Genomic DNA, 288,358 nt, shown 5'->3' with positions numbered 1-288,358 from the left:
GCTTATCAGATATTCAGCTTCCATGGACTCTTCTTTCTGATCTTTCATAGCATTTAGAGTTTGTGCTACATAATTTGTCACCAAATCATCTCTTTCATAGATTTGCTATGGTTTCATGTGGGTTAGTTCAACATTCACTACTAGATGAGAAACTTCTTTAAGCCAAAGACCACACTGTATTCCAACTGTATTTCCTTAATGGCCACTCATACAACTGCAGAGGACCCCTTGACACCTCTATCCAGTACTTTTTTGAGTGAATTTTTTAATCCAAACTCTTTGGGATAAAGGACATATTGATGCCTAATAAAATTTCTGCAAAGAAGAAAGAGGGAGAAACTTATAAATTCTCTCTCCTTTTTGTTGTATACAATTCAGCTCTGCATCTAGGTGTGTCCCATCAACTATAACCCATATGATTGAATAGGAGGGGCAGGAATGACAAGCTTAGAAAACACCCAGCTGATAAGTCAATGCCAAGAAGCCTCCCTGAGTTCCAACCACCTTAAGACTTACCACATTTAGCAGATCAGATTCTGCTTCTGCATGTATGTGCATGCTGACTTTCCAAGACCCAAAGGTCAGAGTGAGTGTGCATGCATGACATGCAGGCACTGATGAGCAATGGAGCAGGCTAGGCTGGCAGGAGCAGAAATGGGACAGGACAGAGGCCCACATAGTGTGGTCAGAGAGAGGCCCTGGGGATGGAAAGAGAAAGAAGGTCTCTCTGACCCAGAGAGGCAACAAGGTGAAAGGGAAGATAGCTGAGCCAAGCCAGTGACCCAGAAGGCCCAGCCAGAAGTAAAAACAGATGTGAAACAGAAGCTGTCAATGCCTTGGGGGCAGTGAGGTCTGCCCCTAAGGAGGTGACCCCAAGTAAAATATACTGTCATTGACAGGGCTTCACTGGGCGGGGCACTCAGGAATTAGGGCTGGGCTGCCACAGGCTTGGATTGCTGACCAGAACACACAAAACACTTTGTTTTTTGTAAGTGAGCAGGAAAGGGAACACACCCTGTCTGAGCCTGGAGGAGAGCCTCCTTCCCAATAACTCATCCATTGACAAATTGATGCTGTGCTTGCTCATTATCAACTCAGGATCCCAGAGATTCTGATTGATGTAAGTAAGACACAGTCTTTATTCTCAAGTTGGTTATTAATCAGACACCCTACCACCCATAGAAGAACTTCAAATCGGTGTCTTTTCCCTGAAAATGATAAAGAAAACTGGATCTAGGGGGTTGTGGCCTCTGCAAGGAGAAATCAGAGAATGCTGACCTCAAATCTAAAGGATCCTGTAATTTGTGCTGCATAATTGCAGGCCACAGTCTCAGCTTCACTGCTGCACTTAATTCTAAGAAAAAAAGGGTACTTGTGACAAGCCAGCAGTCTTTCCATTCCTGAATTCCCCCCTCATGCCAACATGCATAAGCATTCCTCAGCCAGCTCCCCAGACCCAGTGTCCCTTCTGTAGGAAGGCCAGCTGTGACTGTGTTTACTCTCAGGATGTGCATTAACACAGCCCGGAGGAGACATCCTGCTCCCATGCCTAAGTCAGCACAGAGCTCCCCAGATGGTACTTGTAGAGATCCTGACTTCACTGCTAATAATAATTAAGATTTAGTTCATGTTTTAAGGTTTAAAATATGTTTCCAACCCTGTATCTCACAAGATTATCATGTTATTTTATAATAAAGAAGAGGAAGCGGAGGTTAAGAGAAAGTAATTTACTCAAAAGTCACTCAACAATTAAGTGACACAGTTAATTCTCAAATGGAGAGTACAGCCTTTCTCATCCCTCCATTTTCTGCACAGTTCATTCCCTCCAGTAATGCTTTCTCCTTCTCCAGCACACACGCATGCATTTCAGTTAAATGTCATCTCTGCAAAGCCCCTGTAAACCTATCCTCCAGTAAGCTGCTCTTTCATTTAAGTTACCCACCCTTACTTGTTGAGAGTATATTAGCTCACAGTGACTTTTAACACAATGCCATGTCCCTATTTTTGCATTTCCCCACTATTTTCCATTTCCCCACTGTAAGTTTCCTGAGGATTTTGGCTATGTTTTATCTATCCTAGCATCTAGCTCAGTAGTTGACATATAGTAAGGCTGAATGTTTGTAGAATCCAAGTGTCTTTTGCTCCAAATCTCAGGTACTTTTCACAATGACAGATTTCCTTCCTATTCCTCCCAAGAAAGTAGAGCAAGAAAGGTTCACCCACAAATACTATAGAGTAGACTTCCTTTTTCTTATCCATGGGAAATCCATTCTAAAGCCCCAAGTGGATGCCAAAACCATAATGGTACCAAATTATCTATCATATTAGACCCTGGGCTTACTAACTCAATTCGTTCTTGAATTGTAACTCTTTTTGGTCAGTTGAAGGCTCAGGCTCTTCTACACAGTCTTCAAATTCTCTCTCCTGTATAATTTTAGGCCATACTTTCTTCCAGGCAGATCTCAGTATCCTTAGAGAGACGTTGCCCCAGGATTTCTCAGTTAACCCCACACAGGAAAGGAAAATTGCAATCCTCCTTCCAGAGCTCTTTAAGGGTTAAACCTATATCTGAGACCACCTGGAAGTGCAAGTGGTCAGCATTCTGATTGTAACTCAAGACTTTGGTCATATGTTAAAACTAAAATTCTGATTGTAACCCAACTTGTTCATATGTCAGGCCAATCATAACTCAAGGATCCACTGTATATGTTTTCCTATGCATATTCATGAAGATGTTTAATTTGGTAAGCACAGTAAGAGATTAACAATGATAACTAAAAGCAAAATAGGACTTTTTAAAATTCTTTTATTGGTACATTTTAGGTATACAACACAATTACACTTCTCATTGGGAACTTGTACCTTTACATGATGCATCTTGGTTCTTATTTTTTTCCCCATTCCTAGCCCTCCCTTCACCCCCACCACCCTTCCCTATTTACAAAGACTTTATTTCCATTTTTTCCATTTCTCAGCATTTTTCCTTTCCCTTCTTTCCTTTCCCCTGCCCCTCCCACTACCCCTACCCCTTTGGACCTTTTCTTCCTATTTTGCATTATCGATTATTCATTCTAATCATTGGTACATTTTAGGTATACAATATAATGACATTCATTGTTGGAAATTTGCACCTTTACATAATCTCTCTTGGTTCTTATTTTTCACCCTTGCCCACCCCTCCCTTCAACCCCTCCATTCCTGCCTACTTACAAAGATTTTGTTCCTATTTTTCCATTTTCTCATATTAATTCTATTCCCTTCTTTCCTTTCCCCTACCCCTCCCACTTCCTTCCCCTTTGCCCCTTTTCTTCCTACAAAACAGGACATTTATAACAATAGCCAGTAAGAGAAGTTGTTTAAAATTTATAAATTATCTCTGGAATTTTCTATGTAATAATTTTTGCATTTTGGTTGATTATAGGTAACTGAAACCTCTAAAAGCAAAACAAGGCACACAAGGGGATGACTCAGCTCATTCCTACTGACTTATACCTCACCAGAGCAAAGTGCCTAAGTAAACATACCCTTCCCCAGCCAGGGTCTGTTTTAACATGGTGGGCAGGGGCAAAAATACAAATGGAGAACAATGCAGTAAAAGTCTAAATATTCAAGCACTCTCTATGAAGTTCACTGACATCAAGTAAATCATGTTTTATCCTTCTATTCTTTGACATTTGCCATCATGAAAAACTCTAAGGCCTAGCTCAAACTCATGAGTCTCAGACTCCCATGAATTGTGCACCAGAACATAGAATCACGGAGATAGCCCACCCTGTACCTTCCTGCCCTGCTCCTATTGTCCATCATGGGATTCAGCCTCCATCTGCATGCTCATAAAGAATCCTACCTTGATCATCCATGAGGCTGAAGAGGTTCATATGTCTGCCTTCCAGAGAACATACCCTAGAAAGAGAGGCCCAGGAAAACCCTGGAAGCAGGCTAAAGATCATCTGGACAAGGAATTACTGGATTACAAGTATCCCACCTGTGACCTCGAGAGAGTGGCAAGTGTTCCAGGTAGGTACTCAGGCAGAGTTCTCAAAAGTAGCACCCTGCTACCTTTTTGTTTATACTGCAGCAGTGCTGGTTTTACCTTGTCTTTAATTGTACCAACCCCACCCCACCCCACCCCCAAAAAAGAAGAAAGAAAATAAAATCTATTTTATTTGTAAAAGAACAACAGTTTATGGGTCAAATTCATGCTCTATTAATGATAGGATTGATTCCTTAAAATGCCCTCCTGTCTCCAAGGAGGTGAGAGAGCCCAGCCTGCTCCCTCAGGGCTGGCTGAACTAAAAACAGGTTAGCTTTGTGTTATCTGCTCTGTTCTCCTTACTGAGATAATAAATCTGATGTGGGAAGGAATGTCAGGCACTCAAAGCCTGGGTATGGAATCTGTTTTCCCAGTGTTTTCCTGATAAAGGGAGAGGAGAAAAGATGGGGAAAAAAACTATGCTTATATCCTTGCCAATGACTTTCCATTTGATGGAGTGGCGTGGCAAAAGGCAAAGAAAATGGTATGAATTCAATAAGCCACATGGTAAAAGCCAACTGTTTGATGCTCTGGAAGCCTTTTAGAGCTGCATCCAAATTTTAAAAAAGAAAAAAGAATTTATCCCTTCCTGAAAAATTACATAAGGAACAAGAGAGCATTTTTGAATAAAGGAAAAAAAGTCCTGATATAAACAGAGTCTCAGGGAAAGCCAGTTAAGCAAGTGCCTGTGGAGCTGAGAATGGGCTGCTCTCATCATTTTCCTGCTAGAAGGTCACCGGCAGGGCCTCCCATCCATGGCCCATGGGGATAAACAGAGCAAATATACTGCACATGGAAGGGATGTGGGAGTGGTATCCATAGAACTCTCAACTCCATCAGGAACTGGGCAAGAAGAAGAACCACACCAAGGGGAAGGGAAGGCAAAAAACCTTTGTTTCCTGCTTATTATCTCTAGCTCCCAAAGACCCAATGGCTTCCTACTAAATTTAAATTGTCCTGTTGGATTGATCAATTTTTAAGATTATTTTGAAAAATTCATCAGCTAAAATACTAAGGCCTTGCCAGGCTGAGTCACTTCTGGTTAGATGATCACTATTCAACCTTGGAGTTCATTCCCACCATTGAGAGAAATAACTGAAATACAGGACATCTGTGGAGTTTTGCTTATGGTAAGTATGGTCCATAGTTTCTCCAAAGTACCAAAACACTTTAAATTGATATGTGCATGTTAGAAGGTAAAAATGGCAAGATTATTAATTTTGCAACATGATCAAATTGTGGTTTTGTATTTGTTTTCCTGTTTTGAAACCTTTGGTTTAGAATCTTATTCATAAAAAATGAGCATTTCTTCTTTTGACCACACCTTCTTGAAACAGACACAGGCCATTAGTGCAAATATTTTAACACTAATGTTAATTTGTGTGTTTTTCCAGCACATATGCCATTGGTCTGTGTGGTATCAGTATGTTGGTTGAGCGGGGCCAGTGTTCTGTAAAATGGATAGAATTCTGTCTTTTCTTCTCACTGTTGAGTTGATTTGAAGGGAAGCTAGCAGCAGAGGGGGATTTCAATTTCTATAGAAGCTTGTATTCTCCGGCCCCAATAAGAAACAAAGTGACAGAAGGAGGAAATCCAAAGAACTGAGAAACTAGTCATGGGAATTTTTTAACAGTTCCAAGCTGGTCTGGGGATCAATGGAATATTTTTCAGAGAAATTAACTTTCATGAGCACATATAGACTAATTTCATTCACTCCTAAAATATGCACCTGTGTCTACATTAGGTAATGATATAACAAAAGAAGAAAAGGTTTAGTAGAGAAGCTGAACTTTGGGGATGGAAGAATGAGTCACAAATCTACAGTTGGAGAATGGAATTACAGCCAAAAAAATTAGCTAGCCCAGAACCATAGAGGCAGCAAAGTTCTTGGCACTTAAAAGAATATTGAGTGGCATTAAGAGAGAAATTAAATTGGTATTTATGAAATACAAAGACTTCTTTGTCCAAACTATGGCCCCTAAGAAAAAGCAGTTACATGGGTGATATTTTTACTCATTTTACAGGCCTTCCCACTTCATCTAAAATAATTACAAGATATCCTTCATTCTTTAAGGCCTTGATGATTTCTCCCCTCCCAAAACTATATCATGTGCATGATCACACACGCACACACCACATTGCTTTGTGCAAGTTACCAGCCCTATATATAAAGTTCTATCATTGTAGTAAAAGATGAGTTTCTAGAAGATAGAGGTCACTATCTCTTATCCAACTATAAACTTCACCATCTCATGTAGTTTCAAGCACAAGCGTACACTTTACAAACATTTGCTGAGTTGAAGGGGATGAGATCAGCTAGCGGGATAAGACATTGTACATGCAAAGCTTTCCCTTTGATGTCTTAGGTGTGTGTTCATGACTTTGTCCCCAAATATACTGAAGACTTATGGGAAGATGGGGTAAACCTTTGTCTTAGTTCAAGAGCAAAAGAAGAAAAATAACAAATATTGAATGACTGTTAAATACTTTACTTGTACTCATTTATCTAAAATAAGCCCATGTTATAGTAAAAAAAAAAAAAAAAAAAAAAAGGCCCAGAAAGGTATATAGACTTCAAGAGATACACAGCTGGTCCATATTAGAAATAGGATTTGCATTCATTTCTGCAGGATTCCAAGAACCCCATTGCTTCAGTCGGTGTACTTCCCTCTAATGCTTCCTGGGTATCTGAGCAGTCTTTCATTTTACTAAAATGAAATTCCTAAAGTTCTCCTTTAAAATGAAAGTTTTTATCTCCATTCACAAAAAGGAAAAAAAGAAAGAAAACTTCCTCTGACCAATGGAAAAAACAATCCATTGCTTTGCTTGCTGGCAAAAGGCCCAATCATGTGGGCCAGGCTGTGAAAGAGAGGGAGAAAGATTCTCATGGAAAGCATACACTCCACCCACTCATGTTTGTGTTTCTCTGAGGTTAACTCCAGGCCCCACCACCAACAACCAGCACATCACTTTGGTGACTGTTCCCACCATCCACATCCAGATAGCAAAGAAGGCTGAGGCTTTAGAATCTTATCACCCTCTATTAAAAGATAAAACCTAAAATTCAACCCTTACCAATTTAAGCTTCATGCACTCCATTCAGCACTTACAAGGAAAGTAGACAAAATGTTTCTGATCATAGCTCAAGTTAGACCCAGGCAGCATTTGCCCAGCAGGCTCAGCCTTGAAAAGCATAATTAAAACCAGAGTCGTCTGCTTTGTTTTGACACTAGCCAGACCTTCTTTTTAGGAAATATATGGTAATAAAATGGAAGAAATGGGGAGTAAAAAGAATGAAAGCAACATCTTTTCTCAAAGTCAACCAAATGTTTTGTGAAAATACTTGTTTCATCTGTAAGGATAGTTTACAACTAACTTGGGATCCCAACACTAATGGTCATGCACCCATTTATTCTTTCAGTGGGTATTTTTGCAATGCCCACCATAAATTATATTGTAGTAGCCACTGAAATATAAACCTAGATAAACAAGATCCTTTCTCTGAAGGAGAGGAGAGAACATAGTGTATCAGAGAATAATTATTTTGGAAAAGAGTGTAGCCTACCTCCCCAGCTTTAACTTATAGCACAGTTACCTTCTGCTCTCCCACAATACGTTCCCACTATGTTCTCCAACAACCTTGACGCCTTTCAGCCTCACAAACTTCCTGTCCTTTCTCTCCTCACCAGGTAGTGTCCTTGTTTTCTTTTGCTATCAACCTGTTATCCTGTCTCTTGTTACTGGTTAATGCTTGCTCCTCCTTAAAAACTCAGGCCAGATGTCAGTTTACTCAAAATCCATCAATAAGCCATGTCTCCCTATAGGTCCTTCACACCTCCTCTCAAAGCATCCTTCCAATTTCAAAGCTTTTACTTTACATTATAATTTCCTATATATTTTTCTTTCCCTTCTGCTCTGTCAAGAAATCTAAGAGAAATTGTCATGTTACAATTGTTTTAGACCTAGCACAATGTACAACATATAATAAATGCTCAATAAATTTGGGAAAAAATACAAAATTTATAAGGTATAACTATATAAAACAGAGGAAGGGGCTAGCTCTCCTATCTGTAGGGGAGCAGATATAGTCAGAGAAGCCTTCACAGAAAAGACTATTGAGCCAAGTCTTGAAGAACTGAAATGAATTCACAAGATAGACACTTTCATGGAAAATTCTTCCAGGCAATGAAAATAGCACTTGCAAAACCATAAGGCAAGAAATGAATGTACAAAGAAATGTAAGTATCTTAATATGGCCGGGGTATAGAATGGGGTAGTTAACTTCATGTGTCACCAGGTAGTAGGTGAAACATTTCAGGAGTTTGTCTATGAAGATGTTACTGGAAAAAATTAGCATTTGAGTCAGAAAACAAGTAGAGAAGCTACACCTTCGCCAATGCGGACAGGCATTGTCCAATCCACTTTGGGCCAACACAGAGCAAAAAGGTAGAGGAAAAGCCAATCTTCTCTCCCCTTTGGAACTGAAACATCCAACTCATTCAGTCTTTGGACATCAGAGCTCCAGGTTCTTGGATCTTTGACCTTCAGTTCTGACATGCGGATCCCTCATTATCACTCTGGCCCCATGTTTTAGGCCTTTGGACTCAGACTGTAGTTATACCACCAACTTTCCTGATTCTCTACCTTGCAGGTGGCGTGTACTGTGAATTCTTAGCCTCCATAATTGTACATGCCAGTTCTTCCTAATAAACCTCCTCTTATATCTGTATATATTCTATTGGTTTTCTTTCTTTTGAGAACTAAGTACATACATCATAAAGTAGTAAAGAAGTAAGAGATGAGGCTGAAGAAATAAACATGCAGTGGATCAGGAAATCTCTGCATACAAGTACATATAAGAAGTTTTCAAAAAAATCACAATCATCAAGACATTAAATAATAACAAATTATGGCAAGTCTGCGGGGAAAAAATCCTTGTACATTGTTGGTGGGAATGTAAACTAGTACAAGTACTATAGAAATCAGAATAGAGATTCCTCAAAACACTAAAAACAAAAATTCCATTTGTCCCAGCTATTCTGCTTCTAGGCACCTTCCCAATAGGATTAAGTTCACCATATTACAGGGATGCATGCATGTCCATGTTTATAGCAGCACAATTTACAGTAGCTAAATCTTGGAAACAGCCTATATGCCTATCAACAGATAAATGGATAAAGAAAATACAAAATAGAGTACTAGTCTGCCACAAAGAAGGATAAACTTGAGGAATTGATAGGTAAATGAATACATCTTGAGATCATAATATTAAGTGAAATAAAACAGACATATGAGTTTATATATCTTGTGGTTGCTCTTATATGAGAAAAACAAAATGGAAATAAAAGATAGATAATAGGAAGTAGGGAGGTCTTTTTTAAATAGGAAGGGGAACCGGACATGGAAGGAGGGAGAAAGAAAGAAGGGAAAAGGAATGAAAAAAAGAGAGAATTGAAGAAAAAAAGTGGAAATAGAAGTTTTGCAAATGGGAAAGGGTCCAAGGGTTGGAGGGAGAAGGGAAGGGTTAGAGAGGAAGGGGATAAAAAAAAGAATTAAGTTGTGTTATGTACATGTACCAGTTCGCCATGACAGATATAATCATTATGTGCTGCAAATATGTACTAATAAAAATAAATACAATAGTAAATAAAACTTAAAAATGAAAAGAAATGTAAATATTGGCCATAACCCTCCCCATGCAGAGATACTGACACCTCTGAGTAATTTACCTTCCAATACAAGGTATAAAAAAGTTTTTATTGTATCCCTTAGGCATGCAATAGAGTATATATTCTTTACTGTCTCTCCCTGCCAGCATTTTCACATAAGATCATTCTAACAGTGTGTTAACACCAACAACACAACATAAAAGCACATATAGTGTAAAGAAAAATAATCCATATTCTGTTATGAAACCAAATATATACAATTTTGGATTGCTTACATTTCTTCTTCTCAATGTTAGCAACACAGATAATGATGAAACTTAAGAGAAAAAAAACAGTTGTTAAGGTCCCACCTTGAATTGCATCACCAGACCATGGGGACTAAGCATGCATAACAACTTCACTAATAATTCCAGTGCCCATAAAAAATAACAACTGCTTAAGCTAGCTTGGCCTGGGCCCATAAGAACACAAGCTCTCTGGATCTATTCTCATTTGTCTTTACTGATGTGTTATCACTTTGAAATGATGGGTTTCAAACCTAGCAAAATGATGCATTCCTCTCTTGCTTGCTTTTTGTTCCCATACTAAATTTTAACACAATCCGTTTGATAAAGCAAGAAGCTGCAGGAGACACTCATCAAGATCAGAGCAAGCAAATGTCATTCTGGAAGCTGAAAGATGGATACATGTTCAAGGGAGATGTAATTCTCCTTCTGTTGTTGAAGAGCCCCTAGAGAAACAAAACATCGGGGCAGGCACAACAGCTAATGTTCTGATTATTGATGGATATCAGCTGGCCGTCAGTCTCCATCTGAAGGGAAAGCCTTCCATGCCACTCCTTTCTCACTGCTGGGACTGCCAGCTTCTTGTATAGTTAGGTATTCAGCTGATTCAATTTTCTTCCATGGATTAAAGCTGAACTTTAAACATACTTTCATCCTCAAATTCTCACCCAGTCCTGTATTTAGGAATATTCCAGCATTAGGAACACCAATCACGATAAATGTTTGTAAGAGCACTTAGAGAAACTGTCAGAAAAATGCAAATCAAAGTTCTAACTATATACTACTTTGCACACAATAGGATAGCTAGAATAAAAAATACAAATAATAACAAGTATTGATAAGGACGTGGATAAAACGGAACTATTAAACATCACTAGTGAGAATGTAAAATAGTACAGCTGCTTTGGAAAACTCTGACAGTTCCTCAGAAGCTTAAACACAGTTACCAAATGATCCACCAGTTGCACTCCTAAGTAGATACCTAAATCTGTGCAAAAGCATTCATAGTAACACTACTCATAAAAGCTGACAAGTACCAGCAACTCCAATGTCTATCAACTGGTAAAGGTGGTTTATGACCATGTATACTAATATATATTAAATATATTATATATATAATATATATGCAAAAACAGACAAAGAAATACTAAAACCTAAAAACCTTGAGTAATTCATTTCAAGTCACAGTCTATTTATGGCAAGCTTGGGTCCAAACACATAACACTTTCTGGACCCCTGTTTTTCCCACTGTATTGTCAAACAGCTTTCTGATTCACACAATTACACATAAGAAGTTAAATTTACAGCAGTATTACAAAACCACCAAATTAACTTTCACAGAAGACCTAAAAGAGAAAACTAACGATGCTAATAGTTTAAGAAGTCTGTTCAAAAGCTCTAAATCAGTTTCTTCAAAAATTATTAAAGGTAAAATAAACAGCCTTCCTCCCTCAAAGAGAGAACTGCTATGTTCTGGACATTTTCTAAATATTTTGTATGATTCTCTGTACTACCTTGGAGAAACCTTGGCCCTAGGTATGTAGACCACAATGAAAGAACCATTTATGTAGTGAACTGTAATTATGTGCAACCCTTTTGTTAGTGCCTGGGACCCACTAAATGCAACTCACCCCAGGACATGATCAGTTCAGTCAGGAAGATGCCATTTCCATAATTCCAAACCAAGAATCTCCAAGAAAACCTGAGCTGCAAGTTCCAAGGTCAAGTTGTAGACTCATGGACTGTTGGCTCATGGGTAGACCCAGGTCCCCAGAACAGTCTCCCTTAGAGAGGGTGATATATGTCTTGGATTTTTCACCACAGTCCTGTTTATATATATTCCTGCAGAATATTGTAGTGGCCCTTTTCACACTTAGAAGTGTTCTGCTTGAGTGAGTTATAAAACAGTTACCCCAGTCATAGGGCTTATGCTTGCTTATTGAACATTCAGCATTCAGTGAGCCACCTTCACAGATGGCCTTGTACCTCAGGCTTCCTAGAAGTTATTAGGCAGACCCAGCTTCAGTCCAACACTGGAATCTATTTTTAGATAATTCAAAGTCCTTCTGGGTTCCAGCCTAACCTCATAGCAGATGGTAATTTCAGGAAATTCCTTAGCCCCTCTGGTTATCAACTTGAAATGAGAATATTTGTCCAAGTGTCACCACACTAGGTAATAAATAATGATCTAGGAAGTAATTAGGCTTAGGGATTAGATACAAATTGAGTCAAATGCTTCAGTACTAATTAAGATGAAAACTTAGCAGATTGTGCTTGATGAATGTCCAAATGAAGATAAGTCACCTCTGATTTGTACCTTGTTGCTCATCTTCACTTAATTGTATATATCTTCTAAGTGTATTCTCTAGAAAGTCTCAATCTTGAATCAACTTGGCTGGACTTTGCATTTTTCCCATGTGTGCTGTGCAGCTGCTGATTCTAACAGCAAAGCCATGTTAGCGTGGCCCAAAGTAAAATGATTCCCTATCACTTCAAAAAATTATTCAATCAATGTGAAATGCCAAAAAACAAAAACACCCGCTACACAGGTATTAGGACCAGTGGTGTGAGTGAAGAATGAGTACTGCATTGTATTCTTGGTCTTGCATAATGTTAGGCTTCATGTTCCTGGGCTATTTTTCAACTACAACCAAATCTAGAATCAATTAACCTTTGTCAAATGACTGCTATATTTCAGAGTCTGTACTGGACAGATGACTATGTTATTAAATCATCATTAAAATCCTATGTAGTAGATATTGATTCTCACTTTACAGGTGAATTAACCAAGCTTAGAAAACAGAAAGCAGTTCACCCAAAATCACAGAAATAATAAAGGAAGGAAGTAAATTTTAAACTCAGCTTTTCTAACTTCAAAATGAGTTCCCTGTTCACTATAACAGAATGCTCAGACATCTCAACACAAACCCTCAAGTTAAGGAGAGCCTGGAGTGAAGTATTTCAAGCCCTACAAGAAAATAACTTCCAACCTAGATTGTTGTATACTGCAAAATTATCTTTCAAAATTGATGGGAAAATTAGATACATCCATGAAAAACAACATCTGAGAAATTACATGAACACCAAAGTAGCACTCGAAACAATTCTAAACAATACCCTAGAAAAAGACAATAAAGATCACAACTCCATGAGGCCCAACAGAGGGAAGCCACCAGGAAAGGCAAGAAACTAAAGGGAAAAGGGGAAAAATAAAAAATAAAAGAACCAAAAACAGTAAAACATCATGACAAGGATGAGTCAATATTCATCAATTATAACCAGCAATGTTAATGACCTCAATTCACAAAATCAAAAGAAATAGACTGGCAGAATGGATTAAGAAGCAAAATCCAACAATATGCTGCATATAAGAAACACACCTAATTCAAAAAACATTCATACACTGAAAGTAAAAGGATGGAAAACAGTTCTCCATATGACAGGAACCTGGAAAAAAGCAGGGGTAGCAATCTTATTTGCAGACAAAATAGATTTCAAACCAAAACTAATTAAGAGAGACAAAGATGGTCACTACATCCTTGTGAAGGGAACAATCCAAGAGGAAGAGATGACAATCCTAAATATATATGCACCAAATATGAATGCCCCCGACTATACAAAACAAATATTAATGGACATGAAAAACCAAATAAGCACTAATATAATTGTAGTGGGGGACCTCAATACCCCACTATCACAAATAGACAGATCATCTAGACAAAAAGTTAACAAGGAAATTCTAGAACTGAACCAAGTTATTGAACAAATGGACTTAATAGATATTTACAGAGTGTTCCACCCCACAAAATCAGAATACTCATTCTTTTTGGCTGCACATGGGTCATTCTCCAGAATAGATCACATGCTAGCTCATAGGACATGTTTAAGTAAATGCAAAAGAATTGAAGTTACCCCCGTATACTATCAGACCATAAAACTGCAATAAAATTGGAGATCAATAGCATAAGAAACCACAAAACTTCCACAAACACATGGAAATTGCATAACCCTCTCCTGAACAACCAATGGGTCAAAGAGGAAATTAAAGAAGAAATTAGACAGTTTCTAAAAGCAAATGATAATGCCAGTACAACATACAGGAATCTGTGGGACACAATGAAAGCAGTTCTATGCAGGAAATTCATAGCAGTGAATGCCCACTTTAGGAAAACAGAGAGAACTCACATAAACAACCTAATGTGGAACCTCAAGTTCCTAGAAAAAGAAGAGCAGGATAAATCCAAAGCTCATACAAGAGAGGAAATTATAACAATCAGAGTACAAATCAATGCAATGGAGACTAAGAGAACGATACAAAAAAATCAATGAATTGAAGAGTTGGTTTTTTGAAAGAATAAATAAAATCGATAAACCCTTAGCCAACCTTATCAAAAAAAAGGAAAGAAAAGGCTCAAATCCATGCAATTAAGAATGAAAAAGGTGATTACAACAGATCCAGAAGATCATCAATACCTACTTTAAGAAACTGTACTCTAATAAAATGGAAAACACAGAAGAAATGGATAGATTCCTAGATACATACGAATTGCCAAAGTTAAATGAAGAAGATATAAAAATACTAAACACGGGCCAGGTATTTAGCTCAGTGGTTTTGCCACCTGCTGCGAAAGCACAAGAACTTGAGTTTTATCCCTGGTATAAAAAAAACTAAACACTCCAATTACAATCAGTGAAACTGAAAACATAATAAAAAATTTACCAACAAAGAAAAGCCCAGGTCTTGACGGCTTCACTGCTGAATTCTACAAGACATTTAAAGAAGAACTATCACCATTGCTCTTTAAACTTCCCAGTGAAATTGAAAGGAAAGCAATACTTCCAAATTCATTCCTGGAAACAAGTGTTACTCTGATTCCAAAACCAGGGAAAGACCCAACCCAAAAAGAGAACTAGAGGCCAATCTCCCTAATGAACATAGATGCAAAAAACCCTAACAAGATACTGGAAAACAGAATACAAAGGGTCATTAAGAAGATCATAAACCCTGACAAAGTTGAATTTATCCCAGGGATGCAAGGATGGTTCAACATAGGTAAATCAATAAATGTAATACACTTTATTAACAAGGTCAAGGACAAAAACCATATGATCATCTCAATAGATTCAGAAAAAGCATTCAACAAAATCCAACACCCACTCATGATAAAAACCCTACAGAAAATTGGAATGGAAGGTCTTTATCTCAACCTGATTAAGGCTATCTATGAAAAACCAACAGTTAACATCATACTAAATGGTCAAAAACTGAAAACATTCACAAGAAAATCAGGAACAAGACAAGATTGTCCACTATCACCACTCCTATTCCATATAGTTCTGGAAACATTAGCCACAGCAATTAGAAAAGAGAAAGAAATAAAAGGAGTACAGTTAGGAAAGGAAGAAATTTAAACTGTCATTATTTGCTGATGATATGACACTCTAGATAGAAGACCCAAAAGACTCTGCCAAAAGGCTTCTAGATTTAATTGACAGATTCAGTAGAGTAGTTGGATACAAGGTCAAAACTCAACAAACAATAGCCTTCTTGTACACAAATAACAGACTCACTGAGAGTGAAATTAGGGAAACAATTCCTTTCATAATAGCATCCAAAATAATGAAATGTCTAGAAATCAGTCTAACAAAGGAAGCAAAAGAGCTCTACACTGAAAACTACAACACTCTGAAAAAAGAGATCGAAGAGGATATAAGAAAATGGAAAGACATCCCTTGCTCCTGGGTAGGAACAACCAATATAGTGAAAATGGCCATACTTCTAAAACTGCTATATAGATTTAATGCAATGCCAATTGAAATTCCAGCAATATACTTCTCAGAACTAGAGAAAACAATCCAAAAATTCATTTGGAACCATAAGAGACCTAGAATAGCAAAAGAAATTCAAGGTAACAGAGACATGGCAGGGGGTATCACAATCCTCAACTTGAAACTATACTACAAAACTACTGTGATCAAAACAGCATGGTACTGGCAAAGAAACAGACCTGAGGATCAGTGGAATAGATTGGAAGATCCAGAAACAACTCCAGACATACTCAGTCACCTCATTTTTGACCAAGGAGCCAACCATCCTCACTGGAGGAAAGATAGGCTCTTTAATGAATGGTGTTGGAAAAACTGGATTTTAACCTGCCAAAGATTAAAACTAGACCCATATCTATCACCATGCACTAAACTAAGATCGAAGTGGATTAAAGATCTAAATATTAAAACAGAAACACTAAACTTGCTGGAAGATAAGTTAGGTAGAACTCTTGAAGATATTGGTATAGGAAAAGACACTATGAACAAAACCTCAGCAGCATGGGAACTAGCACAAAGAATCAACAACTGGATCTCATCTTATTAAAAAGCTTCTGCACTGCAAAAGAAACTACCAACAGAGCTAAGAGACAACCTACAATGTGGGAAAAATATTTTAGCAGCTTTACCTCAGACGAAGGACTACTATCTAGAATATATAAAGAAATGAAAAAAATCAGATCTCCCAAATTTAAAGACCCAATTCAGCATCAGGCATCTGAAATGCACAAACACTTTTCAGACAAAGAAGTAAAAGCAGCAAATAAACATATGAAAAAATGTTCAACATCACTGGTCATTCGAGAGATGCAGATGAAAACAACACTGAGATTCCACCTCATCCCAGAAAGAATGGCTGCTATCAAGAAATCAACCAATAAAAAAATGTTGGCAGGGTTGTGGGGAGAAAGGAATCCTTCTGCATTGTTGGTAGGGATGCAGACTGGTGAAACCACTGTGGAAATCAGTATGGAGATACCTCAAAGAACTAGGACTAGAGGTCCCATTTGACCCGGCTATTCCCCTGCTGGGTATCTTCCCAAAAGAATTAAAAGAATCATACCAGAGCAATATATGTGCACCCATGTTTATAGCACCATAGTTTGTAATAGCAAAAGCTTGGAAACAGCCCAAGTGCCTATCTACTGGATACTGGATAAAGAAGATGTGGAGGTTTTTTTGTATAAAATGGAGTACTACTCACCTATAAAGAATGAGAAACTAGAGACATTTATAGCTAAATGGATGCATATTGAGGCCATACTCTTACGTGAAATAAATGGAACACACATGTGTAAATGCCGAATAGTTTCTCTGGTGTGAGAAACTGAAAGTGGAAATAATGATTAAAATGAATAATTGATAATGTGAAATAGGAAGAAAAGGTCCAAAGGGGTAGGGGAAGTGGGAAGGGTAGGGGAAAGGAAAGAAGGGAAAGGAAAAATTATGAGAAAAGGGAAAAATGGAAACAAAGTCTTTGTAAATAGCGAAGGGTGGAAGCGGTAAAGAGAGAACAGGAAATGGGGAAAAAATAAGATCCAAGACATATCATGCAAAGGTACAAGTACCCAATGATAAATGTAAATGTATACCTAAAATGTACCAATAAAAAAATTTAACAAAAAAAAACCCAGAATGCTGAGAGCAGCAATTGTATAGCAGCTACCACATGAACAATGTATATTTTTCATATTGAAATAGTTAAATCTCTTGTTATGAGAATGATCTATAAATACAAAGAGGCTTTTCTCCACATATTACTCTATGGCAGATCCTTAGAAGTCCTGATTCTATTTTTGATTTTTTTATGTTTTCCTTGTGACTGAATTCCTGTATAATTAAAATAAGAAAAGCAAAGGAAAATATTCCTTGGAATTTCTTTCATGCTCTTTTCCCAGCCTGTGTGTATTTCTTAGTGTGTTTTTTAAAAGTTGCATTGACTCAGCAACAAGATAGCCAACTAGATGACAGATCATCTCTGGTTTCCATTACCCATGATTAATGCCAGGGATCATGTTTATGCTGTGAGTCTACACACCAGTTAGGGACTGAGGGAATTTGGTTCCTGCTCTGATGAGAGAGAGAGAGAGAGAGAGAGAGAGAGAGAGAGAGAGAGAGAGAAAGTAAGTCCGGTGTGGAGTGTGTGGACAGAAGGAGGCCAAGAAGAATAATCAGGAGGCCCAGATATTATACTGGCTGGGCCCAGGGTTAGGGCTGGAGAAAAAAGGGATCCTCAGGACTGAATTCCAAGGGAAAAGTACATCCTTCCCTGTTTGTGATGACTGCCAGACCTTGTTCAGGGACACTCTCAGGAGAAGATGATAGAAGTCAGAGCTGAAAGTAGTGTCCTTGCCAGATCAGAGGAAGGTCACAACAATCATTCAATTAATGAATGAGCACCTCTGCTAACCACGGGTTCATTACAACCAAAACCCAGAGTGGGCAGATAGGGTGTTGGGGGATAAATGAATTGCTGAAAGGCTGTTTTGGAAGGGCACCAAACTTATGATTGCTTCCTGGGCACCAGCCCTTTTCATAATTTATACAGTCATTATACCTCAAGGTTGGTATGGACCTTGAAGGTCATCTAGCCCAGCCCCCATTCCATGTTTCAATGTCTTCTATCACATCTCACTGAATATCTTTCCTGGGTAATTCCAGGAAAGAATTCATTACTTCCTAAGGCATGCGAGTCCATTCTGGCAGCTCTAACTACTGTATTTGAAAAAACATTATTCATTCCTTTGACAAATGTTTATTAAGTCTTAACTAATTGCCAAAGTTCTGATTTGGACACTAAAGAAAAGCAGTTAAAAAAAATGCCCCCTTCTCCCCAAAAAAAGAATTCCTATTCTCTTTTCTTTTTGTAATACTGAAGATTGAACCCAGGACCTTCACTGTTATCTACATCCCTAGCACTCCACCTCTTTTGTGAGACAGGATCTCTTTGAGTTGCTAAGTTGCCCAGCCTGTTCTGGTCTCAAACTTTCAATCCTCCTGCGTCAGCCCCCCAGAGTTCTAGGGTTACAGGCATATAACATCATGCCTGGATAAAATCCTTATTCTTACAGTTTACTTTCCTAACTTTAAGCCAAAATTTGGTCTTACCTAAATTTCTTCCCTAATGGACTACTTATAATACTGTGAGTACTCTTGACAGGTTTGTTTATTATCCCTCATAAATATTTGAAATACACAATAGCACCCCATTTGGTCATGTCTCTTTCATTCTTCAAATTATCCTTAGTTACATGTTTTCAAGCCTCTTCACTCCACTGGTTCAAAATTTCTGAACTTGTAATTCGTCAACATTCATTTAAAATGCAATCCTCAGAAGTTAGTAAAGTAGTCCACTGAATTCTGAGCAGCACAAAATATAGTAGGAGTATCAGCACCTTGTTCTAATTCTCAGGAGTCCATTAGTACAATCTCAGTTTACACTGTTACTTTTGATGTCACAGGTCACCCTGACTCACTGGAAACTCTCTGCCATTTTTTGATCCAATTATTATGCTATGGTATTCTGATTCCAATTCTAATTCCAATCTGAATTGGAAAGAGGCCCTCACTACCCAGCAAGTAACCAAACAACTGAAGAGAAAACCTACTGAAAATCAAGTTTGGGATCCCTCAAATACATACAAATTTAGCCAGCCTGAAGACCACAAGTGTGCCTAGAAAGAACTATTATTCTCATGTATTGAGCAAGAAATTGTAGATCCTAGTAAAAATATCAAGTCTAACCCTCAGCTGAAGTGTCTGGACACAAGGAGGCCCAGGCTATTCACCTATGATAATTTGACCTAATGCATTTTCAGCATTGCTTACAATCAGCTCCCTGAATGCATGGACTCCACGTGGGTAGATCCAACAAAAAATATTTTAAAAAACATTGCATCTGTGTCAAACATATACAGACATTTTTCTTGTCATTATCCCCTAAACAACAGTATAACTACTATTTACACAGCATGAACATTTTATTAGGTATTATAAGTAATCTAGAAATAATGGAAAATGTATAGCAGAAAGTGTAAGTCACATGTCAGTTTTGTGCCAGTTTATATACAGGATTTGAGCATCTGTGGGTTTTAGTACCCCAGAAGTTCTTAAAACCCACTGCCTATGGATACCAAGGGACAAATGTACATTATTTCATTTAATTTTTACAACATCCCTATGAAGTAAGTACTAATTTTACTAGTACCTTGATTTTTGGTTGAAATAAAACAAGACTTATTAAGATTAATAATTTGCTCAAGCTCAGACAGATTTTAAGGCTGAAATTGGGCTCAAATACAGGCTTGAGCAAATTATACATGTTCTCGGCACTTAAAACTGTCCAAATAGTTCAAATATTTGTAGTGGATAAGAGTAAGAAGATGACAGAATAAAAAAATCACTCTACATACCATTTAAAATTTTGTTTAAATTTTTATTTAATATATAAGTGTGATTTTTTATGGTCTTCCGGTACAGGGGAGTAAAAAGTTAAACATGTATGTCCTATACCTCTCCTTCAGTCCTTGGAATAAAGAAGACTGCACTTTATATTTTTTAGATCTTCCTAAGTATCTAAAACAGAGTCTGGTCTGAAAAAAAATCAGTACAGTTCAGCTAGCACAGGTATCAGCAATATGAAGATAATTAAAATATGATTCTAGTCTTCAAGGAGTAGAACAGGCAGAGTTAGAAACAGATGAGTTCAGGGTCATTAGGAAAATGATAGAACTATTCAGAGGATGCTTGGAAGCACAGAGGGGCACTAAATATTTATGCTCAATGAAATAGTTGTGGCCTGAGTGTGTGGGAGTGTTTGGAGATCTAAAACTGGCATGAGACATACAAACACAGAGTGCGATATTGAAGAGACCACCTAGAATTGCTTCCTTTATGAGTGGCCCTGGCTCTGCCCCTGTTTTGCTATGTGAACTTGAATAAGTAAACCTTTTCAGAATCTATTTCTTCTGTTCACAAACTTGGGAGTTAAGTGACCATATTTTCTCTTGAAAACTCTAATTTTAAGAGGAAAAGTTTTATTATTTCCTTGGTTCACCTGTTGTGTTTTACACTGTGTTTTCTTGAGCTATATAGCATGAACCCAAGAACCCATTCAGGCTGAAGAGCAGAATGGGAAAGGAGACAAAAGGGTGGGCCCAGATGGGACCCTGGAGAACAATGTATAAGCAATCAGTATGCAGCACCTCTACAACCTCCATGTACGGAGATGGAACCATCTTGGAACCCTGGGACTTTCCTCAGCAGCCCCCGACAGCTGAGTCCCGTCTCCCATTCCAATTGGTTTATAAGAGAAAGAGACTTCTGTGCCATGTTTAATATTATCTGGGCCATTTTAAAAATGAAACCAGAATAGCACAGCTCCTCCCTCCAAGGGAAATCCTCATGGTGCTATTTTAATAATGTGATGAATTAAGCCCTGCCGAGCTGCTTTCATAAATCAGTTGGATAATGCTTGGCAGGAAGGAATATGGTGTTACAGGTAAGGACTCCAAAAATCATCTCAAAAGACAAAGAGAAGAGAGAGAAGGACCAGAATGAAACCTCAAAAAAGAGTTTAGACTTTAACTGGCAAGAAATGTTAGAGCAACATTGAAATGGCTCCTTCTCAGAGCCTGGTTATTGTTGGCAAGTGCCAGAGGTTCTGCAGCAAAGACCTCCCATGATGTCCAGCAGGAAAAACAAAAAAGATGAGAGTGTGTGGGTGTTTTCATTTAATTAGAGCTATTTATAGGATAGAGATTGCTGTGTTTATGTGTGTACATTCTCTTCCTCTATGGTCATCGTCAGCGTTTTTGGTCTTCTCATTACAGAAACAGAAAGACAACCTACTTGCTTCTGGTTAGCACTCATCTGAGAATCCAAAAACCTCTGCTAAGTCAGATAGAGATTGAGCTGAGTCTTGTCTTAAGAAGCCAGCCTTCTGAGACCCTGCCCCTCTGACCCATGGAGATGGAAACTGCTGACCTGCCCAGATGCTCTGGGAAGGAAGTCTCTGGAGTCTGGACTATGACCCAGGTGTGTTTCAAGAGTCAGGAAGAAGAAATAAGTCTCCCAGTGCAGCAGCAGATGAGTCTGAGAACTTAAGGAAACATCTGGGTTATCAAGCCATGCACATCTGTCTTCTCTCAGAAACTCCAGCCTGGTCTGCAGAGAGGAAAGGAGAGGCCACAGGTGTGCTTTGTCAGACTAAAAGGTAGTCTAGACAACAAAGAGGGGATCTGAATGCTAGTCCTAACTACTATCACAAGTAGGGATTCTAACCAAGTCATTTTTGTTCTTTAGAACTCAGTTTCCCTTTCTGTAAGATGAAGTATCTTAGGATCAATGATCTCTGGGAGTCTTGGCTGTCTTTATTCTTTATGGATCAGAGCGTTCTCGGAGAAGAGTTATGAACGGCCTACATGCCATTTCTTCAAAATGTCTTTGACTAACTATTTGGATTTTTCAGCAGGCCTTTGCTCAGTGGCCTATGGAGTGGTACCTGATTCTAGGAAAAGGGAAGAGAAAGCAATGTTAGCTGATCAAACCTGCCCAGATGTCAGAAACACCGAGTATGAATATGGAAACATACATCATGAAATAGACACCTGTATTAGTCACTTTCTCATCACTGGAAAAACATACCCAACATCTGCAACTTAAAGAAGAAGTTTATTTTCGCTCACAGTTTCAGTGCATTCAGCCTATTACTGGCCAGCTCCAGTGCAGAAAAACATAGTGGAAGGGTCCAGCAGAGGAAAACTGCTCACATCATGGTAGCCAGGAAGGAAAGAAAGAAGGGAGGAGCTAGGGATGATAATATACCTTTCCAAGTCACACCCTCAGTGGCTCATATCTTCAGATGAAGCCTCACCTCTGAACATGAAATTTAGGGGGAACATTCCAAATCTAAAATGTAACATCCATTCCTGGCCCCTGAAAGGCTCATGTCCATCTCATTATTCAAAATGCATTTAGTCCATCTCTAAGAATCACCATATCCTTAACACCATAACAATTCCAGCGTTGCTGACAAGTTCAATTCCAAAATCTCCTCTGAAATTCAAGGTAAACTCTTAGGTGTGCATCCCTTTAAAATTCACAAAGAAAGTCAAACAATTCTAACATATGATAACAAAGGGCAAACATTCTCATTTCAAAAAGGAGGAATAGGGGAATTATCAGAAATTGTACCAAAGAAAGACCAAAACTCAGCAAGGCAAATATTAAATCCTATAGCAGCATAGCCAGCACTCAGGGCAGGTTGTGGTGAAATATGAGCTCCAAAGGACATCAGCAGCCCTGTTCCTACAGCATTGCCTATATCAGCTCACATGTCTCTCTCTTGGGTCAGCTTTATGCACTATCTGCAGCTTTTTTCAGCAGATATTCCATGTTTCTGGCATCTCCAACCTCCTGGGATCCTCATTGCACCTTTGGCTTCATTCTAACAGCTTCATTCCCTGCCCTTTCACTGGCTCCTTGCAAAGACTTTGATCTTGTTGTCAAGCTGTTTGGCCTGACCTCCTAGGCCTTCTTCTGAAATCTATGTGGAAGCCTCCATGACCCCAAAATTCTTGCATTCTGCATACCTGAAAAACATCATATGGATGAAGCCAAAGTCAGATGCTAGCTTGAGCAGTAGCCAGCTCCTCTTGGACCATAGCTGTAGTGATCTCTGAATGCCTGGGTGGATAAACTCAAGAATACACTTCCTTAAGCAGCCCTGAATAAGCAGGCATCCCAGGAAATATCTTTTCAAATGAAAGATTTATAGTTTGCACACTAGAGCTTACAATGGGTGGAGTCTTGCTTATTTCTGCGATGCCCTCCAGGCATCTTTCTTCTTGTGCTTGTACAAAATATTTGACTTCTTTTTAATGGTAATCTTTAGAGCAACCATGCTCTCCTTTGTCTCAACTTTACAGGTGCTTCCTTTCTAGTAAAACTGCAAACTTTTCAAATCATTAAGCTCTACCATTTGCTCCTGATTCTCACTGTATATATGACTAAAAAGAGATAGCATTACTCAAACCATAGCCTGAACATTGGGCTGACTTAAAGTTTCTTCCATCAGATTAATTTGTCCATTATCCTTAATATCAGTATTCCACAAAATCTTAGCATATGGAAAAAATGTAGACAAATTTTCTGCCTGAGTGTAACACACATGGCTTCTACTCTAACTGCCAACAGAGTCCCTGCTCCCAACAGAAACTTCCTGAGCCTGGCCTATACTGCCCACATTCCTATCAACAGTCTGGTCTTCTGAGTTCCAACAAGTATAACCACTGCTCACAACATTCTAGAGCTTCTCTAGCCCACATCTTCAAATATTTCCAAACTCCTCATGCAAATAAGTTCCAAAATTCAAGTACAATATGGTCAGATATAGTCACAGCAATGACCCCACCCCCTATACCAATTTTGTGCATTAGCCACTTTCTCATCACTGAAACAAAATCTCCCACACTTGAAATTTAAAGGAGAGGAGGTTTATTTTGCCTGTTCTTTTTACCACACACAAGGCACTGGTGGTTCCAATATCATCACCAGTTCCTTGACCTCTCCATTCCCCAGCCCTGATTGTCTTGTTCACTAAACATCTTTCAAATGCCCCTTGTCTTTGTCTTGGACAATATTGTCAAAAAGAAAAATGTAAGGTAAAGAATCAGAGAAGGATCTTGAGAGATTAATGAATAGATAAATAAGAGGTGAGAGAAGAAAGGGAGAGAGGGAGGGAAGGAGAGAGGAAAGTTAGGAGGAAGACAAGGAAGGAGAGAAGAGAGAGAAAGGGAAAGAAGAGAGATGGAAGAAGAAAAAAGAAAGAGGGAAAGGAAGAGAGGAAGGAAGGAAGGAAAGAAGGAAAATGGAGGTGGAAGGAGAGGAGGGAGAAAGGAAAAAAAGAAAGGGAGGTGGAAGGGAGGAAAGGAGGATGGAACAGAGAAGGACGGAGGGAGAGAAAGGAATGAGGGAAAGAAAGCAAAGAAAAAAAAAGAAGAAGAAAGAAAGAAAGAAAGAAAGAAAGAAAGAAAGAAAGAAAGAAAGAAAGAAAGAAAGAAAGAAAAAAAGAAAGAAAGGGAGAGAAAAGTTTTTCACATGAATGTTTCCCCACCCTTCCAGGACAGGAAGGACAAGCTTGAGCTGTGTGCAGAACTTCAAAGCAGGCTGAACCCTCCTTTCCTAAATCCTGCCTGACCCTCTTGCAGGGCTCTCCCATCACCTCTCACCATATCTCCCCATTCTGCTTTTGAGCAACCATTTTTGTAAATGAATAATGTCTTCACTCTGCATTTACACAGATGTAAACATTTCTCACCGTCATGCTAACTGCAAAGAGTCTTCATTCTGTCTCCTTTAATCTCTTTAAATTTATTAATATTAGGAAAATATTTTTTTTTAAACATGGTAGCAAACTTTTTCCAGAGATCCAGCAACCAACAACTGAACCTTCTGACCTGGAGCAGAGTTGAGAAGAGGTAAAAGGAATATTAGCTGTTCTGTAGATTAGTGTAGATGAGCTGTGGTATATACTCCTACTCATGGTAAGGAGAGCCCCCAGCAATTCACTGTATTATTGTTAGGAATTTGGCTCATGCCAGCCAGTTTGCTTCAAGACTTTGCTAACTCCTTTGTGGTTCCCATATGCTGAGAAAGCCATTCTTTAAGAGGGAAGCTGTTATCCATTCCTCAAGTTGTGCAATCATCAATTTGCAAAACCATAGACCATCTCTGTCCTGCCAGATTGCATCTGACCCCAAACAATTAAGGGACCAATGCTGGTCATTTGCATGACATTTTGGATTCCCAAAAGAAATATTAAAAAACAAATCACTCATCCTTGAAAGATTGGCTCAAACAATCTCATAGCAATTTTTCAACTCTGTTAGTCCACAGAATGCTTACAAATCTCTTCTGACATTAGACACAGGCCATTAATGATATATCTGATAGAAACTGCCCAAAGGAATTCAGTATGAAAGCTCTGGAATTTGACCCAAACTTTAAAACACCACAGCCTGATTTCCTTTCGGTCCAGCCTAATTTTTTTTCCTAGTTTTTCTTTGTGTAGCTGATTTGGAAACAGCTGGCCTGACTTTAGAATAGTTCCTTTAGTTGGGGGTGGATAAATTTTACTCCAAGAAGAAAAGAGACTCTGTATAAATTCAGATTTTTTTTAATCCCCAAACTAAGGCCTTTCTGCACACAACACTAAATCTGGCCCATTTACCCTTCATGGCTTCCTAGTCAAAAACATTCTGAACTGGAGATCTTAACAAACATAAGCACAAGACCAAAAGTCTTTACTAATACAGAAACAGCTTTCAAATGTGCCTTTTACACTTGTAACCCGGTGAACTGTATGCTTTATACACATTTGATTCTCAGGAAGCTAGGTGCTCCTTTCAATTTCCCCTATTCCTAATAAAGACTTGTGTCTATTAATATACATTCTTCCTTTTTTTTTTGTCCAAGACTTCCTATAGTTCTGAATCAGCAATTGCCCACATCTGGCATAAACATGACTATTTTTCAACTTGTTACTTCCTAGTTTTCTGAAAGATGACAGATTCTTCCAGCAATCCTCCTAGTTTTTCTGCCATTGCTTTAGAAAAGGAAGGCTTAGGACAACACTGTCAAATTGCTTTTGCTAATCTTACTGTAGCAATGGGACCCACTATGTGATTTAGTATAGTCCCAGCCTGTCCCTCTAACACTTCCTTCCCATCCTTTTATTAACCTGAGAAAAGAGCCCTTGATTTGAGACACAAGTATTTTCAGCTATTAGCTTTCTCACTACAGTGTTGGCAGCAAAAGTTCTTGATTTATTCCCTTATGTCCAAAGTAGTTTTTGATCTCTTAATGATCTGCAGAGTGGTGAGATGAAGGGTTGCCAGCAATTTGAACAGTCCTCCAGCTGATTTCTCTATTGGCTTTCTATTTTGTAAGATTTTTCTGTTTTCTGAGATAGCTTGATCCCTAAGGAGAATGGAGCCAAATACTCACCCTATGATTCAGCCCCTGCACCTCATGTTTTATGAAATTATGGCTATGCTGAAACATTGCACATTCATTCTTCTTAACAACAATACTGAACTATTGCTTAGAACTGGGCCCAGTTCCAACTATTGAGAGATAAAAAAGTTACTCGAAGGATATGTGAGTCAAAGTCCAAATTAGAATGATGATAATATCGTTTCTTGGTATGTAAGTCATATTCTCTTCCTAGGAACTACCTCTATATTAAACATGTCTGGCAAGCAAGAAGATATTTAATGCTCAGCTAAAGGATCCTTTAGTTCAAGAAAAAAAAAGTTAGATCTATATTTAAGGGTACTTTTTAAATAGGCAGACCCTTGATACTGTAAAGTAACCTGAGGAATATTATAATTAGCCAAGTGAATTCCCTTAAATTTTCATTTTCTTTTAGTCCCTTTCTATCATCCCTTGGTCTTTATGGCTTACATTAAAATAGCCTACTGTGACCTACATGACCAGATATGATCTGGTACCTGTCTATATCCCCAACCTCTTCTGCTGTCCCTCTCCATCTCTTGATCATTTTTTGATCAAGGTGGCCTGAGACATAAAGTATCTTTCCTACTAGAGTCCCTGGCAATCTTCATATATGCTCTTCCTTCATCCTAGAATGTTCTATAACCTTCCTAAAATTTTATGTAACTCTTAGCCATTCTTCAACTGGATGAGAGACAATATTTCCTCAGAAAAGCTTTTCTGTGGCCTCCAAACTGATTTACACCTGGTGAGTATCTGAAGTTTTATTTTCCTGAATCCATTCAACCCTCTGTTAATAGGTTTGTTCCAACCTTTCTGGGAACTGCCCTTCTTCATGCTTTTAGATCACATATCTCCTTTGGGTAGAGCTCCACTATCACACGTATCTAGGTCAGACAATGACCGGGGTGGAGCTGGGTTCATGACCCTATTGGACCTTCAGACCTTCCCACCCAAGCTCTGTTTTACAGCAGTGTCATTGCCAATAAAAGCAGTAGTCTAATCTTTCTATTGATGCAATTTACTATCTCTCAGTTGGTTCTAAACTGGGGCATGGAATAAAGGGAGATACTATTCCTTTATCCCATGAACCCCAAGTTTGGAAACCATTAGGGTTTCCAGACAAGCATTGGAGCTTGGAAAACTCCAACAGAACCTGTAGAGGAAGATTCCCAGTGGAGCCTTGATTGTAGGCTTTAGATTATACACTTTAGCAAGTATGAATATTGTAGTGTTTTGACCTTATACTATGAGCGCTGGTTGCTATAGATGTGTGGTTGGTTTTTAACTATTGTGAAGGCAGATATAGGTTTTAGGCTTTGGAAGTAAACCATATGGGATTTTGACCTTTTAAGTCAATGTAGTTTATGGCAGCTTTGCTTGCAGATGAGTAGCTTTTCATAACACCCACAGATCTTAGCAAAATGCCAAATAAGTTGTCATGGGACTAGCTTAGTAAACATTTGCAAGTTGTGTTAGTTCTGGCAATGATTTGAGCAAAAGAAAAAGAGAATCTTGTGCCTGTGGGCCTTGTGGCAGAATAGGGAAGAGCTGGGGCAGTGTTGAAGAACGGATGTTAGGTATAAACGTTTGCTGTTTCAACTGTGTTTCTCAGTGGAGAAAGCAGACCTAGACTTTAAAGTTCAAAGTTACCTACTTTACACTAGTGCTACAGAGCACTATTATGTGAGATTCTAGACTTAAACTTTTAAACCAGGAATGGTTAGTCCTAGATCCAGTATCCAAAATAAGTGCATTATGTATTTTGAACATTTTTTACAATCAGAGAGGGAAATTTAAAAAGAATAACTTTGAACTCATGCAGCTTAACCCCAGATTAAAAGACATAACAGTTATAAATTACATAAATTTAGAAAAAGGCTTTCAACTTTGGAGTCCTAAGCTACAATTTCTTTCTTGGGAGAAGAGTAGATTGTTCCAACAAACAAAGATAAAGGAATGAGACTCTTATCTTGGAATGACAAAAACAAAATCAATGAAATTATTGTTAACCTGAAGGCTAAGAAAGAAATGCAAGCACCTATATCTAAATTGTTTGCTCTCTAGGAATCAAGTCTGCTTAGAAAATCTAAGAGAAAGTGGAATTCTTTGGGAAACGAGAGAGAAAAAAATGTACGTTTGAGTCATACAAATGAAACAGAGCAATGAAATATTACAAGAAAAAATGTTTCAAAAGTGGAAAAAAATTAAAGGAGTGTAGGTGATATTTCCTTTCAGTATTATAGAGGACAATTCCTTAATAAGTTCACCCAAAGATTCTTCAGTTTTCTTGGGGGATTTGACTTTCCTTTTACAATTTCATTAGCATGCAGATGTTGTAGTTTCGAATTAATTTAGTATTTTAATGTGGTAGAGAAATAATCCCAACAGTTAGTTTTATTGTTCTGTAAATCATTGGCCAATTGCTAACCATTCTAGTCGGAGTTTTCTTGTTTGTTTTTTAATGACTATCAAATACACAGTTCATCAAAGCTGCCTCCTAAAAATATATAAATAAATAAATAATTTTAAAAATTAAAAAAAAAAAAAAAGCTGCCTCCTTTGAGCCAGTTTTACCATCTGACTAGTTCCTTAAATGATGAGTTTATATGTGGGACAAGACATCCTTCTCTATCTGAATAAGAATCATAGTCTTACCTTTTTGAAAATTATTCTTCAGCAGATTTGGAGGTGGAACTGAGATAGCCACATAGACTAACATTCCAGAGGCAATTAACCCTTATCACTTCAAACTGCATCTCATGAATCCTTTAAGTCAGGAAAGTCTTTTCTGGGTTCCTAGAGTGATTCCCAAGCAGCACCTACAATTTTAACACTCTCTCTCTCTCTCTCTCTCTCTCTCTCTCTCTCTCTCTCTCTTCCATTGATGTCTTCATTTTTGTTTCTTTGCTTGGCCAAGATTTGCTCTGGGAATGAGTTTTGTGTGCCTTTAGTGTTACTCCTCAAAGCTGGCAATGATGATTGGAAATCCAGTGTTATCACCTGATCACTGGTTGATCTCTCAAATTATGGGTTAGTAGAGAACCTGATTTATTAATTTTTTCTTTTTGCCTACTCATGAGCTCAAATAAATATTACGTGTCTTCTACAAAGCAGAAAAATTCTTGGAAATCTAATCTGAAGGATATTGTGAACATACTTTGATTCATGGCTGAAGTTGGGAAACTGAAGCTCTGGGCTCTTCTGTGTAACTGTGAGGAAAGCCTGCAGCTCCCAGTGTATGAATGTGAAATCATCTCCTATCTCTGGAGTGTATCAAGAAATTGGACAAAGAAAAGGCAGTAGATATACACAATGAAATATTATTCAGACATAAACAGAATGAAATTCTGTCACTTGCAACAAATAGAACTGTAGATCATTATGTTGAGTGAATAAGTCAGGAACAGAAAGACAAATACTGTGTGTTCTTCTATGTAGAAGCTAAAAGTTGATCTCAAAAAAGAAGAAAATAGAATAGTGGTTACCAAAGCCTGGGGAAGGGAGAGTTGGAGAGAGGATAGATGATGAGACAGGGGTATGGGTAAAAAGGGAAACTAACATCTGAAGTCCTACAGCACAGTAGGGTAGCCATGGTTGACAATTATTAATTGAATATTTCAAAATAGCAAATGGGATTTTGAATGCTCCCCAACACAAAGAGATGATAAATGACTGTGGTAATAAATATGCCAGTAACCCTGATCTGATCATTACATGTGGTATACATGCTCTGACCCCATAAATATGTATATAATGTATCAATTAAAAATAAATATATATCACATGAATTAGGTCAAAAATATTTTAAATTAAAGGAGCAATGTTTTCATTAGTTTAGAGGGAATAAGTACTTATATAAATATAATATTTTACTAGAACTCAGAATATTTTCCTATAAAATAAAAAAGCTGAACATCTAATACTTTAAATATATTTTAATGGAATAAAAAGTAATTTTTAAAAAATTACTAGCCCAGAAGAATCTTTATGTGAAAATCCAAGTTTACATAATTAAAGTGAATCTTTGAGTTTACCAAACCAGTTTAGTCATTTTGCTTCAAAATAGCTATATGTAATTTCCCTGATATTAACAATGTTAAGCAAAAGCACATATTCTATTTTTGAAAGATTTAAATTGTAACTAGGCATGCTGGCACACACCTTTAATCCAGCACTCTGAAAGGCTGAATCAGAAGGATTGCAAATTCAAGCCCAGCCTGGGCAACTTAATGATTTAGGGACAACCTGTCTTAAAATAAATAAATAAATAAATAAAAATAGATTGAGATGTACCTCAGTGCTAAAGCCTTGCGTTCAATCCCCAGTGCTGAAAAAATAAAAGATTTGAGCAGTTTTCTTATTGAAAGATTAGTTATTTTGAACATCCTAAATCTCTTGTATTGGCTTACTGATCAAATTAGCTAATGTTACTCCCTTGCAATCACTATTATTGTGAAAATTATAAAATTATGTCCTTAAATTAAAATATAATTTTTAACAGTGCTTTAACATGCTTCATAATGTTTCGCCTTAAAATTAACTTCCAAGATTCTTAGTTAACATAACTTGGGCTAATATTAAATCTAATTACAGTATTTAATGGTTACTCTTTGGATGTCTGTATACTTTCTAAAATAAAATTCTGAGACATTAATCACAATGTATACCATAATACATATACTTTTGTTTCTTACTTTTATATGCCATGGAGTAGGTAGACCTCTGGGTCATGTTGAGTATGTTCATTCTTGGAACTTTAGAAGGGTGTAAAAGAAATATATTTGTCTCTAAAAGATTGTGTTAGTCTAGATCTTATCATTGCAACTTTTCTAAAATGCTTGTGTAGGGACAATAATCAAATACCTAGCTCCCAGGGTTTTTCTATGAAAGTAGAAGTTACTTAATTTAGTTATAATCTGTAATTAGTATGAGTGATTAATGCTATACTAGCAAAGCTAGTGGTTGGAAAATACAACTGCTTGCAAAATAAGTTGTGTTTATTCAAATGATTGACCATCAACTTGCATAATAGGCAGCATAAGTATGTCCTTGTGTTAGGATCCCCCAGAGGAACAGAACTGATAGAACATGTGGACACAGAGAGAACTTTATTTTATGGATGTATTTATGGAATATGTTTTTGTTTATCAAGGAAAACATGAGAGTGGTTTTGTCCTAACCTAAAATTAGTTGGACTTTTCCAGAATATTACAAAAGATATGAAATCAAAACCTGAATGTATAAAGAAATGAATGCATACATAAAATTGTAAAAAATTTCCAGAAAGTAAATTTTGAGTCTTGTTTAATTGCAAAATTCAGTCTGATACTATAAAAGCAATAAAATGTGTTAAATTTTTGACAGTTTATTGCTTTGGTGGATATATTTATAAGATAATTTCAAAGGCAGCTCTTTTGAATTCTTGTTGCCAAATATTTTAGTAATGAAAAACTAGAATTTGACTGTCACTCTGTTAAAATTATAATTAATATTTAAGTAGTTAGCTGCCTTTAAACAACAGACTGGAAACATTCTTTATTAGCTATGTAATCTGCCCAACAGCAGAAACTTCCTATCTCAACACAGTATTTTTGTCCTTTAATCTGCTTACTTTTTCCTTTGTTCACTGATTATTAAAAATAAACAAAAAAAAACCATATTTCTGAATAAAATGAAGTTCCCTATAATTGTATTACCTTGCCCTATATTTACTAACAATTTTACCCTCAGATTGAATAATGGGAAGCCAACTTCCTTGTATGTGCTAAGGTCTCCAGAGAAGCAGAACCACTAGCATGTGCATACATAAATTTTATTTTCAAGAACTGGCCAAGTCCAAAACCTCCAAGGTGAATTAGCAGACTGAGAACACAGGGAAGAGCTGATATTGCAGTTCAAATCCCAAGGCTCTCTGCTGGTTGAATTCCTTCCTGCTCAAGGGAAGTCAATCATTTATTCAACTGATTAGCTGAGTCTCACCCTACATTATTGTGAGCAGTCTGCTTTACTCAAAGTTTACTGATTTAAAAGTTAATCTGATGCAGAAACATCAGAATAATGCTCAACCAAATATCTGGACACCTTGACCCAAGCAAGTTTAGACAAATTTAGCCAGCATTTTTCAGACACCCGTGGATTTACCTTAGTCAAGCCACTAAAAAAAAATTGATACTTTGAAAACTCTTTTGAATTCATTTTCCTAATATTATATTCCAAATTTTAAAAGATAGAATTAATTTTACATCTAAATTATTTGGAGGATTTCCCAGAAAGCTCTGGGAAATTACAAATATTTTTCTTTCATCATATAAAAAGACAAATACTGGAAGTGAATAGATATATTTGTAATGTTCTGTGTATCTGAATTAGTTCAGTGGTATTTCCAGAGCTGCTTCGGAAGAGCATTAGATCAAAGGATATTTGTAGATGAGTAAAATGTCATTGAAGTAATTTTCAGAAATTATACCTTTTATTACCTGGAAGTGCCTGAAGACATACTAATGTCTCCACTCTCCCCAAAATGTTCTTATCTTGGCAAAACTGTTAATCAAGCCCTTCTTAAACTGTTATGTATTGTCCCCCAAGAGAGAACTTTATAGTCCTCTGTTTGGAAGCTGTTGATGACTACAATAAATTAGTGGCACAGTCTCTGGTTAATTTCCTCTCAACTGCAAATATTTTCTGATTTCTTCTGATGCTGGGAAAGTTGGGAGCCTTTCTTGTCATCAGAAAAAGACAATCTTAATCTCATGTGAGGACTGTACCAAGTACTTTTAACTGTTGATGTTTCATGTAATAGAAACCCATAAACATGGGCTTCAGCACTTAAAGCTCACAATGCTTAGTCAAATGTCAAACTGTACCATGGGATTGGGCGGGGATTTCCAGGAATTTGTTTAGTTCAAAAGCAGATGATTTCATGAGCACAGACTGCTTGTTACCTTATACCAGCAGCACAAAATCTATTGACATGAACAGAATGAATTGATAAGGGAAACTCAACTGCGGTTATTTATTTGTCATACGTTTATGTTTTAATGTGCAATATTATGCTGGAAATATGAGGAGCATCTTCTGCTTCCCTTCATAATTTTCCTCAAACTTTTAATTTGTAAACTCTGCCTTGCAAACTAAAATTAAACATTTGTAAATAGCAACAGATTCTTACTGACCATTCAGAATGGAGAAATGACTCTGAGGCTTTGTAGGCCATTTGTCACAAATCAATTGGGATGAATATACAACCTGTACGTCTCCTAATTTAAAAATTCAAAACTGTTTCAAACACGGACACAATACCTCAAGTGGGAAATTCCACACCATGAAATTTTGTTTAATGCACAAAATTATCCTAAATATTGTGTAAAATTGCCTTCCTGTAATGAAAGGTATATAGGAGGTGCACCTGGATTTCATATTTAGAGTTGGGTCCCTTCCTCAAGATATCTCATTATCCATATCCTAATATTTACAGTCTGAAAAAAAAATCCAAACTCTTAAATGTTTTTTTGTTCCCAAGTATTTCAGATAAAGAGTATTCAACCTAGATCTAAATAAAATATACTGATAATATTATCAAACATAGAAGCAGCCATGTAGTATATGCAAATGTTGGCATGTTTATGTTCCAATAAAACTTTATTTACAAAAGGAGGTAATGGGCTTAATTTCATCTGGTGGGCCATAGTTTATTAACACCTGATATAAAGCATCCTGAAATTTCTCTATTTGCTGCCCTGGTACCTTGATTATTGTAGCACCAATCTTATTTCCAAATCTAAGATACATCAAGCATAAGCTTTGTTTGGTGAACTTTTAAGGGATCTTTGGATTATTGAGGCTTTTTCTCCTCTCTGTCTAATTGGATATTTTATCTCCAGTGTGGTAGAGGCCAACAAGCACCAGCATCTTCCAACCAGCTGGAATTAATTAAGAGAGAAACACAGAAGCAAAGCAGGTGAAGATCAAAATGCCAATTTTATTACAGATAAAATCTGTTTTGGAGAACATAGCTGAGGTTTGTAGCCAAGTGGGCATGCTAATACTTCATTCTGAACTAGGCAGACCAACTTATCTAATCACAAGCACATCTGGACACAGCCTTCCCCATGTGGGCCTACATCTGTAAAAGATAGCAAGCAGCAAGGATATATACATTCTGAAGGAGGAGGGGAGGAGGTGAGGGATGATCCTGCATACCCAGGCTTATTTCACAAATTATCAATTGAAAAGAAATCATTCCTCTTTCCTTGGGGAGATCTGAGTCAGGGAACTAAGAGGGGAGTAGTGTTTCTGAATTAGAGGTTTATCTGTTATGAAATAGAAAATAGGTAAAAGAAGAAAAGTTTTTCCCCAATACCTAAGTAAACCTAGAGGCTTATAATCTACTGATAAAAATGTTCAATGATTCCTCATTCCTTAAAGGACTGATTCTTATATCTCAACCTGGCATGAAAGATGCTTTACTCTTTAGAGCTAAAGTGCTGCGGCCTCATCTAGGTCCCCCTCCCTGGTCAAATGAGTCTATTCATGGTCTCTATAAGATCTATTCATATCCCTATTTGTTTGTCTTTGTCTATGCCACTGCTTCCACTGGATTCGTGTCTGTGCTTTCGGGCCAGCTCCAGCCTTTGTGAAGGAGCCTTTCTTGATCAATCTGACTCTCAAGATCTCTTCACCCTTGAATTCCTAAAGCCCTTGATGTCTGTGCCTCTCATTAGGCATGTGAGAATTATGCTGTCAGTCAAATCTCCACAATTATATTTTATCACTAAATTTAGATTTTTTTTTTTTAGTTGCTTGAAGCTCGGAAATATTTACTAAGATCCTAAAGCAACTACAGTAGCACAATAATTTTACATAATGTAGGGGCTCAGATATTTTCTCACTAATTATATATGCTTTAAAATAATTTATTGTGGGGGATATGAACATGATCAGAGCATAATATGTGTATGTGTGGAATTGTCCCAGTGAAACTCATTGACTTGTACAATTACTATGCATTAGTACTTGTAGTAATAAAATAATAATTTGTTAAGTAATTAAAATTATAAAACAGAATTTTTCATTCATCCAAAATACTCCCATAAGCAAAAAATTAATGATAACTTGCTCTAGTCAGAAGTCGCATAAATTTCATGGGGTTTTATGCTACTATTGACCCAGAACCATGAAATAGGTTTTGTAGATTGGCTAATCCCAGTACTGAGGAAATGCAGGCACCAGGCACGCTGAGCTTCCTGAGTAAGTCCTCCTTCTGAGCAACTGAGATTTTAAGGTTACTTGTTCCAGAAATAGAAATGGAGATTGTAATTCTTTCCTTCCCCTTTAGGAAAGTCTGTGAAATCATCTTTTGGTGATAATACCAAAGCAGTTTGAAAGTGGTAGAACAATTGTATAGGCAGCATAAATCCTTTCAAATAATTCTAGTCTGTAAAACATTAATGTCAATTACTCAGAACTATCTTTTTTACTGTATGGACAGTTCAGTACACATATCACAGCTCCCTGGTAAAGAATTCAAGAAGAATTTTAAGTTTTCACAATAGTAGAAAGGAATGCTATCATCATCTGTTGTGCAATGATCAGGGATACTAGACGGGTAGGGCATTCCTGTGAAAGAAAAGATTACCCCATAGTCCAAGTGTTTTTAAATGTTTGTCCATACATTTCTACGGGTGAAAACTATAGTTATTTGAGCCTGATACTTAATTAATAACATTTACATATAAACACCTAGAACCTAATTTTTGCACAGTTTTAATGCACAGTTTTGCATGGCTAAGATTTTCTGTAAATGAAGCTACTATGTTAATCAAAGGAAAATTGCATTTTGTCTTATATGGAAATGTTAAAAGCTACATTCATCATTTGGAGATATTATACTGCCACTTTTCGTATTTTGAATACCCATTGAAACACACCCATCAGATGTGGAACCATCATCTTAAGTATTTTCCCTGCTAAGCATTTTCCAAAATCATCTTTTCAGAGGGAATGTTCAACCTACTACTCTAACCTACTCTTAAACATTGACTACAAACCCACTTACACTTATTGACATGATCATAATTTTTGTTTACATACTCATGTCAAGCCTTTTAAATTATGAACAATTTAAAAGCAGAAAATACCTTATTTATTCTTATATCTTCAGCATTTTGCATAGTATCCAATGTATGGAATTTTAGTAAGAACATTACTTCATTCTTGAATTTGTTTTATCACAAATATTTAGAACTATGTGCAAAAAATGGTAGAAATATTTCAGGGAGCAAATCAGATATGGCTTCTGAACTTATGGAACTTAAAATTTTTATTTTTTAACAGTGACTTTTTCATTAGTAAATGTTATACATTACATAATAAATACATTCATCATGAGGAGCTGGTACATATACATATCATATCTTAATCCTTTTTACTTTCCTTTGGGGAAGAGAAAAAAAGCATTAAATTCAATCATGAAACTTTTGTATTGACTATGTATTAATTAGGATTCTCCAGGGCAGTGGTGGTGAACCTGTGGCATGAGTGCCACAGCCGGCTGTTTATTTTCATTGAAACTCTAAAAGTTTCACCATCGCTGCTCTAGGGAACAGATTCAGTATAAAATATATGTACAGTTACACAAGGGATTTGTTAGGTAGGCTTGCAGAATCAAAATCAGAAGAGTCCCAATGGCCATCCACTGGATCAAAGATGGAAGAATGGAAAATGGCCATCCTCCCCAGGAGACTTAGAGGACCCAGTCACAGACAAAGATCAAGAGCCCAGAAGTTCACTGCAAAGTCACCAATGGAAGTCCATGTCAGGAAAGCCAAAGAGCCTATGTTGAGAGTCTGATGAGTCTACAACAGAAGCCTGAAGAAAATGGAAAACAACATCCAAAGGCAATGGCAAAGTCCACTGCTCCTCCAGGAAAAATTAAAATTTAAAAAAAAGGAAACACTTCCTTATTCTTTCCCTTTTTCTTCAGTCAAGCTACAAGCCTATTGGTTAGTGTTACTCACTTTGGGGGGTGGATGTTCCCCTTTTAGTTTGTAGCCTGCATGTCAATTATCTACAGACACACCCAGAAGTTACTAATCTGCTTGGTGTCCTTACTCAAGTTAAATTGACATATCACAGCTAACATCAAAAATTGAATTGCTATAAATGCTACAGTCCATGAGTACAAACTGTTATGACAGTGTATAAATGGGGATTCCAACCCTAGGCTGCAAAAGAAACAAGAAATGCTCTCTAAACATATCAGCTATCTACTGCTGCATAAAAAACCAACCCAAACTGCAGTAGCTTAAAACAATATCCATTTATTATTCCCAAACCTAAGCATCAGTTGAGAAGTTCTGTTGATCTGGCCCTGGCTCTGATCTAGACTGGACTTCCTCATGAGTTTGTGATCACCTGGGAGTCAGCTGGTCTAAAAGGGCCATGGAGAGGATTTTTCACCAAGCTAGACTGAGCTTGTTCACAGGGTAATGGTGAGGGTCCAAGAGAGTGAGCAGAAGCTGCAATGGCCTCTTGAAGCTCAGACTCAGAACTGGTATAACAATACCTTTGTTTCTTTCTTCCTTCCTCCCTCCCTTTCTTTCTTTCATTCTGGTCTTTTCTTTCTTTCTCCTCCTCCTCCTTTTTCTTCTTGTGCAAAAGGGGATTGAATCCAGGGCCTCGGAACTGAGGTACATTCCCAGTACTTTTTTAAAAAATTTGAGACAGGGTCTCACTAAGTCACTAAGTTCCCCAGGCTCAGCTCAAATTTATAATCCTCTTGCTTCTGCCTCCCAGAGTCCTGGGATTATAGGTTTGTGTCACCACTCCCAGCAGCAGAATTCTTTGGGCCAAGGCAAGTCACAAGGCCAGCCCAGATTCACAGGGTAGAAAAGGAGACTCCTAGCCCTCAGTGGGAAAAGCTGCAAACCCACATGGTAAACAATGGCTATACAAGGGACGGTAGCCCTTCTTGTAATCAGCTGTGCAAGTAAAGACCTAAAGAATTTATAGGAATCAACAGGCAAAGAGGACAAAAGAACCGAAGTCAGAATGTAAGGACCTAAAGTAGGAAAAAACTATCAGCATTCCAGGAAGCCAAGAATGCCAGAATGGCACCATACAGAGTGAGGACAGGAGTTGGGCAGAATGAGGCAGGTGAGGGGAGAGGGGTCAAAGCCACAGAGCCCTGTGCTATAGGCCATGTTAGGAATTGGAGTCTCTGTCTGAGAAATATGCTTCATGGAAGAGAGGGCATGGTCAGAATGACTGGCATTTACTCAGCTGGTATCAATGTGCAGCCAAGGTCAAAACTCATGTTAGACAAAGGCAAGACATAGGAGGTTATCGGTGAGAGATGACAGAAGATTGAACTAGTGTGCTCAGTGAATGAATGGAATGACCGATTGAGTGAATAAATGAATGAAGTAATGCACATCTCAGATAAAGGTCTAGGATTTATAGTAACATTGCCTTGTTTCAAATCACAGCTCCACCACTCACTGCCTGGGTGACTCTGAATATATTACTTCAACTCTTTGCAAGCCTTAGTATTTCATTTCCCAAATGAAGATAACAATAATACCTTCTTTGGCTGTGTATTACAAGAACTAATGAAGTAATCCAACCAGGGCATTTAACACCATGCCAAACAAATGACAGACACATAATAAACATTAAGAACTGTTACTATGATTGCAGGAGTGATGTTTCAGAAAGTAAAAGATCTCATGGAGGAAGAAGCTTATCACCATTATTCTCCCAGAAGGAAACTCCATTCTAATCCCAACTCCGCTCTGCAGCCCTGAGTGTGCTCATGTGGTAGCGATTAAGCCAAAGCCCAAGCTGGGACCAGATATTGCTCATTTCTTCCTGGCTTACCATTGATCCTCCTCAGGTCTGGCTGATGCTGTCATCTGGCTTCAACTCATTTCAGGGAGGACAGGGAGAAGCCAGACAGTCATGAATCTTGCTGTCTGCTCACACATGTTCGCAGTCTGGAGGACCAGGAGGAGTGTCTGTCAGGGGAAATGTATAGTTCGGTAGCAGAGGCTGACACCCTTGGACTGTCCCAGAGCCCAGGGTCAGCTAAGTCCTTCTGGAGACTGCAAAGCCCAGGCATGGCCTGACCTCCCCTGTCAACTCCTGTGTAATGGCAAGGTGAAAACCCACTGGAAAAGGAGGACACTGGCCCTGCAGCCAGAGCTATTCCTGTGCATACGTGTGTCCTCATGGGAACCGTGGAAAGACTCCAGTCTCAAGAGGGAGCTGATCATACATCATGATTTGAAAGAACTGTTGTAATTAAATTATATAGTTCCAAGAAGCCTTAGAATGAAGACAGAATGTCAGTGCATCAAAGTGGTAATGGGTATTGAGTGGTAAAGTTTGAAATGTTTTATTTCCTTCATCCTTTTATATAGGCCCTCATTTTTGCCAATAAGCATTTAGCAGTTTTAAGAGTCATAAAAGAGTAGAAATTTAAATATCAAATGTTAAGTCTGTCATGAGGTACACCCATATTCTTAGTGAATCAATGAATTGTTTGTTTTATAAGCCAATAGTTCAATTCTGGAGGGGACAAAAGGTTTCACTTAGAACTGATCCCAGCTTACTCCACTTAGATATATTAGTTAAATATGTGACCCTAACAAAGCAAACAGAAAAATGCCACTGACTTTCAGGCTTTTGCTCCTGTCCAACATCTATCACTACTTAAAATTTTCCTCATCTGTTCCTTAGGACAATCTGTCAGGATCCTCATCTGTTCCTTAGGACAATCTGTCAGGATCTCTGCCCATGGTGGAAGAATCTTAGCTGGGACACTTCTTAATATTGTAGCCATAGCTAGGTTATTTAACTCAATCTCATCATCTGCAAGATGAAGGTGAATGCAGTTTATTCACCATTTATTCAGAGAAAATACAGTTGGTACTGAAATACATCTACAAGCACTCCCATATTTCAACAGTCCTTCTGATACCTAAGATGGTTACTGAGTTCCTAATGGGCAGGTAGCATATATAGCTTGGATACAACGGGCAAAGGGAGAATTCATGGTCCTGAGCAGGACAGAGCAGGCAGGCATAAATTCATGACACTAAACAGAATGGTGAATAATTAAAAATTTATTATTTCTGGAATTCTCCACTTAATATTTTCAGATTATAGATATTGGAACCTGCAGGAAGTGAAATCTTGGATAAGGACAGACTACTGTATCTGTATCATAGCAGTTCTGTAACAAGTAAGATGCTATATATAAAGTGCCTAGCATAGTTCTGGCATTAAGGGAAGAAATATTATCATGATTCCAGACTGTCTAGCCACTTGAGGTTAACTGGAATCCCTGAACTCTGGTCCTTTGTCTGATAAGAAATATAAACAAAATAAAAAGGAAGTAAAATAAGAGCAGACACTACCAGTATGTGCCCTGTTGAAATTACATAGGTGGTACAAGAAGCCACAAAGGGTTTTTTTTTTTTTGAGGGATGCTGATATAATGGACATTTTCCCAAATGTTTCCCCACCTGATTATGTGTCTCAGTCTAAAGCTGGTGGTAGTTAACAGTAGAACTTTGAGGACAGATGTTGGAGTGTCCCTCTCTCCCCTGCTTAGAGCTACATACCCCTGGGCAGCTTGTTCTCTAAGGGCTGATATAACACAGGAGTAGCAACACTTACCAACCATACACAGCTGGTATGCAGATACCAGTCCTCAGTGTCATTCACCACATGTCTAGGAACAATCACAGGGCTGCTCCTTCAGTCTTCCAAGCTCTGATCAAATGCCAGACTACTAAAGGCTGCTTCTAATCACCCTGTATGAAACCGAGGTTCTCCTGCCCCCAACTCATGCACACCTGCTCTTCCCAGCCTTCAGCTCTTTTCTCCATGTCCCCAAATCACCTGAAATTTCATATGTGCTCCAGTACTTTTGTCTCCCCTCATCCAAGTGCCTCCACATTAGTGGGCAGCAGGCCTGGCATGTAGTAGGCGCTCCTAAGATATTTGAAATTAACATACAAATAAATGACTGGATTACATAACTACTATTACTTAACTATTGGAAAGTAGAGTCTTTAGGAAAAAATAGATTGATGTTGTAGATTGATATAGGAGGAAGACATGACAGTCATCAATTTACTCACTGGTATAACATTGACTAGTAAATCCCTCTCTGAAACTCAATTTCTCCATCTCTAAAATGGAGAGAAAACCCCTTACCATACTCAGCTCAAACAGCTAGTAGAAGAATAAATACCAAACAGGGAAATAAATCTGCTTTGAACACTAAATCACTGCATAAAAATGAAATGTTGATATTATTTTTAAAGTAACAGAACAGTTCACTACCTGGGTGACACCCTAATAAAAAAATGTTCCTGTTGGTACAGAAGAGAGGAGAATGCTTCATTTAGAATCAACATCTGATGTCTGAATCTTGCTGCCTCCACCTGCCCCACCCAGCACAACTTCACTACCTTGGCCCCAGACTTCGGCTCCACTGGCCCTGCTGAGAATGCAGCTCGAATTCTCCCACCCACGCTCTCAAGCAGGCTGCCCTGGGCACAGCCTTTCTGGAGCCAGCCCAGGCTAAGTAATGGGATCCAGAGCTTGTCACTGGGTGAAGCAGGGTTTGCGTCAGGAGTTGTCGCTTTCCGCCCGTTGCCTGGGGACCCTCATGGAAAATGAGCTGTGGCAGACCATACCACAGAAACCACTCCCTCAGCTGGCAGGTTCATAGGAAAGCCCAAGTGCCATGGGGTGGGGAAGGGCTCCCCTGGAAGCGCCATCACCCAGGCGCTTCTGTGTGTGTGGGTGGTGGCCGGATGGATAGAGAAGCACAGAGCCCAAAGAGGCTTGGCCACTGGTGTGGCTCTCTCCAGCAGAAGATGGTGTTCATAAAGGAAGGGTGGGCCCACGCTATAACTAATGCTTCTCTCCAGGCTCAGTTTTAGGTAAAAAGTCCACGGAAATATTCCATCAGTGATTAATACTACACAGGGGCAAAAAGTACACAAGGATGTGTCCTCACAATGTTCTATCTTGCTCACCCAGACTTTCATTGATACAGTAACCGGAGAGAGAAAAGGCTGGGCACACTTGGGGGATGCACTGGCCCAAGTGAGACCCACATCTGGGAGCGTGAGGGCTTTCTGGCTGAATGGCCTGTAGAAAAGACCACTAAGAGGAGTAAGCCTCAGGCTGATCATGAAAATTGGCTGTGAGCTCCATCAGTGGGAAAATACTAAATTACACAGCACATTTAAGAGACTGAGCAGCAGACACAAGCTGAGCTGCTAGCTAATTAAGTGTGCAGAGGCACTCTGTGCTGGACACTATGAGGTCTTTCCCATCCTTATCTCCTTTAAACCCAAGATTTTTATAATAATATGTGTAGGTGTTAAAGGTCTCACTTGAGAGCTGAAGAAATTGAGGCTCAGGAAGTTTGAACAATTTGTCTAGGCTCACAGCTGTGCAGTGCCAGAGCCAGGGCTACATAAATACAGCTCTTCTGATTTCAAGTCTAGTATTTTTTCTCCTAATACCCTAGGAAAAGGTTATTCTCCGCCACTGTACCTACACTTTTTCTCTTTTCTACTCTTCCCCTGCATTCCCCACTCCAATGCAGGCTTGTTACAATATTGATGAATCAAGAGCCTATTTCATTAATTTACTCATTGGTTTATTAATTCATCGATCTAACATTGTTTATTGAGTGCCTACTAAATTCCAGGCATCAAGCTAGGAAGCTAAGAATAGGAGCTAGGAATGCTGCAGTGAGCATGGTCCCAGCCCTCAAGGAGAATGGATGTTTTTAGTCCTTGAAAAGATTGCTTATAGTTTTATGGAGTAGCTCACCAAGTCCCCACCTTCTCAAGGGGGCTCCCCATTACTACTCTGCTATATTTAGCAGATCTTCGTTTTATTCCACTCTGCCTACACAGCATGTCAGTAGTCTTTCCAATCCTGCTAGTGATTAGTATCTGTCCAATGAAAAAGTCAGGAGGTTATGAAAAACAGCAGCTAAATACCATGTTGATTCATATATATATATATATGTTTGAAAAACGGATGTGCTGAAAGTATTTTGGTGGATTTGTTAGCAGCTCTTACATAATGACCTGAGTGCAGTGAAGAGTGGCCCAGACCACAGCTGAGATTGGTTGCATTCATGACAGAGGAGCTGGGAAGCCTCAGCCAGGAGTGGAAGCCTCCTTGTCGACCTCCAGGCCTCCACATTTGGAACGACGCTCAGATTTCTGGGTGCTTTGCACTTGGCTGAAGACAGTTTCCTGTTTCTAAGAAAAGCTTTCTTGGATGTCTCACAAGGTCCTTTGGACAGCAAATCCTGTTGGCCTCCCGTGGCCAGGGGCAGCACAGAGGAGCTGCCCAGGAGGGTTTGTCCTCATTAACCCTCTCCACCCAAAAGGTATCCTGGGGCTCACAGAGCCAGATGATTACAAGTGTTTTCATCTTGAAGACAAGATGAAAAACGAACAGAAGTTCATGTCTGGATCAAATATTGCCTGAGCTGTTAGAAGAACATCTAGATTTGCTAAGCCTAAATGAAAAGGTTTGACCACCGAAAGAGACCCAGGTGTGTGCCTCCTTGGATGTGTACCCCCTCGGTGCACCCAATAGAGCCCCCTCACTGAATCTTCATTAGCTCTCTCCAGCTCTGCCTGGCTCCCTACAGCTCCAGAGTTTTACAAATCACTTTTCCAGTGGTATTACCAGCTGTTGCCATGGCAGCAGCTGTTGTGCCAAAACAGAATGTCCGGCCTTCACCCTATGGCTTGCAACCTGCAACAGATCATAGAGGGAAGCCATTGCGTGATCACAGGCCTCAAAGGAGGGCTCTGGGGACACACAGGTGTGGAACCACTGGGACCTGCTGTGTAGGAATGGAGACCCTGTGATTTAGCGGCCCTGAAGGTCACACAGACATGTTGCCAACAGCAGCTGCCCTGGCTCTCCATTCACAGGATGGGGACCATGACTGACAGCAGCACTTGCCCTGACTCAGGAAGGCTTTTGATGGGAGTAACAAGGTGCACAAGTTCCATAAATGCACACTCTAGATTCCCTGCCACTTGAGCTCAAAACCTCAACTTTACACTGTCCTTGAAAAGGCCACTTTGGGATCCCAGAACCTCAGTTTCCCCATGAAGGTAAGAATGTGTCGTTCCTCATCCAGCTGTTAGGATCATCAGTTGCATTGATGTAGAATTTCCTTCTTCCCACTCACAACCCATTCTTTTTTTTTTTTGGTACTGGGGATCGAATTCAGGACCTGGCACTTGGCAGGTAAGTGCAGTGCCTGTGAGCTACATTCCCAGCCCTACCACAGCCCATTCTTATTCTTGTCCATTGATGGCCAAAGTGCTCTTTTAAAAATATGAATCAGTCTTTTTTGCTTTTCCACTGAAACCTTCCAAAGGCTTCCCACTGGAGGCAAGCTCTTAACCACACCTTCTGGAAACCCTGTGAAACTTACCGTGTGCCCGGCTCCCACTCATGCAACTGCTCTGGCCACCCCACCAGGCCCTCTTCCTGGTCTTCAAGTTTGCTACCTCCTCAGGACCCTCAGGATCGCTCTTCTGTCCACAAGGAGCCCCAACCCCACATCGCTGACTTCTAGGTTTCCATCCAACAGTCACCTCCTAAGAAAGGAACTCTCAGTCTAAAGCCACTGTGCTTCCCATTCTGAGTGACTCTTCGTCCCATTTTTCTACATTATTTTCTTTACAGTCATCATAATGTCTGAAATCATCTTCATTACTTTTATGTAATTGTTTCTGTCTCCCACAAAAGAAAGCAGCCCCCAGGACAGCACTGGTCTTGTTAATTTCCAGCTCTTAGCATATTAGACACTATGTGCATAATTTGTAATTATATATTTTATACATGTTTTATTAAAATATTTAATGCAGTGTCTGGTAAGTAAATACTAGCTGTCTATGTTATTAAGTGATAATTACCACCTTGTTTTGCCAACAATGATAACTACCTCCTATGAGGACAGCTGACTGGACATTTGACCTTGTGGGTCTTGATGAAGTCTTGCACAAGCCTACAGAATGGCAAACATTCTTATATTTGATAGGTAGATAGGATTTGAGGGGATCTGGCAACTTGCTGGACTGCAATCCAGGGCCTTGAACATAAGACCAAGACTGTCATCCCTCTGTGTGACCTGTCTTCAGGTCACATCAAGTTTCAAAATGGGAGAAAAAACTGTGCCAGCCCTTTCTATGAGTTTCCTGGAGAATCAGACAATTGGGAATTGGAGCTCTGTAGACAACAGGGGTGCCAGGGCCTTTGGGACTACTTCAAAGCCTGGGTTCCCTCTAGCTCTGAGCAAGGCCATTGCTGACTAGTGTCATCTCAACTGAAGCACCCTCCCACACTCTGTGGGAGGCACAGATTCCCTCAACCCATGCTTCCTTTCATGAAGAGTCCTCCTCCCCTGGCTCACATTGTGTTGAGGGTGGTGGAGATCTGCAAATCTTCCCAAGGGCCCCCTGTGTTCTCTGGCAACCTCCCACCCAACACAAAGCTTGCCTAAAGATCACAGCTATGGAGAACAGTTTAGAACCCACTCACATACTCGTTTCCTTCTCTTCCCTCCAAAATGTCAACATAGGCTCCCCATCCAAGTGTGGGGTATGGGGGAAAGGAACAGACGAGATCACCCCCAGGTCCAAAGCCAGGATGGGCTGAAGAAAGGGGTACTGCCCTCTCCAGAACAGGGGATTTGTTACCATGATGATCCAAGCAAAATGGAGAATCACAGGTGCCTGCACAGGTCGGGGCCACCCATGGCTCCAGGCATAAGGGCAGAATCCAGGTCCCCTCTGAAGGAGCTATTTGAGCTGAGAGATCAGGTGCTTTCAGGGAGTGCCTGCAGACAACTGGTCCTGAGACGTTCTCAGCTGGCCTGGAGACATCACTGTTCCATCATGCTCAGTCTTCTCATTCTTTCCATCACATACATCTAAGTGGGATGGAAAAGTGGGAGTGTTGGAATCCCCTATTCTCTACTCACCCTGTGTGTGGATTGTTTAAAGAAAGTCATATTTTAATTCCCAGGAATATTAATACTCCTTTACATACCCATGTCCAGCCACTGACCTGGGATCAACATGGGTATCAGAAGTGCAGATTTGTCAAGGGTTATTCCTGGGATGATGGAAGGAAAAAAGTGCTAATCATCCAACTCCTGGAGACCTGCCCACTTTGTAAATCAGTCCTGTTTACTAGTCACAGTAGCAGGATATATCAAGTGTTACTCCCTGGAGGCTGTGGGCTAAGTGTTGACTTACATCTCAAAGCTGTTTCCACAGAAGCAGTAAACACAGTGGGATAAGTATAGATTCTGCAGCCAACCAGTCTGGGTATGAATAAACTCACAGTGTATGACTTGTGTAAATTTGGTCAAGTTGTTTAACTGCTCTTTGCTTGCCTCAATTTTCTCTTATGTAAAATGGGGGTAATAAGAATATGTTCTTCTTAGCACTGTGGGGACAATTGAAAAACGTAAATTTATGCAGAGTGATCACCACAACGCCTGGCATGTAACAAGGACTCCTCATGTGGTAGATGGTAATGTTGCTATTATGTTTACTATTACTGCTCAGTCTACTGGATAACACAGTTGTATTCAACAGGTTTCCTCATGTCTGTCAAATTTATAGTTAGGGTCATCCAAAAAAAAAACTTATCTTCTTTAGCTCTGTGGGATCTCTGGCATGGATTCATTGTAAGGAAAGTTAAAGCTGGATACAGTGAATTGTACCAATAACAAAGTTTTCTCATCAAAGATATGGAGAAATTCCCAAATGCTCTTATAACTAAAATCAGGGCCTTTTTTATGAGAACCTGCACCTCTGGTCATAGTGCGGGAGGTCTCTGTTCCATTCAATTCAGATATTCAAGTTCTCTCTCTCCACATTGCACTCAGGCTTTATTAGTCATTTATCCTGCCATGTGAGTCCCACCAGTCCATTACCCCTGCATGCACACAGGAGCCACCCTGACACATCAATTCTCAGGGTTAAATGGAAGTTTTGGGCAGACTTTGAGGAAAGCAGGAAGGTCTTCCTGGGAATCCTAAAACACAAATAGAGCCAAGGCTTTTGTAATGGGAATCTTGAGACCTAGGTTGTCAGGCCGGATCTCAATTTCAAATAATCTCATCTGCTATTTTCATAAACTCTCAACATTTTCTGAAAACAACATTTCTCGGGTTGCTCCTCACACTTGGACATGGCACAGAAATTCTTTTTCATATTACATGAATCTCAAATTTAGTCAACTAAATTAGGCAAATTCACTAATGGAAAGATCCCTAGACTGAGAATCAGTTCTACCCTCTCTCTGGGATTTTGATGGACTGAAAAATGGAGGAGAGCACAGATAATACCCAAAGCCAAGAACAATACCCCAAAGGCCCATCCTAGCTAGTCACCTCAAGTCTTCCAAAAGAACCATCAATACCTGAAGTTCCAGGAAAGACTCCCTTGAAAATCACAAAATTCATAACAGAAAATCATTATTATTGCTAACCCTCAAGAATCTCATAACAAAATCGACTTATTCCCAATATAGCATCCCTTGAGTTACAAAGGCTGATGAAACTCTGTACAGTTGCTGTATCTGTCAGAGCTAAGGCCCTCCACAGTCCTAACACATTCACCCATTATTTTCTGAGCCAATGGAACAAGCCTGTCCTTACCCAGCTCTCATCAAATGCCTAATGTAAAAGCAGCTCCATTAGGGACAGAAACTTAAACTTAAAAGGCAATGTTGTTACTGAGAAATTCACCTTTACCACCAGCCCTCCAGAAGCCATGTAAAATATGACATCTCCTAATACTTAACTTTTATGGCCTCAAGGCCTCTTCTGCCTAGCTCAGCTCCAGTTTGGCGGTAACTGCTAAGTCATCTGGGTGTATCTCCCCACCCTGTTTACTTTCCTGTGAAGTCTGTGGGCGGCAAGCACAGAGCCTTGGCTGACCTGGCCTCTGCAGAGACTTTCTCATGGAAGGATAGCAGTGCTGTCCTTTGTGGGAAAAGGCAGGAGAGTGTGGCAAGCTTCCTACCTCCCTAGCTCCTTCCAAGAACCACAGAGAAGGACCTGAGTCTATAAGTGGACATACACACACACACACACACTCCCATCTATTCACTCTCCACCCATCATACAAAGAACCCAGGCTAGCATCTTTACTAGTCCTCACCACCCTCTGCTGGACTTGGCTCTTTCCAGTGAAAAATGATCCCTAAAGCCCTGGAGCCTTCTCGGTGATTTACCGAGAACTTGACTTCCATGTGGGCCTTCCGGCTACAGCCTACCCAGAGAGTCAGAGGGAGGAAGAGGAAGAAAATCATAAATGGATGGTCAGATGAGAAACAGATGTCTGGAGCCCTCTCTGGAAGTGAATTCTCCTTTGGTGAGATTAGAAGGCTAAGAGCCCGAAAAGCAATCTCTTACTCTACCTGCATTTCAGCTCCCGCTCCCTACCCCTACTAACTCCTACTCCACCTCCCAAGTGTCATCCTGGCACCCTGACATGTGGGTATCTACCAAAAAGAATTTAAAAAAAAAGAAAAATGAAGGCTAGCTGCTATGACCTGAATTAGACACTAACTGTTGCCATGAAGGAGCTTACAATCTAGGAGGGAAATAAATAGGCAATTGTAAGAAGGTAGGTCTGTCTGCCCCAGGACAGAGGTAAGGACTAGACATGGAATATGAAAGAGGGGCCGTGCTTCCAGCCTTGGGCTCCAGGGAAATGCTGGAATGTCAGAGCGCATCAGAGCTGAGTTTTGAGATGTTTGTCAATTGAAAGTGGGTGGAAGTCACTTAGAGGTATAAATTAAGCACATTCTAAAGATTTGTCCATTTGTGCAGTGTAATACACTAATTAAGAGCAACTCCTCTGAAGTCAGACTGCCTCAGCTCCTAAATGTGAAATCCAACTGGGCCACCTGTTATCATATCAGTCAAATTACTTAATCTCTCTGTGCCTCAGTTTCCTAATTTATTCAGGGAGGACATTAAGACTTATCTCATAGGATGGTTACAAAGAATATGTGAAATAGTATTTGTGAAGTACCTAGAATAATGCTTTAGCTTTCTGTCGCTGTAACAAAACACCTGAGATAATTAACTTATAAAGAGAAAAGGATTGTTTTGGCTCATAATTTTGCAGGTTCCAGTGCATGATTGGTGACTTCATTCCTTTGGGTCTGGGGCAGCACAGCATGGTGAAAGTAAGTGGCAGCACAAAACCCTTCTCTTTGTGGTTAGGAACACAGGAAAGAGGAAGAAACTGGGGTCCCACTATCCCTCTGAGGGCATGCCCTCGGTGACTAACTTGACCTCATCTCCTGAAGGTTTCAACACCTCCCAACAGCACAGCCCTAGGGACCGAGATGTTAGCACATGGGTCTTTGGAGAATATTCCCAATCCAATCTATAGAATGTGTTTTTCAAACAAACATGAAAAATTAAAGAAGTATTAGCCCACTTTGTATCAGACAATGTGCAAGGCCCTCATGATATATCTTCCACAAGGTCATGACCCCTGTTTTTGAATTGTCACTGAGTTATAATGCAGTGTGTCAGATGGTGTGTTATGGTTTATGGTTTTATCTTGAATAGCCCCCAAGTTCTCAGATGCAGGGCTTCTGGAAGGTGATTGTATTATGGAGCATCACAGCTGACTTACTTTTCAGAAGTGGGGTCTGGTCAGAAGAGATGGATACCTGGGGGTGTGACCTGGAAAGGAGCGTCTCCCTCCCGCGTCCTCCCTGTGTTCTCTGCTTCCTGGCCACCATGATGTGAGCAGCCTTTCTTTGGCCATGACCCTCTGCCATGCTGTCCTACCTTGGAGCCAGAGGACTACAGACTGAAAACATAAGCTAAAACAAACCTCTCCTCTTCTAAGTTGTGGTTGTTGGGTTTTGTGTCCTAGTCCTGAGAAGTGCCTAAGACATGGTGAGATAACTGTATTACAGAGGCACCTCATCTTTTCCATCTTTCCAGATGCCCAAACCCAAACTCCAGGAGCCAGTATGGACATTGCCACCTCCCCTATCTCCATATCCAATCATTGTATTATGTCAAGTGTATTTCTGTAAGATTTCTTGAGTACATTCATTTTCCTCCTCTCCTTTGTCGCCTGTCACATGAACTCTTGCACAACTCATCTCCAGACACCTTCGCTCACCTGCATAGTCAATTTCTCACTGCTGTTCACATATTTTGGCACCCACAGTTCCTTGGAGCATTTCTCATCTTAAAATTCTTTAACAAGTCCAGCATTGGCTATAGAAAAATAATTAAACCCTTCAATATGGCAGAGCCTTTTGTTACTTGATTTCTCTTTTCTTATCCCGTCTCCACTCTGGACACTCTTAGCTCCTGAACTCAGGGGATGCCTTCTTCCACAAAACACCACTCTTCTCCCCTGTATGTGCAGCCCTCTGTGTCAGGGACACAGCTCCTTTGAGCAGTCCACCAGCCCACTCCTGCCTCTCAACTGAGCTCCACAATGCCTCTTCTGTTACTTCTTTGACCTCTCTGGGTCCCCTTTTCTCAAAGTTCCTTGTCTTGTGCCCCTATCAACATGAGTAATGGAGAGGATTTGAAGGGGCCCGAGCAAAGCACCCCTTTTTCATGTTTGAACTCTGGTGGAAAAAGTCCAAAAAATATGTGATAATATGAGATATCACATATTATCTTTCTTACTAATAAAAGTGATGTAATAATGAGCTTATACCTACAGGGAAGAGGACAAAGGGACGTCTGAATAATGATCCCAGAGTTAGGTTACCTTACCCTCCCAGGCACAGGCTCAGACAGACAGGGTCAGCCTATATACCACTACAACATAAGCTAACAGGAAGGAATTTGAATCCCTTTGGGTAGGAGTAAATTCTCCTTTTAAAACTCACCAATCAAATATATTATTCCTTGAAGCAGAGCAAGGAAGGAATAAGTTACAAGAGTGGACCTCCATCCATAGTACAGGAATAGGAGGAGAGAAGAAAATTGCCTATATCTTCTTTTAAACACACATCCATATTAAAACTTTGAATTGTGTTGTGTGGTATTTTCCTTTTTGTGTCTTTCTGAGACAAAAAGCTACTTGTAAGCAAGAATCGTGCCTTTTCATTCCTATACTTTTGTCCCATACAAGTATGGCAAATACTTATACATGACACAAACCAAGTGTTCAGTTGATCTATTAAATATTGAAGAATAAAGAGTCAAAACATGGCAGTTCCAGAGAAGTGGAAGAGAAAGAAAAATCAGGGAAGGGGAACACATAGAAAAAGAAAGAATATTTGAGCTAGATGATGGGAAAGGAGTAGATTCCTACTACATAGACAAGAGCTGACTCTTGCTTCATCACTCTTTCTGCATAGGAGTAGACTCTTGCTACACAGAAAAGCCAGACACAACAAGAGTTGCCTAGGACTAGAGGTATGAAGTTGTGTAACAAGTCCCTGAATTAAAGAGATTCTGCATGAAAAGAGTGTAGAATGTGGGAGATGAGGCGGGAAGGGTCTGATGCATTTCTGTAATCCAGAATATTTAATAGAAATGACTGAAAATCTAACAAGCAAAAGAAGGGCTCTCTCTTTGAGGTTACTTTTTCTTTAATTTTAATTTTAATTGCTAAAGTGGTAGGGTAAATATTTCAAGCTATAGAGAAGCCTCCTTTAGACCTGTCTGCTTACTCTTCCTCATCCTGAAACAGCTCATCTGAAGAGCCTCTGGGCTCACACCTGGGAAAACCCAGAGCACTGATGTCACCCAGTAGGGTGAAGCAACAAGGAGCTGGCGGCCACAGATCTTGGCATCAGGAATCCCACACTGCTGGTCTAGATGATGAAGATGAGGGTTGAGAAACTGCTGATTGCAGGTAGTGTGCTTTTCTATTTAGTTTTTTAATTAATTACATTTATTGGTACATTTCAGGTACACGTAGTAGTCTTATTCATCATAGGGAATTTGTACATGATCGATCTTGATTCTTCTTTTTTTCCCATTCCCCTCCCCTCCCATCAACGTTTCCTCACCTCCTTATTTACAAAAGCTTTGTTTCTATTTTTTCCTTCTTTTCTTGTTTTTTTTCTTTTCCTTTCTTTCTTTACCCTCTCCCCCTTCCCTTGTTCCCCTTCTCATTTGAACATTTTCTTCCTATATCACAATATCTATTATATACATTTTGGTCCTTATTTATACTTTCAGTTTCTCACACCAGAGAAACAATGCAATATTTATACATGTGTGTCCAATTTTTTCCACTTAACTTGAATCCATTTAGTGCATCCATTTAGTTAGAAATCTCTCAAGCTTATTCTTCTCTATGGCAGAGTAGTAGTCCATGTATATATAAAAAGAAAAACACATCTTCTTTATCCATTCACCAGTTGATAGGCATTTGGGCTGTTTCCAAGATTTAGCTATTAAAACCTGCTGCAATAAACATGGATATGCTTATATCACTGTGATATGATGCTTTTGATTCTTTTGGGAAGATACCAAAAAGGGGAACAGCAGGTCAAATGGAACTTCTAGTTTTAGGGGTTTTTTGGTTTTTGTTTTTTGTTTTTGTTCTGGTACCAGGGATCAAACTCAGGACCTTGTGTTTGCCAGTCAGAAGCTGCTTCTGAGTTATATCCCCAGCCCCCCAGTTTTAATTTTTGAGGAATCTCCACACTGATTTCCACAGTGGTTGCACTAGTCAACACTCCCACCAACAGTGAAGAAAGAGTCATTTTTCCCCAGCAGCCCCACCAGCATTTGTTATTGGTAGATTTCTTGATAACAGCCATTCTTTCTGGAGTGAGATGGAATCTCACCATTGTTTTAATTTACATCTCTTGAATGACCAATGATGTTGAACATTTTTTCATATATTTATTTAGCATTTGTACTTCTTCATCTGAGAAATGTTTATTCATTTCAGATGCCCATTTTTGGATTGAGTCTTTAAATTTGGGGGTAAAATCTTTTTGAGCTCTTTGTGTATTCTAGATATTATTCCTTTGTCTGAGGAACAGCTGATAAAAATGTGTCCCACTCTGTGGGTTGTCTCTAACAAAGGAAATAAAAGATCTTTACATTGAGAACTACAGTACTCTAAAAAAGGAGATTGAAGAGGATATCAGAAAATGGAAAGATATCCCTTGCTCTTGGATAAGAAGAACCAACATAGTGAAAATGACCATACTCCCAAATTGTTATACAGATTTAACACAATCCCAATAAAAATACCAATAGCATACCTCGCAGAATTATAGAAAACAATCTTAAAATTCATTTGGAACCAGAATACACCTAAAATAGCAAAAACAATTCTGGGCAACAAAGGCAAGGCAGGAGGCATCACAATCCCTGACTTGAAATTATACTACAAAGCTACTGAGATAAAAACAGCATGGTACTAGCAAAAAACAGACCTGAGGATTAGTGGAACAGATTAGAAGATGCAGAAACAACTCCAAACTCCAACTCTAAGTCACCTTTCTTCAACAAAAAGATCAAACACCTTCACTGGAAGAAAGATACCCTGTTTAATAAATGGTGTTTGAAAATTGGCTGTCCACATGCCTAAGGCTAAAACTAGACCCATGTCTCTCACCATGCACTAAACTAAAATCAAAATGGATCAAAGGTCTAAATATTAAAACAGAAACACTAAGTTTGCTGGAAGAGAGAATGGGTAGAATCTTGAAGACATAGGTGTAGGCAAAGTCTTTATGAACACAACTCCAATCACATGGGAAATATTACAAAGAATCAACAACTGGGGTCTCATCTTATTAAAAAGGTCTTGCTTTTCTACTTTAATGAAAGCCAAAAGATGGAATGCTATTTCCTCTTCCATCTATTTTATTTTCATTTTCATTTGTTTCAAAAAATAATTCTATGAAAATTTCTAGCATAAAATTCAGTTTTATTTATCTAGAAAATCTCTATTTAAATCTAAAGTTCATTGAAGAGTAACCAAGTACTGTGATATTTCATTTGTCTAATGGCTCCAAGCTCAAATTTTCCACTACTTGAACAGCAAAGTTTGAAAAACAAAATCTGCTTGGTGTTCATAGCTTTGCTCAATAGTCAAACTGAAAATTTGACTTGAGAAAACCTATATGGGCCAGAGTGAGTCATGCATCACAACTCACCTCAGACCCAAAGGGATGACTTTTTAGTCTTAGCACTCTCACCCAGATAATATAAAGTGCTTGTGTTAGTGCATTAAAACATTCGTCATTGTGCTTTTTTGCACTTTATTTGCATAAAATATTATAATTGTGGCTTTAAACATAGTTAGTGGTACCAGCAGTAAAAGCTAAGAGGAAAAACTGTGAGAACCATGAGAAAGTTAAAGAAAGAAGTAATTGTGAAATTTGTTAAAGTCCTGGAAAAATTAATTTATATGTGTAATTGTTGGGCCTCAGAACCAATTCTTTGGTTTTCCATTATTTCTTATGGGAAAATTTTGTTCAGTTCTCAAACTTTTCAGTGTTTGAACACAAATTTGGAATGAACTGGGTTTGACAATCATTGGTATCATTGTATATTCCAAATTCTGATTACTGTACTGGTAACACTCACACTTCTTCCTGTGAAGCTGCAGTGTCTCACGTCATGACCACCTAGGGAGTTTTTCTCCCAGGACCTATTTTTTGTGAACAACACATGCCAGCCATAGAGTCTGTTAGCCATTCCTGTTTCTGCTGCATGACTATGACCTTTGGCCATACCTAACTGATCAAGCAATAGGAACCTGGTCCATTAAGAGAATTTGACACTGGAGATGAGTTAGTCAGTCTTTATATATGGCTTAAATATCTCTGAATTTAGGAGCTGAGGATCTGCCATTTGTTTTCATCGTACAGAATGATTAACAGAAATAGGTGCTGGGGAGACAGGAACAAAGATGCCTACTTGAAAAAAAATTTGGTGAGAGGTTAGATACAGCCAAGAAAGGGAAAGGAGCCATCACATTGATATCTCCATTTCTGGCTATAAAGAAAAGAATTATGCTACTAAAATACAACAAATACCAATTAGAAAGGAGATACAGATTTTGAAGATAATAACAAAAATGTTAAATGAACTTATGAGAGAGTTCTGGGACTGAGTGATGAGTTCAGCTCCTTTAAGACTGCTCAGTTCACTATCAGTGGCAAAAGGAAGTAGACTCTAATAAAGCAGTAAAATAAGGAGCTAAAGATACAGTTGAGGTGTTCTGCTTCAGGAAAGAAGAGATAACAAAATTTTCTTCTCTGTTTTATTACCTAAAACACCCATGATGAAAAGCCTTGGACCTCATGGAAAGCTTAGGAAGACGATAGTTTGATTCAGAAACAACTGCTCAAGGCCGGGGATTTAGCTCACTGGTTCTGCGGCTGGTTCCGAGTGATTCCTGGTACCCCACCCCCCCAAGAAAAGAAACAACTGCTCACATATACCACTGTTGGAAACAGAGAACATTCTGCAGTGAAATATGGTAATATTCACTAAAATTGCTACATGTATGAACTTTGACCTAGTAGAGTAGAAATTCAGTGGGTTGCCTCTACTCTGGATACTGCCTGCCCATCCAAAAGAGGAACCCCCAGCCCCAGGGAAAGGGTAACTTTCCCCACAGCCAAAGCTACATGGTTAGGGATAAGAATTGAACCCTATCATTAGGAGTTTTAAAGTGTCACAGACGCAAAAGAGAGATTAGCCTCTTGGTGTGCGACTGGACTCTTGATACATAAATGCTGGAACTGCCTCCAAGCCATGCTTCGCATCGTATGGAATAAGAAAAACAGTGGGAACTTGCCTGACCAAAGAAGGAAGAATGCCACAGAGGCACAGAGAGGTGAAATGAGAAGTGAAAAGGAAGTCTTGGTGATTTTTAGTCTCTAGTTCTGGAACCTTCACAGTTCCAGCTATCTTTCCAATAGTCACAGAGGCCCATCACTCACCCAGAATTCAAAAATGACTTCTTTCTGTAGACAGGTCAAGGTCTTTCTTATTACTTGCTATAAAGAGAAGCTGAACAGTAATTTCACTTTTAAGAGTTTAGTCTTAGGAAATAGTTGTAGACATGCAAAGTTATATATGTAAAGATAAAAATCTTAGCATGCAATTGTGTTAAAATGCTTAATAATTCAAATGCCTGTCAATGTGATTATGGTAAAGTAAACCATAGTAGTAGTAATAGGGTAATATGATTAGTTATTTTTTACTTAATATTACAACTGAAACATTACCAGCTTTTAGGTTCCAAAGAAATTCTTTCTAGGTCCTGGTGTCCCAAACAAAGAATTAGATGTGACACACAGAAAAGGTATCGGGACTTGTACTTATCAAGATGGAAAAGAAGCATGTTCTGACGAATGTGAGGGGACAGATTTAAAAGGCTCACGGCAGCCATAAGCATAAAGGAGGTGAGTCTTTTGTATCTGGTATTCCTACATTTCCTTCTCCCTCATGAAAGTAAGGAATTTGGGATGGTTGTCCTATCAAAAACTCACTTGGCCTAGCACCAGAGTTAGACTGCCCTATTGAAGACTCACTTGGTTTCATGCTGGATGTAAATGAAGTATTGAAAATAGCATCTTCCTGATTGGTTCCATATATGGTGCTCAGGAACTGCAGTCATCTTGGATTCAAATGTATCATAGAACTAAAATGGAAAACCTAACACCATAAAAATTTTTATAAATAAACATAATCTAACATATTTAGTTTAAGCAAAATATACTTGATATAAAACCAAAACTCTGAACCATAGAAGTCAAAATTAATAAATTTAACTTAATCAAAAATTTTAGCAATCTCCAAAGGATGCCATTAAGAAAATGAAGTCGTCAGAGACTATGAGAACATATTAATGCACATATAGCTTACCAAATAAACAAAAACAAAGAGAAAAACTTGTTTCTAAAGTACATTAGAATACTTGTTGGGCACACAACTCAATAAGACAACACATTAAGAAAATGGCAAAGCTTTATACATAGTCTTATTATAATGAATATTGAGGCAATTAACTTATAACGAGAAAAGGGCTTTTACTAACAGTTCTGAAAGATCCTGTCTAAACCGGACAACCCCTTCTACATTGAACATCTTATGGGGACTGCACGTCATGGCAGAAGCATGTGACAGAGAAAACCACCTACATCATGATCCAGGAAGCAGAGACAGACTGAGAAACTAGGTTCGCACAATCCCTTCTAAGGATCCCTCCAATAACTTCAGGATCCCCCACTACACCGCTTCCGTAAAGTTACATTACCTCCTAAAAGTACCACCTTGAGATCAAAGACTTTAACAAATGGATCTTTGGAGGACACTCATCCAAACCATAGAAGACACTACACAAGATACGTGATCTATGAGCCTCCCACCAGGGTTTGAAGAAATGCAATCAGTAGTCTTTAGAGAAATGCAACTTTAAATCACAATGATAATTTATTGTGCCCATTAGACCATCTCATGGTAAAATGGCTGATCATATCAAGTATTGGCAAAGGTGAGAAGCAACTGGAGCCCTCAAACACTGCTGGTAAGAACACTGTATGGTATAACTACCATGAAAAGTGATACAGAAGTTTCTGAAAAGGTGAGCACATCCTCCCAAAAGCACATAACCCAATCTAATCATGGATAAAACATCAGTAAAATCTCAGCCAGGAATCATCATACAAGATAATTAATCAGTAACCCTCCAGATAGGCAAGGTCATTACAAGTCAGGAAATCGTAAGAAATCATCACTGCTAAGAGGATCTAAGGAAGTCTGCAGTGGGGAATCTGGAAAGGATACTGAAACAAAAAAGACATTGAGTAAAAGCTAAGAAATCTGAATTAAATATAGACTTCTGTTAGTAATAATGTCTCAATGTTGCTCCACTAGTTATAAAAATGTACCATATTAATATAAGTTATTAAAATTAGGGAAAATTGGGTGTGGGCTAACAGTGCAATCTTTCAACTTTCCTGTTAACTTAACTAAGTAAGAAAAGTTGTTGCCCAAAAAAAAAATCCACAAAGTTGAGCAGATATCTCCCACAATAGCCATTTCACCCCTAGGAGTTACGCAAAAGAAACAAACATGTATGTCTGGAAAAAGACTTTTTCGTATATGTTCATAGTAGCCTCACTTGTAGTGGTGAAAAATTGGAAACAACCCAAATGTACATCAACACACATGTGGGTAAGCCAATTGTGGTATATCTATACCATGGAATACTCAGAAATAAAAAAAGAACTATTTGCTGACAAATCCAAAAATGTGAACTGATCTCAAAAATCATTATGTTGAAGGAATAGTGTCAAACAAAAGAAAAGAATACATAGTATCAAAGAACTAGGACTAGAGGTCCCATTTGACCCAGCTATTCCCCTGCTGGGTATCTTCCCAAAAGAATTAAAAGAATCATATCACAGCGATATATGTGCACCCATGTTCATAGCAGCACAGTTTGTAATAGCTAAAGCTTGGAAGCAGCCCAAGTGCCCATCAACTGGAAACTGGATAAAGAAAATGTGGGTTTTTTATAAAATGGAATACTACTCAGCCTTAAAGAACAAAAAACTAGAGTCATTTATAGCTAAATGGATGCGTATCGAGGCCATATTCTTAAGTGAAATAAATAGGACGCACATGTGTAAATACCAAATAGTTTCATTAGTGTGAGAAACTGATAGTGTAAACAAGGGTTAAAATGATTAAAATGAATAATTGATAATTTGAAATAGGAAAAAAGGTCCAAAGACGAAGGAATGAAGGGAGGGGAAGGGGAAAGGAAAAGAGGGAAAGGAAAACCTATGAGAAAAGGAAAAAAAATAGAAATGAAATCTATGTAAATAGGGAAGGGTGGAGGGGATGAAGGGTGCACAGGTAATGTGGAAAACAATAAAAACCAAGATATATCATGTACAGGTACAAACACTCAATGATAAATGTAAATGAATTGTATACCTAAAAGGTACCTATAAAAGAACTAAAAAAAAATAAAACAATAAAAAATAAAAAAAGAATGCATAGTATAAAATTCTACTTATACAAAATTCTGGAAAATTCAAACTTTTCTATAGTGACAGAAAGCTGAGGACAGGAGAGTGGTGGTGGGGAGTTTGTGCGTGAAGGGGATTGATTACTAAGGACTGCAATAAATTTTGGGGTTATGGATATATTTACTATCTTTAGTGCACTGAAATTCAGAATCAAATAGGATCAGTTAGAAACCATTTTTTAAAGAAGAAAAACAGTACTCTCCATTGTAAACCAAGAATCTGCTAAGATCCATTGTCTGTAAACAATTTACTTTGAGAAATTATTTTTGTCTTGTAGTGGTTATGGGTTTCCTCGAGCTGAACACATTCTAAGTTGATGACCTTAAAACTGAGGAAAATAGAGGTGCATTTTTGTAGCTACTGGAAACAGAGAAGCTATGAATAATTCAAGATTGTGGTCCTTGGCTTGTTAACACAGTCAACCGAGTTAATCAGTCACTGGCAACATCACGGAGAAACTATATTGAGTGGAGTTAACATACACAAAATTCCACGTATGTTAAATGTACAATTTGATTAGCTTTTAGGTGTGTATACTCATGAAACCATCAACACAATCAAAATAACAAACATCAACTCCAAATGTCTCCTTGTGCCCTTGGGTCATCCATTCCTTGTATTGATTTAATTTGCTTGTTTCTAGAATTTTATATAAATGGAATCATATAATACATATTATCCTCTTATATTTTAGTATCTTCAGAAATGAGTGATGATACAACTCTCATTCTCAATATTGGTACCTTGTACCTTCTCTTTTCCCCCAGCTGGAAGAGTATTTTAATGATCTCAAAGAAAAGGCTCTTGATTTCATTAATTTCCTGGGTCGTTGTCATTGTCATTGTTGTTGTTTTAGTTTACTGATTTTGTTCTAGTCTTTTTATATACTTTATTTTTCTTTCTTTGGGTTTTATTTTCTTCTAATTTCTTAAGGTGGAAACTGAGTTTTGTGATTTGAGGCCTTTTTTTTCCTTTGTTATCTTTGTGCTCTCTTTTGGATTAATTATATATTTGTAATATTTTTCTTACATCCTTTGTTGGATTGTTTTAATGGTTGACTTAGGGCTCATCAAATGTATCCTTAACTTATCACAAATAGGTTTAAGTAATATGTATAATTCCTATTCCTCTTCCTATGTATAATGATTCATTACAATATACTTCTATTTCCTGTCACCTGAATTTTATACTACTGTTGTTATACATTTTACTTCTATCTATATAGAGAGCCCTACATTTAATTTTTGATCCTCTGTATGTAATGTGTCTTCTTCTCTGGTTAATTTACTTGTTTTTATCACTAACTTTAAGCACTTTGATTATGATATGCCTTAGCATTCTTCTTTTCATGTTTCTTGTGCTTAAGGTTTTTTTTTTTTAATTCTTTATTGGTACATTGTAGGTATACAACACAATTACATTTCTCACTGGGAACTTGTACCTTTACATGATGCATCTTGGTTCTTATTTTTTCCCCATTCCTAGCCCTCCCTTCACGCCCTCCACCCTTCCCTATTTACAAAGACTTTATTTCCATTTTTTCCATTTCTCTTCATTTTTCCTTTCCCTTCTTTCCTTTCCCCTGCCACTCCCACTACCTCTACCCCTTTGGATCTTTTCTTCCTATTTTACATTATCAATTATTCATTCTAATCATTGGTGCATTTTAGGTATATAATATAGTGACATTCATCGTTGGAAATTTGCACCTTTACATAATCCCTCTTGGTTCTTATTTATCACCCTTGCCCAGCCCTCCCTTCAACCCCTCCATTCCTCCCTATTTACAAAGATTTTGTTCCTATTTTTCCATTTTCTCATATTAATTCCATTCCCTTCTTTCCTTTCCCCTACCCCTCCAACTTCCTTCCCCTTTGCCCCTTTTCTTCCTATTTCACATTACCTATTATACATTTAGTCCTTATTTACACTTTCAGCTTCTCACACCAGAGAAACTATTCAGTATGTATACAGGTGTGTCCTATTTATTTCACTTAAGAGTATTGCCTCAATGTGCATCAACTTAGCTATAAATGTCTCTAATTTCTCATTTTTTATGGCTGAGTAGTGCTCCGTTTTATTAAAAAAAAAACACATTTTCTTTATCCAGTCTCCAGTTGATGGGCATTTGGGCTGTTTCCAAGTTTTAGCTATCACAAACTGTGCTGCTATGAACATGGGTGCACATATGTCACTGTAGTATGATTCCTTTAATTCTTTGGGGAAGATCCCCAGCAGTGGAATAGTGGGGTCAAATGGAACTTCCAGTCCTAGTTCTTTGAGGTATCTCCATACTGATTTCCACAGTGGTTGCACCAGTCTACACTCCCACCAGCAGTGGAGCAGTGTTCCTCTTTCCCCCACAGCCCTGCTGGCATTTGTTATTGGTTGATTTCATGATAGCAGCCCTTCTTTCTGGAGTGAGGTGGAATCTCAGCATTGTTTTCATTTGCATCTCTCGAATGACCAGTGATGTTGAACATTTTTTCATGTATTTATTTGCTATTTCTACTTCCTTGTCTGAGAAATGACTGTTCAATTCAGATGCCCATTTTCGGATTGGGTCTTTAAATTTGGGAGGTCTGATCTTTTTAAGTTCTTTATAGATTCCAGATAGTAGACCTTTGTCTGAGGAAAAGCAGGTGAAGATTTTTTCCCACGTTGTGGGTTGTCTCTTCACACTGCTGGTGGTTTCTCTTGCTGTGCAGAAGCTTTTTAATAAGAAGAGATCCCACTTGTTGAATTTTTGTGCTAGTTCATGGGCAACTGAGGTTTTGTTCATAAAATCTTTTCCTACACGGATGTCTTCAAGAGTTCTACCTAGCATCTGTTCCAACTGGTTCAGAGTTTCTATTTTAATATTTAGATCTTTAATCCATTTCTATTTTAGTTTAGTGCATGGCAAAAGATGTAGGTCTAGTTATAATCTTTGGCAAGTTGAAATCCAATTTTTCCAGCACCATTAATTAAAGAGGCTACCTTTCCTCCAGTGAGGGTGTTTGGCTCCTTTTTCAAAGATGAGAGGGCTGAGTATGTCTGGCATTGTTTCTGCATCTTCTGATCTGTTCCACTGGTCCTCAGGTCTGTTTCTTTGCCAGTACCATGCTGTTTTTATCACAATAGCTTTGTAGTAGAGTTGCAGGTTGGGGATTGTGATACCCCCTACCATGTCTCTGTTACCTAGAATTTCTTTTGCTATTCTGGGTCTCTTCTTGTTCCAGATGAATTTTTGGATTGTTTTCTCAAGGTCCATGAAGTATGCTGCTGGGATCTCAATTGGAATTGCATTAAATCTATATAGCAGTTTTGGAAGTATGGCCATTTTCACTATATTAATCCTTCCTATCCAGGAGCAGGGGATGTCTGTCCATTTTCTGATATCATTTTCAATCTTTCTTTTCAAAGTGCTATAGTTTTCAGAGAAGAGGTCTTTGATTTCTTTCATTAGGTTGATTCCTAGGTATTTCAGTTTTTGGATGATACTGTGAAAGGAATTGTTTGCCTTATTTCTCTCTCAGTGATTCTGTTGTTCGTGTAGAGGAAAGCTATTGATTTTTGTGTGTTGATCTTGTATCCAGGTACACTACTGAATTTGGTTATTAAGTCTAGAAGACTTTTGGTGGAGTTTTGGGGGGCTTCTATGAAGAGTATCATGTCATCTGCAAATAATGACAATTTGACTTCTACATTTCCTATCTTTATTCCTTTTATGTCTTTCTCTTGTCTAATTGCTGTGGCTAATGTTTCCAAAACTATACTGAATAGGAGTGGTGATAGTGGAAATCCTTGTCTTGTTCCTGATTTTAGTGTGAAGGATTTCAGGTTTTGACCATTTAGTATGATATTGGTTGTTGGTTTTTCATAGATGGCTTTTATCTACTTTGAGGTAGAGACCATCTATTCCAATTTTTTGTAGGGTTTTTATCATAAATGCATGTTGGATTTTGTCAAGTGCTTTTTCTGCATCTATGGAGATAATCATATGGTTTTTGTCCTTGGCTCTACTGATATAGTGTATTACATTGATTGATTTGCGTGTGATGAACCATCCCTGCATCCCTGGGATGAATCCCACTTGATCAGGGTGTATGATCTTCTTGAAGATCTTCTGCATTCTATTTGCCAGTTTCTTATTAAGGATTTTGCATCTATGTTCATTAGTGAGATTGGCCTATAGTTCTCCTTTTTGGTTGGGTCTTCCTCTGCTTTGGGGATCAAGGTGATGCTTGCTTCCAGGAATGAATTTGGGAGTATTGCTTCCCTTTCAATTTCATTGAAGAGTTTAAACAGTAGTGGCAGTAGTTCCTCTCTAAATGTCTTGTAGAATTCAGCAGTGAAGCCACCAAGGCCCAGGCTTTTCTTAGTTGATAAGTTTTTAATTACATTTTCAATTTCATTGGTTGATATTGGGTTGTTTAGAATTTTTAGGTCTTCTTCATTCAACTTTGGTAATTCATATGTATCTAGGAATCTGTCGATTTCTTCTGTGCTGTCCATCTTATTGGCATATAGGTTCTGGAAGTAGGCATTGATGATCCTCTGGATTTCTGCTGGGTCTGTTGTAATTTCACCCTTTTCATTCCTAATTGCATGGATTTGGACCTTTTCTTTCCTTTTTCTGATAAGGTTGGCTAAGGGTTTGTCAATTTGTTGATTCTTTCAAAGAACCAACTCTTGGCTTCATTGATTTTTTGTATCATTCTCTTAGTCTCCATTGCATTGATTTCTCCTCTGATCTTTATAATTTCCTCCCTTGTATGAGCATTGGGGTTGTCCTGCTCTTCTTTTTCTAGAAGCTTGAGGCTCAGCATCAGGTTGTTTAATTGGGCTCATTCTGTTTTCCTAATATGCTTATTCACTGCTATGAATTTCCCTCGTAAGACTGCTTTCATTGTGTCCCATAGATTCCGATATGTGGTATTGTCATTGTCATTTAATTGAAGGAACTGTCTGATTTCTTCTTTAATTTCCTCTGTGACCCATTGGTTATTCAGAAGTGTGTTGTTCAATTTCCACGTGTTTATGAAATTTTTTGAGTTTCTTTTGCTATGGATCTCCAATTTCATCACACTATGGTCTGATAATATACAAGGGATAACTTTAATTCCTTTGCACTTACTTAAACATGTTCTATGTGTGAGTATGTGGTCTATTTTGGAGAATGACCCATGTGCAGCTGAGAAGAATGTGTATTCTGATTTTGTGGGGTGGGAGACTCTGTAAACATCTGTTAAATTCATTTGTTCAAGAGTTCGATTGAGTTCTAGTATTTCATTACTTATTTTTAGTCTAGTTGATCTATCTATTTGTGACAGTGGGGTGTTGAGGTCCCCCACTACAATTGTATTAGTGCATATATGACTTTTCCTGTTCATTAGTATTTGTTTTATATAGTTGGGTGCACTAGTGTTTGGTGCATAGATATTTATGATTGTCATCTCTTCCTCTTGGATTGTTCCCTTTACAAGGATGTAGTGTCCTTCTTCATCTCTCTTAATCAGTGTTGGTTTGAAATCTATTTGATCTGCCAAGAGGATAGCTACTCCTGCTTTTTTTCGGGTTCCTGTTGCATGGAGTATTGTTTTCCACCCTTTAACTTTCAGTCTATGAGTTTCCTTTTGAATTAAGTGTGTTTCTTGCATGCAGCATATTGTTGGATTTTTCTTCTTGACCCATTCTGCCAATCTGTTTCTTTTGATTGGTGAATTGAGACCATTAACATTGATGGTTATAACTCAAATGTACTGACTTATCATTGCCTTGATTTTTTCTTTTTGTTGGGTTCTCCCCCTTTACCTTTAATTTCGTGTCATGCCAGATGGGTTCATTCTGCTTTGCTTCCTGGGGTTGTGATCCTCAATGTCTGTTCCTAGGGTATTGTGTAAAATTCTTTGCAGTGCTGGTTTGGTATTCACAAAGCTCCTAAGGTGGTCTTTGTCATGACAGTATCTTATTTCTCCATCCATTTTGAAAGATAGTTTTGCAGGGTACATCAATCTGGGTTGGAGGTTTTTTTCCTTTAGGGCTTGGAATATATAACTCCAAGCTCTTCTTGCCTTGATGGTTTGTGTTGAGAAGTCTGCTGTGATTCTGATGGGCTTTCCTTTGTATGTGATTTGTTTCTTTTCTCTAACTGCTTGTAGAACTTTGTTCTTCTGTTGAGTTTCTGGAATCTTAACAATTATATGACTATGTGTAGATTTTTTTTGATCAAGGCTATTTGGAGTCCTATATGCCTCACTCATCTGTATGTCAAGTTCTTTTCCTCTGGTTGGGAAGTTTTCTACCATTACTTCTGTGAAGAGATTTTTTATGTTATCTGCACTCTCTCCTGTTTCTTCATTGAGCCCAATCAGTCTTATGTTATTCTTCTTTGCATCATCTAGCAGCTGCTGGATTGATTTCTCATGTTCCCTTATAATTTTGAAGCAATTTTTCTTTTCCTGGTCATTAATTGCAATCTTATCTTCTATGTCTGAAATTCTGTCCTCACATTGCCTCATTCTGCTGTGTAGACTTTCAGTGGAGATTTTCATGTCCTGGAAATCTATTTGCATCTGTTTTATGGATTCCACTTGTTTCTTATGTTGGGATTCCATCATATTCCTGAGCTCCTCTCTAGATTTATTAATCATGTCTTGCACTAGGAGCACAATTTCTCCTGTTATCTGAGAAATGATTTCTGATTTCATTTGTTCCAGATCCCCTTTTGTTGCCAGTTCAGTGGGTCCAGGTGGTTGAGTATCAGAGTGTTCCATCTCATTTCCCTTTGGGGTTGCTGTAGGTGATCTGGAAGTCTGGTTTTGAGACTTATTTACATGTTTTCTCATTTCAACTTGGGGGTGGGGGGGTGCAGGGTCCTGTTGGCTCCCGCATGGCTTCCCTCCTCTGAGCTGGGAGAGGTGGGCAAGGGGCCAGGAGCAGTACTAGGGATAGTGGCCCAAAAGCCCCTTCCTCTGGGCCAGGAGCAGCGGGATGGTTGGTGGCCCAGAGGCCCCTTCCTCTGGACCAGGAGCAGTGGGACTGCAGATCAGAAGCACCTACCTCTGGGCAGGAATTCTTTAAATGCTGAGAACTTGATTAGCTCCAGTACAGTGGTCTGGTGGTATGTCCTCTGCTTCTTTGTAGTGTGGAACCAGGTGACTGTACAGAGAAGAGGCCAAAGGAGCGGGGGGAGGGGGGGGTCCAGTGGATTGCTGCTGGGGTGGCTGATTCGGTGTTTTCCACACGACTGGCAATCTCGGGACCACATCCACAGACCTGCCTGCCTGCAGCGGGATGATTCGGTGTTCTCAGCGTGACTCTACTTGAGGTTTATTTAGCTTCTGCTTCTTGGGTTTGTGGGTTTACAGTATGAATCAAATTTGGAATAGTTTCATCACTAATCATCCTTCAAGTAGTATTTTCTGTTTTTACTCTTTGGAGCCTTCAATTATGTTTATATTCAGACACCCAAAATTGTCCCACAATTAATATGCTATTCATTTTTTCAGTCTTTCTTTTATATATATTTCATTTTTGATGACTTATATTGCTACAATTCCAAGTTCATTAATTTTTTCTACAGTTTTGAATCTGCCACAAATCCCATCCAGTCTGTCTTTCGGTTCATATTGTAACTCTCATTGCTAGACTTTTTATTTAGGTCTTTATTATATGTTCACATCTCTACCATTTGGTCTGTCCAATCTTTTTCAAGTTTCTTGAACATGTGAAATTACTAGTTACTTTTAATATCCTTGTGTGCTTATTCTATCATCTGTGTCTTTCTTGGAAATTTTCAACTGGATATTTTCTTCATTATGGGTCATAGTTTCCTGCTCTTTTTATGTGCCTGGTAATACTTTATTGGTGTCAGACAACATGGACTTGGTGGATATTTTTGCATCCTAAAAATATTCTTGAACTATGTTACTTGGAAATAGTTTGACTCTTTGAGTCTTGTTTTTAAGCTTTATTAGGAAGGAATAAAACAGCATTTAGTCTAAGACTAATTTTGCTCCACTACTGATGCAAGGCCTTTCAGTACTTTATCTAATGGCCCATGAATTATGTAGTCCAAGAACAAGCAAAACTAACCTTTGATAAAAGGAATTAAAATAGTGAATGAATGTAGGCTATGAATACGAGAACTTTCTGCAGATTCTTTACAAAGATATAGTCATAAAATCTCATTATGTGAGCAAAACATGCTACAGTGTATAAATTTTAACATGGGTTTTTTAAAAAATCATGATTAAGCAGGACATGGTGGCATACACCTGTAATCCCAGCACTCAGGAGGCTGAAGCAGGAGGATTTCTGTGAATTTGAGGACAATCTGGGCTACATAATTATTTTAAGTCCAACCTGAGACTTGTCTCAGAAAAAATCATGATTAATATATATCATATATATTAATATATATCATAATATATATTAATATATCATATATCATATATATATGATTTATACCAAAAACTCTAGAGCAAAGATTATCAGTTGATTTTTAAATTATCTTCTGACTATCTTTCAGTGTTATATTAGTCAGCTTTCTAGCACTACAACAAACAACTCAGTTAATCAACTTATAAAGAGAAAAGGTTTATTTTAACTCACAGTGTTAGAGGTTGTATCTCATGATTGGTGGATCTATTGCTTGTAGTCCTCTGCTTTCAGAGGGAGGGGCTAATAATCACATCATGGTGGAGAATGTGTTAGAACAAAGCCAATTACTCACAGCCAGGAAACAAAGGAGAGAAGAGGAAACCATGGTCCCACAGACCATTTAGAGAGCAACCTCAATGAATTAAAAGCCTCCCCCTAGGCCTTGCCTCTTTTTGGGGGGAGAGGGGTGGAGATACCAGGGATTGAACCTTACTCTTTCAAGGCAGGTGGAACCACTGAGCTAAATCCCCTGCACAAGCCTTGCCTCTTAAAAGTTTCCACTGCTTCCCCATAGCAACACACTGGGGACCAAGCCTTTACCAGAGAAGCTTTTAGGGGACACTTAAGATCCATACTGCGTCAAGTTTTAACTGAGTTTTCAATGTACATATTCACATTTTAAAAATGCATAAAGCTAATATTTAATGAAACTATTTTGGAGGGGTAACTCTCTGCCTTGGAATTGTATGAAGGGAAGGAAACTGATACTTACCTATTGACATATGGCATGCATCAGGTCTCTTGGAAAGTCACTTGATTACCTTATTCTCTTTGAATAACATAACAGCTCTATGAAGTAAGTGTCCCATTGGCAAAGGGAAAGTGGTGGTTCAGACAGGTTGTTATCTACTGAGGTTTCCCAGCTTGATCTTAGGTCTTCCTGTTTCTGAAGTCCTCATTTGATCCTTAAAAAAGAGAATTAAGTCCTCAGGGATTGGCTTGTGTCTGGATGTCCCCTTCTTTTTTGAAGGTATCTAGATCTGGAATGTGTGATGCTAAGGTTAAGGATTACACATGAGTGATTGGTTTGGCACTGCCTTAATCCAGGTAGTCTGAATAAAGTAAAAGGAGAAGAAAGATACTGTTAAGCTCTATTGTTGCCTTTGCTACCTTGTGTGCCCCATGTTGTTTCTCCTCTGTGATGTCTGTTTACCATCCCTACCTTGGAGCCATATGATTGTGGACTGAACCTCTATAAACTGTGAGCTAAATAAACCCTTTCCCCTTTAACTTTGGGTGTCGGGTATTTTATATCAGCAATGAGAGAACAGTAACTAACACAGGGATGGAATTTTGAAATTCAGAGTAGTAAAGAATGCTTGGCAGGATGGAAGAATCCCAGAAATAATCAACTGCTTACAGGCAGGCATAAGAATTGCCACACTGGTCTCTGGGAGTTTACTCTTAAAACAGCAAAATGAGTGGTTCCAATGTCAGTGTTGAAAATCAGGTAGTTAATCTGAAACTCACAAGAGTCTGATCAGAGACAAGGAAAGAAGTGGGTGGTTCAGATAAAACCCCAAAGATCTAGAGCCTGCATGGCACCTAATGGGAGAGGGAAGGAATGTGTTTCTTCCTTATAACCCAAAGGGTGGCTATAAAACAAGGGCTACTTTGTCCCCAGATGGAGTAACAACCTAGAAGCCAAGCACCAAGGCTGTCAATTGCAGGAACAGGCATTCTCCCTGTATCAGCTTCTCCAGCACAGGCGAGCACGACTCACAATTGGTCACCTGTCTGGAATGGATGTAGAGTGCACACCAGTGAGGTCACCATAGTGCAACGGGCCAGAACAGCTGCCCGGTCTGCTCAGGTCAGATCTCAAGATACACCTGCTCACTCCAGAGTCTCTGTTGGAGATGGCTTTTTTGTGAAGTTTCCTTCCGTGTCAACAGCCTGCTCTGAGCACTGGGGTTTAGCAGGTTCTTTTACTTTCCCTTGCATCTTCCATCACAGACCTCTGAATGAAACATTCATTGATATACCAGTCTGGAATGGAGTCTCTGACTCCCACAAAGCTCCCCCAGGGCCATCTGCAAGCAAGGGGGTGGTGGGTCTAGGGATAAGACTTAGCCTTAAGCTCTGTTTGGAATTAGAGGGTTTGATAGGCAAGGGCCCCCCATATATCCTTATATACCAGCTGGTCTATATTCTCTCAAAGCTAGTATATGATTTTTATCAGACAACATAAATCCTAGTTTGAATAATATGAATGAGAGGTGGCAGAGAGGAAGATGATGGCCCTTACATTGAGACAGCTTCACTATCCTTCATCTTGGATTTTTGTGTACAAAATGAGAACCAAGGAAAGGAACCAGAAGAAATAGACTCTCCTTCCCCCAACTCCTCCCTACACACTGCCTTTTTCCTCTTTTACAGCACAGCTTGTCTGTGCCAAATTCTCTGCCAAAGGCCAGGCCCAGACTCAGCAGGGGCCTCTTAGTTTCCTTAGCTCATTCACTTCTGAGACCTTTGGCTGAGTTGCATAATGGGGGGCTAATTACTGCTGTGTGATACCTTCTAAAGAAAAAACTGTCTGCTGGGAACTGGACTGAAACCAACATAGAACCATTTACTGCACACTGGTTAGGAAGCCACCAGGAAGGCCTGCCCAGGGTGGTTTTTAAACACACACGCACTCCAGTTTTCTCTCTTCCTGGAGCCAAGAGCTGCCCACCAGTGACGGGCTGCAAAGCACAGGCTCACCTCCTCTATAAGGGTATGCTGTCTGAGGGCTGGCAGGAGGATTTTGTAGAGTATGGACTCCAACCCCAGACTGCTGAGCTCTAGCTTCCCAGCAGAATCAAAGTGAAAACAGAAGAAGCAAAACACTTCTTGAGCACTTACTGTATGTCAAGAGTGGTTTTAGCACTTAATGTGAAATATACAATTGATCCTCAAAACAGACCTGGGAGGTCCACGGTGTCCTTACTGTAATTTTGAGGAAACCAAGGCTCAAGTTATATGTCTTCCCAAAGGCACACACTAAACTGAATATTTAAACTTGATTTAAGTGTTAGAGGCAAAATTTAAGCTCTGATTTTTACTGATTGTCAGGGTAGGGCTTTTCCTACCACAAGAAGAAATCTTGCTGGCCCTCAGCAAGAATTCTCAATATGTTTCTGACACTTTAACTTTCTTCAGTAAATATCTTAAAAAACCATCTCAGCACACGCATAATTATTTATTTATAGATTACATGAACCAACTAGTAACTGGTAGCACTGATAGTGTACTACCCAAAGCATTGATCATCACTACTGACAATGAATATAAATCTATATTTCATAGAGTTCTGAAAACTTAGAAAATGTTTCAACCAAATCCCATCTGATCTAATTAAATCATTGTTGATTTAATTTCCATATACAGTTGGTGAATAATTTATTTCGGGAATAGAAGTAATACAGTATTTTGCTTGTTTTCAAGTTCTTGAATTGTTCCTATTTTCTACAATCTGCAGTTTCCTTGAAGGAAATATTTTAAACTACTTACCTATTTTGTGAGGGTTATAAGGTTATAATTACATAATCTGTAAATCTATTCATTGTGTATATGTAAATATTAAAACACCATAAATGCTGAAAGAGAAATTGGAAGCATGTACAGAACCCCCTTACAGCCATGTGTAATTCCTACTTTCCCTCACAGGGCTTTGCATTTAAGGAAACTGACCCCAGCAAGCCTGGCTATGGGCACCATGGTTGATAAGTGTATTCAGTATAAGTAAATAAAAATCTCTTTGCCCTTACATTAAAAATTAGTATAAATACAGGTTCTAATGGTTTCCTCCCTTATCCCTCCCTGCCCTACAGGAAGGTCACCATGACATTTTAGAGTGGACCTATTCTGACACAGGGTTTGGGGGCTGAGAGACAAAAGCAGGCCAGTGGAGATTTGGGGTGTCAGTGGGTTGTTGGGAGCGGACAGGAAGACACACACTCTGGAACACCACAGAGCCCTGGGCAAGAGGAGAGCCTGAGGGCTGAGGGATGACACACCATGATCTGGGACATGGCCACAGATCCCCAGCCCAGAACAGGGCACACAGCCTGGTGATCTAGATTTCAGAAGCCTCCCTCCTCAATTCTTAAATGCGAGAATAAGTGAAAACATGTTCTGCAGCACAAGAATCCCTTATGGTTTGTTTTCCAAGATGGAAAATAAACACATTTCAGCCCTTCCATGGATAAAAATAACTTGCCATTGATTTTGAAATCCCTTTCATTTGTCTCTCACATACCACTCCTGTACAATGGCACTTTGTGTGCAAGCTTTCCTCTCGACGGGGCCAGCCAGGCCCTTCCTTCTGCCTGCCAACCAGAGGAGGCAGGGGAGGGTTCAGGATTCGTGGTGGGAGCAGACTCTGGGCAGGCCCAACATTGCTGTTGGACATCATTCAGAAGTCCCAGCTTGGCGGGGGGAGCCCAGAGAGGAAAACAAACAGAGCAAGGAGTAGTGGAAAATGCTGAGTCCCAGAGCTGGTGGAACCACTTTGCTTTTCTGCAGGGAGCAGCCGTTCTGCCCACCTGTGGCTGCAGGAGCAGGCAGGGAGGCCTTGGCACCAGCTTCGGTGCAAGGGCTGGGAGGGTGGGAACACACACTCCTCTCTCTTCAGGCAGGCCCTCCAGAGCCCTTGCCCTGGATACTGAGGCCCTTCTTTGTCTGACAAGTCCAGGAAAACATGATTCTCAAAGGCGGGAGAAAAAGACTTTCTCAAGCTACAGTTCATATATACCAGTGATGGCAAAAATATGGCATATGTGTCATTTGGGGTTTTTTTAAGACAAAAGATGTTAATGTGTGAGGTTTTTTTCTAAACTAAAACCTCAGTATTCAGGTTGAATTGCAGTGTTGGCTCTTTGCAATAAATAAGTGGGTTTTGGATTGCAGGTGGGGCACTCAGTCTTTAAAAGGTTCGCCATCACTGACAGCTCCCACTTACTCCTACTTAGCATTCACCGTATGTCCAGCATCAACATGGATTACTTGGCAATCATCATATCAATCCTGTGAGATTGGTATTATCATCCCTACTTCAAAGATGGAGAAACTGAGGCACAAAGAGGGTAAGTAACTTCACCAAGGTTACAGTTCACAAAAGGTAGGGCTAGAATTTAAAACCATACAGTTGCACTTCAGTTCATGTTCATTTCACTTCAAATTCACATTCTTTAATATAACTGCCTTTTTTCTTTAAATTATCCAATTTCCTCTCTAGGAATACAAGATGTGAGACACAAAGGGAGGACACTCAAGATGGTGAATAAATGGGGGGGCGGTGAGACCGCAATACAAAGATGGCAAGAAATCCTAAGCTAGCATTGAAAGATAAAAAGAGTATTGGTCAAGGAGACACTTGCTCTTCCCTATGCCCCTGATAGAATTCTGAGAATAAAGCTAGGGGTTCACCTGGAAAATGGGACCCGGCATGTCTCGGGGAAGTTCTAAGGAGCAGCAGTTGGGACAGAAAAATGGGCACCTTCTCTTTTTCTTCTGATTACAGCTTGGAATGGAGACAAATGTCTAGAGCTTATGGGAGCATCTTGATGAGAAGAGACAGATCATGCCAGTCATGCAGGGAGGCTGTCACCTCCTTTTGTAAGCTATATAGCTCTTGTTGTCAGAGGAAAGAGGGGAAGGAAAGAAGGAAGACAGAAAGGATGCAAGTGGGAGGCAGGGAGAGAAGGAAGAAAGAAATTATTTCTTGGTTGAATTTAGAGGGACAAGTTTGCAACCCTCATTAGATGCACAAAATTGGCCTTGGGGTCAGTAAACTGAAGGCCTACTCTTGCCTGTCACCAGTTAGTAATGTGATCTTAGGTCTCCCAAACTCTCCCACCCTTAGACCCTTTCTTTGTTTAATGAGCATATTGCACTTTATCTCCAGAGTTCTTTCCAGATCTAAAATCCATACTCTGGTGACACTGTGATCAAGGAGAACTGTTATCACCATTTTTGCATGTCACCTATGGTCAGGGTCCTAGCACAATTCCCTCTACATTCACACCAACCTTCCACCCATTGCTGGAGATTCCACACCCTAAACACCTTCCTGAGGTGCTCAGGACACTTTCCTTGCAGGCATCTCTTCAGAGAAAATGAAAGTTTTCCAGCTGGTCTTCCTGCCTCCAATTCTACAATCCTTCTCTACACTCAGAATGATTTTTCAAAGGACAGGCCAAGTCACTTATCTTGGCCTGCAGAAAGATCTCCAGGACTCCGCATTGCTCTTCAGCAGTCCTCAAAATGCTGGACCACCTCCTGGCCACTCTCTCCCTGACCTGCCACCCCTGCTCCTTTGCAGCCTTGTGAAATTTGCAGCACAGGAAATTTCTCTCAATCCAACCACTTTCTCATTTCTAAGCCTTAGCACCTGCCTTTTCTCTACCTGTACCTCTTCCATCTTCAGACCATAAGTTCTTTAAGGATAGTTTTCTTCTAGTATCAAATCATAGTGTTATCTCAACAGATGAGAATTCTCCCTGTATTTGTCCATAACCCTTAATTTACCAAAAGCAAACTAAAGGAAGAAAACTTGTGTACATTCTTCCTATGGAATCCCTAAGGAAGTACTGAACTCGATGCCAACCATGTAGCACATGCTCAATGAATATTGGTTATCTATCCAAATAAATTTGTTTAGTGGCACCATTACATAGGGGACCATCTGGCTATTACACCATACAGTCCTGTACACTAGAATCTCAAAAACACTGGCTTTTCAGTTTCTGCAAACTACGAGATATAACACCTCCCACCACTCAGTCTCCTATTCCCAAGCCAAATCTCAGCACCTAGAAGACTCTTGGGTCCATGAGTGCTGATGGAAATGATTATCGTGATCAACATTAAATCATCCAAGGGTCACCTTTGAGCCAGGACATAGCACCTAGAACAGTAGAGCAATTGCTTCTTGGCCTTTTGGCTAAGATCAAGAGTAGAACAGTAGAGCTTCCAATGATACAAACAGCCTGCCGCAGCACATGTGCCATAGGTTTGCCACCACTGATCTGCAGTTTGGTTAAGAGGTAGTACACAATGTGAAACAGGAATAGTGCTGAGTTCTGTTCCTAATTGGGTGATGTTAGGCAATTCCCTTGGCCTCTCTGGAGCTCAAGTTCACAAATGCCTAATTGAAGGGCTCAAACTAATCTTCATTAAGGTCCTTTTGGCTTCACAGTATGGAATTTTGGAATTCTGCCATGTCGTCTTCTACTGATCTTCTGGGCCATTACTGGGCTCACCAAAGAATCCATGTAAAGTATCGTGGAAATGAAAGAAACTACTTTGGGCAGTCATGCCAGGACAATGGATGACACTGGACTACCCCAGAAACACCAGGATAGGAGAGTCCCCTGGGTTTTAATCCAGTCTCTGTTGACCAGGCTTCAGATTTGGGGTTGCTACTTATGGTAGCAGAGAGAGGGCTATTTGTGATGTGTGGTCAGGGATTTCAAGAAGGTTGCACACATGAGTTCTAGAGCAGGTCACATGTGCCACCACCATGCAGTTGACAGACTTGGACCCCTACTTGCACCCAGTGTTGACAGAGCCTCCCAACCCTACCCTCCTGCATCCATATCCTTCAGTAGTCCATGATCAATCAGTCACTGAAGAGAATATTTTATATCCCTTGGGCTCAAGTGCACAGATAATGTAATCACAGAGAAACAGATACCTGAATTAAATATCCATTACCCCCAAACACAGGTCACATTGGTTATTGTCTCTACAATCACTCTTACCTTTCCCATAATGGGTACAAGTATCCAAAATTAAAGGTGTGTTGGCTACACTGTACTTGTACTTTCTTACTGAACAAAACTGATCAACCTGAGTAGATGTGCAGAGAGAAGGTTCCCAAGTTCAATCATTGTTAGTGTTGAATTTGCCTTACCTTGAGATTTGTAAGAACAACTATTTCTCATGCACACTTAGTTTCCAAAGCTGCTTGAAAACTCCAAGTCCCATCTCTCCTAAAGTTTAGAATATTCGTGCCTCAAAAAGGCAATCTAGGGCTGGGGATATAGCTCAGTGGTTCCGCCGCCTGCCTCGAAAGCATAAGGACCCGAGTTCGATCCCTGGTACCAAAAAAAAAAAAAAAAGGCATCTAATGCCAAAGCAAATAATCATCATTCCAAGATCATGAAGGCGACTGCCACTAACTCGACTATCTTTGGACTCTTACCATTTCTAGGCACACCTTAGGATCAGATCTTAAAAGTGTATAAGAGTCAGAGCTTAGGTTTTAGGTGTGCCTATACAAAGATTAAATATTGCCTGTGACTGCTCAGAACTAGTGGCTTAGGCAGATAGTGTGAAGGACAGAGAGAAGAGAGTGGCTACCTCTTGACCCTTAGTAATTCCCAAAGTGGCTGCTGAAAACTTCCTTACTCCTCCACTTTGTATCACATAGAATGATCGGAGCTGACATCAAAGCTCTGGGGAAATACTGTGGCTGACAGAGCAGTAGAGCCTGAATGGTGGGGAGAAGAGACTAGAGATAGGACTATAACTGTAACAGGAGTGGGGGACTGTGGAGTATGTCACAAGGCCTGGTCACTGTTGATTTCCTAGTGCGCCATGTGCACACAGTCGTCACTGTTACTACTTTGAACATGAGCACATTGAGATTTTTCCAGGGAATTGAATGGAACTGGCTTTCCAAGGACAGACATATTTTCCAGGAAAATGGAAAAGGGGAAAGGGAAAGAGACACTAACTAAAACAGGAAATGGCACCGAACAAAGGGCACAGAGGCTAGATTCACCTTATCCTCTAATTTGGAGTTCTAAATTCTCAATTTCAAACATTTTAAATTTTTCACCAATTGATCAACACCTTCTTTAGTCAGACACCTTGCATCTCTGCCTTGTTACAAAAGGTGCCAGGAAAGTGCTTTTCACTTCTGTTATTTATTGTTCTCAGATGAGAATTCTCACGGTATGAACGGATCCCAGAATAGTGAACCAGCACCATCCAAGCTAATATGGTGCACCCATCAAATGGTTGTGGCCAAGTCCTCATGCCAGCTCCCAAGTAGACCAAGGTTCTCTCTGTCTGAGGTGGGGAAGGGTCTCTGTACAACCAGAACCATATCACAACCCATCTTTAGAATAGTCACTGGGGGGAAGAAGAGGTCAGAAAGATTTTAGAAGTGAAAGAGCATCTCAGAATGAAGACTTTGTCCTTGTCCCATTCTCTTTGTAACCATGCCTGTGGCTCTGACAGATGATGAGCAGTCTGCCTGCAACAACAAAGCAGATTTTTTGAGTTTTATGATAGTAATGTGGTGTCATGGAAAGAATAAGGGCTTAGAAGTCCGATGGTTCTCTGATGACCCCAGTAGCCTCTTGTACTCTTTCCCAGTGTAGGTTCTACAATTTAATTGAGCTTCATGCCAAGAAAACATGGACTATGGAGAGATATCAACATGGGAGTCAAACTTAAATTTCTCAAAGACAAGGCAGGATTGTAAATGTGTGGGGCTGGCCTACTAGAGACAATACAGGAGCCTCATGTTCATCCAAAGGAAGGGGGGGCGCAATGTCTGTGGAAGAATTCAAAGACCTTCCTATTACCCTGCTGCTTGCACTGCTCATTGGGCTGAATGAATCCTGGGTATATCATGGAGTCATCTGTGAGTCACCTTATTTACATCAGCACCCTTATTTTACCTAAAGCACATGTCACAGTCTTCCTCCTTTTAAGTTAAAATAATTATAGTTCACTGTACTGGAAACCCCTTGGTATGGTTTGGATATAGTTGCATGTGCTCCCCAAAGGCTCACATGCTGGAAGGATGGTCCCCCGTGTGGTGGTGTTGAGTGGTGGAACCTTTAAGAGGTAGGGTCCAGTGGAAGGAGACTGAGTCAAGAGTACATCACTCTCTGAAGAGATTAACACTGGTCTCAAAACACGAGTTACATCTCAGGAGACTGAGCTGTTATAAAAAGAACAGACCTGGCTCCTGATCCCTCTGGGTTCTAGTCTCACCACATGTGCTTTTCCTTTCACATGTCCTCTTGCTATGATGCCACTGCTAAGGAGCCCTCACTGGAAGCTGAACAGATTGTCTCACCAATATTGGACTCTGGTCTCCAAAACTATGAACTTCGTTGGTTTTTGTTCTTTATTTTTTTTTTTTGGTACCAGGGATCGAACTCAAACCTTGCACTTGTGAGGCAGGTGGTGGCACCACTGAGCTAAATCCTTGGCCATTAAAAAAATTTTTTTTGCTACCTAGTCTCAAGTGTTTTATAATAGCAACAGAAAATGGACTAATATGGCTCTGTTGCTCAATTTGGGGTGGGGGGGTGTTAATTCTACAGCTTATTTCAAGACATAAGTCAGACTGTTCTCAGCCAACTTTCTTATACCACCACCTCCAGAAAGCATATCATATCTATAATTCTATGCAGCACCTCTTTTGTATAACTTCTCTTTCCCTTGCATCTCCTTCCATTCTCACCCTACCCTATCCTCCCAAATCCTATAATTGCCATTGATTCTAATGCTCTCCCCTAGCTCCTCCACCAGTTTCCATATGGGGGTCTCAGCTATATCACTGAGAGGCCACCAAAGCCCAGTTTCCTGAAAGCCTCCATTTGAGGTCTAGCTCCTAGTCAGAGAAAAAGGCCCAAATTGATTTCATTCATGTACATTCTTTTCCTTCCTGGTCAACACAAAGTCAGTCATTGTAAGGGTTGATACCAAGTGGCCACTGAAGGAAGCTCTCTGACCAAAACCTTGACCGAGGCAGAAACCTATTCTCTGTGAACTGTTTATTCAGCAGGTAAAGAGCTCACAACTTGTAGCTTTTCCCAGGTTTGCAACTGAAAACTAAAATATGTAAGGACCTCAAATTGTTTCCCCAAAGTCTCCCAGTGAGTGGCGGTGGCTTCACTGAGGTTCAAGGCCCAGTGCCTTCCTCAAGTCGGGCTCCTTCACCACTAGACCACACAGTCGATGCTCAGCCAGTACTCAGCAACCTCAAGCTCCAGGCCTGAAGAAATAGATTTTCCAACAACAGACCTGTTTTTGTGAACAATTCAGCAAAATTTCTCTTTCCAGCTGTGAGTTGGGCTTCATGTTGCAAATGTTGGTGTTAATTAAAAACATCCACCTTCTACAGTTTCAACAACAAGGAAAAAAGTACCATGCAGAATGCATTCCTAAGCACTCCTCCTCAAAGCACTTATAAATATGTGTTTTATTTATGATACGGTTGCTGGGGGGCCTCCTCACAGATATTATCATTCCCAATTTTTGGTCCCAATGAGAGCTGACCCCACACCCCCAGGATGAGTGGAATGCCATAGAATAAAGTTATTGTCAGAAGAAACAAAAATACTGTTCCTGGTGTACAGCACCTACAATTTTCAACTTTCTGCATTAGTATCAGGAACTGCACACCTAGCTAAAATTAAATATATATCTGTTGAACCACTAAAAATTTTCTTCACCTGACTTAGTCTTTCTGACATGAACAAATGATGTATGTCAAGGCCAGAGACATTCCAAAAGGGATGATCCAATACATTCATTGTATTGGGATGTTAAGAATATTTCTATTATAGTTCACCCCTTTATTAGAAAATCTTCATGTAAAATGGTCCAGAGCTTGGGGGATCACACAAAATGAACTGCATTTCTTCCCGTGCCTGTCTCTGGTTGGTGAATTTGTCCTGCTTCACTACATGATCCAGACAGAAAGAATCAAGCCGAAGCCACATCATTATGAATGAATTTCTTCATCTTTAATTTCACACAGTTTAAAATACAATATGAAATCAGGCTACAGTATATAAAAAACTCTCCAGCAAAATGATGTGCCAGCATCAGCTACTAAAATAAACAAACAAAAACTCCCTGGTAAGAAATATTTTTTTGCATTTAAAAAAAAAACACATAGACACTTACATCGCTACATCTCTAAGCTACCTCAGTTCTGATTTTTAAAAAGCACCTGCTTTTCCTTTTTTATCTCACTTTAAAATTTTCAGCTTTTAAAAAATATAAATTATATGAAAATACAAGTTGGAAAATAGTCAAACACAATATAACATCTTTTTCACTCCAATACTTCTCAGCTTTAAAAAAAAGTATTCTTAAAAAAAAGTTCAATAACTGAGGCAGTGTTCCTGATAGAGATAATTTCATTTTAATATATATATGTCATATATGTATATGTATACATATACTTATGGTTCCTTGACACTTCTTTGGAATGTAGGTAAAAATTCAACAAATTTATATAGACCCCAACAGAGAAAGCAGCATGCACAGCATGACTAGAAGAGAGAAAACATATTTTTCCCCATGAAGGTTAGGCAGGTTAATGCTCTAAAACCCAGAGTGCTCGTCTCCAAAGTGAGGAAGGGCACATCTGATCTTGGAATCCTACTGCCAATCCCCATGGCCACAATCAGGCTCTGTGTAGGGAAGTCTCTCCCATGAATGCAGAAAGGAACCCAAGTGACTCTGGGCCCAAAAGCCAAAACCCACATAGATTAAGGCATCTCCAGGAAAATATAAGGGTTTCACCCAACTAGACCTGATTTGCCCGTCCTTCCTCTGAAGTTAACATGTGTTTTTAAAAAGCATAAATGCAACAATGCTGCTACATTTCCAGTGTATAAACCACCCACCACTCTTCTTGGGATGGTCTCTGGCCTTTGGACAAAAGGGGAAAAAGCATATGGCCAGATGGACAAAGCTGTCTGTATTAATACACTAGCTACAAATCCTGAAAATGGTGGACGTAGGGAGAAAGGGCATCTTAGCAAAAGTGTGGGCTGAGGAGCACGAGGAGGCACTTTCTTACACCTTATCTGCTACGGGGATTGCAGGGATTGGACAGACTCACAGAAGGGGAGGTTTTCAGTGTACATTTCATAGGAAAGGCTGATGACTTGAGACGGCGATTTCATGCCTAGTTGTAAACAGTAAGCATTGACCGATACCCGGCCTTGGTTCTGCTCTCATCCATCACTGAAATGTGAAAAGACTTAACTAGAAAGTTCAGGAATTATTTCAGCTGCAATTTTGCATGTTCACAAACCACACACACACACACACACACACACACACACACACACACACACCCTTTGCCAGGGCCCAACAAAGATCACATAACCTAAGAGAAAACAATATCATCCAAACAGTTCCAACCTAACACTCCCTGAGCAGCTCCTAAAATATTTGGAGAAGTTCATTAAGGCACCTGCATCTGTAGGATCAAATACACAGCTGGGATCACTCTGCCTTTGCTTTATACATGTATACGCCAATTGGTTCATATGGGGACCCTTGTGGATCACAGAGCTAGTTCCTGATAATTCAGGGCCTGCAAGGGAATCTGGGAGTCAGCAGCACACCAGTGCTAACTAAGGTAGTTAGCACTTCCAGTTTCTTAGCTAAATCCGCAAAAGGGCCAGCCCTGAGAAGATCATCTGCAATTTCTTCCCCTCACTCATGTTCACAGCAGTCCCTTCTCAGCTTTATAACTGGCCATGTCTTCAGTGGGAGGAATTCTAATTACATTAGCACACTTCCTTACTACTTAGATGTTGGGATTTGCCCCAAACATCATTTTTCGATTCATCTTACAAATAGCAGAAAGATAACTCCCTTTCTTAACTGTATTTAAATTGGGGGGAGGCTAAAAATGTACCCAAATCTCATGGACCACCTTCTTTTAATCACCCAAGCTCCTTTCCTTATTTTCTCTGCCTTCAAGTCATTCCTCCCTTCTCCCATTAACGTTCGCTCACCCTCTGGCAGGGCAACAGATCCAAGCACAAGGCCCAGCGTCATCTGCACCACCTCTTCTGCATGCAAATTTCATCTGACATCCTACCCTCCTAGCTGCAATTCTGCAAAGGAAAGCCTTGCACATCTCTTCCCCAAATCAGCCAAGTTATTCTGTACTCAAATGCTTCCTTAGTATCTGTGGTACAAGTACACTCTTCAGTTCCGCGGTGTTTGAAGTCACTTTTTCAGTCATCTATCAGAAAGCTTATGTTTCTCTCTGCTGAATACTGGAGAGGGGGCAATAAATGTGGGATGCTGGAAGAATAAGATATAAAGGAGAAATTTTAGAGTATTAGTTTGGAACAACATGCATTCAGGATATGCTTCTTAAGACCTGAGAGGGTAATGCCCATGCACACAGCTTTAATTCCAAGTCATCTATGTTATAAGTAGAGAATTATCAAGAACCAAGTTAATCTTCCTCCTTCAATTTCCTTTCCATGACTTCAGCAGTGCTGCTACCTTGACCACTGTCCAAACCCAGGGCTGCCAAAATACATTCAGTTCACAGACTTAATGCTTCATAGATTAACATTAAGTCTAAACCCCGAGAATCCATAAATGACAAATAAGTAAAGGGCTGTGACAATATTTTAAAAATTATAGAAGAAATGCACACACACAGTTCCCCTGCACCCAAATCAGCATTACTATTTCCTTCATATATAAGTCACATGAATTTGGGATCCCTGATCTCAGTGGCTGAGCTTTGCTTTTCCAATGGGGTCTATATAAACAGTTTTCTTTCAATGTGACAAAATCCTCAGCCAGCAAATAAGAACAAACTTGCATGATACTGCAATACTGAGACCACCTTAGAGCTTAAGACAATTTCTTGAGAAAAAAAAATACTGGCACAAAATTTCATAAAATAAATTTTAACACAAAAACAGTTTGGACCCCTCCCCCTGAAAGTCCATCTTTTTTTTCAAAAAGCAGAGTGAAAGGTACATAATCCTTGGTTTTTACTCCATCCCCCAAAGAAAATGTTCTCATCCCACCCTCCTCATCTTTCCCTCCCAGATTCAAAAACAACTGTAAATTAATTGCCTTTCACCAGTCTTGTATTCTCGATGTAACAATTTCTCTTGCAAATGGGTCCATAACTCAAGATGTGCTTTTGTCATGGATGATTTTAAAACACGATTAGACACATTAGTCACTTCTTTCCTTAAGCCAGATCCTTCAAGCTTCTAAGACCCTTTTCTCTCTCCTGAAAACCTGCTGAAGACCTTCTGGCCCCTCCACCCCGCAAGTCCTGGCTTTCCCGCTCAACCACGCAAAATGGATTACAGCTGCAGCTCCCTTAGCTCCCACCCCTGAATGTAAAAAATGAGTTCTGGAAAATAAAAAATAGAATAACAATTAAAAATTAAGAGTCCGACCAACACAGTTGTTCTCTGAAAGGTCTCAGAAAGGTAGCCCCGGCCCTTCCACGTCCATCACTCGTCAGCGTCGGGCTTGACATCCAACATGGCATGGAGCTCCTCGGGGGTGTACCCCAACAGGCTCTGCAGGTCACAGACAAAGCGGTACACATAGCGTTTACCCGCCGTCTTGTGGATGATGTTTTTGTCATAATAGTAGCGTAGACCACGGCTCAGTTTCTCGTAATTCATCTTAGGCTTGTTTTTCCTCTTTCCCCATCTCCTCGCCACCTGAAATTTAAAAAATTTTAAAGGAGCACGTAAAAATCTATAGGATATTCTCCAAATATGTATTTATGTGTCAGTATTGATTTATGATGGCCTATCACATTCAGATAAGTGAATCAGACATCTATGCACCTATAGAAAGTACTTTCTGAACTGTCCTCTGAATTGTTTTTCTTATAATATTTTAATTTTTAATTATCACACAACAGTTACATATATATTTATGAGGTACAATGTGACATTTCAAGAGGTATGCACAACATGTAATGATCAGATCAGGAAGCTGGCATGGGTATCACCTCGGCTATGTATCATTACTTTCTGTAGAACCATGCGAAATCCTCTGCCCTAGCTACTTTGAAATATTCAATTAGTTGTCAACCACGGTCATCCTGCTATGCTGCAGAACACTAGACGCTATCCCTTGGGCTCATTCCCAGGCTCTTGGAACCTCTGCTCTGTCACCTACTTCTATGGGACCTACTTTTTAGTTTCCACATTTAAGTGATAACATGCAGTATCTTTCTTTCTGTGCCTGATTTATTTCACTTAATGAAATGTTCTGCAGTTATACACATGTTGTTGCAAATGACAGAATTTGTGAATTCTGGCTTTTGAAGGTTGGGCAGGGATGGCAGTCAAGTTAGTTATTTAAACTGATGAAAATACAGTGACCTTAAACTCCTACGGAATGAGGTTAAAGAATGTGGTTCCTAGAAAAAAAGGAAGAGCCCCACTATAAACTCTCTTCTTTCCTCATATCATTAGTAGAATTTTCTTGCTTTGAAAGCCTGAAATGTACAGGGAGGGTGTGGAGAGGAAGAGCTGAGCTACAATTGTACCTGTTCGTCACATCAACAGGAAGCATTCTCTCTATACAGGGCACAAATATTTTCTCATGTCTGCCAGAACAGAGATCTTGTCTGCCTTGTTCATTGTTTTTTATCATCAGAATCAGGCATGGCACTGATCAACCACTCAATAAGCATTTGTGTAAGGAAAGAATGAATGGATGAACAAATTGCATGAAACTTCCAAGGCCTCTTGAACTGGTCCCTTGCACAGTCACAAAGACACAGCCTTAGAAAAGTGCTAAGTCTGAGAAAGCAACTTCACTGATGAAGGGCCTACTATTTGCCAGGCACTTCATGTGCTTATCAGTTAACCCTAGAAAACAAACAGGAAGTGTGTGTATTTTGTTTTCCAAAAGATGAAACTAAGGCTTTGGCAGGCTGTACAACTTGTTCAAGGTCACACAAGCAGCAAATGGTAGAGCTGGGACTGTACTCCTACCAAATGTCACCAGCCCTGGTCCAGGATAAGTTTTCTCTCACCCTCCCTCAACTCTTAGGTTGCTGCTTTCTTACCTCATCTGGGTCAGAAAGTTTGAATTCCCAGCCATCTCCTGTCCAGCTGATAAAAGACTGACAGGATTTATCAGTGAGTAATTCCAGAAGAAACTGCCACAGCTGGATTGGTCCACTGCCTGGAAACACAAGGCATTGTGAATCATTATACCACATATTCAGAGCTCTCAGCAACTAATCTCACTATATAGCGTCTTTCCCCTGCCGCCGCCGCCGCCCCCCCCCCCCCAGTCTTAGTCTGTATAGTCAGGAGAAAATGAGGGCAACCTGTAACACAGATACTGGAAAAGGTACTTTGAGCTCAGATAGACTAAAAAGAGGGACTTTCTACCACACATGCACAAGAACCATGTAAGATAATTATATCTATTCCTCTATTTTTATTGACTGAAGAGTCAGTCCATTTTCATTGCTAAGCAAACTCTAGAAAGAAAATACAGGGTCTAATCTTCTGAAATATTCTAAGGAAGCATAAACTTATATGACTTCAAAAACTAAGCCATTGTGTTTGCCTTAAGAAGAAAAGCATGAATTAAGGAATGCTTTGCTGATTCCAAGCAGAAATCAGAGCTCATGAGCACTCCTCTCTAGTAGAGCACCTCTGGCCTCTTATTTGTGAATGGGAAGGGAAACAGATGCTCTGCAGTCACAGTATTCCTCACCACCATAGCTGCAAGTGCCAGGCCATGTATAGGCAAGCACCCAAACTAAGCAAGGAAGGCTTCCTGACTACACAGAATCAACTTGCCACCCAAGGAAGCCTGGAGGCTGGGTGACAACTGCCCCAGACTGTCCTCATAGGTTCAATGTGTACACGCACACACTATTCTCTTGCCTCAGCATCAACAGTCTCAAGATCTCAGCTCTAAATGAGGCCGGGTGTACTCCACCAGTCATGTTATCCTATGCTAAAGGGTTTACACTACATCATCTCCTCTTATAGACCTTTCTATTCTTTCTATGATGGAGCCACCAGCAGCTCCTATGTAATTTGTGGGTTTAGCTGGAGACGCTGACATGTGTTTGACAGTGTGTGTGGGGCTCCTTACCTGGCTACACTGTATCCTATGACACCATCTCACATACCATCCGAGGACAGGACTGTGAATGACCCAACCAGCAGATGAAGCCTGGGATGCTTCACTCATAAGACCTGATGTTCTAAGGCTTTAATCCTTAGCCTCAGCAATTTCAAGTACGTTTGATCCAAAGTCAACTGAGATTCTACAGGAAACAAGCTTTAAGACCCTCTCCATCTAAAAGAAAAGCTTCCTTATGCTCTATATGGCTAATCTCTTATAATATCTTACAGTTCTTTAAGGTGTACTTGCCTACATCATTGTACTTGGTCCTAAAATCCTTTCTCCACTCATGTACTATAAGCTGGGCATAGGTAGTCCTACAGTTTCCACCCTACAGATGCAGCAAAAGGAGCTCAAGAAAGTAATGCAACTTTGATCCAAGGTCAGACTCTAAGCACCAAAGCAGCTTCCACTGATCCTATGAAGAGAAAACAGTTACTGACCTGTTCGGTCAGTCAAGAGGCCACGGATGCTTTCCTCCAGCAATGACTTTCTAATGGTGGTTTCTAGTGCACTCTCTCAGCACACCTGTGCCAAATATGGAATAAGAGATATCCCTGCCTCATCTTTCTGAGAATGCACCATTAGCTCTTTAAAGCCATCTTGCAAGAAACACCTTACACGTACTTAAGAATAAAAGGATTTGGCAAATACCTCCAAACTAAAGCGACATTTGAGCAACCAGTCCAGAGGGCTGCACTGGTAAATCTTCACTTCCTGTCTGTCTCCCCATTGTTAAAAAGCCATTTAGTTTACAACCCAGGTTTCTTGAGAATTAAGTTGGCGGCTACTGCTCCTTACCTGGACTCACAACACTAAACATGGCATTATATGAAGAATCCATAGAGAGGCCATTCTAATGGGCCCAGAAGGAAAGAAAGCAAATTGCTCTTAAGAAATGCACTTGCAAGAGTCCCTGCGACATTACAGGCTTCCTGATGAAGTTCACAGAGACTGCAAACAATAGGATCCCTAAAGATAAACAGACACAGAAAGAAACAGCCACCCTGAAGTTCTGCAAAGTCAACACTACAAACCTTGGATGTGTCTGGGGAGAAGGCTGCTTTAGGACCTCTGACAGAGAAGGACACTGACAGGAGTCATGCCTTATTGCGCACCTGCCACACACCAGACTGAGTGACGCTTAAGGCCACCTCATGGCCCTCACGTTAAGTCTAGGGGTTTATACTATTGGTATTCTATTTGTTTGCACCACTTTACAACAGAGGAAGCTGATACACTACATGGTTGTCTAACTTGTGCAAGATCAGAAGTAGGACAGCTGGGACTGGGACCCAGCCAGTCTGGCCTCCAAACTTTTTATTTCAACACTATCTTTGCCCTAAGATGAGATCAGACTAAAAGCCTGGCATCTAAACTGCTTGCCTAGTTCCAATGACTAAAGGGCTAAAAGGACTTGGCTACTTCTCACATTAGCCTCAAGGCACTAGATAGCTCCTCTTGGCTTCAGCAGCCACCCTCACAGGTAGTATTTCCAGCCCTAGTGGTGACGTCCTCTTGTGATGGCTAGGTTATGCTGTATCATTACTTCCCCCTCCCATTAATTATCCCAGAACCTCTCTCACTGTCTTAAAGTCTCTGGGGCCTAATATACCAGGCTAAAGAAAGGGATGGAAAGATGGAGAAACCAAGGAAGTCCTAGGCACTGGTAGATGTGGCAGGCACATGCAAGTTCTGGGGAGGAAGCCCAAGGGACAGCACAGCCTCTGCCTTCAGACTTACAGCCATGGCTCAGAGAAGGGGACTTCATTCATGACACAGGCACCAGCTCAGACCAGAGAACCTCAGAGGGAATTATTATTGCCCTTTCTCCCCCAGCACCATTTCCTGAATTGAAATGTCAAGCAGTCCTTAGCCCTTGTGTGATTCAAACAACCAATGTCTATGAACAGCCCAGGGACAGGGTGAGTCCTCACTTGCTGAGGTTTTATTCCTTACTGTGAGCTTTCCTATGTTCAGAGGAACATTAAAACATTAAATTTGGGCACTGAAAACCCCAGTCCTAGGCTCTGTGCTCTCAAACTCTTTTTGCTATTAATAAGAAAGGTAAGGAGGGACAAATAGGTAAAGCAGGTGCGTTGGGAAAGCAGATGAAGTTGAATGGGAAGAAACAACTCTGGTTAGCTTCACAGCCAGAAAGGCCAACACAGTGGCGCTGTCAGCTCAAGTCTCCTTCCTGGATGCTACAGAGGACTCCTATGAGTGCAGTTGGCTGACAGGCACATGGCAGTGTCCTCACCCATGAGGGAGCCCACTTGTACCTCAGATGACAGGACCCCATGATCCTCCCGAATCATCCCCTCTGGTGCCTTTTCACTGATTCCTAAAACTGCCCTTCAGTTGTGGGGAGCAACAGAAATGGGAAAGGGATGGAGTTGTTCTCTGGGCTATAAATGTTGAGCCCTGAAAGAGTTCTGGCTTCAGGGGGCACTGGTTCCCTGGAGTGTCTTACACAGGAGCTGCTTCTGCAGCCCACATCACCCTCGATTTGGGTCTGAGAGGGTGAATCAGGGCCTCTTGAAGTCAGCTCTGGGGTCACAGTGCACCCTGATTCCACTCATCTACCAGCCTCATCGACAACTATGGCCCAGACTGGTAGAAACAATGAATGGGTCTCACACTGCCACCTACAACCCACCCTAAGAGCACTTCTGTTCTGCCAGGAGCAGATCTGCTCAAACCATATGGCTGCAGGGCCCCATCCCTTGCCCTTGCTCCACTGCACTCTGCAATAGAAGCCTCTTCCTCCATTCTCCTTGCACACTCCCTGCCCCTGACCCAGCCTATCCACCTACCTAGATGGACTGTGGTCCCAGTGACCTTCATGCCCCTGGGAGCGAGACCAATACTAAGAATAGCACCAGCCATGGGAAAGGGGAGCTCACATGAGTGTGACTCACAATGGTGTCCCTGTCTGGGGCCCCAGGCAGTCAACAGCACCCTTCACCACGCTGCCCTGCAGTGTCACACATCAGGAATCCAGTGGCATCACTGGGAAACTATGCTTCTCAAGTGGTGCTCTGAGCCACAACAACAGAGGGGTCCCTGTTAGGAGGAGGTCTCTTTCCAAGGCAATCAGGGGGGAGGGAGGGCACCCCACACACAGGCCCCATCTCCCATCCTGCTGAGCCTCCACACCCCTTGCACTGTCCCAACTACCCATTTGCCTGCCTGCCTCCCTGGCTGCAGCTGGGGAATTTCCTCTGGATGCTTTGTCCAAGAGATAGGAGGGAAATTCTAACTACAGTACTCATGGTCTTGGTTTAAAGAATATGATACTGCCTTGGAAGAAGAAATATCAGGTGGGTACATGGAGCATTCAGGCAGCAGAGCAGGTCACCCTGCAAATGTTTCCCTCCAGAGGGGACCCTCTAGACACTACAAACCAAAGACAAAAATCTCTTTCTTTTTGGGGGGGGGGGGGGCGAAGGTACAGCTTCAGATAAATTCTTGCTCATTGTGCTCATATTTTAAGTCTCTTCCCCTTTGGAAACTGCACAGCCTATTTATCTCAGTAAGGGCTGGCTATTAAAAATCCTCCACTGTTTTGGTCCCTTACCCTGAGACTAAGAACTGAGCAACTTAATATAATATTCATACTGGGCTAGGACAAAATTGTAGTAAGTTCTTTTTTCTTTTCTTCCCATATTGAAGATTGAACTCTAACACACGCTAGAAGCTCTAGCAGTGAGCTACATTCTCAGCCCTTTTATTTTGAGTCAGGGTCTCTCTTAAGTTGTCCAGGCTGGTTTTGAGTTAATGATCATTCTGCCTCACCCTCCTGAGTTGCTGGGATTACAGGTGTGTGCCACTACCTGAGCTTTCTTAAAATGTTCTTGATAATAATCCTTCCTTTTGCCAGTTTGTATCTTTTTTTTTGCTTTCCAGTCTTGGAGGCTGGTGAACAGGATTTGGGTTGGACTTCAGTTTTTCCTCCTACTCCTTCCTCATTTCCATTTCGACCACAAGTGCACACTCTGCCATCTGTCCCCTGGCAACAGGCTGACACAGGACAGCTGGCTTCCTTACAGACAGAGGTCAGCACTGGGCAGCTACTCTCCTGGGCAGAATCCTCGTATTTCCATGGTAGTTTTCTAATACCAAGAACAACCCTGATGGTCCCTCCTTGCTCATCTCTCTCACCCCCAGCAAGTGAGTACCAAGGGCAGCACTCCGCCTTCTTGCCACTGCGCCAAGAGCCTAGGACACTGCCTCATCAGCAAGCAGCTTGCTAAGGAGCACCAAGCAACAAGACTCCTGCTTGTTGTTGGACAACTCCAGTTTCACCTCCTCAGGTCTTACTGATTCTTGCATTCTCAGTGCCAGGTACCCATAAACATTTACCAATGATTTCACTAAAAGAATCCTCTGGGGAAAAATGCATAAGGATCTAAAAATCCACCTGAATTCCTTCTCTTTAGAAGTTATATTTGGGGCCAAACAACATGGGTGACTCCCAGGGTACATTGCATCAGCATGAACCCCAAAATAAAAATGACCACACCTACTGTCCTTTGGGGGTTTATTTGCTACTTTAAGAAGCTAAAATCCTTTAGCTCTACTCTAAAATTCAAATGAAATATCTCAGTGTGGGCAAGATACCACATTTATTTTAACCTATGAAACTCTCATGGTTGGTCACCCTTGCAACAGGACTAACTCTGCCCTGATAGCACACATCTGGCAGGTGGCTCTCAAACAGAGAACAGGCCGGACTGGCCCAGCCCTTCCAGCCAGGTGTCTCTACCCACAGCCAAACGATGACGGCAAAAACAGCACACTCAAATGCAGAAATGACCCATCTGTTCCAAGTGTATCTGCCTTCCTTCCACACTGTGATCGGAGCACTACATATGAGGGTGGGGAGGTGATGCTAGAGCTTAAGCATCACCCCTATCTTCAACCCCCTTCTAAATAATCACATGAAAGATTCCAAAACCAACTTCCTTGAAGTCCTTAGGAAATGTTTAATGACAAATTCAACAGAAATGTCCCAACAGTTCTTGCTCTCTAGACCACCTCAACCTAAAGCTGTATCAAATTTTCTGCCTGAAATTGATACTGCTGGCAATTAAGGTACTAGGAAGAGCTTTTAAAAAGTAGTAGAGATGGGCCGGGGATTTAGCTCAGTGGTTTCATCGCCTGCTGCGCAAGAGCAAGGACCCGAGTTTGATCCCAGGTACAAAAAAAAAAGTAGTAGAGACTGCTGAGCATTTTGACTTGGTTTTCGGCCTGCAGGTGGCTTCTCCCATTTCTGTGGAGTTATACTTTTCCTTTGCTACTCCCACCCCATCCACCCTCATCTCATCTGGGACATTGCCCACATATGGCACATTCTACAACTAGCCAAGAATGCTTCCGTTTAACCTATCACTGCACATCCACTCTATTCTAGGAATATGTTCCTGTATCAATGGCTGTAAACTCAAGGGTGGTGATTAGAAGTATAAGATCTAATAATTCATAAGAACAAAGAATATCCTAACAAAATACATTTGATGAATACAATAATGAACAGTAACTAAGTGAATTTGCATTTATTTATTGTTCAGATAGCCAGTATCCCATAATGGAAACAAGTTACAAAATAGCCCTGAAATCAATTAAAACCAGCTTTTTTGAGGTTTGTTTTGTTTTGGTTTGGTTTTGTGAAACAGGCTCTCAGTTCTTATTATAAACAGTTCAGGCTGGCCTTAAGCTCATTATGCATCCCAGGTTGGCCTCGAACTCATGACAAGACTCCTGAGTGTGCTGGGATTATAGACATGCACTACCACACCTGTTTAAAACCAGCTTTTGACTGTCAAGTTCATCTCTGACATGTCAGACCAAAAAACAAGGAGGAAGCATTTTAAAAAATAAATTTGAAAGTTACATGTCAGTCAGTGAAGGGCTAAGAGGTGAGAGCATCCTATAAAATAAAAATAAATATGGAGATATATACATATCCCTGGGGAAGTCCCACATGGGGTGTGACGGCACAGGGGTTTGATTTCAATTATTCCCTGATTCACTGTGCAATCTTTACAACTCCTTTAACCTCTCTGGGATTTATTTTCCCATTTCTAAAATAGAAATAGTAATTTTTGGTCCTTCTTATTTTATAGAAATATAAATTTAGTCCTTAGCATATAAACATACAGAGAGAGAGAGAGACAGAGAGAGAGAGAGATAACACCTAAAGAAGCAACCACAGTACAAAACAGTTTGGGAACAAAAGAAAATACAACAACTGAATTAAACAGAAGAATTGAAATAACAGAAAAGCATTTTTAAAAATAGAATTTCCAAAGGAGAAATGAATAAAAAAGGATAATTTTTTAAATTGTAAAAGCACTAGATAAAATTTAATTAGGCTTCCAAGAAGTAAACTGGCCTTTTCTATGACAACTTTGAGAAAGCAGAAAGTTGGAAGTTAAAACAAAGTTGAAGTTTATAAATATAAATTTTTTTACATATTTTAAACCACTGAAGATTTTTTTAAAGTTAGGGATGACTCTGAAATCCTTGCTTTAATTAAAAATAGGTAAACACCCAAAGAGCTAGCAGATGTGAACTGCTTTGCAAGTGAAAGTATTGAGGCATTTCTGGTTTGGGGAAATCCTGGCGCCCCCTCTGCCCCGGTGAACTTCTCTCCCTCACAATCCATGCTCCTCACCCAGCTGCACCACTGCACTGCCACATGGGCTGACCCACAGTGAGCTCACCAGCACTGCCCATGGGTATGGGCCTTAAAGAGACAGATCCACCAGTCCTAAGTGAGCAGGAGTGGGACACCTTGTCCAGCCACCCATGACCACGACAAGCCCAGCGGCCGGCTATTGCTCCCCCTGAAACAGGCTTCAGTAAGGCTCCTTTGGCCAGTAGGGCTTGAGTTTGAGGACAAGACAGTTACACATTTTTAGCATAGGGAGGAAAGGCCTTTGTTTGTGCTCCTGCTCCGCACACCTGCAAGTGTTCAACGGGAGAAAAGGGACTGTTTCTCTCTCTTAAAGGGGCAGCCTCTATTCAAATAAAACCAGCTCTTTCCTCCAAACCCACCACAAATGCTATCTAACCATTTCAGCTTAACTCTCAGATGTAAACTTGGACAGCTAGCCCGTGATGCTCAAGTCAGGAAGTGGGTTTCTCTACAGCTTTTTCCTCCTGATGTCTTCTAGGTAACTGATTCTTTTAAGGAATCACCAGAGATGGTTTGACCTTGTATTCAGGGGTGGGAGGTGAGAACCTTTTAATAAATCAAAGAGATATTTTTCTAGTTAATGTAAATATCTAAAAAGAAAATATATTCTTAATATCTAGGCAGCAAGAAGAAAGATGAGTTCACTGTTGGGATTAGAGAGCTGGACTTCATAAGTCTGAAAACTGTAACCTTCTCAGTAAGATTCTCAAGTTTGCTTTTGTAAGGGATTTTAATCTAGTGGGGAGTTTCCTCTGCATATCAAATGGGAGAGAAATCACCAGTCAGGCATATTAGAATTCTTGGGGAGGTGAATTCGATCCTAAGTGCTCATTATAGTTCTGAAAATCCCTCAAGTATAAGGCATTGTGGCCAGATTGTGTTGAAAGACAAAAAAGAATATTAATGTCATGGAGCTATACAACCAAAGCTTTCAGATCAGTACAACACAAGAAGCAGAGTGCTCTGCCTATGCCTGTAGGGAATAAAAGCCAGAGAAAGAGCCTGAAGAGATCTTCAAGAAACTGCACCACCTCAGCTCTGAAAGTCAAACACCTCCCCAGAGCCATGCTCTTTGACCATCTTTCCAGCTCAGCCAGTCCCAGTCTCTGTGCAGAGTTTAAACTTTCACATTCAATCACCCTAGGAGAACTTTCACTCTCGTTATCTCTCAGAGAGAGGTGAGTCACACAGAACCCAAAGCCATCGGGTTAGTGGTAGTCAACAGCATGCGGTGAGCCTTCTGTGTTGCACCGTGGGTCACCAGAACACTGAGACATGTGGTCCCATGTCTGCCTTAGGAAGAGCCAGACAGGGAAGCTGCACTCGACCATGACAAGCCACCTTTGCTCGTATAGTCTGCTGTGGCTGCCACACTCTGCACTGATAAGAGCTCCTGCTATAGGGAGCCTACTGGGCTGGCTCTACTGCATCCACCACAATTCCAGGTTTCCTAGGCATTGCTACAGTGGGGGCCTGAGCATAGCGGGGCACGCAGGCCTAGCCCATGAGACACAGAGCTCCTCCCCTAGGTGGCTCTGACCCAAGCATTCTCCCGAAGCTTGCTCAAACTTCCTTTGAACTGGGCTGTAGGTGGAGGCTTCTCTTACCCAAATTTCCTCCCAGACCTGCAGCATGGCTCAAATTTTTGATATTTGCCTTCTACTTGTCGGACACCATGAAAAACTTTGAAAAACATCTTCTTTGTTCTGTGTTACGTGACTTCAGGCTACACAAATTACCCCCAAAACCAAACTTGATTCCCTCATTTGTACAAGGAAGATAACAGAATCTGCTTTATATGGTTTTTGGTGAAAGGTTAAAAAATGTTAATGCACTGTATGACAGAGTCTAGCGGACAGTAGAAATTTAATAAATTTAGATTGAGTTACATAATGAAGGGATCCGTCTGATATTAAAAATCTGTTCTGTTCTATTATTCTGTCAGCAATTATGGTATTTTATAAGTAAAATACATTGACCTCTAACTTTCTCCTTAGAATTATCCTGGAAAAACAAAAGGTTTGGAGAATAAAATAGGAGTTAACAGCTAACACTTAGTACTTCCTTTGAGGTGAGCCCTATTCTAGGTGCTTTCCATAAACCAATACACTAATTCTGACAAGTCTACAAGATAGGAACCATGATTGCTATCATTTTGCAGATGAGCAAAGTGAGGCACAAAGATGTGCACGGTCACACAGCTAATCAGTAGCAAGGACCTAGTCCCTGATCTTAATCCCTGCACGAAATGGCCCCTACACACAGGCTCTGGTAAAGCAGCACAGGCTGTCCACCTGGCCTATGACTGACCAGACCTCAACCTGAAGGCATTCCCCTGTGACAGGTGGGGTGCTGATGCTACATCCAACCTCCAGGCATCACATGGAAGTCACTTTAGGGAAAATGGGGAGGGATGCACTATTCTAGATTTGAGCCTCTTCCCCAGAGGGTGCCTGCTCACTCTCCACAGCAGAGAAAGCCATCCCAGGAAGACAGATGCCCAGCGGCAGAGCAGGACCACCCGGGGCATCTGGCAAAGCCTTTCTCAACAGAGGTGACCAGGAGTTCCCAAGGACTTGGGCAGATGTCTCAGCATCTCTATGTATTTTGCTCCATGGAAACACTTTGCTTCACGGGCAAAAAGGTGGTGCTTCAAACTGTAGACAGAGTAGAATTCCCTACTAGTCACAACCCAGTTCCATCACTCATCATGAGATTTTATTAAAGAAACAGCAACTCTAAAAATGTGAGGCTCAGAGGCTCCTTTGAAACAGGCCAGGGGTGCAGGGAGCTGTTCCCCAGATGGATGGGCCAATCTGGGAGCTTCTGCTGCTCTGAGATCAGCCAGGCACCCAAGAGGCCTCAGAGGTGGAAACAGCACCACGGTGGAAACACTGGAAAGTGCGGACCGGCCCCTCCTGCTCCACAGGCCCCTTCAAGGTGTCACCATAGCCAAAGCAAGACTTGGAGGGGCTCAGCCAATTGCAGGCTTCAGAAGCCACCTGCAGAAATATGGAGCCTCCAGCTGTCACATTTTTTAAGACATTCAGGGGAAAAAAAAGTTAACAATGAGGTCAAATCTTACAGCCATTTGATCCTTTCTACTCATAGCAGAGGATTAAGAAAAACTGTCTTAAAGTTAATCAGTGAAGAGGCAGAAGCAGTAAAGCTGCTCTTTAGGCAATAGAAAAGGGCTTTCTCTCCCTTCTAGTTCAAATATTTCTGGGAATGTTCCTCTCCAGTACTCCCAAGTATTTGCCCATCTGCCTCACCACTAAGCAGCATGTTAACCCATTATTTGGCTGAGATCCCCACATCTATCCCACAGGTCCCTTAAGCATCCACCCCCAACCACAGTGACTCGAATCCCTCCCAGTTTCTGAGCTGCGATGCAGGAGGACTCCATTTAAGCTGTCTCCCTGCCACCTGCTCAGCACAAGGGCCTCTTAACAGGGGCCTTTCTCACTTCTGAGATCTCTTCTTATCCATCCAAGTTCTCCACACTGAGACTACAATGGCTACACAAGCCTGCAAGCCAGCTTCAGCTTTTCCTGACCTCAGGAAAGTCAACTGCTTTCCCTGGGCCTCTGAATGTGGCTACTGTACAAACCTATCAACAAGTTGGTCCTTCTCAGTTTTACTCAAAACACTGTCGTATACCAACATCAGCCACATGGAGGGACTTCATATTCCAGAGCCTGGCTCAAGGGATACCTTCCCCCCATTTGAAAAGTTCTCCACTGTTCCTAATAACATACCCACCTGAGTTTAGATCATTTAACAAATGCATAAATCCACACTGCACTCGTAACTTGTTTCTGTGACCCATCCCCCTTCCTAATCACTAGCTAGCCTCATACTAAAAGTCTTCTCAGTTGTCATTTGTACCCAAGCACATGGGGATTATTTTGCAACCCAGCTTTCCCTCAGAAACTGTGATTGCAGGTAATGCTACCAAATCTCAGGTTGCATTCTGATTTGAAGGGCTTTGAAAACTTCCTTTTTCAGTCAAGTTGTTTATTTCAAAAACATGTTTTAGCAGTAGTTCTGGATTACTGAACCCTAAACTCCAAGGTTCTGGGTGTGGCCTGAGGACCTTCTTCTTGTGTTACTCTAGACTGGCTCCAGTACCATCCACAAAATGGCAAGAAAAGGATTTACTTCACAACAGAAGCAACTTGAAAGAACCTACAAAGGAATGTATAGGGTTGCTTTTTCTACGAGATGGGGACCTTTTTATGTGGTGTCTAATATATTACCTCCCTAGAAAAAAAAGCACGACTTGGAAGTTAAATTCTAGATAGGCTCAAATTTAACCTTGGGAAAAGTGAGAGGCTATTTACAAATCTATACAACACTATAAAATATAATTTCATGACAGGTAATGAATCGCTTTGAGTTCAACCTTTTGTGGGTTCCAGGTAAAAAGGACACTCACTTTATTCATAATTGTGACTCAAGGGGTGGGGAGTCACATGGCCACTAATGACAGCGTTACCCCAGATCCACTCAGTAACAACTGCAGTGGTTGTGGGAAGGGATCATCCCTGCTGCTGCATGTGGCGATCTAGAATGAAGTTTGAGAAAAGTGATTCACAGGCCACCTCTGGACTGAAGTCAAAGGCTATCTCTATCCCCTCTCCACACCCTAACCCCTACACACACAGTTCAATTAGTGACAAGAGGGTGATATGGCCCTAATCCCCCAGTGGAGACAATGGAGGTATGCAAAGAGTGTCCTCACTCCCGTCTGGAGAAGAGTCTTTGTAGTCAACTAAGATTCAATTCAGGAGCTACTTTCTTGCAGACTCCAATTATGTGGCTTTGAATAAATCCATTGGCATGTATGTGTTTCTGTGTGTGTGTGTGTGTGTGTGTGTGTGTGTGTGTGTTGAGCACCTCAGCTGCACTACTTATAAAATGGGGTTGGTGGGATGGAAAGGAGAAAACTATTGGATAATGCAGTATATTTTTCTATACCTACTGAAATTGAAAACCAAGACAAAAAAGAATCAGAGATACTATATTTTTGAGGACCAGGAGAGCATTTTGCTGAGATCCATAAAATATATAGAAAACATTGGGCTACTTTTCTCAGGTTGTGTTGTAATTAGAAGGAGTTCAGAACGTATCTTCGAACAAGAGAAAATGGAGCTAGTTCTGATTGTATCAGCCTGATAACCGTAAGCAGTTCACAGTAAGGTAAGGAGGTACATTTTGGCGGAAGCCAGCATTGCATTTGATGTATTCTTAACTCAGCTAACAGGCTGGCTTTCAAGCCTTGTTATCTGCCCCCACATCTCGACCTAATTTAACAAGTTGCTATAGGAGCCCAGTGAAGGTTGATGCAATTTTCTTATCTTTGGAGGAAGAATATAACTGTGCTAGAGAATGTGAAAATTCAGTTTCTAACTGATTTCCACACTTACAGTGCAAAAACTAAGACAACACATGAAGAAATAAAATACATTCTTTTGAAGATGAAATAGACAAAAATCTTGATTTCTAAGGTAACAGTAGAAAGATGAATTCTTTTCCCAGCTCAGAGAATCTAAACATCCACCCTTTAGTTCAGGCGAAATTGCCATGATGTAAGGGTGCAATTCCTCACACTGTGTCGCCATACACACTCTGGAACAGAACAAGGGCAGAACCTGAGACAGAAAATAGGTGTGACTCAGGAGCAAGAAAAAAAGTGTTGCCAGTAGTTGTGAATGATTTCCACGTTCCAAAGGACTTTTCCCAGACACCCATGCCAGAAACCCACTCATGGGCACTCTTGTCATTGCCTCTATTGAAGGGCAAGGCCAGTTGGGTACATTCCATCTCCTCTGTTCCCTACGATGGATGGGTGTGAAATAAGGAGGAGCAACAATGAAAGCGCAAGATCAGGGAACCAGCACAGTATCAGAACAGAACAGACAGGGTATGCTCATTATACACCAACCACAGGAAAAGTCACCAAAATTAGGGCTGCTCCCCTACATCTCACCAGTTTCAACCTGCATTCAGGCCACAACAATAAGAGAATCCAGTTCAAGTCTATGGCCACTTAAAGTACCTTGAATTCCATCCAGTGAGCTCTTAAGAGTTACTATCTTATCTTCATTCAATCAGTGCCCATCTGCTGAAATAATTGATTTGTTATAGTTAGGGGGGGCTTTCCGTCTATGTCTAGTCCAGTGTCTAGCACTCCCTTGTCTAGTTTATTGATTTGGTTCTATTACATCTTCACACGTCTTCTACCGTGAAGACAAGGATGAACACTTCTACTTCACTAAAAGTAGAACAGGGTACAAGGTAAATTTGCCTAAAATCACACAGTGTGTTACAGTGGGAAGGAGCACCAAGAGGACTTCTGTTTTCTGGGCCATTGTTCTCACAACCATTTGACAGTCTGAAAGGTTAAATCCCCAGTTATAAAGAACAACTGAATGGTGAGATATTGAAAAATGTTTGTAATTCAACTGATTATTCAATCTTTGAGACTGAAATTGTAATGCTCCTCTCTTTTCCTCTATTCACTGACTGTTCTAGTCCCTGATCCCAGGTGGTAGGAAAACACAGAACTTTGGAAGGGAAAGAAGGAAGGGGAGGGAGGGAGAAAGATAGGAAAAGGAAAGAAGGAAGGAAAGAAGGAAAGAAGGAAAGGAAGGAAGGAAAAAAGAAAGAAAGGAAAAAGAAGGGTGGGTAGGTCGGTGGGAAAGAACCTATTAAACGATATCCAATCAAGAGTGATGTCAATCACTGCAAAGCTGCCTAGACCTTTTCTTCCTCTTCCCAACTACACAATACTTTGCCTGTCCCTCTTTCATCAATGCATCCAACTGGAACCTAGTGCCAACTACAGGAGCTGGCACTCTTGTCCATGATGAGAGACATCTATATGCTTTTCCTCATCTCAGATGTCTTTAAAGAAAGTGGGTAAACTCTCTAACAATCTGTCACCCAAAGATGGGAAGACTCCCTTAAAGTGTAGCAAGTTCCCACCTACTAGCCATGTTCAAGCAAAGACCATAGAGATATTTTTTAAATAATAAAATAGGAGACTGTCAAGTTCCTTTCCTGACCCATGACTCTAAGTATAATAGCCTTTGGTGCTACCTCAAAACATAGAAATATTTCCTAAGCACCGTTCATGCAATGAACTCACTAGGGTCTTTGGGGAACACAACATAAAGACACACTCTCAATCTCTGAAGGAGGAGTAGTTTTTCTCAGTATCTGAGAAATCTTTCTTCTCAAAGGTCAATTGGTTTTCCTCAGAAAAATCCTAAGCCTTCTCTGAACACAATAAGTATCTAGCACACCCTTTAGGTCAGACAGATAGGTCCAAAGAAAAACAGATTTTGCTGTTTGTCTTCAATCACACAGAGAGTGCCTATAAGGTAATCTGCCAGGGTGGAGACACTGTAAAAGAATAGAGGCTCAGACCACGTGCAAATAGTCAAAGCCTAAAATAAGCTCCACTCACAACATACTTTCTAAGTTTTAGAAAACACTGCAATCACAGAAAGGATCAGATGATTAACACCAGTTAAGGCTCCTTGGACATTTCTCAGACACAGCCTTCAGCTGTTCCCCAGGTTTGTGCTACAACCCACTTACGACAGTACGATGTTTTACTCTACGGCCAGATTCTCAACCAAAGCCCAAGCTCTCAATGTACATATTCTGTTCTCTACAGTCTTTCTTCACACACTACTGTTTTAATTAGAGATTCTACTCCTGGAAGAAAATCAATCATAAAACCAAGTGAGAAAAATTATTTCCTATAGAAGGCCAGGGTGGATCTGGACAGAGTTTAGGGCCACACAGGACATGTTTCTCACATTTGAACTGCTAACCTAATGTGAATTGCATGACAAAGCAGTCTACCATGTAGTCCATTCGTTCAATTATGCCTTTGAGAGAAGCAGCCGCTGGTTTTATGATTGGAAAGACCTCCCAAGAGCAGGCCAGGAAAAGTCCCTTGATGCCACGCCACTACACAGAGTTTCCAGGAACATCAAATCATTACAGCTGCCTTCCCCCAGATATGGAAAAAGCCTCAAAATATAAGTTTCCTACCACTCTTGGAAATGACCTCTTGGATGGAATGATACTATCCACTTCCAAAAATCAACATCTATTCACAAGCAGATTGGCCTGAGAGGCTGAAGACCTCTTAGAGATGTCTCCCCATTTCCCCTATAAAAGAAAGAGGGTGGACTTGGGCCTCTGGGTAAGTGGCACAGTGCCTTCCACGAACCCCACCCACAGAAGGGTGCAGATGGGCTGCCTAGACAGGGAGTGTGCCTACCTGTGTAGCCAGCCAGGGCAGCAGCAGGAATGACAGGCTTGTCCTTGTTGAGGTCAGCACGGTCACGCACATAGTCCTTGAAGGTGCCCTTGGGCTTGTGGTTGGGCAGGGAAGCCGGATAGTCCTCGGAGTCGAAGCTGTCATAGGAGGGAACACGCTGCAGGCTGTTGAAAGACGACTGGCTGCTCCAGGACTGAGTGAGACGATCACAACTATCGTAGCTCTCTATGCTCTCAAAAGAGTCCTGTCCCCCGAGTTTACCTGGAGGTAAAGGAGGAAGTAGGAAGAGGGAAGGGGGAGGGATTGGGAAAAGACAACTGTAAAAACCCTCTTATGGAGAGACTGCTAATCAGACCTGCAGGAGGGACAGAAGGGAGAGGCCCTTGGGAACAGAAGCCCCACAGATTAGGGGTCTACTCCAGAGAAAGGGGACTAGGCTGAGCACCACCTGAAAGGCTACTTGTACTCTGCTGCTGCCTACTTTATAGCTCCTAAGACAGAGATTCAGAGTCACACATTGCTCTTATTTGTCTAAGAGACACAGCAGTGTCTGGGACCTCAAGAATTCCAGAGCCCAAAATCCCAAAGCCGAGAATCACATATGTTATCATAAGATTCCTGGCTGATGCATTAGACCCAGTGAATTAATGAAGAAATCAGACCAGCATCAGACTGAATCCTTTTTGTAAGTCAATGTGAGGGAATGCGTTTGAAAGGCCCAATTTGGCAAAATATTTTGATCGTAAGAAAAAAAATTCCATTAGACTAAGAGCAGATTGACCTTCCTTGACCTTGGAACTGAAGTGTTATTTTTAAACATTTTTTCCCAAATACTATTTTAAAATGAAATACATGTCCTGTCTTTATGCCATCTCAAATAGAGAAAAAAGTTATGGGATGTTGTTTCCTGGAGATTAAAAAAACACTATCACTATTTCAAACAGAAAATTATATTCTTAATCCTTTCAAAGTCTAATTCAGTACTTGAAATTTATGCTTCTTAGGAGAAGTATAGGCAGTAAAAGAAAGTCAAGAAGTTGATTAAAGAGTTAAGGTCCATAGCAGTGTCAGAAATTCTTTACTCTGATGGTTGCTTAAGGCATTCTTAACTGACCACAAGATCATGCAAGTTCATTAATTTCCCAAACCAGGTTATAAACAGCTGCTATGATTGCACAATAACTCTTGGAGAAATTTCCACTGGCAAAAAATGCCACTAAAAAGAAGCTTAGCAAATAAAAAAAAAAAAACTGGAGCAAAATAAATGCATCTAAGACCTAAAAAGGCTCCCAGGGATATGTTCTATATTCTATGTCCGGATACTCATCAGGCAACCTAGGCAAATTACAGGAGACTAGAGTGGCATCTCAGTCCAGCACATGCTGAGAGACAAAAGAAGATAACAAATGTTTATGCAAAAATACCTGTGAATCAATTCCCAACTGTCCAAGCCTGGCTGATCTATAAATTTCCATTCCCAGAATAAATTTGGTGGTACATCCACATATTAATATATTTCCAGTGTGTTCTCCCCTTCACAAAGGTAGGGATTGGTTAAAAAAATAAAATAAAATTCAAACATGAGTAGATGCCCAAATCAAAATTAAATACATAAGGAAGTATGTTATTCCTAAAACTTTGAGAAAAAATTCCCAGATGAAAATGGATCATGCTGCAGATCATTCTGCTCCTCCCATTCCCTGAAGCACTGCTTACAATAAAAAAAGGTGGTGTTATCTGCTTCATCTCATTCCTTTACTCTTCCATTCAAAGGGGGGGGGGGCTTCATGGAGTAATCAGCCCAGCCTACACAACCTCCATCACTCTGGACCTCTTTTTACTATGCAAAATGAAGGGGTGGCCCCTCCCAGAAAGCCACATTAAATGACTCAGGAAAACAACTCACAAACAGAATGCCTTAGCTTCTTTTTAGCACAACAGGATATTTTCTGACATCTTATAAAAAGGTGCTTGCTCATACCAGCTATGGATCTTAATGGTAATTCAGTTCTTTGGGAGACAAACACATCAAAAGACTACAAAAGAGAATTTATATTTTCATGAAGACCATCCCACCCAGTCACCAATATTAAGGCAGCAGCAATGCTTAAGTCTCCTGAAATGATACTGATCTCTATGAGCCATTTTTATATTTGAAGGGTAAGGTGATCAGCGTTTCCACCACCAAGTCAGTTGAGTTTCCAAGGAGTCCCAGTAAGCAACGGCATTAAACTAGGCCATAGCCACTCTCTGGCAACCTTTCAAACATGAGCCAAATGCAACTCTGTAAAGAACTGTGGTTTATAGCTGAAGGCAGCTTTCATTTTAGCTCTATTTCACAACCCTGGAGCTGGAAACCTTCATTTACGGGCATTTTCTCCAAAAATGGGTTGACTCCAACTGGATTAGATCCTCAGTTTTGCTACTGTGCTCACACAGGGAATCACATATCCTCTAAGATGTGCACTGGCCAGATTTTCTGAGAAATGCCTCAGAGAGGCCCCTCCAACACTCTCTAACTCCATGGAACAAACCTCAGAGCACACAGAAGAGTAAATGAGTTGCACATAGCAAGCCACTGAATAGACCCGCACAAAGACAGGCCTCAGAAGCCAAGCAAGTAGGACACAGACGCACTTTGTACACTACAATGCAGTATATGAATACTATGATTATTAACAATAATCCTCTAACAGTAATGTTTTCAGTCTAGACCATCTCAGATTCAACTGGCCTTGGAATCAGTCTTGTTTGCAGCACCTCTAACATGCAGAAAGCAGACCTGCTGCACAAAATGGACTTCCTCTTAAATTGCAGTGGCCTGTAACTTGGAAAGGAAGACTGAGAGTAGAGCCAGAGAGAAATCCCTCATGTCCTTTTGTAAGGGTCACTTCTGGTTTATCGTCATTAGTTTGGGGTTAACAAGGTGGTGGGAACCAAACCACAAAGCAAGAGAGGGAGAGAGAAGACACAATTACACAGATACAAAAAGCCAGATGTAATTTTAAAACAATGTAACAGGGATCTACCCAGTTACAACATGGCTGAACCCCAAACCCACAACTCAGTCTCATTACATATATGTAGAGAAAGCCCATGAAAGTGAAGGTCATTCTAATGCTTTGGCCATATACTTGTCCATTTCAATAGACATACACCCAAAAATAAAAGACAGAAAGGGGAAGACAAAATTGGCCCCACCCATCCCCTTCGGTCTGAAACACAAACACTCTGGGACGCTAAGAAGGACAATTATAGGTTCTGAGTTTGTAGGGACTTTCCCTGTGTAGGGTCCGTTGGTTATCCAAGACTTGCTGGCAGGAAGTGTAAACCTGAACACTCAAAGAAAAAGACAGTATGTGTGGCCCAAGATGCAAACAGGGTGACCCTCCAAAGTAAGGGAACCTCCAAGAGCATCAGAATCGTATCACAGTTGGGCAGGCTCTAAAGCAGAAATCACTAACATACTGGCCCAAGTCTGACTTCTGTGACCAACCAAAGGCTCTTTACCACTTGGCTTAGCTTTCTCCTACTCTTCTTTCTGTCACTAATTCCTTCCTATTTACCCACCAGAAAAGTCATCTTTTAAATACGTCTTCTTTATAATAAACTGTACTTTGACTATATTACTTCATAGGTAATACCTTTGATAGTTTATATCATGGTTGTAAAAGTTAGGTATAATTTACCTTTTTGCTTTATGTCAGTCTGCTCTATTTTGAAAAGTTTACTTCACTGCCATTGAATGATTTATCACTATTATAATAGTCATTTCAACAAGAGTACCTTCTTTTGGAAGCCTCTGGCCACCTTTCCCTGGTCCTCTAGACAAATACACACTTTCACCACACTGTTGATGACTGGAGCCAAATAAACCACTGGTCAACCATCCTGTATCTTCCCAAACCAAAGAAGTCACAGGAGCCTAAAGATCCCAGGCTGAATAAGCACAAGTCATGCCAGGTACCAAGTCAGGTTCTACAGTCCAATTTAGTATTGTGGGAGGAACACAGGACACACGCAAAGCCTAAGAGTTTCCCAAGAGGGTCACTAAACCATTTTTCTTTTACTGTGTTCCCCTCAAGCAAAATTCTCTCAAAGAAAATAAGGTGTCTTTCTTTTTAAATGATCAAATTGAACTAGAACGAGACATATGATTATTTATTCTGCCAGACTTGAATCCCTCCATGGACCCTGAAGTCTCTGTCATCGTGATCTATGTGGCTGAAATTCCATGATACAGAGGTCTTAATTATCTAGGCATTCCAAGACAGGAAGTCCACAACTGGGGAATCTATGGTGCTTATAAGTGAGAAAAAAATGGGACCTGAAAAATTCACAAAGGTAAGTAATTCCTGCAAACTCCACAGCTTTCAGAGAAGAGATCTGACCTACCACGACTGGTCCTCCCCATGCACATGTTGTCGGGGGTGACAACTTCTTGCTTGATGGCAAAGTAGTCGGTCTGCAAGGTGTCTGTCTGAAGAGGGTCCCGGAGAATGACTGAGGGATAGTCGTTCTCATACTTGAGGGACAAGAGCTCCTCTGAGCTGATGGGATGGAGCGTCTGGTAGGACTCCGTGATGAAGCTGGGTTCCGAGAACTCTGATGGAGGGACACACTGAGCATGCTCGATACCATAACCTGGACAAGGAGATGCTTGCAGTTAGGGAAGAGAGATGTGTACCTAGAAAGTGCAGTTCTGCACCACTGTGATGCCCTCACAGTGTGAAATGAGCTAGCTACTTTAGAGAATTAAAGGAAAATACTTAAAAGTTAGAAAATCTTGAGTTTTTAACCTTGCTCCACTACTTAATGGCTGTAGCCACTGATAAAATGCTTTCCTTTTCTGATTTAATTTTCTTCATCTATAAATAAGTATGTCTGCAATCTTCCTCAGAGTGCTGAGATGAAGATCAAATGAGAATAAATATATGTAAACTGCCTCCCAACATTTGTGATATTCAAAATATTATTGGAATAAAAACAATAATTAAAAAAATAAAATGAAAACAACCCTGTTCAACCCCATTTGTTTCGAAGGAAAACAAAGCCATCAGCTAAGCACAGCTCTATACTAATTCTGCTCCTCTGGCCACCTCTCTGGCATGGCTAGGTATCTTATACTAAAAAGAAGGTTTTATATTCTGTAGTAGGACCCAAAGCTGCATAGCATGCTCTTAAAGAGGCATTTCAGAGGAAATGCTGTGATTTCCACTGGTAAAAAAGGAAAGAGCAGGGACCAAAATCAAATCACTAACCCAACCCTGTTGGCCAATATAGTGCACAGGATCAAACAAGATCCAAAATTTAGAGGTCGAGTTGTATTCCTTCCCTGTGACTTTCACATTCCAAGATGTACTGTGCAGAAACTTGCAGGCTAGTAAGGTATGTACTAGGCTGAGTTGTGGCTAAATGGTAGAGTGCTTGCCTAGAGTACACAAGTCCAAGGGTTCAATCTCTACCACTACAAAAAAAAAAGAGAGGACAGAAAATTATAAGGCACATATAAAGTAGAAATGGGAAATAATTAATAATTAACAAGACTCTGTAGTTTAAAAAAACATTATTTGCCATAAAATTACCACGAAGGAGCCTGAGATCAAGTGAGACAGGAGACCTTTCCTAGTGTCCCATTATAATGAGCAAGGTGAGGGAAGGGAGCAAATGCTGTAACTTACTGATGAAATAATCCGAGGTATAACGGGATTCTGGGTAGGTAGGGTTGACCCCATTAACTTGATATGGTTTCACATCCTCTGCAACAGACAAGGTAGGAAATGAAATAAAGAAGTCAACATGTAAGGAATACTTAGCCTAAAAGGATCTTGGATGCAAAAGCCACAATGATCTCAACACTTTTTCTAAGAAATGTGCAAGTTCATTAACTGCATTGGTGTCTGAGACTACCCTGATTGGGGCCTTGTCAAGAGATGAGATCACAAAAGTATGGCTAAGTTTATTATTTCAGTAGCTACAAAATGGGATTTAATATCTTGGAAAGTGAATCAATGAGTAATCGCTAAGCTCTCATTTTCAGCCTCTGTGCTGTGTGTATGTATCACACTAGAGACTAGATTCAAAGGCTGGACAATGAGTGGAGATGTCACCAAGATCAGTGCCCAACCCCGAAACGGATCATTTCCAAACCTTTTCAGAAATACGTTGCAATCTTTAGGCAAGTAGATTGCACATCCTCCACTTCTAACAGATGTTTGGTTTTTGTTCTCTGTTTCTCTCACTGCTCTTACAATTCAAGTTCAGGCCCAGACAAGAAATGGAACACTGGTAAGGTGATTCCACTTGGTGAACGAGGAAGGCTTATATAAAGGGGAAGGGCAGCAACAGAACCAAACTGCTTCCCAGGGGATAAGAAAGAAAGGGAGAGAAAGGGTATCTAAGGACAGAAGTGCTTTCTACCTGGTTATGTTCAGTATGGGATCTTCTGTTTACCCTGGAATCTAAGGGGGGAAGAAGGAGCCTCTGGCACTATTATGGAGCCATATGACTATATTTCATGGAATCAGACATAAAGACAGCGTGTTGGTTTGTGTTTTTCCTCAGCTATTTGATAGCTTCTTGGGAACAAAGGCTCACGGGAAAACAAGTTTATGCATGTACACACACACATACACACATACACCAAAAAAAAAGTTCTCAGTTGAGATAAACTGATTAAATTCTGCTTTAGCAGCTTATCAGGTTGAAACATCCCCTGTACCTTTAGTCCTCCACTCCACCCCAAACATCAGTGTTCTCTGGATGCTATGTTCCTTTGGTTTAATTATAGAACCATAACTGTAGCCTCGGTACAAACAGATCCCTCATGGCTTCAAGTATGTGGACCTGAAAAGGGATGATTTTTACTGTCTCGCTCCATGGAACACTGGGCAGGAAGGTATGCTTTTTGTTCTCAGGTATACTCAGTTATATCCTAATTCTCTTAAAGTCCCTCATGATATTTCTGTGCAGAAAGGCAAGCCAGACCTGTCTTAGGTCCAGAAGCTCCCCATGCATCCACATGACCAGAGAAAGAAGACAGGATGGGAAGTTACAGTCAAAGAGACAAAAGAAAAAATGAAAAGAGGCTTAAAAGTTAAAGACAATAGAGTTTAAAAATGTGTGATTTTGATGGACAAGAACAATCATGGTCCCTGGCATTCCTATCTCACAGGGTTATTCTGATAATCCAAAGAGAAGATGTGTTTTATAGCACTTTTGAAACAAGACACTATTGATTTACTAAGACACTAGATACATATATGATTTGGACAGTTAGACACCCAAAACACCTGGTAGTTCCATTGTGATGAACAAAGGGCAATGTCATAGTATGTAGTAGAATATATTTGATTTACACAGTGGGTCCAATCTGCTGCCAGCAGTTAAATCAGATCTCCAATGAGCCTCCTATAACTTTTCCCTCTATGAACAGGTTGTTTTGTGTTGACACCTCAGAGTGGGTGTGTGTGCAGTTGCACAAACAGCATGCCAGGGCGGTGGAGAGGACTGGGAATTGCTGCCAGCCCTCCACCATGGCAGTTACAGGTAGATTCATCTAGTTCTTGACTGTGTTATTTGTCAACAGAAAACCTGAAGAGAAGAAATAAAGGTCACAGCCCTACATCCCCAGGAATCTCACTTGGGTCTCTCCTGAACACTGCAGGGTGAAGAATATTCTTATACACACAAAGACAGGTATTATATGGACTAAAAGTGCTAATCCTGAGCTTTGCACCCTTCCCCAGTGCCCACACCAAGGGCTGGAGCTGGTGACCACAGAGAAAGGGTGGGCCTGGGTTACAGAGGGCAGCGGGCTTCTAGGCTTACAGTCAGCGGGAGGGCACTGCTGACTGCTGGTAACTGAAATTTATTTTAAGAAGAAATTCAGAAAAATAAGGGCAAAAACACCCAAGTTCACTGCCTGCTGCTGTTTCTGTACTCAGCCAAGACTGTGGGACATGAGTCACTTGGTCCAAAAAGGTTGGAAGAGTTGGAAGAAGCCAATAGGGGAGGCTGTGTCATTACAAGGTTGCAACACCTCGTCCTGATCTGACCCTGGCTTCCGCTCTAGATGTGAACAGTATTCTACACCTCTGCAGTTCCAGCCCATCAGTGGGCAGACAGGCCTGTCTTATTAACAAGCTCAGAAAAGCTAAGCTTTCTTGTGCATGTGACCAACTATTACATGGCCATGGATCAAGGAGATGTGTATTAAGATTGCCAGGAAAAAAGGCCAAAAACTATTCTGGCATTGGCCAGGGGCACTGCCAACACATAGTACATGGGCCTAAGAAAACAACTGGGATCAGAACTGTGCATATCATAAAGTTAATGGAGTACAAAAGTGCTTAAAATTAAAATCTTAACCCACAATACATAGAAGGAAAAGAAGCTGCCCTGTAGTAGGCACCTGCTAGATGTCAAGCACTATGTTAGGCACATCCCCTTTGACCATCTATGCCCTGATTGCATTACATCCCCACTGGGTCAATCTCCCTCCCCATTCATAGTAATTTCACACAACCCCCACCCTCCCTGTTTCCACACATTTACCTTTCTGCAGGATCTCTAGATGTTCCCATAAGATGTCCCCAACAAAGTCTGGAGCTAGCTCAAGGAAGCAGTCTTTACCCAGGCCACAGAGAGCTGCTCCGTTCATACAGAATTTCTGGAAGTCCACACCCTTCAGGCTGAACTCATTCACCGCCCACATCACCCAATCCCGAACGTGGGTTTCCGTCCACTGACGAGGGTCTGAGGGAAGAGACCAAATGAAGATGCAGTAGGTCAGGCTCTAGAGTAGACACTGGAGGACTGAGCACTGCTGAGGATGCTATCCTAGCCACAGAATCAGGAAGCACCAGCCTGCAGACAGAGCTCATCGGTACCTCCCACAGCCCCTCTCCCACATTCAACATCCCCACCTTCTCTACAGCGAGAAAGCACTCTGGTCAACCAAAAAGTAACACAGGAGGAGGAATAGGCACATTCCCTGCCCTTCACTCAGGCAAAGATTTCCATGAATCTCCTCCCACTGCCATATTTCCATTAGATTTTTTTAAAAGCCCCAGCCAGGGAGTAAATGGCTGCTGTAATAGCAGTAATAATAAAGCACAGTGTTTTCTACGGATTACACAGGCCTCTCCATGCTCTTAACTCTTATAATAAATTTGGGATCATTATTTCCAATTATTTTTATCTTAGCCACTTATGCTTAGTAATAATCATAGCAATTAGTAAGGGTAAGTCATTTAAATGGTACTGGGTGATGACATTATTAGGTGCCTGTATTATACTGGAAATCCTGCAAAGTCTGTAAATATTATAGGCCCTACTTTGAGGAGTACAGTAGTGTAGAAAACTCATAATCTCCATATATGGCCTGTGATTTAATACAACTACACCTGCAAATGACATCTGAAGAGCTCAGACAACAGCAGATTGCAGTGCCTATGTCATAGCTGCTCCAAGGGTCCCCACTTCAATCTGTAAGACTATTTATGAGCTTTGGAGAAGCCCAGTAGTCAGAATTCATCTTTTTCTGCCTTGTGATCCTCAAAAGATATTTGGCACTGCTGTCCACTAAGGTCTGCAGTAAAATCGTAAACACGGGAAAAGGTATATAGATACATTGACAGAATGTTGAAAGCACAAGTTTGGTAAGGCTGAAATCTCTCACCCAGAAGTTGAACTGGCTGATGATTTAAACAGCCTGACTCTCAAGAGAAACATGGTCTTTCTGCTCTTAAGTGTTCATGAACTGTGAAACCTGACATGTTCTCCATTCACTTCTCTTTCTGACAATATCAGACTCTCTATTCCTGAATAACCTCTTCCAGATGAGGATTGGCACAAAGGACAAACACATTTTGCCAAAGTACATGGAAGAGAAAAGATCAATCAGTAAATTCCAAGAAATGTAGCTCACTGAGTTCATATAATGGTGGCCCAAAATAACCTTGAAACAAAATTTCCCAAACATGTCTGCACTTTGAAATCATCTAAGGAGCTTAAAAAATACTATACTGATGCCACCAGAATAGGACCTGACCCTGTAAGTTTTCAAAGATCCAGAGGGGATTTGAATGTGTAGACAGGATCAGGAACCACTATTCTAAGCCCAAGATGGCAGTGATAAGCCAGCAGATGGTGGATCTCAAGCTTGTGTGTCTATCATTGTTCTAATGGATGTGTGCAACAACCTATAGCTGCTGATCTAACCATGGATAGGCTAATGTCTGCCTCACACACTACAGGCGAGTGAATAAACCCTTCCTAAGGATCTGGCCCCAGTTCCATTTTCCAACTACAAAAGCATACCCTTTGGGATTCCCAGTCGTTGCTGTTCTTTTGTGAAACCACTGAAAGTAGCTTTCAGTGCTTGAGACATCATTTCTTTGCTGCTTGGAGTTAATAATGGGACATCTGCACATTCCATATCTGTAAGAAAAAAAAAGGATAAGAACAACAAAAACTTAAATATATAATTAGACACTCACAACATAGCAGCATGGATGGACTGAAGAAGGCAAGCTGAGAAAGAACTGTTAGCATTCTCAGTAGAGCAGGTACAATTCAAGGGACTTTCCACAATGTGCTGGGCCCTGGCCAAAAAACAAAACAAAACCAAAAAAAACACTAACTCTTGACTGAAACATCCTGCATCCCTGACAACAAAATATGCTTATTCTTTCAGTACACCTCTACTAGTTCATCTAAAGAGTCCTTGTTTATCATTCACACTCACTTAAAACATTAGCATCACAGCAGTTATTTTCAGGTACCTATAACAAGGAAAGGAAAAAGTAATATTCATTAACTCAGCCAATAATTATTTAGCATTCTTCATATGCAAGGAATTAGAGAAGGAAAGAGCAGGAGACAAGACAGAAATGGCCTCTGGACATCTGAATCTTGCAATAGATTCAATCATTTTTTTAAAATCTAGTATCACAATTAAATATTCAAATACAATGTCATAAGGGCTTTAAAGGAAAAGGAAAAGATGCATGTTAATATATACATAAGAATCCCTGCAAGACTGGGGGAACCAGGAGACGCTTCTCTTAGGAGAAGAAAGATATTTGACCTAAAATCTGAAGGATGCACAGGACTTTGAGGAGGGGGAGAGTGCACTAGACTGGTGGTTCCCAAAGTGTGGTACCCAGAGCAGCTGTATCAGCACCACATGGAAATTATCAAAGGCAAATTCTCAGCCCCACTCCAAACCTACCTAGTCAAAACTTCTGGGAGTGGAGCCCAAAAATCTGTTTTTTAGCACATAACCCAGGTGATTCTGATGAGCAATAAAGTTAGAGGACCCTAGTCCAAGGCAAAGGGAAAGTATCACAATATGGAACAGGAGCTTGATGTATGTTAGTATCAAAAAGATCAACACAGCTGAAGCAGGGTGATCAAGGAGAGCAGCTGCCAGAGATGAAATTGAAGAGGAAAGCAGGCAGCACTTTAAGGAATCTATCATTTTATCCTAAGTAAAACAGAAAATTGCTGAGAGTTTTATGTAGAAGAATGACCTGACCACATCGTAAGATCTCCTTGGCTGTTCTGTAAAGAGTGGTGCATGAGGTGAATATGAATGGATATGGGAAGACTTGTAAAACAGTTATTGCACTAGTTTTGCTGAGAGGTAATGATGACTTGACTAGGAAACTGGCAATGCAGGTAAGACAAGCAGACAATTTGAGGTGCATACAGGAGATAAAATCTACAAAACTTGCTTTACATAAGAGAGAAGAAGAGTGAGATATCAGAACCTGCAGATTCACCAAGGGGCCGTCCTTTGCTAGACCCACATGCTTCTTTACCTCTGCTATGTCTATCTAGCACCTCCCACACTTGCAGACCCCGTTCGCAGTATGGCACATAAACATGGCTAAAGTCAAAGATCTTCTGGGTTCACTTCAGGCTCAATTTCCCACAAAACAATAATCCCTTCTAGCTTTCCTGTGTGTGGCTTTCAGCAGTAATGCATTTCACTATAGTAATTTCTACAAGCACAAGTCTTCAGTGTACTGCGTGTTGAAAATGACATCTTAAAATGTCTTGAGTTCCAGGCAAGGGTGCTACAGAAGTTCCTTAACTAGGCATTTCTAAACTTTGCTACTTATAAAGAAATCTCCACACATACATACGTGTTATTGGCTGAATAAAAAGGAAACAGAGTAGGAAAAAGATGACAATAGATGACTCCCAATTAGGATCAAATTGTCTATTCCTTCTCAATGTCAAAATGAATGGAAGTTACACTGCATGAAAGAAGAGCAGGCAGCACCTTCCCTCTTGTTGCTCTCAGCCATGCTTCAGGAAACTGCTTAGAGCCCAGCCCTGCCAAGGAAGAACAGGCTCACTCAGCTGCTCTCCCAGGCTCTGCCAGTGATGAGGAATCTGAAGCTCCAGGGTGTGGTGAGTTTGGGTTGCCCTGGGATGTGCCCAAAAAATTCTAATGGAAAAATCAGCATGCCTCCAGGAAGACTGACAAAATGATGGAAAATCCCAGAATGTTTGGGGTGAAAAAGTAGGGGGAAGTGATAGAATGTTGATTACATAACTTCCACTCCTTCAAACAATGGAGTAATCACCAAATGAGTCACTAAGAAACATATCAGCGCTCCCCATTCATCCCCACTCTTCACATCCATGAACAGCTAAGCAGCAGGTCCAGAAATATCTCTCCCTTAGAGCAGAGGTCAATTTTACTACACAGAAAGAGACCCTTTAGTTAATCAGATAGTGCAAATTCTGAAAGAAGAGACAACTGCTGCCTCCCTAGCTCCTAGCACAAGGCCAACAGATACTTTGTGAATTAAAGTTTTCCAGATTTGCACCAACTTTCCTCCCTTCGCTCCCACCCAACATAAATTCATGAACTTGAATGGTGTGGGTTTTGTTTTGTTTGTTTATTCCCTCCATTAGATTTATGACTCAATGAAAAGAACTCTACTGACGGCAGAAACTGGCCAGGACAACACATGTGGAAAACGCAGGCCAAGCTAAAGAAACTGTCAGTAGTTCTGCTGCAGCTGGGAACTAAAGGATGAGGTGGCTGGGAGGCCCCAGGCTTCTTTCTAACATGAAACCTTGGGCAGTGTATTGCCTCTGTGAGGTGAAGGTCAAGGATGCCAGCAGAAAGCCTAAGAGGTTCCCCCTGAGTCTGCTTCCAGTAAGTCCACACACTCTGGTAGCAGGATCTGGGCAGGAGTGCTGAGTGGACAATTCTCTACACAGGCTCCCACTTCCTGTCAGGGAACCAGCATTTCCGGGTTCTCACTTATTCTCTCTTAAGGGAAACAGCAGAAATTGCCTTTTCCTATCCACCTCAGTACCTTCTCCCAAAGTCCAGGCCAAACGTGGTCAGCTGCAGCTGTACAGGGACCAGCTGGTGGTGTCCAGCACTGCCCCTCCAGCTATGGGATTCAGTGCTGAGCTTCTAAAACAGAGCACACAGCCCACCTGGTGGAAATCTTCTCTACACACTTGAGACACCTTCATGTGGATTTGCTCTCGGGTATCACTGTCCTTGGAAAGTAGAGTTTTGCCCATATTTATGAAGTGTGAAACTTTGGTTTAGAAAAAATCCAACTCTCCTTTATATGTAAATGAACAGTTGGCCAGTACTGTCTTCTTCAGTGGTATAGGCATTGCATTTAAATGATGATGAATAAGCATGTTCAAACATGGGTATTAAGGAAAACATTAAGTTTATCATAAAATAATGAAGAAGTCCCTCTGTGTTGCTTATGAAGGTAGCGGTTCTGTTCATTACTCAAATCAATAATAATAATTAAGTTATTATGTAAGTGGGGAATCTGAAATGGTTTAGTCCAAGTAGGCATCGCTGTTCTTCTTAAAATATTTGACCTCATTACCTGTTACTGCATAATAATTTGTATTAGGCATCAATTATTTCTAATTTTGGGAGTAACATCCTGACACTAGTCAGTACCTCCACAGATATAAACCAATTGTATTTTATGGAAAAATACTAAAATTGTCTTCGTGTTAATAATTACAGTATCCAAAACTGAAACAGCATACTTGTCTCAAAATGCTGAGAAACTGACCTGAAAAAATACCTATTCCAATACAGTAGAGACTCAACACAATACTCTGGAAATTGGAAATGGAAACATATTGTACTTCTATGAGATTTCTTATTCACTGATTATTCCTAGTACCCTAAATCTGACTTAATATTTGTAAGAATTACCTAGGTTTCTAAGAAGAAAGTTGTGCAGATGCTAGTGAATAAATAATTATCCCAAGATTGTACAGTGTGGAGACAGAAGAGACAAATAGCTTTCCTTGAAACTGCAGGGCATAATGAGCCAACAGCATTTTGAATGCAGGGCAATGTGTTCATTTGTCACTGTGGCCTAACTCTAAACCATCTCATACATGTCTCCAGTAAAATGTAAAACAAGGGTTTCCATTTGCTTGTCTGTATATCAAAGTTAAGGGTTGATCAGTTTCTCAGAACACTTCAAGAATGTTTCATATGTCTTTTTATACCATTCTTCTGAGTTCTCTGAAACCGAACAGCTCATATCAACAATGTTACACAAACTCTACATTTCAGGTGGCTTTTGTTCAGCAAGAAGTTTGTGACATGTGACTTACTATACATTCTTCTCTGGCTATTCTCGATCAATGATGTAGACTGGAGTATCCTAGGTCCAGGTGGTGAGGGATATAGTTTAAAACAAGAAATTCAAGGCTAGATCCCAGGCTCATGGGACCACTGGATTGGGATTATAGTGGAGTATAATGGTACTTGGCATGTGTGTTGGATATTGTCACAATCAGAGCAGCATGAATAAGATGTCTTCAGTCTGAAAACAGCTGTATAATTTGCCAAGACCCTTCACATAACACTATTCCATAATATCCTCACAACAGGAGACTTCTGAGGGGACTGGAAGGTATTACAGGTTACCCATTTTACAGATGAGGAAACCAAAACTGAAAAATTAAGGGCTTGGCTGGCCTAAAGTCACAGGGCCAGAAACGTCTTCCAACTTTTTAAAATCCAGGGCCTTTCTGCTCTATTCCACTGCAAATCAGACTCAATCAGAGATCTAAGAAAATTAAAATTTTCAGAACTGAGAGATGTCTTTCTTTTTGGTTTGATGATTAGTTAAATTTAAGGAAATAAACATTGAAACAAAACTATTTCATATGGCTAACATAAAAGCATTATTAAAAGTCATTTACAGAATCATCTATATTCTTCTCTTCTCTTGAAACTAAGAGTAGTGAGGCTTCCTTTCTTTCATATGAAGCAAACAGGTTAAATGAAAATCCAGCTTCCTTCCCTGTCTGTTTTCAGCCCTGAATCACCCTGGTGGGCCACTGCGCACATAATATAAGGTTAATTAGTTACACAAAGGCTTCCTGAAATTTTTCTTTGAGACAAAGGAAACCAAGAAGAAACCTTCCAGTTCATATGAGGGAGAGAAAAGAACAATTGTCCAAATGAAAAGACAGGATTTTGAGGACAAGAAAAAGGGTTGACTTAGCTTGTCGCCAAAATCTGGGGGTTCTGATCTCAATTTTGCCATTATTAGACTCACAATGGTAAGTCACTTCCTAAATTCACTTCTAAAAGAGGTCTGCTAATAGGTGACATTTATATCCCACATAGGATTTTACAGTTTTCATTTGGCAATTTCCAGACACATACAAAAGCAGGGAGGATGCTATGATGACACTATTTAAAAATCTACCAGTATTACCAGTTTTTATTTCACCTCACACAGACGAACACACACACACATGCACACTGAAGAATTATAAAGCTGATCTCAGGCACTAATTTTCACCCACTAATATTTTAGTGTCAGAAAGATATTTTTGAGATGAAAGAGGACTGGAGCTAAAAAGAGGTAGATATACTCAAGGACAAAGAAAACAAGACTTCAAATGCTTTTCCCTGGTGCTTATACAGAATTTCACTTATTGGCACATTTGAACCACAGAACTTCTTTTAAAGTAATCCCATCATGATCTGGAAACAGACAAGGGTAGACCAAAAAGAGATGGTTTCAAATGAGGATGATAAGCTGGTTCCTTTGACTCCCAAGTCCTGCATGTATAAGAATGCTATTTCAACTGTGTCCTCCTGATCTTTCAACTGTCAGTAGAAGCGTGCAAAAATATCCTAGAAATTGTAGCAAGCACCAAAATGGCACTTTAAAAGGTAGAGCACGGTCCAGCGGCCTAGAACAAGGCCCAGTGTAGGAGACAAGGTATTTACTCCTTCAAATTAACACAAAGAGAAAAGTGGCTGTGGCCACCGAGACTAAATGCTCTGGCTCCAGAGTTGATTGTCTCTGGGAAGTCCCTACTGGCCCAATAAAGAGGTTAATGATACCAGATGAATGTGAAAGAGAATCTAAGACCCGGTCTCTAATGTCCTCCCTTCCACGGGAGGGTAGGTTGGAAGCAGAGTTGAAGGTATCAGTAGTGTCTTGTCTTCCACTCACTCCTTATTACTGTAAAAGGCACTAGACATGTGACAGACAGGACCTTCACTTGCTTCTGGTTGAGGAGTTAATGCAAAGGAGGGAGATAAAGGTCCTCTTCAGTCCCTGGCGCAGTTTTCATAAACCTAATGATGTGATAAACAATGAGAGTCAACCAGACCCTGGCTTAACAAAGGCTAAGCAATAAATGGCTCAGTGCCCTTGCTGGGGGCACAGGGTTGGGGGGGGGCGGGGTTCCCCATCCATCCCAACCTAGCAGTCTATCATTGTTCCAGTAAAACACTATGAACCTGAAAGGGAGTCCTGTCAGTTAGGGAAACATACAATGGGCTGTCTGCTTGCTCATCTCCAGCACACAACCCCCTTGAAGACATCAGCCAATAAAAACTCCTCCAAAAGAAGGGAGAAAGAAACTGCACAGAAAATCCCCAATTCACCCTCCAGTGACCTGACTGCCCAAAAATGCAAGCCAGTTTCAAATTACAGCATCTCAGTGGTGCTGCCAATGCATACAGCCAACAGGGAATGCACGCTGTTTGTGTACAACTTGCCAACTCTGAGTTAGATGCCTCTTCCCAGAGGGAAGCTTCCCTGGGACAAAAAAGATGGTCTGCTATGGAACAAAGTATGCTCCAAACTGCACCAGGAAGCCAGCCTGATCCTGCGGCAGTGGGGCCTGAGAATGAAGCCTACACAGTGGACAGGCACAGTGAACATCTGTAGGAAGTGACCTCAGGCTTCTCTCTCCTTCCCCACACACACCCCACCCCCACCCATCCCCCAAAAGGAATTTTAACACACTATTACCACTGGAGTCCTGAGGACCTGGTGACTCACCAGGCTCACACATGGTTCCAATGAGCCCTTGACCATTACATGGTAGGGAAGCAGGAAAAACAAATGAAACCAGTTGTAATTCGCCAGCGCTAGAGTTCAGACCTGCCAGACAAAAGGGATTGCAGGCATGTTCCCAAATTCGCTCAGGCACCTGACATGCAAAAGCTATTTTTAATCATTGGATTTATTTCTTTCCTAGCCGCTCCACCGTCCTCCACCTCAGCAAATGTACTAGAAGCAGAGTCCAACCCAAATCAATTCCAGGTGTTCAGGGAAACCCAGAGAGAGAGCCTCTTCCGTTCCAGGACCAGAGCCAGAGAGCAGAACTACCCCCTGGGTCCTGCAGCTAAATTTTCTTGCTCTGCTTCTGAGAATAGTTCAGATTTCCCACCTGAAAAATCGGGCATATGGAAAGGAAATATTTCTAACTATGTTTTCTCTAGAGGTGTGGCAAGTTGAAGGCATATGAAACAGGCCTAAAGGACCCACAGATGAAGTTTGCTGTTGACCCATCAGATGCTTTACCTGACTTGCAATGAGGATCATGCGACTGACGTGTGAAAATTCCAAAGCCAAACAGAACACCGTAGATCCTCAATAAACCGCTGCTGACTTTACTGAAGTTTAACATTTCGTAAAATACGACTGGAAAAATATTAAGATTTTATTTCCTAACGCTTAGAGAGACAGCAAGCAGAAGGAATCTGGCAATTTTTCAAGTACACATTTAACAACTGTGTAAATGAGAAAAATGAATGAAAAATCAGATTCTAAGGTATAAATGTAAACTGGCATCACCTGAAACTAGCTATTTTTTAATAGAACATGGTAATTTCTTATCTATTCTGCATCCTCCAGTCTGCTAAAGGGGAAATCCTTGTTGTAGCAATTATGTTTGCCATGACAACATATCACAGATACATGAGCCCAGTGGGCCTTCAGTTTTAAAAACTGCCTATGAGTGTCATCTTAGAATCAACATGGCATAATGGAAAAGTATAATGTTGTGCTCAAAACTCTTTTCTACTTTAAGCTGTTTACAAAGTGCTTCCCATGTTTCAGAGCATGCCTATTTATAAGACTACACTTGATATTCACCACACAACACTTTTATATAGTTAAGTCCTAAAAGTCTCAGAAGGGTGGGATTTTTTTTGTCGTGAAAACACAGATCCACAGTCTCCATGTTACTCAGGTGAAAAGCATTAGTTGGGCCCTTTCCATTCCACACCTCTGCAGATACCTTATTGCATCCTCTGGGTTCTGGCCCAGCTTTTCTTTCTTTGGTGCTGGGGACAGAACCCAGGGCCTATGCAGTCAAGGCAAGCACTCTACGCTGAGCTCCTCTTCCAGCCCTTATACTTCTGAAGGAAGAAAATCCCTGCCTTCAACTAAATACTCAAGAGAAGGACTTAAGGTTTTTGATACAAATGTGACTTAAGAAAACCACACTTGAGAAGACGGAAAATATCTGACACCCTAAATCTTATTTATTATCCCAGCTTCTACTACTTCTATCAGTTTTTGAGCCATCACTGAGATCCTAAAGATATCGGTTAATTGGAATAACCAATTAATTGTAATTTCACTTATTTCCACCTATAATGGCCTTTACTGCTATCTGAATAGACTTGTACAATTTAGAGAGCATTCTCTCCAAGATTTTAGTGTGATCTGAAAACAAACTTTAGTATTTTCTCCACCCTATGGGTGAGGAAACCGAGGCTCACAAAGGTTACACAAGTGACTTAAATAGGATGGTCAAGCAGTAAAGGACTCAAATCCAGATCTCCAGACACATAAGCCAGGTTTTTCCATGTGTGCTTATTTGCAGGGTTAAAAAAGGAGAGGAAAAAATGATGGGACACAAGATCACTGCTTTTCATTTTTTCTGGAACAAAATGAGACCCTGATCCCTGAGCTCTGCAGACAGCAGCTGCAACACTGAGTGACAGGCACCGCAGCAGCCCAACACAGGCCTGCTCTAGCCCTCGGCCCAGGGCCTGCTTGGCACTGGGTCTGGGGGTAAAACAGGCACAGAGAAAGGAAGGCTGGGCTGAACAAGGTGGAGGATGAGGAGTTTTCTCCATGGGCGAAGGAAAAATCTGGGCAAACAAATGCAGTGGAGCCCGTTTATTTAGGCTGGAAGAGGTAAAGTTTTTCTGCACTTTTGAACTGTTTTCCCAAGGCCTGCCTCTCCCTCCCACGCAGGGAACAAACACAGCGACAGCCTCTTCCAGGGAGCACTCAGCAGCTGTGAGCCAGGGGGAAGGAGGGGAGCAGGGTTTGACAAAGGAGAGGGTGTGGGGACAGATGGAGCCACGGCCACGGGGAACTCACAATCAGGGGCTGGGAGGAGAGAAGGGGGAGAACCAGCCCAGAAGGAGACAGAAAAGAGAGGAGAAAGCAGAGGAAGGAGTATGAGAAAAACTCTCCAAAATAAAGACACAGAACGCAGAGTGGGCACAGTCTGGGAAGAAGCAACAACTTACCCCCAATTAATGATGTTCAGAAAGCAACAGTTTTCCATCAATTTTAAAAGGAAATTCTCTCCCCATTTTCTCATTTATTTATACATTACATAAATACATTTTTAAACCAAAAAGGACAGTCTTTCCAATGGGAAAAAGCCTTGTTTGAGATGAAAGCAAGTCTTCAAAAACCCCTCAGAGGAAGCTCAAACCCCACATGTCTTGGTGCTGCAGAAAGAAAAACAAAGTGGACATTCTTCCTGAGTTCTAAGGCTTTTTTATGCAGATGTGTTTTTCTTTTAATAAATAAATCTGGACAGAAAGGAAAATGCATACTCATACACATTCACACAGGGTGACTGTCGGGTTTTCAACCCAGGGAAACAAGACAAAAAGTAAAATATCTAAGTCCACTTTTCCCTGAAGAAGAGACAAAGATTCCCCGTATGCCTACCATGGCACTGAACCAATGTATAGCCCTGCCCAAGCTTCCCATTTGACAAACAAATGAGTTAATAATCAATGGAAGGGCACAACCAGGGAAAATACCCCATGCTTCCCAAGTGTCTTCTCACACAAGACCTTCAGTTGCTCCATGCCCTGTGACCCATTCAATTTCACTATAAGTCACAATAATTTTTAAAGTGAACATATGACCTGGGCATGTTGGAGCACACCTCTAATCCCAGCATACTGGGGAAGAAGATTGCAAGTTCAAGCCTAGCCTGGGTAACTTAGCAAATTTAGCAAGACTGTCTCAAAATAAAAAAATAAAAAGGGGATGGGGTGTAGCTCAGGGCCAAGGCCCTGGGCTCAATCCCCAGTACTCCAAAACAAAACAAAAAAAATTATACCCATTGAATTAAAATCTGTCTTCTCTGGTATCCTATCCATCAACCCTGTTGGCTAAAGCCATGCAGCACAAATTTAATGTCTTTATCTAACACCTTTCCAAATGTTTAGTCTTCTCCTTTTTCATATCTTCTGTCCAGTTCCTTCAGTAATTTATGGTGGCATAGTTTTTGCACCTGTGCCTCCCATCCTGCCATATACAGAGAATTCCTGTATGCCTGTGATTCTAAAGAGCATCATAAATCCACATAAATCGACAGGCACACAGCATACTTCTCAAGAGTAAAATGAGATGAACAGGATGATCACCTTACTTGTTATTAGTTTGTGAAAACCAGGACAACACTAATAGACACACTGCGACACTCAAAGCCTTTCTTCATGCAGACTGACAATGAGCCAGTTCTGCACCTATTGATTGAGCTTTATTAGCTCCAATAAGTCTGTACATTTATCTATATTAAACTTCACCTCACTTGTTTTGATCCTTGTTTCCATGTGTAATCTTTTTTATATCATGAATCTATCCTCATACTATTTGCTATCCATCTCAGCTTTGAACCACTTGCAACTTACTAAGTATGCTCTCTATATCTTTATTCTAAGACTCTGGTAAAAATGCTGAAAAGACAATGACCAAGTACTGAGCTCCATAACATAACACCAAGGACTGCACATTATTCTGACACTGACGCAGTAATCAAGACCCTTGGGGTATAGTTGTTCAACCAGTTACAAATCCTCCCAACTCTATTATCATCAGATTCATATATCTTTGTCTTGACCACAAATATATCATTGAAAAACTCAGATAAAAGCATCACTGAAATAAAAATATGAGGCCAGTACTGAGATGATATACTTTGTGGAGCCAGTTTTCCCCCTCAAGTTTCTCCCTCAGCACCAGACAAGTGCAAAGGTGGCAGATGGAAATGGCTGGGCTGAGATTCAGGCTTTGGCACAATAAGAAAAAAGAAAGGAAAAAAAGAGGGGGAGCAGGAGGAGAGAGAGCATGCAGCAACCGCACAGAAATGCTTTGCTTCCAGAAACAATAGGCAGTTAGTGAACAATGCTACAGACAAAGCCTTGGTCTATTTATATCTGCCACTGTGAGTCCCAGACAGGAGGAACTGGAAGTCTGCCCTGTATGCATAGCTCCAACTGGACCCAGGCTGGGAGGAAGATGAGGTCACCAAGAATGCTGCCTGCTTAGGAATGGCTTCTTTTGTGCTCGAATAGTTCCTTCTTAGCCTAAGGATCTCTCTAGTCAAGCAAAGAAGTTTGCTTGCCTACTTCTAAAATACAGCCACAGCTAAGCTGGGGGAGATCAGAAAGGTAACTGCTGGTCTGCCCAGTTCGAAAGAATTAAGGTCCCTCTTACAGGTTGCAGGCAGGTGGGGAGGCCACAGACAAACAAACCAGTCCTTGAGGGTCAACAGTGGTATCAAGTCTGATAATTACCCCTGCTTAGGGACACTGTAAAAGAGCTTTTCCAAATGGAAAAGTGCCCTCCTCACTTCTTTAGGTCTGAATAAAGGAACCAAAATTGGAAATCGCATACAGAGACATCTCATCTTTCCTTTTACTTTTGCTTCTTTTGACACTTTCTCAAGTTTCTGGAATTTCATCCTTGGGTCTAATATGATTTTGGAGTGATCATCAATTTTAGTTCTTCCCAACTGTGTCACTTATATTCTTAATCCTCCTACAGGCTTACAGAAAAGGCCTACCAGTGGTCAGACCAGCCTATTACAGACACCAAATTGAGAGGCTTGGTGCAAGGAGGAATGGGGAAAGGCACAGCCCAAGAGCCTGCAGGCAGGCCCTGGCACTGCCTTCATCCTGAGTGTCACCCCAGCTCAGCATGAACAGGTCATCAGTAGTCAGCAATGTACTCCCAGGTCCAGAACAGCCACACAGCTGTAAGAATCCTGTGAGCAACTAGACTCTTCTAAAGGCAAGAAATTCAGGGCTCAATGCAGAGATGCCCTGAAGAATAACTGACTTCAGCTTTCCACTCATACCTCAGGAATTCCTGTCACTGGCTTCCTTCCTTGTTCCTGAAAAACCAACATTTAAATAGGAAGAAAGGAATTTAAATAAGATCATGCCCTCCTTTTCATTTAAATAGCTCAGGATATCTCATAGAGAGTATCCTAAATATTGTCACTTCATTGGGAAGAAACTACTGGCAAGTACTTAAATATTTTATCATTTAAAAAGCTTAAGCACAGAGCAGGCAATGGCTGATATTTCTGGGGCCAGTGGACCCAAGCAATGGTTAAAGGAATGTGTAGAGTTACCCAGCTCTTCGGTGACTTCAGAAGTGCAGGCATGACTCAAGATGCTCGGGGTTGAGACCATCTGGAGGGTGTTCTAATAAACTTGATCTACCAGGATAACTGAGACAGTATGTACAAGACCCCAACAAGTAAACATTCCAGTCCATATTTTATTCTATGCAGATGGCAGAGATGGAACCCCAAATGGAACATCTGACCACCTAAAAAACACCAATCAGTGAAGATCTAAGTGGGTATGTGGCCCTCCTGACCTAGTCCAGCATTTCATTCAAACAGTGCTTCCTCCACTCCACTCCACTCCCGCTCCCAATAGGCTACACATTCCCTTCTTTCCAAGAGCCCTGCTGACTCATCCCCATGTAATTCAAGACAGCCACATGGGAGCCACATGGTAGGAGTAAAGAGAAGGCAGAAAGACACACATTCCTACCCTAAAGCAAGGCTGACATCAGAGGAAGTGCAAAAGCTCTCACCCAAAGCATGTTTGGTAAGCACATGAGACAGCCCTCCCCTCAACCTTTCGCAGTCTTCAAAAATGCTTGCACTTCACTACAACGCACCAAAACCCAAGGGCTCTGCCCAATCAAGAACATCTGTAGTTTCAGTCTCAGGTATTGTAGGTTCAACAACTCATGGAATAAAGACACCCATTCAGTTCTGTTAATTAAAATGTGTATCCCTAATATGCCAGAAATCCTATTACTTTAGACATTTAGGTAATAATTTCAGAGTCCCAGATGACATTTCTTGAGCTGTTAAGGAGGTACTTAGAACCCAAAAAGGTAAACTTTGAAAGGACTGGTTACTCTCCCTAAACCATTAGGTTCACTGCAAACCCTATCCTCTGAGGCTACTCCATAGTTTGTGCAGACCTACCTAATCTGTAATTTCAGCCCCTCTATCTCTTCAGAGTTGGCCTGTGCTATGGCATAGAGTAATAACTAATCAACTCTTGTCTCTACGCCTTGTCCCTGCCCTCACTGCCTGTGTGATGCATAAGACCCTATCTGCAGCCAAAAAGCAGAAAAGAAGAATTTACAGAATTTGCTATAAAAGTTTAACAACTCCTTGGAGGGAAGTTCTCCCTCCTGGAAACCAGACATAATCTTAAGATGAATGAAAGGGACTCTGCCTGTAGAGAGGAGGAGAAGCTAAGCTCCTGTCACTGGTCAGGGGTCCTACACTATTCCTGGAACACAGAATTAAGAAGGAACTTTAGACATCATCTACTTCAAACATTTTTCTTTTACTGATGGGGAAATGAAGCTCAGGGAGGTGACATCAACTTGCCTTCAGTCACGTGGTTACTAATTCTAGACCTCTCTGACTCCCTGTTTGGTTTTTTTTTCCCCTCTCCACCACTGCTGTTTACTGACCATTGTGGATTGGGAGAGACAGGGTCTTCTCCTTGTCTTCACTACTGACAAGCTCTGGTTTATCGTTCTGGACCAACACTACAGTCCTTAAGAACCACAGGGCCAACCCATTCAAAGATCCAACAAACAAGAGAGGCCTTTATGGACCCACAATGCTATCTGTTCCCACTGTAGGCTACAAACTTTGAATTAAAATTTTCGACTCTACTGTGGAAGAGTTTCCTTCAAACAGAGATTCCTGTCATACACCAGGGATCATATAGCAAGCAGTCCTTGACACCCAACTTCAACACCAGGACATCACCGTGAATGTCAGCCCTGAAATGTGAGCACACTATTCTTGTCAATCCAGAAAAAAATGGAGACAGCCGTGAACTGTACAGATCTGTGGACCTTTCTCTATAAACCACTGACAGGAGAACAAAAGGTCATCCTGTCATCTGGGGGCTCTGAACCAGGGGCACAAGCCTGGAACTGGAAACTTTGCCTCTAATTAAGGAACTTGTCTAACCCAAAAAGGCCTGACAGCCTGAAGCAAGAAAGCAGCTCCCCTTCTAAATGCGAATGCTTTGTTTCTTTTTTTTTCCCCTCAGTACTAGGGATAGAACTCAGAACCCTGCGCTTTGCAAGTGTGGCACCACTGAGCTATATCCTCCGCCCAAGAATGCTTTTAGAGTCCAGGGCCCAAGGCTTCCAGGCAAACTACACCTAGCACTGCCCTCTTTACACTGGCAGTTTCATTCTCTGCTTTCACAGTGGATCTCCTAATGGCCTCAAACCCCGGGACTTCAGCACTCCAGGATCCAACTGCTGCCGCACAGTCTGGCCCACACTGGCCCGGTGCAGACAGCCTAGGCAACCTCTCTCAGGAGCAACCCTAGAGGCTAACTTGTCGCCAGGCAGACCCGTCTCCAGATCAATGGGCAAGACAGACCAGTAGGTGAAGAGGAGAGAAGAAGTGATCAATGCAAAGAGGGAGGCAGCCAAAGCCACTCTGCATCTGCCTGAGTCGGGTGGGGCAGGGAGAGACCGGGATGCACAGCCCTCATCCGCTACTAATAAATGGCTCTGCCTCATCAGGAAGCCATTAGGAAACTGCAGCCACCACAGCCCAGGCTCTCCGGACTAAACTGTCTGCACGCAGCTGGTGAAAGCGCTCATTATCTCCGCCCAGACTACACTGGCTCACTCCACAGTGAGCGGAGCCTCCGCCCTGAGGGAGGAGGGCAGGCAAGGAGAGGCAGATCCCCCACGTGTGGGCTCCAGGCTCTCTGCTAAGGGGCATGGGGCTTCCTTAGGGGTAATGAAAAGATTCTACAATTAGATATTGGCCATGGTTACCCAATCCCTGAATTCTCTAACCAAAGATGGTCCAGAAGTGGCTCATTTGAAGTGATAGTTACATTTTTCTATTTATAAGACTCTCAGGGAAGAGATGCATCACTTGGAGCCCAGTTCTTGCCCCCTGGCTGAACTGAACTGTATGTACATTTTAAAAGGTGAATTTTCTTATGTGGATTTTATCTTAATTTTTTGAAAAATATATTTGAAAGGACAGAGAAAGTGGGATACTGACCACCTGAGCAACAGGAATACCTTGTGACTGAGGCCATGCACCCCTCACTTGGAGGGTCACTTCCAGTAGGAAAAACAAATGCCACCCACGTACACAAGGAATAGCTACATGTTCCCACCGGGGGAGGAGCACTAGATGACAGCTAACACACAAGGTTTGCAAGGGACTGAATGCAGGGTGGGGTCCCAGAGGCAGCCTCAGCTGTGCTGGTGTGGGCGGAGTCACAGTGACAAAGACAATGCCAATAAGGGATGGGTGGCCCTACAGAGAGCTGCAGACAGGGAGAGGCTGAGCTCTTCCCGCCCACTCTGACACACGGAACTCCTTGAGGCTGCAGCCAGGCCATGTGCACTGAGCTGCCGTGGGAGTGGCTGGGTGAGGTCCATCCATGTCCAGAATAGACACCTGGTGTCTGCATCTTGTGGAACCATTTATGTGGAGGAGTCAGAGGAAAGGCCACAGACTCCAAGGAAAAACAAAATCCAAGTTCTCTAACCGAAAGATACTTGCAGTGGAGTCTACCCCCAGCACTCATTTAAAGTACTACCTGCATTTTTACAGTTATAAGACTGCGGAGGGGAGTATCATTAGATACCACCACCACCACCACCACCACCACCACCCCACTCTTGCCCCCTGCCTAGGGGTTTCTTTCCCAACCCTGTGCTACAAGGAGGAAGGGCAGGGAGAACAAGGAACACCTGGGGCAAACGAACCTGAGGGTGGGGGGCTCACTGGCCAGGAACTGAGGAAGGCAGGCAGAGTCACAACAACATGATGACGGCAAGGGATCTTTTGGGGAAATTCTTTTCCTTAAGGGATCATGAGCTGTCCCCCGGAATGCTCCATCTCAGCTCTGATTGGCAGCCTGCCCCTGACTCAGACTGAGCATGGCCTCACCCTCAGATGAGTAAATAAAGGGAGGGGAGAGGTGGGGGAGCTGGAGGGACAGGAACCTTAAGAAAGCAAGTGCTCACTCTGGTTCAGGGAACAGAGATCAAATTCAGAGAAGTGTGAGTGTGTGTGTGTGTGTGTGTGTGTAAATTCAAGACACAATTCTCTGAGACTTTCACTTTACACACCAGTCCAGTTGGTACACAGCCCTGCCTCAGTGGCCAGGCTCATTGCTACGTCTTTATAATATACTGAGTCACTGGATTAGCAAGAGTATTTACATACACTGGGGCACAGCTGTTTAAAGACACAGGATCTCCTTTTCTAGGTGCCAGATTCTAGCTGTCGATCAACCACTGCAGTCAGCACCTTAGAAACTCTAAAGGTATTTGGCTCCTATGGGCATCTAAAGTTCAAAGCACTTTATGGAAACTGCTGGAACTGGAATAGTGCAGGACAGGAGGGAGAGGGCCCTAGAATAAAGAAAGGACAACTGTTTTTGTCCATATCTTCAGGAAACACCAAAGCAATTCATTGACCTGGGCCTTCACAAGCACCTTTACCTGGCTCAGAAAGTGGCACCTGAGAGACAAAGAGTCCTAAACTGCCTCACAGATGGTAGTTTTCCTAGGTCACCTGCCAGAAAAACAAAGGATTGTGAGACAAAAACAAGTAATTAAGTAATAAAACTAATTTTGAATTCTGATAACAATTCCAAGAAGCTGCCTCCTTGAAGTAGCAAAGGGAATCCCAGAAAATAATGCTTTAGATTTGGGAATCTGACCCAAGCCGAACTCAAGAATAGTAAACATGCGTGAGAGAGACTGGAAAATAATGTAACTGGTCACAGGGGCTGCTCTAGCCCACTTGGTTATGGGGGTGTCAAGCGGAAAATTTTCTGTAACCAGGTTAACAGTAACCACAGCTTTAACAACCACTGAGGAACAGCGTCAGCAGCAGTGCACATTTGTACAGAATTTGGTGATGATAATGATAATACTATTGACTGAGACCCTGTGGCAGCGAAAAAGAATTTTACGGGAATCATCTCTAATCCTAGCCAGAGCCCTGAAAGCTCTTTATTACTATCTCCATTGTAAGCATCTGAAAAGCAATGTTTAGGGAAGTTAAATACTTTGCCTAAGGACAAATTAGTAAGCAGCAAGCCTGAATTCAAACCCAGGGCATCTTACATGCCTCAGTGAGGAATATTATTACAGACAACCACATAAAAGTAAGACTTCCTGTCATTCAGGAACAAAAGGATTATTTACTATGGAAAAACCTAAAAGTCCTTTACCTTTGACTTCAAGGTCTTGCCTACCAAATGGAAAAAGAATTTATCTATTACAAGCTTATGGTTTAAAAAAAAAACTGCGGCACAAAAAATCCGCATGACAAATAAATGTAAGAACCAATACCAATTACTGAAGGATGTGAATTGCATTTAGACTCTGTTGGAACAGGATTTTAGAGAAGTCACAAATATTGTGACTACCTCGTGCAGGTGGTTTCTAGTATGTATCTTGCACCAGCTTTTAGAAATTCAAAATATTACTTCCTTGGAATTAGCTGAGTGTAAAAGCATTAAAAATATTATTTTCGTGCAAAGTAAGGCAGTTGAGGGCAACTGGAGACTTGCTCAGCTCTGCGCACCAGTGAAGGCCTGCACCCACCAGTAAGAATACGCTGGTGAGAACCCTGTGGATCCCCAGCAGTGCAGCCAGGGCCCAATCTCATTAACAACTCATTTGCTTTTTAAAAAAATAAAACAACTCATTTGCTGTCTACTTCAACCAGCACCCAAAATCCTTTGGAGACTCTGGAGCTGGTCTAAGAATTTAAAGTTCTTCCATCAGCTCATCCATTACAAGAGTATGGGTGAGGGCACAGCAAAGCCACAAAGATCCCCCAAGAGAAGCCTTCAGAAATTCAGAGATATTTTATTTTTTTTAAATCTCCAACTAACACAAAGGTTAACTCCAGGTCCACCACGTAAATGTTGATTCATTCCATGTGTGTGTTTATTTTTCCACAAACATTCCTGTTCCATCAAGTGGCCTCAAGGCCTAGACTTGTGTATCTGAAGGTCCCCTCCCTGCAAAATTCTCAAGCATGGGTAGAGCTCTCACTTCAGTCCTTGATTTTTCAATCTGGAAAGTGGGGGCCAGAATACCAAATCTGGATGCAAGTTTAGTGAGTTTATTAGCCACCTTTAGTTTGTCCATCTTGGATTTGAACATGCATGTGAATTATGTTTTTGATTTTGCCTTGCCTTCTCCTGTACTGGCCTGTGGTAAATATTTATGATGAACTGAATCTTTTCTTCCTAGCCCTGATAGTACTCAGAATCCTAGAAGAGAACCCTACAAGAGAACCCTACATATTACAAAGCATAGTGTCCCAGGAACCAAGGCCTTTTACACAAATGCTGGCAAGTTTTCTCTCCAAACAAGTTCTAAGTAATGAGGCCTTGGTAATTAGCAAAGATCTCAGCCCAAATTTGTGACTTTGAAACTCTACGATGCTGGGAAAATTTTCTGAACTTTTCTGAGATTCAACTTCTTATTAACAAAAATGTGATTACTTCTGCAAAGTACTTTGCAAAGTGTCTAATATGTGGTAGGTACTATATAAATATTAGCTACTTTTCTTATTCTTCATACCTCAACACAGCTATGTATAGAGATGAAAAACAAGCAACCAGCAGTTTTGAAGAACATTTGATTTCCATTAGGAGGCAAGGAAGGTCTAAGAATGAACTCTTGGTCTACATGAAATCAAGGATGCATTTCCTGTACACACACATATGACTCACCCTTGGGGAGCTGATATGTATTTTGCATCACCGCTCTGTATCGTATCTTCCACTAATTTAATAACACTCCTTGCATCACCAATGACTCCAGAGTATTTTCTAAATGTGAACCTATTAACTCTCCCACTTTCTCCCAAAGAAAGGCAGCTCACTCACTAGGAGCAACCTCCTTCAAGAAGAATTAGAAGATAATGCAGAGAAGACGTGACAATCATCTGGTAGCTTAGAGTAAAAACAGATGCAGGTATTCGGAGTCTCACAGCAGGGAACAGAAGAACATGACTAATCAACAGCATGGAAAATGTTCAACCAGGCAAGACAGGACAAAGGACCCCTTAGGCCTGACCCTGAACTAGTCAGATATGGGGTGGCACTATCCTGAACCCCAGTTTGAGGAAGAGACACACTTTGTGGCCACACTAGGATTTACTTTATGAGCGCAAAAATTGTCCGGGCAAGGATCAAGTGAGTGCTGAGACTAAAAATGCCAAACTTAAAACTCTTCTCCCTATTTCTGCTACAGCAGGTTATACCACCCTCTACTTCCCATGCCCACCTCCCCTTACCCAATAATCCAGAAGCACCCAAGGAGGGCTGCTGGCTACTTAGGACTTCCACCCACTCCCAGGGAAACAGCCACACACCAAGAACAGTCCTTAGGCGAACAGCCTGACATCTGGCCCTGGAATGCTCTGCTCCCAGCATGACCACAGCAAGGCCGGGGTGGAGTGCGGGCTCACCCTAAGAACCTCGCTCTGTGTCAGGAAGATAATCTGATTCCAACTTGGCTAAATTCTGCACGCATATGTACAGATAGATGGGGTTGGGGGAGAAGACAGTGCCACAGAAATGACCTCTGTTCCACATGGAAAGTAATAAGGGGGAAGAATCACTTATCTAAGAATCTTTTAGGCATAGTTCCCTCTCTGACATGGACTATGACATTCAAAGGTTTCTGGTTTGTTTTGGTTTTTTTCTGAAGCACTCCTCCAGATATCTGAAGTACTCCTCCAGATATCTGAAGTTTCTGCTACTCGTTAAAATGGACCTTATTTGCTAAATGGGGTAAACTGAGGCACAGAAGATAAAAGCAATGTGCCTTATAGTTCAATACTGGGAAAAATAGATGGGATAGGAATTCTCTTCAAATCTCTTTTGATTAAAAGAAAAACATTTTTTCTTAAAGTCCAAAGTCAACTTTTCCTAAAAGGAAACTACGTATTTGTCCAGCAGCCTGAAGGATAACTCACATTTCTTTTTACTTTCTGAGAAGGGGTGAACTTGTCTTCCTACAAAGTTTGGCTGGTACCCAAGTTCACTATTTCCTGATTCTGTGTCATAAGGGTCAGTGCCACCAGTAAAGCTCGGTAATTAGCCAACTGTGAGAAACTCCTAAATACGTATAAAATATCTAGATGCAATCTACCTTCATCCAGCAAAGAGAAGACATGCCTTGTTAGAACTTAAATTTCATGTTAACGGTCATTATTATCATTAATGTTACTACAGGAAAGGTACTAGATATTCCTCAAATCAGAAATGTTTAAAATAGGTATGGTAAATTCCAGCTTCGGGTTCTCAGTTTGCCACTTTGCCAGGTAACCTTGGGAAAGAAATTTGGCATCCCTGCTGTGCGCTTCCCTTACTGGTGGAATGTTGGTAATTCAAAGGATGACTCTGGGCCCAAACACAGTGAATTCACATGTCACTCTGCAGGAGACTACCAGACTATCACCACACATTAAGATACACTGGTAAACAATACATATCACAGACCCTAATATTTCCCTCAAATTCTACAGCATCCAAATAATTCTAAGAATTCTGAAGACAGCAGACAGAATTGTAGAGATGACTACAGCTGGCTTGAAATGTAAACTCCTTCACCCAGCAGTTCTGAGACTTGGGCAAGTTGTTTAACTTCTTTTGCTCACTTGTGAAATGGGAACAATGTTCCACTATTAAGGGATTAAAGTAAAATAATGAGGTTCTTGGCATGAAGCTAGTATCCAAAAGCTAACAGAAAATAAACAAAACATAGGAAAAACAGTACAAATGAGTGGAAATGAGAAGAGGCTAGACAAGGACCAGCTCACAAACTCTACCATCTATCAGCAATGGCAGTTTTCCTTGCTTTTTTTTCCCCAAAACTGCCATGCTCAACTTATGTCCTTGCTTTCAAAAAAAAAAGGTAACTATGACAGATCTTGCTCAAAATGCAGAAAAACATCAATAAAATGAGATTTCAGATAACAGCTGTGCACAGGCAACACTTCCACCACCGCAGAAGCAGCCTTTGAAAAGTAAGGTGGCCTGTGCTCACCACACCCAACACACAGTTGTAGCTTCCGGGGTAGCTGAGGAAGCTGAGGCAGGTGGTATCTTGTCTATCCTTGACTCCACTGGGCAGCCTGCGCCTGCAAAGGGTCAGCTGGCTGCTGTCCAGACACTACTCTGTGAACAGCCTGGCATGCAGGCCTGGGCCCTTCCCTCTGTGCAAACAGCGGTGGGGGCCTTGACTCACTGGTCTTGTCGGGAAGAGGCGCAGGGTGGCTCACAGCATACACATTCCTGCTGCAGGAGCGGACTGTTTCTCAACAGCAGAGCAACAAGAAGAGGTGGCTGAGATGAAACAAGGTCATTACTCAGGCTGCTTGTTCTGCCCTGAGGATGCAGCTGTGCTGGCTGCTGCCCGGACTGGTCCCCCAGCCTGCATCTCCTTCCTCCCGCTCAGACTCGATACCGGAGCCACCTGCCATGGCCACTGTGACAAGGGTCCATGAAGAAAGGAAGCAGTTACACATTGGAGGACCTAGAGGAAGGTGTGACTCTTAATCCAGTGTCGCCCTGAGACACTGTGCCTCAGTTTCTCCAGCAGTAAACAAAACTTGCATCATTTCCTAATAGCTCATTCTAGGGAAGTTGCACTTCACAGAAGCACCCCAAATCCCCCCTTTTCTCTTGTTATCAAGAGAATTTAGAGATTTATCAGCCTCTTGAATGATAGCTTACGCTCTGGATTATTTTAAAAGTTACCTAAAGTCATACAATTTCAGAGTAGGAGAAATCTTACAGGTTGTCTCTCCACTTAATCTATTTGACTAATAAGAAAATTGAAGGCAGAAATTTGCCAGAAGTTACACAACTCTCTAGTCAGTGATGAGTTCCCAGAGTAGACCCTCTATTTATTTTACACATAGTGTTTATTTGTATAATGCTGACAGAGCTCCCTTACTCACAATTCCACATTGCACTCTGTGCATTTAATTAGTATTTAGATGATATAAAATAACATACATAATGTATAGAATTAAATTTTAGGTAAAGAATATCATGTAAGAAAAATGTATAAATATTACATGTATAAAGTCAGTCATGTGGAAATTTTTCCACTGAAAATTCCTTATGATGAATTTTTGGGAAGCTATTTTAAAATCACATTCAACAATACATTCTTATTTTGAAGGTGAATGATAATCAGAAATTGCCCTAGCTCAGAATTGTAACTTCACAGAAATACTACTTGGGAACAGGTGTAGTACCTGGTACATAATGGGAGTTCCTAAGGACTTTAAGAACCATGTGTCCACTATACGCACCTATGGAAATGTTGCAGAAAAATTCATTAATTAGTACAATGAATGAGTTAATAATTATAATTTTACAAAGAAAAAACATGTATCTGCAAATATGTTTGAAGTTTAAGAGACATTCTTGCCTGACCTAGGTTATTTTCCATTTGTACCTTGAAAATACGTACCTGGTTGATTTTGTCATGTTCTCTGAGGTTTAACGCCTATTCTGATAAACTGATAAAGAGGTTTTAACAACTAACAGTATGAGTGGGAGGGAAAGTAATGCAAAAAAAAAAAAAAAAAAAAACCTCTCTCATAAGCCCATCCAATAACACTGCTCTATTCTTAAAATCTTGTTGCTTTCAAAGGCAAAAATCATCCTGAAATTCCGTATGCTGTCTCGTCAGTCCTGGCCTCACCTTTCTCTCTTTTCCCTTTCTACAATCAAGTTTTTTCATGCTTATGTAAATCTTTCATTCCAAACTTGTAGCATTCTTCTCATGCTATTTCCTATATTGAAAATAATGCTTTCCCTGTTATGACACCTCCTTCAAATGCTTCAGAAATGCCTATACTCTCCATGAAGCTGGCCCATGAAACTATTCCAGCCTTAAAACTGTTGGAAGGAGAGAACCCAACCGGTACAGAAAATACAAATAGTCATTGACCCACACATATTTTCATGAAGTCAAACATTGTGGCAAGAGTCTATGGAGTAAGGAAGCTGTTACACATTGGGGAACCCAGAGGAAGGTGTGACTCTTGGCCCAGTGTCACCCTGAGACTGGTCCAGTGTCACCCAAACACTAGTCCTTGTGCAGTTAGTCAATGAAACCTCCTGGAACACAGGGAAGATGTCATCTGAGTTACCCTAACCAGCCGCACACCTATAAGTGGATCAAAGTATTCAGAAACAGTATTCAGAAATGAAGGCACCAACAAAGAACAAAATCAATAGGTCCAAGGTTGGCCACTGAGCCACCTGAGATTAGAACTTCTAGTCAAGTGTCACACTTGGTCCATCTGAGGACTTTTCCAAAAGTCTATGAAATACCACTTAAATTCTTTCTTTCCTTTTTAATCACTTCCTTTTGTTCTTTAATTTTTCATTAGTTCTTTCATGCTATCTTACTCTTTTCCTGTCCTCTTTCTTTCTGTCTCTTTTTTTTTCTTTTAGCCAAAAAGGATTTTTGAATTGAACTCAACATTCCCTTCCTCTCCTGAAGAACTAAGGACTTGCTGTTTACTCTTGTTTTTATTTTAATCGTACAAAAAAGGAAATTTTTTGTGCCCTTTTATCTCAAGAGTAAAATGTTTCATCTTGGTGAAGTATTAAAACAAAGCAAAATAAAAACTTTAATTGGCTCCCCTTATGTAGTGATGACACTTCCCCCATCTCAAAAGTTCATGTTCTCACTCCCTCACATGCGCACACACACATTCTGCAAAAAGTTTACAGCTCCTCCACAGAACCTTGTAAAGCAAAAGTTAATGGCTGTCACAGCTACCCAAAGCTACCAAGAAGTTTCAAATGCTTGATGTGAACTTGTTTGAGGTTGAATTTGAGCTGTTTCTCAGACACTGAGAAATATTATATTACACGTCAGAAACAAATTTACAAATATAACTCATGGTTGGGGGAAACCATACTAAACTTAAATTGCTTCAAATTCTTAATCTGGTCCTTACTTTGGATGGTCTATTCCTAAAATTAGCAACTAAATGAGCTATTCTAAAAAGTATAATGGTCCAAATTTAGTGTCTACGGGGTGACCCTCATCAGCTGCGAGAGTCCAAGTTTATGTCTTATCATTCTGGTATGATTATCAATAGTGTTCCTTTCCACTCTCAAAAGTGTTCTAGTTTGTATGGTAAATTATATGACCCTTCTATCTGTATATCTGAAATCCAATAGCCTAAAAATTGCTAATGTTACTTGAGTCAAAAGCTGTGTTTGGGTCAATATTTTACAACTTAGAGACAAAACTGCTACTAGAAAAAGACAAGTGAAAAAATTCATATGAGCAGAAAGAAGCCACATTTGGACTGAGAAGTGGCAGCCTGAACTTAATCAGTACCAAATGGGAAGAACCTGGGAAATATGACAGAGTTGGTCAAATAATAAATATTTATGACTTGTACAGCAATATTTTGAGTATATCTGTAAGCATGGCTCTCTGCCAATTGAATCAGACCTACAATGATCTCCACTATCTACCAATTTATTTCTGTGTAGAGATTATAAAATATGCAATTTAAAGAAAAATATAATGCAGATAAGCACAGCTAGGGAAGAAAAGTAATCAGAAAAGTAATCAAGTAGAAATAACCTACTGATACAATTTGAAAAACATTCACTGAAGCTTTGAAAAAAGGTATCCTCAACTCAACTAGGAAAAGTAGTCACAGACACATGACAGGTAAAATTGACAGATCTGATAAAGTCTGGGCATTCCTAACTGTGAATGTAGAACTGCTTAGCAGCTATAAGCAAAGGGCAGATCTAGAATACTGCAAACGCAGAGGCAATCCTATCAGAGACTCTGTCTGAGCGGAGAATTGGGAATAAAAACACAAGGACTGTGCTGGGTTTAAGGATGCTAAGCGCTTTGGAAAATGTCCCACAGTGCAATGACAACGAACCAATACCTTAGCCATAAGGAGTTAAAGAATCTATTTCTCCATTGGCCACACACTGTCGATGGCCAGCAGGTCTACAGGCAGAACCCCAGGCTGTTCTTCCTTCCTTACACTATGATAACTCCAAACAATATGCCTTGATACATGACACAAACATATAAAAAACAAAATTTCAGGCAGAAAGAGCAAAATTTTTTTTGTATAGAAGGCAAATGAGCCTCTTTCCAAACAGAAGAATTAACTTCAGCTGCCTTAGGAAAATACCCTAGTTTGTCCATCAGCAACTTCCATCATCCAGATTGTGAGCCATGCAACATAGAGCCACATTAGGCACAAAGAAGGTAACTGGCAGAATCTGGAGGCTCAGGGAAGGAATGACCACGGAAGTGAATATAATCACCCTCTGGAAGACACTGAAAACACAGGAACCCCAGTTCTCTGCTTTACCATCTGGGATCAGAGTTGTTGGAACCTTTAAGCTTCTTCCTAAAGCAACACATCTAGACAGTTAAGCCTGGTGGTACCTGTCCCTAAGTTGTCTGGAGCACTCAAGTGACAATGAGGACACCGGATTCAGCTCAGAGAGACTTGCAAGGATGGCAGGAAGCCCCTGTACTCCTGGACCCCCAAAGGACAACCCAGCACTGCATTCCCAGAAGACTCATGTTTCAACTTCCAGAGTTCCTAAGAATCACAGGGCATTTTTACTCTACGAACCAAATGCCTATAATAGCTCATCAATTTGTAAATTTCTGAAGTGCGGCCTTAGCCAAAGTATGCACCTCTAAGAATATCATTTTCTCAGTCCTAAAAGTGGAGAAAATACATAATATCCCCCCATCTCAGAGTATGCATGAGGCATAATTTGCTCTTCTATGGGAACATGCCTGCTACACAACACAAGTTCAATAGGTTTCAGAAATATCCCAATAGTTTTGAAAGGCAGGAATCCACCCTCAACCCAAGCTCATGGGATGCCACCATAGCCACAGGTTATTCATTCTGCAAATCCGAAAAACATCCATAATTATACCACTGCTGTAGTCACTGGAGAGTTATCCTCCATAGTCTTTGAGATAGACAGACTCTCTTTCCTGAAAAATCCTGACATATACTAACCAGCTCTCAGTTTTGCACAGATTTTAATGAGAGCCCAGTGAGAACTGGGCTTTGGGAAGGTGCCACGGGCTGCTTTGTCTCCTAGAGGAGGTGAAGTTCCTACAGGGTGGTCAGGCCTCTTTAAGGAAAAAAAAGTTACACAGACCATGAAAAAATAAAACAAGCAACACAAACTAACCAAAAATGTCAGGAATGCAAGCTCTGCCAACCAGATAAATAAATAAAATGTGAGATACTTCATAATAACTGGACATGATGCATTTCTCAACTCTGCATAATGGAAAAACTCTACTTTTTCGTCAAACCTTCAAATGTGCCCTTTGCCCTTAGACTTCGTGGATTTCCTGCTTAACACTGACAACCTATATATCCAAAGTAACTGACCAAACTCCACCTCTGTGATTGTTGGTCTCAAGACACTTGGAAAGTGACCTCCACCACTGGCCCGAACTCTCAGCTAAGCAGGTGAAAAAGTCCCCTGTAACTTTACTATTCTTTCCCTCATATACAACAGACTCAGGAAAGCTATATAATACAACCACCGTATTATATCCCCTATCAAATATTTGAAAGGCCTTGGAAAATTCTACAAGGGGAAAGGTTATATGTTTTGTTGACTTCTTTTCTAGTTAACTGTCAGAATATATTACAAATCAGTTGCTTTGTTCAGATTTTGTACATACTCATAGTTTTAATCCTCATGTCAACCCTATGATGTAGAAAAATAATTCTATTCCTTTTGCACATGCTGGAGCTAGGCCACACAGAGATAAAGTAATTTGTTCAAAGTTACACAGCTACTAAGCGTTTAAGCTGGGATTCACACCCAGACAGGCTGGCTCCAGAATCCATGCTCTGAACCGCTGGGATCTATGGTCACTAATGGAATGTGGTAAGGAGGGATCTGGGACCAGGCAACTCTGCCTGTGTTTCTTGTCTACACTGATGAAGATACAAAGGCTGTCCAATGTGGAAAATGACAAAGTTTAAAGTTTATTCTCATGTCTAAGGACAATAAATAGCCCCACTGGGTGGACACACTCTACTCGGGTAGGAGGGGGGTCAGGGCCTATAAATGGAAAACATCCAGAATTGAACCCCTATGAGGGGTTCAATGCTACTAGGCTCATCTCACCATGAAAATGGAGTGGAATGGGGAAGGAGAGGAAACTTAAGCAGCTTGGAAATGTGTTTCCTTTGGCACCAGCCTTGGTCGACTCAGCCCCTTCAGTGGACTCCGCACCAAGAAAGAACCAGGAACAACTCAATGGCTGTTTGGTTTTAGCCTATTTAAGATCTGAGAACAGTGTGCTCAAACACTATACCCTACTTTCCACACACTAGGGAAACAGTCCCAGGGTTATTTCAAAGTGCATATTAATATGTACTTAATGCTGTCAAAATCCTGTGAGGTCTCAATATAGAACAAAAATGAATAAAGGTTCTTGGTCAGACCCTAACCACAAAAGCAGGCAAATATTTCAGGTCTCTGACTCCCATTTAAATACTCACCTCCCTACTGCTTCTCTTTGGCTCATAAATTTGGAAGGGGGCAGAAAGGAAATTCTGACTTAATCACTGAAGCCAAATAAGATCCCACACTTGCTGTCTCCACACGTAAGACACTAAGACACACAAAAAATCATTCTGACAAATACTGAAGTCACAGCCATGGATGCAAAGCCATAGTATGAGCAGTTAAACTTTAAACATATGTCCTATATGGGCCGATGGGCAAGGCAAACCTCCACATGATGTCTTGTCCTTCCACCAGCAAAAGCTGACAACCTTGGCTAGGATTTTGCTCATCTTTGCACCTGCAAGCTTAGGTCTCACTTTGGAGTTCCTCTGCTGAGCTTTTAAAAGGTAAGTTGCAATATCACAGCAATATACACACAGAAGTTAGAAACTGTTTTGCTTGAGCCACTGGTTCTTGAGATATTTTTACATAAGTTACTCACCTTTTTGGTGTCTCTATTTTCCTCTCTGAGGTATGGGTATAATATTTACATATTATAAGCAACTAAAGTCTAGAAAAAAATGAACTAAAAATTAGTTAATAAATTCTACCCATCCTTTCAACTTCTGCTTTTTTCCCCTCAAGCAAGTGTTAGAAATCAAACCCCATTACAATGGATGGCAGATGACTCCTGGTTCCATGGGCCAGTTGACATTTTATTGGCGGTTACTTACTAATCCTGACCAGTGGCTTGGAAACCTTTTTTGAACAATAAAGACATTGTAAAACCACTTTGATAACGCATACTGACTGTGGCATGAAGCCTTACTGTACCCACCTCACCCATGGGCAAGCTAAATAAAGTTAGATGCACAGGGTGTATTTTTACAAATAACTGAAATACAGCACCATATACTTTAAATCTCTAATATTTAATATTAAATTACAAAGAAACATGCTTTAGCTGTGTACTGTGATCTAAAACATGTGTTGCCAGGGGCTCTGGTACATTCGCAGCATGAAAGATCCATTGTAGGTATGTGAACTGACATATCAACATGATATTTCCCAGATGACAAAAATCTGTCTCTTCCCCATAAACACACATAACACATACAAACAGGCCATTCTTAAGGAAAGGGTGTAGTAGTTGAGCGTATCTTTGCTGTGAAATATCCTTCTAAATCTATATATGGTCTGAATCAATTATGACAAACAACTTATTCAAGATTTCTTCAATCCCCAAACACAACCATCAGGGCAACTTCATTTTTCAACTGTAGCTCTAAGTGCCTGGACTGTCCCCACATCACTAGCAGATGACAGCACTGCTCTGACCAACCATCATGGTCCTGTTAACAAGAAACAAGCCAGGCCTCCTTTGTGCAGGACAATCCTGGGCTACAATGTCAGAAGGCCCGCAGGGAGGCGACTTGACCTAATGTCTTTATTAACACTCATGAGGGGTCCCAGGATGAGGAAACATCAGCTTGCTTTGTGTTTAAAAGTTTAAGCAGATTAAGAAAGGGTTAAGATAAGCAGTTAATTATGACAGAGGCAAAGAAAGGCCAGCAGCTAAACTTACTGATAATCAGATTCAAAGAGGTGCAGGCTACTACAATTAATTATTTTCCAGAGTGCAGCACCTTCTCCTCTATCTCTCTATCTACTTTCACCTCCAGAATCACTAATCCCTAAGGCTAGTTGGCAGTTCCCTATTCCCTCTCAAATGGCTGTAGTTCAGGAATCCTGCAGAGTCCAACTCCATCTACTTAGCACCAAAATTTGTGGTGACAAATTGCAATTTCTGTCCCATCTGTCCCTTCTTCAAATCCTTACAAATCAGTCAGTCAACACCCTGAGCCAAAGACACAAAGTCTCAGCTTGCACTGGGATGCTCTGCTTCGTAGGCACTCTGGTACTACGGGACAAATGTGCAGCAGAATAGAAACAAGGGGACAGTTAGTAAACTGCATGAACAGAAGCGGACTTTCCCAAAGTTCAGAGCATAATTTCAGCTCTCCTCCCACCTCCTTGCTCTCAACCTAGAAAAGAAGAGCTAGAAGCACAGGGACATGTGACAGAGCCGCTCTGGAAGGCAAGACATTTGAAAATGTGCTTGAAGGCTAGCCTGTTAGGCACCCCTTCAGCTCTTGCCCAGGGCCCTCCCACCAGCTCCAACGCTGGGAGACAGGGGGTCACAGGTCTGTAACCCTGGGTAACAAGGAATAAGGCAGAGGGGTTCTCGCTCTTTGGGAACAGAAAAGAAAGGGAAAAAAGCAGGAATGGGGACACTGGAAATTCATTCTATAAGCTTTTCCCACAACTCACAAAAACGCAGCTGTGAAAATAAATACTACCCCCTACACCAAGAGTCCTGCCTCCAGTAGTCCTCCGGCTGCGCCTCTCCCGGGGCGGCAGCATCCCGCTCCGGAGGACCACAGCCCGAGGGGACAGCGGGAGGGAAACGGCAGAGGGGACCCGCCGCCGGGCGGGGCGCGGGCCGAGGAGTCGCCACTCACCCGGGGAGGGGAAAATCTCCAGATCGACTTTTTCCGTCTTGATGATGGTGAGAGTCGGTTTGAGATCGACGGCTGCCTTCATGGTGCCGGGAGTGGGGGACAGACAGGGTGAGAGCAAGTTTGCCGTGACTTTTTTTTCTCTTTAATGGGGATTTTTAACAAGGGAAAGGGAACGAGGCGAAAATCTGACTCTCCTTCCTAAAAAAACCCTCAAATTCCCGCTGAGCGTGCCCCGCGCCTAGACGGTGCGCGCCGGGCACTGTCTCCCGGAAAGCTGGCACTTGGCGGAGCAGGGAGCGCGCTCGGGGTCCAGCCTGGCCGCGCCGCGCCCGCGCCCTCCTCTCCGCCCGCGCCGGCGCTGCTGGCTCGCTCGCTCCCGGGCCGCGCTCGCCCCTCCCCTTCGGGGCGTGGCTGGCCGCCAGCCCGGCGCGCTCCACAGGGGAGCGTGAGGGGCGGGGAGGGGAGGGGCGGTGAGGGGCGGGGCCGAGCGCCGACCGCCAATCGCCGCCCGCAGCCGGAAGCGAAAGGAAGGGCTGGGGAGAGATGGGCAGCTCCGCGGAGAGAGAGCGGGTCGTGGAGTCGGGGTGTCCGCGCCGTGCTCAGGGGCTACCTCCACCGATTCGGGGAAGTCCGCCCGATTCTCCACGCATTCCTGACGACTTGGTCACCCGCTGCTGCCTCCCTCCTGGTAGTAGCATAGTTTTCCCAGTGCGTGTACATCATTCATTCACAAAGACTGACACACAGGACGTGAGGCATGTGGACCACGGGGCGGGCACGAGCAGGGAGTCCGCCAGCTGGTGTCCAACAAGGGTTTCCTGGATATTGGACTCCAGCCGTGCTTTCAGAGGTGTCTTAGAGTTTCAGAACCGGCCCTCTGAATAGTTAGGAAAGAAGCAGCATTGTTGGATAGAAATCTGGCTTCTCCAAGCTTAATCAGAACCAAGCCTAAGGCAGCCTAGTGGAGACCCCAAAACACGGACTCACCTCCACCTGTATTAGCGGAGGAGTCCAACTAGGGGAGGGGGTGCCACCCTGGAGTCCAATCATGGGGTCCATAAGCTTCCAGTGTTACCATACCAGTGGGTGGATGGAAGTAAAAGCTATCGTTTCTTTCTAATTATTCCGTTCCTCTTTGTCTTTCCTTTCCCAGACTCTATTAGATAAAACCGACAGCCCACTCGCCACCCCTACTACTAAAAAGAGTGATGATCTTGAGGCTCTGGTTTGAATTTCTGGAGTACATCACTGGCAGGCAAGACGGGATCAGAATGCACACCTCCCTTATGTTTGGAAACTCAATATGAACTCCAATAATTCCAGATCTGCCACTCATGCATTGGCTCTTACAAATGCAGATAGTTGATCCTAATTAACAAATCATGCAAGTATATACATAGCTGCAGCCAGGCGCTGCAATCTACCTTTGATTAACTAAAAGTCAACATAAATCTTCCTCAACAACCTCAGATAAAGCTACTTTTCATACTGTTTCCTGATTTCTAAGCATATGTTGAACTCCCACCACTTGCCTTTAAAGGTAACCTCTGATTCTGGTAAATTTTAACACACCTGCTTACCTTCATCTAAGCCATTTTGGTTTTTTGTTTTTTGGTTTTTTTTAGAACATTAGTAACTTGAAGGTTTCCCATAGCAAATCAGGGAAGGAGCCAGGAATACAAAATAAATCCCTTAACTCCTGGTCCAGCCTCTAGATTATACCCTTTCTTCATTGACCAGAGGGAAATATTTGTATGTGATCATCCTAATTTTTGAAAGAACAAAGACTGTTGCAATCCAGCTGTGTTTCCAGAAGGTATGAGAAAACAATGCTGGCCTCCAGATGACAAGAACAGATACTTCTGAGCCTGGGAAAAGCTTAGGGAAACAGCTGATGAATGGATTGTACATTCACACACCCAAATGGGCAGCAAAGAAAGGGATCTTGAACCAAGTCCTGCCTTACTCACTATAATGACATCAGTACCACTGAACAAACCAAGAGTTGCTTTGGGGAATTTGGTTGATGTTGCCTTAAAAAAAAGCTAGTATTGTTTTAATTCAAGTGTGAGCATTCCTCTATTTGCAAATGCGTTTTCCTCAAAATAACTCTTTTGTTCCCCAGTCTGCTCCTCCACTTTCCTCTCAAGCTAGCCTAAACACGGCTGCTGACATTCACCAAAGTGAAGCACTAAAAAGCTCCCCGTGATTCAAAAGTAAACATTTTCCACTCTAGCAATGAGGGAATTTGCTTCTTCTAATTCTTCAGCAATGACAAATCAACTAGTCAATCGGCCCTGTTTCTAATCCAGTCCTGAAGCACAGAATCTCAAAATATCTAAATGTCCAAATCTGGGAATGGGTTGAGTAGAGTAGGAGTGTTGGAGAGATAGCCAGAAGCCACCACAGACTTCTAGGAATGTTACTTCTGACCGAATATTTATATTATCAGGTTATGTATTTAACCTTGAATCTGGCTGAAACTTCCCTTAGGATATGGAATACTAATAAGGTCGTGCTAAAATATTTTTACATATTTAGGACATGTATAGTCCAATCCAGCCCTATGTCATCCTTGATTTATCAGTTTTGATAAATGACACTTTTATTCTCTAGGGCACAAGTAGATCTTTCTGCATGTTCTTATGAACTTTAAATGACATTTCTATCTAATATCAAAAAAAAAAACCTAGGACAGTGTCTAAGACATAACAGATACTCAATCACTATGTGTTGAATGAGGAACTATCAGCTTTCTGGTCACTCTGGGCTTCTACTTTGCCATTGATTCTTCCTAATTTATAGGCTGAGTTTGATGTGCTATGGCTTGTAAAGATGAACTAAAAGATGTCAGCAAGACTGCACTTAGATCTGCACTTTTTCCCTTGTGGTAGAGCAGAACCTCCATCCCCAGTACTCATACCTGCTCAAATTCACATGTGCCATAGTTTTCCTACAAACAAAACAGAAACAGCCAAGCCTTGCATTCCATCTACTTAAGCATGTTATTTCACCAGTGTGTCTGATGATTCTAAGGAACTCAGGGGGGAAAAAAGTCAAGAGTTTCTTTACTCTTGCTTATAATACAGTAGGCTTTTCCTCCTGCATTGAGAAGGAAACATTTCTATTTTAAATATTCCTTGGACTTTAGCTAATCACATCCAACCAAGTGCTAAAACTTCTTAAACTAAGAAAAGGTCACAGAAAGTCTGCAGGAATTGGTGGACAAGAGTATGGCAGTGGACATGAACTTCCCTTTATACAGGAATTCCCTCAACACATGCAGTAGGTAAAAGCCATAAACTGTTCCCTTTATTTGTACTCCTCCCTCAATTTCACACCAACCTCAATAAAATTTTTTTTTAAATATTCATTTCAAACAGTCATGGAAGACACAAGCTTCCACTCCAGAAGTGTGCTAGAATGTTGTCTATTGCTGAATCATGGACTTCAACAGAACAAAAGACTCTGAGTTTTGAGCTAAAATATGAGGTATGCTTTACCTAAGGTAGGTACAAAAACATCCAGACTGCTAACGGTCAATGCACAGCAAGTTTATGACTCACAGATGTTGATTTACTGGTATAAATGTAAGATTTAAAAAAAAAAAAAAGCTTTCAGGCTCGCAATTAACAACTTGTCTGAGCTTCATTTGTGGTCTCAGTTTTGTTTGAGAAAGTGCAACAGTCCCTGTCACACTCAGAAAGAGACTTGGAAAGCTTAACTCTAAGCGAGTGGTTTTTCAGTCATTAAAACGCACACTGCAGATGAAAAATGCCCAAGGCTTCAATATCTACCATAATGGAACAGTAATAAAAAGGAAAATCCAAGATAGGAAGGAAAATTAAAATAATGTTCTTAATTACAATTAGATTCCAAAAGGCCTTAGGGTCAGTTCAAGAACCCAGAATCAGAAGGTAGTTGCTGACTGCAGGTTGACTCTGTGACCTCACCAATGTCACTTAACCTTTCTGTGTCACAACCTCATCTCTGCTTCAGGGAATAAAGTCACCCAGGCTACCCCTGGCATGTTATACAGACTCATTAGCTATTGTTGAGAATGTACAATAAACAATGAGTGATAAGAGAGGTGCAGTTAGGAGGGGGAAAGGGAAGAGGCAGGGGAAGATTTAGTGGCCTATTTCCCTGGAAAATGCTAATAAAACAGAGACCTTAGTGAGTAGTTTAGGTGATGGGATAAAATGCAGGTTCCAATTCTACCTCTACCAACTAATCTGCTGAATTATCATGGGGGAGTCACTTAAACAACCCTGAAACTTCTTTCCTCCATGTGTGAAGTAGAAAAAACAGTAGCACCTGCCTTTTACGGCAATTCGGAGGATTAAATGAGGTGATACATGCAAAGCACTTAGCATGATGTCTATGTTAAAAAAAGTGTTCAGTTAATATCATATCATTATTTCTGTCTTTAAGATCCAGGACAAGGTAGAATACACACGAAACCATGTTAGATGTTTCTCTCTGGCCATCTCTGCAGAATAGCTTGGAACACCTCACCAGGGAAAGATCAGGACAGTATCATCTTTAATTTAAAAATCTGTATAAGCCCCTTCCTCTGACCTTGAAATGGCAACTCTCCAACTTTAGCTTCACTTGCAATTCCCAGTACTACCTAATTGGAAAAGAAAACATATTTGTCTTAATAATTACAGAAATGCTGTACTTCAGACTCTGAAAGAAGATTACACTGATGGTGCCTCTTTGGAGACAAAACTTTAGATCAAGTCAAGTGAGACAGAAGCACATTAGTGATGTCCAAGTGTAGTCATCCTATCTACCAGAGGAGAAGGATGAGTTTGGAGGAGAATGCATCTTCCTGCCGAAAGCTATGTCAGGACTAAAAGCAGATTGCTGTTCTCTCCATGGCTTCCACTGGCAATGACAGGGATCACTTTGGCAAGAGGAGTTCAGCCTACTCAGCCTGCTCTATTCCAGACTCCCTTGAAACACAAAGCAGGGTCGCTTGTTCATGGGCACAGACAGATGATTGGCTCAATTTCTCAAAATCCAACAATATTTTGTGCACTAGATGTGTTGTCATAGGACAAGTACACTTCAGGATAACCACACTATTATTCCCTGTGGGAGACAGCTTGGCATGGACTATAAGAAAAAAAAAAAAAAGGGTTTGGGTTGGCTCTATTGCTGTCTGCAATTTCTTTAGACTATAATTATGAACCATTCAACTGCATCTGCAGCCCCAACAATGTGGGATGGATTGGCCTAATCCACAGACCAAGCGACATTTTAAAATCCATCAGTTTAGACATCACGTATTCTTCTTTCAGCAAATCAGACAGGACCCAGACAGAAAGAGATGAGGAGCTGCCACTCAAGCCTAAAGGGTTTGGGGGCCTCCTCCACACCCACGGCATGTTTACTTCTCTGAAGTAGATTGAGCATGTTTCCTGCAATTGTTGCTCCCTCCTGGGCCTGAATAATGCAGAACACAGACTACCCCACCAGCCTGTGCAGATCATGTAACTCATATTCCAATTTAAGCTGTCCTAAGTTGGCCTCATGAGGAGGTGGAGAGATGGTGGCATTAGCAGGAGAACAATGTTCTTTAACAACATGGCAGAAGTGGACCAAAGGTTCCACCCCTCAACGGGAACTGGATTCCCACGCCACCCCCTAGGCTGCAGGTGGTTTCATCCTGGTGGAAAGCTACAGTCTCCCTCTGATCTTACCCTGCTTTTCTCTTAGGTTACAAAGACAACACCAAACTTCAAAACAGATGTTCTTTGCAGTTGTGGTTTGAATCTCACATTAAGAAAATTTCATTGTGGAACCTTCCTCCCTCTGTGGCCTCCCCCTCACTTTCATTTTAAAAGGCCAAGTCAGTTGCCTCAGAGGACTAACACATACCACCCTAGAGATCAAGGAGCAGAGATGGGTGGTGCATTTCTCCTTCCTGTTCTTGGTGCTGGAAGTTAAGCAGCAAAAGCAGAGAGCACTAGAAGAAGAAAGAGTCCTGACAGGAAAAGGGAAGATGGAAAAGGAGGAAGCAGTAGAATGGACTCCTGAGAACAAATGGCTAGATACATCATGGGTGGTGATTAGGGCAGATGAGGAGGTAGAGTACAGGGATTCGACAGCATTGTTTTTCTGGAACTTAAATTGCCAAAATTTCAAGACGAAATTAAAACTTATGATGTAACCAGTATCTTCACAAAGTAAGCTTTACTGTCCTAGGTGCCTGACAGACATGGACCTACCAACAAAACAACACAAAATAAAACAAAAACCCAGCTCAATAGGAGGTCCTCATGCTGAAAGGGCTGCAAAGATCCAGGGCAGACTCTAGGTGAAGGGACCTCAGGAGGTCTAGCTAAAAGTTTAGACAGACCATAGAGGGTATCTCTGAGCTTTTCCCCACATGCACATCAGCCCTATGCAGAGAATTTCCCCCTTGTGAGTTTTAATTCTATCCCTACAAGTTGCCTTTCTTATGCTTAGCATAAGAAGGCACACCCTGAGTATGTGATGGAGTATGCTTGTCTGGCTCCTACCACTCCCTAAAGGCAGCAACTGAGGTTCAGCGGTTAGTTATTATACTCTGTGGTGTTGAGCTACAGACAGTAAGGGCTCAGTTACTTACGTTAATTAATGAACAGCTAGCTGGCTAATGTGGATCTTTACAGGAAAATCAAACTCTATCAATTTTGTTTTGTTTTGTTTAAAGTGAAACTCTAATTTGCCCAAAGTTTAAAGCGCTCATTGTGTGTGTGTGTGTGTGTGTGTGTGTGTGTGTGTGTGTGTGTAAGGTAAGAGGGGCTGAATGCAGAGCATTTGCACTGAGCTACAGCCTCAGCCCTTTTTTTACCTTTTATTTTGAGACATGGTCTTGCTAAATCACCAAATTTCCCAAGTGGGGCTTCAACTTGCAATCCTCCTGCTTCAGCTTCCTACAGTGCTGGTGTTACAGGTATGTGCCACCACATCCAGCTAAAAGCTGACTTTCCTAACCAAAAAGATCTTTATAAAGTCTTATTCTGCTTATTCGGCTTATCCCCCCTCCCATCCATTCATTAAAAGGAGAATGTTGCTAAGATCATAATGTTTATTTGATTTTTTTTTCATCTGAATAGAGAATATGTAGTTGTTTGCGAGAAACAAAAATGGCATTTGGTTGACCACCAGCAGACAGGTTGTTTTATCATCAGTCTGGACATTTTATATAGCATGCTGCTTATGGCCCCAACTGCTGCTCAGAAGCAGGCTTCAGGACTCTCTGAAAGTTGAGTTGAATGGAGTCTTTCATTTTACTGGCTGCCATAAAGGTAGATGTATAACTGCTATATACATTGTATGTAAGGTAAGGGAAATATATGCACAACTCAGTCTTTCCATCTCTTCAAGAAAGAATCAAATGTTGCATGCTTTATGGGGAGCCCAGTGACTGTTACATATCCCCTCCACCTTCTCAAATTTACCATAATCAGTCAGGTCCCAGAAGCATTGTATCTTGAAACATATCCTTTTGATATACAGAGATCCCCACAGGGAGAAAAGGGATGGGTTGGGAGGAAAAATGGGTAATGATGAGGTTGGGGTGAAAGGAAAAATGGGAAAAAAAAGGACTTGGAGAACCAACTGAGCTGGGGCTACACACACACACACACACACACACACACACACACACACACGGCCCCAGCAGACAGTAGAGGCATGTTAAAAGGACAAGCCTCTTGCTAGGATGGACTAGTACCCCAACTCAGTTATTTGTATCTGCTAGTGGAAATCATGATGTTGTAATAGAAATATCAGCTGACCTTAAACTATAGAGACCAAGGAAGCAATGGGCTTGTTAGGGTCCCCCATGATTCTGAGATTGGTGGGGATAATAAGCACACAATATTTTATATTACTTTTTCCAGAAATGTCTCTATATAAGAAAAAAATTAAATGTGCCACACTGAAAACATCTAACTGGTAAATTCAGCATTCTTTGAGTGCATTGTTGTAGTTGCCCATAAGCATCTTACTTATCTTACTTTAAGCACCCTTCGCCGAGCTACATAATGGTATCACAATGAATTTGTATGAATTCTACCTTTATCAATATTAAATCTAGTAACACATGAAGTAAAATGCATAGCACTTAATAAATTCTTGTCTAGCTTCAAACTTCTTTTTTGGTATGTTCACCTCTAAAACAGTGTGTGCAGAGTCTGAGTTTCATTAAATATGTAGGGAGCATGAATTTAGAAAAAAAAAAACTTTAGTGTGTCCAGTGTAATTATTCAGATTTAAAAGTGACCAAGCACCACCAAATATGCCACCTGTGTAAAGCTGACAGAGGAACAGCAACTGTAAGAAGGAATATGTCACTTTCTCCTTCCCAGGGACTACAGCTCACCTTCGATTCTCTGTTCTTCACAGTCAAAGAGTGATGTGAAGTCCATGTAATTTGCAGGAAACCAGCTATGCTCATTCTGCATCAAGCATCTGCTGGGTGATGATGGAGCCAGACGTACATGGTGTTGGTGGAACAGACTTGTCTCCTGTCTTATTTATCTGGACTGGCTCCCACAAAATAACAATAACAGTCTTTTTTTTTTTTTTTTTTTGAGCTGGTCAAAAGGAAAGAAGCAAATCTCACATGTGTGACATGTAAGGAAGCACCACATAATCAGCCAGGCCTATGAGACATATTTTAGAGCCTGTGACTCAAAATGATAGGTAATGATAGGTAACATGGAGGATGAAAAAAGTGGAGACCAGAGAGGCTACTTCTTCATGAAAGTGTATTTCATCCAACTGATCAGAAACATATGTTCTCACTAGATTGCAAAACCATCTTGAAAGCCCTCACGGCAGAAAGGTCTTGGGTGGAAAGGGCCACCAGGGACCTGTTGGAAGGGTGAAGGGCACAGGTGGGCGGGGAGCTGGCAGCTGACTGTGGGAGGGAGGGAAAAACAAGCAGCAGACAGCTTTCTTGTGGCGGGTTCCCAGGAGAGATCACTTTCCAGGAATTAAAAATGCTAAATAATGTTGAGAAATTTTTAAAATCACAAAGATTAGACTTTTCTTCCAGGTAATTCCACAGCCTTAAGAGAGCCCAGATGGCCAGCAACTGCTACTCCAGGTCCAGGAAAGACCCAGCATCCAGGCATATGCCCATTCTGGTTTTTGTTGTTTTCCTCAGAGTTAATGTTTTCTTCTGAGGAGTGTGTTTTTTAATTGAATTGAATGGAGCTGAGGTATGGAAGTAAAGAGGCAACTCCAAGTAAGTGTTCCTACTTCCAAATAGCCTGTAAAAAGACCTCCAGTTTCTTGCCACACAGAAACTGATATAGAATACATTTAAACTCTAAAATAACAGGGAGGCAATGACGTAAAGTGGTGAGTGACACAAGCTTTGGCAAGAGGCAGACAAGAGTTTGGGTTTGAGCTTCTTCACTGACCAGCTGTCAGCCCTTTGGCCTCAGCCTCAATTTCTAGAACAGAGGTGATAAAAGTGCCTCATTCACAGAGTTGAGCTGAATATAAAATGAATATGTCAACTGCTTTCCACTGTACTTGATACAGAGTGAACGCTTAATACCTCTTACTTGCTATTCTCAATTTTAAAAAGCAGAACTTTGACTTCAGATTTAGTAAGCCAAAACTTTTTTTCATGAATATTAATCCAAACCATGGCACACAGTTTATGGAATTAGGCCATGGTGTTCCCTCTTTGTATGTGCCTCTAAAATCATGACATAATGACAAATACAATTTTAGGTCTAAACAAGTAAATTACACAAATTCTTGACACAGTGTCTTTTTGGGGAAAGGAGATTGATTCCCATTGTAGAGATGTGAGATATAGTTGTGGAAGTTCTAATCATTTATGTTCACAGCCGAACTAAAATTAGCAGCTAAGCGATGTATATATGCACTCTAAAGGACTCCTTCCAATACTGTGCTCTCTCCACTTTCAGTTGCAGTTTTGATGCCCATCCAGTGATTTCACACAACATGAACAAAATGAGATCTTCCTAAGCAAATGGCCTCCCCTTTTGACTTTCCAGCTGGTAATAAGTTAGCAAAATCTACACACTGCACAGTGCTGCTTGAGGCATGCCCCAAACCAGCCATTAGTCAACACCATTGCAACCACTCCAAGGAAGTCATTCTTTGTATTATCTCATCCTATACTTTCCTTGGCTGTCTCTTCTTCTGCCAACCAAAAGTTTTCCAACAATCTAATCTGTGTTATATATATATATATATATATATATATATATATATATATATATATATATCTGTGATCATCAGCGTCTGTAATTGTGCCATACACATGCATGTTAGTAACAAAATTGTGGACCCACATGGCAGCCCCTTCTCTCTCAAAATTGGACCTGCCACGTGGAATTCAGATGTAGTTTTCTTTGCTGGTGTTGGCTACTTGTGCTGACCAGCTACCAAAGGAGTCCTCGCCTTGCCCCTTGGGCTGCATTCAGAACCATCCTAGTACTGCTCTCTAGCAACACAGGTTTTGCTATTAGGGGCATCAGCTACATAATTTGCATCCTGGCACTACCATTGTCTGGCACCTTGCCATTAAGGCTGGCAGCATGGAACATACATAGTCTCTTCACTAGTTTGCCCACTCCATTTTGGCAGGGCAAAAGCCGTATTGTTGAGAAAGCAAACTTAATTGATTTGTTAAGTCGCTCTACCTTAGCTCCAAGTTGATGAAAGTGTAGCTTTGCTACTTCCAACAGCCATAGCAAATAAATGGTGGGGAAATACTCCAAACTGCACATGGCTGGGTCCTCTGGCTCTCCTTTTCTTTTCTTTCTATTTTTTTCCAGTGACTTTGGGGAGGTTTGGGCAGTGATCCTGCATGCACAATACTGTTCTTGTTCTTCCTTTCTCTACAGAGTAGCCTTGAATAGCTCTGTCTAAAATTATAAGCAGGGGCAGCCCTAGGCTCCAAGAGATCAGAGCCCTCATGCTGGGCCTGAACAAAGACCCTGCTTTTTCCCAACAATTAGCCCTGCAAAAAAGGACATCTATCTCCCTCTATTAAAACCACCACGTGCCTTCAAGTCAGCCCATTGTAAAGCTAATTAAATAACACGCCTCTCTCCGCATGCAGGTCTCCTGATTAGCTTCCCCTCAGCCCAAAACCTTTGCAAAGAGCCTAGGGACAGAAAGCCAATGTTCGGCTTTTCATAAGCCACCCCCATTGCCAATTAGCCACCCTCGTCCAGATCATTCAGCTCATTCATGCACCATTTTCATCCACAGCTACTGTCATCACCACCAGCTTGAAGGAATAAACCAAAGTGACATTCTTTTAAAAATAAATTACTTGGGAAGGTGAAAGTTTCTACCACAATGTAAAATCTTTGGAGGGAATGTACCCATATCACAGTCCAAAAGTGCTACTGTTGCCTTTGCCAGGTCATAGGGCCAGGGGGACATGCAGCCCTGGTTCACACAGTCAGCTCCCTACTCTTCACAGGAGGACTCAGACCTGTGTGAAAGACGGACCACAGACTTCCTTATTACATAGAAAAGCAGGGATAAAACAAATACTCCCACCAGATCTCTTAAACATGATGTACAAGTAATATACCACTCCCTCAGGTCCAGCTGAGGATTTAGCTCAGTGGTTCTGCCACCAGCTCCACAAGCTCAAGGTCCCAAGTTCAATCCCCGGTACCAAAAAAAAAAACAAACAAACCCAAACCACTCCCTCAGGTTAAATTCCTTCAAAGACTCTTTACTGCCAAGTGGATAAAATCCAAGCAGAGCCCAAAAGATCAAACTTGATCCTGTCCACCACTCAGCCTCATTTCTCCTTCCCCACAGGAGGGCCTGGCTCTCCAAAGATCCTGGACTTGCTGGAATCTGGCATTTTACCGTGTGCACTTTAACACGTTCTCTCCTTTCTGAAAAGCCCCTGTCTACCTGTCCCTGCTGTCAAAACTTAGCAGAAAGACATCACCTCCCCTGTGAAGGTTTCCAGGGCCTTCCTAGCTGAAATCAGCCCCTTCCTCCTCTGTGTTCTCAGGACCAGCAAGCCCCCAGGTCAGCACACAGAGCCTTCTGATGGAGCACTTACTGCACTGTTGAAAACAATCAGGATTCCTCAAGGACAGAGATGTTATTTATTCCAATTTGAATTTCCAGCTTAAAACAGTGACTTAGACATGGAGAATGTGCAATAAATCTTGGGAGAATAAATAACTGAATAAATGAAGTAAATGAAAAGAGAAATGAATAAATGTATGAATTAATGAATGCATGAAACCATTTTACATTAAATACAATCTGAGATGGTAAATTCGGGCCTAATTTCAGCTTCACTACAGATGGTCTTTGTGTTTGGAAAAGGGCGTTACTATTTTATGGCATGGTTATCTCCTTTTGAAATTGTCAGATTTCATACTCATTCACATGCACTTCCCTCATATACAAATTTTTAAATAATGAAAAATGAAAAGAAACCAAACCAGTCATTTTCTACATCTGCTTAATACTTCTGGAGCTTAACTTATTAAACCAATTCATTCTTGAGGTCTCTTGCTCATCTCATCTTTAGACCCACACAAATCTTGCCTTCTAAGTGTTTTTAAGACAACTCATTTTCTCAGATGTCCCACACAGATGAGTAGATAACTAATTTATAAAGTAATCCCACATTCAATTTAGATCTCTGAAGTACTCATGTGCCTCAAAATTAGCAGTGAATAAAGGAAAATTTTAAGTACCTGAGCAAAATATAAGATGTGATCAAAATATATGGTGAATTTAAAATTTTTTTTTAATTACTACATTAAAAATGGTTCCTGCCACTTTCTGAAGCAGTTCTGGAAGTCTTCTTTTGTAAGTGAATGCTGCTGCTGAGTGTCATTTAACAGAACAACAGGCTCATAAAAAAGTTACTGTGTGTCCTCATCTACCTCATTCCCTAGATCTTACACCTTGTGATTTCTGGCTCTTCCTCAGAGTCAAAATGACCATGAAAGCTAAAGGTTTTGAATTGATTCAGAACATTGAGGAAGCCATGACAGTACAAGTAAAACATTCACAAAAAAGAACTGCCAGAACTGCTTCAGAAAGTGGCCAGAACAATGGGGTAAGTGTGTGAGGAAGTGAGGAACTTATTTTGAGGGGAATCATGGCAGCGTATCTTTTACTATAATGAATTCTAATTTAAACATTCACTGTATGCTTTGATCAGACCTTGTAGATTTTGAATTCTGCCAGATCCCCAAATGTTCAAAACAGCCAGTCATTGAACCCAACGAAATTGGAAATAGCTCTTATATTGCAGGTATCCATATGTCCTCTAACACATAAAGGCTTGTAGCCAAAGTCACTACCTAATGATTCTTGTACAACTTCACTTCTGTGCACAATGACATTTTGGATTAGTCCTTTCCCTGTTAACATCATAAACTCAACCTTTGAAAATATGAGTTTTTCTAATATTTATGGGTGTCTTCCATGTAGAAAGCTGACACCATCATAGGAAGATTCCATGATCACTCAGTTAATATATAATCCCATCAGTAAAAGAGTTTGCAACTTTCAACCCGAGACTAAGGGAGAAAACACTGTCATGTGTTTGCAAGTCACTTTATTGTGGGTAGCATCCACAATGTTAAAGTGGAATGTCCACTTTATAATAACAATAATGGATTAAAAGCTATAAAATCAGACTCTGGTTGGCAATAAGCTCTTTATTATATATTCTTTATGATAGTGCACCTCCATTCTCAGGCACTGCCTAAAGAAAGACTAATCCAAGACCTCTAAGACATGTAGAAAATGGGACAATAAATGAAGACAAAAAGATCTACATTTTCGTACAGATTTGCCCCTTCAAGATACCACTTGGCATGAATACAAAGCAGCCTTTGAACATTGAGCCTATAAAAGTCACACCTGTTAATTTATCAAGGATGGGTCAAATAACCTACACTGTAGAAATAAACTCTTACAGCACAGATGAAAACAAAACATGATTGAAAGAGAATTATTGAAAATGACTATGGATGTGAATACCACTATAAGAATCAAATAGAAATATTAGATGCATACAGTCAGTGTGCTTTAATCAAGATAAGAAATGTGTATTATAAATGTGGACACTGTCATGGAGAGATACCAGGTACAAGAATTAAGTACATGGAGTAAACAATATCATATAATATCTTAGAGAATAGCATACGTTATATAAACTAGAAATAGCTGTTTTCTGAATCCAATTAAGCTTTGAACATTGTTAAAAGGCATAATATAGACAAAGAAGCATGCAAGAAACCTCTCGTTAGGAGGAGGAAGAGCTCAGAATGACTATACATGCAGTAATGCTGACAGTTCACGGTGGTATATTCCAGTTAGCAGGTTATTTAAGCAACGACTTCAGGGTAAGCTGCCCATGGAATTCTGCAAATGGAATTCCTTAGAAGAGCAATTAGCAAACATTTATTTCACACTATCTTCAGAGTTTGGGTCCTGTTAAATCCTTTGAGTGCCTCAGACCTAAATGCAAATGAGCATCTTTTGCTTCTACTGTTTGAAATAACAATGATGCTTCACTTGCTCTAGTATGGAAGATCACAAAGTGCTTTCATCGGCAACATTTCCAAGCATCTCTGAGAGATGCTCAGGAGGAAGGGAAGCATCCTAGACTCCACACACAGCACCCATCCAGGGTGTACACACTCTTGAGTGTTTTGCCAAACTTGGTCCCAAATCAGAAGGTATACATAAGCTCAACTCTTTCAAATTATTTCTGTGACAAAAGTCACTCTCACCTACTACTCAATGACCTTTAAATGTGGTTTTCTCCTGCCAGGTCTTTTGTCATCATTTGCAAGGATTTCCTATTAGACATCGTATCACTTATGCTGTAAACCTTTTGAGTAATAATTTTTCCTCCAAGAAAGAATGTGTAGGGGCCAAAGGAGGGAAAGCATGGGGTAGAGGATGATGAAATTATTGACACACTAATTCCATCCATCTCCACTCACCATAGGAATGAACAGAGCTGTCTTTAGGAGATGGATAGAGTAGGATACCAAGTGATGCATCTGCCTTCACTCAAGAATAAACCAGAGGAAGAGTGAAATCACAGCTGGGGATTAGGGATAGAGAAGCAGAGGCAGCTCCCTTCCCATGGGAACTAGGGGGCGAGGGAAACTGACATGAAATAAACTCCTGAACCAGCCCACAGCCTTCCATGTCTGCTGCACATCTCCCTTGCAGCTGCAGAAAACAATATGGGGGGGGCTAGGAAATAAGAGCAGCTGGCCACAGAGCATGTATTACCAATTGTTTTTATTTCCACTTATACATTTATATTGGGATTTTGTAGCAACATGTCCTAGTAGAGATTTCAGAGTTAGAACTTCATAGCATTACAAACACACAAACAACACGTTCTGGGAAATGTTCCATTATTATACAGTCATATATCCCAAATTTTTCACCAAAGGGCAAGTGAACATCTGCAGGAAGGGAGAAAGAGTAAAAAAGCAAGATAAGGAAGAGGAATGAGGAACAATTTCAGATACAGTATGTACAGATACCTCCAATATTAGAGGTATTTCCAATTTCCTTGGATTCAAAGTGTTTGTTTTCTCTGAATGCCCCAATTGAACATATTAATATTATTAAACTTCTTATCTATAACACACTCTGCAAATTCAGGATGTTTTCCAGACAATTGATAGTGCCTTTTGAGGGAAACTTATCAAAGACAAGTTAAGAAAAGTGAAAAAAAAATCAATATTCACACTAAGTTGTCTTAGATGTGACTTATATAACTGATACATAAAAGTATGGTGAAATTATTCTAGAAAAGTCTGATGACTTCTTTGAGTTAAAATGTACTGAAGAAACTTAAACACTTAATTTATTTGTAATACAGGAGGTAAGGAAGGGTGTTAATGTTTCTATTTTAGAGATGAGAAAATTGATAACCATTTAGCATAACTAAATTTCCAGGTTTTGCATTCTTCACAAATTGAACATATAATGGTTGCTTTATGTTACTTTTTCCTTTCTACTATTATTTCATGGAACTTGCCCAAGGCTGGGAATGGTGTTTGATACTAGGCTGCAGAGTCAGGCTGACCTGAGCTCAAATTCAGAGTGTGTCACTTTACAAACAATATAACTTCTGGCAAATTACTTCAACTGTATAAAACTCAGCTTACTGCTCTGTAAAACTGAGCTAATAATAGCTCAGAATTTTTGTAGAATTTAAATAGGATAAAAAAATGTTTGGCAGTGTCTGGCTCAAAGGAAATAAAAAATAACAGGATTTTTCTCAGGTTCAAGCACACACACTCACACACACACACAGACACACACACCAAGCCAGCTTTGAAATCAGATATTCTCAAAATACTCATTTATAGCAAAGAGTAATGTTGAAGAGCCATTTAGTACAAACAATTATTTATGCCATAGATAAAGAAAGCAATCAGAAATATACATGGCTTATATATTTAAAAATCTCTACATATTTCCCAAAAGGGCTAATAAGCATGTGAAAAAATGTTCACCATCTTCACCATCATGGAAATGCAAATGGCAACTACATGGAGATTCCAATTCACCTCAGTCAGAAAGACAGTGACCAAGAATACAAAAAGCAATAAATACTAGGGAGGATACAGGAAAAGAAGACACTCTTCACTGTTAGTAGGAATGTAAATTGACACAGCCTTTATGGAAATCAGTATGGAACTTCCTCAAAAAACTAAAACCAGAACAACCATTTGACCCAGCTATCAAATTCCTGAGTATATTCTTGAAAGAATTACAGTCAACATACTATAGAAATCCCCATGTTTACTTCAGGACAATTCACAATAGCTAAGTTACAGAAATGGCCTAGATGACCATCAACAGGTGAATGGATAAGACAATGTGGTATATACAGAATGGAATATTATTCAGCCATAAAGAACAAAATCATGTTATTTGTAGAAAAATGGAACTGGAGACCATCATATTTAGTGAAACAAGCCAGACTCAGAGTCAAATATCACATTTTCCCTCATACAGGGAATCTAGAAGACATAAAAAATTTTAAAACATTCTTAAAAATAGAGCCACGAAAGAAGGGAGACTTTCAGAAAAATCAAGGGGTTGGGGAGGAGAGGAAAGGGAAAAGGGGATAAAGTGGAGAGAAATGATCAAAGAATGTTACATGAGTGTTCAAAGTGTGCCAGAATGGAACTCACAATTTTGTATAACTAATATGCACTAATAAAAATTCCTTTTTTTATTAGTAGCCAGACATTGAAGGAAAAGTCTTTTAACAGTGGACAGTAACCAGATATACACATACAAAAGAAATTTTACCCCTTACTGTATTTCACACTATGAACAAAAATTGACTCAAAGTAGATCATAGATTTCAATGTAGGAGCTGAAGCTCTACAACTCTTTTTTAAAAATAGGTGTAAATCTTCACATACTTGGGTTAGACAATGATTTCTTAGCTACAATACCAAAAGCACTAGAAACAAAAGAAAAACATGGATATATTGGGCTATATCAAATCTAAAAACTTTTTTGTGCTGTAAACTGTAACATAATAAAGTGAAAAGACAACTGATATTATGAGAGAAGTCATTTGCAAATTATATATTTGATAAGAGACTTGTATCCAGGCTATATAAAGAACCTTATAACACAGTAGTAAAAAGATAACCCAGTTTAAAAATGGATCAAAGAATTGAAAAGACATCTCTCCTAAGAAGATATACAAATGGCCAATAAGCATATAATAATATGCTCAAAATCTTTAATCTTTAAGGAAATGCACATCAAAACCACAATTAAATACTACTTCACACTATGGCCTACATATGAGGGCTGTAATAAAAAAGCAGACAAGTATTGGAAAGGATATGGAGCAATTAGGACACTCATACCTCATTAATAATGAACAATGGTGGCACCCACTTTGAAAAACAGTGTGCAGATCCATAACTAGTTAAACAGAGAGTTATTATATGACCCAGCAATTCTAGTCCTAGGTATACACCCAAGATACATGAAAACAGGCTCATGCAAAAATTTGTACATGAAGGTTCACAGCAGTATTATAATACCAACAAAGTGGAAACAGCCTAAACCAAATCATGTATAAATAAAATGTGCCAGATCCATCTAATAGAATATTGTTTTGATGATAAAAAGGAATGATGTACTGTTATATGCTACCACATGGAGGAATGTTCAAACTATTGTGCTAAGTGAAAGAAGTCAGGCACAAAAAAAAAAAAAATGACATTTTTTTTGTTTGTTTTTGTTTTTTTGGTACCAGGGATTAAACTCGGGTCCCTGTGCTTGCGAGACAGGTGGCATAACCACTGAGCTAAATCCCCAGCCCTACATGACTCTGTTTTAATGAGAAATCCAGGAATGGAAAATGCATAAATACAGAAACAAAATCAATAGTTGATTTTAGTAGAAGTGGTAGGGATGGGAAAGAATGGAGAATGTTAATGGGGTGCAGGATTTCTCTCAGAAAGGACACAAATGCTATAAAATTCAACTGTGGTTATGGTTGCACAATAATTTAAATCATACACTTTATATAGATAAATTATATAGTTTGTGAATTATATCTCAATAATGTTGGTCTCAATATAATTGCTTTTTCAGAGGTTAAAACAAGACAAATAATTTTTTTTAAAAAAGACAACTTTGTTTTTCCAGAGGTGAAGGCAAGACGAATAAAAGTGGGGGAAAGCATTTCCCACTGTCTAGTGAAGTCTGACCAGTGGGGTCTATGAACGTCATCTTGAGACTATTTGCTTAACCCAAGTTTAGCAGAAAAACATCTAACATTTCTGTGACCTGCCTTTCTGAACTTCCTAAGTGGCTTAGAGAGAAGCTGCTCAGAAAGCTCCAAATGGAACCTAAAAATATTATCTCCTGGCTTTATAAACACCAGAAACACTAATGAAGGGAGGAGCAGCAGGCCCAGAAATTGAACATTTTATCCAGGTTAGAAGACTCGAGTGAAGCCTAAACTCATCTTAGGAGGCAGGCATGAAGGCCGAGAAGAGGCCAGGCCAGGGCCAGGGAGGTTAAAATCAGCACAGGATACAGAAGAAAAGAATAACAATGGTCTTAGATACATAAAGCAGAGCCAGTGTGACCACTATTCTAAACATCAGTAAAACAACCTCTTCACAAATCAAACTCTGCCCTCATTCTGCTGACCAAGTTTGGAGAAATGGATGCTCATCCCACTCCCTTGAGTCCTGCCTTCTTGTATCTTGGAGGACACAGAAGGAACCATGCCACATTTGGCTTTTTACAGAAGCATTCCTCCAGTGCTGCCACTCCCCAGGTGCTCATCCAACTCTGCCCAGCCTGGCTCCACCTGCCTGAGCTCCCTACTTGATGACAAGAGTGCCACCCAATTCAGCAGCCCTAACTCATCATGCAGAGCAAGGCCTCAGTAAATGTGCACTGCCTGGGTGGAGACAGACTAAAAGTGCTCTAATGAAAATAAGGGCCTTTACATCAGTCAGAAACCTAGAATTACCTACAATCCCACTAGAACCAAGACACCAGCCACTCCTCCACTAGTGACAAATAGACCAGGATACCAATAGAGATGAAAGCACTGCAGACACAGAAACAGATGGTAACATCCCTTGGCCTTAGAGGAACCTTAACAGCCTTCTGGATCAATCTTTGGATTTGACTCTGAAGGTCTTGTGGACTATGGAAAAGTATGGTAGAACTGTGTGTGTGTGTGTGTGTGTGTGTTTTATTTTAGTAATTTCTTAGCTGATTTTTAAAATCCTAGGTAGTAATCACAATCATCCTGACATATGAATTTAATAATCATGATTTGTTTGTTCAACAAACCTTAATTGAGTGGCTTTAATAATTCAGGTATTCTAATAGGTACCAGGAACATGACAAGGAAAAAGAACCTTCCTCAAGGTACTTAGGACTCATAAGGAAGATGAAAGCAGATATTGCAACATAGTGCAATAATTTCTGCAAGTATTCACCAGTATCATAGGAACATAATTGGGGCCTGAGCTTAAGAACTGATGATGATGATAATAGAGAAGATAGGATAAATTCAAGAGCTATTTGGAAGGCTAAGTTGACAGGATTGGATGACTGTTGGAATATGAGGATATGGTATCTGCCTGTTCCTTTTCTCTCTCAAGTCTTTTCCTTTTTTTCCAGCACAAGACCCCTCCCCCTTTCCTTTAGGAAACCGATCCTTTTTCACACAGTATGGGTGTGGTGGAACTGCCATGCACAGTACCTCCTATGCCTCCTGTCACAAGGCTGAGTACCAGACCCAACATAGTCATTTACCATATGCCATCCCCATTATCTAGTCATGAGCTACAGAGAAAGGAGAAGGAAGAGAGGAAGGAAGACAAGGAAAATGAAGAGGAGGCAGGGAGGAGGAGCAAGAGAAGGAGGAGCAGGAGAAGGAAGAGACAAAGAAGCAGGAGACAGAGGAAAGCAGAGGAAGAGAAGGAAGAAAAGAGAGGCTGGACAAGGTTTCCTGGCTCCCTAGATTCTCCCAGGCTTGCTTTACTGGAAATCCCATCTGTAAATCAATAAATTCCCAATTTTTTTAAAAAATAAATTCCCTCTTGAATGTAAGTTAGTTGAGCCAGTTTTCTGCCCCTTGCAAACAAAGGGAAGTTTAGCCACTCCAAAGATTAAAGTAGAAAGGAGCCAGCCAATGGTTACCAGCATTCAAGGCTGATGATAGGGAGCTGGTGACACTCTTCACCAAGACAGCACCAAGGGCAGTCATTTGTAGGAAAATGGGTAAACCTTGAGACCATGATGTTATGTGAAATAAATCAGATGCAGACACTTCAATATCACATGGTTTCTCTTACATGAGAACCCTAAAATATAAATAGAGAGTAAAAGAAGAGATAATAAGCAAATGGGGAAATAGATCTTTTGCAAAAAAGGAAGGGGACCTAGAGATGGAAGAGGGGAGAGGAAGAGGATGAAAAACAAATGATGTGTTATGTACATGTGCCAGCTCCCCCACAATGAATGTAATCATTCTGTACAGCAAACATGTACTAATAAAAATTTTAAAAAGATACGGAAGTGGGAAAGAAACACTGGGCTCAGCTGTATCCCTGAGGCCTCAGGATCCAGGGACCCAGGTAAAGCAGTCACAAAAAATACCCATGGAAACAGCTCAGAGTGTTAACCCTCAGATAATGAGACAAACCATTGTGCCTGCCCCCTTGCTGTTCTTTAATTTACACATTTTCTTTAAAGAGGTATAGTATTTTCAAGCTATTATTTTTAAAAAATATATTAAACATGGCATCTATGTACTTGGAAAAGCACTAGGTCGCAGCCACGAAGGCAACAAAGATTGTGTTCAAAGGCAACCAGAGCAGCATAGAGTCTCTCTCATTTTTCCTACAGAGTTTTCATTTCTGTTTGAGGGAGGAGAACATGAGCAACCCTCACCTGACCCCTCTGCCATAGATATTGGGGTAATCAAAAGGGTAAGTGAGGATAACAATGAGAAACATGTAGAATTATACTTCAAACTGTTTCTCCTTGCCCCCCAAACTTATTGGCTGAATCCTCCTATCCACGCACCCAGCCAGTCTCCCTTGTACCTGTCTCACTGACACAATTAAAAGATTACTGTGAAAATCTGACCTGTTCTTTCTCAGTTAAGTTCCCCCAAAACATTTCCTTCAAGTTGCCTCAAAAGGTTTTGAAATTTTTATCTTATGTGATAAAACCAGCTAGAGGACAATTAAAAATTACTTAAACTTCTGAAATATCCTGAAGGATACTTGAGTGGACAGGTAATTGATGAACACTTTTAAAACCATTTCAAAATCCAAATTCCCCCTAGCTAACTGAAATGGCCCTTTTGCTATTTAATCTCATCTTTTTCTTAGTATTCAGTAGATCTAAAAAACAGCTGGTCATTCTCTGATATTTTAAGAAGAGTTAAGTCTACACTAGTATTTAATCTTAATTGATTTTATACTTAGTTCCAACTCACTGCTTGTCTGAAAGCCAATTTCTACAAAAGGCAATGAAAAATCTGAAGATGAGAAGTAAGTTAAGTAAGAGAAGAAGTATGGACTCTTGGTGTCTTAGTAATTTTGTGTTGCTGTAACAAACTATCTGAAGATGAGTAATTTAAAAAGAGGAGGTTTGTTTAGCTCATAGTACTGGAGGGTCAAAAACAGGAACCAGCATCTGCTGGGTTCTGGTGAGTGAGGACTTCGTGGCAGATAACATAACAATGGCAGATACATATGTGAAGAGGGAGAGGCTACACAGCAAGGTAGGATGCAAGAGATTCAAGGGAGGTGCTAGGCTGGTTTATAACAACCTGCTTTCCAGGGACTTTTCTAGAAAGCCAGTACATGCCCTTTGAGAAAAGCACCAGTTTCTGCTAAAGATCTAGTAATTTCCCATCAGCACCCCTTTCAAGTCCCACTCACTACCTCTCAGCATCACACACTGGGGACCAAGCTTCCAGCAAATGAAACTTGGGGGGATATATATATATATATATATATATATATCCCTCCCCTATCACCCAGTAAGTAGGGCTGAAAGATCAAGTGCCCTAGGGAAATGTGAATAAATGTACTGACATTGGAAGTCTAATCCCTGCGCCCTGAGCTTCTGCCTGCTCCCAATGCCACTCAGAGACATTTCAATTTCATTCTTTGCCAAGCTCTCCCTCTTCCCATCTCCAGAGCAGCAGCCCTACATCACATTGAATTTGAAATAAAGAAATGCTTTTCCTAAAGAATTCACACAAATAATCTCATTACCCCAGTGCTTGGGTTTTTACAGCAGACATCTTCTGCCAGGAATAAAAGAAAAAAAAAATGTGCTCCAGGCTCACTCCCAGGGAACAGCTGCAAGGAGAAAAATGGTATTTAATTCATTGTGAAATATGCAACAATGGCTACACTGCACTTTTAAAAGCCTTTTGATAGTAAAACCCACAGGGAACAGCCCATCCTGTGTGCTGAAAAGCAGCTTCCCCACAATTAGTCTCTCTATTCAGAGGTCTGGGAAGTCTGTGTAAACTTCAGCACGTGCTGTGTACACTGTGGAGTGCTTCAAGGGTATAACCTTTCAGGAACTTCTCAGGGCTTAGTCTTGCTCAGTGACTCTGCCTGATCTAGAGCAGGTCCGTTGGGGGTGGGGAAGTAGGGGCAAAGAGAAGTGAATGGGTAAGAAGATTCTTGGCACCCAAAATGAATGTCCAACAAAGGAAAAATCATTCTCTGGAGAAGGCCTGAAAATCACCAGGTTTGTTCATGCTCTTAAAAACCAAGGTCAGACCAAGATCTGGCAATAGCGATCGAGCAAGAGTGGCTTGTTTTCCTATTCCATCGCTATAGGATCTCCAAGGGTCTCTGGCTTGTGGGAACATTAAGAAAGCTTACACCTGTATTCTCTTATCCTGGAGGGTGGATATTAGTCACTGAGGGGGAGGCAACAATGAAGATGTAAAAAATATGTCTGGGCAGGCAAAGGTGGTCAAAAGAATAAGCTTCAGAGCAAGATTTTAGTTTAATTACCAGCTCTCTCTCTCTCTGCTTCCGAGATACACTTAGTTTCCTTTGGAGGAGGTAGTATTCTCTTTCTCAGCCTCATCCATCTCATGTGTAAAGTGGGAATGATATGACTGACCTTCATAGGAAATATAAGAGCAAAAGACCACACGTACATAATCCCCAGCCTGTAGAACATATTTAGAAACAGTAACTATTCTACCTCTCAAGCCATTCTGAAAAGTCAGGACTTCTCGTGAGCTTTCTAGAATAATATTATTTACATTCCTAATTAATTGGAGAAGAATGGGCTATGAACTCGTCTTTATTGCTATTCTTGATTTTTTTTTAATTGAGTAGAGAAGCGACATAAACATGGGGATGGGCACAAATACCAAATGGGACATTCAAACAAAACTTTGCATCATGATAGATTGGTTTTATTTTTCAGGAAATGTAAACTCAGAATTTCCAGAACACAGAGCACTGATAAAAGCCCTGAATATTTCAGGCATGGTTTAAGTGAACACAACAATTATTCTATTATCCCTAGTCTTTACCTGACTCTTCAGGCATTTCTGTTTCCAGAAGTAGCCAGTCACTTTTGCTACACAACACAACATTTAGCTATAAGTGTTTGGCAGAGCACCAGCCCTGAGCCTGCTCAGTTAGCAATGTCCATCTGAAATCCTGACTGAAGATAGAGATGGCTAAGCCATGACTGGGCATTTCAGAGCAGCTGGGTAGAAGACAACCTCTCTAGTTTGGAGAGCTCTGAAAACTGTCTCCATTGTATAAGTGAGTTTGTAGGAGTGGATATATTACAGTCAGTGGTTCCAAGAGAAGCCAAAGATCAGAAATGAGGGCTAACACTCCACAGGGTAACCTAGGGTCGGGGGAGTTGGCTGGGATTGTCAGCAACACCCAGTGGTTTATCTGCCATTGTTGTTTCTATAAACATTGTTGGGCAGGGAAATATTAGAGGCATTTTTTCTACCACAGTGTTTCCCTGTAGTACTAGATAAGGATGATGGGGAAATCTATTGCTCACTAGAAAGTCAGTAAGACATAGATCTCAGCATGCTGTGAAGTGGACAAAGTGGCCCATCCACATTACCCCCTCCAGTTTACTTTAGGGAAATCATGGGCCCATGACCTTCATGGGTGTCTGCAGAAGTCATCGCAAAGAACATGAAATAAAAGATGCTGAAAATGAGAAAGAAAGGATGTGCCTAGACTTTGGGCAAGGTTATGACGCTTGCTTGTTGCCAAGACAATGGGATGGAAGCAATACATTTTCTCAGTGATGACCAGAACAGTGGAAAGGAACTTATCATAAGGAAGCCTGTACCAGTGACTTCATCCCTGCTGAGCAAGATCTGCTAAGGGCCCTTCCTAAGTAAAATATGCTGTATGCTACCGAATGGCAGAGTGCCTTAGGACAGAAATTCTTACCCTCTTGGGGGACCTCAGACCTCCTGGAAAATCAGAGGAAACTAGAAATATTTTTTTTGAACCTTGGAAATATTCCTGCATGTAATTGCAGCAGGATCACACATTTCTGAAACTCATCTTGAACAAGAACTCCCGCTCTATGAGAATTAGCAGATCTAAGGCTTGGCAGAAAGTGGTCAGGGTTGATTTTAAATAAATGCATGAGGTAAGTACGATATCAGAGGGGAAAGACACAGGCAACTAGAAGCCTGGATCTGTAGATATTCACACTCCTAGGATTTCTCCTTCCCCAGGACCACTTTGGAGAGTCTGAGGAGGAGGGAAAAGACTGGTGAAATTGAAAACTGGTAGCTTGGCCCTTTGGTGTTTTAATCTCACCTGCAAGGATGAACAGGCTCTGTACTGTCTCCTTAAAATAGCAAGAAAGTCGAAAAGAGTCAAATAACTTTTCAAAGTTCTTCAATGAGCATAGCTAAAACCTTCAGGAATGGAATGAGAAAAATGAGAAAATTTTTAAAAAGTGAGTGATTGAGGGAGGAGATCGCCGGCTGACTAGATGATGACAGGCAGCGGGGGGTCTGAACTGGAAGGTGAGGTCACTTGCCCTGGCAACCTGGACTGCCAACAGCTGCCCACACCTCAGAGGAGAGGTGTTTTCTCTCAGAGTGCAATTAGATTGCCTGTTTGAGCCCTGACCTCTGTCCATGGGATATTTATGTTTTCCAGATAGGCAACAAGGGGGTAAATGAGGGAAGGTGGAAACTGAAGGCATTGGGTAGGGAAAGAATGAAAGAGAGAGCGGAAGGAAGGAAGGAAGGAAGGAAGGAAGGAAGGAAGGAAGGAAGGAAGGAAGGAAGGAGAGGGAGGAAGGGGAGGGAGAAAGGGAGACAGGAGCTTGGTCATTTGACAGTAGTCTCTGAAATCCTAGAGAACCTTCTCTATGCCAACCTGCGGCTTTGCAAATTCCACACTCAGTATGGTTACTTCTGGTTCACAGTAATTCAGTGAGGTCAGTACTCATATTACAAATGAGGGAACTGAGGCTCAGAAAGGTTCAGTGATTTGCTCTTGGCTGCACAGCTGGTTTAAGGCAGAGCTAAAACCAGGACCCCAGTCAGTCCCACCCAACTCTAGTTCATTTCCAAATGGTAGCGACTCACGTGTGCTCTGGCCAAAGAGTTTCACTCCTTTACCTCGCTATTTCCCAATCTATCTAGCCTCTTGCAAAAAAAAAAAAAAAAAAAACCTACATCTCAGTCCAAAATCTCTTCTGTTCCAACCGTCTATTTCTTGAGTCCACCTTGGGGCAAAGTTGCTACACAGCCCGCAAGAAGACCCTGCAGGCCGTGGCAGTCCATGCCTCTCTCCTCTTCCGGAGCTGAAAAATCCCAGTTGCAAACCCGGGAGCTCGGAGCCGGCTGGCAGCGCCAGGGTTAACTCGCCAGCGCTGCGGAGCAATGATTTCTGTTTTATTTCAGCAAGGGAAGTGTGTGCTGCCTGATTAGCCCGATGGTTTCCTCTTTTCCCATAACCTCCAGACCCCCGTGGCCCAAGTGTTTACTCTCTGAAATAAAAAATCTGCTGGTGTTTTTCTTTTTGTGTGCTCGTGTATTTTGGGAGGATTGCAGGGAGGAAGACGAGGTCGGGGTTAGGGACGCGAGGCTGGGGGAGGGGAGCGGGGCGCAGCCTCCAGCTGCAGGCTCCGGGCTGAGACCCCTGGCTGCAGTGCAAAAAAAGCGACTTATTAATGAGGAAGCTGGGTCTCTGGCTTCAGCAGCTATAAACACAGCGAACATCTGGAGGGAGAGTATGCGTCTGTCCCTGGCCAGCCGTGAGCGCAACAGGCTGTCCCTGCCGGCCACCCCCACCCTCGGCTCTCACACACCCCTCTCCCCTCAGCGGCTCCAGCGCTCGCCCCGTTCACCCAGCTCAGGATTTCCATTCACTGGGCTAGGGCGACGCCAGCCAACCACGCGCACCACCCCCTGCCCCCGCTCCAGAAGAGGGGTCAGATTTCTTGGATCCTATAAGAACTCCATGCCCCAGGGACATTTTCCCAATTCGAACTAAATATTTGCGGTTTGAAAAAGTTAAGAGAACATTTTTTTTCCCTCTGCAGCCCCCTGGGATTTCGAGTCCAATGCCATTAACTTCCTAGGATGTTTGAGAAGCAAGAATCAGGCCTACAGAATCCTTGCATTCTACTCGTAGCTGCACTAGCCCTGGCCGCAGGCTCCTCTTCCTCCTCAGCGTTCACCTTCCTTGAAATTGCAAGGGCAATTTCCGTTCCTAAAGACGTTTCCCAACCCAACAGCCCAGGGCCTTCTGAGGTCCCCCCAGTCCAGAACCTGGCCCTTCTTGTCTTCTGGTTCTCCCAGGCTCTGCTCCCCTAACACCAGTAAAATGAGTTATAGGCAAGGAGGCCGGTGCAGAAAAACAGCCTGGGGCAAGAGAGCAGTGGCCAGACTCCTTAGGTAAGGGTAGGACCTCTAGTCTCCTTGGCTCACTTAAATTCATGCTCCCACCAAGCTGAGAGGAAAAAGAAGGCAGGGAGCATCTATAAGCTGTGACCCTGCAAGTCTACTACTACCATTGAATGGACCAAAAACTCTTTAAAATAAGTATCACACCTGTTGGAAATAGGGGGAACTTTAGGGAATTTAGCCAAAAATCCAGTGCCAATGGCATCTCAGATATAGTTCTTTCAACCACACCACACTAAGCCCTCTGCCTGGACTGCAGGTCCTTCAACTTGTACTCCAAAACCTCAAGCCAAGAAAGTGCTTGAATATTTCATATTCATTTGAAAATGAAATAGTACAGGCTCAAAAGCCACCAAAGGAGCAGTAGGTGGGAGTAGAAAGTAGGAGATAATGTAACATTGGTAAACAGGGTGACTTCAGAGTGATGCCCTTCACTTACAGCAAGGAGGGCCAGGCACCCACAGCCACCTCCTTATCAGACAGGCAAAATGACACAGCGTGTTCGTAGACTCTGAGCAGGCTTGCTCTCTTCCTTGTGTACTGCTTGGGCTGGGCAGACCACCTGCTTCTCCTCTCTCCAGCATTTCCTCCTTGCAACTTCAGGTCCCCTCAGAGATGAGCTCTTCTTGCCACAAGCTCCTCTGTCCCTGGGAGTAACTGGTCAGGGCAGCTAGGCCCAACTGTGGCCTTCTGTGGAAGGCCAGACCCTAAGTGATGGTACCACTCACTCCTTCCCACCCAGCAGGCCTACAAGTCAGCATCTGAGAAGGCTTCCATTCCCCTTTTCCCTTAGTGTTTTATGCCCCAGTCTTGTGCCACAGAAGAGATGCACATTACTGTCTCTGGAAAGTTTAAGATATTTTGAAGTTGAGTTGAAAAATTGAGAAAATAAAATCCTGAGACTGGAGCAGGGGGTCCCAGGAGGTTCCTAGTTCACTTCACTAAGGCAACCTATAAATCTTCTCAGAGAAGAACAGTATGGCATCCTCTGAGGGATGATCTTTGATACTTTCTCTTTTTTTTGTACTGGGATCAAACTCAGAACCTTGGGCTTGTGAGGCAGGCAGTAGCACCACTGAGCTAAATCCCTGGCCCAGATGATCTTTGTCTAGTATTATAACATCAAATATTACAACATCCATGAAATGTACACAATTTTAGGTCATCTAAAAAAGGCAGACAGAGCCTGAAAGAGGACAAGCATCCACACACAGAAGATAGAGTTTAAAACATCACTTAAAAAAAAAACTCCAAGCCCTCTGAAATGGTCAGTTGAAAGAACAAATCTGCTACGAGAATAAACATTTCAGAGCAAGGTGAATCCCCATTTAACAAGTCTCTCTGGCATCCCCTCAATGTTCTCAACACTTAAAAGCCAAGCTGGAGGCATCTGTTTTTTCTGTTGAAACTTCCCACCTGGCTGTCTGTCGCCCTTTCCAAGCATTGCCCAGGTTTGATCTCTCCCAGCCGCCCCACTGGCTGAGAAAGCTCCAGGAGCGACTATGAATTCAGACTCTCAACACTATCTTGCACTTGAACTTCCAAAGTTTATTTGAGAAAGACATTCTTCAGTTCAACCATTTATTAGTAAAATTGTTTAAGAAACTTTAAAGAGTACTATCTGGGGTCATTCATTGACATTGCCAAACTTCATGTGATAAATAAATGTGATATTTTATGTATGAACCATTTGCTCTACCATGTAGATATACACATTTGAATAAAGGTTGCTTGCATGCAAGAACTGGGCCTTACCCTTTCTCTGTCTCTCTTCTTAGTATCCAGTGTGTGGCACTGACCACACAACGTGTTCAACCAATCCGGGAGTCACTTTCTGACTCAATGCTTCCCAGACATTTTTGGACTCCCCAAATGCATTACAGGACAATGAGTCAGAAGTCACTTGAGGACAATGGTTTGTAATTGCAAACATTCATATCACGGTTACTAAGTGAGGCACTGTTTTATGCTTTGCATAAATTAACTGAATGATTCTCAAAGTGTGACCTCTAAAGCAATAGCATCCGTGGTACCTGAGAATTTATTAGAAATGCAAATTCCTGAGCCCTAATTTAGATCCACTGACCCAGAAACTCTGGGGGTGGAACCTTACAACTTACATGTAACAAACTCTCCAGGTGATTCTGCTGCATCTGAGGAGATTCTGGTTCAATAGCTCTGGGTAGGGTTTAAAGCATTGCATTTCCAACAATACTGATGCTGCTAGTTTAGGGAGCATACTATGAGAAACTTCTGTTTGCAGGAGAAAACTGAAGTACCAAAATTAAGTTGTCCAAAGTCACAGTTTAGAAGACCTGATGAAAATCCAAGCAATTCGGTTCCAAAGTATGGGTTCTTTACCACTGCATTATATGTCTACCCTTTCTCATAAAGAATGGCAAGCGGCAGGCAGGTATTCTGTGCATGAGGATATCAAAGGTCTTACTGTAGTCAGCAACCAAAGCATACCAAACTGCACTACACAAGAAGAAAAACACTATGGTCTCGTTTCTCAAATTGAGTAGTATGGTAATAACACCATAGGTCTACTCTCATGAAGGTCAGTTGGGGTTCTATGTTTATAGACTGCTTCCCAACTCTAAGAAAGTATTTTGCAAAAGTGTACTTTGACAGCAACCTCACATCCACAGGTTTGGTTGATTCAAGACAAATCTATCTCTGGACTTGAAAAATAATCCCTGAAATGCAAAACAATTTAACACTATATCACTCTGGAAGGGTGCCAAGTAAGCATTTCCAGTGTTGGCAAGTATTTTTCAACATACACTATGGTCATTACGATCCTCATAAGTGGAAAATTGAGTCAAATATGAACGCTGGCAGTTCTGTGCTGTAAGTGGCCTTGAGGCCTGGGTGCTCACTGGGGTCTCTGATCTCAGTGTCTAGCTCCCAGGGGAAAACATGTGTTGCATGACTTCAGCTAGGGCTGAGATACAATCTGAAGCTCACTGCTTACACCTGAAAATGGCTTGCATCTATCCTGTCAATTCACAACTGGGCTGTGGGTAGGAATTAGTCGTAATAGTTAATGATAATAAAACATTAGTGAGTCCTGAGAGACAGGGAGAAAGAGCTTGACATGTAAAAATGATTCTTGTTATGATGATCGAGGGAAAGGGCTGAAGGTGAGGGACAGAACAGAGAGAAGGACCAGAGAGGAGACAGGGTCAGTGGCTCCACTCCAGTCAGACCATAAACAGTAACAGACATTGCAGCCCTGTCTTGTGTAAGGGGCTCCATTGATACACAAGTTTCCCTGACAGAAGGATGACGAGAAGCTGAGACAGAAAGGACCCATTCATTCATGCAGAACACTAGCTCTCAGCCCCATTGGCTCTTGATAATGGCTCCAGGCTGACAGGGAGAAGGGGGCAGGGGCGGACGGGAGGAGGAGATAAAAATGAAAGAAAAATGATGACTACAAGATTGTCCCGAAGAAATGTACAGCTGCACAGGCAATTGCATGCAAATGTGGCTTCCCTTTTTAGCTGTATAGCTAATGTCCCCAGAATCATCTTTTTTTCTCTTTCATATCATTTTCCTTCCCTTTCTTGCCTTGTCTTTTTTCTCAGCCTCCCCACTTCTTTTTCCCTTCCCATTCATTTTTCATCTTCTCTTTCTATTATCCTCTACCATACTACCAACCTTTATTTTCTGTCTACTTCCACATAGCTGGTCTTTCTTCTTCCACACCCCTTCACTGACTGTTCTGTCCCAGTGACTCCCAGCCTTGGTTACTGAGTCTTCTCTCTCCTCACCTGGTTAGATTTTCCCCATTTATGTTTTCTCTCAGATGCATTCTCTCCTTGACCCTCACTCCTTCCCTCTCCTCCTCCTTAGCCTCTGCCCTTCGTAAATAGAAACAACTTCAAGGAAGGTTGCTGTGAGAGGTCCTGGTCCTTCCTTGAGGGCCCCTCCAGTCGGCATTCCAGTCACTGACAGATGTGTAATCCTTGCAAAAGAAGTTCATTTATCCCTTCTGAGAGCACAAATGTGAGGGGGAAGCAGGACTGGGAAGTAGCCATGAGATGGAGGAAGGGAAGGAAGCTGAAGTTATAAATAGGATAAAAGAAGATGAAAAAAATATGAAGTGTTTTTCTCTCTTTTTAGTCAATACATCTCCAAGAAAATGTGCCACAGCTGGGGAAATCATTGGTTGGTTCATGCCTTCATCTCCCTTCCTTATAACCTCATGATTGCCTTCCAAATGACACCAATCACTGAGGCAAGCTGGACCACAGCCCAGAAATAGTTCCTGCATCTCCTTCATCTGGACAGCTCACACAGCACTGGGGGTTGCGGCTCAGGGTTCTTGCCAGTTATTTCCAGCAGAGGGAACCTAGGGCAATAGGAGCCACATTTTCCAAGCGATTGCCACTAACTGGTAGGGAACCAAACATCCATGGAAGCTGCCACTGCTGTGCTGTAGTTGGTGGCAACGAAGGTCTCGGTGACTCCCACTTCCATCTGACAACAGTAAAGTAGCCTGAATTATACTGCAATAAACCTATGCATTTTAAAGGCAGTTTCACCTAGTGGCTTTGGTCACAAGCTTTATTCACTGTCTCATTGGCCTTGAAATAAAATACTTTTTCCCCTTGGGACTTTATGTACTTCTCCATTTGGGAGAAAGAGAAGGACTGTGTCTTTTTGCTAAGAGGAAGAGTGCACCAAGTAATCCTGTCAACTCGACTCAGAGACTCCTGGAGAGATGACTGGCACACAAGAGCCATCACTTCATCAATGGGTTAGCCCATTGATGAGTTCAAAGCTGATTGGGCTATTAGAAGGTGAGGCCTAGTTGGAGGACACAGATTTTGAACTGAAACCTGTGAAACTGAGCCAAAATCAACCGTTGTCCTTTAGGTTGCAGGTGTCCAGTATTTGTCCCAACAGTGGAAAAGCTGACCAACACAAAGAGGCATTCTTTTTTGTTTTTGTTTCTTTCAAAGAGGCATTCTTATCTTGAGGCCATGGACAAGAGTGGAAATGTCTTCAACCATTAAAAAGATGTAACTTAGAGTGAGCAGAAGAACCACCCAGAGCCAAAGGTAATGCAAGGTAGCTTTCACCTCAGTTGCACTGGAAGGGTTATATGAATACTGACGCAACCATTTGACCTTTTACTTATATAAATATCTTGTTTGCTTAGAATTTTAAAGAACTTTTTATGTTCTCAAGTTTTAAGTCCTCTAGGTGAATGTGCAAACAGGTACAAAATTTTCCTAGCTTTTTTGTGTAATGGGTAGACAGCTGAGATATTTGGATTTAGCATAGAGGAACTGACATACTAGGCAGAATGCGCTAGCATAAATGTTGTTATGTCTACAGCCCAGGTGGTGCCAAAAAATACCTCAAAGATCAAAGGCTAATGAGTCAAGAGACTATGAAACATAGGAGTTGACTTCATTTTGCCCTGAAGAGGAACCAGGCAATTCCAAAGCAACTTTCTATGCCTCCCATACCCGACACACAACATATCCTACCAAGCACTACAGCAACGTGCCCTATATGGCTGCATTTATGTCTGATGAAAGGTAAAGCATGGAAAACAAAGCAAATATTTGTTTTATTTCTCCACTGTCATAAAAGTAGTTTACCATAAAGTTATGGAAGGTAAAAGGACAGTGAAAAAGAAAATTGCAGGGCTGGGGATTTAGCTCAGTGGTTTCACTGCCTGCTGCAAAAGCACAAGGACCGAAGTTCGATCCCCGGTACCAAAAAAAAAAAAAAAAAAAATTACATTTGTTTCTAGAGATTCTCCTAATCCCATGACTTCACTCATGTAATTCCTCAGAATTGGATTCAATATGTAAGAGCAATGACCTTCCTCATGTTAAGTATTCATCCTTGGATAAAACACAAATTTTGACTGGTGTATTTTGGTATTTAGATACGTTTATATTAACAAGGTCTCATGGAAAATTGAATTTAAAATCTGAATTTATCATCTTGTTATTCTCAAATTCAAGCTTTACATTTTGTAGTTTTTTAAAATGATAGCAGGTAAACAAGGACTAACAGTATTTTTAAGAAACAGAATGAGTCTAGAAAATAGAACAGAGACAAGGACTTCAGACTTCTGAGGTCCTTGGGAAAGCAGAGGTGTGTATTCCACAGAGCTCCCTGGAGTCTGACTCCTGTTCACCAGGGGGCAGCACTCTCACCAGTAAGACCAGGAAGGGGAGGGAATGCTGAGAAGAGAGGATCTGCTGTGACAGAGGGCTGGGGAGAGGCAGGCAGAGGAAAGAGAAGCGGAGTACTACTGCTCATGGGCAGAGACAAAGAATGACAGAAAGAGGTGATAAATGGAAGAGGTGTTGCTCTGTAAAAAGGCTAAGTCATTCATGCACCTCTGTTTTTCCAGTTTACCCTTTTGATTGCAAAATTTGCAGGCTTTTATGTCTACAGCCCTGCCTTAGGGGGCAAGTGTCAGGAAATGCTCAGTGAGCAAAACTGCTAACAAAATGGAGGCCCAAAATAATCCCTCTTGGGCCTGTTTCTAGAGTTTAGTCTTCCTGTTGAACAATAAAGTAAGACAAAATTATTGAAAAGGCCTGGAACTTTCCATCAGAGAACAATACCATCCGTCCACATGTAAGCCATGGCAGCATTATTTCAGAGCATGCAGCCCTTGTCCTTCAACTCTCTTCATCTCCAGCTTTTGTTTATGTTCCTACCTGAGCCACAGTGTTCGAGGCCAGTAGGAACTTCCTGAGTGGCCATCTCATCCCAGAATGGGAAGCAAGATCTTTGCTGGTGATAATTGGACTGGAAATCACAGGGCATTCGAGGATCTTCAAAAGCGCTGATAGGTCCCTGCCTCTGTGTCCAGGAAAGAGAAAATGAAACATATTAGGAGGAAAGCCTCCTTAAATTCACCGTCATTGAACTATGACTTTATACCATCCAATCACATGCAATCAACCATAGAAAATAATACAACATAACCAACTACTCATTAACTCCCCTTCACCACCCAAAATTCACAGGGCATGAGAATTTCCAATTTAAACTATGAGTACATTTATCTTCATCCATTTCTTCATGCATTTGAGGACTCTTTCTCTAATCTTCAAAGGAAGTTCATAGTTAAAAGGAGGGCAGAATAATTTATTTTTTAAATTTATACAATTTAAATTTATACAATCCTGGCCTTTTCTTTCTCTGATATCTTACTGTATAAAAACACCGTGAAAGAATATTCCTGTAAGACATTCCAATAACATAGAACTAGCAGCTGATAAATGCAAAAAGAAAAACAAAAACATGAGATCTACATCATAAATTCCCCTCATTTTCCAATTAGTCAGTAGATATAGGCTTTAATGACATCAGTTACTAGACAAGAACTATTTCCCCCAATATTTGATGATCATGCCACTTTCTTACTAATTTTACAAAATCCATAAAATTTACTATCCCACCCTGCATTAAGACAGACAAACATGATATGTGGAAGGTGATACTTTTTTTCAGTGTTTAAAATTATATCCTTTACAGCCAAATGAAACCAGATATACATAGAGGCAAATCCTGGATCTACCACGTACTGAAGGGAGCCTTGCCTGCTTCTTAATCTAAACCTCAGTTTATTCAGTTATAAAATGGGAATAATAATCCTTACCTCATAGAGCAGAATTGAATAAAATAATATCTATAAGACAACTATATAAAAGTGAGATAAAATATGAAATATATTTAATAAAGTCATGTATCATATAATATACATGCAATAATTACTGTATGTGGAGCTGGTTATCAATGAAAAGTAGGTATTATTTTAATATAAGATTTAATATTCTTCAGATTAGAAAAGTGGGTTAAATATTAAACAAAAAAAGAAACAGCAGATTTGTGGAAACATTTCTTGAGAATAGGAGGCTAATCTGTACTGGGTCATCATCACATTTATTTATTTTTTATTCTCATTCTCTTCTCTTACGGCCCTTCAACTTCCATAAAAACTCCAAGTTAAAAATCAAAACTCTGAAAGAATTTGATGTGATTAAAATTATTGATGGTACTGTAATAGTAAGTGCAGCTCCTAAGGTGCTATTCTCAGCCCACAAAGTAGCTTGCTAACTCCCAATAGGATTCTCTATTTGAAGAGCCTCTTGTGCCTACCCTCTCCTCAAGGATGCAAGAATCCAGCACTATTATGTTAGGTGCAGTTACTCATTGTCTACTATCCCCAGCTTTGCAGTGGTACATCCACTTAATAGCAGTTTAAAAATGCCTTAAAAATATATTGGCATAGGGCTGGGGATTTGGCTCAGTGGCTCCGCTGCCTGCCTTGCAAGCGCAAGGACCCGAGTTCGATCCCCGGTACCAAAAAAATACATATATATATATATATATATATATATATATATATAGCATACAGAACATTGATTTAAACCCAAATGGAGAACAAGGTATTGCACATATTATAAAATCTCAACTTGGACCTGTTTTCCATAATATTCATAAGCTTATTTAAATTAGGGCTGTTTTATTGTTTAGATCTGAAAGGTTCCCCCCCAAGTATTTGGATGGTGAGAGGCTCTATGCACATCAGTGGATTCATCCATCAGTGATTTCAGTAGCTGAATGTGCTGTCAGGAGATGGAGCCCGGCTGGAAGTGGGCACTGGGGGTATGAATTGGAAGGGTGTATTCTTTTCCAGGGCTTCTCCCTTCTCTCTGCTTCTAGGCTGTCATGGGATGGACAGCTGTCCTCCACCTGCCCTTCCACCATGCCATGTCTGCCTTGGAGTCAGCCAGCTTTGGTCTGAACCCACTGGAAACTGTACGCCAAATAAACCACACCTCCTTTAAATTGTAGGTGCTAAGTATTTTTTCCCAGTGGTGAGAAAGTAACTAATACAAGCTGGATATATTTTCCTCTTGGATTGTTTATCTTCCAACAGTGCTGGGTGCTGAAGTTACTGAAAATGTAATAACACCTTGAGAACCCAATAAAGATGCCTCGAGTTGTCTTATGTTGGAGACTAACATCACCAGCCTGCTGCTGCTGCTAAGAGGCCAACAGAACTGTGACAGTGTAAGCAGAACACTGGTGGATTTACCAGCTATATGCTTTGGAGACAAGAGATTTAGGTGGGTGATCAGCAAAAATATACTATTGAACTTCTGTCAGAAACTGTTTCCTGAGTTCTGTTTACATCTTATTTTAATACTGTAAGCGCCTCGAATAACTACTCACATTAACTCTGTTGAGTTTGCACAATAAAGGAGTCCTCTTTGAAGGACTCCTTGAAACTGAGTACATTTAAAACACATTTTCTACACATATAAGTCAAACTTGGTACTCTCAGTACCTTTTTCCATCTTTTCTTATTGCTTCAGATCCTTTCAAAATTTAACATCAACATCAAGCATCAGAGTTGGAGGACTAGGGTCTCAAGGGAGGCCATTTTTATTCTAAACGGTATGAAGAGGAGCTTAAAATTTCAAGTTGCTTGCATTTCTTTTCTTTTGAGACACTGTGCATATGGTTTACCTATAGCAGAAGATCCTTGTAAGATGGTAATGGGTAATATAAGTAGGGCCCTTCTTTGTAAGATAGTAGTGGGTGGTATAAGTAGTACCCTGGTAAGATGGTAGTACATAGTATAAGTGAGGGGGTCATGTAAGATAGAGGCAGGTGGTATAAGCAGGATCTTTGCTAAAGGGTAGCAGGTAGTATAAGTAGAATCCTCAAAAGTAGGTAGTGATGGAGAGTTTGTTACAGGACCTACTAAGGTGGTAGATAACTGAAAAGAACTAGAATTCAGAATTAAATGTTTGGATTTTCCCTACTACGGGGAAGCCACTGATAGCAAGGGGTAATATGCAAAGAGGCATTGACAAAAAATGATCTTAGAACAATGTGCAGAAACAAGAGGGAAGACAAAAATGATCTGTTAGCGAGTGGGGTATAAAACAATGACGTTTCAGACCTGGATGATGTTGGTGTAGTTTTATTTTAGCCTAACTCAAAGCTTTTGAATTCTAACTACACATAGTATTAGCTTGATTTTACATGGCTGGCCTTTTTCATGGGGTGGTCTTTGTCTCCAAATGAGGCTCTTTGTGAAAAGGAACAGTTCATTTGGTTTTATAAATAAAACTGTGTATTTTAGGGCATAATTTCTCTCTAACTGTCATCAGTTGAGCCAGAGAACACTGGCGAAACCTGTCTCCAAATTTTTTTTAAAAAGAAAAGAAAGAAAAAGAGAAAAGAATGAGAAGATGATAATATCCAAATCTACCCTAAACCACACACATCTTTGCTGATGGGTGCTCCTCTCCTAAGAAGCTTTTCATGGTTCTGTTATCTCAACACCTGCCTGTTATTAGACATTTCATGAACTGACTTAATAGCTATTTCATAGAGTATGAAAACGACTTTTTTACTCAAAAGAAACACATCACCAGAGTTCCACTTCATTATGAAACCATCTCAGTTGCAGAGAAATAAGCAGGGTATCAGCAGAGTAGAAATCTGCCATGCACAGCCCCCACCTTGCTGCTATATAGGGCACCACCCAAAGCAGGTTCCTGCCCATCGAGTCTCTTTGTTGGCACCTTTCTTTCCTGGCTGCAACTGAAGATGAGTTAGTGAGAGGCAACCAACACATCCAGTCTCTGTGATAGTTTTTAAAAACTGCCTGACAGTTTCTCACGCATTAATCCCACAGGTGATCCTTGAAAGGAACTAACATACATCACACCTGTTGGCGCCAGCTGGCATGCCAAGCTTCACACTGACATGGTCGCATTCAGTCTTTGCCATAATCCAGCAAGACTAGTGTTTCCTCTCTGTTTTGCAGATGAGCCAACTGAGATTTTAGATGGGAAGTAATGCTGCAAAGGCCAAATGGCCAATAAAACAATGGAGGTAGAATTTTATCTCCAGTCTGTTTAACTTCAGATTGTCTTTTCTTCTACCTGTACAACAAGAAGAGCAGCTCAAGATTAGTTTGCTTACAAATGATGGTTATTGTTCTATAATAGGTACTTGATGAATGATGCTCATGTGTTCACGGAGCTAATATGTATGGTATGCCTTGTCTCTGCCCATATTATGTTACATAGATCCTAAGCCACACAACATGAGCAAGAAAGGAGCCACACTCTCAGGATAACACAGACAAGTAAACAGGAAGTTACAATGAGGGGTAGGCCAGGGTTGAGTACCAATGTGTTGGGGAGGGGAAGCAGGGAAGGTTTCTTGGAGGAAGTAGATTAAGATGAGAACTGTAGGGTTGAATAGGATTTGACCTTGAACATTCAGCAAAGGGCCAGAGAGTAAAAGAACAAGAAGATCATAAGATACCTAAAGGTAAAAAAGAACATGCACAAGGCCTGGGGACATAGCTTAGTGGTAGAGTGCTTGTCTAGTATGTGCAAGGCCCTGGGCTCAAACCTCAGCACTCCAAAACAGACAAAGAAGATACACAACTATGTAAAGTGGAACAAGAAAAGGTAGGCATCATAAATGATGAAGACTGTTGTTTGCCAGGGGCTAGCACAAGGGAAAGGCAGGCTCTTATGCACCTAGGACACTTGTAATGGTGGCGAGTAGGAAGAATTAGACCAGTAGGCACAGGGTAAGGCAAGCAATGGATAATACACAGGAATTAGAATTTGGGAGAAAGCCATTGGGGGTTGTGTATGTGACAAGGTGGATCATATGCTCTAGAAAGATCCATTTGATTTCACTGAGTAGGATGGGCAGGGACAGAAGGTAAAGAGGTTGGTCAAGAACAGAGCTCTGCCAAACCATATTAGGCCTGAAGCAAAAAGATACATCAGGTTTACTGACTCCAATTTTATCTAATTTTTAAATTCTTATCCATAATAACTTTTGCATTAATTCTCATTTTTAAAGATATTGCATTAACCACTGTGGAAATCAGTATGGAGATACCTCAAAGAACTAGGACTAGAGGTTCCATTTGACCCAGCTATTCCCCTGCTGGGGATCTTCCCAAAAGAATTAAAAGAATCATACCACAGCAATATATGTGCACTCATGTTTATAGCGGCACAGTTTGTAATAGCTAAAGCTTGGAAATAGCCCAGTTGCCCATCAACTGGAGACTGGATAAAGATGTGGGTTTTTTTATAAAATGGAGTACTACTCAGCCATAAAGAACAAGAAACTAGAGACATTTATAGCTAAATGGATGCCTATTGAGGCCATACTCTTAAGTGAAATAAATAGGACACACATGTGTAAATACCAAATAGTTTCTCTAGTGTGAGAAACTGAAAGTGTAAATAAGGATTAAAATGATTAAAATGAATAATTGATAATTTGAAATAGGAAAAGGTCCAAAGGTGTAGGGGTGGTGGGAGGGGAAGGGGAAAGGGAAGAAGGGAAAGGAAAAATTATGAGAAAAGAAAAAAAAAAATAGAAACGAAATCTATGTAAATAGGGAATGGTGGAAGGAGTGAAGGGCGCACAGGTAATGGGGAAAAAAATAAGAACAAAGATACATCATGTACAGGTACAAGCACCCAAAGATAAATGTAAACGTATTGTATACCTAAAATGTGCCAAGAAAAGAATTTTTAAAAATAAAGATATTACATTAGTTTTGGGGTCCCCTTCTCAATGTGACTGCCTCACTCCTCTAATCTCAGTCAGTTATAAAGAAAGAGCTGGGTCAGAGTCATGTGTGGATAGTGATAAGGAAACAAGGAATACACAGTTTTAAAAGAAGAATCAAGATCATCTTATGACTGATTGGATAGAGGGGATGAAGGGAAAGAAAAAAATCTAAAGTAACAGATTGCTTGCTTCTGTGATAGTGAAAATGGTGATTGAAAGTGACATAAATAAGAAGAACGAAAAGCAACATCACTTTTGGAGCTGCTTAGAGAAATGGAAAAGCAATTTGGTATGTGTGGAGGGGGTCCCTAAGTGCTGCATCATATAAGGACAGGAAAGAATAAAATAGATCTCCCAGCATAAAGGATCAAATTAGAGGACAGAATCAAGAAACACACCAGATAAAAGGTAAAGAGAAGCAACAATGGGTCTGTAAAGTTTCTCTTCCTACAGTTAGGAAGAGAAATGAGAGGACCAAACAATACCATGATGCACCAGCTGAAATAGAGGAAAAGCAAGATGTGCACAGTTATGGAAGCTAAGAGCAGAGCTTTAAGCACCAGGGGTGGTTTCCAAATGGCCACTAAGGAAAGGGTGGTAGCCAAGCAGCCATGGACTGATGGGGTCCCTGGGCATCTCAGAAAAGTACATCTCTGCCCTGCTCCACCATTCACACAATGCGGAACCACCTGGGGAGCAGCACAGTTCTCTCTTTCCTCTGAAAAGCAACTACGAGAGCATACAGCCCACAGTCAAAAGGCTCTACCTACTTGATTCTGAAAATGAATCAGAGGATGCCTAGAAAGTCTGGAAACCACAAGGACAGGGACACACTCTTGTGCCTGCTCTGCTGTAAGGGTAGCCAGCTCTCCCAGCTACCACCTCAACTGACCTCATCCATCCTCATGCACAGTGGGGTCCTTGCTTTGAATCCTCTCCCAAGCCCCACTGCTTAATGCCTCAGGGCCTGGAGCTGGTATCTTCCCAGCCACCTTCCCTGCTCCACTACATGCAGCTATGTCTTCAGGGCCCCTCTTCACCTTCCCCATCTCCTTTTGCCGTATCTCAAAGTCATTCCTTTTGCTCAGGCTATTTTCTCTCTGCCCCCCACCAAAGTCCCACAAAGTTGGAAAACAGGAAATAGGGGAATACTTTTATGATACCAAATCACAAACATATGAAGTCCAGGTATCTGCAAGTGAGGTGACAATTCTTCCAGAGGGTTTCTGGCTACAGCCAAGCTGCTTTCACCATGCAGGTGTTTGCCTGTGAGCACTCTCCTCCCTCACCTTTTGCACCTGTCACTTAGTAGTTGCCTACAGAATCCTAGGGCTTAGCCTTAAACCATCAATATGGAAAACACAATAAACACGTCTAGAAGCTGCTATTTTCTAAACACATTTTAAACCCAGAGGTAAAGCTGAGTCCTCACTGGGTGGGTGGGCACTGGGATATGCAAAGCACAAGGACAACTTGGTATTATTTTCTAGGAATGTCATAGGCATTCATGTGCACTCTAGCACAAAGACAGAAGGCTATAAATCAGGAAGCTTGGATTCAAGTCCTGCTCCACCATCGAGGAGCTGTATAACCTCTGACCTATCACTTAACCTCCCTAATCTTTTGCTTCCTGAGGAGGCTGGCCCTGACAATCTGCAAGTTCCTTGCCAACTCCAAGGCTCCATTTTGCTGATGTACCCACATTCTTCTTCCTGACCTTGTGACGGACAGCCTTCATCAGATTAACAGCCACATGAGGGTGTGGAACCCTCTACAGCCAGAGGTTGTCAGAGTTTTCATAATGAAGACCATCACAACATCCCCTTATAATGTATGAATGCCTTTATATTGTTTTCATTCTTCCCTAAAACCATCCTTTAGCACTGTCTTGTCATCATATTTCTCACGCTGTGGAAGGGAAAAGTGAAGAGCTTAGGAGGAACCTTAGTTATAAGAGCTCTTAGACAGAAGGGGCTTTAAGACTATGTGCAATATGGACCACTTTATAACCTTCCGCTGCCTGCCACATGGTCACCTTTGACTCTGGGCTGAACAATTGCATAGGGACTTCCTTGCTGTCCTCAGAAGAGGCCTCAGGCAGCACCTCCTTGCACTATTGAGGAACACTTTACAGATAAATCTCCTTGGCTGATGATGAAAAGTTTGGTCTCAGAAGGGCAGCAGGGCACAGAGGTGCTTCTTAGGCACTTCTGATCAAGAGGGGCCCCTGGTCCTGCTTTGTGGGGGACAGAGAGAAGGAGGAAAGCAGAGCTCCTCAGCTCTCCAACTGTACATCAGAGAGGAGGGAAGGTGAGTGCAACAGCAGCCAAGAGATTCAGGAACGGACAAAATAGGAAATTCTCAAAGGGCAATTTAATTTTAGACTCAAGGCCAGGAAATTCTTTTGGAAACAATAAGAGTGATAGGCTTGGACCTTGGTGAAAGGGCAGGCGTGACACACTGCAGGTTTTTTCAGAAAAATCTGAAGCCCGGAGAGGGCTGTGGAGAAGGGCATCTCTAACTGTACTCCCACTGCAAAACTGTGCTTGGCTTCCATAAAGACCAGCTGGTTAGTGCACCAAGGTGGTGATGCTGAGTCCAACAACAGCACTGAAACTCTGCAGAGCAGCCTAAGGGCATAACAGTCTCTACTCACAGCTGACTACAGCTGAGACCCAGCTCAGGGCCTCAGAGTGGAGTAAGGAAAGGGCCCGAGTCTGGGCTACAGCCCTGCACTCTGCACTGGCGTTCTCTGGCTAAGAGAACTTGGGTGAAGTTGCCTTACTTGTCAGCTTGGAGTTCTGCAGATATCAAGTTTCTTCCCACTCAGCATGAAGCCTCCGGACCCACAGTGACACTCATGATGGCAACTGGAGGTGTTCTATGGTACAGAGAGGGCCAGTAAAGGTGGCTCCAAACCTTGTGATGGGATGTGGGTGGGAGAACTTGCAAGGCTAAAAGACTGTTCAGTATTGTGATTTTCTCTACAAGATGGAGTTTTGATGTTTTTCTAACTCAAGGAAGACCAAATTTTCATAAACAAGGTATATGGATGCATGAAAATTGTCTAGAAGTTCTCGTGTAGCACCAAGTATCTTTAAAAAAAAATGAATCAGATGGATTGGGTAATAAGGAGTTGCTACTGTCTGAATATTTTCTCCCAAAATTCCTATGTGGAAACTCAATCACCAATGTAATAGTATCCAAAGGTGGGGCCTCTAGGAAGTGAGTAAGCCACGAGGGCAGAACATCACAGATAGGATTAGGCTGCTTATGAAACATCTTGCGGGAGTGAGTCTAGTCTCTTCGGTCCCTTCTCCCATGTGAGGACACAATGTTCATTCCTTCTGGGGGATATAGCAACAAAGGACAGACTCGGCCCTCACCAGACCCAGAATCTACCCACTCCTTGATCTTGACCTTCCAACCTCCCAGAACTGTGAGCTACAATTCTCTGTTCTTTATAAGTTACCCAGTCTCAAGTATTTTGTTATAGCAACACAGACTAAAATAGGAATATTCTAAAACAAGAGTCAGGAGATTTGGACCACGCCCCATCTCTTGCCAGCTTTGTAAATTGGGCAATTCATTTAACTTCTTAGGACCTTAATTTTTTGATATTGTGACATGAGCTTCAAGTTGTAGCCTGACTCTGAAATTCTCCAGTTTATACTGATTGAACCTAATAGCTAGAAGAAAATATAAATTATTAGTGTTTTCTTTTTCCTTTAATTTCTGTGACTACCACTAAGAGTTTGGAATATAAATAACTTCCCTAACACTATGTTTCAACAATGGCTTTAGGTGTAAAACCATCATCATCCCAAGTAACAAGAATAAAAGAATTCTTTTCTGGCTTATATTTGGATTTGCAATTTCTTTTTGTGTGTTCCCACTCTTCTAATCCTAAATACCTTACTCATCGCCCTCTAGGATTCCCACAGAGAAGGGATCGACATCTGCACTGAGCTTCACAGATGCAGGCACAGTCTGCAAAGAAAGCACAGGGACAGCACAGCAATTGTGCTGCAAGCCCTGCAAAGACTCCAATCCTAAAGCCTGGGGATTTGGGATGAAGATCTGCCAACAGCCAGAGCCAAGGGTGAGAAGGAACCTGCTCCCAAGGAGGCCCAATTAAACCACAATTACTCAAGATAAGACAGCCAGGTATGTTTACACAATGGGGCTGTAAACCACCAGCACATGACAAGGAAACTTTGATCTGGTGACAAGAGAGCTGTTGATCATGCAAAGCAGTGGTGAAGCAAGAATATCTCCATCTTTACCCCTGGAGTTTCATCTTGTTCTGGCAAAACCCCAGTATGGACAACGAGTGGACAACAAGTAAAAGTCGTGTCCATTCTTCCTCCCACCATATGCTTCTAACACAATCAAAAAGTCCAGAATAAGACTAGACATGGTGAACAAAAGAACAAGGGAATTAACTGAAGTCATCTTTATGGAGGCACTGGACAAGCATTTTCTCACTTAATGGTCATCACAGTGACCTTTTGGGGTCAGTTTTGCTCTGTCTGTTGCACAAATGGGAACACTGAGGTTCAGTGAGGTTAAGTAGTTTCCTCAAGGTTACATAGCTAAAGAGTGTCGCCCAGGTCTTTCTGATTTGAAAGCCAAAGTACTTTCCACTATAATTGTCCAGGACACTAATATAGTCTGAGTGTCTTCTCCAAAACTCATGTTGAAATTTAACTAATATAACAGATACCTAGAGGTGACTAGGCCCCGAGGACTCTGCCCTTTTGAAAGTATTACATCATTATTTCAGGTGTGAGTTCCTAGGCAAAAAGATAAATTCAGGTCCCCTCTATCCTTTCTCTCTTGCCCTTGGTCACACTCATTTGACACATAACTCCTTCTGTCATGAGGTAGCAAGCAAACCCTCACCAGATGCAGCCTCCAGAACCAGGAGCCAAATAAATTTATTTCTTTATAGATTACCCAGTCAGCTATTCTGTAGTAGCAGCAGAAAATAAACTAAGATAAATACATTACCCAGCTACCTGGCCCAAGACCTAAGGTTCTATCTAATGTCTGGTATAAAACAGATAGGAGTAAGGTGGGTCCCCCTTCTGCCTCTCCAGAGTATCTGAAGATGGAAATGGAGTTATGTGTATACATTTCTCAGTCAGTCAATCAGTTGTGGAAGGGAGAAAGAAAATGTACAAAGAGGATCTGCCCAAACTGTGGAGAAATTGGCAACATCCAGTTAATCTCAAAAACCTCTGAGACAAGAAGCCTGTGTCTGAGGCCATAGTTTCGAGCTTAATTTTCCAACGCCCTTAGCTAAGCCTCATGGCCAGCTATTCCCCTTTGTCAGCACCAACACAAGATTCAGGTGCCCTGAGAGGACATGAGTCCCACTGCAGTGCCAGGAAGGATGGAGCCAATAGTCAGGCCAGCTGGTGGCTGTGATTCTCTTTCACTTCCCTCCCAAGCTGACATCCAGCACATGCTCAGGCATATTTCCATCGCCTTATCCCTACACTGAACAAAAGTCTGAAGTGTCCCTGGTCTCATGTCATTTTATTCTGTACAAGAGTCATTGTCTAACAAATGTGAGCCTATATATACAACTTTGAGGCAATTCACATAATAAAATCACAAGTCAGTAAGTCTTTCCTTGGACAGTATCTGAGCCCCAACTTTCATCTGGAAAATATAGGCACCATATTCATGAGAGAAGCATGCTCGGTTGAGAGACAGTGAAAAAAGTGGCTGGTTTTCAACATGTTACCCAAGCTTGCAGAGATATGCCCTAAACCCAGAGAATTATCCTACGAAACTCTGCCATTTTGGAGTATCCATTTGACCTCTGGGGCACCAGTTCTCTGCACATAGTCTAAAATCCTAGAAGCCACTGTTGCCTGGGGTTTATAGCTCTATCACCCAAGCCCAAAGCTGCGAGTAGAGGTGAGTAGCACTAACATTCTCTGTCCTCTAAATAGCTCAAGGTGCTTCCTAATGTTCACCTGGCATAGGCGCTAATAGTCTTCTAAGACTTCCTCCACACATTCTCTGTGCCAGTGAGCTCACCAAGGCCCGGGGAAAGTTTAGTTGAAACTACGAACAGCCTAGGGTCTCATGGAGCCCTCCCTCTGTTGGGCCAGCACAATGGAAAGATAAAAAGGATGACACAGGAGACAACTAATGCACCCACACTGCAGGGACTTCCAGGGCTCAGGGCCTGCTGGCAGGCTGGGACCACAACAGGAAGGAGCCGCTTCCTCCCCTAGATGAAGGCCCCCTGACACACAGCCCATGTAAGTACCTGGAAATGGCCCCACATCCACATAAAGGCCAGCCCACTCCCAAAAGGCTTGTTTCTCTACCGCGCTGGCTGTGACATCATTTCATTCATTACAGTCTCCTGAGGGGCTGACCTTACCATCCGGAAAACATGTGTCCTGCCTTTGACAAACACCCCGAGCAGAAAATGTGAGTTCTGGGTAAAATGGCTGTTACCCGAGGGTGGCATTGATTTTAATTGTGGCCTTAAATATTTCAAGCACTCTTCTGGTACAGCAAAGGGCCTTACAATGCGAATGATATCTCTAATTATAAATTAGCAATTTGAGGCTTGGCAATCTTTCAGGATTAGAAAATAGTCCTATTTTATCTTAGAAGAGTGCTTCTTGATCAATGAAAGCAGTCCCTCAAAAGAGGAACACATTCTCACTTTTTTCTTTTTTTAGATTTTCCTTTCTAAAATAATAACTTAAAGGACCAAGACCTGCCTAGAGCAGTCAGGGAGATTATGAGGAGCATCCTGCCATCAAAAGTGAAGCTGGTGCTCAGTGCTACTCTGGGCCAAGGTTTCTTAAGCTCAGCACAGTCTTGTCAGAGGCTGGATAATTCTTTGTCTTAGGAAGCTACATATTGTGGGAAGTATAGTTATATCCCTGGTCTCTACAGATGAGGTCTGTAGTGGTTCCCAAATTTGGACAGCCAGATAGATCTCAGCCATCACCAAATAATCCCGAGTGCGCAAAAATCACCCCCTATTAAAAATCCCACTGGCTCTCAGGGTTTTCCTTTCTCCCTCAAGCACGCCATGCCTGGACTGAATTTTTAGCTTTGATGGCTCTGTCTAACTGAATCGGACTATAGCACCAGCCAGGGGAACTTGGATTATTGGACTGAGCCCAGTGTGCTGAGCTCTGAACCCTGAGGCTCCCATGGCCCTAAAAAGACACTGGATACCTGGAACGTCGACTGCCTTGTCTTTAAAAGTTTATAAAACTCTGCTCATTCTTCTGCCAAATCTTAAACTGAGATGCAGATTGTGAGGTTTGCTCACTAGAATTGCTAGTGCCAACTTGCCATGGTTATACTTTGAAGATAATTTATAGATGCTTTGACTGTTTCTTATAGTCCAGCTTAAGATCGTAAGTTATCTATTAGAGCTGCTTTATTGAACTTGAACTTGTGCTGATAAATGTTATTGATTTGTTCTGTTTTCTTAAAGCAGAGAAGTTAAGGACTTGTTCGTTTGCCATATGGTTCTGAAGGGTGGTCTGACTAGTTCCATGATGGAAAAACTGAGCTCCAGCGAGGTTATGAGTGATGGTGCTGGAACGATATCTTAGCAGCTCTCTTGTGCAACTCAAGCAGCTTTGAAATTTGTGGTGAAAAGGATCTCACATGTTGATAATATTTTTCCAGATATAACTATGTGGGTGGGGGTCTTTGTTTTGAAACCAGTGAAACTATTCAAAATACATTAAAAATATTTACTGTAGGGGCTGGGGATTTAGCTCAGTGGTTCCTACACTGGCCTCACAAGCACAAGGTTCTGAGTTTGATCCCCGGTACCATATATATATATGTATATATATATATATAGAGAGAGAGAGAGAGAGAGAGAGAGAGAGGTAGTATTCATTTGGAAGTAGGGCTCTTTAGTTGAAAACATGCAATTAAAAAAAAAAAAAGAAAGAAAACATCTATAAGTTCCAGATACCCTCTCTAGGCTAATATCATATTATACTTACAACCCAAATGGTTATATTAGATTTTTTAATTTAAGTGTCTTTAAAAAGTATGTATTCATAAGGCATTCTTCACTTAGAGAAGATATTCATCTTGCTTGATTATAGTACTGATAGAATTAACATAGGCCAGTTTTAAATGGTCATTTCCAATCCAGTGACACATTGGTCCTCCTATTACACCATCTTTATTTTAACAATCCTCTACAATATCATCTTTTAAAAAAATGAACTATAATTTGTGTAGACCTTAGATGATAACCTTTCCCTGAAAAGCAGGAGGATATTTCTGCAGCCCTTCACATGGCTTTCAACTGCAAGTCCCTTGACAATTTCTACTAGGCAAACCTCAGTGACTGCTTACCTGGGTTTGTGTATGTGGATTTTTAAAAACATATTTCTGATGTAATTATGGTCTAAATCTTTTTCTGATTCTAATTTTTTGGAATCAAGTTGGTGTTTCCATGAAAACAGAAGCCATTTTAAAAAATAGTGTCTGTTTCAGAACAGCCAGCAAAGACAGACGTGTTAACCATCCTTACACTACGTATTTCACCTTGAATATACAATAGCTTTTGAGCAATTGATTTTTCAGTACTCCACAAAAATTCAGATCTTGTAATATCCAATTATAGTGCACAGTTATAGATAAAAATTACACAGAACCTCTGGTAGGACACAGTCGAAGGCCAAAGTCAGAAAAGAGCTCATATTAATTGATATCTACTTAGATGCATGAATGTACTGGGAAGTGTTAAGAATAAACTCGTCCATCCAATTCCAGAGTCAATAAAAAGAAAAACAAATTTAATGATAACTATTTCTGTATAAAAACCTACAGAATTTAGAAAGAATAATTAGCAACGTATCTGTTAACATTTAAACTTCATTTTATAACTGGAACTGATCAGCGACAGCATTTCAGGACCTTCCATATAGTACATTTTTAAAGGATTTTCCTAACCATTTTAGTAAACAGCATATAGAATGGTCAAGGATCTTCTTCTCTATAAGCAAAAATACAGAGTCCTAACCTTCATTTTACCTTTCTTAATCTAAGATTTCATTATATTTCCCCATAAGTTTATTGTCTTTTTATTTCTACTTCCAAATTCTCTGATTAGAAAACTTACATTGTTTTGCTTTTGTGCCTGAATCCCAAGGTAAGTTAAATTGTAATATCAGAAGGCACAAGATACATTCCTATGGGAAAAATCCTCACCAAATGAATGGAGCAATAGATATCAACTGGCTTTGTCTGTGAATCATGTTTGAGTCACATTTTCTGAAACTCATACACATTTTTTTAAAAAAAATTCAACAAAGCCATGAGACTTGGATTGCTACTTTGTATGCTGATAAAACAGAGATAATCTCACAATTGATCTCCTACAAAAGATTCAAAGCTAAGACCAAGTTGGTGTTCAGGTCATTGGCTTCTCTAAGCAGAAGTCAGGAAGCTGGAAGCCAGGGAAAGGGAGTGTAGAAGGCTGAGTGGGTAAGAAGGGGAAGGGAAGGACCCACCACTCACCGCCACTGCAGGACGAGACGCTGGGTAAGGGCCAGGGCTGCTCATGGCTGAATCCACAAAGTAGTTCATTCTGCTCTCAGCACCTGTGCAGGAGAAAGCGTTGGCTGAGCCACTGGATGCACGTGGGTGTGTAGACAAGACTCCAAGGAGCATGAGGATCTTAAAATAGTAGCTTCCCTAGGAGTGTGAAGCAGAGAAGGAAACTGAAATTCAGAAATACAGGTGACAGACCTAGGCACACAGGGTACAGCAGACCCTAGACAAAGTCAGCCCCCCGACTGCAAGGCAGCGTGGACAATATATTGTGTCTGCATGCTGCACACAGTGCTCAGTGAGAGGGTCTACGAAAACCACTTTTAATAGGATTCCTGAACAGGGACCTCATCTTCTGTGTTTTTAAATTAAATCTCCATCTATGTATCACCTGCTCCACTTCCCCTACCAGGCCTGGAACATAGCAGGAATTCAATACAAAGTTATACCATCAATTAATTGATAAAGAAACAAATAAAAGATTGGAAGAAAGAATGAAAGCATATCAACCACCACCTCAAGGTGCAAGCATCTAGAAGTCTTGCAAGAAACAGAACAGGGTTCATCTTGAAAACAGGAGAAAGGCTATTAAATAATTCTTGCTGAGAGTTATTATCTGCATTGAAAATCTCAATAACTAGAGTGCTTGAGCAATGTTCTGGCTAGAGAGATTTTCCAGCTAGCTCCTAGTCATCAAGAAAATTTTTTATATATCAAAGATTTCTGTCTACTTAAATGCTTTCTAAAGTGCATTAGTTCACAACCTTTCATATATTCAAAACTACATACTAAAAATATGTCTTTCCTGAATAATTTAGAAGATTAAATTCCTAGGCACCACATCATTCAGAGGCCAAATTCCTATTGTTAGGAAGTGACATTTCAACTTCATTGCCTTTCAGTTTGTATTTGTCCTTTCTCTTTATTCTTGTGGAGATTTAAAGCAATCAATACATTTCTAGAAAAGTAGGGTACTAAGATTTTATGTTCAGTTTGCAGTGATGGTTCACCGTCTTGATACCTCATGACAGACAATCACTTGTCTACTTTCATATGGTATGTATTTATATTTTTTTGGTACTGGGGATCGAACTTGGGTCCTTGAGCTTGTGCAGCAGGCGGCGAAACCACTGAGCTAAATCCCCAGCCTATGGCATGTATTTAAATAAGAGTTAAACATATTCTGCAATAGAAAATTATTCCAAGAACTTCAATGGTTGAGTCACTAATATAACATGGTTCAGAGATGTAAATTAAAAACTTTCTTAAATCTTAACTTATCCTAGAATTGTTTTAAAATTACATTATCTTGTTTTCTCCCAAAGATAGAATGTAATCCAAATAATATTAATTTAAAAATAAATTAATTATCTAAGGATTCTGGGTAGCTTGGCTATGTTAATCAAGATTTCACTCTCTAGTTTTTCAGGGAATTGAGCTCCACTGCTCCACTGCAGCAAGTGACCCGAGGAAGAGCTCACCAGAGGTGAGGCCGAAGGAGGAAGGTGCTAGTCCTCAGCAGTTGCCTCTTCAGTGCTTCTTTCTAAAAACAGTGGACAGATGCGTACCATGCTTCAGACTGTGAGCTGAGCACTGAACAGGGACTAAGATACATGTAACACAGGTCAGCAGAAACCTGTCTCAACTCTAAATTGTGAAGATGATCTTGATGGGCCCAACCAAACATTACTTATTTTTAATCATAAAATTGAATTTCAAGGTCCTAATGAATCAACATCAAACCATGTATCTCCACGTCAACATTGTGACCTACTCATGGATGAGACTTACAACACTGACTCTACCATACTGATAATGGCTTAATCATGATCAGATTCCTTAAGGAAAAGTTGACCAGTTGTCCAGGGTCCCACAGGACACTTATACCTGTTGGGAATGACTGGGTATGGGAGGAGCTACAAAAGCAGTTCAACCTCCTGATTCCCTCCCAAAAAGCATGAAACAGCTGCTGAGTCCTCACAGAATTCGGTTATCCCTTCGACAATCCTGAAGTAGGCTTCCTTTGCTGGGAATTTGTTTTTCTCTTTCAACAAGGACTTGCTATGTGTTTACTGTGAGCCAGGCACTGTTTTGTGTCCTTGAGTAAACAAAGACTCCTGACCTCATGGGTCCTTACATTCTACCAGACTCTGGAAAATGAAGCTGAGAAAGACAGAGTCTCTGCCTCCGGGCAGTAGAAAAGACACACTCACAAATAACTATAACAAGGTCTGGGGATTTAGCTCAGTGGTTTCGCTGCCTGCTGCACAAGCGCAAGGACCTGAGTTCGATCCCCGCTACCAAAAAAACAAAACAAAACAAATAACTATAACATAATTCGATGAGTAGTTTGCCAACAACATGGAAAAAAAAGAAGCAGTCAGTTCTGCTGGGCCCTGGGGATAAGAATTTGTGGAAGACTGCACAGAGGGAGGTGTGACCACATGGCCCTATGAATCTTGCTGGGACTCCCACAAGCAGCAAAGGACCTTTCCCCTTCTGAATGTCTATTTTACTTACATATTTGTGAAAGAAAGGACTTTTGGAATTGGCAGCAACATCCTGGAACCCAGCTCAAAGACACCAAGAGTTTCTGTCTGCAGCCAGACAACACTCCCCCTTATAGCCACATGCTTGGATAAAGGCTCAGTGGAAATACTTTTTCTCTTCCAATCAATTGACAGAGTGAAGGAGGAAACCTCTGGCCCAACATCTGGTGCATTCTGTGCTGGACCATATTCTCTGCTATATGAATGACACTTTCCTTGGGGAAAAGCCCTTTGCCCAGGGAGGAAACTGAAAAGAGGGAGTTGCCAGAGCTCTCAAGAGCTCTCATCTCAGGAAATAACCCTGGGACAGAAATGGATTGCTTCTTTATTATTTCTTGGAGAAAGAAAAAAAGAACCCACCCTTTTTCCACTTGTAGACTGTGACACAAAACAGCTGCTGGAGATCTAAACCCTTTCAGAAGACTCAAAAGGAGTGTTCGAAGATTTTTGTGTGGGGGTTTTGTCCCACTTCCCTGGCTTTTTGGCCAAAAAGAATTCCCTCCTACACGACAACTGATTGACCATCAGCTGGACCAGTGTTTTCTTGGCACTGCACATGTTTATTGCCTAAATGGAAAACAACTGTGTGATTTTAAGATCTACTCCCCAGCTAAGAAGCAGCCATGAGACCTGTCTGGGTGTAGAAATGATTTGAAAACTTGGTAACAGAGGGCTGTGAAGAGCTGTGTTCATTTTTCATGAATGAAAGCAGCACCACCCAAGCGGCAAAGTACGTGGATCCCAGGCAAGACTGCCAAGCTCATCCACCCACTGACCCATCCACACACCCTCCACCAATCCAGCCCTACACTCATTGTGCCCCACAGCACCTCGGAACTAAATGTACAGCTCTCTGTTGTTCTCATGAGGACAAGGTGCCAATTTTCACTTCCATGCCTATCTCATGTTCCAAGTCTTCTAGAAAGGCACCTCCGTCCTTCCCTCCTGCTCCCCAGGTCTTGTGAGCCCCTCCTCCTGGAGGTTTAGGATCCTTTAGGAAAGTCTCACTGCCTGGAGCCCTTCTTGAACCATACTTCACCTCCACCACAGCCAGCTGCTCCTTTTCTGTGTTTTCCTGCACATTATCTGTGCCTATCATACTGTTCCACCAATGTCTGTTTCTATTTATCTCCCACTAGATTCTGAGCTCCTGGAAAGTAGGCACCATGCCTTTTCCACTTTCACATCTGTAGCACTTAAGAGAGACCCTTAGGCATAACAAAAGCTCACAGTTTTTAAATCAGTGAATGAATGAATGAATTCATGAGACTCCCAAAGGCAGATCAGAGGTGAATGCATTTATTTCTCAAACCAGAGACACTGCATAGATTACAAGTCTGGTAAAGATCCTAGAAATAGGGAGTCTATTTCATGGTCCCTTTCTCAGTGAAACCTGCTTCCTCCCATTCACATGGCCACTTGATGTCACCTTACCTGAGAAGCATTTTCCCACAGCATTTCCTCACATCCCTCTCTCCAATTGGATCTGTCATTGCTTATTGTCTCCCCCAGATCAGGATTTTAGTCCTTTTCTGTACGAGTATCCCAGTATGCCAAGGTTGGCAGATGGTTGGCACACAAATGATTGCTGACTATCAGAGCCTAAATTAGAAAATTTGTACATAGCTGTTAACTCATGTATGTCCCCTTTCCACAGATTAGGAAAACTAAGGCCATACTGTTAATTGGCCTGGCTGAGATTGGCTTGTTTACTTTCATTGTCCTAGATTTGAGGGACAAAAGTCAGCGATCAATGGAGAAGACAGAAAGCACAGTTTGGTTTGTGTGTGCATCTCATGTCCCCCAAATTCCAATAGCACTAATTTCCACTTTGACAGTAGAAAGAATTGTACTGTTCACAAAGCTTGTGACCACTTCTCCACTTTCCCATCCTGTAACCAGCCAGGATCCACAGGCTGACACTTGCTTTTACCCATGTCTCACCAAAGCAGGTTGAGGGATGTACAAAAATGAAGACAAGTTTTAAGGAGGGAAAGGGCTGTTTGGGCCACGGCAGCAGAAGAGCAGGACATCCCAAAGACACGAGGCCTTAATCAAAGTTGGATCCAGTTCACATTAACTCTGACTCACTTGGCTGTATTTCTAGGTAATTGTGACATGAGTTATAGAGTTTTTTCATTTTGGGTTATCTGCTGCAATGTATGACTTTAGATATATAACCCAGTAAACTATATTTTTTTTCTTTCTGAAGTAATTGTTTATGCCAAAATAATACACATATATTGAGAAAATTAAAAAGTACAGCAAAGTCTCAGATACACACTAAAATTACCTTAAATCCCACTCTCCAGAGATAATTATACTAATATTTTGTCCAACATTCTTCTCAGTATTTTAATGTGTCTATACACATACATAATTTTACCTCCATGATTTTCTCTACATGCTCTTTTATAATTTTTTTTTCATTGATATTTGAATGAATGCACTGGGCATTTTTTGGATCAATAAATATAGCTCTATATCCTGAGGTTTAAGATTATCAAACATTCTATAGTATGTATACACTGTACTTTTCTTAATGAGGCTCTTGTTATAATATATTTAATTTGCCACCAATTCCTTGTCATTATAAGAAATTCCTAAAATATTTTACATTCTCATTAGAACCCTAAAGTAGTACTCTTGGGGAAAAGAATATGAATATTCTATCTTTTAATACATATCAACAAATTGTATTCATAATACATAAGGCAGAAACATATTGCTGCTGACAAAAGAGTTATGTTTTGAACTTGAACTTGACCTCTAGACCTGAGCTATTAGTTTACAAGCCAGGAATTATGGGGAAATCTTGTCTTGAGTCTCTTATTATTGTATATTTAATATAAGACCAGCGAATACAAAAGCTCAGTGAAGCAGGAGCAAAACATGTCAGTTTTGTCCACTTTTTCCTCATGTAAGCCATGCAAAATGTTAGCAGATTTATAATTAGCATTTCTCTGAATGTCAGCAATGTAGGATTCCATTCAATTTAAGTAAGAAGGATATCCTTTTGGCTTGGAATGCAAGAAGGAAGAGTTTGGTTTCCAAAAGCACTAGCCATTTAAAGAAACTTGCTCAGAACTACAGCACCTTATCCAAACTAAAACCAACACCATGTCATTCACAAAATATCTTTCATCTGCAAGGAGTAGGGTTTGAATTTCTTCTTTCTGAGTCCAATCATCCCGTGATATCCTTGAGGGTGGCTCTATAAACACCACCTCAGGATACAAAAATCCATGGATATTCACATCCCTTATATAAAATGACACCCATACATATCACCCATGCAGATGTTCCCATATATTATAAATCATCTCTGCAGTACTCACAATACCTAATGCAATGTAAACAGTTGCTATGCAGCATGTTTAGGGAATAGTGACAAACAAAAGTCTGTTCATGTTCAGTACAGATATGATATCTTTTGAAATATTTTTGATCTACATTTGATTGTACAGAGGGCCAATCATACCATATAAATGAGTTTTTAAGGATAAACAATATCACCTCTTTCAGAAAGCTTGCCCTGGGGTTCCTGGGCAGGTACCTGAATATACTCGATGCTCCTCCTGGGATTGACTCTCAACAATGAGACAAAGTCATAACACTTCCTGTGTTGGGAGAGGTCTATCTCTGCTCACTAATCAAGGGCTATTTGAGAGTAGGAACAGTGCCTTCTCCAATGGTGTGAGTAGACATGTGACACACACTTGTTGACTAAATGAAGTAAAGTGCATGTATTTGAAGTAGAATTAGTAGGTGGAATAGCTAAGCATCAGAGCCTGAGCATATGCAGGAGGATGAAGATATGTTCAGAAGAACAACAAAAAGTCATTACCCATCATGAAGTGGGTCCAATGCAACCCTGAGGTCAGGCTTCTGAAATGTTACTTAGAAGCAAGATCATACTCTTTGCTAAAGTAATTCATCCATTAGATTGATGATTTTGTCTATTCTCATTTCTAATTCCTCTGCAGAGTTAATTTGTATTTCTCAAGTCATTTTGGTAGGTATCGCCTCTGATTAGTCCTTATAATAAAAGCTACCAAGTCTAATTGTCTATAACTCAAATTTCAGAGAGCTCACATTTAAATAACTGAACATTCCTCACTCCCCTGGGAAATTTTGTCATTACAGTGCACAGAAAAGAAAAACACTTAGGATTGAAGATGGTTTCTCTGTTTTACTCTTAAGTCTGTCAAAAATCTCATCTTCTTGACTAAGTATTTCAGCATCACAGTAGTAAACATTCCTTCTTACTTTAAGTAGGCAGCACTGATAAAGATGATGCTTGGAATTATGTGCTATTGGCTTTTGTGTCTTAAACCAAGTCACCTACTCTTTGCCTAAGCTTTCAAAGAGCAGGAACTCACAGAACAATTAGCATCTGCCTTGATTCTCCCTACCTTCACTGGTAGTTATTCCCCAAACAGTCTCTAAAATGAAAATTATTTATATCCATCTTCTATTTCTAAAAAGAAAAAAATCTCCTAACTAGATAATTGTAGGTGGACATGGCTCAACTAATCTTTCTTAGTTTTACTAAAATGGACTTATGTCATTATAATACTACAAGAGAATATTCTTTTGGGCTTCCTGATGGAGGAGGTCACTAGTGTCTCCTGAAAAAGAGATGAAAGGTGGTTTTACTTTGGTATACCATAGCAGGTAGGAAATAAGAAGTGCTTCATAGATTATTTTTTACATTTCTTCCTCAGTGGAAGATGTTCCCTCACCGTCACACTGCTGGAATGCATAATTAACAACAGGCAGAGGTACTGTTTCTCATAAGCATCCAGGGAATACATTAAAATCAGCCAATTCTATTATGTCTTGGAATTTAATTGGGACAATATCAAACTTTGTCTCTGAAATTTGTCAAAAACTAACAATCCATGATTTCTAGTCAGTCTTCATATGAGAACATCCTCTGGAAGATCACAGGCAACATTCAATAAACTATTTCACAATAAAAGTGATATAGCTTATATATAAATGCTATTCCTCAATCCTGAGTTTAGCCATGAAATTCAACAAATGCTCATAGATGGCCTTCAGATATTCTCTAATACCATGAACATGTTAGGTACCATAAATAACTGAATAAGACAATTACTATTTTTTTTTAGGAAGAACCTGAAAACAAAACAGAATGAGTTGGCAGAATGATGTTAAGTACTCTTTGTTTCCCAATACTGGATGTAGTACAGGTCAGGGCAGAACAGATTCCTGGCCAAGTTAAACCCAAAGAAAGCCTACAAGACTGGAAATGTCAACTCTTACTCAATGGTTACTGTAAAAGAAATCCCCGAGGGCCTAGAATTTTAAACAATTTATTTTCACCCCATAGCTCATGGACCACTACAAATTTGCTCTAGAATGTAGATTTGGTTCATGTTTGTAGGGCTCTCAGCAAAACTGAGAGACACCATAAATAGAGAGGAAGATTGCTAGAACAATTAAAAGAGACTGGATCATTTTAATAATGCCCTTACAAAATCAAACTAAAAGACACCAGCTGACTTAACTCTCTCAAATCTGCCAAGCAATTTCTTGGACTATAGCTGATTGTGATTTTCATGGTGGAGTTTCATTTGTTTTATTGCCCAAATTGTAAGGTTCCAATTTCTCAGTATAATGCTAAACAGCTTGCTGGCATTCTTCTCTAAAGAGGGTTTTACAAATTCAATGAATTTTAGAGTTGGAAAAAAATTCACCAAATCAGTTCATTTTTTATTTAAATGAACTGAGTCCAGAGAGGTTCCATGTTTAGCAAGAGCTGTGGGCTCACAGACCATGGATGAAGGAGGTACTCCTTCCTGAGTTTATGGTTGTGGCCACATTTCTTAAAACCAGGGTCTTAGTTTCCTCAACTATATATAAAGTGAAGACTACAGTATCGACACTTTTAGAATAATTGAGGAGGATTCTACAATTAAAAAAAAATATGCAGCAGAGTGCCTTACAGATGGTAAAATGGCCAATAAATAACAATAATTGTTAGTTTTGCTATTTTATCCATAGGTCCTGGCAATTACATAACAAATATTTACTAGTGAGAAGTAATAGTGGTTTTTATTAATTATTTTTACTGCCCATGATAGCAGAAGTCATTTATTCAAGAATTAAAGGTAAAGTACCAATGGCCTAAATAAATCCTCATTTCTTTTTCCAAGAATTTGCATTTAAATCATCAAAAGAAGATTCCCTTTCATAATCATAGGTGGAGTAGCATTAGCCAAGAATTTTGCAGGAGAAAAGAGCCACAATTTCTACTGAATGGTATTTGGTTTGCACCATTGTTATGCATAAAATCAAGAAGTAAGCATTTTTCTTACAGCTCAGAGCAAACTCACTGAAAGACTGCATGGCACAAATGAGGAACTATTGCAGCTTCTTGAGTTAAACTAACATCTTTTGTATACAAATGTCAATCTTTTGTGGAGTAATATTGTAGCAACTAGCTGCAAATACTGTATAAGTAAAGCAATGAAATGCATAAAGGGAAAATGTTGCAAGGGTTTCTCCTTGGGTTGGTTTTCTCTTTTTATTTTGTCCTCCCTGATCCTTTAAAGTAGTGCCACCCAAACAATGATGTGCATATGAATCACTGGGGGCTCATATTAAAAAGTCATCAAAGGCAGGAGCTCTGCAGGATGCCTGCCATGTGACACCAGTGTGCAGGTCAAAGGACTTCTTGGCTAGAGTGAGACAGCATTGGACTTGATTACATTGATGAGTACTTTGCACAAGGTGGATGTTTACAAGGCAAAGCCCTCCAGGAAACACAAAAGAGGACACCTGTGCCAAGACCTAGCTGAAGTTTGAGAGCAAACTTGTGTGATGCAAACCTGGCCAGGGAAACTTGTACAGCTCAGGACCCTACTGGGCTTCTCAAGCCACACACCAGATGATGACCACATCTGACAAGGCTTCTATCTTTCCAGAGAAGCTGGGGTTTTAATTCTTTAGCTCCTTATATCAAGAAACTGGCAGTGGGGATTCTGCCCACCCACAGGAATCATTTGGATTCCAGATCACTAGAGGCAGTAAAAGATGATTTAGAAGACTGCTATGCATTATATTTTTCACAGTTTAAAATGATCCAAACCTTTTGGAAACTCTTCATACAGAGTTTGGGAACCTTTATGCATCTGGAGTTATTTTTAAATGAAAGACTTTTAAAAAGATTAAAATCTTGAGGTTTTTCTGTATATCTTGACAATTTTATTTCTCCCCATTTTAAAACTGTTTTGCTGACACTCACACTGAAGTTTGCTGCTTTACTCTCTACCTTATAAGGGCTGTCCAGACTGTTCCTTCAAAGTCACTGAGGCACCACCTGTGCTTGGTCACTAGAATATCAGCTAGGTTAAAAGACTGAATCCTGTAACACTACATTTTCAGTGCTCATTGTTATCTCTCTAGAGCAGAGATAAAAGAGATAAGGAGGCAAAAATGAATTATGTTTTTATATATAAGTTCCCCTAGGATTGAAGAAACTCAAAAGATTTGCCTCAAATTCAACTAAATTACTCCATATCACAGTAATTTCATTCAAATACTAAATGTTTTGTAATTTTTATAAAGAAGAAAGTGAAAAATGGGGAAAGAGTGGAAGAAAGGAGGGAAGAGAGATAGGAAAAAAGAAAAGAAGGAAGGAGAAAGGAAGGGAGGAAGGAAAAGTGGGTGGGTAGAGAGAAAGTTTATCCCATTTCTGGGATGTATTCAACCCTTTTGTTTTATTTGAAGTGAATAATTGGGAAGTTTGAGTGAGTAAATAGAAAATGATAGTTGTTGTGGGTAAAAAAAAAATCTGTTCACTAGAAAATAAAACCAAGAGGCACAACAGAACCTGAGTAGAGGGCAAGAAATCCAACAAGCTACTGAAGCTCCCTGTGTAGAAAGATAAAGGTAAATGCCAGTTACTTTTTTCCAGAGCCTTTGTTTGCCTTTCTACCTCTCTCTCCCCTAGGTACCTGCTCACTGTCTACTGCAGATTGTCCTGGACCTATGGGCAATTTTATTTTTCAAAGCTCTATGCTTTTTACTTCTAGCTTCTCATCTTTGGGAAACAGGTGGAGTATAAATAATCATTCACATTTGAGAGATGAAGAAAACAGGGCACAGCCACCTTCGATCATTTGCTATCAGCCACAAAGCACAGAGTCTAAGAGCACAGTCACTCTCCTCATTGGCTCCAGTGCTGATCCTACTCACCTTCCAACTCCATCAACACCTGGCACAAGCAAAGTTCTCAGATCTCCAAGACCACAGGATGCCAGGTGTCTGAGGATTACACCTCTGTCCCCAGCTTCCCCAGCCTATGCTCTAGGACTTCTCATACCTCTTGCAACTAGCACCTGGGTGTAAGGAGCCTGTGAGGCAAAGATGCCTCCTCCTAATCAGACTCCACTTCCTACATCCTCAGCAGCAGGAACCAGGATGGAAGAGGCCCCATGCCTGCCTGCACTGTTTGTTATTTCTCTACCAAGTTGGCAAGGATGGAAGTTGTTGATTTACAATGAGAAGCAGCATGCTTCTTCAAATATTAATATTAATAACAACAACACCCAAACACATGAAAAGCCCTTTTCATCTTCAAAGCACTTTACAGACATTAACTCATTAACTCCATTCAGCTCCATTCAGGAACACCAGGTAAGTAAGAATCTAACAGGAAGAGTGCCCCTAGCAGCCCTCCCTGCATAATCCAAGCCTACTGAAGCAATAGAGCTTCTCTAATTAAAAAAACAAGAGGAGGTGCAGCAATCCAGAACCACAGCTGATGGACCAGTTAAATGTCAGTAATTTTAAAAATCAAATGGAGTTGTCAGAGTTACCATTTTAGGATCTGTATTTCCCGCCGTTTAACAAAGATGTTTTTTCAGTTGAATGGCAGTGGTATGAAGCAGGAAGAAAAAAGTGACCTTGAGATGTAAGAGCGAGAGCAACAGAGAATGAGCAAAGCCTGCAATCAAATGCCTTGATTTCAGTAACCTAGGATCTACTGCACAGTTTACCCACAGAAAATGCAACTTGGAAAGGCAGCAATAGAAACATCTTTAATAGTAGATGAGAAACCACACACAGAGTGGGATTGCCAGATACAACCGGGGAATGGAAAGGAATAGCCATTCAAGTCTCCTGCCTCTCCAGAGCAGGTTCCCTGGACCCCAGCCTTCCAGTGCAGGAAAGATGCCCCCCACTCCCTCCATGACCTTGACTGGGAGACATTCCTCCAGCCCACCTGCATACTCTACAGTGCAACTACCATCCAAAGGATTGGCAAACCCTTGCAGAAGTGGAAGTTGCAAGATAGCAAAAAACACCCAACAGGCTATCTTCCCTCGTGAGATTGAAACCTGTGGCAATTTCCTGTCTATAAAAGCAATTCATTAAGATGCTAAAAAGAAAGAAAAAAAGGAAAAGACTAGACCCACCAGGACTGAAAGAGAAAAAAAGAAAGAAACCTCTATGTTGTGTTGAACTACAGTTTTATTTCTTTGGGAGTGTTCCAATCTGCAAGGAAAATTCAGTCTGTGACAAGGCGTCCCAGAGTATCTAAAACGCACATGACTTCGCTTTTGAAAAGGAGTGAGATAGTCTGGATGTCTGACTATCCTAACAAAGTTAGGCAGCATGTTTGAAAAACAGTATGAAGCAGTTGAATGGATGAATGTAAAAGGAAGGAAGAGAGACCTGGTTGTATCCTGAAAGTTTCCACTATTCTATCTTTTAATTTCACAGAATGGAAAGGAAAAGGAAAATGGAATAAAAAGTTTGAAGCAGAAACTCACACTTTGCCAGAGAGAGGGAGTGAAGAACAGTTACCCAGGAAGCTCGGCTCCAGGTCTGTGCTCTCTTTTCCAACTACCTGCGGGAGTGCTCCGCTGTGCAGCTGAAGAGGATGCGAAGACCATAATGTTTCTAATAGCGCTGCCTCCTTAAGTGAGGGGTGTGGTCAAGCCCGGGAAAGCTGGAAAAAGGGCGGTCTTCAGCCAGCCCCTGGCACGGCACCCAGTCGGAGATCATTAAGATAGAGGCTGTGGTCTAGAGGGAAAGAAGAGGGTATCTGGCTGTGGCCACACCAAATCACACCTTATTTTTTATCTGTCAAATTATGCTTCAACTAGATATAATTCAGCCCTGAGGAGAAATGAGTAGGGAGATGAGCAAAAGGGAGCTAGCCTTGTGGGATAACACTGTCTTATCACTTGCTGATACAGTGGTTTCCTCTCTGCTGAATATGTGAATATTCATGGCCCACCTTGCTTGGCTCTCTCCACGGATCCCTGTTAGCCCAGGCCAGGGCTCCGGAGGGACAGGAGGGAAAGGCTGCTGCAAAATCAGTTCAGGAGCCTGTCAGCCAGCAGGGTGTCTGCCACCCTCTCAGTTGCTCAGACTTCTTGTTTCTATTATCCTGATCTAAAACACCGTATTTCCTAAGGAACAGAAAATAATTACAGTTGTGAATCAGTCATGTGGAATAAATTGCTTGAAATTCAACCTTCTGTAGTGCCCCCCTTGTGCAACACAAAATGTCCACATATGCAAACTAAGGTGGCTATGACTGATACAATTTTATGGGACCACCCTGCTATATGTGGTCCATCTTGGATCAAAAGATGGTTACACGGTGCATGACTATAGAAGAGAGCCGACCAAACAGGGACTTAGGATTTCTAAGAGGTAAAGCTAAATGCCCTCTTCACGTAAGTCTGATTTGAGTGATCTCCAAAATAGTTGAGTGTTCATTGCCCTGATTCATGATCCATGGTGTGGGAATAAAAGGGCAGAAATATTCGTATATGTCTCATTTGGAATAAATATAAACAATGTGAAAGTCTTGCATTTATCCTAGGTACACAACATCTTTTATTTGCCTGCATTTTCAGAACAATGGTGAGAATATTACGATGTGATCTCATTTCTATGAGTGATTTTATTATGAAAAATTTTTTGAAAAGTCAGTATTTACTTAGTTTAAGATATTTATTCTCAGATTCAATTTATTTTGAGCAACAGGTGAAAGATAAAGTTTGTCATGGTTGGGTCCATTTCCTTTTTAATGAAGACACAGATGCTTAACTTTGAAATTCCATAAAAATCTACTGCATGCCATTTGGAGCAATTGTCATTATCCTTCATTGTTTATGGCTATATGACCCTATAATTAAAACAACGTTTCATTGCTGAGGTTTTGGCTTTGCACACTAACATGGCTTGGAAGAAATGAAGGAGGAATGCTATTGGTTCAATTTAATTTATTAATGTATGTTCCAGGTGCTGTTCTAGGCATGAGAGATCTAACAATTTCACAGTATTGTTGGAAGACAGAAGTATATAAATCAACAATATCCATAGAATGCAATACATGTTGTGAGAGATGTCTGTAGAGCTAAGGAACCTTCTGCCTGTCTCCCACAGCCCAGCTAATTCCAGCAGCCTGCCCCTTCTAAATAGTGTGTGGTCAATTAATCACAAGTAATCACAATTGTATCCACTATGTTTGCAAGAGAATTGAAAGGAAGACAGAGAGACAAAAACTGTACCTTTTTCCCTTCTGAAGATATACAGTGTGATTATTGAGGGTTGCAGGAACTAGAGTTATCTACAATGAGTTCATATGGTCAGTAACCCTTAGGAATTTAGCTCCATCCTCTACTGTGTATTGTGTTGTGGAAGAGAATAAACTAAGAATCAAAATGATGCAAAATAACCCTCTGCTGCCACAAATTGCCTAGAGAATGCCCAGGAAAAACAGTAAGCTTTGTTATAAAAAGTATCTTCAGAAATATAGCGTTAGGTGCATATCCACAAGCAAAAGAATGAAATTTTGAACATCAAAGGGCACTATCAAGAAAATGAAAAAGAAGCTGACAGAATGAAAGGAAATATTTGCAAGAGGGGGTGAAGGGAGGGCAGGGGAATGGGGAAAAAAATAAGAACCAAGATACATCATGTAAAGGTACAAGATCTCAATGATGAATGTATCTGTATTGTATACCTAAATTGTACCAATAAACTTAATGGAAAAAAAAAAAGAAAGGAGATACTTGCAAATCACATATCTGACAAGGAATTAATATTCAAAAAATATAAAGAACTATAACTCAACAACTAACCCAATGAAAAACTGAGAAAGAACTTGAGTAGACATTTCTTCAAAAATATAGAAATGCTAACAAGCACATGAAAAGATGATCAACATCACTAATCATTAGGAAAATGTAAATCAAAACCAGAATGAGATAATACTTCACATATATTAGGATTCCTATTACCCAAAAAACAGAAAATTATGGCAAGGATGTGGAGAAACTGAACTCTAGTGCACCGCCAGTGAGAATGTAAAATGGTGCAAGCACTGTGAGAAGCAATTTGGTGGTTCCTTAAGGCAGTTAAGCATAAAACTACCATATGATCCAGAAATTCCTTTCCTAGACACATAGCCAAAGGATTGAAAACAGAAACTTAAACAGGTATTTGTACACTAATGTTCGAAGAATTATGATAGTCAAAAGGTAGAATCAACCTAAATGTCTATCCACAGATGAACATACTGGTGAAATACAGGATACACTCACAATGGAATATCATTCAACCTGAAAAAGAATGAGATTCTTACCGATGCTACAACATGGATGAATCTTGATACATTGCTTGATAAAATAAGCCAAACAAAAAAGAAGAATATTGTAAAATTCCACCTATTTGAGGTACCTGAATGGTGAAAATTATAGACTGAAAGTACAATAGAGTTCAACAGGAGATTGGAGGAGAGGGGAGTGAAGAGTTAGGGTTTAATAGAGAGTTTAATTTGGGGATAATGAAAAAGCTCTGGAGATGGATAGTGGTGATGGTTACTCACAAGTAAACACATTTAATGGCTCTGAACTATACATTTAAAAATGATTATGATAATAAATTTTACATAAAAAATACACTGTCCCAAAGGAAAAGTTAGGGTCAAGTAGGCCTTCCACAGAAGTCATGCTCTGGATATCCCAGAAGGATGTTATTGGGCAAGAGAAAATCATCCCTCCGGAGCAGAGGGTTTGACCACATCGGAAGGAGCACAGTTCTCTACACAGCCTTGGCCATGTCACCTGTCGAAGTGAGGATAACGACTCCAGCCCAACTTCACAGGGCTGTGCAGGTGACCACCCCTGGTAACTTGTCAACACTGAGTTGCACAAGTGGTGTCACTTTGTCTTCTCTGCATCCTGTGATGTTAAATCCTATGAGGAAGGACCTCAGTTGAGATCACCATCTATTTTAACATCCTCAAGAAAAATAATGAGCCCCAGTGACCTCAAGACATGCATACTTGTGGTCTCCATGTAAATGTGTTATGCAAAATAGGGTTGTTTGCTTCTGGGATGGAATATCCTCATAGACCAGCATAAATGGTAGTAGTCAATGAAGTTCAGACACAATTGAGATAGGGTTTATATGAGTTTCTAGGATAACTGCCCCAGCTATTTGCTCTTCTTACTTTCCAGAACCCTTTTCCTTTTCTCATCATAACAAGCTACATTGTAAGTCGTTGTCTCCTAAGAGTTAAAAAGGTGGTAAGCTTTGCAGGGGTCTTCACCCCTCCCCTCACTCCCACCAACCACCTAAAATGCAGAAGACCCTTTCACAACAACTTGTCAGGATTCGTTAAGCCACTCTTGTCACACTGCAAGTTAAGTTTGAAATGAAGAAGGGCATTTAATTTAATGAGAAACAAAACATTAGCTATTTATTGCACTTTATATATTATCTCACCTAGGTGAGAAATAAAATCTTCTGGTGCTTTAGAAGACTCCCTGTATCGATGGAAGCAGTAAGCAAGCTATCAACACAGTGGAGGCAAATCCCAGACATCATTAGAAGCACAGTTGTCACCAAATATTGAAGAGGCCCCAGAAGATAAGATGAAAGGAAAGCAAAAAGCAAGAACCTTGTCTGTTCACACTCCAGCTCTGGAACCTCTTATGCTGCACTTTGTAATGAATCGCTCTTCTTCCCATGATCAAAAGCCCAGCCGTGTCTTGAGCCACAGATGGAACTGCATGGCACACACACAAGTACTCACATCTGGCACCCAGGTGAGTGTCCTGCATGTGCCAGGTAGCTTATCTACGGAGAAGCCGGGTTTCTTGACACAGTCCTTCCAGGACCCACACTATCTTTCTGAATTTAACTTCTTCCTGCAATGCAAAATGGGTTAGGGATAGGGCCCCAATGCATCCTTGCAAAGTAGCTTGTATAAGGTTTGTCAGAGATGTTTGCTCATCCTGATTCTATTGGGGCTGCTCAGCATCCTTTGGATTCCACAGATTCAGAGTTCTGACAGAACGGATGACTATGAGATGGACCAGATGTGCAGCCTGTTATCATACACTCCATGGTACACAGCGGTGCCCTTTCCCCATGCCTGCCCTCCAGAGCTCCCCCATTCATTTCAGCACCTGGAGGCATCTACATCCCATCTCCCTAGTTCCAGTCCCCTCTTTCTCCTCTGTGTCTCCCAGAACAGGCCGGTTTCAGCTCCTGCACCTTTTCCCATAAGCAATCTCATTCCTGTGTTGCAGCAATGTGATTTAAATTCTCAGAGCTCCTTCTCTTGTCTTGTCTCCCCCACTAGAATGTGATTCAGAGAGATGAGGAGCTGTGTTTTTGACATTTACTTATCCATCAATATTCACCTAAAGTCCCTCCCCAGCATACTCACTTGAACATAAATGAACTGGATAAATATAAAAAGTCAAAGATGACAGCTGAAAATATACACAGCATGACACCATCTTTAAAATCTAAGAGCATATATCACCTAAGTGTTGAGGGTCATTTCTGGTGGCATGAGAGATAATTGTTTTATTTTTATGTTATGTTTGTGTTTTCTGATTTTCATATAGTATTATGTTTCATTTTTAATAAGAGCAAGAAGCAAACATTTATTTTATTTATTTATGTTATTTTATTGTTTTTGGAGACAAGGTCTTGCTGCACAGTTCAGGCTGGCCTTGAATTCACTACATAGTCCACCTTGCCACCATGGTGATCCTGCTGTCTCAACCTCCCAAGGGTTAGGATTACAGGTGTGCACCACTACAATGCCCTGTAAAAGTTTATTTTGAATGTATGACTTGATTGTCTTGATGATGATGACAGTATAGCCCAGGGTGATAGCATGCAGTCCCAGGTAAAATGTCCCAATTTAACCATTTCCTTCTATGTTATCATGGGCATTTTGTTTAATAGTTTTAGTTCTTGTTTTCCTTATATATAAATTGAGGATAATGACAGAGAAAATTGTGAGGGTCAAAGAAGTAGTGAGTGCTAAGTATTCAATCCAGTGCTCAGAGCAGAGTTTGCACACAGTAACTACTTGAGTAGTTTCTCACTGCACCCTGTGGCTCTTCTGAGGAGGAGAACCCAGGGACCATCTTTCTCCTGATGGGAATGCTTGTTCCCTAATCAATGAAGAAAACTGACGCAGTCCCAGTAATGTAATTAGGACTCACTTGCTAGGGAACGTGCCCTGCTGAGTCTCTGAGAGGACAGCTGCAGCTGTGTCTTGGTGACACACACCAAATAATGTTGACTGCATTCATTTTCTTTTCTGAAACCATCTGCTGATTACAGATTGAGCCCCGTCTAGGACTCGGGCCCTCCTGCCCAAGGTGAACACAATCAGCCAGCTCTTCAAGTTTCCCCGAGCACATTTTCTAGTCCCAATTCAGAAGGCACCCTGCTTCAATTGCAGGGACCCTGAGATCATTAATATATTCCCTGCCCTACACCAGATGAAGAGATCCTCAACTTGTCCCCCTTTGTGGGAGGCTGTAAGGGCTTCTGGATGCCTGTGATTTTTCCAAGGTGTTCAGAAAGCTGCTGCCTCAGCTCCAGGAACCCACTCTCTCTGTACCGTGAACATTTCCACTCATGCCCTATGTCTGGCTTAACTCAGTAGCTTCTGCTCAGACCACACATATTTCCCACATTACCAAGAATTCTAGAAACCATGAATTTGTGATCTGGGAAGAATTTTAGGGATTCCTGTAACCTTATCTTTCAAATAAGTATATTGAATCAGAGAAATAAATCTCCTGGTAAAGAAAAGTGGAGAAATAAATTTGTCACATCTCTTCAAAGCTAAATGGTTAGCCTACTTGTGGGAATCAGTGCCTGCTGCATAGTGGTTACTTGGAGTCAGTCTATAGCTCTATGTTTGGGGCTAGGGTAGCTATACTGAAGAAGCAAAATTCAGATTAGTTGACCTGTTAATGGAGGAACCTTCTCATTTCACACAAAATGTCTGGGGCTTCAGTGGACTGCTCAGATCCCAGGGGGCCAGGAAGAGGAAAGATCATCACAAAAAGATCATCCTGGATCTAGCTGTTTCAAAATGTGCCTTGGGTCAAGAGTTCAGTAACCACAGACATGCAACCATGGGTCCATTGAGAGATTTATAGAAAGCTGCCTTCATAGGTTGTTGATATACTCATTATATTGGCTTAAGGCTGATGAATGATTGGAAGTAGACTGGTTTGTTTTTGAGCCTCTTTAGAACATTATTTCAACCAAATGCCAGGTTTGCAGCTGACATCTTTATCCTGAAAACGTCTCTTTTTTCTTCAACTTAGCCAAGACTATCCCTGTGCTTAGGGACTCAGGGAGACAAGCTAAGAAGATCCAGATGTCTCAGACACTCATACATCTGGTTTCAACCTGAATCTTACCTCTTCAAGGTTTTCTCTGACCACTCCTATGCCCTTTCTCTCACTAGATTTTTTCCATTATATGTTTCATTTATGTACTACTTACTTTATGTAGGAAGAATTATATTGTGATTATTTATGCAATATTACTCTTCTTTGTTTATTGTGATACCATGAGGCAAAAAATAGATTAGCCTTTTTTAATATAATTGTTCTTGCAACACTTACAATTGTGCTTAATTCTAAAGTAAAGGCTAAATATATGATGAATGGATAAATGATTGGATGCATGGATAAATGAGTGGATGGCATGATGAAAGTGGGTAGATGGCTGGATGGAAGGATGGATGACTGAACAGATAGATGATGATGGATAAATGGCTTTTGGAATGTTGGATAGATACATTCTAATTTACCTAATAACTTCTTAACTCTTGCTTCTTTAATTTTTCATCCTTCTCTCACTGTTTCTACTGGTGTCACATAACATAATACCACATTCCAGTACCTATCTCTGTTCCCATTAGTATACTATTTTAGGATAAATTTTTTCTAATCAACAAAAATATAAACCTGTCAGGAGAATAATTTATCTTGTATGTAGCACAAAGTGAAGAGCTGACAATTAAACAGAAAACTCGGGCTATATAAACAGACAGAATGAGTCATCACCACAGATTTCTTTTTGTCTGTTATCTGGATAATTTGGTCTTCCTCTGGTGTGTTTTTCCCTGATTATTTGAGAACTTATCTCAATACATCCTTCACCTTACTTTTCCTGAAGGAAGAGTAAAATCAGAGCAATTTAAATGAGATTTCCAGACCAAATCTAGACTTTAGGGTTTGATTTCCCCCTTAGTTTGTTTTACATGAGTGTCAAGTCTAAAATTACCTGAAATATGTCACTCAATCTTATTAGCCACAGAACAATCCACACACTGTGCATGTGTATAGAAATGGGGTCCCAGTCCTGATGTGAGACATGCATAAGATATAGAAACATTTTGGTTGTAAAATCCAGTATTTTAACTTGCCCCAAACACAAAGCACCATTTGCCTTATTTTTTTAAAGGTCAGCTAAGGAAATCACATTAACTTGAACTCAACTTTGTACCAACCAGAAAGCATCTGGAATAGCCAGAGATGCCTGACCTTCTGGTCAGTGACAGGCTTGTGACTGGAGACAGTGTCGCTCATTATCTAATGGAACTGACCCCCTAATCAGGACTGTCTCTTCTATCGTGTCTTAGAGCTCATCCCTGGCCAAAGCAAAACATGATCCAGTCCAGCACTTTTTATCTTCTATTGGTGGCATTTCAAAAATGTACTTGGAAATTCTGGGTGTTTGGATAATAGAAACTTCTAAAGAAGGCCAAAAGAAAGAAAAAGAATAAAAGTAAAAAAAAGCACTGTTATGGGTGGTGGGAGGGGAAGGGGAAAGGAAAGAAGGGAAAGGAAAAATTATGAGAAAAGAAAAAAAAATGGAAAAGAAATCTACCTTAATAGGGAAGGGTGGAGGGGGTGAAGGGCGCACAGGTAATGGGGAAAAATATAAGAATCAAGATTCATCATGTACAGGTACAAGTAGCCAATGATAAATGTAAACGTACTGTATACCTAAAATGTACCAATAAAAAAATTTTTTTAGGGCCGGGGATTTAGCTCAGTGGTTCTGGCGCCTGCCGCGCAAGCACCAAGTCCTGAGTTCAATCCCTGGTACCAAAAAAAAGAACAACAACAACAACAAAAAATTTTTTTTAATAAAAGCACTGTTACTCCTTGCTTAAAATAGAGTTCAATCTTCTGACAGTCAGAGGTATAGAAGAATTGGTACCCTTGGAGATTATGATCAAAATTTAAGGGAGCTAGGGTGAAGAATTTATATTGAAATTATTTTCCCGCTTTAAAATAACTTTCCGAACTGAGACACAGAGAAGGTGAGGAATATGGTACTTAAGCCTAGATGAGTCTATCTCCAGAGACCTTGTCTCATCCATTAAACCTTATGCCTGGCAAAAAAAAAAGCAGACAAGGAAATGTCAGACTGTGTGGCAGAGGCAAAGCTCAGGATGGGGCAGGAACTTCATGTCCAAGAGTGTGCATGAGAGGTTCTTCGCATACATACATGGAGTTAAAAAAATCTTTACATGACTTATACTTTTTAAAAGCCTTCTTAAAAATTAAATAAAATAATTTTCCTAGACTGAAACTCAAGGACTTGAATTTGCTGATTAATGTTTTATGGTGCTGGGGATTAAGCCCAGGTCTTTGAGCATAGTAGGAAAGCACACTGCCACTGAGCTACTGCTCTAGCTCAAAGGATGCTAATCTTGTCTCTTTTTCTATAAAAATAATGTATATTAAAATTAATATGTATAAAAATTGGGTAAATATGAAAGAAGTCAAAACAAGCAAATTGAATGCATGTATCATCCCCCACATAGGCATAATCAGTGATAACTTTTCAATGACAATTTCTTTCCAGTCTTTTCTATGAAAATAAGTATTTTTATGTTACATAAAATTAAATAGATCATATTTCACATGGTATTTTAAGCTATTTTTTAGTTATAAATCTTAGTCTACTTGTAATGTCATTAATGTCTTCCACAGGATTAAAAAAAATAACTCCTTAGTGTTCTCATATGTATTCCTAAAAAGCCATAAATATAACATAGGAAAGAGCCTTCTTTTCCTATTGACTCTTCTAGTAAAGAGGAGAATCAGGAGACCTGGATTCAATTTTTCAGTGCCTACTTCTAACCAGTTGTGCATTTTGGGGCAATTCCCCTCCCCCTGAACTGGTTTTCTCATCTATGAAGTAAAGGATTACATAATTGATTTCTAGAAAGTCCAAAAAGGAAGACTTCTGAAACATAAATCATATCATGCAGTACCCAGCTGCTCAATTTTGTCTACCATGTATGTTCCAAATGAAAAGGATTTCCTCCTTCTCTTCGTCCTTTGATTTGTTTTTCTTTAATTTCACTGTTTCCTTTCTCCTGAAACAATGAAATGCAATGCCTTTTATCTGTTCATTGGAATCTGGCTGGTTGGCTTCTTCTACTCCGCACACTGGACACCAGCCTCCTACTGGAAGAGGTCTATTTTGAGCCCCAGGGACAGGCAGGTCCTTTTACATGTGCTCCTGCCTGGAGGCTCATCTGAACTTCCTGCCTCTGGTGTTAAAAAAAAAAAAAAATTATCCTAGAGTTTCAAGTAAGTTTCTACCTTCTTTTCAGGTTCCAGTCAGAGTGAAACCACAAAGACCTTCATTGTCTTTGCATAAGAAACAGAAAAGTTAATCTTTCCTCTTTTAAAAGAATTAGGATTTTGTGTTCCACATCAAAAAGAAAGTAGGAAGAATCGAGACTTCCCACTGCAGTCCCTGGAAATGGGTAGAGGTTCAGTTTGCCCAAGATTTAGGAATCCTGAGGTCTAATAGAGTCGTTCCTAAAAAGATCTGATGAGTTTCCTGAAACCCACATGCAATCCTGCATAACTGGGTTGTTGAGATCTTTTTCTTGTTGCTGCCTAAAAGGGAAGAATTCCCTTCAAGTTCCAATCTAACCAAGCTATTCATGTAACCATCTAATAACGATCTGGAGATTAAGCACAGGTTTTCATTTTATCTCTGCATATCTCTAGAATCTGTTAATTTGGTATCTCCCCAAAAGCCAAAATCTCTCCCCAGAGAGACTTCGGCAGCATATCCACAAAGAAGATATAGAGAAGCTTTTATCATGCATTCCACTGGGCCCAGAGACTTGTGATTCTGGTGTGAAATGGGAGGAGCGTGAGAATGGCCACAGCCCATGTCCTTATCTCAGGAGGTGTCTATGTTCCCGCCTGTTGTCAAGCAGGATTCCAGAGAAGGAGGCATCCAGCCACTCAGCATCTTCTGAAATGAGACATCTTCTCCTTAATGATTTCTCTCCTGCCCTTGTCAGTGTTACCAAACAGCAATAACTGTCATCGAGCTCCACATGACTCTGTTCTGCTGCCTGCACTCCTAGAAGATTTCTTCTCATTGAGATGTTGGAAAATAAAATGAGATAATAGAGAGCAAATGCTTTGAATGTAAAATGTTTTGCATATGAAAGGCATTGGAGACTTTGTTTATGATAGCTCCAATGAATGCGGCCTTGTGTCTCTGCGCCAGTCTGTTATAATATTCCATTGTAGGAACTGGAACGGCCTCATAATAGGCGAGTGTCACAGAACTTGGATCAGTGGATAAACACTACAAGGAAGCATATTTCAGATCAAAATGACGAAGTGCTTTTGAACAGTTAGAGAGATATGCACATTCAGAGCCACTCAAAACAGAGAGCAATGCCAGGGCAAGCACTGGCTGAGTGGCAAGAGGGCTGGAGGGACCAGCTGCCAAGGATGCTAGGAGAAGTCTCCTGCATTAGACCAGACAACAACTATGGTCCCATCCAGCTCTAAGAATCTGTGGGCCCTGCATTAAGGTGGCCTCTACATATGTAAAGAATTATAATATAGAGGAGGAAGTACTTTCTTTCAAAGCATCTAACAAGGGCCCACTGGTGGAAGTTGGAGGAAGAAAAACTTTGGTACAACACAGGGATGGTATTCAAATATCTAGAAATGCTATATAATTCATTTTTCAAGCTAAAGTAGATGCAACTATGGAAGAATAACCTGATGAAAGCCAACCTATGGCGTTAGACCTCAAACTCTTGATTTTTCATGCAGTTCTGGGTTCCTTGTCTCATATGCCTCCTCCATCCAGGGCATCCATTTCAGATCCATCTTCCACACACTTAGTAAAACATTTATTTAAAAATCTGTTAATCCTGATTTGTCAACTTCATTGTATTCAAAAAGCCTAGAAAAATAGCAAGGCTCACTCCTGGTGTGTTGGTGGGCCATGGAGGCCTGACCTTGGGTACCATATATGGTCCATAGCCTGATCCTCTCCAGCCCTGTTCCCCTGATCTACTCCCAGTCTTCCAGGCACTAAGAAGCTCTGCGCCATAGTGCCTTTCTGCAATAATGTTCCTGCAGTGGAGCCAGTTGACTATGAATCCCTCTGAACCTTGAGCTAAATTAAACTGCTCGTCATTTAAATTGTGGGTATTAGGTATCATGTCTCAGGAACAAGAAAGCTGACTATACACCTTGTGTGAATAAGCATTTGCTGAGAGTCCTCTTTTGGACCTGTTGCTTTACACTCTTTCCTTTCTTAGACTCTCTCTTAGGGAAAAATTAAATTTTCATGCTTGAGCTACTCTTGGACTTCCAGAAACTAGATTGGCCAATAAAAACTATTGATGGAAATGTATCCATCATTTGGGGCTTCTTGCAGTTACCACCATCTAGAATGCTCTGTCCCATCTTTTCCTCATAGCAAAATCTGACTGAGTGTTCATTTCCTGCCCTCTCTGAGTCTTCTCTGCCTGACTTCATCCTTCCCCAGAACCACTAGCAGCATCCCTATGGGATACAGTGTTAGCATTCCTGATTCACATTCCCAGGTACCCTGTATGCAAATCCATTGGGTAATTGTTCCATGCACACAACTGACTTATTTACGTTCAGGGTGAGGATTATGCCTTATTTACCTTCATATCCCCAGCACCTCTCCTGTTACCTGGCCCTTAAGGACTTCTCAGAATAGGTTTATTTTCTTGAAAATATATTTATGTTATGTACAATTATTATGCATTAGTTAAACAAATATGCATAGGCTCTGCTTATTTTAGAATCCTGACAGTTAGCTGCAAATTCTGTGACAACTTCAAATGCAACAAAACATGAGTATCTTAAAATTTTCTGTGCAGTTGAGAACCCTTAGCCAGGCATGGTAGGGCACACCTGTAATCCCAGCACTCTGGGAGGCCGAGGCAGGAGAACTGCAAGTTCAAGCCCAGCCTGGGTAATTTAGCGACTTGGTGAGACCCTGTATTAAAATAGGGCTGGGGATGTAGCTCAGTGTGAAGGTCCTGAGTTTGGTCCCTCAGTTCAGGATACTATGGAAAAGGACGAGAGAGCGGGAAGTTCCTACCTCAGGGTCTTTGCACCTGCTCTTCCTGCTGCAGTTGCACATAGTAGTCTCCCTCATTCTGTAAATGTTGTGTGAAGATCTTAACATATAAATGAGGTCTTACCTGACTATACCCATGTAAAATGAAACCTCAACACTTCTATCCACCTTACTCTGCTTTCTTCTTTTCCCTAACATGTGCACCATCTGACACTACGTTTGTACCTGTTCATTTCTCTTTTTTTTTTTTTAGGTATACAATACATCTACAATTATCATTGGGTGCTTGTACCTGTTGTATCGTGGTTATTTTTTCCCCATTACCTGTTCATTTCTTTATTGTTTGTCTTCCCTCTCCTTAAGGGAAAAGAGACTTTGTAGGCTTTCTTTTTGGTGCATCACCAGACATAAAAGAATTCCTGGCACATAGCAAGGGCTCAATAGATATTTACTCTACAAGTGAATGATGAATGAATGAATTGTTGAAACTAAAAAAAAAAAAATGATTACCTGAGTGGTTGAATAGCATATGCAAGGCCTTGGGTTCCATTCCAGGTACCACCAAAATAATAATAATAATAATAATAATAATAATAATAATAATGACAAACTTTAAAAAAAATGATTTACCCAATAAAATTTAATAACATACCTGAATTTAAAAAGCCAAACAAGTCTTTTCAGACAGAGATCAAATTTGTAAAGAGGCATAAATATGAAATAAGTTAAAAGACATAGAAGATCAATCCAGATGTCCAACACTCACCTCATGGAATTCAACATGTGGAGTTCCCATAAAAGGCAGAAATATTAGAAGAAAATTTATGAGAACTGAAGAAACTCATCAATCTTAAAACTGAAGTTTCATCCAAGAATAAGAGAAGATACAAGAAGCTTTTAGAAAGAAAGTGGGAAGTTACCAACTGATACCGGTGTTCATATCAACAACACTTGATGTTGAAGGATAATAAAACTAGGTTTTAAACATATTGAAGAAAATTTATTTTGAACCTAAAATTCCATACCTAAATTATAATCGAGTGTTAAAAATAAAAACACTTCAGGGTGCCGGGGATTTAGCTCAGTGGTTTCGCCGCCTGCTGCACAAGTGCAAGGACCCGAGTTTGATCCCCGGTACCAAAAAAAAAACAAAAACAAAAACCATTTCAGACCCACAAAGAATGAGAACATTTACCCCCTCACAGAAATCTTTCTGAAGAAAATAGAAAATGTATCTTAACAAAATGAAAACGGAATCAGAAATAGAGGAGAAAATGAGAATCAAGAAACAGTGGGGCCTATCTAAGAGTCAAATGTATAGTAGGTATAAAAAGAAATCTCTCACATTTGAACAGATAAATATCCTTAAAAAATGGTAGGTAACTCTGTAATAAATAATTACTAAGAGATGTAAACATAAACTACTTTAACTAACGGCCCAGGAAATGTAAAAGAACTATACAAGAACATCATATGAGAAAAACTAGTATGTGGTCTGATTTTAACCAGTTAATTATACACAAGACTCCATCTGATCTTAAAACTTAAAGTATTTTCTCGTTGGCACACAGGTTTAGTGACATTGAATTATGCTCACTCCGTGTCTGTGCTCATTCATAGTCATCCAGCTTGGTTCTGTGGTGAATCAACTTAACATGAATACAAAATCACCTTAACACAAATTTTAAATTTCAGGATCCATTCACAAAGGGTTACAAAATTGGATACAGATTTAACATTGAGAACATTAGTAGGTAGAGATGTATGGAAATAGGTGGAGAGAAACATGAAGGTGATGTTCTCATTTTACATGGCATGAAATCCACTGTGTTGTTTAAAGATGGTGGATCAAGAAATAAAAATTAAGATATATTATTAAAGTTACAACGATAGCTGAAATAAAACTAAAAGTAAGTATCACTTAAAGATTGCAAAATTGATGGGGTGGTGTTGTGTAATTGAATTACATTTACATTATGTTTTGGATTGATAGTCAATTAGTATGGTTTAAAGTGATTAAATCAATAAGCAGAAGTATATTATGTAAAGCATGGAATTAACCACTAAAAATTAAAATACAACATTTACATGGCTTCAGTTGTCACCTCTTGGGGGAGTGTCTGTGGAGACAGGAATTGTCAGCTTGCCTATTTTTATAATATTGTTTTGTTCGATTTTTCATTATCACATGAATTTCTATATATCTCTTTTTCATTTTTCTTTTTTTTTTTTCATTTCTGCCTTTAACAGAAGAGACCGGACCATAATCATTTCCCTCCATGACATTTGCTTCATTAGGATGACATTTTTCCAAATGAAAATTTGGCTTTCTTTCCTGGTGCAGTTCACAGAGTGACTCTGAGGACCTTTGAAAAAATGACAGAATTTGGAACCGAAAAGGAATAGTAATTTCAGAAAAATCTTTTAATATGTTTCAGAGTTCTCTGTTTTTTCTGTACCGGGGATCGAACTCAGGACCTTTGGCTTACAAGGCAGGCATGGTGCCACTGAGCTAAATCCCCGGCTTCAGTGGAGTTCTTGCCCTCAATTGTTTACTCCTTTTTCTCAGAGTCTCGGGGATATGTAACATTTGAACTCTAAGCTACAGGAAACTTTGCCAGGGTCATGTTCAGCCTGGATATGGCAGTGGTTGTGGAAGTGGTCCCCACAGTTTTTATGCATTTGTAGCATGCAAACAAATGTACCAAATGTTGTTTAAATGACTCTATATGATTTCTAAGTCAGCAGCTCCAGCCCAAATGGGGCAAGGCTCAGGATGTGAAGCCTCCTCATAGAGGTTTGCAGGGCAGCCTCATCCTCCCTATCTCAGGATGTGCTGCCAGGCTCCAGGAACCTCCCATCTTGCGGTACCAGGCTCTGGGAGGACAGTGAAGGCACCTGCAAAGCTCCTCTTCCCCTGGCATGAGTGCCACTTCTCTTCCAAACAAAGGCTGCTCCATTTCCTCTTCCTGCAGTGTGGGGTTTCCATGGGGTACACTGGGTTGGAGATGATGGTGGACAGGAAACATACAGAAAATGGAAAACAGAAATGAGTTGTACAAACCTTCATCTGGGAAACTTGCATTCCTGTTGCCTGCATTTATAATATTAAGGGGGGAAATTACAAGTAAGACAGTCAATGGGTAAGTATGAATCCGATCTTTGTTCTTTGACAAATCCTGCCTGGAAGGCTGAGTTCAGGCTTTTCATTGACTTGCAGCATCAGTTTTATAGAAATGGCTTTAAAATCTACCCAAGACCCATTCTCCTCCAACCAGGCCAGAAGGAGGTAGAACGGTGACCACACAGCTGAATTCCCTGTGGTCAGCCTTATGAAATAGGCAGCTTGTATTATGTCTCTATGCTCCTCCAAAACTGGAAAGGCGGTGAGAAAATGGTCCCATGGAGGGACCTGGGAACAGAGAAAGGGAGGCAAAGACAGTAAAAATTCTCCTGGCTCTGTTATATGCCACCCACATCCATGGGCTGCATATACTCTCTAAATGCCAAACCTGTTTTTCCCAGTCAACCAGCAGCCAAAATGTAGCTTGAGAAAGCAGCCAAGAAAATTCTACAATCCAAACAAGCAAAAGAGTCTGACTGGAGACAGACAGGACAGTGAGATTAAGGGAGGGAGAGTAATTATTTCATGCATGTAAAATTCCTTTGTAAGTCAAAGAACACTTGCAATTTCAACTCATTTGTCCTTCAGGTAAATTTGGGAGTAAGTTGTATTTTCTCCACTTAATAAATGATGAACCTGAAGCTCTGATTTGGACTATGGCCAATATGCACACACAGGACTTGATTCTACTCCTTGACCTTCCTTTAGGGTCTTTTCCCCAGACCACATTCCCAGTAGGTGTCATTCTCTGACCAGGCAATGGGAATTCTAGCTACTTTAGTGGAAGCCAAAGGCCTTGGGAACTTTATGTGGTCACTCACTTTAATTCTGTCCCACACAGAGCCAGAGGACTGGCTCTCACTTGACCTTCCAACACTGAGCCCAAATATTTCCTTTTTTGCAAAAATTCAATGACACCTCACTGCCATTTAAATCCTCTATTCCACTGAAGCCCTCTCAGAAAACTCAATGGGTGTTAACAGTCTACATGTTTTCCCTGCAGATCTAAAATACAGTTCCTGGGGGTTTATTTTTATATTATTTTCCTGATTATATTACTATGTGTGTATTCAAGGTTTTTGTTATTTATCCCTCTGGTCAGGAGACTATTACATATCCTAGGCCAGGTGGGTCCAGTTTCCCCTATTCCCATGTTTTAATTTCCACAAGAACAGAATAAACATGGTGGCCTGGATATCTCATTTTCCTGTGCTGATGGAAATGAAAATTTAGCTCAGCCAGCTGGCCCACCCCATCTTTCTCTTGCTGCACAGCTTGCCATTCTGATGCTGCTGCCATTATCAACATGGCAGCTGTCACAGCAGTTAGGATGGAAAGACCCATTAGCTCATTTGACTCTCTCTCTCTGCCAGGGCAGGATATAGGCCCTAAAAATGCTTCCTGGTCTAAGGACTATTTGGGGGTTTACTTATCCTAAGTTACAGCAAATGTGGCATCAAAAAAACAGGAAATAAGGTCTTCTCTTAGCTAATTATGAAGGAATATAACGATGTAGTGGAGGCATTGTGGTAGCAAAGCTTGAACTTCCTTACAAGGCTGTGTAAGAACTTCACTGGGGAAGGTGAAGTGTGTAGCTATGAAAGCCTAGTAGAACCTTAAGAGAATTACATGTTCACATTCCATGGAGCCATCAGAAGTAAAGAGCTATATCAGCTTCTGAAGTTCTCAAATTTGCCGTAATTCACTGAATGCCTCATGGGCAAATTAATTGCTCCATTTGCCTTTGATCATGACTAGCATTTCCGATATGGTCGATAAAATGCCTAATTAATTAAGACTGATTGAAAAGGAGCCCAAATCTATCAGGAATGAGGAGGAGGAGGAGGAGGAGGAGGAGGAGGAGGAGGAGGAGGATGGGTGAAGGGTTTCCAGGTTCATTTGTGTGGATGGAGCCTCGCTGAATGCTGTTTCAGCACAGATTTTCAGAAGCATTTCCTACTAATCACCGCATTGTTAAAAATACAAAGAGCCAACACTTATTAGACACCACTTGTCATGTACTGATCCAAATATTTGCTATGCATATTATTTAATAAACTTTTAAGAAAATATTATTTTCACTTTGCTGAGAGGAAAAAAAATAAGGCTACAAGAGGTTAAAGAATTGGTCCAAGGAAGTATACAAGTAAATAAAAAATTGGATTCAAATTCTAGTTAATCTGACCCTTAAGTCCAAGTTCGTGACCATAGTGTTTTTTTCTTTCTGCTCTTGGTTTATTTTTGGAGAGCCAATGCTTTCAGAGAAGAGAAGTGAGAGGCGATATTATTGCTGTTATTGAGTAATTTTAACTCTGCTCCTGCTTCTGAGAGGCAGTTGTTTACCTTTCCACCCTCCAGGGCCTCAAGTGACCTTTCACTGTACCTTTTATGCCCCTCTACCTCCCACTTTTTCTCTTCATTTTCTTTCCCTTCAAAACGCTAAGTGAAGGTTGAAAGAAGAAGTGTGCTTGCATCATGACCAATGGCCTTGGATAACTCCACCTTCTTTCCATTTCTGTCTCAGGCTCAAGAAAGGAAATAATCTCTTGGATGCTACCTTCTGTGAATCAGAGACTAGCACCCATAAACATTTGTGTACAATTAATGCAGCATCTTTATTTTCATTTTCATACTTGATGTGTGGCATAAACACATACATTAGGCCAGGAAGGATTCTTAACCTACTTTACAAATAATACACCTGAAACTCAGAAATCAGATATAGCTGGGTGTTGAGCCACGTGTGCTTTCAGATCCCATACATGTTTCCCAAAGTGATGGAAGTCCCTTCCGAGACCAAAAGCTGACTGTTGTGCCAGCCTGAAGAGCCAGTCTGCTCCATGGGGCATTTCAAGCTCCACCCATGTGGACAGCTGTCATTTAGCAAGGTTGAGGATTCTTAATGATCTGAGGTTTCTGTGACAGTTCTTCTTTATGTTGGCTGTAGGATTGCTCTCCTCTTACCATAGAAACCACATTGTTTTGATTTCCTTCCATTGTTTCTGTCTTGCTTTAGACTTTGTCTCGATATGAAGGGAAATATTAGATCAATGTAAAATTTATCAACAAGTCTAAACAGCAATATGTGACTATGAGCCCAGAGCATCTCGAGCAATCAAATCACCTGGATTCCAGCCCAGATCTCCCATGAAGTCTATAAATCTGTGAGAGTGTCGCCTAGGTTCTCTAAGCCTCAATTTCCAGAAAGGAAACAGCAGTGATGGGATAGAGAACCCTACAGAGCCTGACCAACTCAGAGCCATTAGCATCCTTGGCCATACTGACCCTTATCTCAGCAGGAAAGTATATTTGCTATAAAAGGTGCTGATTTAGAAGTCCAGGGTGATTCCTCCCTGGGATGAGAAGCCAAAACGATGTACATAAGAAGATGCCCAGGGAAGAGGAGATGTGCTGTGAGGCTGGATCCAGATGAGCTGACCTGGTGGAGAAGGAGTCAAAATGCTGAGAAGCTCACTGTGGAGAGTTCTGAGCACCCACTCAGTGATGTCAGTGTCTCCATGGGTGGTCTTCAGACTCCAGGCACACTTTTTCTCCTATGAAACCTGTTTCAAGATAGCCTTGCAGGATTAGCTCATCCAAACAATATGCAATAAGCCCTCTGTGTTGCAGATATTTGATAAGAAATTGCAAATAAAAGATAAAATAAAATTCTGTTTTCAAAGAGCTTGCAGTTTATCTGAACAAATAAAAAAATGATGTAAATTTTTAGTGGAGGCTGAGAAAGAGTTAGATGAGAAAAAGGCTAAGAATCCTTTCATCTCTGAAATGTACATAATTGCCCTTTCAATTTAAACATCACACTACCCAGGGCATTTTTTCCAGATCAGATTCTCCTCCCTTGCCTTCTCAGGGCTTGCAAACCCTGTCTCTGAAATTCTACTGTCCTTCCCCACATGGCTTGGTAGGTTACATTACTTTGCAGTAACTCATAATATTCTTGAACTTTTTGATATGCAGTGAATTCTCTTTCCTCAGCTACATAAAAAGCTCCTTGAGAACACGATTCATCGCCGTTTATTTTGTTTGTTCAACAATACTAAACTCAGTGTTAAACACATCAATAGCTGTTTGCAAATATTCCAATTCTGCCCCAATCTGGGCATGTGGTAACATCCCACTTCCCTTTCTGAAATTGGGAGTGGCTTTAGAACTTGCATTTACTGAAGAAATTCAAGCAAGGTCACTTTCAGTAGAAGCTTGGGGAACCACTGAAGAGTCTCTGGCACCTGTCAAGTGAGAGCTGCTTGTCACCCTGGGACCCAAAGTGGCCCTTACAGCCACCAGGTACAGGTATGGAAGCACTCAACTGGTATGGAAGCACTCAACAAACACTGTATTTGCTGACCTATTTACCAATGGCTCAAAGACAACAGGTAGGTAAGGAAGCAAACAAAGTAGCTTGGCAATAACTTAGGAAAAGACTGCCTGCACTTGGAGAAAAATTTTCTAACTCTCTCTAAAACAGTAGACCCTTTTATCCATGGGGGTTACATTCTGATACCACTACTAGACCACCTCAAATCACAGGTAGTCCTGGACCCTGCATAGACTGTTTTTTCCTGCACATACATAGTGAGGATAAAGTAAATTTTAAAATTGGGCACAGTAAGAGATTAATGACAGTAACTAATAAGATAGAAGAATTATCATACCTGCTATAATAAAAATTACTTAGAGCCTTCAGATTTTTTTATTTCTGAAATTTCCACTTAATATTTTCAGATTGTGTTTGACCGAGGGTAATTGAAACTGCGAAAAGTGAAACTGCAGATAAAGGGGACTGCTGTAGATGCTGCCATTCATATTTCTAGAAAAGCACACTTCACCACCACTGACATTCCACCCCGTCAGCACTTTCTTCCCTTTGAGGCCACTTCACATTACCTGGGAATGTCCCCATCTTTGCCTGCAGACATCACTGTTCAGAATAAGAAATATAATGAAGAGTCCTAGAAAAGGGCAGAGAACTTTGGAAAGAAAAGCATGTGAGCAAAGTCTGGAAAGGAAAACCTACACCAGGGGAGAAACTCATGAAGAATTCAGTCCAAAACCATGGGAAACCTGCAGACAGAGTTCAGAGGCCCAGCGTTTGCCTAGCATGAGCAAGGGCCTGGGTTCCATCCCCAAAATTGCAGCAACTAAAAACTGCAGTAGGTTCTGAAGACTTTAAGAACTTGGCCTTTGACATTCACTAAACCTGAACTTGACCTCAAGTTACTTAACCTCTCTAACCAACCCAGTTTCCTCCTCTGTAAAACAAAGGTTAAGAGTAGAACTCAGCTGGGAAGACTATTGAGAACATAAAGACAATGCTCCTTAACAACAAAGAATGTTTTCCTATTATATGCTTTAAACAAAGATAAAACTCTTAAACAAAGATATGCGCAATCATTTTCTAGTTCATTTGAGCACAGTAACTACAAAATAGTAAATGTTCAAAAAAAATGAGTGCTCTAGCAAAATGCATAGAAGGTAGAACCATTCGCTAATGGCCATGAAACATAAAAGAAAGTTCTGCCTGGGTTCAGCTTCCAGGAAGCTCTGAAACTCTTGCCTAGAGCACCATGATGTGCCATTGGGCTCATGATGTAGTGATAAAGATTTCCAGATATCAGAACTTACCCAAACCCTCAGGAGTTGAAAGGACTCTCTGAAAAGTGCTCAGGGAGCCCATAGTGAAGGAGACAGCAAATGGAGAGAGAATGTCACTCTTCCTGGGCTAGTGTCCAGGACTTTCATGAAGCCTTTGCCCTGTTCCCCTGACTTTCAGACTTTGGCCAGAGCCTCCCAGCGTGTAGGTCACCTGTCAGTCTTCACCTGGGGCAGCATCAGTTGTTCTCTTGTTCCAGCTGGATGTGTCCCCAAAAGCAGCAGTAAAGGGGTGTGTAAGGCTCCCCCACCTCCTTTTCTGTGCTTTCTCACCTTCCAATTCATCTTTCTTGGGGCCACACAGCCAACGCTGTGTTCAAAATCTGCAACCAAGAAAACTCTTCTTGGTAACAGAGTGAAGAATAGAAATGATCTGAAATTAAAGGACAGATATCTGAATCTGAATGCTTCCCCATGCCAGCTCTTTAACTGATTGCCCAAAGTTCTGTTTCCTGAAAATAGTAATGACTACCTCACGGTACAATCTTCATTTTATTATCTTATAGTAGTAACAGATTTGGATTTGATTGGAGCAGCAGATTAATTTCTGCTCCTGTAAGTGAAGTGAAGCTTTATTAACTGAATAAAATCCCCTAGTCTGCTCACTCCCTTTATTCTTCTATCCATTCATTCTCTCAGTACACAGCTACTCTGTGCCTGTTACTGCATAATCAGTACTAAATAGTGACAGCTGAAAAGGATGAAGACATAGTCTGTAGCCTCACAAAGCTCCCAGCCTAAGAATGAGCCTGATACAAAACCAGGATAGATGCAGGGCAGAGCAGTTACTGGCAAGTCTGAGCTCTAATGAAAGAAGAGCACCAGTTAGCTCCTGAGAGCTCAGGGACGTCTTCCCAGAGAAGGAGATGCCTGACTGATTTTGAAATGAAGGCTCAGAGTAAAAGAGGTAAAGGAGGCAGAGGGAAAGGAAGGAGGAAAGGGATTAGAAGAGAAAAGATTAGTTGAGGTAAAGGCAAGCAAGAAGGTGAAGTGGTCAAGCACAACCAGGTTTGCCTGTAGCTACAGCATTAAGCAGGAGGTGGAGAATGTTGAAAAATAACAAGGTTTCTAGCACCCAGCAAAGCCTTGCTTTAGAAAGGAAAGTCTAAGATAAAACCCTTCCTTCTGGGACAACCTCAGTAGTTCATCCTCTTCTGTAGGTTCCCAGATACATTTAATTTATGCTGAAAATAGAAGGAAAAATAAAATGCGATCATCACAATGTTCAAAGCTCTATCCAAGTAACCCCCCCATCACTTTTTCGAGCACCAAACCCCAATGGTAGGAAGCATTCGCCTAAAAATAGCACTTCTCAAAGACCCAATCTTTTCTGAGTTTCATAGAACATCTGCTCAACAGTTTCCTCTAACTGTTTTGGCCACTAAATCAAAGCCAGCAGAAACAATGTTCTGTTTCTTTCAAGCAAAGAATTGCCACCAGACCTTCCTCTCAGACCCAGACAACAATGGGACAGAAATAGCCACAGGAGGCTTTGAAACACCTTAGGGCCTGAGTCCAAGCAAAAAGTTACTAGTGTGTTGTTTTCGACTCTTTTTAAAGATTCTTTTCAACTCCCAACTACAGAAAAGAAATTTAGATAGGCCAAACCTCCTGGGAGAGGCTACACCCCATGCAAATTACCACCTGCAGTGTGGGGCTGTGTGGTTTGTGCAGCTCATGATTGGCAGGGACTTGAGGCCAAGACTGGTTAATGTCTTGTGCAGGGCTGGTGTGTGGAGCCCAGTGTGAGGGTGGGTTGGTGTCTGGCTGTGTGCTTGTGTCTCTGCTGTGCCCTGAGCTTCTATTTGTTCATGTGGCAGAGACCCTGGAAGTTTGTGGCAACCTGTGCTAGTCCAGGGGAAAAGCAGACATAGGGTTGAAAATCCCAGAAGGTTCTGTCCAGACCCTGCATCCAACCAGCCGTGCCTCCTGGGCCAGACAGTTTATCTCTCCTGTGAGTTGCAGGCTGCTATAACAAGAATGATGCAAAACTGGGCATTGCCCCCCACTCTAGGCAGATGGCAGGAGGAAAAGGGGTGGTTGGGACCTGGTGTGATGCAAATATGGATCTTGCACTGGGCCAGGGCCAGAAGCTGACTCTGCTTAGCAGTAGGGTGGTTGGGCACCAAGGGTGACTATGGTGAAGGCCATTCTGCGGCCAGAGCCCAGCCAACAGTGCTGGAGCCCAGACATCTGCCCAGCTCTACAGGATCCAGTGAGGGGCTGGGGGTAAATGAAACTGAATCCAGGCCCCTGAGGCAAAGAAGACCTAGGCTTCTTTTTAACTGTAACCCAGGACTTCAGTCTGTGCAGGAACTTGAAGATTAGGCTAAACAAGTCAAGGCAAGCTCGTGGTACAAAGGAGCTAGAGATCACAGCAACAGACAGTGAGGGAATTTGTGATTCTGAGATTGCAGAGCACAAAGAGTTCATCAGTGGTGAGTGTCTGCCAGTCTCATGGGACATATTTTGGGCTCAAGATTTGAAGTGGCCAACAGGCCAAAGTCACAGCATCCTACATACCACTTTCAGGACTGGTTCAGAATGGAGATGGCCCTGGGATACACCTGTCACACAGGTGTGCATGGACAGGGATGCAGAAACTGATGGTATGAGACTGATGGGGTGAACTCTATGAGCTTAATCAGTGCTTCTGTGTGCCGCCTCTCAGGGTATAAAGAGTCACCTTACACCGTGACGGAAACCGCAGTCTGATAGAAACCAACTTCTGTTTCATGTCCACCATAATTTGTGATTGGATCTTGGCACAATGGAGGCGGGTCTGTCTCATGTGCAGACACAGTTGGATGGTTCTAGGTGTGTAATTGTGAGAGCAGACTGTCACTGTGGGCTTGTCCTGAACATACCCAAACAATGGTCACCAGGAAAGAGGGCCACTCACTATTTCTTTTTTGTTTACTTCCCCCTCCCTTCATCCTTGCTTCCTCCTTTTCTTTCTTTATTTCCATTTCTCTTTCTTTCACTCTAAGAGTAGATACCAGTTTGTATTAGTAACACGTGGAGAAGCGTATATGTACAAAAATATATAGAGATTAATATTTTACCCAAGCCAGTTTAGGTGAAGAAATCATCCCAAAATGGTTGTAAAACCCTCCCGTGACACTGCTGCCAGAAAAGATGATGCAGATCTCCCTGAAAATGCACAATCCCACTTGAGCAAATGCCTGCACCATTTGAGCAAATGATATAAAACCAGCCATTATGTCAGCTTGCTTGGGAAATCATTTCTGCACACTTGTCGCTTTTTGAACGGAAACATGAAATCTATTTATAGACCTGTACTTATTCGATAGAGCAGCAGCAGTAGTGAATGGGCTGCTTTAGGGGTTGCCTGCTGCAAATTAAGTGTGTGTGTGTGGGTGCGTGTGTGCACAAACACATGCCCAGCTGGGATGTCCATGGTGCTCATGTCTCTGAGTCTCCCTCCCTAGTCGGAGTCGTGCCCCTCAGGCCTTCCTAGTCACTGTCCCAGACTCCCAGACCAGAGCTCCTCCTCCTGTGTGCTGCTGACAGCAAAGCAGCACTGCTACCAATTTCATGGGCAGTAAGTTCTAAAATGATTCCATTTCCTTTGCCAATAGGCTCTCACCCTCCCTACCTGGGGAGACGAACACTCAGGCCACAGTTTCCCACATCAGGCCAGGCATTGTCAGCAAGATTGAGCAACAGTCCAAAGATGCTGGGATTGTCACAACATCTATCCCAGGTATTTGTCCTAGCTACACTGTTATTGCTCATCTCGGTAATACCACCCCACAGTAAGCGTGATGGTGATTGCTATTCATAGGAGGCCACCATGGTGCCATCCCTGAACTCCCAGGAAATGGCTGTGCCTCCATAAGCAGCCCTGTGCTGCTCCTGCTGCACCTGTGGATGTGGTATCTGGAAGAGTGGTGTGGTTGGGGCAGGGTGGTGTCTGAGCTGGTGCTCACCTTCACTTGCCTGTCCATTTCAGTGGATTTGGAGGGGGCCGAAGCCTCTGGTCCTCTCTGGCACTTCCTCCTTACCCTTCTCTTCTGGTAGAGACACCCAGTCCATTCCCTGTGGGATGCAGGTGTAGCCAAGACACCTGCCACAGGTAGGAAGGACAGGGAGGGTCATCAAGCCTTCTCAGCTATGCCCATGGCAGGCTTATATGTCTGAGCCAGGCCAGGGCAGTGGGCTCTCGCCTGGCACTGCGGTTTGGACAGGATGGATGCCACAGTTGGAGGTGGCTTGGGTGGCTACATGTACCATGCAATATCCAAATCCATTCCAGGACAGGTGCTCTGTGTTCAAGGGGTAAGGACTTTGGGCCTTTGATCCCTTGGAAGAAATGTATGTCAAAGAGCTGAGAAGGCAACAGGCAGTCTAGGACTTCACAGGGCAGTGGACGCTGCAGAGAAGGTGTCATGGCAGTAAGAAGGCCAAAGGAGTCTGTCATGGTAGCATTTAATCTGACCAGGCTTAGGTCTAGAAGGCAGCCATGGATAGCCCTGGGGGGAGGGGGGCGGCGGCAGCAGCCTGCACAGCATGATACTAGAGAAAGAACAGAATGCATGTGGACACACACACACACACACACACACACACACTTACTTACACTCAACCAGGCAGACCTAAGCTTCAAGTTAGCTCCCTTCCTAGCTCTGTGTCTATGGGGAAATTATTCAACCTCTCTGAGCCCCTAATTCTTTCAACAACAACAAAAAGCGTGTATTTTAATAAAATGCATTTACTAGGATGGCTGTGAGCATCAAATAAGACAAGATACCCAAAGGGCTTCCCATTTATCCAACCAATCAATATTTATTTAGCACCTCTCCCTGTGTACCTAGGTGGTACTGGGGAGACTCTGGGAATAACCCAGACACACTGAAGATGTTGGGGGCGGGGGTGGTAGACCCATGAGTCTTTAGGCAAATCCCATCAGAAAGGCAGAGGACAGCAGGAGAGTGGAGTGGTGGCCCTTGGTCTACCGAGGTGGTCTCCAAGGGAGTGACATTCAGGCCACAGCCTGAGGGTGTGAAGCACCCCACAGTGCAGTGCTTATCATTGAGTACCTGTTGCTTGTCATCAGGCTCTGGAGGACAAAGGGAAAGGTCCCTGCTCTGGTGGGATGCCCAGCCTGGTGAGAAGGGAGAGACAGAAAACAAAGGCTAGGAAACAAAGAAAATACAATGGGGAGAGCAGAGATGGGTATAGAGATAGGCATGGGCGGCCTGGGAAGAAAAGCGTGGGTCCAGGTTGCTCTGTCACTATGTATGGTCAGATCAGGCTACACTAGGAGGGCGCATTTGAGAAAGACTTGAAGAAGGTGAAGAGAGAAGAGAAGCACGATTGTCCACTCTGGCTTTGTCTCTGAAGGGAAAGCAAGCGTGAGTCAGGGAGACTGGCCAGGAGGCCACTGCCCAATCCAAGTGGACATGAAAGTGGCCTAGACTGGGAGGGTGGTTGCAGAGGGGACAAGGCGCAGGTGAATACTGATTATGGTTGGAAAGCAGAGCCAACAGGATCTATAGAAACTTTGGATGTGGCTATCAAGAAGCTTCACATTTCTGCCTCGGGAACTGGGAGAACAGAAACAAAATTACAGAGGTGAAGAAGACTGGAATGATGTGTGTGTGGCAGAGACCTGGCATCCAGTGGTGGCCACATGAATCCCGGGGTGTCTGCTGTGTGCTTTTGGAATTAGAGGGAGCTGGGGCGGGATATGTTTTCTGAAGCCATGGGCTGGGCAGAGCTCACCTAGGAAAATGAAGAAAAAAGGACAGAGGGCCAAGGATGCTAGGAAGCAAAAGGATTGTAAGAAGAGGAAGAACAGGCAGAAGGGCCTGAGCAGACAACAGAGAAGCAGCCGGGAAGCTGAGCAGGAGGAGGGCAGCATCCCTCAACCCAGACAGAGAATGACTAATAGCATCACCTACAGCCAGAGCAGCAAAATCAAATGAGGCCCAGGCACTGGCATTGATTTCAGGGCAATCTCATGAGATCCCCCCAAAGGCTCACCCCCTAAAGAGTTTCTTCTTGTTGGTTGCACCCTCCTGGCCCACCTGAAACCTGCTGCAGTGTCTGCTGGGATTGAGCTTCAAAGGCTGAGTATTGTCTCCCGGGAGCCTAGAACCTTCCCCTGTGCATTCATAAATGCACAATTAGGGGCTGGAGGGTCAGTCTAAGCTCGGGAGAGGTCTGCCTCAGGAAGATTTTGAAAACAATGGTGTAGGAGTGAGGACGAGACAGCCCTCCACCTGCACACTTCCTGAACAACTTTGAATTTTCCTTCTGAGCCCTATGCATCACTCACCCTATCCTGTGGAGAGCCAAGGGCGGTAGAGGCCAGATAGGAGGCCCCTCATTTGCACTGAGACAGCAGTGTGTGCACTGATGGGCTGAGGAAGGAAAGATCCTGCAGGGAAACTTCATCTGCGGGTCCAGAGCAGCTGCCTTGTCCCCTCTCCTCAGTGTTTATGGAGAGGAAGGCCCCAGAGAAGAAAGCCAAAGGCCTTGTCTGCCAGCTGCTGATAAGTGATCCAATAAGACAAGCAGAGGGCCCAGACAGAGATCTAAGAGCATCCAGATGCTCAGCACAGCAGGCCCAGTTCCTGAGCTGTGACGGGCTTTAATGTGCACTCCAGCTCCTGGAGAGAGGACCTGGCTGCCCCCTCCCACTCCTCAGCACAGACCTAGGCCCCCTAAGCAGGGGAGGAGGATCAACCTGCTTCTCTGCATCCCCACACCTAGGTTCCAGGCCTGGTACAGTTTGTAGAACCAAACATGAGGAGCTGAAGTTGTGCTTAATTGAAGCGGGGAGTCTGCTCAGACTCTAAAAGGATAGATGCAATCCTTACATATGAACAATCTGAGAATTATTATTTTGTCTCTGTTTGATGAATGAGAAAATGGGGCTCAGAATGATGAAGCAACTTTCCCTAATAAAGGACCATGCTATGTTTCTTAGGCAGCCCACGTTATTTCCACAGCATCCCTGGGCCTGCTGGGTAGCACAGATGGCCACTGACCCAAGCTGCTGATGTCTGGGAAACAATAACCAAGCATCAAATGTAAAATTCTTCCTCCTAAAGTATCTCATATCAAGAAAGAAAGGCAGTGGAAAATCTGACCAAGATACTGTATATCAGAAAGCACAAGTCCTTCCTACCTGACATTCTCCTGTCCCCAGAAAGGGACAAGTAAATTGCCTACCTCCTTCTCCCATGAGTCTGGCAGAATAAAGAAGCCCAGAACCAAAGCAGGGAAAGATGAAGGGACAGCCACAAGGTTGTCCCGCATCAGCAACTTGGCCCATGTTAGAAAGGAGAAGATTGGAACAAAGGTCTCTCCAGGTGATGGGGGAGGATGGGCTTCCCAAGGAGAGGGACTCTCTTTCCTGTCTTCAGGCCACTGGTCACCCTGCAGGAACCTCCACAGGCCAGGAGGGACACAGAGGAGGGAAAGGTGTAGAGTTATGGTGAATGAAGGAGGGAGGAAGAGGGAATAAACTGAAAGATCAGGGGACCAGCATGCTTCCCTTTAAGGTGTCCTCTGATCCTCTAAGTCTTGGAGGTATGATGATTTGGGGAGGGACCTAGGGCTTTCACTGGAAACAGTCAAGCGTAACAAAGGGGCAAGTCTCTAGGTTGCCATACACTATGACAGATGACAACCAAAGGCAGACAAGGGCCAGCAAGGACAGAACTCCAAACACAGAAAGCAGGGACAGGAGGACAAAGGAGCAGAACAGAGATGAACAAAGGAAAAAGTTGTGGGAAGATGGAACTACCAGCTGGATGGAGGGGGAAGTAAGAGAAGCCAGAGAACCTCATCTCATTGCGATCCTCAGTGGTTTTCTAGCGCAGGATGCCAGCTGCCCCTTTCTTGGTTGAGCCATCTATTTGTGGGACTCACGTCTGAGTCCCTCACTAGACCATGAGCTCCGAGAGGGGAGTAAATAGGTTTATTTCCTACCCCTGGGATGCTCTCCAGGAACAAAGCAGGGACTGACGGACACTCACAGGGCTCTGGTGCCCGATATTGATAGAGCAATAATAAGACACAATAGGACCCACAATAAGACAATAAGAAAGGAAGTTGCCTTGTCCTTGTCTTGTCTCCATGTTTTTTTTTTTTCCACAAAATGTTTTGTTCCAGAAATGTAACAGTTTGTGCTGGGCTGTGCTCCTGCCTAATGTATCAGAGTGTTTTGTAACTGCTTGAACTGCAGACCTCTCAGGAATGTTTTGTTAACTCCACCTTCTTCAGGAATGTTCTCTTAACTCTGCTCCACTGGTTCAGTGAGCCTGCTCGCCTACCCCCAGATCCCTATATAAAGAGGCTCCCATTTCTGGTCAACTGCTCAGATTTCCAAGCACGAACTCCTTTGAACCCTTTGGCATCATAAAAGTTTTCTCCACCTCTTCAAGTGACTTTCAGATTCTGGAGTCTTCAAATTTTGGTAGCTCTGACCAAGAGCTGTAACACTGAGCTGTAACACTCACCTGTGCCTCAGAGCTGTGGTACTTGGCTGTGACCTTGAGCTGCAACACTTGGCTATAGCACTCAGCTGTTCCTCTTTGCCACAATATGACTGGTCTCTCTCAGCTCCCACCCCATTCTCCTGGGTTCTGAGTTCTCATGGTGGGGACTGCTTCTCTCCCTCCCAGTTTTCAGCTCTGCCTCTTGGTCTGTCCCTACTTCCTCTCCACCTGGGTTAAAGATGATATTCATAGGGCTGCCAGAGCCATTGTCTTTGTCTTTTTCTTTGGGCAGGAGTTTGTGCCAGGGTTAAAAAATAGGAGAAAATGTAGTGGGACAGGGATATCTTTTCCAAGATGGTCCTTGGCTCAACAGGAAGTAAAAAGGCTGCAGTCAAGAGTGAAGTTGAGGCTCCAGTAGAGGGTTTGGAAGACAGGACTCTTGGCACCAGTACTGGCCTTTAACTGCCAAGTCAAATCCAAAGTACTGGCACTGTAGGTTTTCAGTACATCTCTATTTCTCTCAAAGCCAGACAATATGACATTTGGTGCAATGCAAGGGACAGGGCAGAAAGCAGTGTAGAATTAGGTCCCTGTCAGAATGGCAGATGTAGCCTAGGAGGGAACATGTATTCAGGAACTAACCATGTTATTGCACTGTGAAAGAAAAGCCTAGGATGCTTTGAGAGCATGTAACAGGGGCATCAGCATAGTCTGGGTTGTTGGGGTAGCATCCACTGAGGAGGGACATTTACACTGAGGCTGCTGAGTGAGTAAAAGGAATCCGATGAGAGAAGTAAAAAGAGGTATCACATGTGTAGGCCCCTGTTGGCAAGGGCTGGGGATTTAGCTCAGTGGTTCCAGCGCCTGCCTTGCAAGCATGAGGTCCTGAGTTCGATCCCCGGTACCAAAAAAAAAAAAAAAAAAGAACCAAAGGGATGAAAAGGAAGAAGCCAGAACTATCCAAAGGACAAAGAGACCAGGGTGACTAAGGTGCAGTGAATAACTCCGAGGGTGTTCAGGTAGCTCCCTCTGCTGAGGATGGGAAAACAGAATGGCTGGGGAAGCTAAGGCCCTGTTCCTTTGGAGTCACAGCCCTGGGACCTGAGAGAAAACCAAAGCAGTAGCATCAGTGTGCCTGCCTGAATTGAGGCCTGCACCCACTCGTTGCTCAGGAATGAGGTGAATTGGGCTTGAGGGCCCACTGTGACTTAGAAGGGGAGCAGTGAAAGGAAGGGAGCAGTATAGAACCAAAGGCCGAGGGTCCACAGCAGACATTGGGAGCTGCACTTGAAGCATGGATGCACACAGACAGCAGGACCAGGCAACACATGTGAGGCTGTGAAGATAGGAAGGACTAAGAAAAAAGGATGGGATGAGATAGGTAGGGGATCTGGGGGAGGAAGTACAGAAGCCTGGACTTGAAGAAAACCAAAGGATGGGCAGCACTGGGATAGTTTCAGGTGGGTGTGTTTCCAGGTCTGGTGAGTTGAGCCGAAAGGCAAGACAGAGGGAGGAGGGATGTCTACATCCTGGACCAGGGCTCAAGGCCAGGAGAGACTGGGTCAGCAGAGTGACGGGAGAGGCCGGGAGAGCAGAGTGAAGGACCGTGAGAGGTGTGCCACAAAACCTGGCTGGCGGAAAAAGCAGCGTGGACAGTGGTGCACAGTCCAGACGCAGAGGAGGAGAGAGCAAGCTGGTCAGAAGTCACAGCAGCGGGCGCCCAAACGGGGGGGAGCAAGGGCACTCAGCAGGTGGAGTGAGGTGTGGAATGTGCAGGCGGAAGCCGTGCTCCTGTGTCTGAAGGGTGCACAGAACAATCACAGTAGCAGAGGAAACAGGGAAAGAGAAGGGGCCGAGGCACATATATGGGGCACATTCAAGTTGAGGCCTTTTCAGTTTTGCCAAAGATACTTTTGTCCTACAAGTCAATGGTTGCCAAAATTTTTAAGCAGCAAAATTCTTTGTCTAGGCAAAATAGTAAGGGGATACCTAACACATAAAATGAATTAAAAGAGAGATATCTTGGTTTAAAATAATGAGTGTTGTGAGCCCAGCCTTCACCCCAATCCTCCAAACTTGAGGACTCCTCAGAGCGACACTGGAGGCCACTGGCACAGAGGAGACTGGGCCAGCCCGGGGGCCTGAAATCTGAGTCACGAATGAAAATTTGGCATCACCAGCACAGATCTGATAACCAAAAAACACTGATAGTGCCTCTGAGGAAGACAGAGTCCAGTGCCAAGTGTGCAGACATTTTTAGCTTTGGACAGGAGGGAGGCAGTGTGTGACCTGGAGCAGAGCAGCCCACTGACTGGTTTTGCAAATTAAATGTGAATTTCATGACTCTATGTAGTTGAGGTCTTCTCCTCCCCTGGATTCGCTTTCCTAGCGTGCCTCTCCCTCTTTCCAGCTCAGCTTCTAACTCCATCTCCCTTTCTCCTTTCCTGTGCCTCCTGTACACACTGTACCCCTCTTTCTTCCTCTCCTCTGCCCCGCTAGATCACCCCTCCATCCTGAGGCCCCTGGTTTTCAACTCTGTCAAGCTCTTCCCCTCCTCCACCCCTCCTTTTCACCAGGGTCTCTTTGGACCGCATTTCAGGGTTTATTTTCAGCTCTTGGGTCATCCTGAGGATGTGAACAATATTCCTGAGTCATGGTTTTGCAAGGAAGCAGGGACAGGCAGCTCCCTGGACATCTCTGACGATGGCTTATCAACCTCCAGGCAGGCCTGCAGCCTGCAGCGAGAGAGTTTATCAGCCAGCCCCTCTAGGCCTTGGTTCTTTTCTTCTTCTCTTCCTCCAGCCCAGCCTCCAGCTGCTGCAACCCAGGGAGCATTATTCAGAGAACCCAGGTGTTCTGCTGGTCCCCAGGAAGCAAAGTGAGCTGAACTCACTTGTATGCACATCACAGCCTCAGCAGAGTCAGTGTAGTCAGGAAAGAAGGATCATCCCTGTGGTGCTTCCGTGATTGAAAACACAGAGGAAGCCTGTTCAGAGGGAACAAGGCAAACTCTACTCTAAAAAGCCCTAAATTGGGGTCCAGAGATTTGGACTCTAGGCTTGTCACCTTCAACAAAAATCACTTAATTCTACTTGAGGAATACTTACCAAATCCTTCCTTTATGGAAGGAACTCCTGCCCAGGTTCCAGTTTCATGTGGGTAAAATAAGAGGATGATGCTAGAAAATAATAGACTCTATTTATGGAACAACCACTGAATGCAATACAAAACGCAACACCCTCAGAGACACCGACATTTTCCATAGGGAGATTTGGAATTCCAAATGGTAAATAGTTCTATGGCCAAGAAGCCAGAAATCGACATCATTTTGGTGTCATCCAGACTTTCGGCATTTGTAACTCACAGCTCTGTCTCTGGGCTTCTTCTGCGCCAGCCTTTACCAGTCCTCCACTTAGGAAAGGACTGAGTCTTGGATCGGCAGCCACTTACCAGGGACCCTGTCCGGCCGTGTGCCATGTAGCATTTCCAGAGTTCAGCGTGAGTAGGGCTGTGAGGATCAATCCTTTCACCCTGGGGGCAGCAAGAACCAAGCAGGGCCCACCCTTGGCACCACCAACGGTGGGGAAGGAGCCCCAGCTCGGGAACAGTCTGTTAAGCATCCAAGCATGAACCATTCCCTGCTCCCAGTGACTCCAAATGGGGAAAAGTAAATTAGATTGAATAGAGTCAAATGTGACAGAATTATTAACTATAATTTTCTAGCATAAAAAGAAAAAATAATATTACAATATTAAATCTTAGAGACTCAGATTCCTAAGTCACTGCTTCAATCGTCTCCTTCTCTCTGCAGCTACTCCCTTCCCCCGGCCCCATGACCTTTGACCACAGCTTGAGGCTCACAGCATGTCTTTAGATGCTTTGGGGTTTCCCAACAGAAAACATTAAATGATGTGTAAATCACGTGGCTGCGGTGAGAGGCGGGAAAGGGGAAGAAGTCCTGAATCAATCAGACCAGTTTCTTCCAGATGGATGCAAGCAGTCCCAGGGGTGCTGCTGGAGGGGGTTGGTCTGCTGACCCTGTTGCAAGTCCAGGGACCTGACTGATCCCTGTAGGATATTAGTCACTCTATAAAACCTCTCCACCAGTTTCCCAGGCCGTGGAGCCCTATCTCAATTTCCCACAGGGTCCCCGAGCCTGAGAACCTATGCATCTCACAGCCTGGTGGTCGGTTCATGTTGCATCATGGCCCTTAAAACATAACTTCAACGAATGTCTCAAGACAAAGCTGTAAACTTTCTTAACTTCTCTCCTAGCAGGAGTCATGGGACCCAACCCATCAGCTCTCTTCCTGGCCGTGAGGTTGTGGAGAGCCTGGGGAATCTGGAAACTCACAGAAACGCCACACCTGTTTCCAAGAAGGTGCACACTGGGAAGCCCAGAGATAGTCTTGGGCCCAACATGATGGCAGAAAACAGCTGGGAGAATAAAGTCAGGGCCTCAAGATGCTTCTTCAAGGAAGCTGAGGAGGAAGCAGCACGGACACCTGGATTGCAGCCCCAATAGGGGACCCTGCATGGATCTCTCACATGACAGGCCTGTCAGATTTACTGGGTCTTGGCTTAAGCTATTCCTTCTCCCCAACAACTGATTTCATCTCCGGATTCCTTTCCATGTTATAGCATTTTTCAGGATCTGATAATCAAGCCGGGTGGGGGTTGGTGGAGATATCTCATCAATGACGAGCCAGGGGACTTCTTATTCATTATTCAGTCTGTCCACCAGGAAGAAAGGTTTCTCCTTTACACAGAAAGGAATTCATATTTAGAAGAGGGAGAGAGAGCAGTGCATAGAGATTGGGAAAGGAGAGGGAGGGGAGGGCAGATGGCATAGATAGACCAGGGGGATGAGCTGTACCCATCACCCCCCGCACTGGGCTGTACCACCCAGCACATGAGCACTGTGCTAGACCCAGCCCAGGTCTTACGCTGGACAAGATCCCAGCCAGTCAGGCCAGGGGCCTTGCTTCCTGCCCTGATCACCAGCCACCTTCAGCTTTGTGTCTGTGTCTTCATCCACCCCAGCAGAACCACAAAAGTTTAGGGTGAAGCCAAACCATTTCTCCCAAAACTAACCAAAACTGATGTTTTCATGGTATTTTCACTCTTGATGATGAAATAGATGAATGTAATACTTAGGTTCTGATGCAGTAGAATCCAACCAAGTTACATTTGAAAAAAAGATTCCTAGCCAGATGTGATGGTGCACATCTATAGATCCAGTTACTCAGGAGGCTGAGGCAAGAGGATGGCTTCAGCCCAAGAGTTCTGTATCAGGCTGAGCAATATAATGAGACCTCATTCAATGCACAAAAACAAAAAGAAATATAGAGCCTGACTCTGTGTCCTTTGTTTCAACCACCATAGACAACTGCTCACCTGAAGAATGTGCTCTTGAAACCCTTAGGAGAGTGGGTCTCTTGTTCTTCCTTAAAGGTCTCCCTTAAGAAGTTAGTCTGAACCAAGGGTGAGGGGCAGGACAGAAACAGAATCTAGAAGCCTGGAAGGGACAAATGGAATTAGCTAGGCCCTCCAGTGACCTAACTCACCAAGCTCTAACCCAACTTTCTGATCTCTAATGAAACCCAAAGTCCAGGGTATTGAGGCTGATTTACACTGGCCTGAAACAACTTCCTATTTTTGAAGAAAAGAGGTGAGTAGAAGCTCAGAGATGCATTCTGAGCACCAATTGGCTTTGATGAAACAGTGCTTTCTTGACTTCAGCATAACTGGAGCAGAGCTGGTGAGACAGGGAAGCTTCACCTATTCACCCAAATAGGTGTCACAATCTGCTGGGCCATTACTTAGGAGAAGGGACAGACGATTCAGGGACCTGGCTCTGGGGCCTGAAAAGGGAGGGACAGGGATGCAGTGAACTATTGGAGTGACTAGGTTTGGCAGCTGTTTTGCAGCAGGAAGCAGAATGCAGTGCTGAAAAAGTGACAGAGAGCCCGGGTTAGCTGCTGCTACTGCTGGGAGCTGCTCTCTTGCTGCCTACTTCTCACTGAATTTCAAGGGGTCTCTGGGAAAGACCCAGTTTCAAATCGCTGGTCTGAATGTTTCCATAGATAGAATGTAGCAGCCACACCATGAATCCTGCTTCAGTAATGGGGGCGAGGGCATTGCAAGCGTGCACGGTGACCGGGCAAGAGCTGGGCTCCGGCTCCGATTCTCCATCAGGACGGTCCTTGCTCTGTGACTATGTGGTGTAAAGCAGCACAGACCCATCGGGTTCCCTTTCTCTGACTCACAGCCACTTCCACCACTTGGTATTTTGTTTGCCCATTGTTCTTTCCCCATCTTACTCCTGAAACATAGTAAAGGATTCCATAGAAAGTGGTTAAGACAGTGACTCAATATAAGAATCTATTACAGATTAATTATCCCTACTCCAAATATCCAAAATTCAAAACTTTTGGAGCAACAACATGATGCCACAAGAGAACAGTTCCACATCATGAAAATTTGTTCCCAATCCAAAATTATTTAAAATAATATATAAATACCTTCGGGCTATTATAGAAAGTGCATATGAAACTCAAACAAATTTACTTTAGTTTAGACTTGGGTCCTGTCTCCAAGCAATTTCTTTATGCATGTGCAAATATTCTAAAGCCCAAGAAAGTCCAACTCTGAAATAGTTCTCACCAAATTTTGGATGAGAGATAGTTGACCTGGATTGTGACTTCCTGGCCTCAGCTTCTAAAAAGAAGAGCCAAGTCTTACAGCTCTGTCCCTCCAGTGTCCGGCACACAATAGGTATGTTAATAACCATGCACTGATGATGGCATCCGATGGCTCCTATCCATGAGAGAAAGAAGAGGAACTAGGGCCAGGACACCAGAGGGCAGGGGGTCCTCAGCAAGTGATGCTGACTGTGACAAAGACTACATGGTGACCAGGACCCCACACCCCCAGCCAGGTCTGCCCTGCTCCCAAGCATGCCATGCACCCTGCGGTCCTGGCCCTGTCCCCCACAGCCTCCACTTCCTTCCCTACCACGTGTCCGTGTTACCTGGTCTCCACGTGGCTCCTAAGCATTCCCTCGCCCAAGTCCACCAGACCTGCTTGCTCCTACCCTCCCCACCCCATTTAAAGACACAAACCCCCTGGTTCTGCCCTAGCAACTAAGGCTCACTGCAACTGCCTCCCTGAGGAAAGCATAAGTTTGAGAATGGGATAGGAAATCAGAGTGGGGAAGATTGTAAAATCCCCATAATCTTATTCTTCAGAATGCCTAACAGTTACGCTTGGCCATCATGTGAGGGCCCTGCTCTCCTGCATGCATTTCCAGTTGCAGTGAGAAGATGAAGCCAAAGCAAGCCTCTGGGTCTGTCTCCCAGCCCCTGCCACACACGGACCCACCGCGGGCACTTGCTATGGGACAGTCCAGCAGAGCAGAGACCTGTGCATGACCTCTGCCTCTGCTAACAGTGTAACCTTAAAATATTTATTTAAATCATTAAGCCTCAGTCTCTCTCGCATGAAAATGAGAAATAAAATTTAGCTCACTAGGTGTTTTAAACAAGGTGTTTAAATGAGATAGTAAGTATAAAACACCTGGGCTATTGCTTAGGCATTTCAATTATCTAATAATGAAAAGACCAAGTAGCAGCTAAAACTATTCTCTTAGAATACCAGGCACCACACCTGGTCTAGAAGAGATTTTGAAGATCACATTATTAGCTACAAAATGAAGGAACAGAAGCACAAAGAAGGAGGAGGAGGAGGAGGAGGAGGAGGAGGAGGAAAAGAAGAAGGAGAAGAAGAAGAATGAATGAATGAAAAGTAGGCAGGAGTCTAATTGGGTGGAATAATAATGATAGCAGTCTCGCTGCCTGCCTCGAAAGCGCAAGGTCCCGAGTTCGATCCCGGTACCAAAAAACAAACAAACAAACAAATAATGATAGCAGTCAGCTCACTATTTGGAGGGAAGGATGGTTGTTAGCCATAGCGGAGCTGCAAGTGCTATGATTGGCCGCGTGGAGGCGCTCGCTTTGCACAGGCCTCACGCAGCCCGGTCTAAAATGGGCTTTTATGCCTGGGTTCCAATTAAACAAGGGAGGGAAAAAACACTTGGGCAGAAGGTGGCACCCTCAACCTGGGGCGGGGTGCAGCATGGCCCACCCTGGGAAGGGTCGGGAAAGGGACTGAGAAGGTCGGAGAACTCAGCCCTGAGTGAAAACCTGGTTCACTTGCCCGACCAAGGAGCGCGATTTTGTCTCAGAGCTTCCAGCATTTCCAGCAGGGGGAGAAGGGAAACATGGCCAGGTTTGTTTCTGGAAGAGAAATCGAGTGACTGCACAGGGACTCGGGGGAGGGGGAGGCGGAGCGGGAGGACACTCGGTGGCCACTCCAGATAGGAATGGTGCCACACTCCGCCCTGCGGCCCAGGAGAGAAATCCTCAAAGCCAAAGGTCAACGCCAGAGTCACTGAAATCTAACATGGGATCTGGGTTTCACAGCCCCATTGATTGCTCTAAACCCTATCACCGCCTGCAGCTGCTTTCTAACCCCAGAGACAAAGGTGAGTAATCCAAAGGAAAGGCCCCCAAACCAAAGGGAATATTTATTTTAAGTAGTTTGACGTCTATAGGAAAAGGAAAACAAAAAAACAAAAAAACCGAGCAAGACCTGAATGGGGAGTCATGACATTCACAGAGCCCAGGCATTGTGTAAAGAGAAAAATTCCTCAAGGTTGTGTTTGTCCAAGAAATCAGACAGTTTACGATGCCTGGGTCAAAACACTCAAGGACTGGAAGCCCGAGTTTCCTGGGCTGAGCCGAGTCACTAAATAAAATAAAAAAGAAAGAGCAATCTGAAGCCATGAATTGTGTGGAGCGGGTGGGCTGATGGCCAAGGCTCCCGTCCAGCAGATGCAAGGGAGGAAGGACACAGTGAGGAGGCTCAGGCTCTGCCAGGCCCCGCCCCACCCACCCCAGCCTGGCTGGCGCTGCTGGTGCCAAAGTCCCAGTGACTCAGGCTCCGACTCCCTGGGTGCCCTGAGACAGAGGGGAGGCCGTGGGCCTAGCCACATGCTGTGGAAGCAGCCAGACTAGTGCAGGGCTCATCCTAGAGATCAAAAGAGATCAAATTAGCCCCTCGCTCACTTGGGAAACTTCACTGGTGTCCTGCAGAGGAACATGCCAGCCCTCCACCCTTACTGGAAAAGTTGCAAGAAGTAGAGGGGACTTTATCACCCACCGGAGCAGAGGACAAACCAGGAAAGTCCCAAATAGTCAGAAAGAAAAGTGAAAGAAGGAAAGGAGACTGTTGGGGAGGCTACCCCATAACTTTCCCATCCTAGTCACCTCCTTCCACAGCTCCTGTCTCTCAAACTCCAGCCCAGCCTGTGGGCCATCAGGGAGGAATTCTCTGCAGTTGTTATCAGGACCACCCTGGCTGAAAGGTTGAGGGGAGAAGCAGGCATGGTGACTGGGAAGAGTGCGACCTGACACTGCAACGCCCGCCCTCTCTGCTCTGCGATGCAAGTCACCAGTGCGACCTGCTTGAAGGAAGTTGAGAATCCAGCTGCCTTCTGCCCAGGAAGAAGACATGCCAGCCTTTAGGCCGGCTGGGTGTGGGGCTGCCCAATGACCCTAGATATGGTTTGGTATCTAAAATATGCTCGAACTCCGTGGCCTTCACAGAAGTGAACTCTCAAGCCCGCTTGTTGATGGAGTAGCCAGAATTTGTGGACTGAAGTTTCTCAGAATTTGTGGGCTCAAACTCAAGACTGCCTTTGTGGAGAGATCCCAAAAGGGCTCCCTCAGGCCTAAAGAAGAGTTAGCCCCTCCTTCAAGGTTATGACAAATTCACAGGAAGGTGTGAAATTTCTTGTGAAAGGTGAGGCACAAACACATCTCAGAAACAAAAGAAACAGGAAAAAACCCAGGCCCGCAAACTATTAACTGCATCTATTTATTTCAAAAAAGCAAATAGACTTGACTTTTTTTAATGTTTAACTAGTAGGCTTTTCTTTCTTTCTTTCTTTCTTTCTTTCTTTCTTTCTTTTTTTAGGCTTTTTTTGGTTTAAAGTATCTTTTAAGGCCATTTTCATAAGTGACCCCCTCCGAAGAGAATCTGGCATTTTCTACAGTAGCTTGGTTTTTTAGTCATGGAGGCTCACCCACACACATGGCAAAAAACAGCAGGTGCTGCGAGGCCACACAGGTGCCAGGGAAGTGTTTGTGGGGCATGTACAGGACACGGGGCCATGCAGGTAGTCTGGGGAGGGAGCTGGCATTGTTACAAAGCCAAAGCTGGCACCTGTACCACGAGGCTCTGCATCAGAATACACTTTATTTCACTGGGGAGGAGGGGGTGTCTCAGAATGCACTTGCTCAGGCCCAGGTCTGCCCCAAGTCAAACTGGAAGACAGTCCTTCACCCATTCTGCTCCCGACTCTCCTCCTTTTGCTTCTTAGTTTTGTTTTCAGATATGAAGAAGTTAGAAGCTAGATCGCAAGGCATTAGAGACTAAAGTAGCCATTCCTCCTGGAGGTATCTGTGTGTCAGAGAGTGGAAGAATCCAGGTGGGGAGATGAGCAGTGAAGGTGAAGGCCAGGAAACCTAAGCCCATAATGGGGGAAGCTGGGGGAAATTTGAGAGACCTGCTGTCACCTGTACCCCGCTGGATGGGTCTCAGCAGGTTCCTGCAATGAGGCCCATCTGGATGAGGGTGAACTGTGAAGAGGGATGGAGTCTTGGGCTGAGCGGAGCAGAGCCAAAATTCTCTCCTCAGCACTGTGCTGGGAGCCCTGCAAAGGGGAGGAGCCATGAAGCTGAGTGAATTTGATCATCATTCTCTCCTACCATGCAGCAGAAGTTAAAGTTCTGGCTATTTAAAGACCCCTGGACTTAAAAAAGCTAGAACCTCAATATCGCCACTGCAGGGGAGGTGTGACATCTCAGTCACCTTGCCCCTCTGCAGCCTGTAAGCAGGGATGCTCGTAGAGGTTGTGTGGGGAGCTGCAGTGGGCTAATTCGCTGGAAGGCTCCTTCACACACAGGCAGTCTGGAAGCGTTTCCCAGATGATTTGCATACAAGCATCCTCTGTTCCTCCTGCCTTCCCTCCCTCTTTCACTCCCTCCTCCACCCCCCTCTTCAATTGTCCTCCTTCCTCCCCTCACCTTTTGCAGTGCTGGGCACCTAACCCAGGGCTTTGTACATGCCAGGCAAGCACTGTCCAATGTCCCCTAAGGCATTCTCTTTGGAGCAGACTGGCTCTCTTCCATATTTAGTTTGTACTTGAGAGAAGAGACTAACAAATAATGATCATGCTATTGTACACTGTGCATAGACAGACAAGTAATAGTGTGGGCTTTCGACAATTTTCCAGGAACTCCCATGCTTTTACACTGAAGCCAGGACCCAGGGAGGTGACTGCAGAGGGATGGGGAAGTGGACAGGGCAGCTCCCAGGTGGGCACAGACTGGTGCACTGGAACAGCTGGGCTATCTTGTTCAAAGCGTCCAGGGAAATCATTCTGTTTGAAAGTTCAGATTTGGCAAATAAGTAAAGGAAAAAATGGTCCTAATTAATTTCCAGGGTTTTCATGCTCTCTGACATGTTAAATTCCTGTTAGCCTTAACCAGAGTTAAACATCTGTTTTAGCCTCTCCGGGAAAGATGGGCTTGAAAACACCTTTCCTGACAAGGTTAAGGCTGAGAGTTCTGACACTGGTACTGTCTCCAGAGTTGTTGTGTATGTGTTGGTGGCTCTTTTGTATTGTGTTAAGTAGCTTTATAACTTTCTTTGTAAAATAACGTTGAACAAAAAAAGAGAGAGGAAAACAAACACAGGTTGCAATAAACTTGGCTTCTAAAAAGTCTTCTCGTGCCTGCAGTGGAGCAGTTTTGTTTGTGAAAAGCTATTTTGTCATAAAGACTAAAGACTTAGCAACTTAGGTTTTAGTCTTTGAGTTTTTGTTTTACCTTGTGACATTTCAAATTGCCCCATGGGGTCCTTTGGCCTAGAATTTGGAAAACACAGCTCAATGGCTCCCCCCAAAGGCCACAAGGGAGGAGTACAGTAGGAGAGGACTGGGTGCAGAGCCTCAAGCCCTGGGCAGCTGACTGGCCAAGACTGTCACTGTCAAGGCCCCAAGGATAGGGCTATGGGCAGCAGAACCAAGCAGCCCCATCAGCAGCCCAGTTCTGACACCATCATGCTGGTTTTGCATGTGTCCACAGACTTGAACGGAAACAGGGCTTTGGAATAAAAGAGGCACTGGATTCAACTCCAACACACATGTGTTACTTACTGGCCCTGACTAGATTCCTCCCTTCTGAATAACACAGAATACAGAGTACAGACATCCTTTGGTAGCCACCTAGGGTTGGTTCTAGGATCTCCTGAAGATGCCAAAGCCCATGGATGCTCAAGAGCCTTATGTAAAATGTAGCATTTGCATAGAACCTATGCACACCTTTCCTATACTATAAATCATTTCTCAATGACTTGTAATATCACGCACAATGTCGATGTTAAGTAAATAGTTTTCCTACTCTATTGTGTAGGGAATAATAACAACAAAAGTCTGTATGTGTTCAGTACAGATTCAGACACCCTAGACCTAACCCCAAAGTATCCAAGCCAAGGTTGCTCAAAGCTTGGCACATCAAGGGGTGAATTGTAATATTTTCTTAATTGCTCACTATCTTACAGTCTCTGTTCTAGGTCCTTGGCATGTGTTAGACTGTTCAGTGCCCATAAACCTCTTTGCTTTATGTGCCATTATTATCCACTTTGTACAAATGAGAAAACAGAGGTCCAGAGTAAATTAGGATGCACTGCAGCTAGTAATTAAAAACCAGGTCTGAACCTAGGTGGTGTGGCCCACAGCCGGGGCCCAGCCACACAGCTCTCTGCCTCCTACACTTACCAGTTGGGCTGCTGGGAGGGCTGGAAAGACAAATTCCCACCACCTCGCTCTGGGGCTGGCACAGAATAAATGCTCAATAAAGAGGAGCTACAGTTAGGTTCCAACTTTTGGTAGACCACACTCATAAAAGGCCCCATAGATGCAGGGATCAGTTATAAGAGATGACTAAGATGTTTACTGCATTTAAAAAAAAAATCAGTGAACTCTTGTATGCCTAGCTTCTTCCACTCAGCATTGCACCCTCTCCAGGCTCATCCTTGTATCAGGTATGGCAGGAGCTCCTTTGTTTTAAAGGATGAATACTACTCCTTTGTATTTGTGCACACATTTTATCCATTCATCTGCCCCAAGTCTTGGAGGAAGTTTCCACCTCTTAGCTGTTGTCGATGGTGCCACAATGAGCATGAGAGGATGCTCATATTTCTTCAAGGTCCTGATTTTGATTCTTTTGGATAAAGAGCCCGAAATGGCATTGCTGGATCATGCAGTAGTTTTAGTTTGGTATGTTTTGAGGACTTTCCATACAGTTTTCCATAGCAGCTGCAACATTTCGCATTCCCAAGAACTGTGCCTGGGTCCTAATCTTGTCACATCCTCTCTCACACTTGTTTTATGTTTTGATAATAGCTGTCCCGACAGGTGTGACGTGAAACCTCATTATAAGGAAAAATATAGGACTTTGAAGTGTCGCATTCAAGGGCAAAGAAACCTTGGGCAAATGGCATACCTTGTAAAACAGTACATAAGAATAAAAATTCATTTAGCTCACTATAAATTCCTGGAGTTCTTTTCTCCCCTTTTCTCCTAAATTCTCAGTGTTCTTCTGTTTATATTCACCTGAAACAATAGGAGACACTCAGCTCAAGCAACAGCTCTCAAGTACCTGTCACACCGGTGCTGGAGGCGGTCCCTCGGCGCAATGCATTTTAAAGAAAAGGACGCATGAGTCTGGGGTGGGAAGGGACCGGCAAAGGCCTGCCCTCTATGGGCAGAGGGCGTTTCTCCCAGGACAGGTCCCGAGTGCCTCTCGGCTGGGCAGTTATGAGCAGAGCGGGATTACGGGAAGGGTGACTCTTCCCTGCTACCTCACGGCAGTAGGAGCCCCGCTCCACCGCTCCCCTGGACCGCCCGCACCCTGGAGAACTATTGTGCTCTGCGCCGCAGCGACCTCTTCTGGCCAGATGCCGGTGCTGCAACGCGATGAGCACGTCTCCTGAGGCGCTAGGAGAGGCCCAAAGCAAAAGCCACTCCGAGGCCTGGCAGCGTCCCCTACGCTCTTCTGGCCCCCTCCTACTGACCTTCAGCTGCCGCACCCTGCGGGGAGCTCTTCCTGGCCTCCCTCTGGGCGCCAGGCACTGGGCAGGGGTACCTGGGGACAAAGATGGGCCGGGCGGCAGAAGCGGCCAGGGACTGTGAGGAGCAGAGGAGGAGTCTGAGGCAGCCCTTCAAGGGTGCCTTTATGCAGTGGGAAGTCTGGAGCAGGCTGGACAGGCCCTGTCTGCTGCTCTGGGTGCTGAGCGTGTGTGGTTCATACTATGGGCAGCGTGTGGTCTCTTAAGAGAATGAAGAAGCCAACTCCTCCAGGGTCCACACCCCTGGCTTGGGGTTGTCATGACTTAGGGAGAAGACAGAAAGCAGATATTTCCCAAGAAGCTAGGCTTGTCTTCCCTTAGCCTCAGTTTTTCTGAATCTCATTTATCGTCTGGATGCAATATGATCACAGGGGTTGGCTATGGAGGCCTGTATTCTTTTTCCACTGAAAACCCATGAAATCTCTACCGCTCCCCGGCCCACACAGGACTTCTGAGGCCACTAGGATCCAACTCAGGGGTGGTTCACATCAACATAGAACCCCAAAAGTGCTAAGAAAGGAAGGGGTTATTTATTTCTGTTTAGCACACATGAAGTGTTGAAGGCAAGTAAACTGCATCAGCCCAGCCACCCCAGGTGACTAGGTGATGGAGGCAGTAATGGCAGGGCCAGGATATAAATGACAAGTGGTCCAGGTCTAGAACTTTATTCAGGGATTCTGTCACTTTTAAAGTGGAATCAGAAGCCTGCATTCCAGTTGAAATGAGGCCTGGGCACAGGGGACTCTGGCCTGTAGGGTCACCTGGGGCTGCTAGGGGTGACCCTGGACTCCAGCTCAGCCTCCTGCCCTGGAAATCCTGATACAGAGAAGAGTAAAAATTTCATGCAGCACATGGGGCCCAATGGAGAGATTGCTTTGCTTTGCTCTGCCAGGAAGCACTATGAGCCTGGAGACCTCTGCAGCTGAGGAGCTAATCCAGACAGAGCCCAGAGAGTAACCAAAACTGGGAGCCTGGCCTATGTTGGCCCAACCCATGAGCACCTCACACTCTCTCACAAGCTCAGCAGGGACATGGACAGCCTCACAGCCTTTGATACCAGGCAGGGACTCCAACTCAGAAAATATGACCCCTCTCTGATTCCCACTACTGGCTCTCCCACAACCCTGACTGCCCAGGGCCAGATAGACTCAACATTGCCTGTGCTTCCCTTTCTGGAAGGGAACGGGAAAGGAGGCTTGCTGAGGTCACGTTCTTGTTTCCTGGGAACAGGTGGACACTTCAGTATCCATTTTTTAGGAAGTGACTGGAAAGGGCAACAAGGGGCTTAGACAAGCCACTCAAGGACATATGAAAAGATAATTCCTGGTAGTCTCATTTTTCCTGCTGAAATAGGGACTGAAGTAGTAAAGGGAAGCTGGAAGTGAGGGAGCAGGAGGTTTGAATGAGGCATGAATGGCCATGGAAGAAGGACCTGACCCAAAACAAGTGAAAGAGTTGATGAGCTCTGAATTCTAGCTCAGTTATGAGATCAGGAATTTTAGTTATAAAATTATAGTTTAGGGTTGAGGATTTAGCTCAGTGGCACCACACCCACCTCACAAGTGCAAGGTCCTGAGTTTGATCCTCAGTACCCCCCCCCCAAAAAATATATATATATAGTTTAAAAACCGGTTAAAAAGTCAACATGATTGTATAATTCTTTTTATCACTACTCTACTTCCCAACATGTAAAACCAAAAGCAATGACTTATACTACAAAGCCAGGCATGGGGGCTCATTGAGCATGTGTGAAATTTATTCATTACACAAATATATTTACATTGCAATCCACTACTCTAAATATACAAAGTGAACAAAATTGGTGCTAGCTCTCCATTTCAGGTGCATATAATGCAGTAAAGAAGGCAGAGTACAGGGGAACCAAGAGTGGAGCATGGGCAAGGCGGGGAAACTTGGAAAGAGGCAGGTAGCCTGGAAAGAAGTGTGCAGAAGCCCAGATGTTACGGTTTGGGTGTAGATGACCCCCCAAAGCCTCATGAAGACATAGGTGGGATTTTTTTTTAGAGGTGGGTGAATCTAGAGTATGTGATGCTGGGATTAAGGGTGTGTGATTACTAAATCAGTCAACTGTTTGGTTTGGCACCACCCTAATCCTTGTAGTTTAGAGTATAAAAGAGGCAGAAAGAAGCTACTGAGGTCCCCTCACTTGCTTTGCTACCTTCTGCCTGCCATGAACTGTTTCTCCTCTGTGATGCCTGTCTGCCACGTGCCACCCTGCCTTGGAGCCAGCCAACTATGGACTGAAACCTGTACAAACTGTGAGCTAAATAAACTTTTCCCCCTTTAACTTTGAGTGTTGAGTATTTTGTCTCAGCAACAAGAAGAGTAACTAATACAGAATTTGGTACCAGAGAAGTGGGGTTGTTGCTGTGACTGTACCTTTTCATGTGGTTTAGGAGCCTTTGAAGCTGGCTTGTGGGAAGGGGAAGAGTTAGGAAAAGTTCAGATTCCAGTTGAAAAAGTAGAGCTGGAACACCTGAGGCTGTACTTTCTAGTCAGAGCTCAGAAGACCAGAATGCTGATAGAAATTCTGCCAGTAAAGACTGGGAAGAAGGACTGCATTGGCTGTTGGACTGCAGACTATGTGTGCTATGCCTTGGCAGAAAGTTTGTCTGCATTTTGCTCCTATCCAGAGACTTTGTCTGAGACTGAGATTAAGGGCAGCAGAATAATTAATCTGGCAGTAGAAATTTCAAGGCAGTCTAATGTTGAAGCAGCAGCATGGCTACTTTGGGAGGGTTTTAGTCAAATTTATGTTGAGAATCAACAGAATGATTTAAAATGTTTTGAGTTTGGCCAGAGAGAAAAGTTGTGGTCTATAAAGATGGAACAGAGGAGAAATTGGTAACTGAAAAGACTAGTAAAAAAAGCCCCAAGTATTTCAGAAGACACAGAAAGATGGCCTACGGAAATCACAAGAACCAATCACACTCCAGCTTCTGCAGCCTCAGAAAGACTTTGCTTTGAGAAAAGACACACATATACACACAGAGCACCATGTTCCAGAATGGCTGTGGCCTAGGGAAGTTGTTCCTTGGGATTTTGTTCATAGGCACTGGACCCCTAGAGCCAAGAGAGAAGGAAGCCTGGTTAGTACTTCAGCTGGCAGCAGTCCTTGGCATCATGCACGTGGTGGTGCTGGTTTTAGGTGCATGCAGAATGCAAGAGTTGTGGGGTCAGGAAGGCTTTCACCTACATTTCAGAAGAAGGCCTGGGAGGCCAGGCAGTGTGCCCCTGAGAGGGCAGTGTGTGAAGCTATGAGTGTGAAGCCAAAGGTGCAGTGGAGACCCCAGAACCTGGGAATGTGGATCATCTGAGGAAAACTGTGAGGAGGGAGCAGAACCTGTCCACAAGAGAAGCCATGCAAGCTACAACCACTCGCAGTGCCATAGGGGCAAAACCACCCAAGCCCTTTGGAGTTCACATCTTGCCACAGATTGCCTCAGATGCTGGACATGGAACTACAGGACTTAATGTTTACCCTGTTAGATTTTGGACTTGCTTTGGTCCCATTCCTTTGTATCCCCCATTTGTACCTTTTGAATGGAAATGTCTACCTTGTGGCACTGATTGTTGGAAATATTTCCCTTTCTTTTCATTTGTACAGGGACTTGCAGCTAAGAGTTTGAACTTGGACTTTTCTATAATGCTGAAACTGTTAGGACTTTGGCAACTCTTAGAGATGGACCAAACGCCTTTTGCATAAAGAGATGTGCATGAGTCTTTGGGGGCCAGTGGTGGAATGTTATGGTTTGGGTCTAGATGTCCCCAAAGAGCCTCGTGTGGTCATAAGTGGGGCTTTTTCAGAGGTGCCTCAATCTAGAGTGTGTAATGCTGCAATTAATGGTGTGTGATTACTAAACAAGTCCACTGATTGGTTTGGAACCACCCTAATCCCGGTAGCTTTGATAGGGTATAAAAGGGGCAGAAAGAAGCTGTTGAGGTCCCTTGCTTGCTTTGGTACCTTCTGCCTGCCATGAACTGTTTCTCCTTGGTGATGCTTGTCTACCATGCCACCCTGCCTTGGAGTCAGCCAATTATAGACAGACACCTGTACAAACTGTAAGTAAAATAAACCTTTCCCCCTTTAATTTTGAGTGTTGGGTATTTTCTCTCAGCAATGAAAGTAACTAGTACACTAGAGATATTTGTGGGATCTAAGACCAGCTCACAAGAACATAGATGCAGCAAGAGGCCAGATAGGCAGTTGAACCCTGGCTTTTCCGGGGAAGGAGCATTCCAGGATGCCAATGTCCAGCTGGACCTGTGAGACTGGAGAGGGAAGAAGCAGGTCATTGGAATAGGAGGTCAGCACAGGGAACAAGCTGTTAGGACTGGCCAGGGCCTGGTTATAAAGCTGTGCTTGGTTATGGCAGACAGTAAGGTAGAGAAGAGCCTGAGACAAGTCCAAATTCTCAACTAATGAGGAAATTCAGCCCACAGTGTTGCAGAAGAAAGACAAGGAAGCATTGTTTATTAGATTAGTATGAGCCACGGTGGAAGATGGACTTCTATAAAATACCTAGAAGCAATGATAAGTACTGAGAGACTATTCCACTTCTGGAGTTAGGACACTGAGATGAGAAAATGACCAGCCTCCAGCTGCGAGGCTACAGAGAAAACATGTTTCCATGATGGCATTTAAAGTGCAGAGTCATGTATTATAAAGGGTTTTCCAGAGGAACAGATTGATAGGATGGGGGCGGGGATCTTGATTTTAAGTAGCCAACTTGGGGTTGAAGGGTGTTGCAAGACTAGTTTCAAGGCTGGCAATACCCAGAGAATTGTTGATCCAGTCTTAAGTCAAAATTCTAGAGACAGAATTTCTTCTTCCTCTGTGGACCTTAGTCTTCTCTTGTGAGGCCAAACCTTCTACAGATTGTATACAGCACACACACACACACACACACACCCCACCATGGAGGGCAATCTGCTTTACATAAAGTCTACTCATTTAAGTTTAATCACATCTAAAAAAACACCTTTACCTCATCTGGACTGGAGTATGACCACATATCTGTACAACATAGTCAAGCCAAGTTGGCACATGAAATGAGCCACCACAAGTGGCCGTCACACTAGTAAAGAATAAGGAAAAGTCTGACTGAGGATCTAGTGTCAGTTAGCTTTCCATCACTGCAACCAAATACCTAAGATAATGAACTTACAGATGTGTTTCAGCTCACAGTTTAGAGGATTTAGTCCATGGTTGTTAGGCCCAGTTGCCCTTGCCCTGTGGTGTGACAGAATATCATGGCAGGGAGTGTGTGGTGGAGCAGGAATCAGAGAAAGAGAAAGGCCAGAAGGGGTCAGAGTAACAATATCTCTGCCAAGGGCATGCCCCCTGTGACCTGACTTACACTAGGCCCCAGCTCCTAGAGTTTCCTCCATTTCCTAATAGCTCCATGGACCAGAGACCAAGCCTTTAACACACCAACTTTGGTGACATCTCAGATCAAAACTATAGCAGCCTTTAAGGCTACAACGAGAAGGGTTGGGAAGGGGCAATAAAGTGAGAAGAGCCAAGGCTGCAGCAGAGAGAAGCAAGAGACGGGAAGGACAAGAGACAAAAGAAAATCAGCAGAGAGGCTAGAAAGGGGGTGGCCTTCATGCAGCAACTAAGAGTTACAGGTGCAAGCAGCAGAACTGAGTATAGCTGACCTCAAACACCTGAACTCTAAGACAGGTATTTTGATGCCAAGTTTGACCTAGAACAAGGCAGAATTTGGGCTGGCCTTGGGGAAACAAAATGCCTTCGTGGAGGCACCATCTTCTCTAGTTTAAATGGCCTGCATCTCCAGGAACCAGCTCCAGATGCCCCGTCTCCCTGTTGAGAGCCTGTGCTTGGCACGTGAGGTGGCACGTGGGGAACTCTGGTGCCAGGTGGGTCGTCCTTTCCTGTCGTGTTGCCCTGAATGATGACCACACTCAGCCTGCTGTGCTCCACGCTGCAGAACAAGTAAAACCAACACATCACCCAATCCTGGGACTCACAGGCCCACACCGACAATATTTTAGAAAAAGGCAGATAAAACCCCTGAACACATCGGAAGACAGTAAATGGGATCTGCATCCTACACGCACATCTTGCTTTGGCCCGGGGATGAGTTGAAAATTGAGTACATTCCTAGTCCGATTCTCCCTTCCACCTATGGTCTTCACTGAGAGAAAATGAACCCCATCTAGAACTTACTCCTAGCACCAACGAACAGCAACAACCCTTTAGGGACTGCCTGCCTCGTCCTCGGTTTCTGTAAGATTTCGGTTTGGCACGCCCACTCCGGGGTGGCCCGGGGCCAGCAAGCACCAGTCTGACTCCAGAGCAGCCCGCTTGGCTTCGGACCGCAGGGGAGCCTGCCGCCCAGTGGCCACGTCCTGTAACTGCAGCGTTCAATTCTGGGAGAAGAAGCTGTCCTTCTGGGAGACCTTGAAGCCACATCTAAGCAGCCACCCCTCCTTCTCCCCTTCTCCCCACCTGTGTCCCTGAATTATAAGCCACTGAAAAGTAAAAGTAAATAAATAACAAGGCCTAACAGGAACGGCTGAAGAACCTGAGAGGGCTCCTGGGCGTCCCCTCCCTGATCTTGCAGCAGGCCGCAGGCAGGCAGGGAATCTCACTCTTGAGGAGCCAAAAGCAACAGGAGCGGCTGACCAGAAATACGTTTGCTTATTCCCGTCTCTTCTCTCTGCACTGTTTTTCCATTACCTCCCACTTTTAACAGCAGTCCTCTGGAGGACCTGCCAGGAGCAAGGCCAGCTTGCTAACTCAGGAAAATACCTCACTTGGGCATCTTCATGCAGGATCTTGAAAGACCATCCCAGGCTTCTTTCAAAAAGCCTGCAATTTTTAAAAAGGAAAATGGAACTGATAAGAACAGGCCAGTGTGAGCTCGGGTCTGTGCTCCTCCAGTGGCCCAGGAGCTTCCTTTTCTTCTCTCGCTTATGAAAGGATGGATCCCAAAGTGGCAGAAACTGACACTGGCAGTCCACAGAGAAAGGAGACCTTGGCAAATTGTACTTAATTCAATCACTGTCGAAAGCCAAATGGGAAAATCCAAAGAAAATAAAACCCAAATTATTAGACCGGTTTTCCTTACCATGTCGAATATGTGTCCCTTATTTGTTATGTTTTCCCTGTTTGATCTCAGTGTTGACACTGCCATGGCTGGAACTAGAGGTTCTCAATAGGCTTTCTATGCCCTCAAAACACCTAGCTTCAAGGAAAATCCAGAACCCCCGCAGACTTGCTTCAGAACTCCCTCCTTGATATTCTTGGCTTTGACATCTCTTTTTCATTTCTTCATCCTTAAATATTTAAACAAGCATTTATAAGAAAACCGTGAGAACTGCACTGTTGATCTGATTTCCATGCAATCAAGATGTTTCCTAAGCAATCAAGATGTTTCACCCTGTCCTTTCTGCCTTAACCTCCTCTACCACTAAAGATAGCCACCACTGGACCCCACAGCTCCCTACCCTTGGCCTATCACTGCCCTCCCACTGCTACCATCCCCTCACAGGGAGCTGCTGTCTCCTCTCAGGCCATTTTATGCTTTCCTACAGTCATGGCCAGAATTCCTGCCCCACCAAATCCACTGGAAAGTTTAGATTCACCTTTCCAGTTCCTAATCACCACAAATGTCCTGTGAAATGTCACCAAGAACAGTTCTGCTCATCTCCACTGCTCTCCTGACACTTTTCACTGTGTTTTGTGATTACATGCTCAGCCTTGCCCTTGTCGTTAACTTCATGTGGGCAATGTTCATGAAGCACGTTCATCTTGGAATGCCCAGAATATGGAAATAGCATCACCAGAAAGTGACAGGACCTCCAAATTCTTCATGTTAAATGAGAAAATAAACCGACAGAAGAGCTGGAAAGATCAAAGGATCAACAGGTACATAGATGGATGGATAGAAAGAAAGATAGCTTTATAGATAGGCAGGGGCTCTTTACACAACTTCCTCTGTACAAGATTACTGAGGTTCCTGGTGCAGTAGCACATACCTGTAATCCCAGATATTCAGGGGCTGAGGCAGGAAGATCACAAATTTGAGGCAAACCTAGATAATTCAGCAAGTTCTTGTCGAAAAAAAAGTTTTATAAAAGGCTGGGATATCTCAGTGGCAGAGCATGTGGTTCACATGTACAAGACACTAGATTTGATTCCAAGTTCTTCCAAAAAACATTACCGAGGTCATCTTTCCTCATTCTTCAAACCCCGTAGGTCCTATAAAAGTCACATGTCCTGGTTTCATGCTTTCAAGTTTGTGGTGTGTGCAGGGTAGGGGTGGCAGAAAAGCTAATTCACACTATAGTGTCAGTAAGTGATGCTTGTCCTCTCTCAGCATTTAAAATTTCAGCGCATTCTTTATTTCCTTGACCCCACAGAGTAAGAGTTATGAATGCCATTTTCTCTCTCATTGGCTGTATTTATAAGTTAAAAAGCAGATATTGGAGCTCTTAAATTATCAATGAATATTTTTTGCTTTATATGATTGCACCAAAACAACTGCTTTATTCAGAGCTAAAATGGACCCACATTAGTCTCTGTCCCTCATAGAGGCCCTAGGTGATTCAATATCTCCAAAATCCTTGTTTGGAATCTACAGCAAAAGTCTGAGAATTTAGGGCAATTGAGGAGCGAAGCAGAGAGATAAGGGAAAAAAGGAAGGAAGGAAGCAAAGAAAGGGAGGAAGAAAGAAATTCTTTGGGGAGTGTTCCATGCAATTTGACTCTTCTCCTGAACACGCTTATCCGTGGGCTTTACAGGACATATTGGTTCTGATGGAAACAGGAAGCGCACAAGAAAGTCTCTGGGAGAGGAAGCACTGTTTGGGAAGATAAACCCACACCCTGTAAACCCAGAGGCGGGGTTTAGTTGGGCATAAACTAAGACAAACAGGAATGTCAGAGGACCCTCAGAGCCTAAAGAATGTAGGAGACTAACACAAATGAGGATCCCTGATGCTTTTTTCCTTAAATATCTAACATGTCCAGCAGATGATAGCTGACTTCTCACAATCTAAATGAATCTTGAATCCTCACATCCTTTTATGAGCACAAAGATTCCCCGAGACCAGGCCTGATCACTGAATCCCGTAGCTAGTTCACCTGGCACACAGGATGCGAGCATTTACCTTCTAGCAACCTACACAGATATTCAATTAATGTCTGTTCAATTGAACAAAATAGAGGCTTTATTTAACAATAAGAAAAATCTATATATAGTGCTGATCTGAGCACTTGTCACATGTCAATTCATTTTGTCTTCACACCAGCCCTCTGGGGTACGCACTAGCATTTTGCAGACAAGAGAACTGCTACTCAAAGGGCAGCACCCATGAAAGAAGGGGCGCAAACAGCTCTGGGCTCGGGCTCTCCGGCTGCAGAGCCCACGTTCTCAAGCACCGCACACCACTGCATCATGTAACTTTTAGAAACTTCCAGTTCTCCAAACACTCACTCTACACCAGCTCTTCCAGATCTGGAGATGTAGAAAAAGGAGCAAGCAGATGACGCCCCTGAAGAAATCTGCACAAACACCTGTGTCAGCCTGTCTCAGGGCTCTTCCACACATTCGTCTTCCGAGTTACTCTTTACCAGCCTACCCAAATATTGAACACAGCGTGCTTTGCAGTTCACTGGTGAAAAAAGCTCTGTGGACTAAATGTGCAACAAGAACTCCTCAGCCCTTTCAGATTTTTCTATTTAAAAGTTGCTGCCCTTTCCAAGGTTGTGCTGAAATCTCCTTTATCATAATGCATGAAGAAAAAAATGAATATAGCTGAAACTCTCTAATCTAAAAGTCAGAATGCTTCAAAATCCAAAGCTTTTTGAGAGCTGATATGATACCCCAAGTGGAAAATCCCACACCAAGAGACTGGATTTCGTGTACAAAATTATTTAAAATATTGCATAAAATATCTCAGGGCTATGTGTATAAGGTGTATATAAAATATAAATGAATTGTGTATTTATACTTGGGCCTCATCCCAAAATATTACTTATATGCAAATATTTCAAAATTTTGAAACACTCTGGACCCAAGCATTTTGGATAGGAGATATTCAACCTGTAGTAGAAATATAATTCCCATGCTACATTGATAACCTACCAGTTTCGGAATACAATTGTTAACATAGCCGTTAGATGTGAAAATTCTAAATAAATTTCCAGTTTACAAAATATCCCCCATTTCAGGGTCCTTGGGCACTCTACTGGTAGCACTAAGGTGGCTTGACCTCAAGTGTCAAATCTCTCCTCAGTATTTCCAGGATTCGGGTCACTAAAACAAGTAGAAGCCAACACAGCATATGTCTAAATATTTAAGTATTTAGCACAAACTAACAAACTGGTAAATAAATGTGTTCTGTCCCCCTAACTAATAAACCTTTGCAATGACATAAGTTTAAAAACCCATGGAAAGCTATGGTCCTTATAAACAAACTGAGGAACATACCAAGGACAACTTCATTTAATTCTTACTTTGAAGGCTTGATTCTTCTTCTTAACAGACAAATAATGCTTGAATGAGAATGAAATAAAGATAGAAATGATAAATTCTTACATGGATATTTAAATTTTCATCTCTCACACACACATTTCAGCCAACTCTTTAATTACATTATTATAATCAAGATTTTTCCTGGAATTTGTGTTCTGTCGACAGTACTGTTAAGGAGAAAAATGTAATTATACTCAAAGTTTAAATATTTTCAATGTGTTTTATCAAAAATCTAAATTAAAGTGGGTGACATAAAGGGTAAAGAAAAAAATCATTGCTCATGTTTTCAAAATTATTTTCCTTCTAAAATATTCAAAATTATTTCTGGCTTGAAGTGGTGATGCATGCCTAAAATCCCAGCTGCTCAAGAGGCTGAGGCAAGAGGATTGTAAGTTTGAGCCCAGCCTGTGCAACTTAATGAGACCTTGTCTCGAAATAAATTTTAAAAAGGAAGGAAAAAAATGGGGATGGAGGGCCTGGGGACATAGCTCACTGCTTCCTTGGTTCAAATCCCAGTATTACAAAAAGGAAAAGAGAAAAAGTTTATTTATGAATGATAAAAGGCCAAACATAAATTATAAATAATAAATATCTAATTTTAAATCAAAACACTATAAAAGCTGAAATCTAATTTTTCTTGAAAATTTGAGTATTTTTAAATAACCTTACAGGAAAAAAAAAACTCCTTGGAATTATAACTGGAAATGTCTCTCTAACTGCAAGTGTTGAGAATAATTATCACACTTTATCCATGTTGTGTCTAGACCTTCATGTGCATAAACGTAAGAGAAATATGACTTATTCCATATTGCAAAATATTCCTTAGGTACCATGTGCAACTGTTGGAAATACTACTGTTGCCAATACCATGGTAATGTGTGAGTTCCTCCAGAATCATTCATGAAAACCCTAAGGCAAGCAAGTAAATGAACAGCAGGCACACCTGGGAAATTACAGTTCTCTCTAACAGGCCCGCCATCTGAGGGAAGGACTTGAAGAGCTAGCAGATTAGTCTTCTCTCCTGCCTATGCTAACTACCTCCTCACTCACGCCTACCTGGCCTTCCTGTGTGTTGGGCAGTGCAGACTCTGAGCCCTCATGGCAGGTGAGCTAGAGCAGAGAATAGCTCCCCAGGAGCCTGCCCAGGGCTGGTCACAGCACGCAAGTGTGGCACCGGGTGCAATCTCCTTTTCTTCCAAGAGATTTTGGAATCTCTGTTTTGATTTCCTCGTTGAATTCAGGGTAATCTCAGAGCACCAATATTCCAATATGGAAGTGTTCTGCATATATTTTATTACTTGTTTTTACTTAAATTCTGATCTGGATATAATCTGTATAGACAAAAAATTAGCTTCTTAGTTTGTCAAGACTTTCAAGTAATGGTATATTTTTGTAAATATTCCTTAGATATGAGAAAATGAAAAAACAGAAACAAAGTCTTTGTAGATAGGAAGGAGTAGAAGGGTTGAAGGGAGGGCCGGGGGAGGGGGAAAATATAAGAACCAAGATAGATTATGTAAAGGTGCAAATTTCCACAGATGAATGTCATTATACTGTATACCTAAAATGTACCAATAAAATTAATTTAAAAAAAGAAAATGAATGCTTTAAAATCAAAGGATATAAGAGTATATGTATATATATATACAGTATAACCTAATATATACACATATGCCTATACAATTAAATTACATTGATTATATAATCTAATTCATCCATAACCTTACTTGTTCCATCTATGTGGCATCACAAGTTCTGAGAAGCATACATTGTAGCTTTCTCTTATTTTATCAATTTTTTAGCTGTATGGTTTGATATGAACTCCTTAACATCTTCTATGTCCTCATTAATTATGATTTCCAGTTTTACATAACTGGACTTCTTTCATCCTTTTCTGTGCATTTAAAATTAAGCTTTTATAAGATTAATGTTACCCTTCTACTGTCTTTTGTTGGCATTCATCTGCTGTAATGCTCATTTTCACTTTACATGTTTTTCTAAGAAACAGCATATAACTGAATTATGTTTTTATAATTCCAACTTTATAGTCTCTGTTTCTTAACACAACAATTCAATCTGCTCACATTTATTGTGGTAATAAAAATGAGGAGGAGGAGGAGAAGGCAGTGCTATTTCACCTTCACTCCATGTTCTATGCATTCTACGCATGTGCCATCAATCTTAAATGTCACCTCCTGAAGAGGTGACTGGATTGCAAGGGCACTAACTTTGTCACTCAGTTAACCCACTGATAAGTTCATAGCTGACTGGGTTAAGGTGGGCTAGTTGAAGGAAATGGGTCCTGGGGAGTGACCCCAAGGACTACCTCTGGTCCTTGGCCCCTTCCTCTTTGGGTTCTTCCCCTGCTCTCTGCTTTCTGGAAGACAGGAAATGAGCAACTTTCCTCCAGTAGGCCCTTCCACCATGATGCTCCTGCCTTTGAGCCAGCCAGCCATGGACTGAAGCCTCTGAAACTATGAGCCAAAGTAAACCTCTTCTCCTTGAGTCATGGGTGTTGGGTATTTGGTCCCAGCAACAGGAAAGCTGACCAATTAAGAGCGGGGCAGGGGAGAGAGAAAAGGTGAAAAGGAGATAAGATAATGGAGTATTGAGGACAATTGGAAAATGTAATAGCAGTATTACACAGAAGGCAGGAAAAGTTAGAATCAAAATTGCAGAAAAATCAATCTGCAATTGCAGCATGAACTTGAAGAGCTCTTCCAGAATAATAAGGAAAAAGTTTATAATGGAAATAAAGAGCCTAAACCAGAAAACTAAGAATGAAAGTCTTGTATAAGCATAATGGTGCTCCTGAGAAATAAATCAAAATTAGTGAAACCAGAGTAATAATCAGAATCCTAACTGAAGAATACTTTTTATTGAGACAGGTCCTTGCTTTGTAGCCCAGGCTGGCCTGGAACTAGCTACGTAGCCCAGGCTGGCCTCAAACTTGTGATTCTTTTGCCTCAACCTTCTGAGTACTGGGATTGCAAGTATGTACACATTAGCCTACCGGGTTGAAGAATACTTTTTTGAGGAGGCAAGTGTCCTGGAGACCCAAAATGTGCACCACACCCTAGACACAAAGAGCCTTATCCTGGAAATCCATTGTAAACGTAAACACCTACAAACATACAGGTGGGAAAATCGTGGTACCTGTAAGAAGATGAAAAATGAGATTGGCAGAATGTTTACAGAGGACTTGGAAGTAAAAACAATCATATACTCATCAGTGGTGCCTTTCACTGGGGGAAGGCAATAAAAGATTCTCAACCAAGCATGATTTGAAAACTTTATACTTCTTTGAACAAACATAGCAAATGATAGAGGAGTTGTAGTGGGCAGGATTGGGGTGGCACAGTGACATCACACAGTCAGGCGGCACTTAAACTCCATACAAACTTAGTCCCAAATAATTGTTTTTAAAAAGTGTTTGCAAAATTAATTGTAAGTGGCAGAAGTGGTTTTAAAAGAGACAATACTGAGTGTAAAGAGTATTCTGAAACTATCATCTAGATTCAAAACTCAGGGTGTGTAGCAAAGTAAAACAGTTTAAGTCCATTCTCTTCTACAGGAAGTGTTTCAAAAGGTAACTTTAGTCTTCACTTGGATAGTTAAAGAAGAATAGATTAGGGGCCAGGCATTTAGCTCAGTTGTTCTGGCACCTGCCTCACAAGCGCAAGGTCCCAAGTTCGATCCCCAGTACCAAAAAAACAATTTTTTAAATTAAAAAAAATAAAGAAGAGTAGATTAAAGTAGTTTTGTTTTGAACAATGTGAAGATAACCAACACTGCAGTCAAAAGCAAAATGCTTTCCTCCCAAGCCACTCCTCCCTATGGCCTCTCTCCACCGCAGCTTTGAATCCTGTTTTCTTGGGATTCCACAGAATCAACTATGCCTTCTCTTCCATTCCTCCAGCCAACAATGAAGCATGTTTAAACTTCTGCAGTCCTCCATTCATAGGTTCTGCATCTGCAGATTCAATCAACCACAGAACAAAAATATTTGAAAAATACTCATCTGTAATGGATATGCACAGAACTTTTATTGTCATTATTCCCTAAACAATACAGTATAACAACTATTTCCATGACATTCACATTGTATTTGTTATTGTATGTAATCTAGAGATTATTTAAAGTATGCAAAAGTGGGCCTGGGATTTAGCTCAGTGGTTCCAGCGCCTGCCTGGCAGGCGCAAGGTCCCGAGGTGGATCCCTGGTACCAAAAAAAAAAAAGTATGCAAAAGTGTATGTGTAAATTATATGCAAATAAAATGTCATTTCATATAAGGAACTCAGGCATTCTCGATCTGCAGGGGTTCTGGGACTAGTCACCCAAAGATGCATAGGGATGACTGTATTTGTATATATTCTCCATCCCATATCACCTCCTTCACTTGGGGATTCATAAGCCATCTCAGTGCTTGTGTCCAGCCTTTAGATTCCAGTTTCATTGGTCTGGAGAGTGTCCTTGGCACTGGGTTGTGTTCAAAGTACCTCACACAATTCTAGTGTCCAGACAAAGCTGAGAACCACAGTCCATCTCTGCTCCTTCTCTCAGCAAAGTTCTTCAGAGTTTTTCATAAAACCTGTGTCCACTCCCTTTCCTCCAAACCACAACAGTTGGATTTCTATCCCTCTGGTCTCAAATATCTCTTGGAAAACTGCAGTTCAGTTACCTTGCAATTCAACATACACTGCCATCCTCATCTTTGCTGACCCCTCCAGTGCTAGGCATTTGTTATGACCCTTCATTCCTTGATATCTTTTTTTAAATACTATAGTTTGAACCCAGGGTCTCACACAAGCTCGACAAGAAAATAGCATTAGGACCAAAAATCAGAGAGCTGGAGTTCAAATTCTGTTACTGCCTTTGAGTAGATGTAGGACAGACACTTCTCCAGGTCATTCTGCATGTTCTTACCCTGTAAAATTGCTCCCCCAAGAACCCTTTCTCCCCTGTCATAGCAAGGAAGGGTAACAAGAAGGCTGATATCAACTGGATTTGCCAGTTTGGTGGCAGCAAATTAGGCACTGTTTCTATTTCATGGTTTCTATTTTGTCAGTGCAATAGGACACAAGGGTGTCCCTCAGGTAGGAGGTAAAGTAGGGAGTTTCAGGGGTTTGGGGGAACAGGGGAGGTATAAAATAGCCACTGAAAACTTGAAAAAGGAACAGAATAAGGATACCCGCACAAAGTAGTAACTCAAATATTTTTAACAAACAAATGAGAGTAATTTTTAAAATTCTAAAGCTAGACCAGAGTTTTATGACTAAACCAAAAATGAGCTGTTTTGTAGGAAATGCACTCTACAAATACAAAATAAAATGACAGAAGTCAGTAGTCTAAAACAGGACTCATTTACCAGAATTTGCTTTGAATTCTCTCAAATGTAGACACGGTATTCTCTTTCAGTAAGGCCCTTCATAGAGCTATCTTACACAATCCCAACCAGTGGCTGGGTGGTGTGCTGATCTACCTTGCCATTGCCCTTCATCAAGACTAAGCAGCTGATGTGAAATTTAACTTGACCTAGAAAAGATACGCAAAGCTATTTTGTAAAAAACAGCAGCAGAGTGGCACCATCCCTGAGTCAACAGAAGGGCAGTGTGAGAAAGTGACAATAAGCGTGTATAGGATTCAGAATGAAGTCTGAAGAAGGGAGACCCCTGCACAGGATGTGGGTGGTATCACCGGGTCCTCTTGTCTCCCCATCTGAGACACGAGATGGGCTGAGAGAAGGGCTCTCAGGCTTTTTTTTTAAAGCCCTCATGAGCTTAGCTTCCCTACCCTCCACACACACAGACACACACAGACACACACACACACACACACACACACACACACACTTCTAGCATAGTGAAAACTTTGCCAGCATCCCAGCATCAAGAAATTTACCTCTGTGGAAAAAAATAAATTCTTACCTCTCACCCCAACTCTCAACAAGAATACATACAATTGCTCTTTCTTTTGAGCGCCACAGCCTTGTTTGACAATATAATGAGATCTGGTTACACAGAAGAAAAATGTCTCAACCTGAATGTTTACTTCAGCCCTACCAAAGCGTTCAGTGCCCCAGGCCCTCCCATCTCTGCACAGGGGGTCAGGGACCTTGAGCTGCAGCCCATGACTCAGGGCTGGCATCTTGCTCCACCAAGTCACTTTCACAATAGCAGGAGGCAGAAGTTTCTGTCAGTTTGAATTTCCTAAAGTGTACTGGCCTGTGTCACAAGCTCAGTGGTGTCTCCGTGCAGTTTTTCTGGCACGGAATGGGAAAAGAGAGGGGAGAGAGGGAGTGCAAGAGCAGCAGAAGAGCAGGTTGGCAGGTGATGCTCAACAGGGTGTTTGTCTGGGGCCGGGTTGAGATCCTGTCAAGACGTAAACCTAAGAAACTTTCTCAGTCACACAGCCTGGGAAGAGTCCTTAATCCAGGCTAATTGGTCCTTCCTTTTAAGTCACGCCTACCAGACACATAGTAAGAGAGAATGAGGCATATTATCCAACTTACGTATATAAAGTATGCACCCAACTGGGTAAGTCTGGATGAAAAATGCCATTGAACTTCTGAACATGCAGTGTGAGAATTACTTGACTTCCAATCCACCCATTTTGGGGTTTTGCATTCTAACCAAATATTTCTTTGTTTTCCTCTGACCCCTAGAACAGATCTCTAACCCTTTCTAGGCTGTGTTTTAGCTGTTTCTTTGTGTGACTTTCCCTACCTAGCTGAGCTCTTTGAAAGCAAGGATTACCATGGAACAGGCCCTGACTCCTAAAGAAAGCTCTTTAGATGCACAGTAGTTGGGGTGGGGGTGCAGTTCAGTGGTACATGGTGTGCTCACCATGTGCAAGGGTTAAATTCCCAGGACTGGGGTGGGGGGATTGATTTATAGATACACAGTAGTTGCATTAACCAATTAACCAATGACGAACAGATTACAGTCATCTGAGAAAGGACTCGAAAAGATATGCCTTAAGGGGAGCACTCTGAGGTGTCCAGGAACCCATGCAGAACCAAATTGTCCTACACTGCTTACCAACCACACTCCTATTAAAGGGATTCTTTTCAGCATTGCCATTCAACCGTAGAGTTCAGTGCTTCTCTGCCTAGACTTGGTTTTAACCAAGAATCAAATGATTTCCAGAAAGACTCTGAAGGGATAGAAAAATATAAATATAACCAGATATTCAGAAGGTTGGCTGTGATATGTAAACAAGCTATGTATCTTTATCTGGTATGTATTTTCCTTCAATGGTTCACTTGGTCATGCTGTATCGTCCTGTAGCCTTCCTATTGCATTGCATCATGTTGCAACTCTGCATTCATCTCCTCCTCCACTAGACAGGGAGCTCCCTGAAGGCAAGGTAGGGCCTTGGGGTTTTCCTCACCACAGTACCTGGCGAACAATACTTCTGCGCTTTCACAGAGCAAATGAGTGAAAGAATTGCTTGGAAATGAGCCCCAAATCTCTGAGACACAGCTATCATTCACATTTTGCTAGGATGCTGCAGCTCTTTATTAATCTTACTAATGTTCAACATCGTAATTTAGACATAGAGGAAAACCATAAACCTCAAGTGCCTTGTGTGAATTTGTGCGTGTATATGTTTGTATTGGGGGTTTTATTTTCTTTTTTATGTGTGTATGAGTGAAATGAACAACAAATAGTCTCAATTGCAGAAACTGCCTTCCACAAAGGGGGGCTTGCCCAAAGCCCAAGGAAATCCAATCTTGAAAATAAAAGGAAAATCTCCAGTGGAGAATTGTGATGTAATGAAGTAGGGACCCACAAATGGAGTTGAACAGACGAGAGGCAAAGCTGACCGGACAAAGGGGTTGGATGTTAGCATCTCCCCAGCACATGGTCTCCACCATGTTAGAACTGAAGTGGTGCTGCAGGGCCCTTGGGAAATTGAGGTATCCCTTTCAAAAATGATCTCTCTGGTTATCACGGGGGCAGCTTGCCCCGCTAGGGTCGTTAACCTTCTGCCCTTTGTCCCTAACCCTGGGGTCCCCTAAGAGACTGGTTTCTAGAGGGGCTCCGTGTTCCTCTCTTAAGAGCCCCCAGAGCAAATGACTGAACAGATTAGGACGGATTAGACAGATAACAACTCAGACCTTTTTACAAGCACATTTTTCACTCGACACTCAAATTCCCTTCTGTGCCCCACAGTCTCACACAACCCAACGACTGGATAGTATTACTGAAATATCTCCGCGCCAGCCGAGTGCGTGGAACTGTGCAAAGCCAGATGTTCTTGTAACCCTGTTTTACTGAGTTATTTATATCCATATAATATTTGACATTTCCTGTGTTGTTAAAGAGTTGGGGGCCCTTCACGTGTTTTTAAGAGAAGAGTGCCGACTTTTCATTTTTTTCTTTGATGCCCAGCACCAGAAATAAGTATTGTGGAGAGAGCTTATTAAACAGATGCTTAGATACCTAGAGTCTACCTTATTTTAATGTCTTTCATCTTAAGTGAGCTTCAGAACAGAAAGATGCTAGAGCCATCCAGAAGGAACATATGAATTAAACCCACCATGCAATAAAAGCTAATGCCCATGGATCTAAACTCAGTCAGCAAATAGACAAAGAAAATATTTTTAGTGAATATTGGAAATATAATCCACATTTCCAGGACTAAATTTTATAGAGTCTTGATACATGGACTATACCATCTCTTTGAACTTGATAGATATGGAAAGGGCTAGTTAAAATTTTTTCAGGCTTAGTAAAATATTAGCAGGTCGATTTCTCTGGCTAAATGAAATAATGGAAACTTTATAGAGTTGAGAGTATTTGGTTTGTCCCAAGTGGTAGTAATGTTTAAAAATGTATGTGAAAGCCGATATACAAGGTAATCATTCTATTTTCTTCGTTTATGGTAAGAGTCCAGTCACAAGATATTCTTTTTAACTTTTGAGATTTCCTGATTTTGAGAAAGCTTGTCCCTTTATAGAATGTGATGAAAAAAGGAGCGGTCCTAATTTACAACCAATTTTTTATATTTCTGGCCACTCAACACTGAACATCACAAAAGAGGAAAGGTGAGGTAGGAGATATATGGGGCTCTCTGGTCTCCAAATTTGCTTTATAAGCTTTTTCAAAACTCCCTACATTGGTTTTGTGTTTTGTGGAGGTTTCTTTTTGTTTGTTTGCTTATTGTTTTCAATTTTTTATTAGTACTTGTTTGCAGTACATGATTATCACATTCCCTATGGGGAGTTGGTCTGGTTACACAACACATCTCAATTCTTTTTCATTCTCTTCCCCTCTTCTCTCTCCACCATCCCTCCATTTCTTGGTCACCTTCCCATGTGCAAAAGATTTATGTCTCTGTTTCTTATTATCTATCCTTAATTTTGATCTTTATTTATATTTTGAATTTCTCTTATAAGAGAAACTTTGTACTATTTAAATTTATGTGTCTGATTTATTTCATTTACCATGATGGTCTCAAGCTGCATCCATTTTCCTACAAATGATTCAAGTTCAAGCTTTTCTTCCTAAAAGCAGAGAAGGTAGGCATATGCAGTGAAACTTCCAGAATGTACTGCCTTCCCCTCCGGCTCTTCTTCCTGCCCTCCTTTCTCCACCCCTCTCCACTCCAAAGCAGAGGGCCCTCCTGATAGATTAAATCCTTCCCCTATTTAAGAAAACCTGGAAGCCAGGGCCTGCTGGTGCCCATCTGAGCACAGCAAGCCCACTCCCTCCAAAGCAGCAGTCAAATCCCTTGTAAAGCTCTAAGCTGTGATAAGTCTTGAGTGTTCCAATAATGAGACAGATGCTCTTGGAGCAGGCCAGGCAAGCAGCCTGCAGGGCATGGGTGTGCTCCACCTTGCAGACAAGTCCATTCCCCATCCTGTGGCTCCAGACTGCCCCGCTGCCCCTGGAATGGGAGGCTGCGTGCTGCTACCTGGGGCTCATTTTGGGCCGACATCTCTCAGATTCTTCTGGACCACAGCACAGCCGCTCATTTGTAACCATCAAGTGCAGACCTTTCCCTACCTTTTGAAACTTGCATTTTTTTTTCTTTTATTCTTCAACCCCCTATTCTTCCTTTGAAACTCCCTTAGGAATTCTTTTCTCTCAGCACATGTCTTCCATCACTGCTTCTTTATTTACTTCATGACCTTCTCCCTTCTGCCACTGACAACCTCTAGCAGACTTGAGAAAATCTCCCTAATTTATGAGTCTAAATCAATGGGTCACTCAAGATAGCAACCGACAGCTACCTGGAGCGAGCCTGTTGACAATACATGGAGTCTGGGTGCTGGATGAAGCGTCTGATAGGTAGTAGACTTCTGTTCCCAATCTTCTTACTCCCTAAGTCTTCAAATCTAAATATCCAGTGTATTCCCGTGGGGGCATTTCCTTCCTGAAGTATGAATTTTGTGCACCAAATGCAATCTCTATTTCATCAGGCTCCCTTTGATGGGACGGTTTCAAATTCAAGAGCTACTTCCTTCAGAAAACCTGATATTTTCTTTAAAGATGTCATTGAAGTCTGGAGCTTATGAAACAAGGGTCTAAGGTAAGATTTTGGGGGTGGGAAAGTACATTTTACATAAAGGTTTTCGTGATCATTGTTATGGCTTGTATCTAGATATCTCCCCAAAGCCTCATACAGTCATAGGTGGGGCTTTTCAGAGGTAACTGGATTCTAGGATGTGTGGTCTGGGATTGAGGATGTGACCCTTGGATTGATTCAGGGTGCAATGCTAGGAGATACTAGGATTAAGGCTGCCCCACCCTGTGTGTGAGTGCTGCCCACACTGAGGGTGGGTAGCCTGGATGTGATATAAGGGACAGAAAGAGTTTCATTGCTTGTCACTTGCTGCTTGCTGCTTGCTGCCTGCCATGAACTGCCTCTCTTCTCCCCTGCCATCCTGCCTTGGACCCAGCCAACTATCAGCTAAAACTTCTACAAACTGTGAGGCAAATAAACCTTTTCTCTTTTAACTTTCAGTGTCGGGTATTTTGTCTCACCACAAGAAAGGTAGCTAAGTCAGTCATAAATAATCCCATTCACCCAGAAACATTTCCAAGGAAACTGGGCAAATGGATGTGGGTAACTCAAGACTATCAACACTACATGGAAACTAAGCAAAAAAAAAAAGAAATCTTACAGTGGGGTTGGTAACAATGAAACTCCTAAATGTGAAGATAGTATGTTCAAGTCTAAAGCATGATACCCACTTTGATCATGGAGAAAAAGAATAGCATTCATCCTGGAAGCATTTGGAAACATGTCTTGAGAACTATACAGATTCAGCATATGAAACCTGAATGTAAACAAGAGTACACAAGCAAACAGTCTAGAACAGTGCCTGTTGTATAATAAGTGCTTTGTGAAAAACAGCGCGACTTTATGATTATTGTATCAGAGACAGGTAGAGTCTCGTCTTCAAATAAAGCAATGCAGGCACAGAGAGGAAAACACTGCCATCTACCAGGCCAGAACTCCTCTGCTTATCCTTACTCTCAAAGCAAAAGCCACCTCCCAGTAGATAGAGCAGCCACCCCTGATCCCCATCCGAGGAGCACAAGTCAGAAATACTTAAAAAACAAACATCCAGTCACCAGATGTTCCTAACATCTGGCTAAACCTATAAAACTATCTTCTACCACCACTACCTCCTTCCTAACTCCAAAATGTAGGGGGAGGAAACTTATGAAATCTCTGATGTAGTGAAACAAGATCTTGAACATATTCGTCTTTGTGACTTTTTTCTTTATTTGTGGCATATCCCAACTGGGTCCTCAGTATGCAGAGGCATACACACGGCCCTAAGGAACATGGAGTCCTATAGTAACAGACAATGGTCTATTCTTTTTTTAACAAAATAAAAGCCAGGTAAGAGGAGGTAGGGAAGTAGATCTTTCTCAAATGGGAAGGGTATCACGAGATGGAGGGAGGGGGAGGGAAGGGAGGGAAAGGAGATGAAAAAAGGAATGAGGATGTGTTATGTACACAGACCAACTCCACACAAGGAATGTAAACATTAGGTACTCCAAGCATTTACTAATAAAAAAAAGACGATCTGAAAAAAAAGTCTATTCTTTTTTATAGTTCTAATCTAAATTCCTAGAAATAACAAGGAAAAATCCTAAGTGCAAAACAGGACATAATGGATATGCCAGGACACAGGTGAGAGGGAAGATTGGAAAAAGAGAATATTGTAGTTGGGCCTTGTCCTAAAAGGAAATGGGGACAGTAATCTGGGTTAGCAGTAAAGGAGTAAAGATGCTCAGCCTGTGCCTTAGAACTGTCAGGAGCCAAATGTCAGGAGCAAACCCAGTGGGATAGGAGTCTGCAGAGAGACAACTAAGCCCCACCAGCAGGAACTGCTGTAGGGACTGAAGGGTGCTGCTCTACTCAAGGGGTGCATATCCAAGCCCCAATCCTCCATTTTTGCAAGAGGCCCGTGTCTCCTCCAACAGAGCGCCCTTGTCCAGGCTCCAGAACTTTGCTGAGGCCCAGTATGGGCACCGATTTGGAAAGATTCCACGACACTCCCAGGGTCCTCCTAAATCAGGATGAGTTAACTTACTCCTGATCAAGCAGTGATGGGCTAGAAAGAAAAGCTCAAACTGGACATGCCTGCCTTATAATCCTTACTTTTCAGGAGGCTGAGGCAAGAGAATCACAAGTTTGAACCTAGCCCGGGCATCTTAGCAATTTAACAAGACTTTGTCTCAGAATAAAAAATAAAAAGGGCTGACATTTGGGACTGGGTAATTCTTTGCTGTCAGCTGCTGTCCTGTGCAGTGGAGGATGCTGAACAGAATGACCTGTTTCCTTCCACTCGATGCCAACAATATACCATTATGTCTTAGTGCTGGCAATCCAAATGTGGAGAGCAAGACTGCCTCCAGCTGAGAACTGTGGGTCCAGACAGGGAAGAAACACTCCATTATTTCACTGCACTTGTACGTAACTTCAGCAATCCAGTGCAAAATCTTAGGCCCCTCATGGTTAGAAGGGAAGATGGACCAGCCACTACCTCAAACACAAGCCAGTAAGTACATTTATCTTAACAGATTCAAAATAATTGAAGCACCCACCTCTTCCATTCACACACACACACACACACACCACATCCCACACACCCTTTTAGAGGTGTGGGGTAAACCCCCACCAGTACAAACTACTTCTTTCCCCAGTCCAGTAAAATCAGTAGGACAGCTAATTGTGAGGAGAAATTTGCATAACCCTAAGGACTTAGGGAGCATTAAAAATGAGGAATGAGTAGTAAAACACTGAGGAGAAGGATCTAATACAGAATTTGAAGCTGGTGGCCATTTTTGTGGAATAGATAGTACCTTCAACACATGCTTGTACAATTGTCCTCCTCAAATATTTATTAGTAGTCTCCATCATTTCCCAGCTGTATAACACTGAAAAAATTACTAATTTGTCTAATCTTTTCATCTGCAAAATGGGGGTACAGTAGCATGCTTTATAGGATTGCAAGGAAGCCTAAAGGAGTTAAGCCGCTAAGCCCTCAGCACAGGGCCTGACACATAGCAGTCTCTCAGTAGGGTTAGCCACTACTCACACTTTCATTTTGATGGATTAATAAATGGATTGAACTAATAAATGATGGTAGTAACAAGATGTTGTACAACATGCTTTAAAGCTATGACACGTTGATCCTGACTGTGGCTTGCACAGTGATCACTGCAGCCCTTTAAGTCGGGAATCAATCAGCAATATGGAGCAGATAGCACCTGGTCACCCGAGACTCTAGTCAAGACCTCAGCTTCCTATGTGAGTTCTCTCCCACTAGACCACTTTATACCACACTGAGAGTCTAAGGCCCTCAGTCAGTTAGGGTGGTTTCAGCTAACTCAAATGCTCCAACAATGAGGAATTTTATTTACTTATATTCCTGGACATCCAGAAGTTGGGAAGTTTTGGGAACTGCAATGAGGACTCTGACTGCACTTCACAATCTGCCTTTACCTGGGCATCATCTTTTTTCAGAGTGGCTTATGACCCTAAGATGGCCACTAGCAGAAACTGAGGGAGAGAGAGAACTGCTACTTACTACTCCTGTCAAAATTGAGAAGCTTACAGGTGTACAATGGGTGACTGAAATGTGCAGTGAAAACTTAAATTAAAAATTTAAAATTTTATTACAGTAAAAGACACATTACCATTAACTGCCCTCAAAATATTTCACCTTGCAGTGATCAAAAATACAGTGCTACTGAGTCCCATCCAATGGGACAGCAAGCTCCAAAAAACGATGCTGTGTCCTCAACCACCTTATTCACAGAATCTGGCACTGTGTGATTTCTGGCTCTTGCCCAAAGTCAAAATTACCATGAAAGGTAAATGTTTTGAATCAATTTGGGACATTGAGGAAGTCAAAACAGTGTAACTAAAGAGAACTTCCAGAACTGCTCCAGAAAGTGTGTTTCAAGCAAGTATTTTGAAGATAAAATGTGTCTTTCTCTGTAATTGAAAAAATTTTAACACTCTTTATATTTTATGACTGTACCTTGTATCTTACTTATCAAAGCATAGACAGAGCATTGATTAAAATGACAGAATTAAGAGATAGAATTAGCTTTTGAAAAGTGAGAAAGAATATTTGCCTCAACTTCTGAGATATTTGCTTCAAATAAGGTAAGGTCACAGGACCACTGCTGAGCCAAAGGTTTTCAGGAGGGATGGATTTGGTCTGCTTTATGTAGTCAAATCTTAGCTCACTCATTGCAACCAGGGTTCAACAGTGCCTGACAGGTAGCAAGAGGAAGAAGGATATGCCAGACCCTGGATGTCTCAGATAGGAAGGAGACAGCAGTGGAGCCTAGTTAGTAGGCACTCATCAAAGTCTTCAGGTATTTAAGACTTTAATGCTTCTTTTTAAGACATTGCCCATCTTCTCTCCTTGGGGCAATTATGAGAAAGAGAAAGAAGGAACAAAGGAAAGAAGGAAGGAAGGAAGGAAGGAAGGAAGGAAGGAAGGGCTGACAGAGCCCTCTAAGGAAATCAGAGTCACAAGCATTCTGAGACAATTGAGCAGACCACACACTCCAGGAGAGATCCTGGAAAAACTCATCAAAACAGGAAAAGCAATGGTTCTGAAGGAAGAGATGTGAAATACATAAAATCCTCAAAAAGATGAAAATTCCATACAGTTGAATTCCAAAGACTCAGACAACCCATAAACTCCTTCATGGTCTTTCCTGTCATCTAAATTTGCTCTGTATAACAAAAAACAGCTCTACACCCTCAGTTTGTTTTTTAACACATTGCAGGGAAGGGTCTTCTTTTTATGAAGTTTCTCCTCTGAAACATAAATCTTTAGCAGTTCTTCAAGTACTGAATTTACTGTTTGTTTCCAGTGTTTAGCTGCAGCAGATACACAGATCCTACCTCATAATGGCCTGAAGATGTCCCCTGAGAACAGAGATGAAGAGCTGAGAAAACCCTTCCCTAGATGCCTAGGAGGAACTACTACTAGGAAATGTGTTTCTCATGGGCCTGGAGCTTATGTTCAATCCTGTGATGAAAGCCATTTCTCTGTGTGTCCTGGAAGAAGGTAGAGAGAGAATCCAGTGGAACCCAGAGACAAGAATGTATTGCTCCAGGTCAAAGAACAAAGGAAAAGGAGAGAAAAGGACAGATGTGTGAGTGGGATTTGTTACGCACCACCTCCTGCTCCCGCCCATTTTGCCTCTCGGATCCCACAGCAAAGTGTGGGCCAGGGCAGCTGCAAGCACCCCATGACACTGGAAGCATAGAGCTACATGGCGTCAACCCCACAGTTCCCATCACCCTTTCTCCATTCCAGCCAGAGCCTCCAAACTTTCACCCCACTCACAGCTGAGCCCTGAGTATGAGTATCACTAAAAGGAAAGAACAGAAGCCTGGGGAAGCTGAGCTCCTCACTAAAATACAGCATCCACGCTTTCTTTTCCGCCCTAACTCTCCTGAAGGATAGGCAGCCGCCACCCTGCTCCTCAGTCGAATCTGCTCTCTCTATCCCTGAGTTAGCAAGGTGACCAGCATATCTGTAGCCACAGTCACATAAAACCCAGCCATGGAGTCAAAGCTCCAAACATGGATTCTAAAGTTGAAGGGGTCAGGGGAAGGCCACAGGTTTGTGAGATTCTTCCCAGGCCCACTGTCTCTTTTGTGCATGGACCTGTGCATGGGGCTCTGATCTTGGCGGGGTTCACGACCTAGGTTTACGTGGTCAGTGGGACACACTGTCCTCTCCTTGTGACACACATGTGCACACTAAGTTATGTGAACTCAAGCCTTCTGTTTCTGTTTATTTGCCTTGCATTGTGTAGTTTTATTAACCAGAAACTTGAAAAGGAGGCTGTCTTTGTTGTGTTGCCATTTGGCAGAAGACTAGAAGTTACAGTAGCAAACAGAGCCAGAGCCTAAACATTTTTTTTTAAATCTCGATGAAAGTTCCTTCCACAGAGAAAAACTATATCCGATTCGCTGTCTCCCATTGAACCTCTGAAGAACTTCCCACACCTCACCTTCAAATAACAAAACCCTAGCCAAAGAAAATGGAAAAACATAAATTTTTGCACGTAAAATGAAAAAATCAGAAGGTGTAGACAGGCCTGTGTCAACAGGGTATTTTTAGCCATCTGTGAATTTTTAAGTCAAACTTAAGGCATGGTTCTCTGCACATGGACCCAAGTTATACTTTTCAGGATCTTTGTTACCTATGACTATCCCACTGCATTTTTAACAGTGGGTTGTGTCCCCATTTAAAAGACTAGGAAAACTGAGGCCAGGTGGGGGATAAAATGACTTGCATAGCTTCCCCATGATTGAGAACCAGAGATAAAATGTCTAGATGTGACAGCTCTTTGATCAGCACATCTCCTAGGGCAAAGATGCTATCTTCTTTCACTCTTGATTTCCATTTCTCAAAATTCATCCATTGGCTCCTTTTCTCGAACTTAAATAGTACCACTTTACAGTACTTTGTATCACTTTTGTCTTTCCACATTCACAAATGCAAAGAAAAAATACAAAGAGTTCCACCGTAAGGGTGCGGGACCTCTACCCCTTTGTCCTAATGAAATGCTTTTAACACCAGGGTAACAGTGAGTGACGGGCTCTGGTCAGTGCTCAGTTATCTCGAGCCCTGCCCTTGTGGCACCAGAGGAGATGAGCACAACAGCTCAATTTTCCCTCTATTTCCCTCAACAGACACGGGTGGCTAGGTCTCAACGATCAAGCCATGGCAGTTAGAGGCAGGAAATGGAATCAGAGAAGACAGACTCAAAGTTACCCACCATGGAGAGCCCAGGGTGCGTGGAGCTCTTCCAGGTCCCGAAGCCCCCACAGGAGTTTGCGTTCGAGCCTTGGAGCCTGTCCTGCACACTGCCAGCTGGAGCTGACATCACACCTCAAAAAGTGGCCCTGAGCTGCCTGCAGAGCTGACCTAGAGGCCCAAGGTGCCCACAGACTCTGGCCCAGGAGTCAGGATGTACAGCCCCAGCCCTGTTCCTTGACATGTGAAAACTCTGCAGGCCGCTTCACCTTGATCCTCAGTCTTCACCAGCTTGGACTGTCGAGAAATGAACATGAAAGGACAGTCCTTGGTGCCCAGTGGGAGACACTTTGGTAGTGCTGGGTTCTTTTCTGTGGCTACAGCTGCCTCTGGTCAGAAACAGCACATGTAGAAGCTGTAGATGATGCTCATGCACCAAAATCATGAGGATGTGGAGTCAACAGAGATAATTTTTTCCTATAATCATACAAGAGTAATGAGTGCAAAAGTTTGTTTGCTTTTATAAGTAACTAAAGAAGATTGTGTGCAAACTGGACAAGACGAATTCCTAAGGCAAAACACAACTCACTTTTCAACCTACCACAATGTGAGTGTGTGTGTACCCATAAACTGAAGGTTTTCTTGTATTAATAAATAGTTCAAACACACCATTAGCTTATCATACTGCCTAGCTCTGTTTAAAAGTGAGTCAGCAATCAATCACATAGACGCTCGGTTTTCTGATAAATGGCAATTCATGGACACATCCCTTGTATGTAGGCTGATTTCAATACAAATGGTGCAGTATTTTTTTCTGAGAAGTGTTTCTGGTGATATACACTTTGGCAACCGTAGGTGCCAAATGCTTTATAGTCTACTGTAACCGTATTTGCCAATTAAGTAAAATGTTTATTTGGGACATTTAACATGAACGTTTATTTAGTACTATAGCTAACATTATTGGAACTAAGCTCCAGGTAGTGTAATAAGTGCTTTAAACATAATACAATTTCATTTTTACTAGAGCACATAGAAATAGCTGCTATACCTGTTCTTACTTTAGTGATGGGTGAACTGAGTTTTGGGACCACTAAGTAGCTAGGCAGAGACACACAGGCAAAGTGATTCCACAAACCTAGAACTGATGACCAAACTGGAAACCTAATCACCACCTTACATTGCCTCATGGTGCTACTACTGATGTTAGTTTAATAGCAATTACTAAATTATTCTTGATAGCACTATTAGTCAACACATTTTCAAGCCCTTAATATGTGCTCAAACTTCTACAGATCTTTCTTTTTCAAGGGGTTTTCCAGTGGGAAAATAGAGGGATATACTTTGAAATTACAAATATAACCGAACTACAGGCACAAATAAGTCTCTGTATGTACAGCATCGCACAATTGTTCAGCTCTTGCTTTGGAGAAAAGAGTACTGAACTTTTACTTTTTTAAAACTCCAGGAGAATTTTATTTGTATGTTGTCAGTTGTGAACCATGCATGTGATGCTAAATATTGATGTTTGCAGCTGAGCCTAGTCACTAATGACAAAATTGAGCAAAATTTAATGATACATTCAGATAAAATCATGAACAGCATTGTTGTGCATACAATTTTTTTTAAATGCATTCAATTTCTCAAATTACTATGTTTTGGAATATTGTTGAGATGTCAGTTCTCTTTTATTTTATCTATAGGTTCAATATAATCTGATCTCAAACCCAGCAGGCTTTTAAAGATATCAAAAAAGTGATTCTCAAGTCTATATATCAAGGCCAAGACGGTAAAACAACTAAAAACAATTTTGCAAAAGAATGAAGTCAGAAGGCTCATGTTTCCAATTCACCTTATGATTTTGAGATTTACTATAGAGTTACTGTAATCAAGACAGTGTTGAATTGGCAAAAGGATAGATATGCAGATCCATGGAACAGAATTACAAACCCACAAGTAAATGCACACAAAATAAGTTGACTGGATTTTGACCAAAGTGAAAATAAAATTCAATAGATTTTACTTACTGAAAGACCAGCATTTCAATAAATAGTGCTAGAACTTAAATGTCTATACACAAAATTAATTGGATAATTAAATAATGAGCCACTATACCTACCTCACACATGAGCTTAATGGTGCAACTTAAAAACTATCAAACTTCTAGAAGAAAGCAGAATAGCTGTGTGATCTTCGGTATGGTAAAATATGTCTAGATATGACAATAAAACCAAGATTCATAATAATAAATTATAAAAAATTATAAATTTGATCTTATCAAAATTCAAAAATTTTGCTCTGGAAGGTCCTGTTAAGAAAATCAAAAAATATTCGGAATGTGTACATTTATATCCAGATAGATACATCAGAGAGATCGATTGATAGATTTAGATAGGGACTGAATCATGTCTCCCCCAAATTCATAGCTTGAAGCTCTAATCCTAATGAGTCAGGAGTATTCAGAGCTAGGAACTTTGAGGAGGTTATTGAGCTTAAAAGGGCTTTAGAATGGGCCATAATCCAATATGACTGAATCCTCATAAGAAGAGAGAGAAAGACAAGATATGGGAGCAGGCAGAGGAAAGACCACATGAAGACACAGCAAGAAAACAGCCATCTACAAGGCAAGAAAGACCCAAGGAGAAACCCAATCCATCAAGGCTGATCACCCAGCCTCCAGAACCATGAAAAATAAATTTCTGTTGCAAAAGCCACCCAGATTGTGGTATTTAGTTATGCGTGTCAAGCCAACTCAGACACTAACAGAAAGATATAAAAAGAGATATAGATACGTGCATGCATCCATGTTAGCATACATACATCAGTGTCTTGTTTTGTCTGCTGAGAGGGCTGGTAAGCAGCGATGCCCATAACAGTGAGCACACCTGATTCCAAATCCTAGTTTGGAAATATCATCTTCTCCTAAAAGAAGCCACCAGGGATTCTTGGGGAAGCAAGTGATTCCAGGGCTGGGGCAGGGAAAATGTAAGATGATCCTGGAGCATCTTGTGGGATCAGACAGTAAGGAGGTGCTGAAGGAAAAACCTGAAAAGATAGGGACATGTCCAAAGGCTGCAGAAGCTGACCTGCAAGAGCTTCCAGAGGCCACGGTCAGACAGATACAAGCAATGAAATAAACAACGATGGTAACAGATTACAATCCAAAGAACAAATAACTATCCGTGAATCCATTTTATATGGATGATTGAATAAATACATAAGGAAGGAGGGACAACTCTTCCTTACAAAAGAATTCCAACTGATAAACGTAGAAGGAATGAGTGAAATCTCCCTTAGAGCACCACATTAGTTATTGCACAAGGTGGACTCTACCAATGAATGCTAAAATCAGTGAGCAAAAGAAAGAGTAAGGAAAAACTGGAATATTTGTATAGTCTCAAAGTGTATCCTCACAAAAACACTTATCAATTATAAAGTATCTCCTTATAAAATCTTGTTAATTGCAAAGCGGAAAATATTAACTTTATAATGGAGAACCCTGGCCAGGAGCACTTTGACCAACAGTCAAGGTCAATATCACCAGTGCTGAGGTTTGAATATAAATAGTGTCCCAAAATCCATACCAAAGGCTTAGTACCCAGAGTGGTATATCTGGGAGGTGCTGTGAACTTCTGGGGGTCCTTAGGTCATAGGGTGTGCTGGCCTCTAAGGGGATTGTGGAACCCAACCACTCCATCATGTCTCTCTCTATTTCCTGGTTTATGGTACAAGAAATTTCCTCTTACATGTGCTCCTCACCAGTGCTATTGCCATCCAGCACCCTCATCAGGGGCCTAAAGCAATGGGGCAACACGATTTGGGACTGAAAGCTCCAAAACCATGAATTAATTGTATCTTTTCCTTTTATAAGATCACTTTCTCAGGTGTTTTGTCATAGTAATGTGAAGCTAAATGATAGCAACCAGTACCAAGACAAATCAATGTCGTGTGCCACTGGCATGATGTCCTGCACAAAGCACATCACCTCTGTAGTGTTCTTCCTCAAAGTTTATGGCCTCAATTTAATCAAGAAAAAACTTCAGAGCTGGGTGCACACTTGTAATCATAGCTACTTGGGTGGCTGATCCAGGAGGATCACAAGTTTGAGACCATGTGGGCTACTTATCACTAGCTTATCTAAAGATAAAAAAATTAAATAAAAAGGACTGAAAATGTAACTCAGTGACAAGAGTATTTCCCTAGCATGTGTGAGGCCCTGAATTCTTCCCAGTCCACCATTCCTGAAGGGAGGGAGGGAGGAAGGGAGAGAGGGAGAGAGGGCAGGAGGGAGGAAGGAGAGAGAGAGAAGAGATTGAGAGAGACTGAGACAGAGAGAGAAAGAAAGGGAATCAGACAAACTCAAACACCCTATAAGACATCATGTGGCAGTTGAGAGACATTAACCAATGCTTTCCAAAATTTTCAAAGTCATGAAAGAAAAGGAACTTTACAGACTGAGAAGACTAAGGACATCTAGGAATCACCTGCAATGTAGGTTCCTGGATTGGACCTTGGAACAGAATGAGGACACTATGGAAAAACACTGAAGTCTGCACAGTCTGCAGTTTAGTGAACAGCACTGTTCCAAGGGTGTTTTGGTCATAGTATCCTGCTCAGGTGTGCAGTAACGTAAAGGGAAGCTGGATGGAGGGTGTGCGTGAGCTGTGTGTCTTCTCTGCAACTTTTCCTCCTGGGATGGAAGGAAGGGAACTTGAAGGCAACACTGGGTGTCTTAAACATGAAAAGAGAATAATGAAAACCAGCAAACGGGCCTTGTTAGTGGACACCCACCACCATTTAAGGAGATGGAAAGTTCAGCTATGTCATAGAACTTGTTGATAGAAACACAATGGGGAAACAGGCAATTACAAGTTAGACAACACAAGTGAGCTCCAGTATGGCTCCACAACCCTACTTGACAAATTACTTAAGGTTATTAGGACTTGGGTTTCTCTGCGAGACTTAGTTTTCACCAAGTTAAAGATGATAATAACAATCATCATGACTCTTTAACAAAATCAAATATTTAATGTTTCCATGAAGAAAGAAGCAAATTCAGTTTGGTATTGTGTTCATCTGGAAATTCAACACAAATTTCTCTCATATCCTTTTCAGTTGTCTATGGCTCTAAGTGCTACATAAAATACATCATATAAATGTTATGACAGGGCCGGAGATTTAGCTCAGTGGTGCTACAGCCTGCCTTGCAAGCACAAGGTCCCAAGTTCAATCCCTGGTACCAAAAAAAAATGTTATGACAGAACATGATCAGGTTTTCTACATACACCCATATCTCTCTTTGACAAAAGTAATAGATGTGCTCTTTTTTAAACACTGGTGACCTTTTAAATAGTATATGGATTAAAACTCTAAAAATTTAAAGGAAAATGTGAGAGATTAGAAAGGGAAACTCCCTTTACAAAAGCTTTATTGATTTTCAAGTATTTTAAAATGTATAAGCATTGGATTTATATAACTATTTCCCCAGCATTGAATAAAATATCACTCAATTTTAAAATAGCCAATTTAATGGCAGTTTTCACAAGCTTATTAGTTATCTCCCCATAAAACACATACACGCTATAGGTACATATGTGTATTCAAACAAGCAGCTATGTGTTTTTTAAATTAATTTGTTAGAATGCTGCATGAAAATAACTAGCTCCCAAGCTCTAGTGACACTATTGTTGATCTTGGTGGCTTCCACTTTTCCTACCACACCAGTTGCAAGGCAGCTGAAATGAAAGGGCCAAAGTTTCAGCCATGTGTTCCCTCCATTCCTCTCCCCACTGGGCCAGGCAGGAAATGCCAGCCTCCTCACAGGAAAGCCTGTTGTGGTGAGATTTCCCGATTTACTTTATAGATGCAAGTAAGCCAGATACAGGAGGAGATAAGCATTCAAGATTGCAAGTGCTTATCATCTTGCTGGGTTCTGGGCCCCACAGCCAGGACCAGTTTCTCTTTTCAAGGTGCAAGCCAAAATTCAGTTTGGTTCCAAATCGAAAGTAATGTCCAACTGAAAAATTTGATCATCTTCCCTCCTTACCAGTCCTTGCCAGGAATCCCCTCCAAATGACCTGCTGGGTTTTCACTACAAGTGGCATTCTTCCCTTAGCAACTGAGAGAGCCTGGCTCATGACCTTGGCTACACATTGGAATGACCTGGGATGGGAGGGTGCACCAAAAAGACTTGGCAACTCGTTCCTCAGGTTAGGAGCTGATGTCTTGGTATCCAACGACTCTAGTTCTGCTAACCTAAAATTTTCAATGGGCACAGTATCCTTTTTCCCCTCGCTCTGATGATTTTACTCTTGGTACCATTTAGATAAAATATTTGGTTGACTAAAAAGGATAGGAATCTCAAAAAGGACAAGACAGCAAGAGAGATGGCCAGCTGACTTGATATTGAACCTATTGAACTAGCTCTATTTCAAATCAAGCATGCTCAGGTGGTCACTGGCCCGAGTGTGAGGGGGAGCAGTGAGGGTTGGAGCAGGCTTTGTCTACTTGCAGAAGAGCATTATTTCTTCAAGATGCTTTCCACTCCAGTCCTTTTCTTCTAGACAATTTTTGTAAAGCAGAGCCCTAAGAAGCACTGCCCCAGGAATCAATCTGCAGTCTACAACAGAGGGTGAAATCTCATGTCCCCTCTTTTTGTCTCCACATTCCCAAAAACTTTGAGGCAAGGAGAATTTCAGAGTCAAACACCCAGTTCATCTATTTGTCACTCATGAGTCCAATCTTTAAAAAAGGAAAAAATAGGATTTGGATAATAGCCTATGTTCCCCTTTCCTTCAGCCAAAAATCTGGGAGACACCTTAGTTAGTTCACAAAGTCTGATTTTAAAACACACCAAGAAAATGAAAACACGCCCTCCACGTTTGATCTCTTATCTGGGGAAAACAGGTTCTCTCAGAGGGGCTTTCAAGGCTCTGAGTCCCCAGTGTTTATTGTGTTAAGAGGGTACATTGTTTAGTGTGCAGCTGCGAAGGGCACTGAAGTGATGCTGAGTGACCATGTTCTCTCTGGGACTCCCTCTGTCCCCTACCTGTCAAAGTTGAGGTCACCGTAACAATCACAATGACACATCAGATCAGTGTTTGATCAGAGAAGTATTTACATAGCATCTTTTCCTTCTAGATATTGGAAGTATTTGGCCAAATGAATCTTAGTTTTCCAAACAATGTACTGAGGTATTGGTATTAGGGATATATAACCCACTCCTACCACCCTGTTTATATACAAAAACCTGCATGTCGTATATAATTAGTACTAGCCCAGCTTGAATCCTTTCCAGGTTTTCTTCTTGTTTCTTTCTGTCTTTTGAAAATTAGGGTTAGGAAAGGAGAATAGAGACAAATATATATATTATATATATATACACACACATTATATATTATATTATATATATTATATATTATATATCATATATATGAGAGAGAGAGAGAGAGAGAGAGAGAGGCCATGCTTTGGACAGCACTGCCCCAGTTATCCTTAATGACTAGAGTAAATATGCTTTGTATTTCTGTAGTTCATGTTCCAAAAGTTTGGGGGCTGATTTATTTTCAATTTATATAATTGTCTTCTACACCTTCCACATACAAATGGATGAATGAATGAAAGAATGAATTGCTCAATTGAGTCAGAAAAAGCGGTGTTCTCTCAGTACTCTTTCTGGAATTATTGAAAAGATTACTGCCTCAGTTTCATCTCTCACTAATCTGAAAGGGCATTATCAGATGAAACTTGTAGCATGCTAATTATAATTATGAAAATTAAAATGAACAGATGTTAGAGACTATCTAATAAACTAACAACTATGAAGAGATGAACTTGAGGGGGAAAGAAACTTGCTAAAGGAGTTAAAGGAATGAATATACAATTGATAAAATTCCTGGTTGAAGACCTCTTTGCCTCAATGCATGGTGTCATTCATTTGCCGGTAACCCCATCTCTTCATTCACTAGCAACCATCGCATTTGCTTGACTTGGAGGAGTGAATCTGCGAGCCTGGGGAGGCCCCTTCTGCTGCACCTGTTTGTGCTGCAGATCTTTTGCTCCAGCTGCTCCCTGTGTTGTACCTCCTGCTGCCCATCCTATGATCCTCTTTTACACTGAGGATTTGTATGCCTGCTTCTGTGTCTGTGTGTAGGGGCTGGGGAAGGGTCCTTATACCATGTGAATCAGGGGTCCTACCAGGTCGCATATACCTTGAAATCCAAAGAGACCCTGGTTTGACCATTCTTTCCATGGACTGTGCTCTGGGAACTGCCTCTATTTCCTGGGCTTATCTGCCTTCCCAGACTTCCTGACCCTTCTCCATCCCTGAAATATTCAGGAACCCAATCTACACTTGCAGCCTGTCGAGGGCTGCAGGAGGACACATATGATGAGAGATAAGGGTGTCTACTTGTTGGTTACCCTTTAAAATCTGAAATCTCTTGTTTGAAGAGCAGGAAGTAACTTCTCTCCTTCCCCATTATTAAGAGAAGAAAATAGTAGAAAGTCCACAAAAGAAGCTGAAACTAATTTGGCTTTGAGGAGTTTAACTGGGGCAGAAAGAAGTCCAAAGACAGGAACATGCCTGGCAAACAGGAAATGTGGGCACTTAATAAACTGACACTGATCATCACAACAGGTTCTAGAGCAGTTGAGTCAAATGGGTCAACATAACATTGTCAGTTCCACTTACATGCTTGGAAAAACCAAATCCATGGTGAAATATGATTCCCCAGTTGTAGTAGTTTGCTGAGTCTACCATTTAAAAAGTACTACAGACTGGGAGGGTTAACTAACAGAAATTTACTCTCCTACAGCACTAAAGATCAAAGAGTCAGCTGGTCTGGTACCTTCCGGGGTCTCTCTCAGGTAGAAGATGCCTATCTTCTGTAGCTTCCCATGGTCATTCTTCAGTGCTCCCACCTGCTTGTGTCCTGGTTTCCTCCACTTCTGTGACCACCATTTGTATTGGATTAAGACCCACCCATTCAGCCTACTTTACCCTGCTTACCTCCTTAAAGGTCCTATCTCCAATTACAATCACCTTCTGAAATACTGCAGGTCAGGGTTTCAACATGTACATTTTCAGAGGACACAATTCATCCCATAATACCAGTCTTCAGAAGCAGAACTAAGTCTAAACTGGAAGTAACTACCCCTAGATTATTCACATTCTTCCCCAAGCTAAATAATCTCCTGGAATTACAGCATATTTAAACCAGAAGGGATTTCAGATGATCTAATTATAGTCCCCTCATTTGCCAGATGAGGAACCCGAGTTCTTATTGCCTTGTTCAGAATCATAGCCCCTGGATAACCGAGGTATCACCTCCCAGATACCTTCCCCTGCACCCTAACTTCTAGTTCCCTGCTGTTCTGACAAATTCTCTAGGGTTGCTGGCACCTAGGTTCTGGATCCCAAATCTATGGCCCAGGGAAGCAATGTGGTAGAGGCTGGTGAAGGAGTGTAACAGCAGAGTAAGGACTCAACCCTCTTCCCTTTGGGAAGGGTTGGAGGGAGAAATTGCCTTTAATGAGTTCTCTCTGCTCCCTCCTTCTCTCTCTTGCTTCTGGCTCTTGTCAGCTGTTACCAATTTCAGCAATTTTCTTCTGGTGAATTGAAGGCTCCAGGTGACAAAAGGTCTTGACCATATACTCCTAGAGGATAAGACAGCCTGGATCCTAGAGAATGAAATGGCCCAGGTTCTGGAAAATGAGACAGCCTGAGCCTAGTTCCATACCACCCCTGAGCCTGCCCTGGGCAGCTAGGGCCATATGGGCTCCCAGTGGGCATCTTACAATCCTCCCCACCCCTGCCCACGAGCGGGTGAGCACGCACACATACACACACACACCCATGAGGAAGGCTTCCAGGTGTATGACCATCTCTGGTACCCTATGGAAAAGGGACTCCAGGTTTGTTTTCAGTTGATTGCTCATCCACATTCCCGGGACTAGTGAGATTTTTATTGTTTGCTCTTGCAATGAGAATCATTCTGGCTCCTGAAATCACAGGAAGAGTAGAACAAAGGACACACACCCACAAATACCCAACGGAAGAGTTTGGTACAGAGCCTAGGACACTGCCACCTCCATCCAGTGGATGGGAAGGGTGGGAAGGGGGATGAACTCAGGGTCCCTCATGAAATCATTTGCGCACAAATGAAGCAATCTTGTGAACACTGGTTGCAGGTAACCTTCCCTGCAAAACAGAAAATGAGTCAGCATTCCCGGGTGAAACTACTGTCAGTTCCTTTCTATCAGTGTGAAGGTTCTGCTTTGTTTGTTTTGTATTCCTCTTTTTAACTATTTGTCAGAAAGACTAAGGGTTGTTGAATTATTGTTCACTTCCTTGCCCAGTCCTGTCAGTGGATGCTGGATATCCAGTTGTGAACCCAATGAATCCCAAGGCCTCCCTCCAGGGAGCTTATAAATTGACCAGGGGGAGACAGGCATTGAGGAGATACTTCTAAAAAGGATGTCACAAAAAATGTGAAAGCATAAAGGAGGAGAAGCTTGGAATCTAGAGGCCTTTCAAGTAATCCCTTAGAACCCCCTTCAGGAACAGGAGGAAGGAAGGAAGGAAGAGGCAAAGAAGGGAGGAAAGAAAGAACAAAGGGAGAGGAGAAAGGGAGGAGCGGGGAAGAAGGAAGCAAGGAAGGAGGGACGAAGGATAGTGAAATATTAGAAAATATGTTCGCTCTCACTTCTTCTAATACAACTTTCTTAAAAAGAAACCATCTTTAAAATACATGACATCTGTGTAGGATGTATTATCTGACATGGAAAACCAACTATTTTATTTGAGATTGTTTGGAATAGAATGTTTGGTCCTTAGGGCGGGCAGACCATCTCCCCAAGAATCCCGAGCACAAAATTTCTGGGGCAGTGGCTCTTGTCTTCCTACCCGCTCCCCTCCCAAGCCCTGTCTTGTTTTCCTAAGCAATAGTCAGGAATGTGCAGGGCGGGAGCAGCCTGATCCTTAGCATTGAGCCCAGGCAAGATCTGGGCTGGCCTTTCACCTCATAGCTCTCTGGGCTGCTCTTATTAAGTAGCAAAATGTTTCAATATGTGGAGTTTTGGGGGGAGGGACAAGAGAGAAAAATCAGGATATTGTTGAGAAGGAAATAATGAATAACCCTGCCGCCAGTCCTCATACCCCCCACATGGGCAGATTTGGGTGATAAGTGTGCTTTCTCCTGAAATGGAATCCTAGCAATTGCCTTTGGTCAGAAATTTCCAGAGCCAGTTGGGAAAGGTTGGGGTGTGAGGTGGCAGAGGTACTAAGCCAATTTTCTCAAAGGGTGCAGAACCAAAGCAGTCATGGACCTGGGTATCCAAGAAGGAAAGATGAGAAACCATGAAGATACATAAACTGTCACATTGATTTTTACACGCAGACGCACTCCCATCTCTGCTCTCACTTGCCTGCTCCGTCTGCTTTCTTCCAGTTCAAAACCGTCCCAGACTCTGGTGTCTGTGGGGTGAGCCAAGTACAGGGATATTAAACTGCCCACCCAAGAGCACAAACGCAACCCCACAGCAATGGCAGGCGTTGTGTGGAGGATGGCCCTGGGACTGGGAAGCCCAAAGAGAACTTGTGAACAGTGGGACGGGAAATCTGAGCCCTATTCAAAACTGGGTCTGTAAAGGGAAGTGACGAAATAACCAACTCTTCAAATCTCAAGAAAATACAAATTGGAAGACCCCAAAACAAATCCTTAGCAAGAGTATTTAAATACTTGACTTTTTAAAATTAAAACCGCAAACCAGGCATGGTGGCATATGCCTATAATCCCAGCGCTCTGGGAGACTGAAGCA

General features: G+C 41.6%; 1 protein-coding gene across 6 annotated transcripts; it reads right to left on the bottom strand.

Annotated features, from left to right (window-relative positions):
• Window positions 1-80,106: 80,106 nt before the first annotated feature.
• Ets1 (ETS proto-oncogene 1, transcription factor) lies at window positions 80,107-204,420 on the bottom strand. Of its 6 annotated transcripts, none has more exons than XM_013078832.3 (10): window positions 204,295-204,420; window positions 191,904-191,986; window positions 176,441-176,585; window positions 111,617-111,736; window positions 109,850-110,050; window positions 106,975-107,052; window positions 105,689-105,937; window positions 101,294-101,554; window positions 85,207-85,325; window positions 80,107-83,842 (listed from the first exon to the last, which is right to left on the bottom strand). In XM_013078832.3, the coding sequence occupies exons 2-10, from the start codon at window positions 191,970-191,972 to the stop codon at window positions 83,627-83,629; spliced, it is 1,458 nt and encodes a 485-aa protein (XP_012934286.2). In that variant the 5' UTR covers window positions 191,973-191,986; window positions 204,295-204,420; the 3' UTR covers window positions 80,107-83,626. The 6 variants fall into 6 exon arrangements, with proteins under 6 accessions (XP_012934286.2, XP_004862661.2, XP_087070427.1 ...); XM_004862604.4 differs by having other exon boundaries at window positions 204,329-204,410; XM_087214301.1 differs by lacking the exons at window positions 191,904-191,986; window positions 204,295-204,420 and adding an exon at window positions 180,478-180,540.
• Between the last annotated feature and the right edge of the window lie 83,938 nt (window positions 204,421-288,358).

This window comes from Heterocephalus glaber, unplaced genomic scaffold (genome assembly GCF_053883595.1).
Source record: "Heterocephalus glaber isolate CG9 unplaced genomic scaffold, H.glaber_assembly_v1.0 deba00001446, whole genome shotgun sequence".
NCBI classification, from domain to species: domain Eukaryota; kingdom Metazoa; phylum Chordata; class Mammalia; order Rodentia; family Bathyergidae; genus Heterocephalus; species Heterocephalus glaber.
This window is presented reverse-complemented; position numbering and strand designations above follow the sequence as displayed.

Excerpts from the sequence above, each read along its gene's own strand:
- Ets1 (XM_013078832.3), bottom strand. The coding sequence starts at position 191,972 with ATGAACTACTTTGTGGATTCAGCCATGAGCAGCCCTGGCCCTTACCCA. Across the intron at positions 105,938-106,974 it reads TACCTCGGATTATTTCATCA|GTTATGGTATCGAGCATGCT; the intron begins GTAAGTTACAGC and ends CTCCTTGTCCAG. Across the intron at positions 83,843-85,206 it reads AACTTTCTGACCCAGATGAG|GTGGCGAGGAGATGGGGAAA; the intron begins GTAAGAAAGCAG and ends TTTAAATTTCAG.